This window comes from Panthera leo, chromosome A1, assembly GCF_018350215.1.
Source record: "Panthera leo isolate Ple1 chromosome A1, P.leo_Ple1_pat1.1, whole genome shotgun sequence".
NCBI lineage: Eukaryota > Metazoa > Chordata > Mammalia > Carnivora > Felidae > Panthera > Panthera leo.
The window spans coordinates 60,164,744-60,453,101 of NC_056679.1; the positions used below are offsets into that span (position 1 = coordinate 60,164,744).

The window sequence follows — 288,358 nt, forward strand, 5'->3', positions numbered from 1 at the left end:
CTGTGGGAGGGGAGATGGTGTTAGTAAGCTATGAAATTAAAATTGATTTCAAGAATCCATTTTAGAGTTCTTGGTCATGACATTGACCTAAATACCTAGGGAAAGAAATGCATTTAGTTCTTGGGGAGATAAAAGTAAATTCAGTTAGGATGATGAAATAGAGAAGGCTAAGAAATGTACAGATTGTAATTAGTGATAAGAGGTCAGAAGTATGTGTATAAAGCTCAAAATAGTGGTTTGAATTAGAGATATAAATTGAAGTTGAAACCATAAAAATGGATAAGATTGCCCAGGGAGATCAACTGTAAAGAGACAAGGTCATTATTGAGTCATCCATATTTTCAAATTTACTAGACACACACACACAAAGAAATAAAAGACATAATGATTTAAGAGAAAGAAACATAAAATTTTCATTATTCTCAGATGACACAATTATCCAGTCAGGAAATCCTAAAATTGCTAGAAGGAAAAGAAGACCTACTAGAATTAATAAGTCAGTTTAATAATGTTGCAGAACTCAAAATAAATTATCTAACTGTATGGTAGGAATAAAAATTTGGAAAATGAAATTTAAAGAATACCTTTTCAAAAAGCATCCAAAGACATAGATACTTGGGATTATATTTTATGAAAGTTGTCCAAGATCTTTACATTAAAAGCTATTGGGTGCCTGGGTGGTTCAGTCAATTAAGCATCTGACTTCAACAGAGGTCATGATCTCACAGTTCATGGGTTCAAGCCCCACATCAGGCTCTGTGCTGACGGTTCAGAGCTTGGAGCCTGCTTCAGATTCTCTGTCTCCCTTTCTCTCTGCCACTCACCCCACTCACACTCTGTCTCTCTCTATCAAAAATGAATAAACATTAAAAATTAAGAAAAAAATAAAAGCTATAAAATAAGGGCAAGGTAAAATTTTAAAGTCCTAAATAAACAAGAAATATACTGCATTCATCGATTAAAAGAGTCAAAATTATTAACATTGTAAGTGTCCACAAAATGAAGCATAGATTCAATGCAATCCTAAAATCACAGCACACTTTTTTTTGTTGTTTCGTGAATAATGGCAAAATGATTCTAAAACGTAAATGGAAATGAAAAGTTCTAGGAAAACCAAAATAATAATGACAAAGGAAAACAAAATAGGAAAATCTCTCTTTCTGACTTAAAGTTTTGCTATTATGCTACAGTGAACAAGACAGTGTGGTTTAGTCAAAAGATAGACAAATAAGTCAATAGAACAGAGTAGACAATTAAAAAACAGGCCCACCTACCTATCTAATTATCAAATAATTTTTAAGGGTGTTAAGCAACCCAGTGGAGAAAGAAAATTTTCTTTGACAAATGGTATTGGAATTGAATATCCATATAAAAAAGCAAAACAAACCTTGACATTTAACTCACACAAAACATGAAAACTAATTCAAATTGAAGACCTAACACCCAATACAGAGACAGAAGTTAAAAGTCAAAACTGTAAGCATTCTAAAAGAAAACATAGAATATATTTGTGACTTAAAGAGGCAAATATTTCATTTTTCCATCACAAAAGTTTTAAATTCCTGCTCACCAAACTGCTGTAAAAAAATAATCTGGATAGTCAGGGACTGGTAAAAATATATTTTAACACACCTGACAAAGGATTACATCTTGAATATATGAAGAACTCCTACAACTCCTTAACAAAATTACTAACAATGTGGGGTGCCTGGTTGGCTCAGTCAGTTGAGCATCTGACTTCGGTTCAGGTCATGATCTAAGAGTTTGCAAGTTTGAGCCCCATGTAGGACTCTGTGCTGACAGCTTAGACCTGGAGTCTATTTTGGATTCTGTGTCTCTTCTCTGTGTCTCTCTGCCCTTACCCCACTCACACTGTCTCTCCCTTAAAAATAAACATTTAAAAATTAAAAAAAAATTGCTAACAATGCAAAATAATTTGCAAATGTCTGAGCTAATAAAATAAAATAGTCCTATTTTGATATAGATGTGGCTTACAAAACTGTACATATTTACTAAAACTGATCTGACTGCCTTAAAAAATGAAATTAACTGGACATTTCACAGTTTATCTGGGTATAGGAGTGCTAGATCCTACCTACCCTCTAAAACCAATCAGAAAAGCCACAAAAAGTCTTCTGGTGTCTTGTGGATGGTTGACTTTTCTGTAGAAACAATGAGTACTAGTATTGCAAAGCAATGCATTTTTAGTACAGAAGATTATTACATGGCAACTCAGGGTACACCACTGAATCATTACAAGCATATATGCTTAATATTATTGTTTGATATAATCATTCAACAGACTCATAGGTAAGAACTAGCTCCATATCACTAATCCACTGAGGTCCTAGAAAAGACAGTGATGGCAGTGAAAAAAGAAGTGTGGCAGAAATGTAACTGGTTATTCTCACAGCAAGGGTCCACGTTAACAGAAAAATTCCTAGTGTTCTTTTGAATATCACTCAAGTTTTCAGACACAGGCTGCCTTACACTGTAACATCCTTTCCTCCAGAGTCACTTTTTATGAAGTGTATTGAATGAGAGTGGCCCTGACTTTTATTTAGTTTGAAATAGATCATATATATTCATATCATGGAAATAATGTAAGAATTATAAACTCACAACCCAGGTTCAGAAGGAAAGTTTAAATCGAAGTTCCCCGTGTATTTCTCCCAATTCGCCTTGTCCCTCCTCCTCCACTCCCACTGTACAAAAGGCAACTATAGTCTGGAATTTGCTATACATCCATTCTATAGAAGTTTTCACATTTTGTTACAGATTTATCAGAAAACAACACACAGTATGTTTTTGGGTGTTTTTAATCCTTGAAATGAATTTTATTATATTGCCTATATGCTTTTGTAACTTGATATTTTTCACTCAATATTGTATCAGTGAGATGTCTCCATGTTGATACATGCTACAGCTCACTCCTTTCCTTACCTTATTTTTTTTGTGGGTTGGTATTTTTTGTTTTTTTGTGTTTTGTTCTTGTTGTTGTTTCCTTTTGGTCCAAAAGTTGATAGGGATAAGCTGGTGAACTTCCATTTTGATCATGTTGCCTTTTTTCTTTTCTCCTTTAGTGAAATTGAAAGTACCCTGATGAGTATTTCAGGCATTTTCTGGGTGAGAGAACTGACTTTGGCAGGAGTTTGTATGCCACAGTTGTTTTCCCCTTTCAGAGCTGAGCTGAAGTGTTAATTACTTATTCCAACTGGCAGTCTTGCAAAAATTTCTTTGAAAGCAAGGGCTAAAATTGTGGAGATAGTAGCTGTGAAAGAGGAGCATGGCAACCCAAATTTATACCAAACAAGGTGACAAAAATGGATGAAAGCAGTGTCCCTAAAACTGACCCAAAGTTTCCAACAGAACAGAAGGAATACATACAGATCCCAAAATGATTGAAGTGAATAAGCTCCTATATACTTCCACCATTATGTCTAAATAGAGAGACGACACGTTTCCCAGCTCACAGAATGTGAGATATTTTGGGAGATAATGCCAATGTATTTGAAGTGAGTCAAGAATTCTCTGCCTCCATCTGCATGCTTGGGCAGTGTACATTTTCTGGTATAAATGGAGTGATGATAATAATAATAACCCCATTATTTGAGTGCTTATTCTGTGCCCTGCAGCTTTCAAAAGACTTTATGTATAACAGATTAATTCCTCACAGTAATATTATGAAGGAAAAACCATTATTTTTCCCATTTATAAGTAAAGAACATGGGCACCAAAAGATTCACTAACCAGTTCAAATATATAAATCTTAAAAAAATGGAAATTTTTGTTAGACATTCCTCATTTTGTTCAGTGACTATTGACTGACATCCCGCTCCTTACCATTTCTGTTAACCCCTAGAAATTCCACACTGTAGGAATAATTTCATTTATATCCCTTTCCAAACTGGTCAAATATGTGTTCCATAGATGTTCTGAAGGCTGGGCCAGTGTTCCCAAATATACCAAAAGTGAAAAGAGCTTAGGTTTGATTAGACTTGAATTTGTCTTAAATCTATATCTATAATTTACCAGTTGCAGAAGTGACCATCAGTGTTCTCCTCTTTAGAATGGAATAATAATAGCACTTCATGCATGGTTGTGGTGAATAAAAGAGTTCATGTATACAGAAGTGCACTGGGTGGAGTTCCTAGGATTGGATACAAGTCCCGTAACTGAGAACAAAAAGTGTAAAGCGTCCAGTGCTATAAACCTAAGGAACTATACCATCTGTTAGAACTAGCTAAAGTCCCAAGGGCAATCTCAGAGGTACAATTTCAACAGAAACAGCTCTACCACCATTTCTTTTGCCACCTGGATGAATGAATATAAGTGTAAAAATGGAAGAGGGCCAGTTATGGCCTTTGAGTTGGGCACGGTTCATAAAAAGAAACCCTCCCTTTTCCTTTCTTTCCCCAAGGGAGAGAAACATCAAGAGAAAGTCTCAGAGATGTCTTACATATTCTAATGTTTATTCTAATGTTCAGTGGCTACCAGAAATGGACAAAACCATGGGTGAGGCTTGGTGGGTGGGATAATGGAGAGAAGACAAGGACACTCACCAAAACTCAATTCCAAAGAGTCACAGATACTTGCCATCTCTTGTCCATAAAGTTCAGGTCTGCATGCCATAAAGAACATAGGTTTGTTAGGGACGAAACCAGCAGAGGGCAAAAGGGCACTTGCTTAATTTGACATGGCACTTCCACTGGGGACAGCCAGAAATATATTGGAACTGTCAATGGACGAACATTCCCTGCTCAGACTAGTCAGAATTCAGCTTTTATCAGCAGGATCTCCTAACTGAAAAAATAGAAAATGAACTAGAAAAGTAATTATGAGTAACCAAGGAGAAGACACCAGATTTATAACAGAGAGCCATAAAAGGGGATGACATTTGTTTCCCCCTAATAGATTCACCCTCAGAACCTGAATGGCAAGCACGGGAAGATGAGGGGGCAGATGAAAGAGCAGATTTGGGCTCCCATTAAACTCCAGGCTGCTCGGGCCATTAGTTTAGCTTGCACTGGTAGGGGATTGGATCTGAGAGAGGAAAACTTTGAACAAGATGTGAAATTGAAAATATGAAGCAAAAAAGGTGAAGTTGTGAGGTCTAAAAATATGTTTCAATAACTCTAAGTATCTAAATCATATAGAATTGGACTGCTATGCCATTACCATTAAGGAAGTTAGGTCCGCATAGTAAAGGTGGGAGTATTGATAGAACATTTCTGGTAGCCATTACTGGAGAAATAACATAACTGAGTCTTTAAACACCTGCAAGTTATAATTGCATACTTTATCAATACAGCAATTATTAAGCTATTGCCCCTCTCTTCCAATCCAGCCTTCTATTCTCCATGTTGCATAACTGCAACAGTGACTACAGAAACCGCAGTTCCCATTCATTACTCCTTGTGGTGTTCTACCAAAAGGGGAAAATAGACTGAGAGATTGAAGAGGGAAGAAACACCCCTTCCTGTTTGTTTGCCATACCTGTCAGCATCGCCTAGGCACTATATCCTCACCTTTTCATTAATTCTAATTTCTAGCTTTCATGGCATTCTCAGCCCACGCTGGACAATGCTATCCCCTCAGAGGTATTAGCCTCAGATCCCCAGAACACCTCCTCCCCACTTCTAGGTTCTGATATACCCACCTCTTCACTTTCTTCTCCCAATCTCTAGGGCGATATTTGCTTCTTAAAGTTACTGTGTTAACTCAGTGTTCTCATTTTGTTTGTTTTCTATGACTAGTTTAAACATTTTCTCACAATAATCTGTCTCTTAAAATAACTAGTGTTTCAAATATTTTCTTTCTTTTTTCTTATGTTTATTTAATTTAAGAGAGAGAGACAAAGACAGAGAGAGACAGAGAGCGAGCGAGTGAGCAGGGAAGGGGTAGAAGTTCCCTGCTGCCAGCACAGAGCCTGATGTGGGCCTCAAACCCACGAACCTCATGACCTCAGCTGAAACCAAGAGTTGGATGCTTAACCAAATGAGCCACCCAGGTGCTCCTCAAAAGTTTTCTTGACTGGACTGTGGTTGATAGAAAGGTATATATTATCATTCACTATATACAAGATATACTAGTTACAGACTTAATATGTAATAAATAGTCAGTTAATAGCAGTTCCTGCCCCTGGTGAGAGGCAGAAATAGAAGCTGGAATTCTACTGTGCTTTTCTCTCCCCAGGAGTACTTATTTGACTATTAATAGAAGCATTGTTTTTATAATAGGGCCATGAAGACTTTCACCAAAGAAAGACCCTGGTTGTGATAGTGAATATATACATACTCACTATTTCTCACTATCATTTCTACAGTTGCACCCCCTTAACCACATGGAATATGTTCCAAGACTCCCATCGGATGCCTGAAACTGTAAGTAGTACTGAATCCTATATATACTATGCTTTTCCCTACACATACCTACCTATGAGAAAGGTTAATTTATAAATTAGGCACAGCAGGAGATGAATAATGATAACTAACAATAAAATAGAACAATTACAGCAATACTATTTAATACAAGTTATATGAACGTGGTATCTTTCTCTAAATACCTTACAGTACTTCACTCATACTTCTCTCTGTGATGATATAAGATGATAAGATGCTATGTGGTGAGATAAAGTGAGGTGAATGATGTAGGCACTGTGACATAAGGTTCGGCTGCTATTGACCTCTGACATTGTGTCAGAAGGGTGATCAGGCATTGCAGCTGACTGCAGGCAGCTGAAACCTCAGAAAGTGAAACCGTGGATAAGGTAGGGCTTCTATTTATCACTTTTTCTTTGTGTATGCATATACATGTACATATATGTATACAAAATATAGAAAAATATATAACATATAATGTATAAATATATAAAATATACAACAATATATCTCATATGTATGTGAGAAAAAGCAAAGATAAGAGAGGACCATTACATTAAATGATGGTAACAGTATTTTCAAGTTTGAGATTTATATAGTGAGTTTGCTTAGATAAATGGTGTTCCAAATCTGTATGTATATAATTTGACGATCAGGGATTTAAAAATCCCTCACATTTAAAAATCTTGTATCTGGCAACTGCAGCAATCTAAATTTCTGTGCACAAAATGTTGCTACCTAGGTCACTCCATAAAGGTCTTCAAGTTTAATCAACAGATAATTAAGGAATGAATTTTATAATCTTGTCTCTGAGCTTTGTCCTTCTTTTCCTGCCACAATTGGGTCATTGAGGACCATGGCTGCAACTATATAAAACTATATAAAATCTTTCTAGTTTTGGAATGTGAATTTTCAGATGTTATATTTTTATCTTCAACAGTTTTATTTAGATTTTAGTTCCTGCCTTAATTTATTTTCTATTTTAACTTATCATGATCATTCTTTTTATTCTGATGGTTCCACATTTCTGGGGGAACAGCTTAGACATCTCATGAGAATGACAAGCACTCCAGTTGGCCAGCAGGGTTGAAACCTCATTCTGTGGTAAGGAGACAGATGCTACCTGTGTCACCCCAATGAATTTGAAGCCCTCTGTAATCTCTGCGCATTTCAAATTTTTGTACCTGAGCCTCCTGGGTTACAATTAGTTTTTAACAACGTACTTTGAGCTTCTAGCAATCTCTGGTCACTCATAAATTAGCTATTCACCTAGAACTACATAAAAATGAAGCATACTTTTCTTTCACCACCCATAATAACATCAAAGTTTTTGATTCCCCATCATCCTGAGGCCTTTCACAATAGAAAAAGATATTTACTTAACTCATTCCAGAAGACCATTTGGAAAAAAAGTGTCAATGAATGAAAGTAAACAGAAAAAAGGAAACAATAAAGAGAGGTTGAAGAACTGTACAACATAAGGCCATCTGCAATCGTGTCAGTACAAACAAAGTAAGACCTATTTTCTAACCTCTGCACACCTCGGGACTACCATATAGTAAGAGAGAGTGAATCTGTGTGGAATAAATGTACAAGTCTTCTTTTAATCGGCTATTCATTAATTGATCGTGTATTTATTAAGTAACTAATTTATGACAGGAAAATAAGCAAAGAAGGAGAAAAAATCAATAACAACACTAACAATACAACAACAATAAAAACACCAACTAAAACACACTGCCTTCACAGTCCTTATATACTAATACAGTGATTCATACAATATCAAGTAAATACAATAGATAGTTTATCAAAGAGTAATGGGTGGCATGGAAACAAACAGGCGTTTGTGTGTTTGTGTGTGGTGTTACTTTTAAAAGGGGTCAGAAATACATCACAGAGAAGAATCTTTGAGTGAGCATCTTAAGGAGATGAAAAAAAAAATGAGTCTTGTAATTAGAAGGAAGGAAGGGGAGGCTGGGTGGCTCAGTCAGTTAAGCATCTGACTTTGGCTCAGGTTATGATCTCGTGGTTCTTGAGTTCAGGCCCCACGTTAGTCTCTGTGCTGACAGCTCAGAGCCTGGAGCCTGCTTCGGTTTCTGCGTCTCTCTCTCTGCCCCTCTCCCACTCATGCTGTCTCTGTCTCTCAAAAATGAATAAATGTTTAAAAAAATAATGAAACAAAAGTGAAGGAAAGGACAAGTGCCAAGGCCTTGAGGCCTCAGTGTGCCAGAAGTCCTAAAGAATAAGAAGCTTTGTACATCTAGGGTGGAGTGAGTTAGATACACAGGACTGCATGTGAAATGGGGTGTTCAAGTTGCAGAGATAAAATTTGGTATCATCAGACTATAGATGGTATTTAATAGACAAACTCTTACAGGAAGTGAGTCTAATGTGGATTGTTCTGCTGCTGGGTCAAGTCTCCGTTCCAAGATTTTATTATTGTTTTTTTTTAAACGGGAACAATAGCCCTAATAGCAAAGACAACAAAGAAGAAGAAACAACATTCGAAGTATATTATTATTTGTCATATTATAAATGTTCTCCCTTGAAAAGATATTCTAGATCTGCTTTTGTTGTGTTTTCCTGTGGCTAAAATGTTTAAAGAACAATTGTGACCACCTGGTTAGGAAACAATTGTGTGCTCTTTTAATTTGATGTGTAAAATTAAAATCGTTTTGAAAGTGAAATTACATTTTTATTTTGAAATTTATGGGAATGAAAAGGCAGAACTTTCCTTTCTAACAATAATAAAATAATTTTAAAACAAATATGTCATCTCACACAATGACATAACTGTGGAATTCGACATAAGGTTAATTCTTATGTAACCTCATTAGGCATGTTATGTTTCAGAAATATAAGAAAGTCTGATTGTAGCTCAGCATTATTTGTCATACAATTTTATTGCCTAAGGGAGATGATAAACAATAAAGTTAGTCTGTAATGATTTTATTTAGCCAAGATTTGTACTACATACTACATGTATTATATTCTAAGCATGTTAAAAATAAATGGGTGATGGGCATTACGGAGGGCACTTGTTGGGATGAGCGCTGGGTGTTATATGTAAGAGATGAATCACTGGGTTGCTGGAGCCAATACTACACTGTATGTTAGCTAGCTTGAATTTAAATAAATAAAATTTTAAAATATTAACACATTTAGCTTTCCTTACACTTGTCTATGGTAGGAACTTTATTATCAGTACTTTATAGATTTTTACAAATGGAGATACAGAGAGGTTAAGTGTGCTCAGAGACATATCTAGTAAACGGCGGAGCCAGTATTTGAACCCAGACAGACTGGGGACAGATCCCTGCATTTCATCTGTATGAAAATGTTATTCTAATTAATCATTGACCCTTCTCATTATATCCTATGTATATGTTAACAACTGGATATACATGTCAAGGTTTGAAGAAAAGAGATTTGTATTTTAACTTGGGTAGGCTTTTGCTGCAATAGATCCCTTGAAGTACAAGATAGTGACTACACTGCTTCAACTTCTTTGTAGTGATGCCTTACTTCACGCAATCATTTTAAATTCTCACATGTACTCACTCTTACTCACTTTCTCTATTCTATCCCCTATCAGCCAGGAGACTAAGGAACATAGGATTCATGTAGCTGTGGTTATCTATGCTGTCACCATTCACCTTTCAGAAGGATTACCAAAACTCCAAAATGAAAGGAAATTAATAAATCTATTAATCCAATTCCCTATCCTTTCATGGGAGGAAATTGAAGCAGAAAGTAATCCAAATCCATTCAGAGAATACCTGCATCAGTGAGGACTTAATCTAGAACAGCACTGGCAAACTTATTCCATAAAGGACCGGAGAGTAAATAGACTGTGCTTTGCAAGCCGCATGCAATCTGTCATATATTCTTGTTTATTTTACAGTCTTTAAATGGTACAAAATCTTCTTGGCTCTCAAAGCCATACAAAATCAGACTGCAATCTTGATTTGCCCACTGGTTATAGTTGGCACAATCTGATGTAGATGGCACTTTAAAAACACTGCCTAATTCTAATTTTATGTTTTGATTATGAATCTAATTATTCTTTCTTTCCTTCCTTCACCTCTCTATAATATTTATTAAGTGCACACTACTTGCTGGGCCCAACGTCCAATATTGAGGTATGCGAGGCAGACCAAATCTCTATACTTGTTTGCCTTGTTATAGGACAGAAAATAAGCACATTTAAAAGTAAACAGAAAAAATATAAATTCAAATATTAATAAGTGCAGTGAAGACAATAAAGCAAGGCACTAAAATAGTTTGAACATTGAAGGTACAGCATACTTTATCCTGGGTGGTTATGGAAATTCTTTCTGTGAAGACACATTTCAGAGATTTGAATGAACACATCAGCAAGATAAGAAGAATGCTAATACACAGGACTGTTGATATTAGATGAATAGTCTAATACCAGATGCTGGCCCTTAGGTACATCTGAAAGCTTGGTCCACTTTCTGGAGCAGCCAGGCTCATGAAAGCTGTCAATGTAAAATTTTTGAACCTGTAGTAGGTGAAAGAGCCCAGTCAACAAAGAACCTGGATCAGAGTTGAAAGTGTCCAAGAAATAGGCAGGGAGTGAACCAATACTTCTGGACCACAGTTATTGAGAAGGGTGGTGAAGGGAGGTGAGGATGACTCTTATAATGGGCTTTGCAATTTATTTTCATTGCAATGGTAAATTACTGCAGGATTAAAATAAGGGAGGAATGCCATCAGATTCATTCTTTAAGAAAAATGTCACTCTGGAGAATGCAAGGGTGCAGAGTAGAATTAGAAAATGTAGATGTTATTCCCAAAAAAGAAAAAAAAAATCAGGCAAAGTCACCAAAAATGCTCTATGATGCATAGTTTATTTTCAGAAGATCTAAGCACAGATTTATTTTAACTGTTACTATTTATTACACATTCCAGAATTTCAGGCTTCTCTTTCAAAAATAAAAAAAACAACCTCTATCCATTATTTTTTCAGCATAAAGGAGAAGAAAATGAAGAGCACTTCTGTGGTGTAAATATGAGAAATACAACAACAATAGGTGTCTTAATTTTAACCATTCATGTTTTCCACAATACTAGAAATCGGCAGATTCCAGAAACTCAGGTGCCACCTCAAGTTGTATTGATTTTCTCTGGGTAATTAATTTGTGTTCTTCTATAAAGAACTATTTAAAGATATTTTTACTTAAAATTGAAAAAGCATAACAATAGGTAAAAGAACACTTGATGTGCACCAATGGCTCTCCTTCCTTTGAATCTATTGATTTCTAGTATAATCATTAATATAATGGACGAATTTTGTACAAAAGGAAAATGGGGTTCTGCTTGCTTGTCTGTCTAAATTATGCCTACTTATTAAAAGAAAATTAAGAGGAAACAAATTAGGAAAGAAAAAGAAAACAGGGAAAAGAAGGTAATAAAATATGAACAGTATCAATCAATTTCTGACAAAGACAATCATTTAAATTGCTATTTTGGTGGGGCATGTTTGCTTGATGCAATAATAGAAGCCAAGTTTTACATATTCTCAAGGAAAATGCATTTAGTTACCTGATAAAAATTGCTTTTATACCTGTTACTCTTCTAGGGTTGCCCTGTTTAGTAAACAACTAAATAGTGTAACTGCTTCTGTCCCCTTTCTGACACCCCCACCTCAGTATTTTAATATTTCTCTGCACAGTAGCTACTAGCAAGAGTGATCTGTTCAAAAATCCAAAAATAAGTAAGTAAATAAATAAATGAATAAATAAAGCAGGCTTCAAATTCCTCTCTATAGTTATCAAAATGCTGCATTGTTCAAACTCCATGCTATGGGCTACAATTCTCCAAATGACCTCACTACCTCCATCTGTCAACCCCCTGCCCCCTACTTCTATACCACACCATTTTCTCATTCCTGAAGCTCATGGAGAACCCCATAATCACTTTGGTTAAGGCTCTTTTTACTTTCTATTGCAGCATCTATTTTTATTTCTTCCACAGTCTTTATTTTGATCTGTGATTATCTTGCTTCTGAATATTGGCTTATGTAGTTTCCTTCTCTCCCTGATTGCATTAAGTTCCTTTAGGGGGAGAGAACATGTCTATTTATCCTTTTTAATCAATGGTTTAGAGTAGATATGGGGTAAATTCTTATCAAATGGATGGATAACTAAACTTATGAGCTTGAGAACACAATATTCTTTTGGAAAATAATACAACAAGATATCCTTGCTTCTCTGTGTTAGAAATATCAATTTACATATTGTTTTGTTTGTTCATACTTCTGGGCAAAAAGGCCATGGGAAGAACATATCTGATTTCTCTGCCAATTGCCACCTCCCTCATATCCATTGACATTACACGTAATATGAAAAGACAAATACAAAAAGCTTTATGCTATAAAAGTGTCATCTGTCTCCATGTCAATAAGTGAGAGATTCCTCTTACATTCTGCACCAATGAAAGCCCTGGTGTGTTGCTTCTCAAGAAAAATATACAGCATTGCCAGCAAGTGAGTTTGGAAGAACCCACAGAAGGGCGCCTGGGTGGCTCAGTCGGTTAGGCATTCGACTTTGGCCCAGGTCATGATCTCATTTCTGCCCCGGTCATGATCTCATGGTTTATGGGTTCAAGCCCCGTGTCAGCCTCTCTGCTGACAGCTCAGAGCCTGGAGCCTCCTTTGGATTCTGTGTCTTCCTCTCTCTCCACTCCTCTCCCAATGATGATCTGTCTGTCTCTCAAAAATAAATAAATGTTAAAATGTTTTTTGAAGAACCCAGACAGGTAACACTGGCATAAATCAATTTATAGGGCTAAAGTCAAAGGGAGAGGGAGATAGTAAAGACTAGGAGAAGAGCTGTATTTGAGTTACCTAATAGTAGTTTCTAAAATCAGAAGTATTAGGCAAAAGCCCTGGACAATCTCTGGGGTCATATATAGTGGGTATGCTCACCAAAATCCTGGTGTGATAAAGAGCTTAACCCTAAAATGAACCAGACAGGGATGTGATCTTGAACTTGCCAATAGAAAGAAAAAAAAACACAGGATACAAGAAAACATTTACTTCTTTCTGATAGTACATATAATAATGGTAATAATAATAATAGCTAATGGCAAATAGGAACACTTTTTCTTGCAGACTGTTCTAAGCACTTTGAACTTATATTAACTCAATTCTTACCTCAATGCTATGATATAATCTTATGTTTATCTTCATTTTATAGGTGAAGAAATGTAAGCAGAGACAAGTAAGAAAATTTTCGTAAAGTCCTACACTACTAGCTGGCAGAGCCTGGCTTCATATCAAGGCTATTTGAGCTCCTCACTATGCTATGCTGTCTTGGCTGTTAGTTTGTGGCAAATAATGTGGCAAATAATGTTCCCCTGAGGAGACTTACGGGTTTTAGCTATCTAGCCCCACTCTTCAAATTACTAAAATTATTCTATCAGTGACCCCAAATTCTCTGTATGAAGTATAAGAGAACCTGGGTGGCTCAGTCATTAGACATCTGACTCTTTCTTTTAATGTTTATTTATTTGAAAGAGAGAGAGAGTGCAAGCAGCAGAGAGAGAGAGAGAGAGAGAGAGAGAGAGAGTAAGAGAGAATCCCAAGTAGGCTCTGTGCTGTCAAGACAGAGCCCAATGTAGGGCTCAATCTCATGAATCTGAGATCATTACCTGAACAACTGGAATAGAAACAATTAATGATGGAAGTAATATGAAAGTATGGCAAAAACTAAGCACAATTGGTTTTAATTATATCAATGTTGTATGTGTATATATATATATATATGTGTATATATATATATGCATATATATATATGCACATATATATATATATATATATACACATATATATATATATATGTGCATATATATATATATAGTGCAAAAAGGTAATTTTATTAAAGCATGGGGACAGGAACAATGGACAGAAGGTGCTGCCACATACCTATATTTTAAATAAATATAAGAAAACTGATAACTCAAAATGAGAAAAAAAATAATCAAGATGGCCTCAGATTTCTCTGTATCATTACATTACATTGCAAGCCTAACAAGAAAAGAATTTGGAGAATAAACAGCTGCCATCTCTAATTACCTGGCAAAATTGTCCCTCAATTTTTAAAAGCTACAAATACTCATCTTGGTATATTTAAAATTATAAATTAACTAGTGAAATAGTCCCACTGAATAAGAAAATGTTACATGGGGAAGAATCAGGAGGTAAAGTATAAAATAATTTTAAGTGAGCCTTAAAACAAGTTATATATAGATGTAGATTTAAATTATCCTAAATTGACACTGTCCTATTACCTGCTGGCAACTGTATTTGAAGTGGGGGAGATTGAGATGAATAAGAAATGTCCTGGGGAGCCTGGGTGGCTCAGTCAGTTGAGCGTCTGACTCCTGATTTCTGGTTCAGGCCATGATCCCAGGGTCAGGGATTGATCCCAGCATCGGGCTCTGTGCTGACAGCATGGAGCCTGCCTGGGATTCTCCCTCTCCCTCTCTCTCTGCCCCTGCCCTGCTCACGTGTATGTTTTCTCTCTCTCTTAAAATAAATAAATAAACTTAAAATAAAAGAAATATCCCTAAACTCATCATTGTTAAGTTGTTAATAAAAACTTGTTATTGAGGAATTAAAATGTATATAACTAATGTACTAGATATAAAATAGTAACAAAATGGGAGAAAATGGGGAATGATAATAGAGCAAAGGGGAAGTAAGTCTGAGGAAGCGTAATATTTTAACATAAGATATTACAGACTCTGACTTATAATATATTAGCTTTGATTCGGGAAAAAAATCCATGTAAAACGTTACAAACTATTTTTCAAGAAAATGAGAACTACAGGCAGGTACAGAACTCAGCACAGTGCCTGGCATAAAGTGATACTACAGTAAGTATTTCGTTTGGGAATAAATGAAGGAGTGTGAACATTGAGGCCCTGCTACAAACTGCAAAATCTCTTTGAAAATGTTATTTTTTCTCTGTGTAAGTGGATAATAAAGCTGATACTAAAGTCTGCTTATTAACCTTGTTCATCCTCAGAAAGAAACTGTTTTGTTGACTGTTTTGATACTGTGGGAAAAGAAATCCAATCTTTACAGTGTGCCAGGACCCATAGTTACATTGAAAATGTATTTTGCTGCTTACCATTTTTTTCTTTTTCTTTTTAATGAACAGCTTGTTTCTGAAGTAGACACACACAATTTGGCACAGTTCTCTACAGTTCAGCACAATATGGTTGAATTGGCAGTCTCTGCTCTGAGGAAGCCATTATTGTCTCTGAAACTTCATTAGTCAAATCCCTACAGAATGAGATCTTTACAAGGCAGAAATAAGACTAATGGCGTGATGCGGGCACAGATACACTAATCTTCATACTTGAAGAATATTTACCATGCAGAAAAGATGGCTAAGCAGCTTATAACGCATATGACTTTCTTTCATAATTCATTATGAAGAAACAAAGTTCTTTTTTTCAGAATCGATTTTAATAATGGTAATTTGAAGACTTTTTTTACTATGCACATGTATTGAAATTAATTTTAAAATATTTTTATATATTTACTGGTAACATAAAATATAATAGTATCACAAACATTACTTTTTGAAAAAATTTATAGGATTTGTTTATTGTATTAAGCATTGTAGTTTATAAAGTCTTCAGTTAGCCAAAATTCAAAAGGACCGATTTGGATGATAAACTTTTCTCCATATGGTAAAACTTTTTCTTTCCACTACTTTTTGGGAATATTTTACAAAAAATGATATATTTCCTACATTAGCACAGTATAAGAACGTAATAAATATATTTCCCTGAGAATTCAGTCATTATTATGAATCACATTTGTACTAGCTTGTAAAAGTAGGTGTTAAGATATTAAGTGAAATATTTAAACTTGTAGAAAAAAAGTTACATTGGGCCCAAATCTTCCCTACACACACACACACACACACACACACACACACACGCACGCACACATGCACACATGAGATTATAAATATTTAATTTCAGGCATCATCAACATGTAAAATTTAAAATTACATAAAATTTAAAATTTAAAATTACGTAAAGGAGTTGAAAGGTCTAACTGAATTCTAGATTTGAATCCAGACCTATCATGGAGTCAATAATATATTTTTAAGAAAAATTAAAAATAATATACATAATTTAAAATATACAACATGAGTCATAGTGTTTAAAATGAGAACAAAAATTAAGATATTGTGAAATATTGCCAAAACAAACTACAATAGAGTTATTCTGAGCATATGGATGCATTCAGTAAATACATTATTAATTTGCATACCTGATTTTATCCTTCAAATGAAATTTTAGAGTGTTCAAGTTAGGCTATATAATCCTTTAAAATTTCTAACATAAATATATCTGAGTAATTGTGATTCATAAGAGGTCTACTGTACTCTATAATGTTCATATTGGCAAGTGAAATTGTCATATGAAAATTGTTCATGTGATTTTTAATATTTTGATGTATATTCTTTGTTATTTTTTATGGACTTAGCTCTCCAAGATCATTCACAAATATAGAATATATATTCCTTGTCAGGATAGTTGATTTTTTTGAGTATTTAACACTCAAGTTTTTACATAGTAGGTGTTCACTAAGTATTTACTCCTTAATTGTTTGACTAAAACATAATTATTTTGTATACTGTTGTATATCCAGAATCTAAAATATATGGTATAATTAATCAGAAGAAATATTAATTATTTCTAAGCTTAAATCATTAAAACAAGAACAATATATTTGTGGGGTTATTAAATTTTAGCACATGCATGCATAGTCATTATGCTTAAATATATGGAACCTGAAAATCTGGTATCTAGCAGCATAGACTTTCATAATTATTATTATCAGAATCAACTGGTTTTAGAGATACTACAAAGCTATGAAGGAATAAACTGTTAAGTAACTGATTACTTGAAAACCCATAATTTCTCTTCAATTTAAGGGATCCTGGTTATCTAATTTGTGTTTCCTGTATGAACCACTGTAGACTGATAATTAATTACCTTGAAATGCTGATCTAATGTAAAATTCAATAAGTTGCTTTTGCACATAACGCATAGTTTTCCATTTTAATGACTCAGAGATAGGGCCCTCCTCTGATCTCTCCTGAAAACTGTATTGTTGAAAAAAAACTGAAGATACTATTGGTGTCCTGCCCATATCCCCCATCCTCCCTGGGAGCTTGTTTGTTGACTGCTGTCTCAGTGTGAAAGTGTTCTCTGGATGCAGAAACTCCCTCTCCTGTCTCTCCAAAAGCCAAAGTTGGGAGGAGGCAGAATGGGGGTGTGTGGGGTGGGTGGGCTTGGCAGACACATGACCATCAGCCAATAAGCATCAGCCATTCTGGGGCATGTTCTTTACAGTTTCTCAGAGGGTCCCTAAAGGAATTGGAACCAGTTGCCCACATTGGTTATTTAGTCACAGATCCACTCTGCATCAGGTTGGCTCCTTTCTCTGTCTGAAGTTTACATCCCTTCCCTCACAGTACTTCTTGGTATTGTTTCTCCATAAGACACATACACCCCAATCCTTATTCTAAGTTTTGCATTTTGGAGGGAACCCAAACTAAAACAGCTATGGCCAGAAGTGGTTCTGGAAGGCAAATCCTCAAGATGGGATTCTACAATGTAATTTCTTGCCTACTGGGTGGTAAACAAATAATTCGTTGTTGTAAAAAACAAATGTGGTGACTGAATGCTACAACTTTGTAATTACTAAGACTTTCATCTGCAGAGAACTGGAATGAGGCACAGCTCAAGGGGAAGCACTGGCTTCTGTGATACCTCTGGCAACTAAAATATATAAGGCAATGGTAATTAGAGAGATTGTGGAGTTGGTAGCTTTGGGCTACTCTCTTAGAAGCCTTGATAAAGGGAAGGATAGGTTAGGTCATCCAACTATCAACTCAGACCTAACTATGAAAGCCAAAAAGCCTCCATCTCAGCATTTAAAGGAACCATCATTTCCTACACCTGGAGGTGAGACTATGCTGAAAGCAGGCTCAAAAGTTGACCATAAGCATGGCAAAATCAGAAGGACTATGGGTAAACAGAGGGAGTCTGGATATGGGGACTTTTGGTAGGATGTGCTAGAGAACTTCGAGTCCACATAATCATGTAAGCCCTTAGGTTCAAACAAGTACCCTCTTTCCCTTTTCTTGGGTAGACTAGCCTCCTGATATTTGCAGACCATGCAAAGACCACATCTGAGGTAGATGCCTTGTAAACTGATGTTTGTCCTTTTCAAGATTTTCCTGTCACCTACTCTCATTTCTTCTAGACTGCTAACTAAGCTCACAACTCAATATGACCCAAAAGATGAACTGAAAGGAAATGGGTTATTCACCAAAAGGCTTATGAAACTTTGCTAATATTTACCAGAATGGACCAGGAGGGCATGTCAGTGAGTTGCTTCTTAAACATGTTGAAGGGAGATGTGTGCAAATAAAGGGCAGCGTAGGAGAGAGTGAATTTATATGGAAGGATTTATGAGTCAGGATTTAATTCTTGGGTAAGGATGCTAGGAATGAAACTTTGAATCCTGGGGATGATAATGGCTTATAGTAAACTGGGTGGATATGCTGGCACATCCTTGGCAAAGAATTGGGGAAGTGATCAGAAGACTCAGAGATATGGACGTGATTAATATGGACAAACATAAGATTTATTATGTAAGACCAGAAAACTCCTTTATTGGTTATATTGCCTCAGAAGGCCTAGGAGACACCGTCTTCACTAAAGTGATGAGGAATGTGATAATGCGAGGTACACTAGAATTGCCAAAAAGGCAGTGGTAGCTGTCCACTAGAGCCCAGATTGGATAATAGGAGATAAAGTCATGAAACTGCTTATTAACATGAATGTAAATAAGATTCTGTTAAAGATGAGGTCGGGTGATTGTACTTCACCTTGCCAAAGACAAGTTGGGTGTAATTCCAGTGTGTGCAACAAGCCTGAAATGGCTACCAAAGTCCTGACCTATAAGAATCTATCAGAGTAACTAATAGACTATTGATTTCCTATGGGCAAGAAAGGCAGCCAATGAAGTATTCCTTGAAATATAGATGCCAGTTAGATGGAGGATGCTGTTGGTGGCCATAAAAGGAACTCATGATTCCTTTCCCAGTTTTGAGGATTATTCCCAGACCACCAATTAAATGGAAACCAGACCCTCTTCGGGAAAGACTCTGCAATGCCAACATAAGTTTTTACAGTAGCTGCTTTCTCAAGCTTCCTCAATAGGACTTTGGTATTTTACCAAAGTAATTATGCATCAGGAAAAAAGTAAGACATAGATATTTAAGAAATGTTGGTTAGAAGATCTTACCTGGTACTGATACTAGGGGTCCCAAATGTCATCATAGTCCACCTTCAGAATGCGGTCACATGGACACAAAATGAAAAGTGCTATTCTAGCTCACATTCATCTCATGGTGGGATGACTGAGTCTGATCTCATTATGTAGTCATTACTCCTTTCCTTAACTGTGTACCCAGGAAACATACCAACTCACAGAAATCATTTTGATTTCTTACTATATGGAATGAAAACTATCATGATAAGAAAGGCCAACTGGAAGTCATCTTGAAATGGCTTTCCCTGGTCAAGTTAATTAGAAGCAATAGCCATGGCCAAAGTGGAATGGTAAAGAGTTAAGACATTCAAAAGACCTAAAAATTATAGGGTTGCTGATGTATGAGTCCTACAAAAACCAGATGGATAATGGCAGATGATTATAAATTATTGTAACTTTAACCTAGTGGTAACCTCAAGCATACCTGCTATATAGAATGCAGTATGTTTTCTAGAAGAGGTTAATACAGACTTTGGAACCTGGTATGTGGCTATCGATATGGTGATTGTATTCTTTTTATTCCTCATCAAGGCAGCAGTACTTACTAATTTTCTTGCCTAAAGGCTATGTTAATTCTTCTGTTCTCAACCACAAATAGTACAAAAAAGCCTTAATTGTCCAGACATTCCAGAAAAGTTTATGCTGGTCTAATATATTGATAGTATCATGTTAATTATACCTGGTGAGCAGGAAATGCCAAGTTCTTTAGATGTCCTGTTGAGAAATAAGTGGGCCAGTTGTTAGGAGATATACCCTACCAAGATTCAGTTTCTGCCACATCAGTGAGGTCATCAGATTAGCCTAATGAGGGGAGCAAACAGTTAATTTAACTGAGTAACGAGGATATTTCAAGGGATCCCCAGGTACAGGAACTATACTACAGGGCAAACACGCAGAGGACCAAGGTCATCATCTAGACAAAGAACCTCACCTTCCAGGAACACTGGTGTTACACAGAGGAGGCCTTCCTGTCTCTGGGTAGGCTAACCAGTTCCATTTGAACTTGTTCTCTTTGCAACAAAAAGGGGAAATGAACCAGCCTCTAGGGCCCTCCACATTTGCTTCCAAGATGGTAAAAATGTACTTTTGCTAACATATCAGATTGCAAAACAGCTCCAACAAGTAGCCGGACCAGCTTCCACTTTTAATGACAAAATTGAGAATTCTTTTGGTCACATCATGACCAAAACTCTATATTATCAGACTTTTAAAAATTTGCCAATGTGATGTGCTTGAGAATGAATCCCCATTGTGGCTTTAATTTTTCCCATTTCTATTCAGCTTGAGTACTTTTTTCTATCTTTATTGACATTTCAGATTTCTGTTGGTCTAAATTGCATCTTTCACCATTTTTAAAAAGTGGATTTTTAAAATCATTAGTTTTAAACTTCATTATATATTCTGGTTATTAATCTTTCTGAGCTTTATGTGCTGCACACATCTTCCAATCCGTGGTTCACATTTCAACTTGTGTATGATATATTTGGATACACAGAAAAAATAATATAAATGTAAATTATAGCACTATTTCCTTATTTACTTTTTGTCTTATATGAGAAATCATTTCTTATATCAATGCCACATAGATAATTGCATATATTACGCTCTACACTTGGTTCTGTAATGTATGAGAAAACTATATTTGTGTTTGGTATATTTTAGGAATCTATTTTGCCCCCTCCTATTCATAACCAGGTGACTTCTCACTGTAGTGTATTGAGGAATCACTACTTTCTTCACAAATTTGCAGACATCATGGTAATATATCAAATTTCCACATAAACATGAATCTATTTCTGTACTTTCTGCTCTATTTTATTAACACATTTATCTCCACTGGCTCCACAGCCAAGACCTTGCCTTAATTCTTCTGATTTGATTATTAGAATTAATATATCATAGAACAGATCCTCTCACCTTGTTCCTGTCTTCAAAAAGTTTTTCTAATCTTTAATCATTTGTTCTTTCACTTTTATTTGAAAACCAATTAATCAAAATCCACTAAGAAATCTATTTAGATTACAATTTACTGCATAATATTTATAGCTTAATTTGGAGGCAGTTGAAATCCGTACAATGCAGATGCTTCTAAGCATGTGAAATTCACCTTATTTGGTATTACCTTAATATGTTAATTATTTTTATAGCAATCTTGCAAATACTTTTAAAATGTAAATCTTTTGAATCCCATTCTTCCCAAGGCATTACCTGGGGTTATTGTATGAGTTTGGGGAATCCAGGAAGAAAGGTTCAGTTCTAACTCTTAGAGCAGTTCTGTGAAAAGAGAACATAAAGTATATATTTTTTTAAATTTCATCCAGAATCCAGATGAAGATAGAGAAATTTATTTTAATTTCTTTTGTTGCTCTCTAGATTTTTTTCTGGTATAACCTTTCACTAAAATTGTAACACTCTCTTGAGCCACGAATTTGGCAGTTTGCAGCCCTGTTTTGTTTGGGTTGTTAGCCTTTTCTCCCATGCCAGCCCGACACGGACAAGGAACTCCAGCTCTCAACCACAGTGACTCCTTTCTGCCTTATTCCCAACCACCCAGCTGTCTGGGCCAAGCACCAGTCTGATTTTGGTTTTCTCTTCATTTGTGTCACAAGGGGAATCTTGTACCTTATTGGGAACGCAGCTATAAGTTTAAATTTGTTCGATGTGCTTTATTCAACATTTTTGAGGTACTTGATGTTCCAGGGTTCCCGTATTTTCTGTACAATATATTGCCAGAAGAGGAAAAATTTTAATAAGAGATTCTTAAAATTAATATGTTCTAGTCACTTGGGGCACCTGGGTGGCTCAGTCACTTAAGTGTCCAACTCTTGATTTAGGCTCAGGTCATGATCTTGAGGTTGCTGGGTTCCAGCCCAGCATCAGGCTAGGCGATGACAGTGTGAAGCCTGCTTGGGATTCTCTCTCTCCTTCTCTTTCACTCTCCTGCTCTCTCTCTCTCTCAGAATAAATAGACTTTAAAACAAATTTTAAAAGTGTGTGTGCTGGATCTATTTTAAAAAATGTGTTCTGGGTGGCTCAGTAGGTTAAGTGACCCACTTGGACTAAGGTCATGATCTCATGGTTTGTGAGTCTGAGCCCCAAAACAGGCTCTATGCTGACAGCTCAGAGCCTGGAGCCTGCTTTGGATTCTGGGTCTCCATCTTTCTCTGCCCCTCCCCCACTCACGCTCTGTCTGTCTGTCTCTCTTTCTCTCAAAAATAAATAAACATTAAAATTTTTTTTAAAAAATGTGTTCTAGACACTAAAAATAACCCAGTAATTTTACTACTTTTGTGAATTATTTCAGTAGCACAAATTTACAAACATTTCAAATACAGTGAAGCAGAATGTTTTGGGATTTTTCCCAAGATTATTAATATATCTACTTTAGTAATGGAGATATAAATAATTCATGTTGAAATAGCAGAAATATGGAAAAACCATGTAGCCTGAGTTTTATTGATGCAGATAAAACTCTCATTCACTGGATGTTAAACAAAATCTCAGAGACATTCAGAAGATAATGATAGAGAAAAATTAACAGTTGTTTGCAAGAATCTTAACTCAAACTAAAATAATTGCAGGACAATACCAATAGTGCACTGATTTCAAGGTGCCTGTTTCAAAATGTGTGGAGAATTATTTATATGTGTACAAATATGTGATACTAAGTGGTCACAAGAATTCTTAGTGGAATTCTGACTTAGATTTCTTGGTAAATCTGAATATTGTATTCAATTATGTTTTGAATATTTTAATCAGATGTAAATTTGAAGTTAATCTACCCATAAGAGATCTCCCCGCAGAAAAGAAATCTTTGGGGCGTCTGGGTGGCTCAGTTGGTTAAGCCTCCAACTTCAGCTCAGCTCATGATCTTGCCATTCAACAGTTTGAGCCCCTCGTTGGGCTCTGTGCTGACAGCTCAGAGCCTTGATTGAGCCTGTTTCAGATTCTGGGTCTCCCTCTCTCTCTGCCCATCCACCACTTATGCTCTGGCTCTGGCTCTCAAAAATGAATAAACGCTAAAAATTTTTTCTTAAAAGAAAACCTTTGTGTTTGAATTAGATAACCACCTTTGAGGAAACTCTACTGTGGTCACTGTGTTTTGATTATTAAAGAATAAAACTGAAATCAGTTTCTTTTCTGCTCTTAGTGGATTTTACTTTTGGTTCTATAACTTTTCATGGCAACTTGGACAAGACTCTTAATCAATTTTCACTCTCTTTTAAAATCAGATGAGAATTTTTATTCTTTCTATAAGGATATTTTGAGATTGATATAACCACATATCTAATAAAATTAGCTATTCATGAACTGGATCATCCCCATGTTATGTGATGTTGTTGAATATTCTTACCACCCCACATTTTTGAAACACTAGTATAATGATAATTTGTGTTGATAATGAAACTCCCGAAATGCTTTCTGAATCATTAAAGGAAGACTAGATTAGGTTCAGAATAGTTTTAGTTCCAAGTGACTCATCTGTCTCATTAATGTCCTAAATTGCGACTCAAAGTCCTTCAGAATCTTCAGAGAAACTCACACTTCATTGTACTTTCATTAGTGTTACAGTAGGTTTCCTCTTTTTTTTTTTTTAATTTTCAGTGTCAAAACTTGCAGATTAAGATGAACCTGCACTTTCCACTGTTTACCGGAGACGTGGCTTTGACCAATTTTCACAATCTCCACCAAAACTTGACTTTATCTGTAAGACTGGGATACTAATGCCTCACTCATTGTTTGACAGTGCACACAGCATGTTTAGTCAGGCCCTAACATAGTAGTAAGTACATTTACTCTCTTAAATGTTATTATTTTACTAACTCTTTGCAGCCATTATTTTCATCATGCTCCCATTGTTTTCAGTAATAAGAAATTAACCCTTATATGCTATTATACTCAGTCCAAAGTTCTCCAGTTTCCCAATCAACAGAGGAATAGGGTCATTCATGGAACCACGATCCTACTCAACATACTTTTCTTGTGTGGTATTAAGATCCTGATTCTCTGATTCACAATTTCTCCACCTAATAAAGGAAGTTCACATTTACTCTGTGTAATTTTGAGTTTGTCTCTTTTTTTCCTGAGCTTCAGTTCCTTCATCTGAAAGATGAAGTTGATAGGCCTAATTTGGAAGACTGAACTGAGAAGAAATCATCTAGTACAGTGTCTGAGAAACATCACAGAATAATGTTAGAGACTTCCTTAAGTCTCTATTGCATGACCTGATCTTCTCTATTAAACCTCAGTTCCAATGACGCCATCAAAATTGCACTTGATTTCTCTTGCCATTGTCCTCTCCCTATTAATACTCATGTATTCATCATGTAAATATTACTTATTATATATTAACCTTTGTCACTCCCGTTGCCTGAGCAAACCTTCATGATTCTTCAAGACCAATCCCAGAAATTGACATTTGTATGATCTACTTTCATTACTGCAGCCCCCATTGATATTTTCTTATCTAAAATCCTGAAATCTCATTCACTGAACATTTATTTATTAACTAGAAATTTATATTATAAAGTAAATTGCATAATTTGTTACATGTGGGAACTCTAATTCTGTAGGAAATAAGAGTCATGTGTATAGATGAATTGCAATATTTTATAGGAAAACTATTACTGTTAATACCATTATGTGTTATATAATACTCTAATTCACTTACATAATACTTTTTTACTTCTTAATTTTATCATGCATTTCTCAAGGGAAAGGAGTATCTTCTATTTCTATTTTGTAATGTACATCAATTATTCATAATGCTGAGCACCTTAAAGGGCACGAAAGGATATTGTTTGGGTAACTGAACAAAAATAATGTTTATTGTTACCGGAAACTTTACAATATTCAGAATATTTAAATCTGACCTCTACTTTGAAAACATGTTTAAGATATTTTAAAAATTAGAACTGCAAAAGCAATGTTATATATAAGAGTTCATAGCAAAACCATTTGGAGTTGTATTAAGAAGGAGAAGATAATAAAATGTTAAAGATGGATAGAAATTAAGAGATGTAGTAAAAAATAAAGTGCTCTGATTCCTATCCTGGGGGCCAAATAACATCATACTACTTTCCCTAAAACCAACCACAGAGACACTTTAGAGGAGGACAACATGTATTTCAGGAATAAGCCAGAAATGAACACACAAAAATAATATTTTTAGGAACACTTGGGTAGACTTAATGCTATCTTGAACTAGAGTTATGGATGGGAATGGAGATAACAGCGTCACAAGAATGGTAAGATTAAAGAAATAATTTAAGTTTACCTTTTTTCATTCTCTTATGTTGGTGCTTCACACAGAATTTTTCTGCACAGATTCTGATACAGGGGAGGGGAGAACCCAATACAGTGTAAATGTCCATTGAGTTAAGGAATCTATGAAAATGGATGCTTATGAACCATTTGAATTGCCCTTGAGCATTGGTTCCTCAATTTTTCCTCCTTCAAGTCCTAAAAGCTGAGGAAACAGTGCTTTTGCAATGCTGCTTTTGCTAAGAGTTAAGTGGGGGGAAAATCTCACATTTGACCCAGAACTTGAGTAGTGTCAGAGACTGCCATGGTTCTTTGGCTCCCTTCCCTATTGTTCTGGCCACATATCTGGCTTTTAGCTCATTTCCAGGAAAGATGACCAGATTGAGTAGTAAATACTTTCAGAGAAACATGATTATATAAACAGCCATCTGAGAAATGAAAAACATGATAAATAAACATAAATTTATCACCTTATTACCACCTGAAGTTGAATTCTTAAAATTAATGGATAAGGGTTTTACATATAAGCATTTAAAATGTATATAGATAGTTAGATAACAAAGTAATTTATTACTATGAAATAAAAATATATATTAAAAAACAAATTATAATTATTGATCAGTGTAGGATTTGAAATAAATTCTCAATAGATAAAAAAATGATGACAGCTGAAGATCAATTGCTGAGCTGAAAGTTAAGATTGAGGAAATGCAATAGGAAAAGACAAAAATATTCTTTTATTTTAAAATTAAAAATGAAAAAAAATACTAAGAGATATCACAGATAGATAATGAAGGACAAAAAACAAAGTAATTGACATTGGAGATGGTAAAATAATACAAATAAAAAGTAAAAAATATTCAAAAACACAGTAAAAATATTTTCCCAAATTAAAGATGAAAGACCTAAAATTTAAAACTATAATTTTGAATTCTATGACAAAAAGAAGAAAAGAAAAAAATCCATACCTAAGTACATATTATTGAAATGTAAAAATATCAAATCCTAAAGAATGTAGAGTGCAAAAGCAAATTGTAAAGGCCTATCATTTATAAAGAAATAAGAAGCAGATTGATAACAGACTTCAATATTGAATGTAAGAAGAAAATGTAATAATGGTTAAGAGAGTTTTGAAGAAAAAGGACTTTGAACCTAGAATTTTATATCCAATCAAATTGTCAATCAAAGGTGTGGATGTAAAAAAAAAATATTCTCAGATATCCATGCTCCCAAAGGATCTATCACATAAAGATCCATAGTCAAACACTCTTGGAAAAGATACTCAATGAGAAGAGAACTAGGCCCAGAATAGTGTTGCAGTAGATATGATTATTGTCTATTGAAGAAATCCTAGTAAAGAAGAATAGAGAGGTGGAAGAAGAGGAGGAGGAGGAGGAGAATGTACTAGAATTAAAATCTTAAACATTAACATGATGAAGGACAGATGATGGAAGAAAAAGGGAGAGCAAAAGGATATGTAAGCATGACATACAAGAAGTTTTGTTATAGAAAGATACAGCTATTATTTTTTTAATTAAGATAAACATGAATACACATCTTAAGTTAACTGCTATAAGAAAGAACATAGGTTACATAGAACTTCTAAAAATCTTAATATTGGATATGAGAAAAGAAGAAAAAATACTGTAAGCAGAAAATAAGAAGAGCAATGAGGGAAATCAGTCTTAAATATTAGCAATAATTAAATACATAGACATTGCCTAAGCTAAACTATTAAATTCTGATCTTTTAAAATTAAAAAAAAAAACAACCACGGGACTCAGGCATCTAGTATTTCCAGGAGAAACACTTAAAGAGGCATAGATATTTCAAACATAATTAGTGGGAAAAAACATATCAGACAAATACCAATTAAAAGTCAAATGTGGGGGCGCCTGGGTGGCTCAGTCGGTTAAGCGTCCGACTTCAGCTCAGGTCACGATCTTGCGGTCCGGTCCGCGAGTTCGAGCCCCGCGTCGGGCTCTGGGCTGATGGCTCAGAGCCTGGAGCTTGCTTCCGATTCTGTGTCTCCCTCTCTCTCTGCCCCTCCCTCGTTCATGCTGTCTCTCTCTGTCTCAAAAATAAATAAACATTAAAAAAAAAAAAAAAAAAAAAAAAAAAAAAAAAAAAAGTCAAATGTGTGCTACTGTTGACAAAATAGAATTTAAGCAAACAATATCATAAGAAACAAAAGAAAATACATGCATTAGTAAAAGAAATAAAAAGCAAAAACTTCTAATTATCATAAAACATATGCCTCTAACAATATGTTTGCAAATATATAAAGCTACAGTTGAGAAAGGTATGAAGAGAACGAGGAAAATCCACAAGGGCCTTTAAAAAATCTCTCAAAAACGAATAGGTCAAATTGAAGTAAAGTAAGCAGTGTCACTAAAGATAAAATAACATTACTAATTACAATTAATTCATATATATGCTATGTATAATAATTTATTAATTAGACATATATAGGTGTAAGCTCTATCTACATATACATGCATTTATATGCATTTGTGCATTTAACAAATAATATCATTGATAAATTTACAGTATATGTAGAACTCCACAAGTTTCAACCACACACAAAACTTTAAAAGAATATTAAATATATTTTATTTTATATTTATTTTAAAGATATTTTATATTTGATAAAGAGGTTTTCAATAAATTCTAAAAGCCAGTACAGATCCCATCTTTCTTTAATGTAAGATCATGTGAATAATATTCTCTCCAATGCCAAAAATAATAATAACTTTAAAAACATCAATCTACTGATGCAAAATTTATTTATTCATCCTAATCTCTTTTGAATCCAGACTTATAGAACCATTTGCCTACTTGGTCCTTCCACATGAGTGTTTAATAGATAGGTATCTCAAAACATACTATGTCCAAAATTTCACTTCTGGCCTTTTGCTCCAAGTTGCTACACCCACCATTCGCCCCATCTCAGATGGTGGCAATTCAATTGGGCTTTTACTGAGAGTTTTTGACTCATACCCTTCTCCACAGGTTGCATCCTGTTTGCAAATCATAATAGGCAGAATTCTCCAGGTATCACACTCAGAGATTGAGATTCTATTCAGGACATTTTAGAGGGAGTGTTCTTGTTCCTGATCAACACCTGTGGAGGAGTGAATACTAGGTTAGCTGAACGGGGCACAGGAGAGGGTGGGTGTGGGCATAAACTCTCAGTCACTGCTTTTCCAGCAAAGTGAGTCTAATAGCCTAAAGTTAGTCCTCTGAAGTGTATGGCAACTGCAGGTGTTGGTTTCAAAGGATATAGACATCCTAAGAATAAACACTCAAAAATATGAAGTTATTGAAGACACCCACATACAGCACTGAAGGCTTCTACTAACTCCCCCCCAAGAGGAATTGGTGTGATGAATTTGCAAATCGTATTACCTTGAAGGTTATAAAGACACAGAGGACAGTTCCAGGTTGGGGACCTGAGAAAGCAAACTCTCTTTTGGGGCTGGCTGCTGTAATGGCAGAAAGGAACTCACACAGAAATAAAGTTGGGGCAGTACCACAATGGCCCTGAAGCTAGGTTAACAAATGCAATTTCATTCCACTGGAATATACATTTTCCTGCTACCCATGCAAAATATTCATGTAGTTATTTCCCTCATAAATCATAAATTTCACTTATCTTCTCTGTTAAATTATCTGCAAGAACTCCATTCTTAACTTGTACTGGATATCTGGAGATCCTAGAATAATCTTTACAAATTAAAATACATGCGGTTAGGAAAATTAGTTAATACAATGTATCATAAATGCTGGAAAAGTAGAGATCCCGCAAGCAAGCCAAGGAAACCTTTATTTATTTACTTAAGTAGTCTACCAGAGAGGCCAATTTGTTCAGTGAATTGTGGCTAATGGAAGATGCAGTAAAGTCTCAAATTACTAACTCCAAGCTTCATTTCTTTCTGCTTCCACTACCTGCTGAATGCAAGGAATGGAAAAGAACATTGCAGTGGAGATGGGTTAAACAAAATGTGGAAAAATAATAAAAGAGAATGAAAAATTTTAAAATACTTGGTGAGCCTGGGTGGCTCAGTTGGTTAAGTGTCTGACTCTTGATTTCAGCTCAGGTCATGATCTCACATTCGTGAGTTTGAGCCCTGTGTCAGGCTCTGTGCTGACAGCATGGAGCTTGCTTGGGATTCTCTCTCTCTCTCTCTCTCTCTCTCTCTCTCTCTCTCTGTCTCTCTCTAGATAAATGAATAAAAATTAAAAAAAATAAAAATAACAACACAGAAAAAGGGATACCTAAGAGTTGTCTATGCTTCTGGTTTTACCAATTGCTATCAAGGGCAAAATAGAGGGATATGTGGAACAGATGGTTATTTTTTCTATACTGGAAAGAACTGGTCTCAAAATGAATGAATTGATTGATCAATTTGCTTGTTTGTTAATCATGACAAAACATTCTGTACCAGGAACTTACGGATGTGATTTTAACATCTTTTAAATACGATGATATATTCCTCAGTAACTTTCTATTGCAACAAAAAGAATGTTGATAATGATATTCAAATAAAATAGAAGGCTATATTTGTTTCAGAAAAATAGCATAATAATAAAAGAAACTCAGAGAAACCTATTTTGAAATAAGCAACCATCAGCTAAAGCTGCCCAAAGCACCTTAAAGCAGAAAGGAATACAAAACAAATAAGGCAAAGACATTACTCAAAACATTTACTTAAGGCCAGGGAGCAGAAATGGCCATATTTTAAAGCTCTTCTACTTGAATTTATGTGATTAGACTGTTTCTATGCCATGAAGCAGAGTTGTTAGGAGTGAATTCCTTTCAAATTGAAGCAATAATGTCCCTCAAGCAAACATTTGCCTTATTTCAACCTTTCATAATGACTGTAAATCAAGCAAACTATACAATGACAGAGATTAATTTAGAGTCAAAGCAAATAAAGATAAGAGCTATAGCAAACTCTTCTGGAAGCTTTGTCCAGCCAAACCTCCAGAGCTGAATGGTTTTAGCTGAAAATGGCTCTGTGATTTCCTTGGAATGTTTACTATTCATCAGAAAAACGAGCATTTTCAGAAAATTTGACCAAAGAGTACGCTAACAATCATTCTGGTAAAGACCCACTCCATTGGCAAACTGAAATATGAGCTGCTCCAAATGGCTTGCAATCTAATAAAAGGTAGGGTTCATTGCTGTCTTTGTTTTTCTCGCTGTTTACATTGGCTACTCTTAATTCTTAATTTTTCAGTGGGTTAGGTGTTAAAATAGTCTAAGGGAAGAGAAATGAGAAGGTAAACATTCTAAATCTTTTATTAGTTTAATGGTATAATTATACTGTATTTGCTGCTAAAACTTCAGAAACTGGCTACCGCGGTTGCTGACATGATTAAGTTAAGTAATGCATGTCCAACATACAGAGATTCATTTATTATAAGTGTTAGGGGAAGCAAGGAGGATATTATTTAGCACCAACTATATATCATGATTAAGTATCACATCAGATATGGTTTTTGTTAAATGTTTTTCAGATTAAGGAAGTTCACTAAGATTCCTATTCTGCTATTCTGCTAAGATTACTAAGAAATTTTATACAAATATTCCTTTTTTTAATAAGCATATTTCATTTTATCAAATGCTATTCCTACATCTATTGAATTGAATGAATGATTTTTATTTATTCTTTTAATATAGTATATCATGGTGATGTTTTTCGAATGTTAAAATGACATTATAATAGATGAATAAAAATTCCTTATGAAGCAAATTCCTGTTCTGTAGGAAGGTTCAGTTCAGTGAACTCAGGTTTATTGAATTTGTTGTATTGCTTCATACTTTTGTATCTATGTTCATAAGAAGCATTTATCTTTGTTTTTCTTTCCTATAATGTCCTTGCCAGATTTGGGTTACAAATTTTTTCTGGCCTTGTAATATACATTGCAAAATGTTTCTTCTTTTACTGCTCTCTCTAAAACCTCTAAAAATTTTTCTCAAGGATAGATGTTACTTCTTCCTTTACTATTTGGTAGTACTCACCAGTAAGTTTGGGGCTGAGCTTGGAATTTTCTTTGCAGGAAATTTTAAATATGCTTTATTCTTTAACATTTATGAAACTTTTCAATTTTCTGTTCATTCTTGATTCAAATTTGTGATCATATACATAAAGCATCTAAACTTCTAATTTACTGCATGATATTTAAGATCATTTTTTAAAATATCTATGAGTTCCATGGTGAAGTTCTTCCTTTCCTAATACTACATTAGAGTGTTTTTACTTTATCAATCCCAGGTTAATCCACTGGTATTATACTACTAAGAGAACCAACTTTTGGGCTAGGTCATTCTTGTTATTTGTTTCCTTTTCATACATTTCTTCTGTTTTTATTTACATTATCCTATATTTTATACAAAATCTCTTCTTTTTTTAAGTTTTTATGATGAACACTTAGAGGATTGATTTTCTTTGCCTTTATTATTTTTAATTGTATTGAAAGTTAAGCTTTGGGTGGCTCAGTCGGTTAGGCATCTGACTTCAGCTCAGGTCGTGATCTCATTGTTTGTGAGTTCGAGCCTTGCATCAGGCTCTGAGCCTGGAGCCTGCTTCAGATTCTGTGTCTCTCTCTCTCTCCTCCCCTCCTCAGCTCATGCTCTGTCTCTCTGTCTCAAAAATAAATAAACATTAAAAACAAAAAGTTATGCTTTTTTTCTAGGCACAGGCTACCTGTATTTTGCCAATTTCCATATGCAGTATTTTCATTATTAATCACTTCAATATTTCCTAATTTTGCTTATTATTTCTTCTATCCAAAGGTTATTTAGAAATGCATTTCTAAATTTCCAAAAATTTTGACTTTCCAGTGATGTTTTTGTAAATGTAACTTCAGCTTATTTTACATCAGAGAAATACAATGTATGATTTTGATTTTTTGAAATATGTTGACACTTACTTTATGTTTGATCAGTTGTATTGTAATTGTTCCATAATTATTGGGAGAAAAAAGATATATTCTGATATTGTAAGTAAATGTTCTCTAAATTATCCTGCATTAGTGAATTTTCACAATGGAATTCTTTGTCTTCTTCCTGAGGATCACTCGTTAGTATTATTTTGGGTGCAGATCTAGGATAACAAACTGGAGATAATTTGTGTTTCCTTAAAATATCTTTATCTCACTTTTCAATGGTTATTTCCCGTTTATAGGATTTTAAGCTGGCAGATAGTTTTTTCAGCACTTTGAAAACACAATTCTTTTGTCTTCTGGCATTCAATATTTCTTTTGGGATGTCAGCTGCTGTTTTATATGCTGCCCCTTTGAAAGTAAATGCTATCTATCCCCACCCCACCCTCACTAGCCCACTACTTTAAAAATGTCCCTTTGTATTTGGTTTTGGCAGTTTTAATTATTTTGTGCCTTAGTGTGCTTTTTCTTATATTTTTGCTTCTTAAGATTTGCTGAGATTCTTAAATCTCTAGCATTCTTTCATCAATTTTGTGAAAAACTTAATCCTTATTTTGTCAAATATATTTTTATATGTCCCTATTTTCTTTCTTTTCCCCTTCTGAGACTCCTATGACATAAATGTCAGATAGTCTCATATTAGTCTGTAGACCCCTAACCCTCTTTTCCATATTCTTAAACTTTTTCATCTTTGTACAATATTCTATCTAATTACTTCTGAGTTATATTCTTTTCTATTTTATCTACATACAGCAAGATATAATTTACTGTGAAACAGAATTGTGGAATTTTGTTTTTCAATTATAAAATTCCCTGTTTGTCCTTCTGTAAATTTTCTAATTACCTACTAACATTCTCAAATTTGTCTTTTCTTTCTTGAGCATTTTACATTTAGTTATTTCTAGTAACTCCTTCTTACAGATACATTCTCTTGTTTTTGATCAAATAAACTTGTCTCCAGTGTACCTGGTCCTTTTCCATTGATTTTTAATATATCATATATAAAAAATACATACATAATTTAAAACTCTGGGTATTTACATCTTCTTACAGAGAGGATTTATATTACTATATACAGAAGGTTAGGGTATAGTATTTCAACAACATCATTGGCAATTTAGCAATATTATTCAGGACTGTAAAATTTTTAAACTGTTTTTCAGATATTCTGAGGATCAGATATTTCCAGTTCATACTTTCAGGTTTCAACTGAAATTCTTACGTGCTTACCAGCTAACCCTGACCTCCCAACCTTTATTGGCTTCTGAAACTCTTTCCTCCACCTAGATCAGAAGTTGGCAAACTAAATTTTCTTCTCCTAAAACAGAAGAAATATCTGACATGCTGCTTGTTTTTGTAAATAAGATTTTATTGGTACACAGTCATACCCATTCATTTACATAGTGTCTATGATTGCTTTTTCACAAACAATATCAGCAGAGTTGAAAAGTATAACAGAGACCCGAAGGGCCACAGAACCTAAATATTTGCTATTTAATCCTTTACAGAAAAAGTCTGCTAATCCTAAAATTGGCAGGTGACCCTAACAGAAAAGCAGAGAACCCACATGCTTTATAGTCTCTGTTGACATTTTTTAGAGTGCCTTTATTAGCACTCTAAAATTTTGAAACAGCCCTGCATCCCCCAAGCTATTTATCCAGTCTTTCTCAGTGGAAGAGTCATCCAAAACTTAGCTCAACATTGTCTGAAGTGGAAATCTCTTTTTTAGGCTCTAAGAGGAGAAACAGAGGGTCAACTTTAGTAGGCAGGCATTTAACGTAGTTTGGAATGTGTAAAGCAGGATGCTAAAATCTGTTGGGTAATATACAATGTAGTAAACCCCTTATCTTGATGAATTAAAATCGACTTGTAAATTATGGAGTGATAATACATGATGCATTCTTTAATTCTCGCAGAATAAGTAGGATATGGTGGTCACACTAATTTGACCAAGACAGGCCATATCTGTGTTTTGTAAAGTCCATGGGGTCCTTCTAGATGTCTGTCTCTAAATGAGAATATTCACAAATGTTTATTAATAAAGATGAATACCAACAGGCTTGTGAATATGACTTTTACTTAAGTAGACTGTCAGCAACCAGGCTCTGCCACTTCCTAGCATATGCTTAAAGTTTCTAAGCCTAACCATGTTTGGCCTTTTTAAAGTGCACTTAATAATACTTTGCAGAATTACTTGAGAATTAAATGAAGTGGCATGCACAACATGCCTACCAGAATGCCAATCCCTAGTCTCCTTTACTTGCTTTGAAATGAGATGCTGGAAATGAACCCCCACTCTGCTTTACATTAGAATAACTGGGAGTTAATGCCAATGCCTAAACTGACCCAGAGCGATTAATTCAGTATCTTCCAGGGTTAAGTCATGGTATTCTCAAAGGATTCCTCTGTTCATCCAGCCTTAAAAACCACTGAACAAGTAAAGGAATTTCAACTTTGACAGATCTGGGTTCAGATTTTGTCACCATTGGTTGTGTGTGATCTTTGCTCAACTTTATCATTATAGGGTTATATCTTCATTTTCATATTTATAAAGAATGGACACATCACCTTCCAAAACTACTGAGGAACTAACAAATGATATACGTAAGTGTTCTGGCATACAGTAGTTTCTGAATACGTGGAAGCTTTCACTAATTTTTCTCTTATTAGTCCCTTCTCTCCTGACTTCAATTTAGGTTTCCATTACTCTGTATTTCTTTTTTTTTTTATATGAAATTTATTGTCAAATTGGTTTCCATACAATACCCAGTGCTCATCCCAAAAGGTGCCCTCCTCAATACCCATCACCCCCCCTCCCCTTCCTCCCACCCCCCATCAACCCTCAGTTTGTTCTCAGTTTTTAAGAGTCTCTTATGCTTTGGCTCTCTCCCCCTCTAACCTCTTTTTTTTTTTCCTTCCCCTCCCCCATGGGTTTCTGTTAAGTTTCTCAGTCTCCACATAAGAGTGAAAACATATGGTATCTGTCTTTCTCTGTAGGGCTTATTTCACTTAGAATCACACTCTCCAGTTCCATCCACGTTGCTACAAAGGGCCATATTTCATTCTCTCACATTGCCATGCATTACTCTGTATTTCTATCTTGATCATTTTCCTGAGTTCTAGATTTCACTAGTGCCTTGCAAGGCTGCTTACTTCTCATCATTCTTTCCATTAATGGCTTTGTAGGTTTTTCTTAACCATCAGATCTAAAGTAGCCATTGGTATGCAATGATTCTCAATTTAATCTGTGTGTGTGTGTGTGTGTGTGTGTGTGTGTGTGTGTGTGTTTAAGTAGGCTCCATGCTGGGTCTGAAGCCCACTTGGATCTTGAACTCATGATCCTGAGATCAAGACCTGAGCTGATATCAAGAATCGGATACTTAACCAACTGGGCCACCAGGGCACACCTGTATTTTTCATATTACTCAGCCCTCCATTAAATTATCTTTGTGTGTGTGTGTGTGTGTGTGTGTGTGTGTGTGTGTGTGTGTGTTTAAGTAGGCTCCATGCTGGGTCTGAAGCCCACTTGGATCTTGAACTCATGATCCTGAGATCAAGACCTGAGCTGATATCAAGAATCGGATACTTAACCAACTGGGCCACCAGGGCACACCTGTATTTTTCATATTACTCAGCCCTCCATTAAATTATCTTTGTGTGTGTGTGTGTGTGTGTGTGTGTGTGTGTGTGTACTTCTTTCTTTCTCTCACTGTATGAGATGTGAGCCTTATCATCATAGTTTTTAATTTTACTCTTAGTGCTTAAACCAGAAATGGCTTACAAGGTGTCCAATAATTACATGTAGACTGAGTGCTTTAAGTTCTGACTTAAAACTTCAACTAAAAAACATTATGGTTGCTAACTCTATACGTAATTACTCAAGTTATGTGAATTAGGCGTGCATGGTGTATCTGTGAACCAACTAACACTTCTTTTACAATATATACTCCTTGAGTTCAGAGCCCATTTATTATGCATGTTGATTCACTCAGTCATCTAGCAATGAATGTTAATAAATAAAACAAATTTGTCATATCAGAGGCACAATGGCTGCCAAGAGCCAAAAAAATTAGTTAAGACGTATGAACTGTACTAAAATTATTAGAGCTATGTTTGTGTTGGGATTCTGTTAAAATATAGAGATAAAATAGACTATACTAGATATGGTTTTATACTACTGAGGTAGAGAGAAAATTCCAGTTGGGCCACTGTAGCAAAGGTTCTTTGTGTCCAACTCATATTCCTGGGAACTTTCTGTCTGCTTCTGTTATAATCCTACTGCCAGAATTTACATTTGTGTACCTGAAGTTTCTTTTTCTTTTTTCATCAATGCAAAGCAAGACTGTCCACATGTGATTGGCCCAGGAATTAAAATCGACCTGAGCATCCCTCACCTAATGACTTAGTATTGCTCTAAAATTGTTCCAGCTACCTTGTCTGCTGGCTGTGATACTCCCTTGGTGTGGCATTTACACTGTTTATCAATTTTCTCATTATATTAAGTCGAGTTGCCCACAGTGTTAGCTGGCTAATAGTGAATTTTTTATACTATCTTTGTTTCCCTGTATCACTTATGCAGGCCCTACCAGTATTAATTATGTTTCTCAAGAACATTACTTGGATTGGAGCCCTACTTTTAGGGTCGTCCACTTATCAGCTCAGTAGTTTAGAATAAATGATTTTTATGGATGAGGGGGTGGCTCAGTTGGTTAAGTATCTGACTCTTGATTTCAACTCAGGTCATGATCTCATGGTTCCTGAGATGAAGCCCCATGTTGGGCTCTGTGCTGACAGCATGGCACCTGGTTTGGATTCTCTCTCTCCCTCTCTCTCTCTCTCTGCCCTCCCCGACTTGCACTCTCCCTCTTTTCTTCAAAAAAATTAATAAACTTTAAAAAAGAGATTTTTAGAATCCCACATTTGCCTCAGTTTGCTTATCTATAAAATGCAGATAAAAAACTCTCTTACAGGTTTACTGTGAGATTTGAATGAGTTGGTACATACAAAGCACCTAAAAGAGAGCCTGGCATGTATTAAATACTCAATAAATGGTATTGAGTCTTTTTATTGTCTAACTTCACTTTGACTAGTGCCAAGTGCTCTGCATATATTATCTCTGTAATCTTTATAACAGCCATAAACTGGCACTTAAAGGGGTGAAGTAACTTTACCTAAAGTCTTAGAGCAGATTTGAAAATGGAAGCTGAGTCCATATCACTCCCTGTAGAAAATTCTTAAATGAAGATTTTTTAGCATCATTTTTAATTTCATCTTATTAGGAAATTATTTAGCTTATTTGGCCAGTAATTTATAGATATCTGATGATTAGACAGGTAAAGCAAGCATATATGTGATATAAATTTGAAAAATAGTTTTTAAAGTTTCAGAATGCACACGATTCACTTGGATGACTTTTTTAAAGCCAGCTTCCTAGACTCATACATCAAAACATAGATTCAGTTGGTAGGGGATCACATCTCCATTTTTAACAAACACTCGGATTCTAAAGCAAGACTTAGAAAGAGCACGTTAAGAAATATACTGATAACTTTTAAAAAATAGTTTCCGACCATAGTACTACGATTGCAGTAAAGGTCATAAGGGGGACATATATGGCTTTTAGAACATATTTTGTAAATTTGCAACACTTTGTCACAGTCCATCCCACCAGCCACAGAAAAACTCCCAATTCCCGAAACGGGGAGGACTAAACTGTGCTTGCATTAGTAAGTTAAGGAGACCTCATTCGAATAAGACATTAAGACAGCTTTTAAAGGTTTTTGTTTTGTTTTTTAACACACTGGGAACATTTGGATCCTTTGCAAAAGAGATGTCGCTTACTCTCAGTTGAATAGATCCTGTGGTTTAAACCTCCATAAAAATTAAGGGAAAAGCACTTTTTAAGCACCTTGCTTGCAGTTATCACATAGAATCAGTGGGAGGTTGAGCCATTGCACTTTAAGAATAGAGAGAAACAGCATTGACTAAGACAGAATGTGATGTCTGGACTCTGTATTCTGTTCTGCGAACAATTCTAAAGGTTAAAATGTACAATTAAAATTCTCAGAATTGAAAGTACGCACCTTTTACCTCCCTTGCTAAGTCTTCTTGCAAAGAGATGTTTGTTGCATGTTCAGTTCCCCAATTCTTGATGATCCTCTCAGCCTTTCTAGCTGTAAAGTAGCTCTAGATTTCCTGGAAAAGCCAAACATTTGTTGCTTTTCAATGATAAATAAAGAGATGTTGCAGGAACTTCTGTTTCCCTTCTATTTCAATTGGGAATTTGTTTCTCTTAAGTGAAAACAACAAATGGCTACAGGATTTAAATTGTAACTATGTACCAAGACATCATTTCCAAATCTTCAACACTGTAAAAAAAATTGTCTAGTGAAAGAAAACATGAAAAGCAACTAATGTAGTGAAACTGTATTGTGCTTTTCCATCAAATCAACAAATGAATTTTAAGCCTATTCTTGCTCTTTTTCTTCCAGTTTCTCTTGTAGTTGGCAACTAGAGTGTTTAAGTCAAACAATAATTGGACTATGAATGTCTGCCAATTGCCTTCTTTCTTTGCTAGCAAACACATTTTTAGATTCCTAGCTGAGTCAACTAATTTCTACTGAATGGAAATATTAATGAATGCATAAGTAACTGAAAAGATCCTCTGTTTGTAGTGCTGAAAGATTTATGAATTACGTATACTTTTATATAAGGGAGTAAGACTGGCCACTAAAAATACTAAACCCTAAAACTATGTGTACCAGGATATGTTGCACTTAGTACTATTAATCAACAATGATTTATTGCTCCATTTTCATATCTTATTATATGCATTCACCAATAATTTGTCCTCTTGCCAAACACTAATTTGCAGAACAGAGTACAATAGCTTGATTTTTCCTTTTTGCTTGTGGAAGCATTACATTTACCAAAAAAGTTAATAAATAATACTTTCTGAATCAGTGTGAGCTCCAGTTTTTCTCTAATGCTTGCATAAGAGGCAATGAACTGTGAGATAACTGTATAATTAAGTTCATTTTACTTTGTCAGAAAATAAACTTTTGAGGCTGCACAAGGAAGAATTATCTCGAACAGAGTAAGTTTTTATAGAAAAGGTGTCATGAGCAATTTTTTATTATTTCTATGGCAACATATATTTTTATCTGTTCTTATAATTTTATTATATTAATCAAACTCTATAAAAAAGAGAGAAGAAAATCTTATAGACAAAAGGACACTAACCTACTTTTTAAAACAATATGGCCCCAGCAGATTTCATGAAGGTTGCTCAGAACTGGATAATGATAGAAAAAGGAGGATGAAAAAGGCTTAAAAAGGGGTGCCCCTGGGATTTGAGGCAAAAGAACTAAATTAAACTGACAAAGTCATGGGCATTTTACTGCAGGCCTGATGGTGGCAACTTGATCTGATTTTTTTTTTGCTTGTTTGGTTTTTGTTTTCTGCTGCAGTTCCATATTGTTCTGTGTTCAGAATGGGTTGAAAGGGGGAGATGGACGAAGTATAAATGCTATGGAGAAGATACTAACAAATATTGACTACGTTTACTACTAGGGCAAATGCAAAGATGAATAGTGTCTAATATCAAAGAGCTCTTTACAGTAAGAGTTCCTTTTTGCAAGCTGAAGCAATGGCATTAGGGCAACGTGAATATATTTAGATTTACTGATGTTCTATAACTGGTCTAGGAACCATGGGTTTCTTAAGAAGTCACTGTATCTGCAGGGCCTGGAAACAAGGGCCAACTCTTTCTAAACATTAATCTCGACAACTACAACAATTGACAAGTGTCAACACAGAAATAAGTTTTCTTCATCATCCCTGGAAGAGAGAATACCAAATTTTATCATGTTTCCCAGCCACAGATAATTAAAGAATTCAGGCATGAGATCCTCACACTATATCTATTTGTTTGTAATGACTGTAAACCTCAAACTGTTTTTTCAGTATCAGCTGCAATTTCACAATGTTTCCCAGCAATAACATGATAAAGTAATGCCCACTTTTTGACCATCTACTATGTGTCAGGCTCTTGGCTACATACTGGGGTTATATGGATAAAAGTGACTAATTTTCACTTTAGGACTAGTTATGTTGGGTAAGGTTAGCGTTCTTGGGGGGGAAAAGAGCTCTTTTGCATTTTTAAGATGTAAGCTTTTATTCTTTCCTCTTCTCCTTTCTCATCTTCATTTTCTCCTCCTCCTTCTCCTCACCCTCTACTCCTTTTCCTTCATATTTATCAGAATACCCTTAGTGTGGTAGGGTCCCCTTCCTAAGGAGAGAGGAAAAACAAAAAACAAAAAACAAAAAATAAAAAAAAACCCTGAATGCAACCTGGCTATATGAGTATGTGACAATAGCCCTCAGATCTTGTAACATGAGACCACTTAATCAGACCGCATGTTTATGTGTTACCATATATGGGAGACAAAGAAACAGAAGAGGTATAAAAAACTACACCACTTGGAGTTCAGGGCTCTGTCCTGTAGGAACCCAGCTGAGCAGTGCTGGCTCCAATAAAGTTGTTTCCTGGAAAGAAAAACCTCAGTGCCATGACTCTCTGGGCGAGAATCCTGATACATTAGTAACACAATTTAAATGAAACATACTCAGTCATGAACCTGGAGAAGTTCTTCTAGTATTTTAAATCATAGGAAGATAATGAATACTATAGAATAGAGACTTGATCCTGTACAAAAGCATCTACTTTTATAGACAATAAAAGTTAATAAAAAATTAACACTGAGTTTCTTGGAACAGTGAGAAAATCCTTTCTCTGCTCAAAACATAGATAAACATCATAAAGGGTATTTGTTAAGAATTTGAAGATATGTTATTAATAATAATAAATACAAAGAAAATTATTATGGACTTAATGTGAAGAGAAAATCTATAATCTTAAATTGGGGGTCTAAAGAGGGCTGGATATCAAGCATATAGAATAAGAACTGATGGTTTAATGCCTGCTTTAGAATGGGAGCTAAACATACCATGCAAATAAACCAGGATCCATACATTAATCTGGGTGGGTGTTGGTCTCCAAGATTATGGGTTAGGGCCAAATGGCTATTTCCCCTATCCTAAACTTGCACCTGGAAAGGTTGTATTCATTTATGAAAGGGATTGGGGGAAACATAAAGGTATCTGCTTGACAAGGAATTGGGTTATAACCCTAGAAGGACAACTATACTTTTTGCACAGTTGGAGAGACCCAAAGCAGTTAAGTCTTGAGTAAGATACAAAGAGATATACAGCTTGCATGGCTGTTTGTTTAGGGAGAAAAGAAAGTTTTTCAAGGTGAGTTTATAAAACTATTTTTAATTCCAAGGGGAATCCTGGCCCCAGGATGAATATAAGATAGATATGATTGGCCACAGATCCAACAAATGGGCAAATTTATACTTGATTAACTTAGTTTATTTAATAATGCATTAAAAATGCTTTAAAAATGTAAGAGTATTTCTTAAATGTCCACAGTTTAAGCAGGGGTAGGGAGATAATATTCATAAAATAAAAACAGATATACTTGAAAAATGGAAATTGTTTTAACAAAAATATAGTCATTGGAAAAAATAATAAAAAGTCCTAAAATTTGAGTGTGCAATAGCTAATATCAGAATTGGCATACTAGATGGCAGAATTGAAGAAATGTATCAAGATGCATCAACAGAGTTAGAGGGATAGAAAGCATAAAACAGAAGCAAAGTTTAAGAGAGAAGGTGCTTTACTGATAAAACATGTATCACTAGAGTTCTCAATGCTGTGAATAGAGAATGGATGAGACTTAAATGATAGAAGATTGTGGGAAATTCAAGAAAGACAATTAATCCCTATAGTTGAAAACTGGATGTATCCTGAGAAGGATGTGTTTTTAAGCATGTATACCCCAATTAAAAAAAAAAATTAACGTTTATTTATTTTTGAGACAGAGAGAGACAGAACATGAATGGGGGAGGGTCAGAGAGAGGGAGACACAGAATCTGGAACAGGCTCCAGGCTCTGAGCTGTCAGCACAGAGCCCGACGCGGGGCTCGAACTCACGGACCGCGAGATCATGACCTGAGCCGAAGTCGGCCGCTTAACCGACTGAGCCACCCAGGTGCCCCCCCCCAATTTTTTTTTTTTTTAATGAACTCTGGAAGTTAGAGGGGAAAGACAAACCAGAAAAGCATTTGGAGTGAAAAATGAGGTTGGCTATGAGACACTGTCAGGGAATGACTCAGATTTCTTATCTGAGCAAACTAGACTTGAGTAACATCTTTAACACACTGACTAAAAATTTGAACCTAGAATCCTATAACAAGCTGTTGTTTCTTCATGCACATGAGTGAAATAAAGCTTGTTAGAATATATCACTAAAAATTTCACTGCTCACAGACTATATAACTGTATAACTGTACACTATAGCTGGAACACATACTCCAACAAAATGATATGTGGACCAAGATAAGAAAAGAAAGGTACAATTATCTAACATGAGCACAGAAATTAGTCAATATGTCACATAAATCTAAGACACAATTATGAAATAATAATGATTTATTGTCCTAAAAACATAACAAAAGTAACATTCTAAAGTTCAAAACCTGGAAGTTGGGGAAGGGAGAATCAGTAGGAAGTTAAAATTCTTTGTTAGAAAATCTAAAATGAATACATATGTTAATAGTAATATGATAATCATTAGAGTAAAAGCTAAATGGGTACATTTCTAAGGTGGAGAAATAATAGAAATTTAAATACTAGATACATCTATGAGAAATCAGAAAAAAAGAAAATTAAGCAAAGAAAATGTATACTAAATAGGAACAAAAATGATAGAATAAGTCTAAATTCATTAGTAATCAAAATTAATATAAAAAGACTAACCTGCAATTTCAAGCCAGAGATTCTTGGATTGAGTATTTTATTTTATTTTATTTTTAAATGTTTATTTATTTATTTTGAAAGGGCAAAGGGGTAGAGAGAAAGAGACAAAGAATCCCAAGCAGGCTCAAGAGTCCAACAGTTAACAGACTGAGCCACCCAGGTGCCCCTGGATTGAGTTTTGCTTTTTATAATTAGCAACTATTTTAGTATATAATAATGTAGAAAGGTGGGAAATGAAAGTGGGTTTGGAAAGCTAATGGTCAGAATTCTGTTCAGCTGGTAACTTTTATGATAAAGAGAGGAGTTGTCAAACATTGCCTTGGGTCTCTTATAAAACCTTGAAGAGACCACCTTCTGGCACTGTATTCCATATTTGGGGATCAATGATTTTCAAGTTGTTATTCACACGGTCACTTCCTAGTCTCTGGCAGGGGAACCCAAACACTGTCAACCATGGCTACCAACGATCAGGGCTTCTTCTTGCTAAGAAATGTCACACCTGCTGTCTCCTCCCAGAATTGCTTCTGCTTCCTATGTAAGGTTGCACCTGTTTTTATAAAAGGCAAAATCTTGACTTCAAATAACAGTGGTCATTATGGGAAAGTTTTTACATGTCAAGAACTGAAAATTAATATATTTCAGAGGAACTAGAGAGGAAAAAGGAGACAACATATGAAATATTAAATAGCAAACTTCTTTAATTACTAAATGGACGCTCAGAAATAAAATTCTTAAAAAAATTTATGTTTATGTATTTTTGACAGAGAGAGAGACAGAGCATGAGGGGGGGAGGGGCAGAGAGAGAGGGAGACACAGAATTCGAAGCAGGATCCAGGCTGTGAGTTGTCAGCACAGCGCCTGACATGGTGTTCGAATCCACAGACTGCGAGATCATGACCTGAGCCAAAGTCGGACGCTCAACCAACTGAGCCACCCAGGCACCCCAGAAATAAAATTCTAAATTCAACATCAGGTGCCTGAAAGGCTGTATCCTTCTGAAACTTGCCCTCCCAGCATCTTTCTCTCTTCCTAAATCAGACATGTCTGCACAACACATTTACAGTCTTTTTATTCCATCTGCTCTTTCCCCTGACCCTCTAAATTAGTTACACTTTGTTTAGGTATTCTCAGGAAGGAACAATCACATCTTAAAACTGCTAGACCACAAGCAGAAGGTGGATCTTCTAGCAGAAGGTTGAATTTCAATGCCAGATCTAGAGTCAAAGTTTTTTTTGTAAAGAAGGATTTTCTTAAACCTTAGGAAGACAGGCAGAAATTTTCTGCAGAATTTAGGACTTTGTGGGATAATCATTGCCCCAGGTTATTGGACACAACAACTTATTCACTTAAGTATTAACCTTTTGAATGGAGAAAAGTAATTAAAATCAGCAAGGTAGGTAGGAGAAGATTTAGGTTAAGGTTTGCAAAAACTTCAAATTGCCTTAATAGGGTATGAAAAATAGATAATAGACTACATAAGGATATATCACAGACCTTATAAATGTGGGAAATTTGTGCACAAAAATATGTATCATAATTTCGGAGAAAATAACCATGTATATGTATATACATATATATTTGTATATATATAAGAAATGATAATACTATGTTTATTTTTTGGTAACAAAATCCTGTAATGAAAAGAGAAAATTTAAATACATTGGCTAGGATGTAGCAGTTGAAGGAAATATGTAAAACTCTGGATACCAGTGTAGATAGATCTGAAATCATATGGTCTAATGAAAAAACAGTATTACAGAATGATATGAAGACAATGATGCCATTTATGTAAATTTTAAAACGCAGACCAAGAATAATATATCATACATGGTTGCACATGTTGTGCGGAAAAGTGGAAAAATATAGCCAGAAAAGATGTATCACATACTCATGAGAATGGTCGCCTTGGGAATAGAATAAAGGCATAGGTTTGTACTGGTTGTCAAAAGAGACTTTGATTTTATAAATATTCCATCTATTTTGTTTTGAAACTTGAGGGAAATAAGACCAACATATGAATGCAATCTCACTGGTCAAGATGGTTCAGTTATGTTTAACTGCCCCTCTGCCTACCACACATAATGCTAACAGATAAAGAGGAAAACAAGAAGTTTTAATGAGGATCTCACAGAAGATAAACATCTCTGCAGGACATAAAGAGAAAAGCAAAAATGCTGAGCAGACTGAAGTGCACACCTGCTGGGCTTTTGATTCAAAGTTGTAGAATAAAGGAGTTTAAAAGGTTTCTCTTAAGATGGGAGCCTGATCCAGGTTTAACGTGGAAATCCAGACAGCGTAAATACAATTCTTCGGTTTATGAAAAGATGGTGGAAAAATTCTGAGGCTGAATTCTTCTGGGAGCTAGGCATAGAGAACCTGGACCCCTGAATTGAGCCTAGATATTCAATATCACAGTAGAGGCAAAAGAAAGTCAAAGATCGCCCGTCACACCCTTGCAGTCAAGCAAAACTGTGTTTAGTTGTTGATGTGACACAGGGGACTGCAAACCGTCAGAACCAGGGTGTGTCTCAGAACAGGGACTGGGAGGCACTCTTTATAAGATTTGTGCATCATTCAGTGAGTGGGAGGAAGGTTTAAAGAAAGGGGAGTCTGTTTTGGAGTGGGTGTTGTCAGAAAGCAGAAAAGAATCGAGTGACTGGGTGTTCATAATGCTTTTTATAGCAGAGGTAAGGAGTGAAGCTGAGCTCTGCTGTCTTTGGGGAAGAAGCAATAGCCACTCAAGTGAGCTGCTGGAGAGGGATGCGTGGTCATTGACGCGGTTGTGCTGTGGGTTTGTTTTCACAGGTCTTGATTGCAGAAGAGTCTTGTTTTGGTCTTGTTCCATCATGATCACAGATAGTCCACATCTGATGTTGGTATTCTGCGAAAATGTTTATTTTCAGCAAGGGAGCAAGACAACCTAGCTGATGGGAACTAGTCCAGATACCAGATCTCTGCTGTCAAGATCGCATGTTTTCATTCTCATCACCGTGGGCTAACACTGACATGTTAAGATTTGTTTCTTTACGGGCCCCACAGAGGATTTTTTGGAAGTAACTGCCAAGTCAAATATTGGGGGGGATGCACAAGGGACATAGGGACAGGATTTAGATAAATGTATATCTTACTCAAAATGTATGGGCAAACCCAAATTCCAAAATCTATGAAGAAAGGCAATAATAAAAAAGACAATAATTTTAAAAATGTACTCCAAATTATTTTATTGGAAGATTCTGAATGACAACTTTCAAATAATTTGGCTTAGGCTATTTGGTGTGAGATGGAAGTCATCGTCTTCTTGGAAAATTTGCAAAATAAAAATGGTTGTCAATTCTGGGTATGGAAATATAAGTGATTTATTTTGTTATTCTTTTATTTATTTTTTCAAATAATTTTTAATGTTTATTTTTGAAAGAGAGAGAGACAGAGACAGAGGCAGAACTCGAGTAGGGAAGGGTCAGAGACAGAGAGATAGAGAGACATAATTTGAAGCAGCTCCAGGCTCTGAGCTATCACCACAGAGCCCGACATGGGGTTTGAACTCATGAACCATGAGATCATGACCTGAGCTGAATTCGGACACTTAACCAAATGAGCCACCCAGGTGCCCCTGTTATTCTTTGTTGTTTTTTTAAGTTTATTTATTCATCTTGAGAGAGAGACAGAGCATGTGAGCAGAGGAGGGGCAGAGACAGAGAGGGAAAGAGGGAGAATCCCATACAGGCTCTGCACTGCCAGCAGAGAGCCCAAAGTTGGGCTTGAAGCCATGAACTGTGTGGTCATGGCCTGAGCCAAAGTCAAGAGCTGGATGCTTAACCAACTGAGCCACTCAGGTGCCCTGATTTTATTATTCTTTATATACTTCTGCTCTTCTGTATTTTTAAATTTCTGAAAAAAACAAGTTCCTAAAAATATTACTAGAATAATTGAGAATCCAGCACGGATTTAACATCTATAAATCAGAGTGCAATTCTTGTCAGTCTGAATTATAAAGATATAGAAGGTCTGACCTTACCCTCAAGAGCCTGATGGTGGAGTTGAAATCACATGGCTAACACAATATACAACGAAAGGAAAAGAAAACATAGCAGAGGATTTACCTAAGTAATAGAGGCTATATAAATTCATCAAGTGTATATATAAGCAAAGAAAGAGTGTTATCCCTTTAGCAGTGAAAAGGATTATTTTTTCTTCAGGTTTTAGTCAAAAGTAAACTAGGGCGCTTGGATGGCTCAGTCAGTTGAGACTCAGACTTTGGCTCGGGTCATGATCTCACTGTTCCTGACTTACAGCCCTGTATCAGGCTTGCTGCTGTCAGCCCAGAGACCACTTTGGATCCTCTGTTCCCCTCTCTGCCCCTCCCCTGCTCATGTTCTCTCTCTCAAAAATAAATAAAGAATTAAAAAATGAGTTAGACTTCTATCTATAAAAAAAATAAAATAAATCACTGAAAATCTAACTTGGAAGGAAAATAAGAGAATCTGAATATTTCTAGATTATTGTTAGAGATAGTATTAAGTTACATCACATGAATTAACTGGTGTATAACATGTATGCTAAGGCTGAATATGGATGAATTTTTCAAATGTTATATAAGTACAAAATAAATGGAAAGAAATGATATATTTCATTACCAACATAATGGAATTTTGTATTTAAAATTTTTTTTAAAGTATTTAAAAAATTTTTTTAAAGTTTATTCATTTTTTGATAGAGAGAGACACAGTGTGAGTGGGGGAGGGGCAGATAAAGAGGGAGACACAGAATCCGAAGCAGGATCCAGGCTCTGAGCCTTCAGCACAGAGCCTGACACGGGGCTTGAACTCACGGACCATGAGATCATGACCTGAGCTGAAGTCGGATGCTTTACCGACTAAGCCACCCAAGAGCCCCAAGTTTTTTTAAATATATTTTACATTCTTCTATTTCCCCTACCATATCTTAATGTAACACATTATACATATTAAATATATTCTTTCAGTTTATCCATTTTCTTTTGCTGATTGTAGTATATGCACTACCCAAATGCACCCTTTAGGGCAGAGTCCCCCATTTCCATGGTTGCTGGGAGTTTACAACATGGTGCCTTCCCAGATTTCCCATGGCTCAAGGGAATTGTTTCATTCAAGGAAATGACCCACCCCTGGAGGCAGGCCAGCTCTACAGAGTGAATGAGAGGGTGTAAAAGTCCTAGATCCTTTACTTCAATGAAAAACATCTCTGAAGGGCCATCTCAGCTCCAGAGTTGCTCATGGGATGTGGCCACTCTATACCAATATTACCTCCTCCTCTGCCCATCCTTGTTTCCCTCGACTCCTTCCTAATCTTTGTTCCAGAGAGCACCTGTAAGAAATGTGTATGCTCAACTTCTCCAGGGAATCTTCTAAGGAAAAAAAAAAAGTCTACTATCTGTAAATGGAAAGGGAAATCTTGTACAAATTTGGAGGCAAATTTGGATATTTTTTCATTAGTGATTTAACACTATTAATAGTTACCAAATTAAAAAAATAGTTTTCTGTATAGCTAATTTATAAATATTAAATGTAAGAATAAATGAGATTCTTTTCCCAATTCTTACATGATTAAACTTGTGGAATAATTTTTCTTTACAAATTCAAATAAAGCTAGAGATATCCTCACTTAAACATTGAAATGTTTGGTCATATGAAACAAAATGCTTCTGGGGGAAAGATACTGAAAAGGAATAAATTTTACACCCACATTCTTTGATCATAGAAACCCTAAATAATATTTTAAAAGATCATACTGTGAATAGCAGTCTCATCAAGACTTCATAATAAAAAAAAAATAAGTAAAAAGACCCTTACTTTAAGTTTATCATCTTGTTGATCACAGATAACATAACATCATCCTATTATCAAGGAAAATTTTGGTATGCATTTTTCTTGACTTTTAGGATATATGAAACAAAAATTCAAGTTCTATATTTCTTGTTTCCCACTTAACATGTTAACTCATGAATTTTTTAGCAGCTTTATTGATATCTAAGTCACATACTATACAATGCACCTATTTAAAGTATATATGCAATGTTTTTTAGGGTATTCAAAGATATGTGCAACCATCACCACAGTCAATAGAACATTATTTCACCTCAAAAAGAAGCCCTGTTTCTTTTAGCTATCATTTCCCTATAATCTATGCTCTCCCAACAGTGTCAATCTAATACAATTAACTAAATAGTAATCTACTTTCTGTGTCCAAAGATTTCCCTGTTCTGGACATTTTATATAAATGAAATTATATAATACATTTAATATGTGGTCTTTTGTGAGTGGCTTCTTTCACTTATCATGTTTTCAAGCTTCTTCCATGTTGTAATATGGATTCATACATCATTTTTTTTTGTTTGTTTTGTTAAGAGAGAGATAGCATGAGTGGAATAGAGGAGCAGAGGGAGAGGCAGAGGTGGGGGGAGGGAGAGAGAATCTTAAGCAGGCTGTACACTCAGTGTGGAGACGGACATGGGACTCGATCCCATGACCCTGGGATCATGGCCTGAGCACAAATCAAAAGTTGGATGCTCAACTGACTGAGCTACCCAGGTGCCCCACATCATTGTTTTTTATTGCTAAATAATGTTTGTTCATATATATATATATATATATATATATATATATATATATATATATATACATATACATATATATACATATATATAATTTTATGTGTGTATAATACATATAATTTGTTTTATGTAATTGTTTTTTAAAACGTTAAATAGAAGAAAGAAGGAAAATATGCCTTCAATGGTGTCTATTATAATTCCATAGTTAATTTTACTAGTGTTCTTTGTCTGATCTTCAGGATAAGAGGAAAAATTGAACAATTTTTCACTTGAAGGAAATTCCATGAAGTAAAAGGAGAATTTATAAAAGTACACATATTACAGTCAGGGCAGCATTGGTCATAGCAAGCACACAGAGTAGGGAATAATCCTTTAGTGAAGGGTTTGATGAAGTCCTGGAAATGTTAAGTGACGTGAAATGGCTTTTATGAGCAAGAGAGGTATTCCAGGACTATCTGGAAAAAATGTGTGAAGGGGCATGTCATATTTGTATAAAATGGTGTCATGGCTGCTCCTTGATTAAAAGAAGGATAAGTATGGGGTGCCTGGGTGGCTCAGTCAGTTAGGTGTCCAACTTCAGCTCAGGTCATGATCTCACAGTTTGTGAGTTCAAGCCCCGTGTTGGGCTCTATGCTGACATCTCAGAGACTGGAGCCTGCTTCGGATTCTGTGTCTCCCTCACTCTCTGCCCCTCCTCGGCTTGTGCTCTGTCTCTGACTCTCTCTCTCAAAAATAAATAAACATTAAAAAATTAAAATTAAAAAAAAGGTAAGTATTAGTAATATGCTACATAGCCTCCAGATGAGAATATATTACTATACAATGATTGTTTCATCCACATCATTTGTAATCTGAAATATTTTCATTTCTGTTTACTTCCAGCCCCACACCTTGTAAATAGATGCATTTAGAGTTTGAAAAGATATTGGAACATTATTATATTTGAATAAATTTTCCAAAGCCTAAATTTTACAAGCTTCTGAAATGAAGGAATTAGTAGAAGCAAATTAATTACTCACCTCCTTATTTAAAGTTCTGTTTCATTGTCAGCTGGGATGTTTAGAAAACTTTATATAAAATGAGTTTTAATGAGTTATGCTTCCTTTAATGCTAGAATGAGGAAATACAGTTTTCTCAAAACTGAGGAATAAAACATATTTCTTAAATTTTAACCATTTGAAGATTTTAGAAAAGTTAAAATAAAAGACATAAGAAGGAAACATAGAAATGTATTTATTTTGGGGTGCCCAGGTGGTTCAGTTGGTTAAGCATGGACTCTTGATTTTGGTTCAGGTCACAATCACACGGTTAATGAGTTTGAGCCCCACATCCGGCTCTGCACTGGGTGTGGAGCCTGCTTGGGATTCTCTCTCTCTCTCCCAATAAATGAAATAAATGAAAATAAACTAAACGTAACAAAACTTAACTACATTGGACATTTCTCCTGACTAGTATATAAGTTTATGAAAACTAAATTAACTGCCAAAACCGTTTATCACGTTAACAAGAAACAGTGCAGAAAGAGGGAAAAACACTGTGTTTGTGTATGTGCCCACGCACGAGCCAGGACAGATGTGCTTTGACCAAGATGGCATTAAATTTCTGTTCATTCAACTAAGCATTAGGTTTCTTCCTGAATACAGGCCTCTGACCTCCCGTTTTTTAGAACTTTTACTTTAGAAAATGTGAGATTGTCAAGTTTCCTCTACTCTTTAAGATGTAAATCGTCTCCCCACCTCTTGCCAGGAATTAAGGAGTGCCATTCTTAAGGACCTGGAAGCCATCCCTTTGAAATATGATCAAGGAAGGTAATGCCTTATTTATAATCATCAAGGAGAGTAGGATCCCAGCTTCTGTAAGAGTCATTAGCAAATGAATGTAGCCTAATCACGTTGACCAACTTACCCCTAATGTCCCTCAGTGCTTTTCCACTGTCTCACCAAGTGATTAAAAACTCTCCTGGTTTTTGTTTCCACAGAGTTGCGTTCATGCTTTCTCCCTATGCCAATAGCCTTAACCCTATTGCAATAATCCTGCCTAAAACGTTTGTTGCCTGTTTAACCCTTTCTGGGTACAAATTTTCTTTAACAGCACATATATTCCTCCACTTTACTTGGAAACAGGAGGTGGAATGGTAATTAGGTATTTTCTCCTCCATTTTCTAGATAATAAAATTAAAGAGCCATATGTCTCTTGGCCACTAGGTGGCGAATGTTTTAATTTCACTTTGTCCACTTGCCCTAAAGCATTAGATCAAATCACAAACTAATATTTTAAAATACTTTTATCCAAAATAAGAATTCAATCACTGAAATACACAGAGGATGAAATTATTTTGAAGATTATATAGATAGTCTTAAATCACAAGTGCTGCTTTTAGCACTGAAATTATTTTTCCATCTCCCATTTTAAGCACTATCTGTTCAAAATCCCCAAGACACCTTTTTTTTCATCTTCTCTGCATCTATTATAACAAGCATGTAAGAAGAAAATACAGTTTCCTCTTTGTAAACGTATGAATTAAGTTGACTTCAGGCGGAATTATGCAATGTCTTCCCCGTGTTCCCAGGTTCCAAGGACAATCTTCTTGGGTTTGTTTCTATTCAAAGAATTTCAAGTTGTAGATCAGTAGGACATGTGACTGAAACATATCTCTGGGAGACACAAAGAAGCACATCTCTGAATGGAGTGTCACCTTACGATCATTACATTCATGGAGGCTTTCAGTGGGCTTGCACCTTGCACTCTTGTCTGGAATATCGATACAGTCCTATTATATGATATTTTCTATACATAAAAATTCCTAGGCCAGGATAGGAAATATTTGTAAAAACAAAATGAAAAAAATCGGACACCATAAAATGTCATTGTTTATAGATAATATGTTCCCCAAATTATGTCAGAAACCTATCTTATTATTCTTCAAGCCAGATTATTTTACATTATTTCTATCCTCACATTATATTATAGACATTCATGAATAATCAAGTGCAATGAACTTAAGTGAGCAGTTCAGTATGACGTTGTGCGTTTTCCATTCTTTCGTACATATTACAAAATCTGCATTGAAATGTCAGAAGGCCTGAAGTTATTTTACATTTTCTTTGAGTTAAGCCTGGCAACCGAGTGTGACTTACAATGATAAGCTGCTTCTGCTGGAGCCCATCAATCCTGGGCAGTAAAACTATCCAAGAGTTTAAAAATTTAAATCAGAGAGATGAAAAGCAAGCCATAACTACCAGGCATGTTAAGTATTTCAGAGGACTTTGGCTGTTGTTTTAGTCTCTAGCTAGATTGGTGTGAAGGTATATTCTCTCTTACTAAATAGAGACTTTATAATAACTGGAATATAAAGAATAGGGCCAATTCTTATTTAATGGATAAAGATTATGATATTCAAAAACTCTTCCAGATAATGACAGGGCAAAATCCAAAAACAATCTTTCTCCAAATGTCCTATATTCATGATTCCCTTAAGCCCTACTCATTCCCTTTACCAAGATTACAAATATCCATTCTTCTCACCACTATCAATCCCTTCAATTCTTAGATCAGTATTTTCACAATGAAAGCATGCAACTTGAGGAATATTGATCACAGAATGTTGAAGTCAAGTATTAGCCTGGCTGGTTGGCATAAACATTCTCCTTCCATTTTCCTTTCACTGGTTATAGGGACAGTATTCATTATATCACCAAAATCAGAGCTGTTAAGAGTTACGCTATACCTGTGGTACTCCATGAATTAGTGTTGGTCTACAAACAACCATGATATGAGCATATCATTTGAGAGAAAACTTTCATTGCAATTTTCTATAAGGGACATTTGCATGCAAAGTATAACCAGTAAGTTTTCAAAACCTCTTTGAATTTCTTTGACAGAAAAGGAACCGTATTTAAAGCTGATAGAAGACAGAATGCAATATTTCACATATCAAACTGAATTCTTTGTGCTTCTTAATAAATTAAGACTAAAACAAATACTTATATACAGTGGTCAAGACACTAGCCTTAGCCTGCATTGAAAATATGTGATTGGATGCACAGAAATCAGTTGCATTCTTATACACTAATAATGAAGCAACAGAAAGACAAAGAAACGGATCCCATTCACAATTGCACCAAGAAGCATAAAATACCTAGGAATAAATCTAACCAAAGATGTATGCTGAAAACTATAGAAAGCTTATGAAGGAAATTGAAGAAGATATAAAGAAATGGAAAAACATTCCGTGCTCATGGATTGGAAGAATAAATATTGTCAAAATGTCAGTACTACCCAAAGCTATCTACACATTCAATGCAATCCCAATCAAAATTGCACTAGCATTCTTCTCGAAACTAGAACAAGCAATCCTAAAATTCATATGGAACCACAAAAGGCCCCGAATAGCCAAAGTAATTTTGAAGAAGAAGACCAAAGCAGGAGGCATCACAATCCCAGACTTTAGCCTCTACTACAAAGCAGTAATCATCAAGACAGCATGGTATTGGCACAAAAAACAGACACATAGACCAATGGAATAGAATAGAAACCCCAGAACTAGACCCACAAACGTATGGCCAACTAATCTTTGACAAAGCAGGAAAGAACATCCAATGGAAAAAAGACAGTCTCTTTAACAAATGGTGCTAGGAGAACTGGACAGCAACATGCAGAAGGTTGAGACCACTTTCTCACACCATTCACAAAAATAAACTCAAAATGGATTAAGGACCTGAATGTGAGACAGGAAACCATCAAAACCCTAGAGAAGAAAGCAGGAAAAGACCTCTCTGACCTCAGCCGTAGCAATTTCTTACTTGACACATCCCCAAAGGCAAGGGAATTAAAAGCAAAAATGAACTACTGGGACCTTATGAAGATCAAAAGCTTCTACACAGCAAAGGAAACAACCAACAAAACTAAAAGGCAACCAACGGAATGGGAAAAGATATTTGCAAATGACATATCGGACAAGGGCTAGTATCCAAAATCTATAAAGAGCTTACCAAACTCCACACCCAAAAAACAAATAACCCAGTGAAGAAATGGGCAGAAAACATGAATAGACACTTCTCTAAAGAAGACATCCGGATGGCCAACAGGCACATGAAAAGATGCTCAATGTAGCTCAATGTCGCTACAAATCAAAACCACACTCAGATAATCACCTCACACCAGTCAGAGTGGCCAAAATGAACAAATCAGGAGAGTATAGATACTGGCGAGGATATGGAGAAACGGGAACCCTCTTGCACTGTTGGTGGGAATGCAAATTGGTGCAGCCACTACGGAAAACAGTGTGGAGGTTCCTCCGAAAATTAAAAATAGACCTACCCTATGACCCAGCAATAGCACTGCTAGGAATTTACCCAAGGGATACAGGAGTACTGATGCATAGGGGCACTTGTACCCCAATGTTTATAGCAGCACTCTCAACAATAGCCAAATTATGGAAAGAGCCTAAATGTCCATCAACTGATGAATGGGTAAAGAAATTGTGGTTTATAAACACAATGGAGTACTATGTGGCAATGAGAAAGAATGAAATATGGCCTTTTGTAGCAACGTGGATGGAACTGGAGAGTGTGATGCTAAGTGAAATAAGCCATACAGAGAAAGACAGATACCATATGTTTTCACTCTTATGTGGATCCTGAGAAACTTAACAGAAACCCATGGGGGAGGGGAAGGGGGAAAAAAAAGAGGTTAGAGTGGAAGAGAGCCAAAGCATAAGAGACTCTTAAAAACTGAGAACAAACTGAGGGTTGATGGGGGTGGAAGGGAGGAGAGGGTGGGTGTTGTGTACTCAGGAGGGCACCTTTTGGGATGAGCACTGGGTGTTGTATGGAAACCAATTTGACAATAACCTTCATATATTGAAAAAAAAAGAAAATATGTAATTGGATAAGAGTTAATTTATGGCCAAAAAAGTTAGCTGAAGCATCAATTTCCAATGACATCATAGCTGATAATCTGGCTAAGTCATATATCAAATACATTTAGCAATGTAGCTTTCATTGTAATATGATGAATGCATAGACTCTAACATAGACATTCTTTCAGCATATGTTCAATTTGAATATAATGGTGATTGAAAAAAGGATATGTTTTCAGCTTAATTGCTCATAAATAGTAATACTGAATTGAACTATGAATGTTTACATTGTTAATATATGTAATTTGGAGTTTAAGACTTGTTCTGTAATATAATCTGATGACACCACTACAATTACAGAAAAACATACTAGAATAGTTATCCACATTAAGAAACCTATGCCAGAATATAAATCAACAGATTGCTTCCTTCATTGAAGAAGTATTTCTGTGAAAAAAGAAAGTCAACTGAAATAAAGAGTATGTTTAGTGGCATCATAAAATTGCAAATGATGAAGAGGCTAGTATATTATAAATTATATAAAATATAGTATCATTAACAATTGTTCTGTTTTATATAATAATATAAAAGTCAATTATAAGCAACTGATAATATATATTAAAGTAGAAAGGATATCCTGGAGAAATCCTATCAGGAATGTTTGAACTATGGAATAAACGTGTAGTGTATCTGCAAGATTAAACCAATTTGGTCTTAATTTTAAAAGATACTCACTGAATAGCAGGACTACTTATTTTCCTGATACTAATTATTTTTAATTACTTATTTTAAAGTTATTTTTATATTTCCATCCAAGAAAAAGAAGGCAATATGTTTTTCAATGGAAAATAAGAGAGTTTCTATAGCAAGTTATGACATGTTCCATAATTTAACTGTTTAATAATGATGTAGGTAATGATCTAAATACATGACATGTGCTAAATTTATCATCAAATACCATATAAAAACATTTTTGCCTTTTACTTTATATGAAATAAACATCTTCACACAGGAAATTCAAGGATCCAAATCCATTTAAACTATAATATAATTTTAATTTAGACTTACAGAACAATGTTGAAACATGCCCTTGGTTAAGGGTTGGAAATTAAGTTTAAAACTATAGCCTAGCTTATTTACTTACATATATGAAATATATATATATATACATATATATATACACACATACATATATATATATACACACATATATGTGTATATATGTGTATACACAGATATATATTTATAAATTAAAATTCCTGAATTTTTAACAAATTTCTTATTCAATCCCATCATATTTCCTTTGTAAGGTGGTACTTTGACAATTTCTATAGTTTTATGCATTGAAATATCAGAGAAAACATTAAATTCCGCCAAGATGACATCCCCTTGACCAGATTCACTCTTTCCTGAAACAGAAAAAATAAATGAAACAATGAATTTTAAGACAATAGACGTGAGAACATGAACAGGAGTGATCCCTAAGAGATGAACACAAATGAGGTGAGTTCTAAGAGTGTCTCAGTTTACTACATTGAGGGGACTTCCTAACTGCTGTGTGGAATTTGGAGCCTAGGTTGAACCTACAAGTTCTGAGTATCCACAGAAGCCAAGGCAGTTAGTTTGCAAGACAGAGAAGCAGAAATAAGAGAGATTCATGGAGAGAGTCCCCTTCATGTCTTCAGCTGAGTATTGCTTAGCATATGTAAGTGAAGAAACTATTGGAGCCTGGGAAAAGAACCATCTGTTCTCACAGGTAATAGTACCTGGAGTTGATACAGAGCTCAGAATAGTACCTGTTCCCACCTGTGGAGGAAATGGGATGCTCATACATTGCTGGTGGGCATAAAAAAGAGGTATTGCCATTTTGGTAAAGAGTTTGGTAGTTTCTTATGAAGTTAAACAAACACCTTTTGCTCCAACCATTCTCTTAGACCCAAGAGGAAAAAAAAAAAAGCATAGATCTTTACAAAGACTTTTATACGTAACAGCTGTTCTCATATTAACATCTCAGGATACAATCTAGATAAATGGATAAACGAATCTATTGAATATAATACTACCAAACAATAAAAATGAATGCGCACTTGTGATGAACACCGGATGTTGTATGCAAGTGATGAATCACTAAATTCTCTACCTGAAACTAGTATTACACCGTATGTTAACTAATAGGAATTTAAATAAAAACTTAAAAAAATAAATGAACAATGTACATGCAACAACATAAATGAGTCCCGAAACAATTATCCTGTGTGAACATATTCAGACAGGAAATACACACATAAATATAGTGTTCCATTTACATGAAATTCTAGAAACTGTAAGCTAATCTATTGTGACAGAAAGTAGATCAGTCATTTCTTAGAGACCAATAGAGAGGGTGTGGCAGGAAAAGATCCCAACAAATCCTGAGTAAAATTTGGCGGGGGGGGGGGGGGGTTGGAGATGTTGATTATCTTACTTATGATGATATTTCATGGATGTATGCATATGTCAAAATTTATCAAATTATACACTTTAAATATATGTGGTTTTTATATTTATATTACTGTTTAATAAAGTTGTTTTAAAAAAGCATAGAAGCAGTTTACACAATTTACACGTTATTCTGTGCGTGTGCCTGGGTGGCTCAATTGGTTGAGTGTCCTGACTCTTGATTTCAGCTCAGATCATGATCCCAGGGTCGTGGGATCAAGCCCCACTTTGGGCTCCACGCTGAGCATGAAGCCTGGTTAGGATTCTCTCTCTCTCTCTCTCTCTCACCTTTCTCACCTTCTGACCCTCCCACACTAGCGTGTATGCAACCGCTTTGTCTCTCTAAACTAAAAAAAATAAAAAATAAAAAATATAATTACACACGATTCCCTTAGTGCAGCACTGTCATCAATCCAATTGCAAATAGGTAAGTTTAAAAAGAAGCAAGCTCGCTTGTCATATTAAAATCTTAAACAATTGGCACAGTGTTGCTAGTTCAAGTTATGTATATAGGGAGTTGGTGTAAACAGCTGCTCTTCTACTCAAAACTTTGTTTAGTTATAATTTCACAATGCTTAAATTTAAAGTTTAGATAATTACTGGTTTGTGCCCTTTAATGAGGAATGTATACAGCTTTGTAGGATTTTTCATTTTTCTTACATTTGCTCTTACATTCCTTTAATGCAAGTTAATGTCTGTTGCATCTGGTAACAAAAATAAATTAAATTTTTATACCTTTTTATTTTCACTTTATTATTCTAGTAATTCATTTCTATTGTGCTTTACACAGGCATTGGTTCAGGAAACTCAGAGGGCTAGGGAAGGACTGAACTAGGCTCCTTCCTCTATTAGCTTTCCACCACTGAAGATGAATGCTTTTAAAGTCTGCTGCTTCAGTGTCTCTGAAATTTGTTTCTTCCTTTGCAAACCAAAGGGGATATTTTTTCTTCTCTCCTACCCTTCCTCCCTTCCTTCTGTGCACCCTTCATTTGGTTCCCTACACGTTAAAAAATCTAGCCATTCTAATAGGCTTTGAACTATTTTGGGGGGCTTTCACCAACAAGTCTTTGTTTGTAATGTTTCCAGAGATTGGAAGAGTGATTTAGAATTATTACTTTGATTTTGTACCAGTCAGAAAGGATCTCTGTATATTCTATCCCCCCCCCCAAGCTTTGTTTATGTCTCCATTGTAGTTCTGCTCGTGGTACACCTTCTTTTGGAGTTCCCTGAAGGTGGTACCAATACCATCTTCTTCTCCAAATTCTAGCACAGTGTATTTCATGTTGAACTATGGGATTTACTTCCCAGCCCATCTCTGCAATCGTGTTCTTCCTGTACAAATTCTACTTGTTTTTTACAACTGAACTAAAGCATATCACAAGCTCAACAAGAAATTTTCATGTTCTTTCCTGAGAATACTCACTTGGGCCTCCCATTTGTTCATTTACATAACTAATTTATAAAAATATAACATAATAATAAAACAACTAACTACCACTTTGTTATCAAATGATAGATAATTTGCCAGGTGCCAGGTATATTACCTCTAAACTTCAAAACCAGATATTTTGCAGATATCTTTGTGTTGTGATACATCATGCTATCTTTTAACTGTAAATTTATTATTCTTTTCCATACTAGATCTGAGCAACTAGCTGGCAGAAATTCTGACCACTCCAGCAGAGTATACCCTGGCACCAGGCAGATGTTAAGAAAAGTTCAAATAATTAAGCAATCAGGTACAAAAACAATAACTAAAGAAGAGTGTAAAACGAGACAATATTTTTTTTTTCTCTTAAAATAATTTTTAAGTATTTCTACCATATCCCAGCAAAAATCACAAAAAGCAAGTGTTCATAGGGACTCACTTATTTTGGACAGGTACCATTTGCCAATTCACACATGGCATATCTCTTCAAATGAGATTTTATATATATACATATATCTACATGCAAAAAGATATAGTTATATATTTAGTGCTAGCGTTTAAGTTATATCTGGGACAGACAGCAGATCTTAACAACTATAGGCTGTTATATCTAATTAATTTCATATAGTTAGTTAAATTACCAAATCATTGTGGCTTGGTGAAGACTTAATCTAAAATCAGTTGGTGGAGTCATTGTGTAGAAATATCAAGGTTTTTATTGTAAGCATAAAAGAAGATTTCTCATCTAAGTAGTATGTGTAGAATACATTAAAAAATGCATTTAAAAATCAATATTACATTTTATGTTTAATGCAGGTCAGTGACAGCATATCTCAGTGGAACCAAAGGATGTTTTCCCCGAAGGTGACACAAAAATTCTCTATTTCTTAATGCACATTAAAGTTCACTGAACTTCTCTATTATCTAATTCTGAAATGCCCTGGTTCATGACAAGCAGCTTCATAGGCAGTGAGATCCTCAAGACTGAATAGGATGGAAAGCAAATTTCTGGTCACTACCCAGGTTTTCTTTCAGCAAGTGGTGTCTTCTGTCTTGGGCCCTGCTGTTCAGCAAAATTACTATTCAGGTTAGTCAAGAAGCATTTCATATGTATAATAAAAGTTCTCTTTTGTTTTATAAAGGGACATTATTCTCATCTCTATTTCTATTCCATTGCATTTTTTTTTTACATCTTATGTAGTCTTATTTGTTGCTTTTATTTCATATCCTTTTATATCCATCCAGGGCATAGAAATCATGATGACAGCAAATGACTGTGTGTTTTCCAAAGGTCATTTCTCCTTTGACCCCAAAACTGTGATAGTGTTTAATGAATATATTCTCAAAAATACCTGAAATCTATTTTAGTTGTATCTTGGGATCTGTTAACCCACTGTATTATAATATTAGCCCTGTACCATTATTTCAAGCCTATAAGTAAGATGTTAGAAATTAGACTTGTAAATAGTATGATTACATTTTTGTTATTCTCTGTACCTTGTGAAATACAAGGATGTCATAAGCTTGTTTTTGCTTAACAAAATCGCCCCATGTTTTGGATGTATTTGTTAAAATTTCATGTTTTCAGGTACCATATATCCTAGTAAAGAGATTCTTATATTTCTCTGTACATGAGCCCCTTTGAGAGTCTAGTGAAGACAATGGACCATTTTTCACTATAATTTTCAAAAACATAAAAGATGTGACTGTGCAAGGACACAAACTATATAAAATTCACTTATCAAATAATAAATAAAAAATAAAACCACAGAAATTAGAATTTATGTCCTTCCTTACTAACAGGGTAAAATAAGATACAGCAATGTATTTAATAACCATGATAATTTGAAGTAGTAATCAGTAGAAATAATTACTTGGGATATCTGCAAAAGCTGCAGGATTATATTAAACATTTTTGAGTTCTTAGGGCACGTGGGTGGCTCAATTGGTTAAGTGTCCCACTTTTGGTTTTAACTCAGGTCATGATCTTGCAGTTTAATGAGTTCGAGCCCTACGTCAGGTTCTGCACTGACAGAAAGGAGCCTCCTTGGGACCTTCTCTCTCCCTTTCTTTCTGCCCCTCCCCCACTCACAATGTCTCTGTCTCTCTCAAAATAAATACATAAAATTAAAAAAAATGAGTTTTTTTACTGAAAAATATGCTACTTTTATTTATTTCCTATATTTATGATTGAAAGAAATAATGTATGTCTCCTTGAGGTTAATAAAAATGAAGCTATACTCTTTCCACTTAAATTCACAAACTCCCCAATTTCTGTTCACAGATAACTCTGTAGTCTGTGGACCCCTGTACCAGTATTTTAATTTTCCTACTAGAAACTTCACAATAAGAGCTTTTAAAGTGTGAGATGTGCATTTCTGCTCCACTCATATATCCAGATCCTATCAATCTTTTGAAAATAGCATACAATTTTGAGTCCTATAAGTCAGAGGTGAAACAATATTTGTCACATTTTAGCTGCCTAAAACCAGGCAAGCCATGTGCTTTCAAGCATGCTCCCTCTCACACTTCTTACAAAAGTTTTGGGAGAATTGGAAATAATTACTATAAAAACCCAGGACTCCACATGGCAAAACTGTTCTAAATAAATAGTAGCTTCAAAAAAAGACTCAGGCAAATCTCAATTTTTCCATGCAGCGTGTAAACTCTCTCATCAGTGCAGATTACAAATTCACAGATTACAAATTCACTTCTGAATTTATAGAACGGTACAGAATAAAAGAGAGAAGTAGGACAGCGATGGGGAGTGGGTTAAAGGGAATGAGAAGAGGTAAACTGAAGAGCAAAATAACTTGGGGTGTTTCTATAAATCAGTCCCTAAGAGGACCGTCTGGGTGGCTCAGTTGGTTAAGCCTCCAACTCTTGGTTTCACCTCAGGTAATGATCTCATGGTTCATGAGTTCGAGCCCTGCATTGGGATCCCTGCTTGGGATTCTCTCTTCCTCTTTCTCTGTCCCCTGTTCATGCTCTCTGTCTCTCTGTCAAAATAAATACACTTAAAATCAGTCCTCATGAGAGATGGATCAGGAGGACTGAATCACAATGATCGGAACTTGGAGCCACTGAGAATTGCTGGCCAGGCTCATTTGGCTGGGTTTGTTATATATCCCTCTGTGTTCAGCGGATGTTTGCAGAAGCCACATAGCATGTACTCAGATTTCCATAAATGATAAAATAAGTTAATATTAACATTAATAATGATAATAATAATTAGGAAAATAGTAGCTAGTACTTATATAGCACTACTATATCTAGCACTATGTTTTGCAGTTAAAAAACCTGTAATCCCTCCAACAAAAATGAGATAGGTACCTTTAACATCCTTCTTTTCAATGATGGAATAAAGCACAGTGAGTCTAAGTAACTTGCCTGAAGTTATTTTCTATCAGTGCATACAAAGTATCCAAGACTTTCAAGTCACAGCCACTTGGTGAAAGGCAGAGGCAGAATTACAGAATATTTTGTGAATAACTCTTATTTATAAAATTTTGTACACTATTTCAAAACATCTCTTGAAATGTTGACCTTTAGTTGTTGTTAAAATCAGAAAATGGTATAAAACATGGACCCTAGCCACACGGCCTTTCATTGTTCCCATTTAATTTGAGTAAGTAAGATGCATATGTAAATAAATGCAGCGACGGATATAAATCAGGATTTTGTAACAGATAGGAAAGGTAAATTAACATTTAAAGTTACATATTAGCTTACTATTTTCCTTTTAAAATTTAGACATGGTTTAGTCAAGCACTGATATTCAAAGCACATTAAAAATCAAGGAAAGCATGAGACGTGAACATATGGAGCATTTGTCAACAGTGACGTGATTGATGATAAGAATAATTCATGGACTTTTCTGAAATTTTAACTCTTGCTCTTCATCTATTTTGTAAGGTGTTCTATTAACATAAATAAAACTTAAAGACAGCATTCCATAATTAAACACTCAGTGGATTAAAAAATGAGGAAGCTGATAGCATTTGCATTTGTCTCCTGGAACACCTGCATTTATTTCTAGGATCCTTTAACAAGGAGAAACACAGCTGCTAATGTTGTGACTAATGAAAAATGTAAAGTTAAAGTCACGAAGAACTGGCTACATTATGTATATTTCTACTACTCTAAATAGAAAAGAGAAGACTTGCCTTGGGTCCAGAATTTACATTACATATTATTTTGACTAGTAATTCATTTTGAGGTGATATTATGATGTTGGCAGATGTATTAGTCAGCTCAGGCTGCCATAACAAGATACCATAAACTGGGTAGCTTAGACAACAGATGCGTATTTCTCACAGTTCTAGAGGCTGTAGGTCTGAAAACAAAGTACGTGTAGCTTCAGTTCCTGGCAAGGCTCTCTTCTTGGCTCACAGAATAGGTCTCCTTAAATATAAGCACTGAAAGTGATGCTTATTGATCAAAGAGCTTACAATTCTTGGAGGGTAAACAGATTTGAAACTTGCACAGGTTTACACTAAATATGTTTTAGAATTCATTTAGTTTTAACAAAATATATTTGTCATTTTAAAACAAACTTTGAGAAGAACTACAGATCTTTCTCAACTTATGATGGGGTATGTCCTGAAAAACTCACTGTAGTTCAAAATATCATTAAGTGGAAAATGCACTGAATTCATCTAACCTATGGACCATCACAGCTTAGCCTAGCCTACCTGACACATGCTCACAACACTTTCATTAGCCTGTATTTGGGCAAAACGCTCTAACACAAAGCCTATTTTATAATACAGTGCTGGAGATCTCATGTAATTTACTAAATACCGAACTGAAAGTGAAAAATGGAATGCTGTAAGGGTACAGCGTGGTTGTTAAGTGTATCAGTTGTCGACCCTCACGGTGGCACGGCTGACTGGGAGGGAGCTACGGCTGGCCGCCTCTGCCCAGCATCATGTGAGAGTATCTACTGCATGCCCCAGTCTTGGAAAAGCACAAAATTCAAAACTTATAGTGCAGTTTCTACTGCGTGCTCATTGCTTTTGCACTATCAAAAAGTCAAAAATTGAAGTTGAAACATCGTTAAGTCAGACTTATTTATAATATTTTTGAGGAAATAAACTTACTGATTATGAGAAAAACACATGAAGAAGTAGTGCTTTTTATGGAGTTGTAGTTAAAAAGATGAAATTTTTGGCACCTGGATGGCTCAGTCAGTTCTGTCTGACTTTGGCTCAGATCATGGTCTCATGCTTGGTGAGTTCAAGCACTGCGTGGGGCTCTCTGCTCTGAGCACAGAGCCTGCTTCAGATCTTCTGTCCCCCTCCTCTGTCTGCCCCTCCCCCATGCACACACTCTCTTTTTCTTTCTCTCAAAAATAAATGAAAATTAAAAAAGATGAAATTTTATCATACGAAAGTGAAAAATCTATATAAAATATTCTAAGTGATTGATTTTTAATAGTGGATGACTGAGATAGTCAAAATGATAATAAATTATCATGGTTATTTTATGACATTGTAGTTGCATGCACTAAACTAAACACAAGATTAAATAATTACTCATATAATTTAAATAATAGATTATATTAAAGTAAATAAATCAGAGAAAATATTGTGATGATGGGTTAACTGAATTGGAGATTTATATAAATTTTAACTGCAATACATGAGATAGTCACACATGACTATTTGATATCAAAATAATGTAGGGGCACCTGGTTGGCTCAGTTGGCTAAGCGTCTGATCTTGGCTCAGGTTCATGATCTTATGGTTCGTGGATTCGAGCCCCGCGTCAAGCTCTGTGCTAACAGCTCAGATCCTGGAGCCTGCTTTGGATTCTGTGTTCCACTTTCTCTATGCCCCTTCCCTGTTTGTGTTCTGTCTCCCTCTCTCTCAAATATAAATAAACATAAACAAATTGATATAAAAAAAATATAAATAATGTTTGTGGACCTGATGAGGCATAGGGGGAAGAAAAAGAAATCTTCTCTGTTCTAGTCAGACTTCAAAATTCTGGAAAACACGTTTGCTATTTATGAGATTTATTTATCTCATTTTGTATGTTATTATACCCAATTTTATTAATTTGCTATTAATATAATATTAATAATTATTTAATTCATATTAGCTCCTTAGACTAAACAGACATCTATTAATTTGAGCTATTTTGGGAAGTATCAGTGTTTTTATTCCCCAGAATATATTACACACTTCTAAAAATATGGGCCATTTGAATTAATTGTGTTAATTTTGAACTTCCTTCACCAGATAAAACGAAAATAGCAAAATCCTTGAGTTAAAGGTATTTTAAACTAGAACTTTGTATGCATCTGTGTGATTTCCACTTCAAGGCCTTCTTGACAGATTTTGCATTACCAGACCAACCTAATAATAATCCTGGACCAATGTGCTTTTGAAATTAATCACAGAAGTACTGAAATCCAATGACTAAAATGGTACAGCATAACTGCTCTTGTACAGGGATTCCAAAATTAAACAGGAACTTTCTTTCTGAATTTTACACAGTATGAGAAAATTCTCTTTTTTTTCAAAATTACCTTATGATGTAAACTTTCATTGAATTAGTACTCTTTGATAAGCTCCCTTTACATCCACTCTCCTTATCTACACATATGTGTATTTTGTTTATCTAGAAGGATAATTTCAGAACCAATAACACTGTGGTTCAGTACCAGTTTTCTTAATAAAAACTTAATGTACCACATTACATTCCCAGCACACTCTAATTAAATTCCTTTTCATTTCAGTCTGTCTCAGAGGGTTAGAGAAGCTCAAGAATATTTAACAAAATTCAACAAAGCAACTACCTGAAGTTGATACATTAACCTTGGCACTGAAAGTTACTTTATTCAATCCACGTATGCCAGAAACACCATTATACAATGACCTAAAAACGACAATATTTCACTCTAACTGGAGAGGCTATAAATGAATAACGATCATTTCTAACTCATTATATGTATTACGTATTTTGCCCTGGGAAATTTTAAAGAAAAAACAAACATTAGCAACAGTAAAAGCATGTCTTACCTGAATGTAAAAGTAAAATAAAGCTGGATCTTTTCTTGATAATAAGGAAAATGGATAGACTTTAATACCTGTTAGTATAATCATTTACAGTCATACATGCCTCACAAACCAGAAAATATATATAGATCAATTTTGTTCTCCCCATTTGGATTTTAAGATGGAAACATGTAATTTCATAAAGAAAATAATTCTTCCTGTTTAACATTCCCTCACGATTATGCTTTGCTCAAATTAACTCATTCCTATGGATGATGAGGTTAAAGGAAATGTCTATTTCCTTGTTTGATTCTGGGGTGTCATGGAGTCCTTCTCTTCTATAACCAACTATACAGACCCACCATCCCACCATGGCTTATCCAAATCTTTTATGGCCACATATATTTCAGATTTACTTTTATCTTTACAGACTTTAGGAAGGTTACATAACGTACGTATGATACATATCATCCTTAGTTTTAAAACCCTCTGATCAAACTTATTGTGTGTGTGTGTGTGTGTGTGTCTGTGTGTGTGTGTGTATTTTTGTAGTGATGCAAAAATATCTACACTAGATTGGGTAAATAATGACCATAATAAAATTTATATCAGTTTTTTTAAAAGATTTAATGTAGATTCAATTTTTTCTGCCAATTGAAGAGCTTTCTCCCCCACCCCCATCAGCTTTATTGAGATAGAACTGACATATGACAATGTGTAAGTTTAGGGGCACAATGTGATGATTTGATGCATGTGTATATTGGTAAGGGATTACCACAATAAGGTTAATTAACAAGTCTTTTACCTCACATTATTACCATGTTTGTTGTTATGGTGATAATATTTAAGATCAATGCTCTCAGCAACTTTCAACTATACAATACAGTATTATTTACTATAGTCACCATACTATATATACATTATATCTCCAAAACTTATTCCTCTTATAACTGGAAGTTTGTACCTTTTGATCAATGTCTTCTCATTTCCCATACTCCCAAAACCTTGGCAAACAACCATTCTTTGTTTCTAGGAGTTCAGCTTATTTTTTTATTATATTTAAATTTTATTTTTTTTAATTTTAATTCCAGTGTAGTTAACATACAGTGTTATATTACTTTCATGTGTACAATAAATTTGGAATTCAACAATTTCATATATTACTCAGTGCTCATCAAGACAAAGGTACTCTTAGGGCCCCTGGGTGGCTCCGTCAGTTAAGCATCTGACTTCAGTACATGTCATGATCTCACAGTTTGTGGGTTTGAGCCCCACATCGGGCTCTGTGCTGACAGCTCAGCCTGCTTTGGATTCTGTGTCTCCCTCTCTTTCTGCCCCTTCCCTACTCATGTTCTGACTTTCTCTGTCTCTCAAAAATAAATGTTGAAAAAAATTAATAAAAAAGATAAGTGTACTCTTAATTTCTGTCACCTATTTCATTCATCCACCCACCCACCTCACCTCTGATAACCATCTGTTTGTTCCCTACAGTTAAGAGTCTATTGTTTGGTTTGTCTCTCTTTTTTCCTTTGTTCATTTTTTTTGGTTTCTTAAGTTCCACATATGAGTGAAATCATATGGTATTCGTCTTTCTCTGACTGGCTTATTTTGCTTAACATTATGCTGTCTAGATCCATCCATGTTGTTGCAAATGGCAATATTTCATTCTTTTTTATGGCTGAATAACATTCCTTTATATATATCACATCTTCTTTATCTATTCATGTGTTGATGGACACATGGACTCTTTCATAGTTTGGCTATTGTAAACAATGCTGTAATACACATAGGGGTGCATATATCCCTTTGAACTAGTGTTTTCATATTCTTTGGGTAAGTACCCAGTAATGTGATTACTGGATTGTAGGGTAGTTCTATTTTTCAGTTGTAGGGTAATTCAATTTTTAAGTTTTTGAGGAACTTCCATACTGCCTTTTACAGTAGCTGCACCAGTTTACATTCACTCCAATAGTGCAAGAGGGTTCCTTTTTCTTCACGTCCTTGCCAGCACTTGTAATTTCTTATTTATTTATTTATTTATTTTATTTTGGCCATTATGACAGGTGTGAGGTAATATTTCACTATGGTTTTGATTTGCATTTCCCTGCTAATAAGTAATGTTGAACATCTTTTCTTATGTCTGTTGGCCATGTGCATGTCTTCTTTGAAGATATGTCTATTCATGTATTCTGTCCATTTTTAATTAAATTATTTGTTTTTTTTTTGGTGTTGAGTTGTATCAGTTCTTTATATATTTTGGATACTAACTCTTTATTGGATATGTCATTTGCAAATATCTTCTATTCTGTAGGTTGTCTTTTAGTTTTATTAGTTGTTTCCTTTGCTGTGCAGAAGCTTTTTATTTTGATGTAGTCCCTATAGTTTTTCTTTTGTTTTCCCTGTGTCAGGAGACATATCTAGAAATATATCAATATGACCAATTGAAGATCTTTTTCATTTTGTAATATTTGATTAGAAACTGTAGACCCATGTGGTCACTTTTCAAAGACTGCTTTCCATTTTGGTGACAGTTCACCCACCCCTCAGTCCCCTGCCATAGTGTTATGTGATGGCCAAATACAGGATTAAACAGATGGTTCAACTTTCTGCAAAGCTAGATGAGTCAAATACTAGAACAGCCCGCAGGTTCAAATGTGTTCGTTTGAATCCACTATTATTTGTTGGTTGTTACTCGTGTGGTCAGTTCGTTTGGATTGCCTGTTGAAGCCTCTGATAATTTCTAGGCATTCTACTTTTTTTCTTCCTTGATAGTGGCTGAAGAAGCTTCCCTAAATGATACATATTCATCTGTATGGAACCAAACTGTCTCTCTGCCCCTTTCATCTCATCCACTACCAAATGGTAGGAGCAACTTTCCTTTAATCTCCTAAATTATCTGCATAGCAGCCGATCATAACTCCCCCTCTCCTTGCTCTGTCATACTGCTTTAGAAAATTTCCATTTTTTTTTCTAGCTTTTTGTTTTATTGAACAGGAATTTTAAAAGAAGAACAATAGCGGGAAAGGAATGGATATCCCCAAATTTTAACATTCATGGGTCTGGATGTTAGTCTATATGCCGTGTTAAGGAATTTGAACAGTATACTGGCAAAATGCATCTTTGTTTCAGGGAAGATAAAATGGTGAGAGCTTGAATGTATTGAGAGCTGTTCAGTATGATAATAAAAATAACGGTCTGGATACTGTTGAAATAGTTAAGGCAAGGCATACAGAGTCCATGATCTAAATGCTAGTGATAGGAGTACAAAGCAAAGTTTGGATGCGAGCCAGATTCCAAAGTGAAAATCTCTGATCATGTTCCTGGTCAGATTTGTGGTGAGGAATTATAAAGACAAATTCAGGAAGCATCTGCTCAAAAACAAAGGTTAAAGCAATGAAACAGCAATATCATCTGATAGAAAGTAGAATTCTGAAAGAACATATTGAGAGCTGATAAAATATGTGGCTAATAGGACACATTTGAAGGAAGGACATAAATTGTTCAAGAGAAGTCAAATAGAAACAATATTGTTATGTTATTGAGGAAAAAATAACATTTTTCCTTTTATAAAAACTCGTTCACATTGCTTATTCATTATTTTTTTTTATTATGGCTTATTTGGTTATTTCCATGTGGATACTTTGGACATGTGTGAATGTTTTGTGTCTTCTTTGAAGTGCATCCTGTTATACATTATACGTCTATAGTAGGTAGTGGCAGTAGTAGACAAGTGTAAGTAGAAAGATTGAGTTATAGACATTTGGAGTTAAAATAGCTGCTTCTGAAAACGTAAAGGATTTATTCCCTACAAGTTACTCAAAGATAAATTCAGTATTGCACAGTGATGGAATGACTGAATGTCACAAGAGAGATGCTAAGTCAACAGATATGATCCATCTTTGCCTAAGATATAAAACCTCTGGATGACACTGCATATTTAATTAGGTGTTAATGAGACACAAATAAATAATAAACATTATTATTATTAAGAATTTGATGGACAAGGGGAAGCAGATGTTTGAAAAAAATGAGGCCCACTGGAAGTAGGGAAGGTATGCAGTAACAGAAGCAAATGCTTCTGTATTATTACCTACCACATAGATTTATATTGTGTCACTGTAACAGTGCTCAGCTGTGTCTGAGTGTGCAATCCCAGAACACGTGTGAGTACTCTAATGAGGATGAAGTAAAAGTTCCTCTGATCTCTGTTATGTTGTCTCTGTCGTGTTACAAAAGCAAGCGTCGAACTGCATAAAACACATTCTACTACTTTTCTAGAATTTGTTTAAGGATATTGGTTCAAATCCTTGTAGTGGCATGAAACTTGTTTAATGAATGAGCAGTTATATACCAGGGGACACATTAGGGAGTAAAAAATGTCTTCATTTAAGAATAAGTCCTGGGCAAGTTAAAAATACTGATTTGCATGTTAAGTGACTGGATGAAACCATTTACACATTTACCTAATAGTTCCAGTGCTATAATAGTCTCATAATGAGTAGGTTTCCACATTCTCTTTAATCCAATGGTCATGGACATGTGATCTGAGGATGCCTGAGGTCCTTGAGGTCTTCTCTTTTCCAACTACACATCTGTGTAGAACAGAATTTTCTTTATAGACTTCACCCAAAACATTTGGCAACAGATTTGATGCAGAAGGCAATAGGAGAGTTTAGCAGTCTACTATTAAGCTATTCATTAAAGAAATTCCAAATATGCAAACAATGTCACATACCTACTAAGTTTTCTTATGTTTTTGAAATTATAGTTGCATTTTATTTAAAAATACGTTATTTATGTTAGCTGAGTTTATTTTCATTATTTTTAAATCAATGCATATTTTAAATTATCTAATTTCTAATTTCTAAATCCAGAGAGGTATAAATCACATCAAAAAAATCATTCTTGAGTCTTCAATAATTTTTAAAAGTGTGAATGGCACAAATGGGGCCCGGAGCGAAATAGGTAGAAGATGGTCAATAGAGACCATTCTGGACACCATCATCAGGATGGTGGGATTTCATCATGCTGATATGCCTTATGTGCCTTTCTAGAGTTTTCAACCATGTCTTTCCTTTCTTCTTTTCTTTTCTTGCTTTTTCTTTTCTTTTCTTTTCCTTTCTTTTCTCTCTCTCTCTCTCTCTCTTTTTTATTTTATTTTATTTTTCCAGCTTTACTGAGCTATAACAGTGTCTTTCAATATACTCATTGGGCCTGAGGATCTAGTGGTAGATCTACAATGTCCTAGTTGAGGGGCGCCTTGGTGGCTCAGTTGGTTAAGCATGCCACTTTGGCTCAGGTTATAATCTCACGGTTCTTAGGTTTGAGTTCTGCATTGGGTTCTATGCTGACGGCTCAGAGCCTGGAGCCTACTTTGGATTTTGTGCTTCCTCTCTCTATGCCCCTCTCCACCGCTCTCTCTTTCATTCTCTCTCAAAAATAAACATTAATTAAAAAAAAATAAAATAAAATGTCCCAGTTGGAATCCCTGGTAAGACCAAATCCATACCTCTCACAGTGCATTGAGCTCCCACATCTACTTCACTTATGATCTCAAAGTAGATTGTAATAATTTAAAATTTTAAAGCTTCCCTCAATCCAGTCCTTCTGTAAAATTATTTTTGTCCTCTCTATCTAAATATCTGAAGTTCACTCATTTATCATTTTCCTGATCTACATTCCACTCTAAACAACCTCACTAAAAACTTGTACCAGTTCAAACTAATCTCTGTCTTTCCTAAACACAAAAAGAGTGTGTATTTGGTTGTGTACAATTATTGCTTTGAGCTCCTAATGAAATACAGTTGTATACTGCATTCCTACTGTACTCCAAAGTACTGTACTGTACTTTGTTACTGGTTGTAACAAAACAACAAAACAAAAACAAAGAAAAAACAAACAAAAAAAAACCAGGATTCAGGTCCTAAAAGAATTGATATGATATATTATTTTTGACATTAACATGGGGCCAATCTGGACTACTCTAAATGTATAAGGGACAGGCTAATATTTCAGTATTTCCCCTTTTTATCTTTTTCTGTGTGTGAAAAAAATCTATGAAGGTGTAATGAGTTCTATTTTCCAAATATTCATCTATAAGTAAATAAAATAATTTTACAAATAAACTTATCATTAAAAGTAGATGGATATTAAATATAATAATAAAATAAATTAATTGAAATAATTATTGGAGATATTGCTTTAAAGCTTGTGTTTTGTTTATACAATAGAAAATCATGAGAGAATTTTCAATTTTTCAAATTCATGCTTAAATACTAATACCTACATCATTTTGCCACCTACAGTCTTTCAAAGGACTAGAAGAAGACTTTTTTTTTTTTCCAAATAACCTGTGGTATGAATCTAAAGTGACTATAATTTCTAAAGTTTTTTTATATATCAAGTAATGCAGTCTGTTCTTTTAACTGCCCTTATATCTGCTTTCATGCATTTTGGGATAAAACACTCTGAGTTACAAATATGGAATTAATATTTTAAAAGATGTATTAATCCACAACAATATGGAGTAAATTTTTTAATCCTCTTTCTTGAAACTTTCTTTAACAGGGAGCTAAGATGAACCTCTGCAAAATATTGAAATACAGCATCAGGGTGCATTCATGGCAATACATCAATTGGATTCATTTGAAATTGGAAAATGTGTGTGTTCACTGGAGCATTTAAAATGATGCACAACAGAGGCTAATTTATTAGAACAAAGTCAGACTAAATCTCAATTAGTGGAAAAGACCACAATTAATCCTTTGAGTAGAGTCCTTTGGGTCAGGATAGAACAGACTACATAAATTCTTTACAGTCATACATTTTCCACCCCAAATTTAAAGAAAAGAAAAAACAAACAAACAAACAAACAAAAAACTTGTGCTCTTTGACTCCAATCTCAGTTAATTATTTCAGTTTTAAATACTTCCCCACACAAAATAAATTTTAACTTCTCAAATTTCTACTTGATTTCAAGGTCACCATTTTTATAAGGCACTAAGACATTCTATTAATAATCATTTCACACATCAGTTTCTATTCCCTATGCATTGTTATTCTGAACTCAGTTCAGTCCCCTAAAAGCTAAACAGTTGCAAAGTAAATTTGAAATGCCAATTTTAAATGTTATGTGATCCTTTATGAATGCCTACCATGTGCCATATAATGTTAACATATTAGATTTATACTTGTCCCAAGTACAAATGTGCTGTTTTTAGAACATTTTCTGATAATTAGGAATAGATGTTCTGAGTATTATTTCTGAATTTTCTATATCTCATATGATATTTTTAATTGAACAAAACCCCATAGGAATGCCTATAAGCATGTGGGCATTATTCAGGAAGAAGGAGTGCTGTTAAGAGACTTGAAATTTTAATCAAATGGCTTTGGGGATAGAGATAAGAGAAGAAGGAGGGAAAAACAGAGACTCGGTTCAAAGAATTTTAGTAATTATGGCAGCAATAGATAAAACTTTAAGCTAAAGATAAAACAAAGAAGAGACTTTTCTTTTTTAAGTTTCTCCTGCTTAAGAAGTCAATGAATTTTGAAATTCCAGTAACAATTACATATTAGACTTATCTTTGTACTAAATATTTTGAGGTTTATAAAGTGTGAGTAGATAAAAATAATTTTACATTGCCCTGCATCAAAGGGCCAACATGACTGAAAGTAAACATACATTGACATTAAATATAATCAAAGACATATGCAAAAATTGTAAGGATATATAACTTATTCACGTGTGGTCTTTCTAAAAACATGTAAATCAGAGAAAATCTTTTGAAAAGTAGAGAAGTAATAATTTCTTCTTATATAAGGCATCAAGAGCTGTTGCTCACATATAAAATCTGTTTTATAGATTTTGCTATCCTCCCATCTTACTACTTAATTTAAAGTAGAACTAGGTCCTTATCAAAGTGTACCTGGGTTGGAGACAAACAGATCTCCCTCATTTAACATAAGGGCAGTTCACTCTTCAGTCTCCATAGTATGTTGGCCACATTAATAAAAGATTTACTAAATAATTGTAAAACAAAACACAAATAATAAGATATAATATTTTAACTTTACATATCAATAAAATATAATTTTAACTTTTTAATTAAGCATGGCTATTAGGTATGTGTAAAATAAACTATATAATCAACAGTGAAAAAAAGGTTTATGTTTTCATAGTATCTTTGAATTTTGTTAAACTTTAACAAATATTTAGTTGAGCCAAATGTTACTAAGATTCTAGAACTTTATTTTTTTTATTTAATTAAATTTTGTTTAACGTTTATTCATTTTTTGATAGAGACAGACAGAGCGTGAGTGGGGGAGGGGCAGAAAGAGAGGGAGACACAGAATCCAAAGCAGGCTCCAGGCTCTGAGCCATCAGCACAGAGCCTGACATGGGGCTCAAACCCACAAACCATGAGATCATGACCTGAGCTGAAGTTGGACACCTAACAGACTGAGCCATCCAGGGGCCACTAAGATTCTAGAACTTTAAACAGTATGTTCTAACAATGAAATTTTTTATTAATTTTAAGCATAAGTGTAAAATAATAAATTGTGTAACTTAGCATTGTTATTTAACACAATACTGGAAGTTTCAACCACAGTAAACATTCAATAAAAAGAAACAAAAGGCATCCAAATTGGCAAGGAAGAAATACAGTTCTCACTATTTGCAGGTAACATAGTACTCTATGTAGGAAATCTGAAAGATCCCACCAAAAAACTACTAGAACTGATTGATGAATTCAGTAAAGTTGTGGGATACAGAATCAACACAAGGAAATCTGTTGCATTTCTATACACCAATAATGAAGCAACAGAAAGAGAAATTAAGGAATAAAGAAATCTTATTTTATAAACATTTTGTTTTCCTTTTATCCTTGAAAACATCAAATATTGAGGGATATAGAATTCATGATGATTTTTGTTAACATTGCCATAGATTTTACACCCTTCATTCTGCTTAACTAGAGTCAGTTGGGAGGCACCTAGATGTATATTTACTTTTACAATTTTTTCCTACAAACTTTAATAGAAAAAAATGAACAATTTATAACTTTTATCAAATTTGATTATCATTTAATGAATAAACTGTTATTAACTCATCTTAAGATAACTTTATTCTTATATTTCAGATTCCTATTTTGAAATAAAATTTGGAATATATATGAATAAAATACAAATATATCTGAGGAAGAGAAAAGATGAAGTTCCCTGTTGATGACTGCTAATTAATGTTGAGAGTTGACCGATGAGGTACTTAAAGTTTCATTTAACAATAGTTAGGATTCTCTCTTTTCCCAGGAATCTAAATTCATTTATAAAATTTATAAAAAAGAGCTCACTGGAGGAAAAAAGAAAGACATGTCTAAAACTCTCTATATGACACTATTTATCTTAGTATATATATAATATTATATAATATATAATTATGTATGTAAAATATAATTCTAAAAATATATTTGTTTTGCCTATAATTTACATAGTTTTCTAAATAAAATGACAATTTATTATCTGAAATAAGAGAAGTAGAATATCTTTGAGAATGTTCAAAATCCTCCTTTGCAGAATAATGTGCATGCTGTCTAGGGGAAGGATATATATGGCAGGAGGGAGATAATCTGTTACGAAATAAAAGAGCTAACTGCATTTGAAATAAAGGGATTCAGAAAGGCTTTGCTCAGATAGCATCAATACAATTTGTAACTAACCAAATAAGTAAAAATGAGAAGGAAGAGAAGCAATGACTCTGGAGTTTGAATCCAGAATAACAATACTGAATACCTGAATACCTACAGAGAGAACGTACTTCAGGATAGGAATTATGAGGATAGGCTGTTTTTGAGTATGTTTGTGTGCTTGATTATGTGTTTACTTCCTTGATGTGGATATAGTTTGGGAATATGAATCTGAATCTCAAGAAATAAGAAGTCACCATGGACTCAAATTTAAGAATAAGATACAGAGAAGTTATCTTAGTGAATACATGAATGGATGGAGAAACATATAAAGGTACAAAGAGAAAGAGAATATGCCATCAGTCTGGTTATAGAGAAATATCAGAACGAAATGCACTGATAGAAGCTATTAGATATCTGTAATTTTGAATCAGTATTTATGAGTAAGGGTGAAAAATGGACTAAAATGTAATGAATATTATTTGAAGAATTCTGAGGGGAACATACACAGTAGCAAATCTCAGACAAAGGCTGTCAAATATTGTTATATGGTAAAAGAGGTACATCTGACAGAGAAAACCAATCAATCCTGTGTAAAACAGCAGGACTGGATGCACAAGCTGATACCCAGAGATTCGCTGGACTGTATTCCCAACGAGAGTGAGGAAATTGACCTGATGGAGGTATTTAAGAAGACATGTATTTAGAGAGTTCAACTAGTCAATGACACAGATTATAGGAGAGATTATGTTGATTGGAAGAAGTCCCAGCTGCCCACACGACACAGGCTGCAGATAAGTCTATCAGATTTCTCAAAGAGTTAGAGAGAAGGGAAATGATAAAGCAATAATTTTCAGTCAAATTTTATACCTTCTGAAACTATCATTAAAAAATCGGTTTTGGGGGTGCCTGGGTGGCTCAGTTGGCAACTTCAGCTCAGGTCATGATCTTGCGGTTCATGAGTTTGAAACCCGCTATCTGTGCTGACAGCTCAGAGCCTGGAGCCTGTGTCTTCCTCTCTCTGTTCCTCCCCTGCTTGCACTCTGTCTCTCTCTCTCTCAAAAATAAATAACATTTAAAGAAAGTCATTTTCAGACCTCCCAAGGACTCTAGAGACAGATTACTTTGTTACAATCCCACCCTGGTCACTTGTTAGCGGTATGATCTTGGGCAAATCAGTTTTTCTGTATTTATCTCAAAACCTCATGTATAAAACTTTTAAAAATAAACATAATTGAATTATCAAAGGTAAAATATTTAGTGAAATGCCTAGAAATAGCAATTACTAGATGCATGTGCTATTATTATTGCAGTTTTTATTAAGGGTATTCCTAACATGCCAGATATGCAATGAGCCCAGCAGGGACATTAGTCCCAGATTGGAGCAAGTCAAAAGGCTCAGAGTTCAAAGTGATATTTCTTCAAGAAGAGAAAATTAATAAAACAAAATGAAGAGAAAATTAATAAAATGCCTAAGGTATTGAGAGGACTGACTCAGCTGGGAAAACTATGTATTGCTAAGTACATAAAAAACTAATCAGTGGAAGAAATAATGCAGCTCACTCCAGGATGGAGGTGTCTTGTGCTAGAACATCTTTCTGCTGGGTGCGATGGCATATGTGAAATAACACCTCATGTGGATGTCATACTGTCATCTATGTGCGTCCTCCAACTCAAGCTAAGGAACTATTTGAAAATAATAGTTTGGGAATGTTTTTTCTTATAATACTGCTGTATGCTCTTGAACAACTCCAGTGTTGTGTGGATACATTAATCTCTTTAGACTTGTGCCCTATGAGGTCATCTGAGAAAAGGGGAAAAAAAATAGACTAGACACAAGGAGAGGATGAGGAAAGGGTTCTTCTAATTTATTTCCCAGTGTTTAACAACTATATGCTCCCATGGGAACTCCTGGTAGTAAATGGCTCTGTTTTATCCCCCAAATCTCAAATTGGAAGCCATAACTTTTGTATTACCTAAAAACATAAAATGTTTCAACTTATTGTTAGTTTCTTAAGAACATATATGGTAGAAGGACATGTATGTGTACCACTATATGTCTAATACACACATTTTGCACACAATAAATGCTCAACAATTGCTTTTTAAGTGAATATTGAGGCTATTTCCAATCTAAAATTAACTTCATAACTAAATTCATGATAGGCAGGATCTCTGTTATAAATCCTTTCCATCTCCAAGATCACACAACATTCCATATTGGTTAGTCAGGATGTGGAGTTTCAGTAACAGAAAACCAAATCTAAGTAGTTCAAGGAAAAAACATATCTTGCTGCTAACATATCTGTGAAATGAAAGGGAAAGCTCTTGCTTAAGGCATGACTGGGCCCTGGAGTTCAAAAGATGTCATCAGTTGTCTGTCTTTTTCTGTTCACTTTGATTCACTTTGATTTATATATTTTTAAAATTAATTCTTAGACAGGCCTTTTCCACATGTTGGCCTTAATATCCACTGGCAACCCAAGGATCACCTGGTCCTCAGTCATATCCATTTCAAATTCCATTTCCTCATTCCTAGAACTAATGAAAATCTCACAAAAAGGATTCTTATTTTCTAGCTCTGTATAACCTTTAATACAATCACTGTAGCATTGATTGTATTATTGACTACCCTGTGTCATTTACCTACAAAAAGGACTATAGGACAGCGATAATGTTGACACTCTCAGTTGGGAAAGGACAGTTCTTGAAAAGAAAACCATAATAAGTAGTCAATAAATAATTGAGCTGGGGCCCCTGGGTGGCTCAGTCAGTTAAGCATCTGACTCTTGATTTCAACTCATGTCATGATCTCATGGTTCGTGAGTTGGAGCCCTTTGTGAATTCCAGCCTTGCACTGGGCTCTGAGCTGACAGAGCAAGCTTGCTTGGAATTCTCTCTCTCCTCTCTCTCCTCTCTCTGCCCTTCCCCTGCCCTCTCTCTCTCTCTCTCTCTTTCAAAAATAAGTTAATATTTTTTTAATAATTGATGGAAGTACATTACACAGTCTAATTTTACTTGTAATCTACTATTATTAATAGAATTCAATCACCTATATTTTCATTATGTTTTGTGTTTCTTCCAAGTGAGCATGGGTGTTTTAGATGTCCTCATAACTGACTAGCCACGTTTTAGTGGCTTAAAAAAAAATCATTTGTTCATGATTTTGTGGAAGGACCAGTTAGTCGTTCCTGTCCAGATGGCAGAAAATGGAGTGCTGGAACTGGTGGATCCATTTCTTACACATTTAGTACTTTTGTTCTCTTCCTTTGTATTTCGTCTCATTTCCAAATTTGGGCTTTTGTTTGTTTGTTTTGTTTTTGCTTTTTATTTTTTTCTTAATGGAAAGATAATTGCACTTCCTATAGGGTTTGTAGAATATGCAAATTACTAGGCCATTTAAAGACTGAGCTCACTACTGGTCCAACACCATTACTTCTGCCTTATCTTATTGGTCAGATTCAGGGAGTGATACACACTACTCCACTTCTTGATGAGAGAGAGACAAGTTCACATTTCAGAAGACTATGTGAACAGAAAGACGCTGTTGTGATCTTTTACGAACAGAGGCTGTTGCAGTTGGTAAATGAGATACCTCATTATTTATCCAAGACTTGATATATCAATTTCTATGACAGAGAAAATTATATGGATTCTATTTTGTTAGGAAAATCAAAATTTGAGGACTCATTTATTGTGATTACCATCCAATCAGCAAGAGTAATAACAGCTAATTATTATTTTAACTATCAAAATTATTGATGTGTTTGCTCCCATAAATTTCTTTTGTAAGACAAATAATTAGTGCTCTACATCAAAAGTTCATTACTGATTAACATCATGATACCATATAAGTTTCTTGATTGCCTTTATTTTTTTAATTTTTTTTTTATTTAAAAATTTTTTTCTTACATTTTATTTATTTTTGAGAGAGAGAGAGAGAGAGACAGGGCACATGTTGGGGAGGGGCAGAGAGAGGGAGACACAGAATCCAAAGCAGGCTCCAGGCTCCAAGCTGTCAGCACAGAGCCTGATGTGGGGCCTGGACCCATGAACTGTGAGATCATGACCTGAGCCGAGGTCAGTTGCTTAACTAAGCCACCCAGGCACCCATCTTGATTGCCTTTAAAAGCAGCTGAGATCTCACATTGTGTGATTGGAGGAAGTTCCAATTTCCCTAAAAACAAGTCTCTAAAAATGTACAGATGTGTAACATAAGCTCACAATTTACTTTAAAAAGCATAATATGATATAGATATTCTCTGAACAATAAATACCACAAAAAATGGATTTCACATTATATCCATTAATGTCATTGTCATATGCCAGTATTTAATACATCTCTTATGGAGGGGCTAATATATGATTATATCTGAGGATGGGCTAAATGAGTGATGGGTATTAAGGGGGGCACTTGCTGTGATGAGCACTGGGTATTATATGTAAGTGATAAATCACTAAATTCTACCACTGAAACCAATACTACACTATATGTTAACTATCCTGAATTTAACTAAAAACTTGAAACAAAAAAAAAGAAAAAAAGATTAAATCTGATATGCCATCAAATTCCACCATGATTTCTAAAATAAGATTATTAGTTATTTTTGCCTCTCTTCTTCCCAGAACTTTTAAAATCTGAAATAAAGATGTTACATAAGGAAATAATTTAAAATCCATGTTTAAAGTGCATAAATATTAAGGGCTAGAGAGTTACCATTTATTTTCAGAAAAACCATTTTTAAGCATACACATAAATATTAAGACAATACATACTTTTTTGTCAGTTATACTTACCAGTTTTTCTGAAAGCGATCAAAGTGTTGTCGTGTAGGAATAGAACAATCTGAATATCAAACACTGAATTACACAGGAAGGCTGGTCCTCAGAAATTTGAAAGAAGCTTGGGTGGTCATAGCAGCAATTCTTTCAAGCTTCCATTCACGTAGCAAGTGGATCACAAAAGGGTCTAGAAATGTTTTTAAAACCTGTGACCATTCAGAAAATGAAGAGGAGAGAGAAAATGTTGGTACTGAAAATATTAATAAAATGTAAGATACAAAAATGTACTACTGGTGGTCATTTTCACTTAAAAACTATCCGTTCATATAATTTGAGAGCCTTTACTTCTGATACTTTCCATTCCAAAAGTATTAGAAGGGCCTGTAAATTATTTCAAGATGGTAGGTAGCTGCATATTTCAATTATTCTCTTCCTGACCTTCTACATACATGGTAAGAAAATGTTGGGAGCTAAAGGAATATATTCTATGTTTGACAGGATTCTTACAACACAGAAATAAATATGAATTGTGAATACCCATATCAGTGAATATTTCTCTTTGCATAATAGAACTTATGAGTTATCTTTAAAATTATATGAGTTAAATAGCATACATATAAACATTTTATTTTATGTAGGACTTAATGCATGGATACTTCAAAATATATGAATTTTCAACTTCACCAGAAAATTATTAAATAAAAATAGAAATTTAAATACATTTGTTGATTATCAATTTGGGAAAACATTAAGATGTTGCTATTCAGTGCTATCAAGGAGTTGTTAAGTTCAAGTATGTGCAGTGTGTCTGGAGAGGAATATATCTAGATATATTTGCCAGAAAATATATCAATGTGCTTTGGAAAACTGATGAATCAGGTTTATCACACCTTTTAATCACTTGACTCAGAAATATTGCTGGTTTTGGACTAAAAGATATAAACAAAACTGGACATTACTTTAGGTAAAAATTTCAGTATTTGTAAAAGCAAAACAAATGTATTACTTTGCATCCATGAACATATATATATATATATATATATATATATATATATACACACACACACACACTAATAAAACAAATAAAATAAAAAGTCAATCATGAGAGAATCGTTACTATAAAGTAAAATATATATTTTATCACATAGTGATCTCAAAAGTCTAGATCAATTTATCTATCAGTCTGTCTCTGTGTGTCTGAGCATGTGTGTGGATGTAAGTGTGTAATTACTTGCTCAGGTGAAGATGTCGTATCTACCAAGAGGTTGGCACAATTCCTTGGTGACAGGCAAAGGAATTATATATACTGGAAAGAAGTCTAGAGGTAAATATACATCCCATTTCAGAAAATAGAGCTTCAGACTACATGGCCTGCTTAACTAAATTACAGATGAAGAAATGGGCCTGCCTAACTTAATTACAGATGAAGAAATATTCAGGCAATACAACATAAATATAGAAAATTCTTCTGAACTTCCAAAGAAAAACTAAAAATTACTTACAAAATAATTAAACCAATGATAAAATACAAATAAAATTGGATACATTTCCAAATAATGGCAACAATTAGAAATCTAGAATAATCAGTTTCACGAACGTCTTAGAAGGCCAATAATCCAAAGTTATTTTTATTCTCCCATGTATATACACTCAAAGAAAACATTATTTATCATCAACAATGTATTTCAGCAGCTATGTCTTCTGGAAAGAAGCTACTCTGTGCTAGAGTATGCCATGTCAAATGAAACAAGGATTACCTGAGTTCTTGAACAAATAGAGTATGTGATATGTGACCTCAAGTACTGCCTCCACATATACACAAATGCTACTGACCTATTAAAGAACGGCTCTGCTAGTGTTGGACCAAAGAATTGGGAGAATCTTTACAAAATCAGGCAGTGAAGGTCCACTTATCCTCCTATGAGACTTCAGCCTCAGGGATTTTATTTTCATGCTCATTCTGATTAATTCTTTCTCAAATGGAAGAGATATTTTTGAAAGGTTATGATATTCAAGGATTGGTAAAGTAATTCATATCCACTTATAGTTTATTCCATTGAGTGTTTTAAAATGAGAATAGGTCAGGGAAGGAAACCCTCAACCCAGTATATGAAATATTGGGCATAACTTATGGATATCTACTTAATGACTTAAACATCTTTGTTTATAAAATATAGGGGTACCTAGAATAATTGTGAGGATTATTTGTGATACTTTATGCAGAGGTGCTTTACAAAGTAAGGCAAAATGGTTATGAATCATTAAGTATTTTAAATCCCATTAGATAGACACTAATATAAAACACAGCAAGCCTTTTGAATATTTGTCAAAGGATGAGGAAAGTTGTCATCCTCATATACATCACTCATTTTTTCCTCCTAACTGTATCATTTCCTATTACTAACTGCTAGTTACCCCCTCTCTGTCCTTCTTGGTGTGTGTAAGAAGTCATTCACATCCTTCATAAACTAATTTCCCTGAGTTAAATGAAGGAAAATTGTTCACTATGGCTAAAGCGAGATGCTGTTAAGAAGCACATATATTACAGAAATGCCTTCAGTATTCATAGCTTTAAAGCCTATGGTGAGGAGAGTAAAATGTTCTCACTTGTACAAAAATGACTGCATACTTTATACAGAGTGGCACTTCCTCCTACCTTCCCAAGTCAGTAGTTTTATCCAAGTATGCCATTAATCAGAAGAGAGAACAGTTAGAAGTAGAACAGAAGTGGGATGGATCTTTATATCACATTAGATAAAGGCACCACAGAAACAAGAGATGGTAGGAAAGTATATGACTTGTTATGATTTACTTCCTCAAAATTATCTTGGCATATACTGAATCATTTGCTAGGTGTAGTCTTGTACTTCAAAGCCCAGTCTGTGCCAGACTTACAGCACAATACTTGTGAAGTATTTAAATATACCCCAAGTTGTAGATTAAGTACCCACAGATACTTTTTAAAAACATCTACACACCACCACGTAGGATTTAGTGTGTTGTATCATGAAAAAAAATCAAAATAATGACTTTTATCTTTCCAAGCAACGTACAAATACAAACTGCTCTGAAAAACTCCTATCCATTATAAAATATTTATAAAATGAATTAGAATATTTGCGTGAAATAACTATAATTAATGAGGAATGAGGAGAGCACCTGCTTTTATACAAAACTCTTGCTTGTGTACTTCTCTAATTTCATTAAATTGTCATCATTTTAGTGAAGAGACCATATATATGCATCTATTTTCTTCTTTTGGATATTTTGATTGCCATTATTTTCTTAAAAGTCACAGAAGATGTAACAATGCAAATGACATAGTATTATTTAAATAATACATTAGAATGCTTAAAAGCTTCTCACAGTGGTCTCTGCTCTGCCCAAGCCTTTGTAAACCAACTGAGAAGCAGATCGTTTTCTGTGGGAAATAACCATTGCTTCTTTGGTTCAATATATCCATAAAATACCTACATTATTAGTCATAATTACTACATTACTGTTTCTTATATTCATAGTAAGTGAAAAATCAGAAAAATATATCTATACTTTTGGAATTTCAAAGTATTTATAATGGGCTTATAAACATAAATAATTCCTTAAGCTAACATAAGGGCTTATGTGCATGAGCACTAAAGGCAGAAGGTCTATTTCAAATCTCACTGTTATTTGTAATTCAATGGTTTTGTGTAGTATACTATTTTATGCCCCAGATTTCACCTCAAATAGTTCCTACAAGTTCATAAGAAACATAAGTAAAACACTCTGCTCAGTGCCTGGCCTACAATAATCAATCAACTATTATCATTATTTTTATATCTGATGATAAAATATTCATTTCAATTCAACAATTAGAAGTAAGAATATTATTTCTACCTTATTATAGTCACTGGCTCTAACAAGATATTGGAATAAGATATGGGAGAGATAATTTTGATGTATCAATAAAAGGGACATATTTTTGGTGATCAATTTATATCATTATGTGACATCAAAAATTACATTATAATAAAAATAATAAATAAAACAGCATTCCAATAAAGGATCCATAATGGGTTTATCTGATAGAGAAAATGAGGTGATATGATGGTCTTACTATTGAATGTGTAAATTTTCTCCTCCTCCTCTTTCTTCCTCTTACTTTTAGTTTTAGGAAGTAGGAAGATATAACTTGGAAAAAAAATCTCATCTTGACCAATTTTGAGACCCGAGCTAGAGGCCAGGTTCACATCCTGATTACCTCTCTTCACAGGTCTTCCACTCATACATCACTCCTAATCTGCCCAAGGGTATAAATATTAGATAATCTGAGACAGCCCATAGGCTCAAGAAATTGTAACTAGCTAATCCTAAACATTCCTTCCCATGGAAACCACAATAAATGCTGTTGGCCAGAATTCATTCTCCCTCTGTCTCATGAGGAACCAAGCGGTTCCCTTGAGTGGCCAAGTGGCTATGCTGTGTTCTCCAAGAGAACAGTGAATAACAAACTATAATACTCTTTCCAGTTCCTGTTTCTAGATCTGCTTCTGACCTTACCAAATGTCCATCAGAGTAATTTGGTTAAAATAGTAGATTAGGGGAGTAGGTAGAGAACATTTGTAGTTTCATGCTGGAATGATTTTAAATGTCCTGTTGCCATTTACAAACTAAATATTTCATTCCATTAGTTTCTCATCTAAAGCCTACCAACTCAGTTTTCTGGCAACAATGCTACTCAATTGTTGATGACTGTCACCTTAAATATTGTTTCTTTCAGTCTTTTAAAAATTTCTGTAGTAAAACTGATTACTCAAAGGACAGTCTTTGGATGGTACAACATACACATTTCTCAAGGAAATACAATGGAGACTGCAAATAAAAATGAGCCCACAATTTAAGCTAAGTTTGGTAACAGGGGTGACCTTCCTAGTATGTTAGGTATTCTGCCTTTTAGATATGTATTTTGGGTAGTGATACACGTTTTAATCCATTTTTAATCATTTTCTACCCTGACTGGTACCCAGCAGGTTGATCTATAGGTGTTTCAAAATATCAATGGTCTTCCCTGTGCTCTGGCTTCTGGTTGGGTATAACCAGTGGGGCAGGAAATCAATGCACGGGAGAAGAATAATGCCTGGGTTCTTATTCTCCTAACTTGCTCATTGTGGGATGGTCTCAACTGGTAGTTTCCCTCGACCTGAGGTCACAGCCCCTTCAAATCACCCTCCCCCACCCTCCCTTGATCTGTTTGGATTGTGATAATTGCTTCCTGTATTTGCCCCCTGAGGAACTAGAGGTGGTAAGAACCCTATAATTTCTAGCTCCCAGAATACTGAACTGCTTCTGCTTTTCCAAAACTGTGGTTTTCCTACACTCCCAGGGTTTTATGAGTGGTTCCTTACTAAAGTTTCTAAAAATTGCCCAAAATAAATGTGAAATGGGTCTTCTGTTGGGAACCTGGTTGATGTATTTAGGGTTTCTTACATTTATACTACTGGTTTTTTTAATTAATTAGCAATCCACAGGGCTCTTCCATGAAAGGCAACACAAAATATATTCTTTTCAGAGGTCATGATTTTGAAATTTTCTGCTGTTCAATGAAAAACCCACTTAAATAACATGGCACATGTTTTAGCCACTTTGGATGTAATGCTTCTACTTTTACCCAATTTAAACTTGAAACCATGGAGCAAGCAAGAAAATTAGAGAACAAAATACTTTTAATTTCTTTATTGGGCTCATTTTTTTGATAATGGAATCCAGGGTATACCTTTACCTAACATTAAGGGCTATTATAAAAAAAAAAAAAAAGAACAATAGGAAGTTGGGTTTTTTGTTTGTTTGTTTTTGTCTTCCTCATTGTTTTAATGAAGTTAAAGCTGCATTAGTCTGCATCTTGTGGAATCCACTTGGGAGAAAAAATTTTCAGTTGTCTGTACTGGAAAAAAGTCCTGAATCTCTTGAAAATTAGACTTGTTTTAATATTTAGAAACTTAATTTTTTAAACTATTTCCTACTTGTTTTGGTGGTGGAGATGCTTAGTAAACTCCTTATAACTAATGTTTATATATTTAGGGTTTTGAAATTTTATACAAATTTTACAGAGCTCTATGGCTTGCATTCCTGAAAGTTATTCTTTTTCCTGATTTCTTTTCTATTTCTTTTCTAATTTTATATTTGACCCTGATTCCATCAAACATGTATGTTGTCTTTGTATTGTGTGTATTCTTATAAACCGTCTTCAGTTACTTGTGACTGAAGACAGAGTAAAATTGTAAGTATGTTAAAATAAATGTTTTACCTTGGGAATTGTTCTCAAACCTAAGAACAATTGGTATAAAGTAACCCCTAATCCCAAACAAGGTGCAAGATGACTTATGAAGGACTTACAACGAGTGTGTAATAATTTTAAAAAATATATTAAAATATAATTCACATGCCATCAAGTTTGCCAATAAAGTGTAAAATTAGTTGGCTGTTAGGATATTTACAGAGTTGTGCAAGCATCACTACAATCTAATTTTAGAACATTATCATTTCCCCAACAGAAACACCAAACCCATTGGCAGTCTTCATCTTCCAGTCCTTCCACTTTTTTCTTTTTTTAAGAAATTTACCTACTCTTGACATTTCACACAAATTCAAGAAGCATACAATATGTGGCACTTTTGTCTGGCTTTTTCACTTAACATAATGTTTTTGAGGTTCATTCATGTTGTGACATGTACCACTACTCCATTTCATTTTACTGCCAAATAATATCCCATTCTACATATATACCAGCAGTTGGCTTAATCATTCATCATTGATGGACATTTAGATTGTTTCTGCTTTTTGACTATTATTTTTCTATGAACATTCATTTATATGTTTTTGTATGGATGGGCATATGCCTTCTACCTTTTGGGTACATAACTTGGAATAGAGTATCTGGGCTATATAATAACTTCATGTTTAACATACCGAGGAACTGTCAAACTACTAAGAAATAGTTTAGAAAACCATTTATCATCCAGTTTGAATATATAAAAGAGCTTATAAATAGAATCTCTTGTGCTGGGCAGAGAATTCAGTAGTGAAAATTTGTCTGGTTCATTTTTCCCTCCTATAGAGAGTAGGCAAGGGAGTGTCCTCACTCAAGTTTCTCCACGTGGGAAGGTCTTCTGGAGAAACCTCTGGAAAACTTTATCTATATCTTATTAAACCTGGTGGATTCAGAATTGAGTACCTCTCTCTCTTTTGAAAAATTCTAAAGAGTGGCAGATAAAAAATGGAGATCCAGAAGAAGTCAAGTTGTGAAAAATAATTACAAACAGCCAACCAGGAACATGGCAAGTGTGCTAGAGTTCTGCATGTGAAGGGCTTTCTGTCAGTTATCTTTCTTCTTATCCCCTCCTTCTCTCCTCTCTATTTCACCTCAATCTTGGATTGAAGTTGTCTAAGAAAAGTTGTCTCAGAAAAAGGGAAGGAGGCAAAGGACAGCTATTAAACTGAACTCTTAAATTCTTCAAACTTTGGGTTATCTCTTACACCCAGGATGGTATGCAGGCTAGGAACATAGGTTGTGCTTGCCTTTTGTGACTAACGCCAAAACTGCAGGACTCACTTTACAGCACTTTGTCCCAATCTTCACTAAAACACCCCACATTTCTCTTTGATATCAGGCTGGATATTACTCTTAGTTGATATGAAAACACGCTGTTCTTCTCTCATTAAGCTGTAACTTATTGTAGCATATCTTGAGTTCCTGCTTACCTCCCTACATGATGAGGTAAACTAGAGGAAGCATAATGAGGTAGGAGAACATGGATATCCACTTCACGACTAGTTCTCCTAAACTTGCCACAGTGTTCAACACTCAACTGATGCTTAATAAGCATGCGTTCTATGCATTAGTAATTAGACAGTGCATTGACCTTCGTATCAAAAGGCAGAGGGTTAAATGCAAACTTTCTCCTTCAATTGCTTGATCACATTTTTTGGAACATACTTAACTGTTTTAGTCTTAGTGTTTTCATCAGCAAAATGACTGTTGTGCAAGATGAACATTAATGCTTTTCTTGTCAACTCTGATTAGAAGACTTAGTTGCAGTGTAACTATTTTTTAGGAAGTGCTCATCTACATTATAATTGTGTTGGAAGTGCCACAATATCAATTACTGAAGTCTTGATCAGATATTATTGATGTACATCATCATTTAATTTGTTTGTTCTATCTGGAATGATTGAAGAATATTTCCTTCTACTACATTTATTCCACCTAAATATTTAAGTATTTTCAAACAATTGTTTAATATTTATGTAGTTAATATATTTTCTGAGAGTTTCAAATATTATTTTTTCTTGATTTTATTTTATGAGATGAAAGTATAAAATTTTGGAATGTCTTTATTTGTTCTGATTTTTATCCTCTCTCAAATATCTCTGACTATTTTTGTTTTCCTTTGGCATTATTGAATGTACCCACAATAAAATCAGGGATTTAAGAAGTATTCATTTATCATGTGTGCTTTCTCATTCATTGTTTTATAATAGATAACAATGCTTTTTGAACTCATGAATTTTTAATTTAAATATGAATATAGATTTTGCTATCCTGAATAGCTGAACCTGATGAATACTGATTTTATTATTACACAATGCAAGAAAATACACAGACTCTTGTTATCAGTATATAATTTATGTCAGATAATTTTTATATTTTGTACATTGTGGTTTATCATAATTTTAGATATGTATCTTTAAAAACATCAATGTGTTTACAATTTTGCCTGAGTATTAGAAAAAAATTGACTTAAAAATTACATTTATAAATATATGTTAGCTGTTTATGATAAAACTGAATTTCATTTATTTCACTGATCTAAGAATGTGCTGAATAAGTAAAACTCCTCATTAGATATATGTAGAAGTAAAATATAAAAGACATTCTGCAAGTCAGATAATATTAGTAAACTAATTATTTTCAAATATTTTAAAACCTGAAATATACATCCATGTCTCATATCAGAAAAATGAATATGCTCTGCAAGAAAATGATTTGGGAAAACAAAGGAGAAATGATCCAGATGTATCTGTGATAAATGGAGAGCTGTCCAGATCATAGCTTAACCTTGGGCACATTATACTCTTCAATCTAAGAGAGTCAAAGATCAAACATTAAGCTTACTCTCCCAGAGAAGTATATTGGTATTTGATAAGGACAAAGAGCAAGTTGTTCATTCTCTTCACTGAAAGATGATGGAAAAGAAACAAATTTTATCTAAGTTCTAGGTTAGAGCTATTTCTCATAAAATGAATTCATGTGATTCTGAGCTCCATTTAAAACCCCAGATTTCAAAACCTACCTGCCAATACCTGAAATACTCAAAAAAGAGGTTTGAAAATGCAGGCAATACATCAATGAACATATTAAACACTTGGAGACTGTGGGATGGAAATTAAAAAAAAAGAAAAAGAAAAAGCAGAAAGGTGTTAGTCCTAGAAAGGGGAAGAGTGAATTCTGACAAAGTAGCAAACATATGTAGATAGCAGTGCAAGAAAGAACATTTTCTAGGGTTGCCTTTATATCCCTCTGCTTGAGCTAGACACTGTGCACCAGGGATAATTTTGTCACACAGCTGCAAAAAAATGTATGCCTGTTTCCCTTAGTTTGTATGTACACGCGCGCACACACACACACACACACACACTTTTTTCCCCTCCTTTAAATAGACCTGATTGTATATATAAATAATCTTTTCCACATGAACTTGATCTATTAAGATATTACTACTTTAATGTCTCTTTAGCATTCCCTATTGCTCTACTCTTTGGTAGTTACTTTTTAAAATATATTTTATGCTACTGCAAGTTTAAAGTGATATACTATATCAATGGATCCCTCATGTTCTCCAAAGGTGAAAAACAATTAATGAATCTAGTTCATTAGTTAATTAGCATGACATTGAATTTTCCAGGATGCTTTTTCTTCTTTTGGATGAAAATGAATTCAAGTTCTATAGGGAAACATCAGCTCTCTCACAGTTAAAAGTAGGTAAAATGTGATGAGTTAAAAATGTATGTATTGTTTGAGCCAAACTTTATAGGTGTTCTTTCAGAGATCCACAAATGCAACATTGAGCTAGTAACCTGAAACATCGATCAAACAAGTAACACCCCTTTAACTCTTCTGGTATTATTTACCTCTAATATAAATTTTTTATATATTTCACAGTTGTAAACAAATTATATGCTGTCAGAAAGCAGAATATTGGGTAGAAAACTAAATTTCTGACACTCAAATGTCTTTAGTCTGACCTTGAAAGCATTTGTTAACTTTACTATGCCAGGTATTTGGAGCACTAGAAAAATTAATAATGTGATCTTCCCTGCACTGATAGGGTGATAATGCATTTATGCTTTATCAGTGTAACAGTCTTTTCTCAGAATTTTGGTTGCTAGGGCTGTTGTTACATACTCTGCTTTGGCTCTGAAATAGGTTCTCTAATCCAATTTCCAAGAAGATAAATTGAAGCCAACATTCCTTGTTGGTTTTGATTCATCAATAGATTGATTGATTTAGTATTTATTTGGTACTGTTTTCCAGTGCAGAGCCCCAGTCATGTCCCCAGTAAGAAGTAACTGGGCACAGGAAGGCAAATTAACTCTTTCTGGTATTACATTTTCATGCCAAATGACTTTCGCTTCCAAAGGTAGATGTGCCCTGTGAGCCAACTGTAGTTAATCATAGCCTAAATTATGTTGGCAGGGTCAAATGTAAAATTCAAAGGTATTAAGAAGATATCCAGATGATTTCTAACACAGAGAGATAGTGGCAGGTTCTAGAGAGCAGATAGCCTACAAATTATGTCACGTGTAAAGCTACAATATATTCACCAATAAAAAAGCTATATTCAAATAAATTTTTTGATGTTCATTTAAACAAGAAATTTAAAAAATAACAATTACTAAAGGTACCTCTTGATAGATTATAGCTTGAAGTCATATTTTAAAATACCTGTGCTCCATGAATGCTATGTGTCAAGCATTATTCTAAACATTCAAATACATTAATTGGTATATAATTTGGAAAACTCTTTACCTAATTACTGTCAACAACGACAATTTTCTTGCATCTCAGTGAAAAACAGTCCTTACCTATCAAATTGAATCATATTTACTGCCCATATGTCTTAAGAGAATGTATATGTAAAATAATTTAAGGAATGAATGAAGTATGAGGCTAGAAGCACACTTGACAAAACACCACTATTTCTCTTACTATAAGGTTCATATTAAAAATTCCTTTCAGCTTTGTAGCTTGAGGGAATAATTCCTACTTTTGTGTTTGTAAGATACAGTGAACACAGAGAAATCCTAAGTATGCAAAAATATACTAATTTGTTTATAAGTTCTTTTTTTGTGCTTAATCCCTAAAGTAGTGATGTACTGTCATCAGAGAAATTTCTTGTATTTTAAATGTTATCATACAAAAAACTCACTCTACTCCTCTACTATAGCTAATTTGAAGTTTCTCTAAATCTTTTTATCTGAAAGGAAAATATAACAGGATTTAGAAGGGAAATGGAATAGTGCATGCAGAGAAAAAATACTTTAAAAATATAATGCATTATTTCTCAAAATTAGCTGGCGATGCTTTAAAAATCAAACATTAAACCCATTCAGTTGCTTGCTAGTGGAGACAGATTCTATCCAATGTGGCAGCAAAACAGACAAGTATAACCTAATTTGAGTATGAATAGAAAATCTGTTAAAATGAAGTCTATTCTGTTACCAAAGTTCCTCTGGTATTCTGGAATGTTATAAAGTCTAATGAATAAGATTATTTTCCTTTACATAAAAAAAAAATCAAAATGAGCCCTGATATTGCTAAAATGTCAGTAAGTACTATAAGTCACCTATAGGGATAAAACAATTTGTTTCATTTACATTTGAAACTTTTAAAGGATGATAGCCATAGTTATTCTTCACTGAAATGCATTCTTTATAAGACTTTGCTCTTTTGGACTAAACCCAAGGATATTGGTAATAAAACAAATTCATGCAGTCCAAGAACAGATTACAAAAACTTTAATACAGTCATATTCTAAATATCAATATAATATGAAAGAGTAACATACATTTAATGAGCAAGTAAATAAAAAATCCCTTATTTGTATTTTTTGTCAATAAACAAAACAACCTGAAATCCTTTCTTCCACTTTTTTAGTCATGTAATGGGTACAGTTAAATTGAATAAAAAGTTGGTACAAATTAATTACCTACCTCTCTCAAGGTTCCTTACACTTAAGCAAATATATGTTTTTCCAATAAACCTTTAAACAGTGTCCCGGCCTGATTTTAGAATCCATATATTTAACAAGTGAAATACTCTTTAATCTCCATAGTTCTATATTTTCCTTCACCTTAATGGATAGGTATTGCTAAGGGATGTTGTAAATCTTCAAATTACCCTATAGCCTGGCATACTATCCATTTTGCAGCACCTCATAATGTTCTGGTTGTGTTTAGTGTCATCATCATGACATAAAAAAAAAACCATAGTAAGAGGGGATTTGCCATCATTAATTAATAACCAACTATATGGGGGGAAATACGCAATACAACTGATCCTTAGCTGTGTTTATTTTTTTTTAATGTTTCATTATTTATTTTTGAAAGTGAGAGAGAGCACGAGCAGGGGAGGGGTAGAGAGAGAGAGGGAGACACATAATCTGAAGCAGGCTCCAGGCTCTGAGCTGTCAGCACAGAGCCTGACATGGGGCTCAAACTCGAGAACACGAGATCATGACCTAAGCCAAAGTCGGACACTCAACCAACTGAGCCACCCAGGCGCCCCATCAGCTGTGCTTATTTTAACTTTTGTAAGTTAGTTACAGTATAATATATTTCATTGTCTAGGTTGCAGAGATTATGTGGATCTATATTGAACAAAACTCTTTTAATAACAGACCAGTCACTATGCTGATACAGTTTGCCTTCATTTCTTCTTGCTTTTGCCCGAAAAAGGAAAACAAAACAAAACTCTGATGTACACTTAATATAAGACAAAATTTTTTAAAAAACAAAATTGACTAGATAGAGTTTCTCTGTGATCTTTTTCATTTATGGTCAGAATAATATAGCTCACCTTTCATAGGAAGAACATTCAGAACATTTCATAGGAGAACATTCTCATAAAACTGTGTTATAGTAAAGTAAGTTCAGGTCTTCATGAGATCTGTCTTTTAACATTTCTTTTCTTATAGATGATCTATTTTGAGGGTTAAGCACTTGAAAATGTTCAAATTTAATATTTCATCCCCTAGAAATCATGATAAAATATTTTAATGTCCTGTAACGACCCCTGTAAGTACTAGATGCCTTCCTAGCCTTCACTGCTTATCTCACACAATGTAAAGAGGAACAGTAACTCTCCAATCTTCAGATCACCAGGGGGTAAAGCAGGCAAACTTCTCACTTGTTTTCTTGTCTGATTGAGGTGTAATTTGCTTATAACAAATGTAAGTAAACAGCTCATTAAGCAACCACCAACCTGATCAAGTTATAGAACATTCTGATCACCCAGAACACGGCCTTTTAATCACTTTCCAATCAATCCTCTTCTCTGACCTCACAAGAGAACCACTGTTCTGAATTCTACCACCATAGCTTAACATTGTCTGTCCTGGAGTTATGAATATATGGTCTGTGAGAATATCTGCTCTTTTTTATATATTTTCTTTCATTTTTATTACAATGTACCATTCAACTCTATGGATATACCACAGTCTGTTTCAAACACTGCTCATTTCAAACCATTGAAATGTTGTGAATATTGATTTCAGGGGCAAAGCAGAATATTTGTAAGACAAGGAGGAGGTTTGGTTGATAGCAGATGCTATGGTTGCCCCATTGTTTACCAGGGACTGAGGGGGATAAATAATTTTTGGTTTTTGTCTAGAGGAAGCAAATGCCTAACATACATCTGGAGAAAAGATTGGCTGCCTGAGGAAAATTTAGTCTTATATCTAATATGTGACTCTTGGATTTTAAAAATTACTAATAATTTTATGTAATAGCTTTACATGATATATTGATTATTTAACAGTACTTTTATGTATTTGATCAAGGAAAATGCTTTTTTGCCTTTCTTCTTTGATCCTTTAAAGTATATATAAGATAATTTTCCAACCCTTGCCTCTTTTGTTTACAATGACCTATAAATTAAAAATATCTCCAGACATAAAATTGGGACTGATTGATTAACCTACGCACATTATTAAGCAATTGCAGAAAAGTATTTTGGATCGTGAAATACATTCTGCACAAAATAGTGTATTAAAAGCCTAATTTTAGTAAGTAAATTAATGGCATTGACAACATACTACTGGTTTATTCTAGGAAGATTGCCTGGTATTTTGCTTCTGCTATAATGTGTCTTAAGGATGTATTATTGTCTCTTAAATTGTACAGGCTTTTAGAAACACCATAATGAAGATATGCCTCTCTCATATGTGTATTTATTGATATAATGAAGGAAGGCATTATGATCTAAACAAATATCTATATACTTTATAAAATCTATGAGCCATATTAGGATAAATTAAACAAATATTTAAGTAAAAATAATGATGCAAAAATTTCAGAACAGCCTAGAAGTGTACTGGAGTCTAATATATTTTCAATCATTGTGGGTTTTTTTAATCAGCATTTTAGACATTTATATTGAATGTAATTTTCTAGTCTCCAATAAAAAGGGTTATGTTTATTCAAATACATAGTAAGACATAAGAGATTTATTGTGGAGAAGAAATCATTCCTTTTTTTCCTTTCTTTCTTTATTTTTTTATTTAGAGAGAGAAAGAGAATGGGTGTGAGCAGGGGAGAGGGGCAGGAGGAGAGGGAGAGAGAGAGAGAGAGAGAGAGAGAGAGGGAGAGAGAGAGAGAGAGAGAATCTTAGCAGGCTCCACACTCAGCACAGAGTCCGGCACAGGGCTTGATCCCATGGTATCATGACCTGACCCAAAACCAGGAGTTGGACGCTCAACCAAATAAGCTACCCTGGTGCCCATAAGAAATAATTTCTATTTCATGTAAAGTATAGGGTTGTTGGAACAGCAAGTTGTTTCTATTTGTAAGAAAGACATATTCCTCAACATCACAGTCCTGAAAGGTATCTGATGAGTATTAATAACACACCATTTACACTATAGGTACTATGCCTTGTGATAATATTAAAAAAAAAACCATGAGTATACCCTTAAAATTATTTTATGAACATATAGAGTGTAGAATATATATACATATATGGCTATATTGTGTTTATGATTGCTCATTAATTCTTTCAGCAAATATTAAGCACATATTATATGCTAGACTCTATTCTAGGCACTGGAAATACAACAGTGAGAAAGCAATAGACCAAACACAAATAAATATGTGTGTTAAGTAGTGATATGAATTATGGAACAAATTTTTTGAACAAAATCAGAGACACAGGAAGAGCCTGGGGTGAGGGGATGTCTTTTCTTTCCAGACGGTAGTGAAGAAGGCCTCCTGAATAAGTGATTTGTAAGCAATGAACTTGAAGACAGTATGTGAGCAAGCATATATTCCAGGAAATAGTTATCCAGGTAGATGGTGTAACAAGTTCAAAGTCTCTGTGGCAGAAACAAGTTTGACATACTCAGGGACAGCAAGAGGTGGAATGAACAAAGAGGAAGATTGAGACTAAAAATAATGAGTGAGGGGAACAGTGAGAGGAAATGAAAAATTATCAGACATCTCAGTGCAAAAGGTGAGTAGGTTATTATACATGGGTTCTGAAATTTAAGGGACAAGTCTGTACTGCAAATCAAAAGTTGACATTCATTATCATAGATAGAATTGAAATTAAAAGTCTTGAAAATGGATAAGATCACCAAAGAAGGAAAAATAGAAAGGAGATGCCCAATAACTGAATCATGGTTCAGAGATACACTAAAAACATGGAGAGGATTAAAGCTGAAGGTGTGAAAGACACACACTAGGGACTGAAGCTTAGCTAGAGAATGAGCAACCCCTCAAACCCACGGCCCGAAAGGAATCAAGCCAGAAAAATAAGTACCTTAAGTATGTCTCCCCCCCACTCCAATCTCCCCCTATTTCATTCCATGAGTTGATCCCAGTAGGAAACCAGAAAGCAGGCAGCCCAGATGAAGCAGCCCACAGAGGCTAATCTTCTGTGACAGATCAAGAAGAAACAAGAGAATAATGAATCTGTAGGGGGAAAGAGAGAGTATTATCTCACACATATGGCATGAAGAGTAAGTTGGATTTAACCAGTTGGCGATGATTCTAGAAAGTATGGTGGGGGAGAGAAAGGACAAGGAAATTGAAGAAATGCACAAGAAAGCCATAATAATAGTAATGCAATATGCACTCTGGGAAAGAAAGTAGGGAAAAGGGGAGAGAGTTCAACAAAGTAGGAACAATAGATTTTAGGTACTGAGATAGTTGAAGAATAGCTGGAGTCAGATTACTATACAAAGTTACGGAACAAGGTTAGGAAAGAAAGGAGATGGTGATAAGAGAGGATGGCACCCATCCTGGCTAAGGTCTATTGTATGATCATGCAACTATGTGGCTGAGGCAGACTGGGGAACAAAATAATTAGAGGAATTATTATAAAAATCATAGTATATAATTATACTACAATACACTTACATAATTATATATATTATTATAATGGTATATGATAATAACAATATGTATCATTATATAACTATACTATAATAAAATTATATTTCAATTCTAAGACCATGAAATTTCCAAGCTAGGAGAACTCAAAGTACTGAAATTTTCAGCTATGTGAAAAGTGGAATTACGATGAATTAGGGAGTTATATTAGAATGAGTCAATTGTATGGGGCTCCTAGGTGTCTCAATTGGTTGAGCCACTGACTTTGGCTCAGCTCATGATCTCGCAGTTTGTGAGTTTGAGCCCCGCATTGGGCTCTGTGCTGACAGCTCAGAGCCTAGAGCCTGCTTCAGATTCTGTGTCTCCCTCTTTTTCTGCTTTTCCCCCACTCATGCTCTGCCTCTCTCTCAGACACACAAATAAACATTAAAAAAGAGAGAGAGAGAGAGAGAGAGAGAGAATGAGCCACTTGTCAACATCTTTGTGAAAAAAAAAAGTTTTGTGTCAATTAGTACAAAAAGGTGATGTGAGAATAATAGGAGAAACAAAGCCTAGAGATTATGCTGCAGTTGGAGTGATTCCAGAGACTATGGCTGAAAGTTTTTGTGGAGTTCATGAGGAGTGGACTGTGAGGTGGAATATGGGATTTAGAGACTGAAAGGGGGTAACACACTTGGGTTGGGGCACCTTATGGTGAATGTCACAACACAAAGATTTAGATCTGGGCAGGTTTAGTGAAAATTATGTCAGCCATTTTGTTGAGGTGAGGCTACGAGCCTGGGTTTGGAGAGAGAGAGAGAGAGAGAGAGAGAGAGAGAACTTCATCTTGTCAAGAACCTGAAATGATCTTTACTCTTTCTCATGTTAATGTGGAAGCCAAGAGTAATGGTATATGATTAAGAAGTAGCTAATTATTTACCTCTTTATTAATACTTGTTTGTATGTATTCCTATAACTCTTTTTGTAATTATTTCATATAAGCAAAAGGAAGAAAATAGTGTCAAACTGTCAGACTAGAAGATGCTGTATTATTTGGGGTTTTATTTTGAGTGTTTTGCTTAGGAATATTTGCTACATCAGAAATATTTTTCACTATTTGGTGACTTTTTTATATATGATAGTTTTGAATAATAATTAAATATCAGAACAATCTGGCACCTACTGCTAATGTGATTGTCTTTGAAAAGAAAGGTAAGTCAGGAATAGACAGATTTCTTGTGGGTAGAAATTAACAGCAAGGAATCTCTGTTAACAGTGGGAGCCTTGGGGAAGTAAGGCAAGCTCTCTGTCTCCTTGATATTCTGAGTCCTGAACAGACACTTTTAATTTTCTTAGAATAAGCCTAGGGAAAACCTAAGAGCAATGAAGTCCTGTCATGGACCAGGATAGCTCACCAAGATCTTATCTGTCAGCAGCCATATCCATCCTCAAGAATGGATGCCTAGACATTGAGAACATATACTCTGGGAACATGAACAGGAATTTGGGAATATAGACTATGTAACCTGCTTTGGAAGCAATGGAAGATAGGATTGCAGTGGGGTGGGTAGTTGATCCCAGGTCCATTTATGATAACAAAAACAATCAGTATTTTTCTAATTTTGATGTATTATTTTTGGATTGTGTAGGTTGACGAAAAAAAAGACTTGGATAAACTAGTCTAGAAGCCATTCTACATCTGGGTACTCGCTCCTGATTCTCTGTTCCTATTAGGTATTTTTTTGAGGGAGAGGTGTGAAGAGGAGGGAGTGTTTGGAACACCACTGATTGGACTTCTGTCTATCTGTCCATGTAGGCTTGGAACAGATGACTGTTGCAATTATAAATTTGTTCTGTTATTGTTCTTTTTCTTTCTCTCTAATTGCACCCCAAGCAAAAATGTACTGTGGTCTATTTGCTAGGAAAATAATTTTAGGAGCCGCAGAATCTCAGCGTCTCTTCCAATCTTGCTCAAACATCTTGGGGTAATAAGTACGTTGACAAAAGAAGGAAACATGATTAGATTTGATTCTATGTCTTTTATTACACAATTAATATTTTTTATATTACCCAAGTTGACTTTTATTTACAGCTTTTTTTTTAACATTTATTCATTTTTGAGAGACAGAGCATAATCAGGGGAGGGGCAGAGAGAGACACAGAATCAAAAGCATGCTCCAGGCTCTGAGCTGTCAGCACAGAGCCCAACCCGGAGACTGAACTCACAAACCATGAGATCATGACCTGAGCCAAAGTCAGATGCTAACCTGACTGAGCCACGCAGGTGCCCCATATGACACACATTTTTAACAAAAATTACCCCAAACGTATAGGCCTAAATTACATAATGCTCATTAACACTGGTTTGAAATGATGTAAATAGGCAAACAGATTCACATAATGATGAAACCTGCAGTTTCCTTAAATTCATAATATGATGTAGATCCATTTTATTTCAAAATGATTATTCTCTTTAATAATTAAATAAAAAAGGTTTGTTTTCAAAAGCTATATTATGAAAAATATGATATAGCAAATCATTTATTTTAATTAAAATGGCCTATTATATAGAACATTAAAGATAAAATTTGATTTGATATATGCACCCTCATTTTGAAAAGTCTATTGTGAAGCGCTATATCTCTTGGTTTGACATTTTTCTGCACTTGAAGAAATAACAAAGGTTAGAGGCATTTTTTGTTATCACTGGGAAAAGTCACTGCTTAGTCACTGACCTTGGAAAATGCAGGAAAGATAAATAAATTTAATATAAAACTGCATTTTCTAACATAAACTGAGGCAAAATCTCATATAAAATTTTTAATCAAATTCCATTTAATATTTAAAAGTCATAAACACAAATTGTTAGATTTTCATGGGACTTACATGAAAATGTGCAAGTTTAGGGGCACCTGGCTCAACCAACAGTCGGTTGAGTGTCAGACTCTGGACTGCAGCTCAGGTCATGATCTCACGATTGGTTTCTTTCAATTGAGCTCTGCCTTAGGCTCTGGGCTGACAGTGCAGAGCCTATGTGGAATCCTCTCTCCCTCTCTCTCTGCCCCTCCCTTGCTGTCTCCCTCTCTTTCTCTCAAAAGAAATAAACATTTAAAAAAGTAAATATATATGTTTAATGGCAATAATAAATTATTCTACCCAGCCAAACTGTTTTTTCTTGCAAATTCTTCCTTTAACCTTCATGAAAATCTGTCCCAAATTTCAGTATATATGCACATAGGTACAGACGTGGCCACTTAAGTGTTTCTCAGTATGTCCTGTTCAATGCCACTATATTCACCTTGATCCAAATTAGCATATTAATATATTATGTATATGATACTATTAACTTATATTTGTGTGTATTTATAGATAGAGGAATTGGTTCACATAATTACTGGGGCTGGCAAGTATGAAATCCATCAGGCAAGCTGGAAACTCAGGAAGATTTCTATGCTGAAGGCTTGAGGAAAATTTTCTTCCTTCCTGAGAAACCTCCAATTGTACTCTTAAGGTCTTCATCCCATTGAATGGGGCTCACCTACATCCTCCAGGGTAATTTACTTAAAATGAACTGATTTTTCATCTCTGATTTTTTATCATTTCTACAAAAATCCTTCATAGCAATAAATAGACTAGTGTTCAATCAAACATCCAGACAACATACCCCAGCAGAGTCGATATTTGATATTAACCATGACTTATGCTCTATATAAATTATTATTTTAAACATACTTTCCCTAACCATCCTTAAGACTTTTATTTAGTTATACATTGCATTTTCTAGTTACTCAAAAATATTTTAAACATAGAGAAAGGAAAGGAAAGTATAGGATTATCCAAATGTAACCTTGATAGTTGTATAAAATGTTACATTATGTAGAAGTCAGTTTTTAAGAGTTGAATTCTGCATTGCATTTCATCCCCATATTTAGGGAAAGGTAAAAAAAAAATGCCTTCTAAGAGAAGATTTCAGCCTATTATAAAATATTTGACATTCACTATTAAAATCCTTAATTTCTTTTGATTTTTTTGCTCTAATTTATCGTACTATACTCATTGTAAGCCATATATATATAAAATTTGGATTTAGTTTATAAAATTAATCGAATAGAAATTAACTGCTTCTCATGTAGAAATACAATCCAAATTTCAAAGCCATCTCCACAAAATTTTTTAGGAAAGACTTTTCTTAATCAAACAGTACCTTTATATAGAGTTCATGAAGTTCATGAAGAACACACACATCCAGAAACACACACTAAAATGGAATTTGTTACACACGCTAATATGGAAATTGTTATACACGCACATACACAAAGACAGAAACACACATGGAATAGAAGTTATTAGAATGCTTGGCAACTGTTCTAGTTTCATTTGGCTTGAGGTGTTATAACAAAATACCATAAACTCGGTGGCTTGTGTAACTGACATTTGTTTCTCAGTTTTGGAGGCTGGGAGGTCCAAGATCAAGGTGCCAGCAAATTTGGTATCTGGTGAGAGCCCTCTTCCTGGTTTGCAGACAGCCACCTTCTTGCTATATACTCACCTTATGGAGAGAGAGAGAGAGAAAGAGAGAGGGAGAGAACAAGAGAACAAAATTCTCTCGTCTCTTCTGACAAGGGCACTAATTCCATTCTGAGGAACTTACCCTTATGAGCCCTTCTAAACCTGATGATCTCCCAAAGCCCCCAGCTCCTAATACCATCACTTTGGGGGTTACAGCTTCAGCATATGAATTTTGGGGAGACACAAACATTCAGTCCATAACAGTGCTCATTCCCTGTTTGTCATTTCTCCAACCTTCTCCATGAGGTAAAAACATGTATACATTTCATGGACATTCTTTTCTGTGTTTTCAGAGAATTTTGTACGTCTCACTAATGTTAATATTTATCAAAATAAATAATTATAGAGTTTTCCACCACACTTACAATTGAATAAAGAGATGAGCCACTCCGCAACAGTCATCTTTATATCTATGTGTCCAGCCATGGTTATCAACAGATGTGATTATCAATATATTTTACAAAATCAAATATTAAAGTATATTTCTTTGCCTTCATTACTATTTATTAACACTGCTATTTATCTTACATCCTACATTTGCCTTTTAGGTCCTTGACTATAGTAGTTTTATACAGATTCCTGATGGAAGATAGAAACTGATGCTATCTTAGTCATTCATTTATGTCATTCCAAGTGCCTCATATAAATAAACAAAAATATCTTATTGAATGATTATAGGGACAAAAAATTTAAACATGTCTAGAAATATCTTCACTTTTAGCAAAATGGGACACCTCTAGAAGTGCCTAGATTTCCTATGGCTGCTAAATGTATAGCCATAATTAAAGACTGCCTATTCCAATCCTCCAGTGTGATCAACTGCTCTGAGTACTCTTAATAGAACTAAAGAAAAATAACGTGCTCCATTTATTGAGATCATGGACAGACTTGTGTCTCCAATACCTAGCATGTCTTTTTTCAGGAATTGGCACTTCATTTAATAAGATTTAAAAAGTGACAATTTGAAGAGCGATTGAAAAGAGCCTCACGTCCATCGTGGGCTCATAGTTTTAACTAAAATCAGAAGAAGAAAAATAGAAAAGGCACAGACAATATGGGAAAACAAGTGTCTGTGTGTGGGTGGGTGTACACATGTGTTTCACACTATCACACCTGTTTCAGGTCCAAAGTGTTCAATGGCAACTCCACCTTTAACACTGCCAGGACCAGGCTACAGCCCCACAGACACATGCCTCACAGGCACACGCCTGCTCAGCACATACCCCATGGACACACATGCATTTCTCTAGCATATTTTTGGTGATGGTTGTTATGCATTGATTCATTTTGGATCACTATTATTTAATTGGCCTCAATTTTGGTGTTTTTTAAATGCAGAAACAAGAAAAAGGCTGATATTTTTTTTCTAATAGTGCTATCTTTTTTTAAAAAAAATTTTTGTTTAATGTTTATTTATTTTTGAGACAGAAAGCCAGAGCATGAGAGGGGGAGGGGCAGAGGGAGACACAGAATCCAAAGCAGGCTCCAGGCTCTGAGCTGTCAGTACAGAGACATCCACGGGGCTTGAACTCACAAACCACTGGATGACGACCTGAGCTAAAGTCAGACTTTTAACCAACTGAGCTACTCAGGTGCCCCTCTAATAGTGCTATCTACACAGTAAAACAAGAGAACAAGACGCCTGCCTCCGCAGTCTGGCCCTGTATTCATGGTCTTCTTTGAGAGTTTGTCCCACTCTTGTTCATTTTAAAAAAAAAATAACTTTTTAAATGTTTATTTTTGAGAGAGACAGAAACAGAGACAGAGAGAGAGAGACAGAGCGTGAGCGGGGGAGGGGCAGAAACAGAGGGAGACACAGAATCCAAAGCAGGTTTCAAGCTCTGAGCTGTCAGAACAGAACCCGATTGGCGGCGGGGGGGGCTTGAACCCACTAGCTGTGAGATCATGACCTGAGCTAAAGTCAGACACTTAACTGACTGAGCCACCCAGGTGCCCCACTCGTATTCATTTTTAACTTGTACTGTTTCATACAGATTCCCTTCTGCTAGTGGCTTATTTTCCAATCAGTTTTGAACAGTTAATATGTGCTGAAAACAGAGATGTAAATATTATTATCTTTTTTTATCCTGCATAGGGAAATAAAGATAAGATGAATCAAACAAATTTTTTTTGTTACTTGGTCTTAATGGTTAATACAAATTAATACCTAATTCATTTACTTAGAAGATTGTATTCTGTCACTAACTTCTACTCCTGAGGCAATATTACATTATATGTTAACTAACTAGAAGTAATTTAAAAAATGGTACAAAAAATAAAAATTTCTGATATGACTGAAAAAAGAAAACAAGATTTCATTCAAAACTAAAACATGGTTTTCTGTATTTCCATAGTGAGATAACAGCATTCTTTATGAAATCCCCTTTCCAGATTTCTAAACGGTTTTTAATTATTAATTTAATTTCACTTCCTGCTCTCTCCACCTTTCTGGATTACTGAGTTACATAATTTGAAATATTTAGAGCCTTTGCCAAGAATTAAAGCCAATCTTTCCTGTGACCTCTCATTGAACCATAAATACAGGATTTATATGATTTCTTCATATTTCTGAATGCTAGACTGAATAGCATTTGCTATTAAGTATCCATTTGTGGTGCTTTTGTTCTTTGAAGTTTAAGACATCAAATATCATTTTTGCTTAATATTTGCTAAAGTATTTTAACTTATGGAAATTTAGGTAACAGAAGTATTTGTTAAAAATAACTGACACCTTTTCCTTACAATTCTTTTGTGCTAAATCTACATATGAATGTACTTTAAATCTTCTCTTCCTCAGCTAATTCAGAGACTAAGAGAATTGTGAAAATGTAGTGTATAATTCAAAGTTCATGCTGCATTTTGAAGGGAAAAAGGAGATTAATGAAGTCAAACTCTTTGTTTTAGGGGAAAATGAAGCCTACTGAGAAATGCTTCTAAATGGTGCATAACTGTTTTATGAATCAGGCAGAATGAGTTGGTGTAGGGTTATAAAACAATTAATGTTATTCATTGGGCCTAGAGTAGTAAAGTAAGAGTTCAGTGCTAATAGCATTTCATCACTGGAAGTACCAGAGAACAAGAACCTATTTATCATTGAGCTCTAACTGCAAGTACAATTTATGGCTGGAAGTTTTTGTTTCTGTTATGCTGATAGAACAAATAAAATGTGTGAAGAATTAATTTTCTGAAAGCCAGGTCAACAATGAAGACATTTAAAAAGGATAGGACAAAACAGGAAAGAAATTGCTTTAATGCTTAGTCACATTGATGAACTGTGTTATCAAACTAAATTAATCAATTCAGCAGTAATTTGAACGTCTCTTCTAATTTTCAATGAATAAAATACAACATAAGTCACTGGAGATAAAATAAAAGACTTTTAAATGTATATTCATTAGTTTACAGTGTGCAACATATAATGACGGACTTCATTTACTGTATGCAGTTTGCTTGAGTAAATTACCAGAAGCCTCTAAAGGAATTGAAGCACACCCAACATTAAATGGATACAGCAGACACTACTAATTACGAGAACATTTTAATATTTAGGAGACTCTATTATTCACTGGGCAGAGAATATACACAAACAGTCACATTACACATTTTTATGGCAGGACTGAAAACATTTTAATATTAAAGTCAGAAATGAGAACAACATTTTAGAAGAAACAAAATGGAGAGAAAAATCATAATATATATTACCTCATTGCATAATGGTGCAAAGTTTATGGCCTGAACTATGAAGTAATTGTGTATTCCACTGCCTGCCTAGATGTGATAGGGTGAAAAGCTTGAGCTTAGAGTGGTAAAAGAGATTTTTGGAGCAAGATAAAAATGTGTTAAATGCTGCCAAATCTGGATTTCAAGTCTCTATAACTAGATTTTATGTTATACAGTAGTATAATTTGACAAAGTGATAATAGACTTCAGTGAGAGGAGAACCAAATTATACTGGCTCTGAATAGAAAATCTCATTTGAAGACTCAACTACTCTCGTGTTTAGCTAGAGTATTACACTTTAATGAGAAACAGGCACTCAGATGCCAATCAGCAAGTCTAGACACTATTTCAATATTGTGTGACCAGATGAGAACTCTAAATTTGATTCTCATGTCCTGAGAATTAATATTCAACATTCATGGTGTAATAGACCTTCATACATTTCCCCTGTCCTGCTGTGAAAGAAAGGTATTTCTGCCTCTGTTCTTTCACATTCTTACCCACAGATGCTTTGATACTGATATATTTCTAATCATGGAATTCACTTGCTTAAGCTTTATCAGTGGATTCTAATTATTTTCAGGATTCAGTTTAGAATCCTTAACATTACCCACAAAGTGTTCCATCATCAGATCCCCATTAACTTTCCAGATTTATCTTCTATCCATATATAGTGATTGCCTTGAAAATGTTTAAACACTGGTACATCACAGCCATGGAACTGCCAGAAGAGATTCCAACCAATGACCTCATGCTGTACTAGGCACCCTCTCTTAAGTTTTTTGGATATTGGGTGGTTGGGGATTTCTAGGTAGAACTAGGAGTACATGAGGGGCTCAGAGTAAAGACATTTATTTGTCTTTCCTCATATATATAAAACTAGCAGTCCTTCTGGGTTCCAGTTACACTAATACTTCCTCTGACATACAGGTTTATTAAACTCCTTCCAATCACTGGGATCTTCACACCTATTGTTTCCTCTTCCTGAAGACCTGTTCTACCCTGTAACATTTTTACCTGGCTAAGTATTACACATCTTCCAAGTGTCAAACTCAGTGTTACTTGATCTTCACCAGCCTGGATTAATTTTGTCCAGTTGTTTTCCTCATATACTATCCTGTACTTGGCTTGCACACAAGAAAGATGTTACTTCATATTATTTAAATAATTATTTATCCTCATTTTCTTACTCTAAAGCAGTGATGTGTTGTTGTTTGTTTTTGTTTTTGTTTTTTAGTGGTGCTCTAACCACCTGGATTCATAATTTTAAATGCCAGTTCTTGGTGGGATGCCTGGGTGGCTCAGCCGGTTAAGCATCCAACTTCAGTTCAGGACATGATCTCACAGTCTGTGAGTTTGAGCCTTGAGTCAGGCTCTGTGCCAACAGCTCAGAGACTGGAGCCTGCTTCAGATCCTGTGTTTCCCTCTCTTTATGCCCCTCCCCCACTTGCTCGCATGTGCACGCTCTCTCTCTCAAAAAGAAAATTAAGAAATTTAAAAAAAAAATAAAAATAATTAAAATCCCAATTCTTGGGAGTCCACTCTATGGCTAATTTATCATATTATTTTTGCTATGGCTCAAGCATTGACAATTTAACAAGATTCTTGGTGATTCTTTTTTTTAAATTGTTTTTAACGTTTATTTAATTTTGAGAGACAGAGAGACAGAGCATGAGCAGGAGAGGGGCAGAGAGATTGGAAGACACAGAATCCGAAGCAGGCTCCAGGCTCTGAGCTGTCATCACAGAGCCCAATGCGGGGCTAGAACTCAAACTGTAAGATCATGAGCTGGGCTGAATTTGGATGCTTAACCAACAGAGCCACCCAGGAGCCCCGATTCTTGGTGATTCTTAATGTAAATTACAATTTAGGCACTAAGTTGAAGACAGCACTTAAGTTCCCAGTATTAAATCACCTAGCACAGAGCTTAGCACACAATTGTTACTTAAAATACTACTGAATGAATGTTAGGAGTGCACGTCAAAACTAGTTCATTTATAAGGGTTTATTTTCAAGTGTCACTTTGTGAAATTAGATATTATGTAATGATCTGGGAATTGAGTTAAAGATGGGATATAATAAAATTTTATGCTATATTGCAGTAGTCACTGATGCTGAATTCTTCAATAGGAGAGGTTTCCTGCTTCAAAGTCCCTGCGGGGCAGATGCCATAAAATAAGCTGTGAATTATTGGTCAATGTTATTCTATCACTTCCTACATGTTTCTTATTCTCCTTCTTCTTCCTCCCTTGCCCTCTCCTGCTCTCCCTCTTTCTCCTTCATCTTTTTTTTTTCCTACTTAGATTTTACTTTTTCTTCCCTCCCTAACTCCTCAATCTGTATGTTAGATTTCTCTGGTTCCCACTGGTACCCAAGTAGATGGTTTCAATCTCCTCTACACAGTCAAGCCTAAGAAAATAATAAAGAAAATAGTGTGTATAAAAACCAAAACACTGAAAATGTAAAGTGCTATATCAATACTGATTACTGTTTTGATATATAAATTAGAGGGCTACATTTTTAGCATTAGTGATGACCTTTTTATACTTACAAATTTATACAAGTCAAATAAGAGAGAATTCTGGAATCAATTAAGTTTGGAGCAACAAGATCTACACATGCATCTCGTAAGGTATTATGAGATTCAGTTAAGTTTTGAGGTTCATTTAATTTAGTTATAAAGGCTTTGTAAACTGTCATTTACTTTGACATATATAATCATGGTCTTACATAGGGAAACCCCCAAATAGTTTATTGGATATAATTATCATTCAAGAAAACCCATGCACAATATCTATGTATCTGTGAGTAAAAGATACATAATTTTTCTGTTTCTGGGAATGTTAATGTAAAAATAATAAAATACTAGGTTATGAAAAACCTTAGAAATCTTCTAGTCTAAATGAGAATTGTACAGATATATATGAGGAACTTAAGGATTTGGCTAGTTCAGTGATTTGTCTAACTCAGAAGAAGCAGAAATTAGACAAGAATGCATAACTCCTGACTCCCAGTGGAATTCTCACTTCACCACATGATGAAGGATTTATACAAATATTACCTAATTATCAAAAGTGTCTAAAGCCTATGTCACTCACAGAGAGTATGCAGAGCTAAGTCTATTTAAGTTTCCAAGCAAGGATCTTGGAATTATTTTCCTATTATTAGAATTTACCAAATGATAGATCTTTTCAAGCAATTAGCTTAAATATCATGTTTCACTTTATAAAAATTACTTGAGTATAGTTGACACATAATGTTACATTAGTGTACAACATAGTGATTTAACAGCTCTGTACATTATACTACGCCCCCCCCCCCCAACTGTGGCTACCTTCTATCACCATACAGTGCTATTACAGTATCATTAACTATATTCCCTATGCTGTAACTTTTGTTCCCATGATTTATTTATTCCATAACTTGAAGTCCCTCCTCATTTTACTCTTTTCCTTCTGGCAACCAACAGTTTTTTATCCATATTTATAGGTCTGATTCTGATTTTTGTTTTGTTCATTAGTTTTGTTTTTTAGATTCCACATATCAGTGAAATCATATGGCATTTGTCTTTCTCAGTCTGACTTATCTCACTTACCACAATACCTTCTAGGTCCATTGATATTGCCACAAATGGCATTGTCTCATCCTCTTCTATGGCTGTGTAATATTACAGTGTGTGTGTGTGTGTGTGTGTGTGTGTGTGTGTGTGTGTGTACCACATACTACTTATCCATTTGTCTATGGACACTTAAGTTGCTTCCAGGTCTTGACTACTGTAAATAATTCTCCAATAAACATTGTGGTACATCTATCTTTTCAAATTAGAGTTTTGTTTTCTTTGCGTAAATACTCAGTAGTGAAATTGTTGGATCATATGGTACTTCTATTTTTAAGTTTTGGGGAAACTTCATACTGTTTTCCACAGTGGCTGTACCAATTTATGTCCCACCAACAGTACATGAGAAATTTGTTTTCCTCCACATCATCGCTATTTCTTGTCTTTTTGACTTTAGCCATTCTGACAGGTGTGTAGTGTTATCTCATGTGGCTTGATTTGCATTTTTCTGATGATGACTGATGTTGAACATCCTTTTGTGTATCTGTTGGCCATCAGTATGTCTTCTTTTGAAACCTGTGTATTAAGGTCCTCTGACCTTTAATCATATTGATTTTATGGGGGGGGGTGTTGAGTTGTATAAATTATTTATATATTTTGGATATTGTCCCCTTATTAGATACATCATTTGAAAATATTTTCTCTCATTGGTAGGTAGTCTTTTTGTTTTGTTGATGATTTCTTTCACTGTGCAAAATCTTTTTATTTTGATGTAGTCCCAATAGTTTATTTTTGTTTCAGTTTTATAAGCTACACATTTAACAGACATATAAACTATCTCATTTTCATTTAGATGAAAATTGCCACTAAAATAAATGCTATAAATCTTCTTTGTTATAATTGGAGATATACTCATTCTTGTAAAAGAAGGATGCTTTCCTTTTGACAAAAGTCAAGGTGCAAGGATCATTGGCACTTTCTGGTATTTATGTGAATACAGGAATATTTCAAATGGGTTTGTAAAATATGCCCTAACTTCTCTGCATGTAATATGGATACACTTTCTTTCTTTTCTTTCTTCCTTTCTTTTCTTTCTTCCTCTTTCTTCTTTCTTTCTCTTCCTTTCTTTCTTTCTTCCTTCCTTTCCTTTCCTCTTTTCTTTTTATTGTTGTAAGGATTTATCCTTCCTTAAAACAGATACATGCTTTAGGGTGATGATTTTCACATTGTTTTATTAAGGGCTCTTACAAATACAAAGAAACTTTGCTGCTGCTTCTAGAGGGACAGTCCACGATGGGGTTAACTCACTGAGTCTCCAATCAGAGAACTTGACAGATGATAGTCAAGCGGCGTCTGGGTGGTTCAGTTGGTTAAGCATCCGACTCTTGATTTCGGCTCAGGTCATAATCCCAGGTTTAGTGATTTTTGAGCCCTGCATTGGGCTCAGTGCTGACAGCATTGAGCCTGCTTAGAATTTTCTCTCTCGGCCTCTCCCCTACTCACATGCTCTCTCTCTCTCTCAAAATAAACATTTAAAAATATTAAAAAAAACCCATCTCTACAATTATAATGACATGGATGATGAAAAGAAAACTATAATGTTATAGTACAAACATTAATCACCATCTCAGGACTACAGGTTACTCTCTCCACTTTATTACCCCATATTTTACAGACTAAATACGTGTGCAATTTTAACAGAAGAACATGGATGCTCATTTTAAATGGGTGTAAGTTGTTTTAGAAATTAAAAAAAAAATCCCACAATATATACTTATTTGGCTGCCTCAATGTGCTGCTGCTAGAAATAACAAAAAAAGATGGGAGTGTGGATGGTTCAGTCAGTTAAACATCTAACTCTTGATTTTGGCTCAGGTCATGATCTCACGGCTCATGGGTTCAAGCCCCATAAGGGATTCTTGCTCGCCCTTTCCCTCTGCCCCCCCACCCACCCCCGACTTGTGTGTGCGCACTCTCTCTCAAAATAAATATACTTAAAAAAAGAAATAATCCAAGGCGTATCTAATCATATTTATCAATATTAAATTCTAAACGCCTATTCTATATAGTCATATGGCTTCAAGTGCTAGAGCAGTTTCTGTACTTGTGCTTATTTTCTTTCAGGATGTTAATGCTAATTCTTCACTCAGTAGACACTCCATTAAGTCACCTGATTTGGGCTTGATTCTGACAAGGCTGTTGTGAAATTCAGCTTGAAAACAAATCAGACATTACCTTTGAGGTTAATGAAATCTTTAATTAATTCCTATTCTTGGTTTTAGTCATTTCTTACAGTCTCTAATCTAGTGAGAGATAATGTATTTTTGAGACTCACGATGTCAAGAGAAGGGCACCCATCGTTAATTAATACCTGTCATGACTTAATGTGTTACTGGAGACTGCCAAGTGTAAGAAAGCTCATTTTATAAGAAATCATAAAATGGACAATTATGCCCTCATCTGGAAGTCATTCTTGGCCTTCCAGGATATGTGAACAGAGGTTTTTGAGGATGGTCCCTGACTCTGCATTATTTCTTTGTGTAGTGGTCAAGAGTGAAAATTTGGCATTTGAATGTCATAATTTACTTATCATAAGTCACTTTTCCTTAAAATGAGAGTAAAGCAGCACATGATTTTCACATGTTACCTTTTATTACCGCTTAATAGTTTAAAATGACATGTTATGTTGGTTGAATTAATAGGACCATTTTCAAACTAGACAAGAATTAGGTTTTTTTTTTGCATTTTTGTCTCCACAGTAACAATAAATCAGTAATAAGATAGTCTCTATTGAGTTGTACACTTTGGTGAATTTTGTAATTATTTAACCAATTGGATCTGACTGCTTTAATTCAAGTTTATGGTAACATACTATAAAATAAATAAGCATTTTATTTATTTATAATAAATAAAAGTTTATGGTAACATACTATATTATATGATGCAATACTGTGCTATGATATGATATGATATAATATAAAATAGTGGGTTTATCAACAACATACCTTATGAATTTTACAAAAGTTTTAGGACCATAGTTAAGTACAAAAATGCTCCAAAATACTGTTTCCAATAAAAAATAAAAATTTTAAAAACCATGTAGTTGCCTCTTCCTGTGCAATGCATTATATCAATTTTTTTGCTAATTTTCACTTTTAAGTTATTCATCTTAAATCACACAGCAATGATTACAATTTATGAATCTTTTCTTTCAGAGATTAAGTACATATGCGTATTCAGATGGAAAACCTCCTCAGTGATTACTAAAAAAATTCACTATTCTATAAGAGTAAGCTGTAAACTGCCAAAGGGTAGAATGTATCATTTTTTTCCACCTCTATATTACCAATGTCTGGCCACAGGAGGTTCTCTCTATATATATGGTAAATAAATGAATTAATGGGTGGTGGACCCCTTAACAAACATTTAAGTTTATATTGAAACATTAAGAATGATTCTTAATAATGCAATATCTTTGAATATCTGTGGTATCTTTAAAAATGAGGTGCTCCCAAACAAAATTTCACTAAATTTAAACTGGTTTTAAGATCAAAATCCTCATCAGCTGAACTAAAATAAATTCACAAATTGCACATAAATCTGTTATATTATACCTATACTTATCTAGCCCAAGCATACTGGAATATACCCCAAGCATACTGGAATCACTTTCCATTCCCAGTTGTTTTATTCTTCATTTATATAGATGCTTCTGAGAACACAGATTTGAAATGTACCAATAAATTCTTTAACATGACACTCTGACAACTTCTAGGAATATGAACCCACTGAAATTTCCATTCTTGACTATTTATTTTACGTGTACAGAAAGTTAGTGTTGGGATAGTTTTCATTTACTCTCACTGAGTTGAAGCTGGCTATGTCAAATCTCCTTGCAGGGGGGAATTTTACAATTGTATGTTTTAATGTATCGCTCTGCTCAGGAAATTTTTGAATTGCAAAGCATCCCTTAAGTGATGTGCTCCATCTCACCTATAAACCTTTAAACGAATCATTGCCAAAAGGCAGCACTGCTACTGTTGGAGGTGTGTCAGACTTCTTATATATTTCATGGTTGCAAATATGTTAAAAACTATTGACCTAAATAGAAGATCTACACTATAAGAGAAAGGGAAGGAATTATGGGAAATTCCAACACTCATTCAGCTAAATATTTAGTAAGCAACCTTTCTTTTCATATTCTGCTATTGCTACCATTGTCTAAACCTTTAGATGATTAATAGGAGTTGTATCCCCATCTCTTAAGCCTCCATGATAACCGAAATTTATTTCTTTTCAATTTTAACACTACTTCTTTCAGTTTTCTATGATTTTAGAGAACAATGAATACTATCTTCAGTAGAAGGAAAAATAAGACTTTAAAACTGAAGAAAATAAAAGGGGTTGTCCGTAGCTTTTATTTCAGCCACAGTCAAATCCACTCCAAAGTAATGCCTGCTCAGAATTTGTGTTTGTCTTTTCAACTGACGAGCTTTAAACCGGAGATGCAAGTGATAGATGGGTAAAACCTTTACATATTTATAGCATGCTGATTGGAACTAATTACAGAAGCACATAAATGTGGAATTTATTTTCAATAGGGCTGGAATCAAATTTATATTACCATTTGCATTCAGTTAACTCAACAAGGAATCTTCCTCCATTTTCAACTACGAAAAAATATTTTTTTTTCTCAACCAATTGCTAAGTGGCTGTTTTGAATTCCAAATTCAACTTTGATGTTTAGTTGACATGAGAAATCGAGAAAGTAAATCAATTTTTCTAATCAGGAAGACACACAGAAAAATTAATGTTTACATCAGAATTTTGACATTTATACCACAAGAAGTTTCAATGTCTTTTATTTAACAAGGAGTCTAATACACATTATATGTCTTCACAAATACACTTGCTCTTTTTCTCTTCAGTCACTTTATATGCTTGAACTTTCTCTTCCTCTTAAAATTACTTTTTTTCTTGTTATTTACAGGGATATGTGAGCAGAAGTGATTTGTCTCATTTCCAGGTAGACTAATAAATATAGAGGATGCTCAGGGGCATTTTTCCCCTTTTGGGGCAATATTTCCTTTTTCTTTTAAAGTAAGCTCCACATAAAAAAATAAAATAAAATAAAGTAAGCTCCACGTCCAGCATAGAGCCCAATGCATGGCCTAAACTCGCAACCCTGGGACGAAGACCTGAGCCTAGATCAAGAGTCTGATGCATAAAACACTGAGCCACCCAGGTACTCCCAGGCAATGTTTCTAATAGTGGGTGGCTTTTTTGTGAGGATGACAGACACAGATGAGAGACCCAAAATGTCCCTTTAAAATATGTGACCTGGGTGAGAAATTAAGAAACAAAAAATAATAAAAATAATTGGGCAACCTTTGTAAATTTATCACTAGTGTTTGGGGTTCTTTGTTATTGTACCATAACCTAATCTTGCCTGATTGATTCATACTCCTTTCAACACTGGTTAAACTATGACAAAATGTGGCTGAAAACATAAAACTTTGCTGAAAAATCCCCAGAAACATGCTTGCATAAAACATCCACCTGTTTTCCACCCCATAAGGTGATTTTAGAGAAAGTATAAAATTTGCTTACTACTTATTATTAAAATGGATTTTAGAAACCTTTCAAGTATAATTTTTTAAAATGTTTTTTAATGTTTGTTTATTTTTGAGAGAGAGACAGAGTGTGAGAGGCAGAGGGGCAGAGAGAGAAGGAGTCACAGAATGCAAAGCAGGCTCCAGGCTCTGAGCTGTGAGCACAGAGCCTGATGCTGGGCTCGAACTCATGGACTGTGAGATCATGACCTGAGCTGAAGTCACCCAGGCACCCCTCAGGCATAATTTTAATAAAACTTGGGGTTTAAATTATATTTTAAAAAGTTTAACGTTTATTTATTTTTGAGAGACAGAACATGAGTGGGGGAGGGACAGAGAGAAGGAGATACAGAATCTGAAACATGTTCCAGGCTCTGAGCTGTCAGCACAGAGCCCGATGCAGGGCTTGAACCCATGAATTGTGAGATCATGACCTGAGCCAAAGTCAGAAGCTTAATCAACTGAGCTTCCCAAATGCCCCAAATTGTATTTTTTAATGTAATGTGTCCATAATCATTATACTTCTGTATTTAGATATATTCTGTAATTAAGGGCCTCCTAATATAACTTTCAAAATGCCACACAATTATATTACATTGTTTACTGACTTTTTGTGATAAATGCAGCATATTAAAAACATTTGATCTTTCCATTTCACATATCTCATTCATAGTACAGTCTAACACCACTAGCTTTTCTATAATTCTCTTATGTATACTATTACAATCTATTGAAAAAAAATCACGTAAGTTAAAAGTTCTATCATTACAGTCACTGCTTTGTAAATACCCCTTCCTGCCTTCTGCCTTCTGCCTTTTCTTTCTGATGTATCCGCATAACATGCCCTAGTTATTTCCAGTCATCCTCTTTCTCTGGCTTGGGGAGTTTTCCATGAAGTGAGCAGCACAATAATCAAGATACAAATCCGCAACCCTATGTGAGTGCTCAACAACTAAGAGAAATTTTGCAACGTTTCTTTGGTCAGTTCTTTTCCTACCTTTCTAGAATGATTCAGGCATATACCCTTTCCATTCTTAAATCCTATTTTTAAGCCCTCCTTTTCCCTCTTTCTCATGCATCATAAAGATAATAGATACTTAGGAAGAAACTTGCTCAACTTCCAGACACCAAACCTAAAATCTACCTGCATCCTTACTTACCTCCTTCTTGCCTACTTCTTGATTCAAAACAGCATGTGCAATTGCCTTTATCAAAGGTGGATTCTTCATCGTATACATTACACCTTCTGCTACCTCTGCATCTGTCTTACATTCTGTTTGCTTCTTCCTGGTCCAGATCCTCATTTATCAGTTATCTTTTCTTTTCCATGCATGTACATTGTCTGTCACACCTATGCCCTTCTCGAAGTATTCAAAGGTGACTTAGAGTTCTGTAAAAACTAAATAGTATAGTATATAAAGTTTGCCACATTTTTCTTTCTGAAGAAAATTAAGATCTTATTGCTTCATAAACCCCGTACAACATGAAAAACACTTTCTAATTTGCTAAGCTAGAGAGATTTACTTACAAAATCTTTTCTTTCTTTTAATGTTTATTTATTTATTTTGAGAAAGAGAGCATGTGCATGCACATGCAAACCTGAAAGAGTCAGACAGACAGAGGGAGAGAGACAGAATCCCAAGCTGGTACTATGCTGTCAGCACAGAGACCAACAAGGGGCTCAAACTCACAAACAATGAAATCATGACCTAAGCTGAAATCAAGATATGGAGGCTTAACCAACTGAGCCACCCAGGGCACCCCTAAAAGATCTTTTCATCTGCAAATTGCTATAAAGATGACAAATTTAAAATCTACAATTACAGAAACGAGCCAATTCATCTAAACCCTTTTAAATGCATTTTCTTGGCTAAACCATCAAACATGCAAAAAATCATTAACCTGACCCTGTGTTACCCGTATACTCCCATTAGTCCATCCAGTCTATAGCACATCCTCCCATGACTACGTGATACCATTCTTGTCCTTCATTCATGTAAAGGAAAGTCTTTCAGGATATCTTAAAAAACATCATGCTCTTGAAAAAGACGTAATAGCAATTATAATTTCCTAGGAGGTCAGTCAAAGACAGGTCTCCTTTTCCCTGGGAAAGTTCATTAAGGATCCCCAGAGGAAAACAGAATGTGACTATGTTCTGTTCATTTGAAAAAAAATTCCCCAAGTTCTTCCCATGTACCCTACACAGCAACCCCACTCCTAGTCCCCATTTATAACACAGCTGTAGCTTCAATCCGTATCTCTCCTTTGGAGACTTTGACAACTTAAAAAATTATTTTATTAGTCTTATATTAAAACAATCAATCTCCTGACTCTATTTCTATAAGATCAGATCTTTAAAGACGGAAAATTTGTCATGTTGGTTCAGACAGTAAGAATTTGATAAATATTCTCAAAAATATTTTGGCGCATGAATTTTATCCTACTTCACAAGAGCTGGTAATATAACATTGATACTGTAAAAATATTTAGCAATTTAATGTGATATCCTCTGTACATCATACAGGCAATATGTTATTTATTTAAACTCAAAGCATTATTCCCAGCAAATATTACTTTAAATAGTGTAAGCATGGATGTTTCCTAACATAACATATGATATATCTCAATATATGCTAGTCCATTTTGGGCAATAATAGCTTAACAATAAAATCTATGAAATAGTTATTTTTATCTCATACTTGAATGTCTTTGTATACACTATATATTGCACAATGTGAATGGTTTGGGGGAGGGGCATTCATGATAAACCCATTCTTGAAGGATAGTACAAAGAAAGAAAGAGAGAGAGAAAAAATGTGTGTTAACCAGCAAATCAAGGATGCATAAAAAGGGAAAACACAAGAAATGTGGCTGGAGGCTCAGTTAAACAAACCGTCATTGATGTGTGTGATATTTTCCGATTTTTGGTTTTATCATTTTGCTTTGCTCAAGATCTGGAGAAAACAAACTCTGTTCCTGGTATTGATGTTTTGTTTTGCATAGATCAACCCTTATGATATAGTTCTCAGTGTTGGGTGCAAAACCTGTTAATATGGAATTTGACAAGATTGGTTTTTTGAATTGGTATTTGAGTTTGACAATCTTGACACTGAAATATATGTTGATTATCCAATCATCAAAAAAGAGAGGGTTCATTCTTGAGACTCATAATTTATCTGAAGGTTTAAAGTGACCAGGTACCAAATTTGATGTATCTTATATAACAAATTCCACCAAAGAAAGTGAATATAGTGTGTTTCCCAGAACATTTAAATACATATTCATTGGAAATTGGAAAGATGCATTTATAAAATTGAAAACCAGAAAACAACAACAAAAAAACAACCTGGCCTGATTTTGTAAGGAATTGTTCTTCTGTTGGCTATGTTCCAGTAGATTGATTATACCATATGTGGAAAATCTTATATACAAGATTCCGGATGATGGACATTAATTTACCAAATCAGTACAGAACATTATATTTCAGATTTTAAAAGTTTCCTTTTAACATTAACAGTGTTTGAAGATTAAGTTTTTCATGGAAAATATATGTATTGTGTTTGCAGCTGTACTAGGTATGAAAAATAAAACTCCAAAAGTTTAGTGGTTTAACTCAATAGAGTTTATTCTTATTCTCACTGAATGAGGATGGTTCAAGGCAATGAGTAGACTTCCATGTGATGATGTAGGGATGAGAATTCTTTATATTTCTGAGCGCATCTGGATCCTTAGCATTCAATACAATATTGGCAGAGAAAAGTTTGAGAAGCATGACCTATTTCCTATGTGCTTTGACACAGGCACGTAGTCTCCAGGGGCCTGGAAAAGCCCAGTGCTGGTTGGAGAGCTGCTTCTCATTTGACATATCAAGTATTATTAGTCTAAGTTCATTGTTTACCATTTTCTTTTTAGAATAATACATGCAACTTTGGTTAAGTTTGGACATTATACCAAATGTCTTTTATCAGCAAAAAGAAAAATGTTCAATTTTGCCTTAATACAAATTAAATTATTATCCTGGTTCCAGGTGGACAGAAATAATTATTGATATCTATCTGACTTTTGTCTGCATCTGACTTTTTTTCTTCAGAATTAAACGTGGAAATGAAAGCTTTGCTCTCAAGGGTTTATTTTTCCTCTTAAAATAAATGACATAAATTACTTCTCCTTTCAGAATTATCTTTCCCCAAGTGTTGCTGATGGCTTCTTTTTAAATGCTTTGCATTAGCAAGTGCCATCCAGATGAAAAGCCTATTTCAACTTGACATTAATTTTACACTCAGTGCATAATACTCGACCTTGTCATTAGGTCAACTACAAACTGCCATGACTGAAATGTAATTTTTCTACTACATTGCTATTTGTCCTTCTCTTATTTGTACCCTGAGGTGTACAGGTGCCCTCTACTGTCATCTTCGTCCCCTTGTTATATTGCTCTTTTACTCATTAGTTCTCATCACTAACATACCTTTTGTTTATAAAAGACAAATTGCTTCTAATATAAATACACCACATTTCTTTCTGCCTGTATTTCCTAAAACAACAAACAAAACCCCAAACTTTAGTAGCCTAAATACTCAGAAGTTTATGATTATGGAGGCCACATATCCCACACGTTAATGGTATCATACACGTTCTCTCTTCCTATTCTGTGGTCTCCCTTTCAAATTATGTTCCTTTTTAGATGGTACTATGATATGAATGCTGTTTCAGAATTATATATCTTAAAACCACCTCTGCATGAATAACTAAATATTTCCTTAAGGTTCATGCAAATATTCTCTTGGATAACCTTTACATTTCTCTGCCTTTCTCACAATTTTATCTCCCTAAATTGGAAACCAGTTAACATTAAATGCAGAAGGACAACTATGAAAATTTTTCTATAATACAGGTATGCCTTTTTAAGTGGTCAATATAAAATAACAATAATGAGAATGTGTTGTGAAGTTGAACTTATTATAAAATGGAATAATTTCGGAAATAATGATGTAATAATTATTTTCTATAATCCAAAAGACAGATCCAATTAAAATCAAATTGTAATAATCTATGATTAATAGAAATTTTATGTAATTATACTTTTAAATTAAGGCCAAATAATGTATCATTCTTTCTTACCATCTCCTTGAATAGTCAGTAACCATCTATTTGCTCTGTATGGTTAATTTATTGTTTCTCACTTGATATTCAGCTAAACCTTCTTTAAGGGCTACATTTTTTGTAAGCATTAGGCCACTGAACACCATACAAATATTTGTGGTATTTACCTAAATGTATGGTGATTGAGGAGGAAGAAGAAAGGAGGAGAAGGAATGTGATAAAGAAGAGAATGAGAGACAGGGAGAAGGGGAAGGAGAAAAAGGGGATGGAGGAGGAGGAGGAGTAAGGGAAGAAACAGAAGAAAGATGAGGAAGGGCTGAGGAGAAGAAGGAAGCAGGGATGATAAGGGGGAGGAAGACAACTAAGAGGGGAAGGAGGAGTGAGGAAGGAGACAGACAAGGAGAAAGAAATTAAATGTGTCCATTTAAATTTAGGAGATAATGAATAAAAGAAATGAGACGTGTCTAGTAAGAAGTTGTTACGAAGTCAAAGAGGTTGTTGCTCTTTTTCTCCTCTAGGACTATGGTGGTTTCCTGTTTTACATTTAGGTCTTTCATCCATTTTGAGTTTATGTTTATGTGCGGTGTAAGAAAATGATTCAGATTCATTCTTCTGCATGTCACTGTCTAGTTTTCCCAACACCATTATGCTGAAGAGACTGTCTTTTTTCCACTGGATATTCTTTCCTGCTCTGTCGAAGATTAGTTGGCTATACATTTGTGGGTTCATTTCTGGGTTCTCTGTTCTGTTCCATTGGTCTATGTGTCTGTTTTTGTGCCAGTGTCATACTGTCTTGATGATAACAACTTTGTAATACAGCTTGAAGTCTGGAATTGTGAAGCGTCCAGTTTTGGTTTTCTTTTTCAACATTACTTTAGCTATTTGGATCTTTCCTGGATCCATACAAATTTTAGAACTGTTTGTTCTAGCTCTGAGAAGAATGCTGGGGTTATTTTCATAGGGATTGTATTGAATGTGTAGTGTAGATATTTTAACAATATTTGTTTTTCTAACCCATGAGGAGCATGAAATGTTTTTCCATTTCTTTGTGTCTTCTTCAGTTCCTTTCATAAGCTTTCTATAATCTTCAGTGTACAGATCTTTTACATCTTTAGTTAGGTTTATTCCTAGGCATTTTACGGTTTTGGGTGCAATTGTAAATGGGTTCAATTCCTTGATTTCTCTTTCTGCTGCTTCATTATTGGTGAATAGAAATGCAACCAATTTTGTACACTGATTTTATATCCTGAATAAATTCTGAATTCACATATCACTTCTAACAATTTTTGGGTGGAGTCTTTCAGGTTTTCCACATTGAGTATCATGTCATCTGCAAAGAGTGAATGTTTGACAGCTTCCTTGCTGCTTTGTATGCCTTTTATTCCTTTTTGTTGTCTGATTGCTGAGTCTAGGACTTCCAGTGCTATGTTGAACAACAGTGGTGAGAGAGGACATCCCTATCATGTTCCTTCCTAACCCTAGGGGGAAAGCTCTCAGTTTTTCCCAATTAAGAATGATATTAGCTGTGGGTCTTTTGTATGTGGCTTTTATGATGTTGAGGTATGTTCCTTCCATCCCTACTTTCTTGAGGATTTTTATCAAGAAAATATGCTGTATTTGTCAAATGTTTTTTCTGCATCTATTGAGAGTATCATGTGATTCTAATCCTTTCCTTTATTAACATGATGTATCACATTGATTGATTTGCAGATATTGAATCCCACTTGATCATGGTGAACAGTTCTTTTAATGCATTGTTGGATTCTATTTGCTAGTAACTTGTTGAAAGTTTTTACATTCATGTTCATCAGGGAGGAAGCAAAAGCAAAAATGTACTATTGGGACCTCATCAAGATAAAACGCTTCTGTACAGTGAAGGAAAAAATCAACAAAACTAAAAGGAAACCAGTGGAATGAGAGATGATATATGCAAATTATATATCAGATAAAGGGTTGGTATCCAAAATCTATAAAGAACTTATTAAATTCAACACCCCCCAAAACAAATAATCCATTGAAGAAATGGGCAAAAGACATGAACAGACATTTCTCCAAAGAAGACATACAGGTAGCTAACAGACACATGAAAAGATGCTCAACATCATTCATCATCAGGAAAATACAAATCAAAACCACAATGAGATATCACTTCACACCTGTCAGAATGACTAACATTAACAACTCAGGAAATAACGGATATTAGCATGGACACGGACAAAGGGGAAACCTCTTGCGCTGTTGGTGGGAATGCAAACTGGTGCTGCCACTCTGGAAAACAGTATGGAAGTTTGTCAAAAAATTAAATATAGGACCACCCTACGACCCAGCAATTGCCCTACTAGGCATTTATTCAAAGGATACACAAATGTTGATTCAAGGAGTACATGCACCGCAATGTTTATTGCAGCCCTATCTACAATAGCCAAATTATGGAAAGAGACCAAATGTCCATTGACTGATGAATAGATAAAGATATGTGGTATATATATACAGTAGATATTACTCAGTGATCAAAAAGAATAAAATCTTGCCATTTGCAACCATGTAGATGGAACTACTGTATTATGGTAAGGGGAATAAATCTGTCACAGAAAGACAAATATATGATTTCACTCATATGTGCAATTTGAGAAACACAAAAGATGAACATAGGGGAAGGGAAGGAAAAATAAGATAGAGGGGCAAACCATAAGAGACTCTTAAATACAGAGAACAAAATGAGGGTTACTGGAGGGGTGTTGGGTGGGGAAATGGGCTGAATGGGTGATGGGCATTAAGGAGGGCACTTGTTGGGATGAGTACTGGGTGTTATATGTTAGCGATGAATCACTAAAATCTACTCCTGAAACCATTGTTACACTATATGTTAATTAACTTGGGTTTAAATAAAATTAAAAAAAAATACAATAAGTGAGAAGGTTTAGGAAGGGAAATATAAAAGAATAATCCTAGGAAATTACACCTGGGATGTACTGTTCTCTCTTTTTTTCCCCTCAGAATGGAGACTATCAGTACTGCTATTCTAGCTAGGAAGTTGGTCCTATTACTTATCTATGCATATTTTTTGCTTGAGGTTATCCTATAATTTAGTTTGTTTAGTTCCATTTTCATTATAAATAAATACCATAAGCTTGAATATAATTTTGCAATTACTTTAGTCATTAATAATAATGAAAAATTTCATGCAAAATTATTTAACATTTACAGACTGTGTAAAAGACTCCACACCATAGGATATGATATGATATGATATTATTTATATTACATTATATTATATTATTTATATTAAATTATATTATATTATTTATATTATATTATATTATATTATATTATATTATATTATATTAATTATATTATTATTGTTGTTCCATTCAATTTCTTTTCAATAACTTGAGCAATTCACAAAGAAGCAGCTCAATAAATGTATGTTAGATAAATAACTGAATCAATAAGTAATTCAGAGAAAGACAAATGCCATATGATTTCACTTATATGTGTAATTTAAGAAAAAAAAAACAAAACAAATGAGTAATGAGAAAAAACCAGAGACAGGCAAACCAAGAAACTGACTCAACTGTAGAGAAAAACTGATGGTTACCAGAGGGGAGGTGGGAGGGGTGATGGGTAAAATAGGTGATGAGGATTAAAGAGTACACTTTTGATGAGTATTGGGTACTGTATGGAAGTGTTGAACGAGTATATTGCACATCTGAAACTAATGTTACAGTGTACTAACTGGAATTTAAATAGAAACTTAAAAAGAAATCCCATCCATTGCTGTTGAGAACACAAAATGGTACATTCACTCTCAAAGAAAGTTTGATACTTTTTTACAAAACAAATATATTCTTACCATTCAGAAAAAATCACAGAGATACCATTACACAAATATTTGCATGACAAAAGCTAAAAACAGACTGACAACACCAAATATTGATGAGTATGTGGAGCAACTGGAATTTTCATACATTGCTGCTGAAAAAAATGGCACAACCACTTTGAAGAAAGGTTTGGCAGTTTCTTAGAAAATTAAACATAATCATACCTATGACTAAGCAATTATAATTGTACATGTTTAACCAAAAGAAATGTAATTCATATATTCACAAAACATTTGTACAAAAAAGTTTACAGTTTTATTTATACTTGCCTCAACTATAAAGAATCCAAATGATGCCCATCAACAACAAAAAGAAAAAAGATATATAAAACAATATGAGTAGTATAGTTATAAAATGTCTTCACACTTCTGACTTGTAGCAAAAAAATAAAACATCATTGGAGATATATGTGAACTACTGATAAAAATATTTTAAAATATTTTCACTGATAAAATATGTGTAGCAGATCTTTACAAAGTTTCTTGTCAATTAAATAAATTCTAAAGGAACCTAAGTGTGTGCAATCTCGAATGAAAATCATAAATAAAAAAATTGCAATAAAAAGGAAAAGAAATGATGATGGGGATGTTGGGGAAGCTACACAATTAGGTATTAGAAGCTAATATTCCCATTCACAAATGATTCCCTTTGACTCTCTTCTTTTTCACTTTCAACCCTTAAAAAGATTTATCCTATTCCAAATTTATCCTATTCCAAACATGTAGATCCCCACAGTGTTTAGTCTATATTGCAAATAGTGCTCAAAAAAAACTTTAAAAACCCTATCAAGTCAATGTGGTACAAATTCCTGCCCTGCAAGGGTGCCTGGGTGGCTCAGGCGGTTAAGCATCTGACTTAGGCTCAGGTCATGATCTCACGGTTTGTGAGTTTGAGACCCGAGTTGGGCTCCGTGCTGACAGCTCCGAGCCTGGAGCTGCTTCAGATTCTGTGTCTCCCCTCTCTCTGTCCCTCCTATGCTCATGCTCTGTCTTTCAATAATAAATAAATGTTAAAAAACTTAAATTCAAATTCCTGCCCTGCATACTGTATAAAATGCAGAAAGGAGGTGAAAACTGAAAAAAACAAAACAAAACAAAACATAACATTCTATTCCTAAGCAGAACCAGGGTGAGGTAAGACTCCAAATTAAAAATTAAAAAATGTGTCAAGAAGAAAAAACAAAATTAAAACTGTGGTGAAAAATAAAGACAGTAAAATAAAATAAAATAAAATAAAATAAAATAAAACAAAACTGTGGTGAGTTCACTGAAGATGTCAGTCTGAAGAAACCATGGTAAAGCTTGCAAGCACAAATACATTTATGTTACAAGGTGGCAACCTCATTGAAAAAGCTGGCTGAGGTAAAGTAAATAGCAGCTGGTCACTGATTTTAAGGTTCTGAGAAGCAGTCAAAAGTAGTGAAGACTGTGTCCAACCGGACAGAAAGTACAAATCCCAACCAAAGGAGACAGAGTTTAAGCAGTCACAGCTGAATGCTGCCATGTGGGAATCCAAATTTAGTGCAGACACATTTCCAGGTTTCTCAAAAGAAACTGAAAAGTATTATTTTTTATGAAATTTATAGATATAGGTTTCACAGAATAAGTACATATCCATATATATGTATGTGTATATTTCTGTACCCCCCAGCTAGATCTGGTAAAAATATTCTTCTGCTCATTTACATGCAGTATGGTATCATAAAGGGTAGATGTCCCTTTCAGATACTCTGCGAAACTTCTGCCAATGCCACTTGGCTTCTCTTGCAATTTTCTCCTTCTGTGCCATGAGCCTTCATACTACCTTCAAAATGATGACTTAACAAGAGAGTAGCTTATTGTCAATTTAACTTTCTTTAGTCAAAGAGTCTTGGTCAGATGAAGTAGTTCATTTTCTTTAGCATTCTTAGGTTGCATCCTCAACTATACTTTTATAAAAAGTAAACGTTAACATTTCACCTTTTCATATTTGTTAATACTAATTTAAGTTTACTCAACTCTTTTAACATTTGGGAGTGTAAGAATATTTCTCTATGCTCACAAAATACTGGATGCTTATACCTTGATCTTGATACTCCCAAAGTTGTTTTGAGATTATTCGACTTGAATCTTGTTAAGGACATGGATCCCACTCTCATTCCTTGCAGAGAACCCACCTAGAATTGTTTTCTGAACTGATCTCTTTTAGCTCTTCTTCATGTCAAACAAAATCTAAACAGCATTTCAGTTGTACTTATATAGAATCTACTCTATAATTGACACAGAATTAGTTTTATAGAACTTTACAATATAAAAAATAAAAATTATTATGCTTGTAGCTGTTAAGTATCAAAAAAATCTGAAAACAGGTATGGCAGTATGGCAACTCCAGGTAAGGTTAACTCCACATCTAAGTAAGAATGGAGCCTTCAGGGGCGGCTGGGTGGCTCAGTCAGTTGAGCATCCGACTGGTTCAGGTCATGATCTCACGGTTCATGAGTTCAAGCCGTGCGTTGGGCTCTGTGCTGACAGCTCAGAGCCTGGAGCCTGCCTCGGATTCTGTGTCTCCCTCTCTCTCTGCTCCCCCCTGCTCATACTCTGTCTCTCTCTCAAAAATAAAGATTAAAAAAAAAATTAAGAATGGAGCCTTCAGTCCTTCCCTCCTCAGCATGTTGATTCTGTACAAATAGTTCCAAGATGGTGGCCTCATTTCAAGTTGTCACATGCAGAAGACAGGATCAAGAAGCAGACAAAAGAATATTCCTATCTTTTATCTCAGGAGTAGGAAAATCCTTCATAGATTACTTTTTGAGAACTTTTTTGTACTTCTGAATTGCCACAATTTTGTCAGTTGCCCTTGCCTAAAACAATCATTGACTGAGAGAAATAAGATCGCTATTTTTGGCAAAAATTGTTTCTTAAAAGAGGCAGAAGCCCTTGAAAAAACATAGCAGATTGAAGGCTTGTGAAGAATTTTGGAGTTCTAATAGCATAGATGTCTCAGAGATTACTATAGGGACATAAACAGGGAAGACTGATAAAAACAGACAACTCTGGCTGTTTTCCTTTGAGTTCTTTGCCCCTTAATTGGAAACCCATATGTAAAATAGTGTTTGCTATATTCTATCAAGCATTAGAGTATCTAAGAATGTTCTTCAGTCTTGACCACAAGTGAGCAAAAATTTAATCTATATTCCAATTTAAATTAACAATTTTTCTGATGAGGTATAATTAGGAAGGATTTAAATTAAGACTTATCCAAGGACATTGTGGCTCTACAGACTTACCAGAAGAAGAAAATATCACTTCTAATAAAATGAGCCAAGAATTATTATATCTAATTTCTCCCAAACATGCCATTTTTGGAGGAATTCCTGGTAGAAGCAATATTAATAATCACACTGCTCATGTTGTAACAGGTTTGGAACTTGTGTATAATGGTTCCAGGAAAGATTAACTCTTTCCATGTCTCATTACACATAGAAAGTGTAAATATTTATCTTGAATGTGGGCATTACTTTTTCTGAATTTAGTTTACCCATCAATAAAAAGGAAAATGATACATGCTGTAATTATTGTTAGATTAAGTGATACAGCACCTTTCTAGTACAAAGAAAGTGCCTGACACACAACTGGCACTGTTTTCATTTTTCAACGATCTCCAAAAACTACAATCAAATTCCTTCCACTGTTATATGTTGGTGAATTTTGGTTTCATATGTTATAATTTCCATATATTAAAAAAATTGCAGTGTAATGCTATGGAAGATAATTGAATTTTTATTATTCAAGGTATTCAGGTATGATGGAGGTACTATTCATTGATTTGATGCAAATACTATTGCATACATGTTAGAGTTCTTATAAACCTAAAATTTTATACTTTATTAGAGTCTTTTTAATAATACCCTACTCTAAGTAAGACACTAATGGATAGGATGACAATGGAAGATGATGTTAATTTCCTTTTTTAAGTAAGTTGTATGCTTCCCTAAAATATTTTATGGTTTTAATATCATATTGCATTATTGGAACAAGCAAACTAACCAAGAATAATGTAATTCACAGTGGTGTAGTAACCCTTGTTTTATCAAATACAGTTTCACATATTTTACTTTGTGAGTTCCAGAAGGACATTTTCCAACCATCAAAGCATTATTCTATAATATACGTCTTAGAACTAGTGTAGGCAAATATACTTATTTTTCCTTTTTTGGAGTTATCATACACATAAAGTCTACATGTCTTAAACGTGCACCTCCTGTAACCACAGCCAGATCAAGACTGTGTGAACTACTACCCAAAAAGCCTCCCTAAATCCATGACCTAAACAGGTTCATACACAGTTGTAAATGTTAGTCTGACTTAAAATCACAGATTCGTTTTGCCTATTTGTGACTTAAAACAAGTGGAATCATACAACATGAAATCTTTTTTATCTCCCTTCATTCACCAATATTACATCTGTGAGATTCACACACAATATACATACCAGTAATATGATCTTTTTCATTTCTGTATAGAATTCCAAGATAGAAAGATATGATGAATTTCCCATTCTACTGTTACTGGACATTTGAGTTATTCCTAGTTGGGAATTATGAGTAAAACTTCTGTCCATCTGTTTTGGTGTGTTTCTATTCGACATATACTAAGAAACAGAATTACTGATTCCAAGTGTATAAATGTGGACTGCAAATTTTTATTTCAAACAGATACTAGCAAAATATTTTCTTCATAATGGTTTTACAAATTTTGATTCTCACCAGCAATATAGTGTCCTCTCTGTTACTCTATATTGACAACTCTTGGTATTTTTAGTTTTATTAGACATTCTGATGGATATGTAGTGATTGTTCCTTTCGACATTAATTTGCATTTCTATAATGAATAATGATTTTGGAACATTTCCATAAGTTTTTAAAAACAATCGTATATCTCTTGTGAAGCACATGTGCAGTTCTTTTTTTAGCCTTTTTCTTATGAAATTACAAGAATATCTCTGTGTGTGGGTATTATTTTTCCTTATCTTTCCCACTAATGATCAGGTCTTTTGAAAATCAGAAGTTTTTAATTTTAATAAAGTTAATTGTACAATTTTTTGACATTTTGTTAGAGTTATCGTTTCTATGTGCTATCTCAGAAATCTGCGTGCACAGACCAAGTTAATGAAGACATTCTTGTGTTTTCTTCTAGAAGTTAGGTCACTTTAGATTTAAGTCTATGCATCATCTAAAATTAATTTGACTTGTTTAGAAGGAGAAATATGTTAAGATTATTTTTTCCCTCATTGATATCCAAATGATTGAAAAGACCATTCCTTCTCTAGTAAATTTGCAGTGGAGACTTTGTCAAAAATCAGTTAAAATTAATATGTGTGTTTCTAATTGGACTCCGTATTCTGTCTTCTTGGGCCATTTGTCCATCCTTCAGTCCATATCACGTTGTTGGAATGACTGTATATTTATAGTAAGTCTTGGTAAGCAGTAATATATGTCCTCTGGCTTTATTCTGCTTCAAAATTCCCTTGGCTACTCTAGATCATTTGCATATCTGTCTACATGTTAGAATCATACTTTCAATTTCCAAAAAATAAAAAATAAATCCTGCTGGGATTTGGGATAGCACAGAATCTTCAGTGAAATTTGAGGACAACTGACATTTTACTAATACCAGTCTAGCAATCTGTAAACTTGTAATAATTGTACATTTAGTTAGATATTCCTAGGCATTTGAAGTTTGGTTTGATAACAATAGAGCTATATATTTAAATTCAATTTTTTTTTCAATTATTTTTTATTTTAGAGATGGAAAGAGAGCATGAGCAGGGGAGAGGGGCAGATGGAGAGAGAGAGAGAATCCCAAGCATGCTCCACACTCAGCACAGAGCCCAATGCATGGTTCAATCCCATGATATAGGACTCAATCTCACAATTCTGGGATCACAACCCGAGCTGAAATCAAGAGTTAGGATGCTCAACTACCTGAGCCACCCGGGTACCCCTATTTAAATTCCATTCTCATTTTTAATTGTTAGTATAAAGAAATGTAATTGACAAATATGTTTACCTTGCATCCAGCTAAATTCAGTTATTAATTCCTATTTTAATTTATTCTTTTTTGGGGGGAAGATTATTTTCTATGACATTATCATGACATGTATAAAAAATCAACTTTTGCATAATTCTAACAGCTATTATGTCTCTATTTTGCCATATTACATTGGGTACAACCTATAGTGAAGTACAGACTAGAACTGGCAATAATGACAATGATTTTTCTCAGTCTCAGGGGCAAAATATTAAATAATGGCATTTATATATTTTTCCGTGTATATCATACCAGATTAAGAATATGGTAAAATGATAGATGTGTCTTGAATTTATTCATCTAATTACATTATTTTATTTTATTTTATATTTTAATTTGGAAACTATTGATTAAACTTCAAGTGTTAAAAAAACTTTCTATTCTCAGAATAAATCTTACTTTTTAACAATATAATAATCTTTTTAAATATTTCTTGACTATTCTGCTAGTGTTTAGAATTTGCAACCATATTATAGAAAAACTGGGATGCAACTTTTATTCTATACACAAAGAGTTTGCAAAAGATTGCTAATATTTCTTCCTTAAATATTTGGAAAAAAACTATTAGTGAAGCCATCTGGACTGAAGTAATCTTTGTGGAAAAATTTATCTTTATTTCTTGAGTAGCATTTATTACAATGTGTTTTCTGTAGGAATTTGTCTATTTGGAATACATTAAAAAATTTAATTGTGTAAATTATTGTAAATGCTTTAATTATTCCCTATATTTCTATAGAATCTGAAGTAGTGTTTCTGTTTCTATTCATAATATTGGTAATCTTAGATTTCTCTAATACTTTATCAGTCTTGCTAGCATTTTCTTCCTAGTTTATTTGCCTTTTTCAAAAATCATCTTTTGAGTATCTCTATTACCTGTGTGATTGCTATATTACTGGTTTTTGCTTTGATTTTTATTATTTTCATTCATTATTTTTGCTTTATTGTTTATATGTTTATTTGCACATTTATTATATAATATTACTACACTGGAGATTTATATCATTAATTCTTTTTTGTTAGATTTTAGTTATTCGAAAGTTTTAGGTTTACAGAAAAATAATGAAAATAGCACAAAGAGTTCCCAGAGAGTTCCAAGTAAGGTAAACTGGATCCAGTTTTACCTTATTTTATATAGTGTAGTGTGGTACATTTGTAACAATTAATGATATAATATTAATGCATCATTCATATCTCCTTTAGCATCTGTTAAGGTTAGTTCTTTGTGCTGTAAAGTTATATAGAGTTTTATAAGTGTTTATCATGTATTCATCACTATGGTATCTTCCTAATAGTTTTGTCATCTTATAACATCCCCTGTGATTCACCTGTTCATCCTTTCTTTAATCCCCCTAAACATTAGGCAGAGAGTAAAAATAATTTTACTGTCGCTAAGTTTTGCCTTTTCCAGAATGTCACATAATTGGAATTGCACAAAGTGCAGTCTTTTAAGACTGCTTTCTTTCATTTAGCAATAAGCATTTATGTTAGATTCATGTATGTATTTGTATAGCTTGATAATGAATGTATTTTTATCACTGAATAATACACTAAGTTCATCACAGTTTATACATTCAACCGCAGAATGACATTTTGTTGTTTCCTGTTAGTTTCCGGTGATAAATAAAGCTGCTATAAACATTTGTGTGCAGATTTTTGTACACACAAATTTTTAAGTCAGTTGGGAAAAAACCTAGAGGAGAGACTTCTCAATAACATGGTAAGACTATGTATGTGTTACCCTTTCATGACTTGCAAATTCTTTTGTAAAGTGGTGGTACTTTTTGCATTCATTTCAGAAATAAATGGCTATTATTGTTTTCCACATCTTTGCTAGCAATTGGTAGCATCAAATTTTGGATTTTGGCCAGTATGATAGGTTTTTTAGGATAAATCATTGTCTTTAATTGCAATTCTCTAAAGATAAAACATGTTGAACTGGTATTCACATGCTTATTTTCTATCAGTATATCTTTTTTAAGTGTCTTTTTAAGTCTTTTTTTCATTTTAAATTGAGTTATTTCCTTACTGTTGAGTTTTGAGGGTTCTTTTTATTTTAAATATAAATCCTTTATCAAATAAATGTTTTGAAAATATTTTCTCCCAATCTATGGCTTGTCTTTTTATTCTCATAACAATGGCTTTCACTCATCAAAAATTTATAATTTTAATAAAATCCAATCTGTGAATTCTTTCTTTGATGTTGTATATAGAAAATCATCACCAAACCCAAGGTCATAAATATTTCCCTCTATGATTTCTTCTAGAAGTTTAACAGTTTTAAATATTATATTGGGAAGACTATTACTCATTTTGAATTAAGTTTTGTGAAAAAATCTAAAACTTGTATCTAGGTTCATGTTTTTAATATGAATATCAAATTGCTCCATCACCACCTGCTGAAAAGACTGTTTTTTCTGTTTGAATTGCCTTGGGTCTTTTGTCAAATCTTTGTTGATGATACACATGTAGGTTTTGAGCTTTGTTTTCTGTTTCACTGATTTTAGTGTCTATTCTTTCACCAAAACCACATTGTCATTGGTCTCTATGTAAAGTCTTAATATCAGATCATAAGTCCTCCAACTTTGCTATTCTTCAATATTGTGTTGGTTATTGTAGATTTTTGCTTCTCCATAAATATTATAGAAATACTTTGTACTATGTCCAAAATATCCTGCTAGGATTATGATTGAGATTGGATTAAATCTATAGATTAAGTTGGGAAGAATTGACATATTAACAACATTGAGTTTTCCATTACATAAATATGGAATATCTTTTCATTTATTTAGATATTCTTTGATTTATTTCATCAGAATTTTCTAACGTTTTACATATACATTATCTACATAATTTGTTATATTTTATCTAATAATGCCTCTATTTGGTGTTATTGTAAATGTATTTATTTTTAACTTTTATAATCCTTGCTATTCATTGCTGTTATATAGAAAAACAATTGATTCTATACATTGATTTTATATCATGCAATCTTGACATACAACACTTTGATTTGTTACAAGCTAAGGTGTTTTTAAAGTTCTACTTTATTTCGAGAGAGAGGGAGAGAGCGCAAGAGAGAGAGCAAGCAAGCATGGGGGAAGGGCAGAAAGTGAGAGAGAGAGGGAATCCCAAGGAGGCTCTACACTTAACTGACTAAGCCACCCAGGTGCCCCAATCTAAGGTTTTTTTTTTTTAAATAATTCTTTAGAGGGGCGCCTGGGTGGCTCAGTCGGTTAAGCGTCCGACTTCGGCTCAGGTCATGATCTCACGGTCCATGAGTTCGAGCCCCGTGTCGGGCTCTGTGCTGACAGCTCAGAGCCTGGAGCCTGCTTCAGATTCTGTGTCTCCCTCTCTCTCTGACAACCCCCCCATTCATGCTCTGTCTCTCTCTGTCTCAAAAATAAATAAACATTAAAAAATATTTAAAAAAAAATAACTCTGTAGGACATTCTACATGAACAATTATGTCATTTGTGAACAAAGGCAATTTTCCATCTTTCCATTATATATACACTGTCTTTTCTTTTCTTGTCTTGTTGCAATATGTAGTACTTCCAGTAGAATTTTGAATAGGAATTATGAGAATGATGCCTTCCTTGTTCCTTAAGAGGAAAGTGTTAGCTTAAGAGGAAAGTGTAAAGTCCAGTGTTAGCTACTGTTATTATTTTAAGGTGTTTTCATCAATTTGTGGAAGATCCCCCTGTATTCACTTTTCTTGAGAGATCCTATCATTAATGGGTGTTGAATTTTGTCAAGTGATTTCTCTTCATCAATTAATGTGATTAAATAATTTTTTCTTCTTTAGCCTGTTATTATGGTGACATACTTGGATTGATTTTCAAATGGTGTTATTCCACCAGATGGGATGAGGCTCTTAAGCATTGGAAAGTAGGTCCTCGTTTTGAAGAATGCTCTCAGCTGTGGCCAACAGATGTTTCTCACTCTTAAGATCATCCAATAGTCAGACTCCAGCGAATTACCAAACCTACCATTCAAGTTTTCCTATTTGTTTACAGTTTTAGGGTTTTCTAATTGAGATAAGTCTATCTTGGCTATCACTGACTCTGAATTTACTTGTCTCTCAATTTTCAAGTTGATGGTTTTTTGTACAATCTCAATTCTCTGATTTGTCCAAGATAAGCTACTGATTTTCAGTGTGCTCATTTTTTTCTGGTAAGAGTGATTACTTCATATCTCTTTAAATATCAGAGCTGAAATCTCAAGTGTAGATCATTGATTCACATTGTTTGTTCCCTTCCTATAAATGCATTTAGAGCTATACATTTACCTCTCAACATAACTTTAAACTTTTCTGAAGTTTTGAAATATTGTATTTTCATTATCATTCAAATCAAGAGGTTTTTTTTTTTTTTAAATCTATTGTAACTACTATGTTGTAATGCATGGAATATTTAAGTGATATACAATTAAATTTATAACCATTTTCTAATACATTAAAAATTATTGAATCTTGATGATTTGAGAGAATAATCTCTATTTACTTCAAGCCTTTGATCTTTATTGAATGTTTATGGATCACAATGTCATCTATTTTCATCATTGTGCTATGTGCACTTTAAAAGTATGAATCAATGCAGCTGTTGGATATGCCAAATATTTCAAGTGATTTAAGTTTTTGTTGTCCAAATCTTCTATCATTGCTGATACATTTTCAGTAACAGATCTATTGCTTATTGAGAAAATATGCTAATATCTCTGAATAACATTTTGGATTTCTTTTTTCTTATTTTTACAAGCTTCACTATAGATATGCAAAAATCTATAGGTGTACATGCATACACCTTTAATATTATAATTTCCTTTATCAATGCAAATTATCTCTCTTTATCTCCTGTGACACTTCTTGTCTTCAAGTGTAATTCTTTTATATTAATATAACCACATAATTTTGATTTTCAGTGCGTGCATAGTATTTAATTTTGGATTTTTTTTAAGTTTGTATTTAAATTCCAGTTACTTAACATACAGTATATTAGTTTCAGGTGTACAATATACTGATTCATCAGTTTGATACAACAAATGCACTCCTTAATCCCCATCCCCACCCACCTCCCCCTCTGGTAGCCATCAGTTTATTCTCTATAGTTGAATCTGTTTTTCAGTTTGCCTCTATTTTCTTCTCCCTATGATTATTTGTTTTGTTTCTTAAATTCCACATATGAGTGAAATCACACGGTATTTGTCTTTCTTCAAAGGACTCACTTTGCTAAGCATAATACTCTCTAGCTCCACCCATGTCATTAAAAATGCAAGATTTCATTCTTTTTTATGACTAATATTCTGGTGTGTGTGTGTGTGTGTGTGTGTGTGTGTGTGTGTGTGTGTCTGACATCTTTATCCATTCATTAGTGGAAGGACACTTAGGCTTTTTCCATATTTTGGCTATTTGTAGATAGATATTTGTAGGCTATTTGTGCTATGAACATCAAGGTGTATGTATCCATTTACATTAGTATTTTTGTATTCTTTGGGTAAATACTTAGTACTGCAATTTTTGGATCCTTGGGTAGCTCTATTTAACTTTTTTAGGAACCTCCATATTGTTTCCCAGAGTGGCTACACCACTTTGCATTCTCACCACAAGTACAAGAGTGTTCCCCTTTGTCTGCATCCTCACCAACATGTGTTGTTTCTTGTGTTGTTGATTTTAGACATCTGACAGGTGTGAGGTGATATCTAATTGTAGTTTTGACTTGTATTTCCCTGATGGTGAGTGATGTTGAGCATCTTCTCATGTATCTGTTGGCCATCTATATGTCTTCTTTGGAGAAATGTCTGTTCATGTCTTCTGCCCATTTTTAATTGGATTATTTGTTTTTTGGATTTTGAGTTTTATAAGTTCTTCATATATTTTGGACACTAATTCTTTATCAGATATGTCATTTGCAAATATCTTCTCCCATTCTGCAGGTTGCCTTTTAATTTTGTTGATTGTGTCCTTCACTGTGCAGAAGCTTTTTATTTTGACATAGTCCCCATAGTTTATTTTTGTTTTTGTTTCCCTTGTCTTAGGAGACATATCTAGAAAGAAGTTGCTATGGCCGATGTCAGAGGTTACTGCCTCTGTTCTCCTTTAGGATGTTTATGGTTTCATGTTTTACATTTAGGTCTCTAATCCATTTTGAAATTATTTTTGTGCATTGTGTAAGAAAGTGGTCTAGTTTCATTCTTTTGCATGTTACTGTTCAGTTTTCCCAACAGCATTTGTTGAAGAAATTTTTTCCATCTGGATATTCTTTCCTGCTTTGTTCAAGATTAATGGACCATATAGTTGTGGGTTCAAGCATTCTTTTACATACAAAGTTTCTATTTCCTTTTATGTGGCTTTTTTCTTTTAATAGAATATAGTTGGTATTTTTATTTAAAAAAAAGATTGCATATATTGTCCTTTAATTATATTGGTTAGAGATGACATGGCATATAAAATTTTGTTTTTGACATATCTGTTGGCTGATTTGACTAGGATACCTAGGTCTTAGACCTTATATGAACTTTCTAGATTATAACTTTGCCTAGAGCTTCCTGTCTCCACCCTTTCTGCTTAAACAAAAAGCTGCCTCAACTTTCCTGTTATGGGGAAACATTTGACAAAGTTTGCTGTTTCAAGGTTCCTCTAGCACTTTTTAGTGTGCCCCCTCCTGTTTTCACAAATCACCTTCCCAAAGTATCTATATGTAAAAGCTTTGTTCACCCATCCTTTCCCTCAGACTTCTGAGTTAGTCTTTCAGTATTTCCTTATTGTCAATTGTTCCCCTCTCTCTATTGTAATAGTCTTTTCCAGTGAAGTCTCTCCTTGTATACAATTATTTTTAAGAGGTAAATAGTTTTATTAGCTTTTTTTTCTTTGAGACCATAGTGAAAGTAATGACCTAGCTATTTTTATTTTTTTTATTTGAGTGTAGTCAATGCGCAATGTTACATTAGTTTCAGGTGTACAAACTCACGGCTAACATGATACTCAATGGTGAAAAACTGAGAGCTTTTCCTCTAACATGTGGAACATGAGAAGCATTTCCACTCTAGCCACTTTTATTCAACATAGTACTAGAGGTTCTAGCCACAGCAATCAGACAAGAAAAAGAACAAAGGAAATAGACATTCATGTTGGTGAAGAAGAAGTTAAACTGTCACTCTTTGTAGATGACATGATACTATACATAGAAAATTCTACCAAAGACTACACCAAAAAAGTACTGAAACTGATAAATGAATTCAGTAAAGTTGCAGATTACAAAATTAGTATCCAGAAATCAGTAGCATTTCTATACACTAATAATAAATAGTAGAAAAATACATTCAGAGAACAATCCCATTTGCTATCACACCAAAAAAAAAAAAATACCTAAGAATAAACTTGAGCAAGGAAGTGAAAAAATCTGTACTCTGAAAACTAAAACACTGATGAAAGAAACTGAAGAGGACACAAACAAATGGAAAGATATTCCATGTTCATGGATGGGAAGAAATAATGTTGTTAAAATGTCCATTTTAACTATCAGTCTACAATTTCAAAGAAATGCCTTTCAAAATACCATCAGTATTTTTCTCAAAACTAGAACAATATTACCAAAATTTCTACAGAATCACAAAATACCACGAATAACCAAAGTGATATTGAGAAAGAAAAACAAACTAATATTGAGAAATAAAAACAAAACAAACAAGTTCAGATTCCAAGACATACTACAAAGCTGTAGTAATCAAAACAGTATGATACTGGCAAAACAACAACAGCAACAACAACAACAACAACAAACCCACAGAAACTTAGAATAGAAGAGACTATAGAGCTCAGAAATAAACCCATGTTTATGTAGCCAATTAATCTATGACACAGGAGGCAAAAATAAGAAAAAGAATCTCTTCAATACATAGTTCTGGGAAAACTGGACCACTTTCTAACACCATACACAAAAATAAACTCAAAATGGATTAAAGACCTAAATGTGACACCTGAAACCATAAAAATCCTAAAGAGAACACTGGCTTTGTGTTTTACTTGACAGGATACTTCTATTTAGTAAAAAAGTAACATAATAGGCTTTAGTCTATCATCTTATAATTTGTTTTCTAAGATTTCTATCTGCTTTTGTATTTATATTTTACCCCTTTGCTTCTCTTGGAAAATTCAGTTTTTGTCCTGTATTAGGTTTTTATTTTTCCTTGTATTATATATCATTATTTAGTTGTACCTTATGTTATTTCTTCCTTATTAGATTTTTAGATGCTCTGTTTTTTTATTATTCTTTTAGCAGTTATACTACCAATTTCAATATGCATCAATGACATATTGCAGTCTACTTTAAATTAGTACTTGTCACTTCCCCTAAAGGCAAGAAACTTCCAGTAGTTTAACATTATTTATTTCCCTTATTCTATTTTTGCTTTTAAGATATAGAATATTTTATCTTACATGTTATAAATCCCACAATATTTAGTATTAATGTAACATTGATTTCTACTTACCCATATATTTACTGCTTGTTGTACTTTTACTTATTTTTTGAAGTTGCTTGATTTCATCTGGAGATTAGTTTTCTCATAGGAAAGGTCTATAGCTTTGAATTCTCAAAATTTTTTTTTGTGGGGAGACGTTAGAAACATCTTTATTTCACTTACATTTTTAAAGGTATTTTCACTGATTATAGACTCAAACAGTTCTATTTTACTCTGCTCCAGTTTGGAAGCTGCCCTAAAAGAAACAGCTACAGGCATGTGGGTTGCAATTTATGATCTTTCCTTATCTCAAGGTGATTCACTCTGGTTGACTGTCTGGTACAATTATTTTATAACTATTGTATAGGTATTTAATTGGAGGAAGAGCAAATCTGATACCTACTTCTCCATCATGGTCATATTCAGAGGCCTTCAAACTTTCTTTATACTCAAATTCATCTAAGGCATTTTATCTATTATTTAAAATTTTATAATGTTTAATTACCTAATGAAGAAAGACTAAAAATGAAAAATAAAAGCATCACCAAAATTGTAGATGTCGGAAAATAAGTCTAGTTTTATAAATACATTAGTATAGTAATTACTATATTAGCCACAACCATGCTTTGAGTATTTTTTTCTAGAGTTGGTTTAGATTTTTATATGAAGATGTCTTCTTGAATACATAGTTTTATTATATTTTGGTAATAGAACAATGCTATATTATATGTGAAATAAATCATTCCATATTATTATGATTTTTAAATGATACATAACTTCAACTTCCAAAGCTTCATTCGATGAATGTTTAAGTATGTGTAGTCTTTTGTCTTGTCTCCCTTTTGTAGATACATGTTTTAGGCTTTGCATAGTGATTCCCATTCTTGAGATTTCAAAGAGTCTTAGGGCTCACAAGGTTATTAATGTCCTTGATGTTTCAAAGATTGTTGGTCTCACTAGGCATCTGGGCTTCCTAATTTCTGTTTTTCTCATTGTAAGTACTTATGTCTTCTACTGCCACATCTCCACCACTATTGCTAATATAAAACATGGCAGCTATGTTATGTTCTCTTTTACTTTTCCAAAATCCATTATTTTTGTCATCTTTATATTTTATCTCTGTCAATTTTCAGAATGTAGGAAGTTATAATATTTCTTTATACAAAACCATCTTTTCTTCCTCTTGATGATTTACCAATATGAGTCCATGAAGTGCAATATCTGACATTTCAGTTTATAGGAGTAGTCATCTTGGTGAAAATTGTATATTTAGATTTTACATTATACATAAAGGACTTTCATGTCCTCCATTCAATAAGTTTCATAACCCTGATAAATAAAACATTAATATATATATATATATATTATGTGTATATATATATATATATATACACATAATATATATATATATATATGTGTGTATATATATATATATATACACACACACAGACTTTTTACTTCCTTCTTGATGTTGAGGATCAGTGCTGGTTATAATCTAAACAAATGGTCAATATCAATGTCATATTCAACCTTTGAATGCTTGAATAATTTGGAGGGATAAAATGTACACTTGTAAATTATGCTTCATCTGAGCAATGCTGTTTTATTGATAATAATTAAATTAAATTTAGAAGAATGTTTCATAAAAACATGGTGAAATTATAATATTTATCATAGGCTTGATTCATTTTTTAAAATTACTATGCTTCTGTAAAGAAAAATTATATTCATGAAAAAATATATATATATACATATATATATATATATATATATATATATATATAAAATTCCAAGTTTTCTATTTACATGTAGACACACAAACACATCTACACATATATCTTGCCTGTGTGATAAATGATTAAACATTTCAAACATGTTCAAGAAAACATTTCCTTTTTATAAATACATGGGACTGATGTCATGTGAGTTTTCATTCAATAAGCAATAATTTTCATTCAATCAGCAATAACTGTAACAAAAAATAATATTGCCAGGGGCCATTATTTGAAAAGAAATCATTGTAACCAAGAACAATAATCTTAGTACTACCTTTGTCATAAGCACTGGAAAACTGTTCCCTAAATGGTGAATTTCTATGATTCTCCTCTTTTTCTATTTTATTCTAAAGGAACTATGTGTCATCATGCATTATTTATATTGTGCAAGGGATACAGGAAGAAAAGAATATAGTGTACCATTTCTGTAAAAGACATTTCAGAATTTTAAAGGGAGAATAAACCACATTTCTATAGATCTGAGTATATTATCACTTCAACACTTGAAAATAGATTGAATGCTTAATATTATTACAGAAATAAACAAAATGTAAGTTTCATTTTATAGCTCAAATTAAATTGTGCAACCTTATCATTAGAAAAATATAAGGACCCAATAAGAACCAAACTTTCCCACCAATAATTTCAAAATATGACTTAGTTATATTCCAAAAGCTTCAATAATTAGTGAATAAAAGAAATTTGACATATGTTTCTTAAGTTAGCAATCAGTCCTTATTAATTTTTGTATCCTCAGTCTCACATAATATCTCTCACTTGAATGAATGAATGATGCCAAAATGAACAAATAATTCTTGAGCTAAATTCACTCCTGCAAGACCATTTGTGTTGATCGTTTCTTGCTTCATATTTCTATTACCTTTAAGTACATTAGTGTGACACAATGTCAACAAACAGTTTTATGACTGACCTAAAACACATAACTTAGCAGCAAAAATTTAGTCAAGAGCATACTTTAGTAATGTATTAGCAGTAGAGTAATAAAAGTAGAAGCAACAGCAGGAGCAGCAGTAGTAAAAATAACAAAAGTAATAGCTTATTTATAGAACATATATGTGACAAGAATGGTTTAATTGCTTTAAATGCATTATAATATTTCATATTTCTATAAGTATGAGCATTACTTACATTAATGTTCTTCTTATAAAGAGTTCTCTTATAGAGAGAACTGAGGTCCGAAAAAGTTGTATACAATAATCCAAATGTCATAAAAACAATATATAATACAGCCAGTATTGAGCTCAGGTATACTAGGGTTTTATACTCTTAATTAATCATTAGTATATAATAGTGCAGGTCTATGGGGATGTATGGAGAGATAGATAGCTAGATAGATAACCAGAAGATAATACCTTTTTCAAATATCTAGAAACAAGCAGGAAAGAGTGTTTTCAGTTCAGCATTTGATGAATCATTTTCACACAAATTAGTTTCCAATGAGTCAGGAAATACATCTAGGAAATGAGAAAAAAAAACACAATTGTAGAAACTTGTTTAATGAAGCAATTATGGTGAAAATATATCACATGAATCATGGTGAATGAAACATTTAGTGATTTACAATATTTAGAGATTTACAAAAATCTCTGGGTATTTAATTAAGGAGCACCATATATGGCCACAGGTGAACACCTGGGATGCAATGAAACAATTTGGGGGAGGATGACTTTGTAGGAAGGCTGATTGTGCAAACAGAGATTCAAACATAGTCAAGACAGTGGAATATTGTGGGATATAAGATTTCACCTATGAAGGCCAAAAGGCTTCTAACAATATCAGATATGGTACTGACCTTTAAATATTATAAATGACCACACTGTATTACCATGCATCCAATTTGGCCAGCCTAAGTGTGGTGAGCAACCTCATTATCTATTTAGGCTTCATTTAATAAAGGCTAGTGTTCAATGAGCTATTCTATTGGGTGGAATATTGATACCTGAAAACGATGTTTTTAGTTGGTCATCATGGAGAGACCAGAGCATTCTTAACACTGTTGAAATGTCCTGTGTTTTTTTAATGTGAAGAACTTTGATGTGGTTGACCGGGAACTGATGAAACACCAGTATATCTCAAGGTCTAGATCCTTGTGAATGAATGACTGGGATCCTTGAGACATTAACTATGAGTATATATGAAGAATAGACATTATGGTGTGTGTATATAGTAGGAGTTGGGAGTCAGGGGGAAGGGAGAGGAGGATGGAGAGTTTGAAGGTGAGTGCTGAGCATGTAACTTAAAAAGGGATAAAAGACCCAGACTATGTAGGGAATTTGGGGTCATATTAAGTATTTTGGATCTTAAATCTGAGAACAATTAAATGTCATGAATGAAAGTTCCATTATTTATTTTAGAGTTTAAATATTATTCCTTATGTTTTCACCAGTTGCTTTTCACATCCTTTGTTCCTCTCATATCTCTCCCCATTTGTGCTCTCCCATGACTAGCTCATCTCCTAATTTGACAACCACTTAATTGTCTTCTCCATCTTTAACTCCTTTCTTTGCTTGTCATATCATGTCATCTGCATCACTATCTATTGTCTATTTTGTCAACTCTTAGAAACAGTAAGTAGTATGAAAAACACTTGGGTATTTTCTAGGCTCTTTGATTTACTTTGTATTTTGGTAATTCTGAGTAATTCTGACCAGTTTTATGTCATTAAATTAGTTTTCTTTTAACTGTATAAATTTCTACTTTAGTGTCTGCATATTGAATGGGATGTATAATATAGAAAACAGAATTATATGTAATAGATGGTATTACTAAATTGGTGATCAAACCTTGTGGAGTAAATATTTAAACCTGATTTCTTATGAACAATTAACATTGCTCCCAGATAAAATTCATTTTTATATTTTAATAAATTTCTCTTTTTGTGGTATCCTTACTAAATACATTCAAGAATGAATAATTCATTATTACTGCAGATTTTTAGAAAGAGTTCTCCATCCCTTATTTTTTTAGTAACCAAAAGTTACACATACATCAAATGTATCAAGTGTAGGCTACTTATGCTCAACATGCACAAATATAATTTTTCAGCTGCTGGATAAGGAAGGAGGAAAAAACCATATACTTAGTTAATTTTGTCTTCTGGTACCAGAAGTGATGGCTAGTACTAATAAAATGGATTAATAGATATACAGACATACAATTGATCATTTATAAATATCAGCAACATTCACCCAGCTGAGAATATAATTCTCTTGTTGTTGGTTAACACATCACCTTAAGAATATTATTTTATTTTCCTCTTTGACTTAATTTAGAACTATTTCCTCAGTTAATCTGCAGTACTGTACTCTAGTTGGTTATTGGCATTAAGAAAACAAAATTACACTTCACTTCAGTGCTGTAGAGAAGGAACTGAAACTTCACACATCTTTGTGTAAGTCACATGGTCTGTGAAATCAGTGTCTGCTAATATTCTATTCTTGATTGCCTTGTTGTAGGATCCAGGAAATATATGAAAATTGCTGGGGTAACTAAACAATGATAAAGCCTTTCAATTCCTATAAAAACTCAGTAAGTCAGTGGTTGAGCCCAAACCCATTAACATGAAGGAAATATTCAATAATCAGCCTGGAATTTAATTGTTAATTTAGCAACAACAGTATGAACAGGAATTTCAATAATTTCAGTTTTCAGTAATATATGAAAAGACTGGTTCATGAAACCAAGGGTTAGAATAATATTGATGGCTTCAAATCCAGTTACTAATGTAGAATCCAAATAAAACTAGGGAGAGGAAAGTGGGGAGTTGTTCAATGGGTATAAGGTTTCTATGAAAAATGAATAAATTCTAGAGATCTGCTGTACAATACAGTGCCTGTAGCTAACAATAATGTATTGCACATTTAAAAATTGTTGAGAGTAGATCTCATGTTACGTGTTTAAATAAATAAATAAATAAATAAATAAATAAGAAAGCTAAGAGCTTCATGAAGTATCTAGGTAATGGCAATATGATGCCAGGTTAAATAAAGTTGCTTTCAGAAAAATTTTCTCAGATGTTAAGAAAAAAATATTTTCACTATATTGTATATCAGAAAAAAAATTTAATCATTATTGTCAGTCACCGTTTCCCTCATTTCAGTGATTGAAATGGAATGCCCATGCAACCTGAAGTTAGGCTTTAAAAAGAGCCAGTATTATTAGCCTAAACCTTGGAAAATGTCGGAAGCCAGTTTTAAGTCTCAAAAAACATATACTTTATCTTCTTAATTTATCTAGAATTTCTTCAAATATCACATCCAAAAATAATAAAAGCTATACTTCATTTAACATTATTTTCACTTTGACTTATGAATAATGCAATCTTTTGACAAAGTACTATTTTTTAACCCTTTAATATGTATTTGGTTAGGTATAAACAACAGTTGTCACAAAATAGCCTACTACCTTCTTCTGCTACTTCCATATTTTTTATTGAAAATAAACATTTGAAAAACTGCATTATCATTAAATATATTTTAACATCGAGCTAGAAAGTTATCATCAAAACTTTATCATGTTCAAATGTGAAAATATTTTGCTATCTTAGAAACTGGTTTGCTGAAAAGAGTACGATCTGCCATGAGTTGAATTTTCCTTGTAACGCAATTGTAAAAAATTACCAGTTTTGTACAATGCTGATGACTTGGAAATTAGAAATACATAATGTAAATTGAGGGTAAATTTTCTTGAATTTTATCAAATTGTTTTTTCCTAATTGTATGCCAAATGATTCAAAATATATTTGAAAAATACAAGCTTGGAAAAATCGATAGGAAACTAATTTTATAATGGTGAGAAAGTTAATATAAAAGTAGCTTATAACATGTACATTTGCATAAACATTTATTTTACAATTAACATATGATATTTTGTTACACGTTTGTTTAGATAAAAGACTCCTCTTACAAATATTATTATTTTTTTAAAGTAAGCTTCATGCTCAACATGGGCTTGAACTCATGACTCTGAAATCAAGAGTTGTATGCTCTACTAACTGAGCCAGCCAGGTGCCCCTATTTTAAAAAAATTAATAGTAATTGACTATTTCTATTTACACTTAAAGACAAATTATTAACCCAAAGAATTATTGTTTATAAGATAAATTCAAAACAACTTCATCTTTTTTGGCTAAAATAAAAATATCTCCTTAATATATACATAGGACTGCAAGTATGAATCACTGGAAAACTATAAACACTTTTTGTTAGTGAGTCCTTAAATAGGAAATGTCTTACTGGGCCAGCTTAAAGTAAGATTTGTTTTAGGGGGAAAAAAAAGAAAAGAACCTTTCAAACATAAGTAATTTATAGAGATCATGGTATTTAAGTAAATTATATACATAGGACTTCAACTGTGAATCATCAGAAAACTGTAAACACTTCTTATTACTGAGTCTTTAAACAGGAAATATGTTATTGGGACAGCTTAAAATAAGATTCGCTTTAGGGAAAAAAAAATGGAAAGAACCTTTCAAGTGTATGTTATTTACAGAGATCATGGTATTTGATTAAATATTAGTTTAATAAGAATTTATTTATAAGCCAAAAATACTCGAATCACATTGGAAAATGGAAGTGATACAAAATGCAATAGTAAAAAAAAATGAATAGTGGGAGGACAGAAAGGAAAAAATCCATCAGACTGTAGGATAAACAATAATTTGGAAATTGTGTGCATAGGATGTAAACCTGCTCCATGACAAGGAAGTATGAGTTAAACAGGCCTAAAGATTGGGGCGCTTGGGTGGCTCTGTCAGTTAAGCGTCCGACTTCGGCTCAGGTCACGGTCTCGCGCTCCGTGAGTTTGAGCCGCACGATGGGCTCTGTGCTGACAACTCACAGCCTGGAACCTGTTTCAGAATCTGTGTCTACCTCTCTCTCCGACCCTCCCTCAGACCCTCCCTCGTTCATGCTCTGTCTCTGTCTCAAAAATTTAAAAAAATATATATTAAAAATAAATAAATAAACAGGCCTAAAGAAGTATAGCAGGGACTCAATTTTGGTAGTTGGATGGTGTGATCAAAACCACAGGAAAGAAGCCGACATGTTCTGTTGACAAAGGTACAACTTACACTGTCAAAGTGTTCACTGTCTAGTGAACTAGATTATTGTTATCTATTGTCCCTACATATTGTTACTGGATTATAGTTAACTGTTATCAATTAAAAATCTGTTAAGTGGTATACTGAACATACGCAATAAAGAAACCAATCTAACAGAAGCAGATTCACTTACTAAATACACACGTATGGAGGATCTGCTATGCCCAGACACTGCACTCATCTCTAAGAATAAATCGGTCAACACGAAAGGCAGTGCCTCTACTCTCAAAGAACTAATATCTAAAGTGATTGTTTTTACCATTTTTTTGACAAAAAATATGGTAGCCCTGACAAATCACGCTGCCCTGCTGGACTCAAGCAATAGCAGTTTAGAACAGTAATTAAGATGTGGTGTACAAAAAAAAAAAAAAAAAAAAAAAAATTCTAATCTTTAATTCTGGAGAATACATTGCAGTATCTTAAGGAATTCCAAGAGAAAAATGAAAGATTCCTGGCTGAAATAATAAGCCAACTCATGTTGTTGTAGTATGAACATGAATAGTGAAACTACCCTGACTCAAATTGGATTCAGATTCTTCCATTCACAAACACTGAAACCTTTCACAAATTACTTATAAGTGTAGAGTTTTAGATTTATACTAAGTATCTGATGTACCAAAATTCAGCACTTTAAACAAAGAAGTGTTATAAAAGTTTCCTGTACATATTGCACAGAATCTTAGTACTTGATATGAAAACAAAAACAGGTGAAGTTACTCTGTCTGAAGTGAAGAGAGAGGGTCCAATCCCTTGAGCACTAGACCCTTATTTTGGTTATTCTGAGTTGGCTCATGAGACACTTTCTAAAAAACCCACTGGAAACCTAAGGAGCAGAGTTGAAAAACTCCTCACCTAGTCCATCTTCATTTAGCAGGGAATATATTCCAGAGAATTTATTTCCATCCTTTTCTACAGTTAGTTGTGGCCTACTTGAAACTAAAATTTACCCCCCTAAACACCAGCTTATCAGACGTTCCACCACTGTGTAACTATTTGGAAGGAAACAGCAATGCATTACTCAAAGGGAAAATAAAAATAAATATTATAATCCATTTTGTTAGAAGACTCAAAGTGTACACCGTTTTGTTAGATGTAAAAAAAAAATCTCTTTTCCACTCTGATTTTATAGGATTCTGAGAAAGGGGAAATCAGAGGACAAATGTACAATTTGGAAAGGACATACTGCAATAATTGTAATAATACTTCTCCATGATGTCTAGAGACAAATTTTACTAACTATACCATGACTTTCTCTCTCTCTCTCTTTTCCTAGATCTATTTGCACTTAAAAGTATTCATGTTATGAGTAAAGATCAAAGTCATACTAATTTCTAAGGCTGTTAAATTTATTAATCAATTAAACTAATATTAATTGAATATGCAATGAAACCCTATGTATACTAAAAATAAGCAATATAATATTCATACATGAAAAACTATAATCAGTATAATGATGCTAAGTTATTAACCAATGCTCACAGGGTTTACTTGAAAATTCTTTCAGTTCTTAAGAAATTTAAAAAGTTTTATAAGTAGTTACAATGAAATACAGTGTGGAGTTGTCACTTTACATATAATCAATTGAAACTTCTCCCATTTACCATTATCTAATTTAAAATGGAAATATGATAGCACCTTGCTTAGCCCATTAATCCCCAAATAATCTATCATAGCTTATAATAAATAAGCTATAACTTGGTTGTCAGTAAGCTGTACTAAATTGTCAAATTTAATATACCTGCATTAAGTTCTGTTGGGGTTTTTTGGACTTGTGAAGAAAAATTTTATTCAATGCAAAATCTATTGATACTTGGAAGATAAATATTGAAACATTTTTTATAGAAAGAGGCAGATGTAATAAGAGAAAGAAAAGGTGAAAAAAAGAGTAAAAGAATGGAGAGAATTAAAAGAAGATAAAAGAAAAAAAACAAAGGGGAAGGAGACACTTAAATTTAAAAATTAAATAGGAAATATAAGGATATTTTCATTTATAAGAAAGCACAGAGGATAAATTAAATGTATGAATAGTGTTATATTTATACATTAACTCATCAATGATTTATTGAATATTTACCATGTCCCAGGAATTCTGAAGTTGTCAGGAATATAGACAGTGCCAACTAGGAGGCTGCAGTTTACTGGGGACAATGGCAAGTCAATGGACATCATAGTACTGTGTTATGAATGTTTTAATAAAGAAAATCCCAGCTACATACATACATACATACATACATACATACATAGGACATCCATATAGTTCTGGACATCCTTTTAGTTCTGCAGGTCAGAAGTGTCGTATGGGTCATCAAAATGTCCATAGGAATGTGTTCCTTTCTGGAGGCTCCCGGAACAAAATCCACCACTTTGCTCAATTGTATGATTGTAAGAATTCAGTTCCTTGCTGCTATTGGACTAAGGTTTCTATTTTCTCGCTGACTGTAAACTAAGGACATTCCCAGTTTCTAGAGGCTGCCACATTTCTTGGCTCCTATTCTCCTTTTCCCCTCAAACCTAGCAATAGCAGGTCTAGTCCTCACAGTGCATCTTTCTGAAATCACTCTTCTGCCTTTCTCTTCCACTTTTAGGGAATCATGATTAGATTGGGTCCACCCAGACACTGCAGGAAAGCCTCCCTACCTCGATATCCTTATCCTTAATCACATCTGTAAGTCCTTTTGCCATGTTAAGTAACATATGTCTGGAGATCGGGGTTTGGATGTCTTCAGGGGTGAGGGAGCATTATTCCATCCACTGGGGAAACAGTAGGTAAGATCCTTAACAAAAACATATATATACAAAAACCAAATTTTAAAGAACAAGTAAGATTTCCCCAGAGGAAGAAAAAATAGTTTAGCAAGAACATTTCAGAGAGAGGTTTATGAGTCAGAAAAAGGAAATGGCAGTTTTGAAAAAATGTCTCAGTTTAGCAAGTTTAGATGTCATGAAAGGCTCAAGAGACTATCAGGAGAGTGAAGTGTTTCCTAAGCCATGCCTCGGTGTTTGAGTTTTATTCTAAATGTAGTAGAAAACCATGGAAGCACTTTAAGAAAAAAAGCAGTATCATATGTTCATTTTATAAAAGTTACTGACAGTACCCTGAAAAGGAATTGCAGGAAAGGGTCAAAACTGAAGGAACAGAGAAAAGTTAGGAGGATAATTCAATAAATGGGAGGAGAAATGGCATCAGCTTTATCATAGGCAGTGACAGTGATGACCTTGAAGAGAGGATGGAGTCTAACAATATCCAGGAAATATAAGTAAGAGAATCTGACAATAAATTGGATATGGGGGATAAAGTTAATGGGGGAGAAAGAATGATTTCAAGACTTGTAGCTTTGGAAGCTCAGGCTGGGAGATGAAAGTGTCAACTCACGTTCCTTTAAATGTATGCCGAAGGAATTGTAGTAAGTAAGTCTGGAAAGGCTGATTTATTCTGTGATATACTGGGCTTGGCTGCCCTACACTGAAACTTCAGTTAGAAAAAAAGCTTTGAAAACAACTATATCTTTATATGATGTTGCTCAGTCCTTATAAAATCTATACCATTGCTATTCCTCATTAATATCATATCATTTATCTATAATTCTAAATTGACATAAATCTAAATTTCTAACTGACATGGAAATTCAGGGCATCAACAGTATAACATCCTTCAAGTTTTAAAGGAAGAGAGGATATACATCAAGGCATGAGAGTATCTTTGGTGTCTACGAAGCCTCACACTGTAAGAAAGGTACATGTTATAACGGAAACATTAGTTGGAAATCAGTTACAAAAAGACATCTTCCAGCTCTATCATTTCTAAAAGTATTTTAATAGAATAGCTACAGATTAGTCCATGAAAAAATTTCATGAACCCCCCACAAAATCATTCAGATGTTATTTTCATTTCTGTTACTAATTTCTGTAAAAATTACTAGGTATCCTTAGAGGACCCCTGATTTCATGGCTTTGGGTAGGAAAAAGAAATAGGCTGATGTGAACTCTCTCATCATTAACTAACATTTAAAGTACATTCAAGATGTGTTTAAACCATCTTAAAGGGTCTCTCACTGGCCAAGGTGTAATAATTAGATAATTAAATATTAAAAGTTATCATGGTATTTTTGATCATTTGAATTTATAAAATTCTATGAGTGCAAAGAGAAAATTATATGAGGTACAGAATAATGTATATAGTTACACAAGATTAAAAAGATGACAGAATAGAATAGCTATAATTTTAAATTATTTTTATATAGAGGGGTATTTTATTCTAAACTTGATTATAGAACATATATACATATGCATATATATGCGTACATATATATTATACATTTCTTCTAGAAGTAGAAAAGTACAAACAGTGAAATGGTCAGAAAAAAATATCCTCAAGTACTGAAGAAATGTAGCAAATATAAGAAGGTTAGAAGTGAGTCTAAATACTACCACTAGTGATCATACCAAAGAACTAATTATTAAAAAGACCAGCCACTATTTCAAAAACATAAATTACTCAAAGATTTCAAAGAATAGACTTATGTAGACATGATCCTTTACTAAAAAATTTGAAAAAAACTAGTAAATTACAAATTTTGTAGAAATACTGTTAAGCTATATATGGGTTTCTAATCATAAAAGACAGACATGAAACACCATGATATAAAAAGTAAACCTTCATTACATTGGAAAAGAAAAGAGAGACAGACAGACACACACATACTCAGGATAATATCAAATGCTTTAATTTGAAACAATCTCCCCATATCTTGGGTCCCACCCAAGAGTCAACACTTCAGCAATCATAAATACATAACTTTTGTATGGTATTCTTTTTATCATGTTTTGAAAGAGAACTAGAGAACATGTAAAAATAATATATAGTATACTAAATGAAACTCTGGAATATGGGAAAAGTGGCAATGAAATGAAACAGCAAAGATGCAAACAAGTTTATGTTACAAGCACCTTGTAACTTTGAACTTTTATCTCTGTCTCCTTAAATCAGTGAGGCTGTGGTCTGTTCAGGATCTCTTTTCCTACATTGCAGTTTGGGAAGGGCCTCGAGGTCCTTCCTGCCCATGTTCTAATGTTCAAAAAGTGATGGTTGGGTAAATCATGTTTTAGTTACTCTATCAAATCTAATGGCATATTTCCTCCAATATAACTTTGCAAAGTAATCCAACATTTTCAGTACATAGGCTGTGCCCTCCAGAAGGAGGTTTTGCACTTCTCTAACTGGATTATGCTGTAATCTAGTTTTATTACAGACCTTTTTTAAAAGGAGGCATCTTGTAAACGTGGGTATTGAGAATTTCATCGATGCATGAGGCAAGGTCCCAGATAAAGATCCCAATTTTTTTCTTCAGCAAAAAAACAATTATTTTATTTGTTCCTTTAGTTCCCTTTTCCCCACTTTTGCATACTTAGAGACAATTCTCCATGGGTGTCCTTCATGTACACACATGAGTTGAGCAGAGGCCAGAATGCCTTATTTCTAAAGTATCTTTTGAAGGATGTGTGTATAGCAAACAGCCTTGGAAGACAGAGTATTTCCCTCCAGAGCAGATAACAGGTATGTTTACTGTCAATTATAAAAGATTTGAGTTCCTAAGAAAAAGGCTCCTCTCCTATAATTCACTCCACTGTGTGTGCAAAAATCACCTCTTCTTATATCACTCTTTAGAAATACAGGTTTACAGAACAGGTGCAATAAGAACTTGATACATTGACTGTAGCCATTGAAATGATTAATTCCTTCATCTTTGTTCTAAAAGGGTGATATCTTCAGACAGCACCCATGAAATAGTAAGAGGCTAATGTTTAAACTTGCATATGGGGTAACACCCTTTGCAGTTCTTGAGGGTTTTGGCAATGGAGATGGGATGCTGACAAAGACATGATTTCCTGGAAGGGAAAAATGAGTCCTGGTGGGCCAGTGAAGAGAATTTGTGGAATGGGGAAGCAGATTCAAAGGCGGCTGCTAACCATCCTCTGGGTAAGTAGACTTTCTCATTGCTATTGTAGTCAGCCTTAGGTCCTCCTGGGTAGGCAGAAATTTCTGATCCCTTCCAGGTAAGTTACAGAGACATGTGATGATACTAAGCATGAAAATGTAAAATTTGCAACTGCTATGTGCAAAACCAGGTGAATCACTGAAACTTTGGATAGTTCACTTGTGAAAGAGATGAGTGCATAATGCTAATTAAGGGACCATTGTATTCCCTGAACAACTTTACAGCCCACCTTCTCCTGTAGCATGTTGAGCCAACCTTATTCCTTTTGGAGACAGGAATATTTCAGAGTTTCTTGCAGTGGTGGGTCCCGACTGTTCTAAGGCTGCTTTTGGCCCTACTTGGGAGAGTTTTCTGAGAAAGACAAATTCCCTAAGGAAACAAAAGATGACACATTGACTAGTGTACATGCTAAGGGCCTGAACTCTGATGTGACCAATTGCTATGGAGCTGCTGATCAAGTCCGCACCTCACAGACTGTCACTGTTGCTGGCTGGATCTATCATCAAATCACACATGGAAACATTCACTTTAACAGACTGGGCACAAATAAAGGACTCTATTGTTCTGATGTGGAGTATACAGCTCCATGCTGAATTTATGACTGTTATCAGAAGTTGACCCATTTGTAGGCAGTGAGAGGGGCACAATCCTGTGAGGGAATTGCCCAAGACTGCTGCAAAGAAATTAAGTAAATCAGACTTCCCTCCCACTCTCAGGGTGAAATTATTCTACTGGGATAGAGCACACTGATTCTGTGGTATTGCATGGGAGAACAACCCTAATCCCTGGGGGTATGAGGGAGAGAAAGGAACTATATAGATATAGATATACATGTCTAAGGTATAGACAGTATATTTTTTCTATTGCAATATGTCTCCAAAGTCTCCCCTGAAAACCTTCCTGTTGTGGGGCTCTCACACACAAACTGTTGCAAGTTCCTTTAAATTTAACTCACCCACAGAGTTGCCATTCTCCTCCAGGTGGCTCCAACCATGATTTAATAATCACCATTTCTCTTATTATCAAAATTCTGTCAGAAAAAGCTGAGAAAAACTCTCAACAATAGCCAAATTATGGAAAGAGCCTAAATGTCCATAAACTGATGAATGGATAAAGAAATTGTGGTTTATATACACAATGGAATACTACGTGGCAATGAGAAAGAATGAAATATGGCCTTTTGTAGCAACGTGGATGGAACTGGAGTGTGTTATGCTAAGTGATATAAGTCATACAGAGAAAGACAGATACCATATGGTTTCACTCTTATGTGGATCCTGAGAAACTTAACAGAAACCCAAGGGGGAGGGGAAGGAAAAAAAAAAAGAGGTTAGAGTGGGAGAGAGCCAAAGCATATGAGACTGTTAAAAACTGAGAACAAACTGAGGGTTGATGGGGGGTGGGAGGGAGGGGAGGGTGGGTGATGGGTATTGAGGAGGGCACCTTTTGGGATGAGCACTGGGTGTTGTATGGAAACCAATTTGACAATAAATTTCATATATAAAAACAAACAAAAAAAAAACTTATACAACTCAACACCAAAACCACAAATAATCCAATTACAAATGGGCAGAAGACATGAATAGATATATCTCCACAGAAGACATACAGTCTGTTAACATACAGTTAACAGACACATGAAAATATACTTAGCATCACTCATCATCAGGGAAATGCAAATAAAAACTACAATGAAGGGACATCTGGGTGGCTTAGTTAAGCGTCTGACTTCAGCTCGGGTCATGATTTCATGGTTTGTGGGTTCGAGCCGCACATCAGACTCTGTGCTGACAGCTTGGAGCCTGAAACCTGCTTCAGATTCTGTGTCTCCCTCTCTCTCTGCCCCTCCCCCATTCATGGTCTGTCTCTCAAAAATGAATCAATGTTTAAAAAAATTAAAAATAAAATCTATAATGAAAAAAAAAAAGAAAAAGCTGAGAATGTGCCCAGCTTCTGCACCTTTCCGAAAAACAAACAAACATACAAACACCTGTATACACCTGCATATGTCTGCCCCACTCTCATTCATTCTCTATAGCTCAGTGACCCCCTGGCCAACATGCATCTTATTTGGGGACCCCCAACAATTGTGACCATTTTTTTTTATCCAGGGGGGGCCACGTTGGTACTACTGTCAACTTCTACTCCTGACTGACGTCGGCTACAAGTGAGACACACAGTTTTAAATATTTCAGTTGGAAAATTCAGAAACCAAGAGTCATCAACATCTCCCCCTGAAAAATCCAAGTTCTAGCAATTTAAAATTATTTATGACTTTAGTTCAGCCCCTCATGTTTCCAAGCTTGATTTAGTGCAGTCACTATATAACCATCATCCATGCTTCCAGTCTTGTTTCCTGAGTCTGGTTTCTGTTCTTTAAAAAGAAAATAATCTTCCTACCATGAATAATCACATGACTTTTTGCTTAATATTCATCAAGAAATCAAACACCACTGAGAATAAAGGGCAAAATTCCCAGCACGGCCTGCAATGTCCTTCGTGACCTGTCATTGGTTTCATCCAGAATTGCCCTTCCTATTCCCCATACCTTCTCCATATACTTAAGTACAAGTATATACACTTGAACTTTGCACATGTTCTTGCAGCTCCCTTTATACATCATGCTTCCTCCTCTTCTAGCGTTCTCTTCTTTCTGCCTACGGTTTTGTTCATTGCATAATCCATAATTATGGATCTTTAATATTAATTTTTTAATAGTAAAAATCCTTGCATTCTCAATGTCTCATTTCTTTTCTGATTTAAATTCTTCTCAGGAATTTCATCAGTTGCTCACCAATGTGTTTTCACAGCACCCATACGTGACTTTAAAATAGTGCTGTCCCTTGCTTTGGCATTATTCTACTTATTTGTCTTATCTTCAAATACACAATAAGCTCTTTGGTCTGAAGCTACCTCAGCAAAACACCAGTCAATAAATTCCAAACTCAATGTAAATATTCAATAAATGTTCACTTGATGAATTAACACATGATTGCATTCCACAATAGTATTTCAATTATTAAATTTTGTATGGCGATATGGTCAATTGAAAAGAAAGTGGAAATAAAAAATAGTTTCAAAATAGTCCTTTTGGATGAAGATAATTTAGCTTTCATTCTATTTTATACTATTGATTTAATATTTTTATGCAAAAAGTTACTTGTTAAAGCATAACCCTAACCTTTTATGAGCATATGAATAATGAATACTCCTTTTACACACAATTAGCAATTAGGTTTTCAGATTAGTTATTTGTCACATTGAAAAGAGCACAGTTCTCCGATTAAAGGATGCTAAGCAAATAAGAATTAATGTTGAGCAGATCTTCACGAGACATTAGAGATTCAGTGGGTTGTCCTGGAAACATGAGAGCAACATAAAGTGAAAGAGAAAGGAAACAAATGAGAGATTAAAACACAGATGATAGGAAACTGTCTACTCTTCCATGTCACTTAGTTCTGCTCTGTGTTCTAGTGCTTCAGAGAAGCATTACAGTTAACACAATGGAGACACTTAGGCTGCTTTTGTATTTTGGCTATTGTGACTAAAGCTGCAATAAACACAGGAGTGTAGCTATCTCTTCAAGGTCCCGATTTCTTTGGATATATACCTAGAGGTGCAATTGCTGGATTGTATGAATGAATGGATAAGAACATGTGGTCTGTGTACGTGTATGTGTGTGTGTGTGTGTGTGTGTGTGTGTGTGTGTAATAATATAATGTTATATAATAATACATATATTATATATGATATATAATAATGGATGAGAATTATGAGAAAGAAGGAAATCTTGCAATCTGCAATAACATGGGCATTATGCTAAGTGATATGTCAAAAAGGAAAGACAAATACAGTATCATATCACTGATACATGGAATCTAAAATAGCTGAACTTAAATTTATAGAACAGTGGTTACCAGGGACTGGGGAGGGACAGGGGGAACAGGGAGATGTTGGTGAAGTTGTAAGGTTGTAAGATAAATAAGTTCTGGGGACCTAATGAACAGCACGGTGGTTATAATTAACAATACTGCATTATATACATGGAAGATGTTAAGGGAGTAAATCTTAAATGTTCTCACTGCAAAAAACAAAAACAAAAAACAAAAACCAGAAATGGTAATTATGTGATATGTTGGAGGCATTTGTTAATGCTACAATGGAAATCATTTCATAATACATAGGTGAATCAAACGAATACATTGTCTACCTTAAACTTACACAATGTTGTATATCGATTATATCTCAGTAAAACTGGGAAAAAATAAAAACACAGGAAACTAAGACAAAACAAGAAGTAATAGAGAGTGGAAGTGCTGTAGCATCTTCTAACTGTGAGGAAGAAAGTCAACCTAATGAGGTGAATTGGTTGGAGTCTGGGAAAGAGTTTGTAGGAAGAAGGTAGAAATGGGAACATTTCAAAAGCATGTCAAACATGTAGATAAAGAAAAAAATCTTTTTTTAAAATTTAAATTTATGTACAATTTGCTTTTAATAACTTAATTTTAATTTATGAATTCACATGCTGTTAAAATACTGAGTAGTAATATTAATGGGATAGTTCTGGAAAAAATAAAGTGAATATATCTCTATGTGCAAGTGGTAAAATTTCCTCCGAAAATGCAAAAGGAAATAAAAAGTATTTCCTTGTTTGACCATTTTACTTACTTTTATGACTCATCCCTCTGTTTTGCTCTATTTTTTACATTAAAACAATTTTTATTTTTCCTCAATAATCTCTGTGACGATCGGCTGAATACGAAGGCTTTTTTTTTGCTGCAGTGCATTCCATAAAACTAACAATTAACACAGTATATTTGAAGTTTTTATGATCAGTTTTCCCTAATAATTCTCTTATTATAATCATAATTTAAAAATTATGCCAGAAATACAGCCAGTGGTAAAAAAGCTATATATATTAATTCAGCCTCACTCTTTAGCAGTGGTTCTAGACTCTGTCACTATCAATGCTTATAAGTTATAAAACGTCCCTTTTAAATTCTAGTTCCAAAAATATTAGACTAAAATGTCTTTTTCAAAGGTAATCCTGGTGAGCACTACCAAATAGCAACTTCAAAGAGGAATCTCCTCTCTTTCCCCTCTGCTGCTGTCCTGGTTGCCTTCATTGTTGTGTAAAACCAACCATTCTGAAAGAGTGAAATTCCCTTCTATTATTTACATTTCATCGTTTTCTCTTTCATTTACTAGTGAAAGGATATGCACCTATGACCTCCCCACATCTGTTGTCTACAGTTTTCACCTCTAACTTCCTCAAAACTTTCCACTTGGTCATTTTCTCAACAGGGCACAGAATTAAAGGAGATTGCGTAACACATTATAGATGTGGATACACTGATACCACCCCCCATAAAACAAACAAACAAACAAACAAAAACAAAAAACAAAAACAACCAATCCAACAACAATAAAAACAAATAATGTAAGTGAATTCAATGTACAATATAGATTACAATATAGATACATGAATAAATCTATATTCCGATTTCTCTTAACTATCATTCAATGATCCATTCAACAAATATTTATCAAACGTTTATCATGTGTCTGGCACTGCACTACAGATACTGTGATGGGCCCATGAGGATGCCAAGAGTGTGATGCACATCAGCACCGAGAACATGGATCAGTGAATAGGCAACGGCAGCTCACAGAAGAGACAATAAGCTCAAGCATCAGGAACGACTGAAATAGTTGAGTCTTAGATTATGAGGATTTGGTGACAGACAACATGGAACAAGAAGAAAGAGACCAGTATTTTAACCAGAGAGATGACTGAGAGTCTAAAAAAGAGGGGGGAGCAAGTAATCACAGATCAATTGTGTATGGCTTATTCCGAAACAGTGAGAAAAATGGCAAGTCTGGCTAGGCTAGATTTATATAATAAGGAATTGACATGCCTCCTTGAAGCATTTGGGCTTCATTTTAAATTTAGTGTGAATCCATGTGGTGGTGGCTGACAATTTATATTTTGGAGAATTCACCTGGGTCACTTTCAGGGAAATGATTGAAGACTATCCCTTATCCAAGTTAGAATTATCAGCATTTGGGGGTCCTGGGTGGCTCAGTCAGTTAAGTGTCCAACCCTTGATTTCATCTTAGGTCATGATCTCTCAGTTCGTGGGTTCGAGCCCTGAGTCGGGCTCTGCGCTGACAATGTGGAGCCTGCCTGGTATTCTGTCTCTCCCTTCTCTCTGCCCCTTCCATGCTCTCTCTCACTTGCTCTCTCAAAATAAATAAATATACAAAATGAATAAATCAAATAATTATAAGTTGCACTATATATGTGAGAACAAGGACAGTAGGAAGAAATAGACAAGCTGAGAATATAAAAGATGGAGTAAATAGGATTTAGTGATTGATAATGAAAGAGATATGAACGGCTAGGCTCTGATCTCACACTGGCAATTGAATTTATGGTGCTGCCAACCACTGAGAAAGAAAGCTTAGGTGAGGAGTTAAGTTTGCTAAGTAAAGTACTGCACTCAATTTAAAACAAGACGATAGTTATTGGTATTTAGATTTTTCAGATTGCATTACCGATTCCGGCAACACTGTTGATCTAAAACATGTCATGTAACTTTTTCAAGATGTTGTAGCACTTCAGAATGGAGAAGAGAAAAGCTCTAAAAGGCATGATGTAAGTGGTGAGAATTTCTGGTTAATAAGACTTTAGGGAGATAGATTGGCCTACTTGGTAAATGAAATACTGCTAATTTTAATTCTACATGTGGTGTAGCCTATAAAAAATACAAAGTCAAAAAAGCACACCCAAAACCTCCAAGGGTAAATATTTAAACCAGTTATAATTTCAACAGAGTCAAGTTACTAAAATGCCAGTTTGGTGTTAGCTCTAAGTACATACTTAATTCTCGCACACATCTTTCATCTATTGGTTTTCGGATCGGAGAAAATAAAAATTAGTGAATTGACTGCCTTTGCCTCATCCCAAAGAAGGAATAAAATTCTGAAAGTTTTATGTTTTCTACTGACATATGTTAGCAAAATCTAGGATAGATTTTTCCATTGGAAATAGCACACTCATATTTTTAATGTTTTGTCTGTATACACGAAAAATATTTCCATACCACAAACATGTATAATTACTTGATAATTTTAACAAAAAAAGTAACCATATCCTTTATATATATAAACAAAAAATTTTTGCTAAAAACATTGAAAAATCTAGTAACTTTATTATAGCCAAATCCAACAATCAAAAGTACAAAATTAAAAATTAAGTCTGGCAAATGTGAATATTTTCTGAAAGTTTTCTAGTGCAAAATGCACTGAAACTTTTTAAGTTTTCCCATTACTCTGCTGCGAGGAGATTAAAAATTCAATACTTAGACTCAAACCATTTATAGAAAGGGCTTCTGAACATCGGCATAGTGAAGAAAATGAGTGATTACTGAAGCACACCTCAAGCAGTTCAGAGGTACCTTGCAGTATATGCTAGTCCTTCATTTAAAATAACTTCCTAGAGTAGTCAAGATGGCAGAACAGCATGGAAGCTTTTTGTGTGTCTCGCGTCCATGAAATACAGCCAGACCAACACTAAACCATCCTACACACTTAGAAAACTGATTAGAAGATTAACACAACAATCTGCACAACCTGAACCACAGAATTCAGCAGGTACGTGGCACAGAGAGCTGAACTTGGGGAGCAAGAAGCCACGAAAGGGAGGGAACTGCTTTTGAGGGTGGAGGGAGGATGGCGACTAGGGAGATGGGGAGATTACGGGAAAAGCACCCCTCCACAAAAGCAGCTGGAGAGAAAGTGGAAAATTGGAAACAGCCGCAGGGACTACACTAAAAAGGGAGAAAGGAGAAAGGAGAGGGTTTAAATTCCATTAAGACCATAAACAAGGGGACGCAAACTCTGCAACTCCGCAGCTTGATACCTGGTGGTGCTCTGGTGGGAAGGGCGAATCCCCAGGAGCAGAGTGGGGTCCAGGAGGTTCTCGGGCCACACAGGGAAAAGCGGTTCCACCGCTGGAAGGACATTTGGTAGAGACTGTTGAAGCCACCTGGTCCCAGCAGACCCCAGAGAACGGCCACATTTGCTGCTGTTGGGGCAAGGTCATTAAGGGTGAAGTCTGGTTCCAGATGTGTGTTGTGATTTTCCATAATCCCTGAAATGCTGTTGCTACACTATCTCATGGACTTTTTCTGGGGTGGGCTGGCACCTGGCCACAGTCTCGGGGCACCAGCAACAACAGAGTCCAGTGGGCATTCCTGGGTGCAGCCGATATTTGGCTATTGCTCATTTGGCCATTGCTCGATGAGACCCTCCAGCAGAGGGGCTGAACAGGTCAAAACCGCAGTCCCTCAGAAGTAAGGGGCCAGGGAAAACAGCTGCATCTGAGACAAAACTTGGGAGAGAGGTATGGCCTGGGGCCTGGTCACAGAGAGTGAAAAAGCGGGAAGTGGATGAGAGCTGAAGACAGAGGACGGGTGCGCAATTGCTGATCTGGGAGAACAGACTGGGTAGCTGGGTGGCACCATTTTCCCCGCTCCCAAGCATGCACACCGCAACAATCCACCCCAGTAGGCTAGCAGCACCATCTAGTGGAGAGCAGAGCTATTACACCGAGCCCCACCCAACTGTGCCAACTTCCCTCTTTAAGAACACAAGTCTCACCACTGGCTTAATTTATGGACTATAAAGAGCTACATACACTGACTTCTAGGGGAAAACAAAGCAATTTCAGTCCTACTGCAATCTATTAGGTTCATCTATTCAATTTTCTTTCTTTTTTTTTCTTCTCTTTTACAATTCTTTTCTTTTTCTTGAATACAGAAAGATAAAAAATTCATTTTTCTTTTCAATTTTTATTAAAAATATCTTTAATTTTTATTAATATATTTTTAATTTTTGTGTAAACTTCTTTAATTTCTACTTTACTTCCATTGTTTTATTTTAGTAACTTCAGTGTATTCACCTTTTGAAATTTTCAAACAATTTCCTTTTTTTCTTTTCCTTTTTATCTCTTTCTCATTTCTTTTCTTTTTCTTGAATGTGGAAAGAGAAAAACATCATTTTTACTTTCAATTTCTATTAAAAATATTCTTATTTAATCTCATTACTATATTTTTTGCTTCTATGTAAATTTTTTCAAATTCTATTTTATTTTAGTCTACTACAGTGTATTCACATTTTAAAATTTTCAAGAAATTTCTTTTTTCTTTTTTTCCTTTTTTAAATCGTTTTTCTCTATTTCGTTTATTTTCTCTTTTCTTAAATACATAAAATGAAAAAATTCATATTTATTTTTAATTTTTATTGAAAATATTTTTCTTTAATTTTTTCTACTATATTCTTTACTTTTGTGTATATTTTTTCAAATTCTATTTAACCCCCATAATCTCATTTTTGTCTACTTCAGTGTATTCATTTTTTCAAATTCTCAAATGATTTCCTTTTTTTTCCTCTAATCTGTCAAACCACTTTCAACACTCAGACCAAAACACACCTAGGATCTAGCAACATCTATTCGATTTTAGTGTATCTGTGTGTGTTCTTAATTTTTAATTTTAATATTTTTTTAATTTTAATTTTCTTAATTTCAGTTTTTCTACCTCATTAATTCATTTTCTCCCTTCAAAATGACAAAATGAAGGAATTCATCCCAAAGAAAGAGCATGAAGAAACGACAGCCAGGGATTTAACCAACACGGATACAAACAAGATGTCTGAACAAGAATTTAGAATCACGATAATAAGAATACTAGCTGGAGTCGAAAATAGATTAGAATCCCTTTCTGCAGAGATAAAAGAAGTAAAAAATAGCCAGAATAAAATTAAAAATGCTATAACTGAGTTGCAATCACGGACGGATGCAGCAGCGGCAAGGATGGATGAGGCAGAACAGAGAATCAGTGATATAGAGGAAAAACTTATAGAGAATAATGAAGCAGAAAAAAAAAAGGGAGATGAAGGCAAAAGAGCATGATTTAAGAGTTAGAGAAATCAGTGACTCATTAAAAAGGAACAACATCAGAATCATAGGGGTCCCAGAAGAGAAAGAGAGAGAAACAGGGCTAGAAGGGTTATGTGAGAAAATCATAGCAGAAAACTTTCCCAACCTGGGGAAAGACACAGACATCAAAATCCAGGAAGCACAAAGGACCCCCATTAGATTCAACAAAAACTGACCATCAGCAAGGCATATCATAGTCAAATTCACAAAATACTCAGACAAGGAAAGAATCATGAAAGCAGCAAGGGAAAAAAGTCCCTAACCTACAAGGGAAGACAGATCAGGTTTGCAGCAGACCTACCCACAGAAATTTGGCAGGCCAGAAAGGAGTGGTGGGATATATTCAATGTGCTGAATCAGAAAAGCATGCAGCCAAGAATTCTTTATCCAGCAAGGCTGTCACTCAAAATAGAAGGAGAGATAAAAAGTTTCCCAGACAAACTTTAACTTCCCAGACAAACAAAAATTAAAGGAGTTTGTGACCACTAAAACAGCCCTGTAAGAAATTTTAAGGGGGACTGAGGGGAGAAAAGATTAAAAAAAAAAAAAAAATATATATATATATATATATGCCAAAAGGAACAAAAGATAGAAAGGACCAGAGAATGCCACCAGAAACTCCAACTCTACAAGCATCATAATGGCAATAAATTCATATCTTTCAGTACTCACTCTAAATGTAAATGGACTCAATTCTCCAATAAAAAGACACAGGGTAACAGAATGGATAAGAAAAAAAGATCCACCTATATGCTGTTTACAAGAGACCCACTTTAGACCTAAAGACACCCTCAGATTGAAAATAAGGAGATGGCGAACCATCTATCATGCTAATGGTCAACAAAAGGAAGCCAGAGTAACCATACTTATATCAGACAATCTAGACTTTAAAACAAAGACTATATCAAGAGATGGAAAAGGGCATTACATCATAATCAAGGGGTCTATGGACCAAGAAGACCTAACAGTTGTAAACATTTATGTGCCATATGTGGCAGAACCCAAATATATAAATCAACTAATCACAAACATAAAGAAACTCATCAATAGTAATACCATAATAGTAGGAGACTTTAACACCCCGCTCACAGCAATGGACAGATCATCTAATCAAAAATTCAACAAGGAAACAATGGCTTTGAATGACACACCGGACCAGATGGACTTCACAGATATATTCAGAACATTTCATCCTAAAGCAGCAGAATATACATTCTTCTCCAGTGCACATGGAGTGTTCTCCAGAATAGACCATATACTGGGACACAAATCAGCCCTAACTAAGTACAAAAAGATCGAAATCATACCGTGCATATTTTCAGACCACAACGCTATGAAACTCGAAATCAACCATAAGAAAAAATTTGGAAAGGTAACAAATACTTGGTGACTGAAGAACACCCTACTAAAGAATGAATGGGTTAACAAAGAAGTTAAAGAGGAAATTAAGAAGTATATGGAAGCCAGAAAATGATAACACCACAACCTAAAACCTCTGGGGCCCAGCAAAGGCGGTCATAAGAGGAAAATATATAGCAATCCAGGCGTTCCTAAAGAAGGAAGAAAGGCCTCAGATATACAACCTAACCTTACACCTTAAGGAGCTGGAAAAAGAACAGCAAATACAACCCAAAACCAGCAGAAGACAGGAAAAAATAAAGATTAGAGCAGAAATTAATGCTATCGAAACCAAAAAAACACTATAACAGATCAATGAAACCAGAAGCTGGTTCTTTGAAAGAATTAACAAAATTGACAAACGACTAGCCAGTTTGATCAAGAAGAAAAAGGAAAGGACCTAAATACACCAAATCAAGAATGAAAGAGGAGAGATCACAACCAACACAGCAGAAATAAAAACAATAATAAGAAAATATTTGAGCAATTATATGCCAATAAAATGGGCAATCTGGAAGAAATGGACAAACTCCTAGAAACATAAACACTACCAAAACTGAAACAGGAAGAAATAGAAAATTTGAACAGACCCATAACGAGTAAGGAAATCGAATGAGTAATCAAAAATCTGCCAAAAATCAAGACTCCAGGGCCAGATGGCTTTCCAGGAGAATTCTACCAAACATTTAAGGAAGAGTTAACACCTGTTCTCTTGAAGGTGTTCCAAAAAATAGAAATGGAAGGAAAACTTCCAAACTCTTTCTATGGAAGCCAGCATTACCTTGATTCCAAAACCAGACAGAGACCCCACTAAAAAGGAGAACTATCGACCGATTTCCCTGATGAACATGGATGCAAAAATCCTCAACAAGATATTAGCCAACCAGACCCAACAATACATTAAAAAAAAATTATTCACCACGACCAAGCGGGATTTATCCCTGGGATGCAGGGCTGGTTCAATATCTACAAAACAATCAATGTGATTCATAACAAAAGAAAGGACAAGAACCATATGATCCTCTCAATAGATGCAGACAAAGCATTTGACAAAATACAGCATCCTTTCTTGATAAAAACCCTCAAGAAAGTAGGGATAGAAGGATACCTCAAGATCATAAAAGCCATATATGAATGACCCAACGCACATATCATCCTCAATGGGGAAAAACTGAGAGCTTTACCCCTAAGGTAAGGAACAAGACAGGGATGTCCACTCTTGCCACTGTTATTCAACATAATATTGGAAGTCTTAGCCTCTGTAATCAGACAACACAAAGAAATAAAAGGTATCCAAATCGGCCAGGAGGAGGTCAAACTTTCACTCTTCACAGATGACATGATACTCTAAATGGAAAACCCAAAAGATTCCACCAAAAAACTGCTAGAATTGATTCATGAATTCAGCAAAGTTGCAGGATATAAAATCAACCCACAGAAATCGGTTGCATTCCTATACGCCAACAATGAAGCGACAGAAAGAGAAATCAAGGCATCGATCCCATTTACAGTTGCACCAAAAACCATAAAATACCTAGGAATAAATCTAACCAAAGAGGTGAAAAATCTATACACAGAAAACTATGGAAAGCTTATGAAAGAAATTGAAGAGGACACAAAAAAATGGAAAAAAATTCCATGCTCCTGGATAGGAAGAACAAATATTATTAAAAAGTTAATACTACCCAAAGAAATCTACATATTCAATGCAATCCCTATCAAAGTAACACCAGCATTCTTCACAGAGATAGAACAAATAATTGTAAAATTTGTATGGAACCAGAAGAGACCCCGAATAGCCAAAGCAATCTTGAAAAAGAAAACCAAAACAGGAGGCATCACAATCCCAGACTTCAAGCTATACTGCAAAGCTGTAATCATCAAGACAGTACGGTACTGGCACAACAAAAGACACTCAGATCAATGGAACAGAATAGAGAACCCAGAAATGGACCCACAAACATATGGCCAACTAATCTTTGACAAAGCAGGAAAGAATACCAAATGGAATAAAGACAGTCTCTTCAGCAAGTGGTGCTGGGAAAACTGGACAGCGACATGCAGAAGAATGAACCAGGACCACTTTCTTACACCATACACAAAAATAAACTCAAAATGGATTAAAGACCTCAATGTAAGACAGGAAGCCATCAAAATCCTCGAGGAGGAAGCAGGCAAAAACCTCTTTGATCTTGCCCGCAGCAACTTCTTATTCAATATATCTCGGGAGGCAAGGGAAACAAAAGAAAAAATGAACTACTGGGACCTCATCAAAATAAAAAGCTTCTGCACAGCAAAGGAAACAATCAGAAAAACTAAAAGGCAAGCAACAGAATGGGAGAAGATATTTGCAAATGACCTATCAGATAAAGGGTTAGTATCCAAAATCTATAAAGAGCTTATCGAACTCAACACCCAAAAAACAAATAATCCAGTGAAGAAATGGGCAAAAGACACGAATAGACATGTCTCCAAGGAAGACATCCAGATGGCCAAGTGACACATGAAAACATGCTCAACATCACTCATCATCAGGGAAATCCAAATCAAAACCACAATGAGATACCACCTTACACCTGTCAGAATGGCTAACATTAACAACTCAGGCAACAACAGATGTTGGCGAGGATGTGGAGAAATAGGATCTCTTTTGCATTGTTGGTGGCAATGCAAGCTAGTGCAGCCACTCTGGAAAACAGTATGGGGTTTCCTCAAAAAACTAAAAATAGAACTCCCCAAGACCTAGCAATTGCACTACGAGGCATTTATCCATGGGTACTGTCGTGCTGTTTCGAAGGGACACATGCACCCGCATGTTTATAGCAGCACTATCAACAATAGCCAAAGTATGGAAAGAGCCCAAATGTCCATCGATGGATGAATGGATAAAGAAGATGTGGTATAGATATACAATGGAGTATTTATTACTCGGCAATCAAAAAGAATGAAATCTTGCCATTTGCAACTACGCGGATGGAACTGGAGGGTATTATTCTAAGTGAAATTAGTCAGAGAAAGACAAAAATCATATGAACTTCACTCATATGAGGACTTTAAGAGACAAAACAGGTGAACATAAGGTAAGGGAAACAAAAATAATACAAAAACAGGGAGAGGGACAAAACAGAAGAGACTCATAAATATGGAGAACAAACTGAGGGTTGATGGAGGGGTTGTGGGAGGGGGGATGGGCTAAATGGGTAAGAGGTATTAAGGAATCTACTTGTGAAATCATTGTTGCACTATATGCTAACTAATTTGGATGTGAATTTAAAAAAAAATAAAAAATCGAATTAAAAAAATAACTTGTTATTAAATACAATCAAGAAATTTTGAATCATTCTTTTGAAGAACCAGAGTATGACATATGTTAAATATGGACAGACAGACTTTTGGCAGATAGTTATTTCTCAAGAATCATCTCTTAAAAAAATATATTTCCTTTTTTTTTCATTATGTTGCATGGGAAAATTAGCCCATCGATTTTCCTGTAACCAAAGAAAAGGATACATCCAGAATAATGTGCACAGTATTTTTTAAGTTTCTAATTTAAGGCACATTCAAATATTTCCATTGACATGTTTATAGCACTTTTCTAAGATAATCACCATGTAAAGAAAGTTTGCAGATAAATTACTTTCATAACTGTATATAACAACCATTTCAGTTGCTTTTGCCTTTATATTTTGCATAAGAAAGCAGTGCCATTTAGACATCATGCTGACAATTATCAACTTTTTAAGATAGAAGACCAGGGCACTTTAAATTGATATAAAATTTGAGCTTTACATATAGAACTGATACAAAATTTGAGCTTTATAAAATCCATATAAAGTAACCTTTTCTCCCTTCCTACCCCCTATCTATTTATATGTATCTATCTATCTATCTATCCAACCACCCACCTATATATCTTAAGGGAATTTATGAAATGGTTCCTAAGATCTGCCCCCTCCGCCCCCACTGTACAAACCCTGTAAAATACCTAGTGGGGATGGCACCTGGTCTCTAGTAGTCTGATAAAAGCAGCTGTGGAAATAACTGTTCTGATAGTTTCCAGACTGAGACTGAACCAAGGATCCTGAGCAAGAGGCAGGGAAAAATAGAAGACTCTCCAGCCATTCCAACCATAGATTTAGTGGCAGTTACAAATTAAGAAAACAGTGGTCTGGGCCTGTATACCTCTTTATTCTTAATTTATAAATGTCTAATTTTGCTAATGCCTTATGGAATTAATTACTTTATCTTCAGATTTTCCTTGATGTGCAACAACTGAAAAACTTTCACCTCTGTTTGAGCCACATAAACTATTTTTTCCTTGATAGTATCTACATAACAAATTCTTACATTGAACAGTATAAAATGTAGTTTTTTGTATGCACAGAGAATATCAAACTTGTGAGTGGCAGGAATAAGCTTCAGAATTTTGCTGTACCAAATTCCAGACAACTTTTTTCTTTTTCCATGGTGCCATGATGTTTTCTTGAGCTACGTTTGGGTTTCACACCACTCCTAAATCTTCAGTGATGTAAGTATGGAAAGTCAGTATTTCAGAATCCCTAAGTCATTGAGATGTACAGACATTCTAAGTAATTTCTTCCTATCACTTGGGTTTCCTCAGAGCTGCCCACATCATGACTGGTTTCACTAAGTGCTTCTCATTTCTCAAGTAGGTGTCAGATCAGTGCCTTTGGTTTCATTACTGATATAAGAGCTTACTTTATGTTTGTATATAGAATGGAAGCTCCATGAAAGTAGGGTGTTGGTTTATTTCTTTAAAAATTTTTTTTAATGTTTATTTATTTTTGAGAGAGAGAGAGAGAGAGAGCAGTGGAGGGGCAGAGAGAGAGGGAGATGCAGCATCTGAAGCAGGCTCCAGGCTCTGAGCTGTCAGCACAGAGCCCGATGAGGGGCCTGAACCCATGAACCAAGAGATGACCTCAGCTGAAGTCAGATGCTTAACTGACTGAGCAACCAGGCACCCCTATTTCTGTATGTTTAGTAAATACAATAGCATGCCTCACATAAAACAGATTTAATACATGCCTGGAAGATAATACACATATATATGTTACATGCCCATATATAAATGTTATTATATATTGCCACTTTGGTGGTTCAGTATAAAATTATAAAGATTGTAAAGTCTACATTTCCTTCTACAGATGGATTAAAAACAAATGCTTATTATAGAAAATGAATCCTATTATTGGCTGTTTAAGTGGAAGACTTAAAATAAGTCAATTAAAAAATTACATTCATTACAGAAATATCTTTTACATTAACTTAATATCTAAAACAATTTGATCAGTTTCAAATGGATGGATTTTCCCTTAAGAATAAATCTTTGTTCTAAAGGTACTCCATTTTAGAAAGTTACAAAATATTCTCTTGTACAGTTTATGATGGGCATATGAATTACCTCTTTTTCCAGTGAAACAATGCTAAAGAAATTTTTACACAAACATAAACATGTACACATATCAGCACTAAGAAAGGGAGGAAAGAAAACAGTCACGTGGAGACGAGACATTATGGGGAAGATTAAATAGATGAGAATATATAATATGTAAGCCATGGCTAGAGAAACAGAACTTTAAAAAGGCAATATTAAAAATGGCGGATATTCTTTCTGTGACACACTAAGAGTTTCCAAATTTGGTCTTGGTAGTTTGAGGTGGGGTAGCAAGTGAAACAGGAGCCACGTTGACTATTTCAAGGAATGTCTGTATCTTTTACAGTCAGTCTCTCACTTTTATGTGACAAGCAAAATTTTACACCTATGAAAGCAGACAGGAAATTCAAAATGCCCCCAAGGAGGAAAAAAACCTACCTATAATAAAATTAGATTGATATCCATCTGCTTATTACTAATACTTAATGTTAGAAAAAAATGAGAAATACCTTTAAATTGTTAGAAGGAAAATACCTTTAACCTGGGATTTTATTTCCTATCAGCTAGAAGTGAAAGCAAAACTGAAGATTCTGACATTTTTATACGGATTTCTTGAATATTTTCTCCTTCACAAAAAAATATATACATTATTATATATTAATATGTAACATCTGTGCACTATGTATTGTTATACCATACATTATATATTAACATTTTACTATGTAATATATACTGAAAATATATAACACATTAATAGTATATATTAGTATTGGTAGCTTGAAAAATTATGGAAGTTACAAAACACTGAGAAAAACATGGTAAATAAGATAATTCTCTAAAATAGCGTGATTAAGAAACTAGTCTATTAAAATGAATGCCTATTATTATACTTACTATGCCTTGTTTTTGTTTTTGGCCTAAGTAGTACTATATTTCACTAAAATAAATTAAGTAAAAAGGACAGGAATTCTAAAGACAGAACTAGGTCACAGTTGTTGCATGGCCTTTAATCCCTATAAAATATAATACCCAAACAATGTTTAAAACCCTCCTGATTGCATTAGGCCTTCTGACAGAGAAAACAGATACTACAGGAATATAAATCTTTTGAGGCCAGGTAATCTGTGCTCAATAACTGAGCCCTACCTCTACTAACTCAACCAAGTACTACCTTTTCTAGAAAAAAAAAGGCACAATCCTGATCCTTATAGATGAGTCTTCCAAGTCTGAAATTGTGTCTTAAACGGGTATCTACTTAAAACAATTCGCCTACCTAAAATTCAAAGCGATTTATTTATCTTCAATTCATTAATGGAAACTTACCAAGAAAATGTGATTCTAAAATAAAAATAGGTGAAATTTCAAATGAAGACACAGTTGCCAATTTCCTTCAGTTCACAGACACAGCTGCCCTATAGAAATGGGTACAAAACAATCTGGCTCCTATGCTAACATATAAATAACAAAACCTACATATTCCAGGGTTTTTAACACCAAAATAATGCTATTTATTCATCTCCCCTAAGTCTTGTGAGAGGGAAACCCAGCTACACTCTTCATATTTCACATCAGGTTTGGGGACTCAACACAGATTGCTTTATGTTGTTATCGGAAGAAATAAAGATTTAAGTGTGGTATGTACTTAGAAATGGGATAATAGTTATAATAAAATCTGATATCTTAAATGGTTAAAAAGTTTACTTCTGGAAGAACAGGAGGGATGACTTTATACTTCTTTTTTTATACTCTTTCTTACTGTATGGATGTGTTACCATATGCTTGTATTACTTTTATTATGTTTATTATGATTATTTTGGGGGTTATATATCCTTCCAGCTTATTTTCATATGCAAATATCCAATTTTTCTTTTAAAATTTTGAAGTCATATTATACTCTTTGCAATATTTTATTTTTCCCAATTAACACATTGAAAAAACTTCTAAACCATTAGGTAAAAACATAATTTTTTTCAGCTTTACTGAGGTACAACTGATAAATAAAATTTTTATATAATTAAGGTGCACAACTTGATATTTTCATGTATGCATGCATGTGAAATGATCACCGCAATCAACATAATTAACATCCATCATCTCACATAGTTGCCTCTTCCTTCCTTCCTTCCTTCCTTCCTTCCTTCCTTCCTTCCTTCCTTCCTTCCTTCCTCTCTCCCGCTTGCTTGCTTGCTTTCTGTCTGTCTCTCTCTCTCTCTTTCTGTGTGTAGTGAGAATACTCAAGATTTACTCTCTTGGAAAATTTCAAGTATACAATACAATATGGTTAACTATAGTCACCATGCTGCACATTAGATCTTCAGAACTTATTCATCTTATGTAATTGAAGCAATGCTATTACAACTATTTGTAATTGGCAGTATTTTCTGTTTTCACTGAATATTCTTTATAACATAGTATTATACTGGATGCTAAGTCTGCTCAAAATAATGTATAGTTTCACTCAACAAACATTAACATTTGATTTACATATTTGTGTAAGTCCACACACACACACACAAACACACGTTCAAATAGGTAAACATTAAAGATAGAAGCTAGGTTTTCCTCCTATTTAAGAAGTGATTTGCAAATATAAAGGGGAGAAAACTTGTGTTTTGCATCACAATTAGAAATATCAGTGTTAAGAAAATATTAAATACATATCATATGCATTCATATATGTGTATGACTATATACATACATGTGTGTGTTTATGTGTGTGTACACACTCATGCATCTGGCTACGTTTGTATTCCTTTGTATGTACACAGACAAATCCTGGGAGCAGTGACACCATAAAAACAAAGAACACATTCTGTACTCAGATAGACCATCCCCTCTGCTCCCTTTCCCTATATGCACTTATGTCTTCTCCTGTGTGGGCATCCTACACTCTGCTCTGATTTCAACACAATGTGTTGGCTCCTCCCTGCAAGGATTCCCTTCCTAACCTGGTTGGACATGAACACTCCACCCGAGATGGCCCCTCACAGAATACCCTTCTTATCCTGCTCGATTTCTACTATCTTATACCCGACTGCACCTCTTCCATGTGGAGGATGCACTCACACTGTGAATTCCCATATTGGCTGCCAACTCCTTCCCCAACAAAAAACGTTTCCTACTCAGCATAGTCTCTGACCATCTGCACTGTGTTATGTCTCCTCCCATCCCTACCCAGGTGTGTGAATATCTTCCTAATCCACCCCAGTGGATCTGAGCATCCCTTGTAGAAACACTCCTCATCCTGCTTTGACCTTGGCATGCTCTCCTGAGACCCTATCCTGCTCAGATGCCCCTCTCACAGTAATTCAGCTCCTATATTCCATACTAAGAATCTGCCCCCAAAGCATCCTTCTCATTTCTCTCCAACTCTTCTGATAACTTCTCTAGGACACTTTCTCCCCCATTTCCAGATTAGATGCCTACTTGACTCTAAGATAAAAATAGCTGAGGTAGAGAAGGAGGAAAGAGATGAAGTGGTTGTGAAAGAGTAAGATAACAAGGAAGAGACAGAGCCCAAAAGAATCTTAAATGTTATCAATCATAATGTATAATGCAGGTTAAAAAAATAAAAATAACTTCTTTACATTTTTTATTATAAATTTTTAATGTTTATTCATTTCTTTAGAGAGAGTGAGTGCAAGCGGGAGAATGGTAGAGAGAGAGTAAGACACAGAATCTGAAGCAGACTCCAGGCTCTGAGCTGTCAGCACAGAGCCCAATGCGGGGCTTGAACTCACAAACCGTGAGATCATGACCTGAGTGGAAGTCAGACGCTTAACCAACTGAACCCTCTACATTTTTTTAATACAGATATACCTGGGGGGTGCGTGGAGGGGCTCAGCCAGTTAAGGATCTGACTCATGACTTCAGCTCATGTAGTGATCTCAACAGTTCATGAGTCCAGCTCCATGTTGTGAGATGGAGCCTCCCTGCCCCGTGTCAGTGGGGAGCCTGCTTAGGATTCTCTCTTCTCTCTCTCTGTTCCTCCCCCATTCAGCTTGCACTCTCTCTCTCTCAAAATAAGTAAATAAACATTTAAAAAAGGTAATCTGGCATGTGGTAATTTAGTTCAGGGTTTCATATGGGAATGTTCATTAATAAATATCCAGAAAATGGTTACCTGGAGGGTCAATTGTGAGGAACTTACATCCTAAGAATTTCTAAAGCCCTGAAGTTTGGCAAAAACAAATAAAGATTTTTGGACCATGGTTGTAGGATCTAAATATTTCCAGGACTGCCATATGTAAAGTGTTACATTTATTATCTATGGTTATGGGGGACAACTGGGATTAGTGGGTAAAGCATAAATTAAAATTAAAGAAAATATATTCGATCCAATAATAATACCATAGAGATTCAACAATGGTATCCAATATGGATGCTCAGTGAATCCTGGGTTTCAATAGAAATTCTTAATATACGTTAGTTTTCATAGGAATTGATTTCATATATGAAGAAGCATGGCTTTAACTCATTAGCCGGAGGTCAAACTTACCAAGCTGGCATATGCTAAAACCAAATCTCTGACAAAATGATTCTAGAGTCCATGTTCTTAACCAAAAATTAAAAGTCCCTTCTAAATATAAGGGCCATTAAGGAATCTGATTGGTGTCCTGGAAACATCGTGATATGAGCTCATGCCTCCAGCATTTTCCTCATTGATATGCCTGACACTGTTACTTATCAAAAACATGATTTGTACAAAAGCACATGAACACACTGGAAAAGTTGGGTGCATGCTACAGACCCGGGGGTCCATCTTCCAATAGAAGTTTTGCGGAAGTTCTTGTAGCCACTGTATAGGCAGAACAAGATGAAGGGACTTCAAGAAGAAAACAGCACTTCCTGAAGTATTTCTGCAATGTCATGACAATTGGAAAAAAAAACAAAAACAAAACAATGTTAACCGAACTCCACCAGTAAGATCCGGGAGAAAAATAAGTCCACTAAGCACTTGACCGCTCCACAAGCAGATGCTTGATCTGGTGTGATGACATCATGGAGAAAACGTTTGTTATTCAGCATTGCTTCACCTGTCAGAGCTCTCCCTGACACAGTGTTTCCCCACACTTCCTCACCCTCATTAATTTAGGAAACCACTTAAATTTTGGAAATATTTGGAAGGAAATAGCAAATTGGGTAAATAGATTGAGCCAGACTTTTAAGCCCCTGGAAACAATAACTGCATACTATGTCTAATTACACCTAAAATAAATGGGATCCCATTTATTTATTTTCTAAATGTTCACATTTACCTTGACTTTTCAGCCATTATTTAAACATTTATTATTACTATTATTTTACTTTTTCATTTGTTTTTGTCTGCTTTTCTTTGGCTCACAAACGGGATGAATAGAAGACAATGAAATAAGATGGCAGAAGAGAGAGAGAGAAGACAAAAGAGAAGGAATGAGAGAAACTTGTCCTGTGGTAACTTCAGATATATAAGGTGAGCTGGGTACTAGAAACAAACTATGCTTGAATATATGAAAGATTTGAAAGTGGTGATAAGAGAAATGTGTCAGGCTGAGGTATGGGATGGCACACGTACCGTCCTCCCTTGGTGGAGGATCTGGGCAGAACAGACAGGCATATATAGCTCTTCCTTATCTCTGTGATTCTAGTGTACTGGCTGATACCAGGGTGGAGGGGTAAATGTAGGGGAAGAAGAGAATTTCATCTCTGTAATGGAAGTCATGACACCATGGACAGAGAGAGCGAACTATATATATGTGACATCCTTGTATTTATTTACATACGTGTGCTTATTGAAAAGATGTGGGTGGCTGAGAAAGAGGAACAAACATTCATGGAATTTAAATCAAATGATTTATAACTGAGGAAAGCTAATATGCCTTATATATTGTATACTTCTTTTACATACAGTGTTATTTTATATAACCTGAGCTAACATGTTATAGACATTTAACTTAATACGTTTTAAATTAAGATGGGGTGCCTGGGTGGCTCAGTCAGTTAAGCCTCCAACTTCAGCTCTGGTCTTAATCTCACAGTTTGTGGGTTCGAGCCCTGCGTCGGGTTCTGTGTTGACAGCTGAGAGCCTGGATCCTGCTTTATGTTCTGTGTCTCCCTCTTTCTCTGCCCCTCTCCTGCTTGTTCTCTCTCTCTCAAAAATTAACCTTAAGAAAAATGTAAAGTAAGAAAACTATTATCTACCTTTTAAAAATAATTATTTGATAGTTCATAAATTTTCATTCCCAGGAGCATATTTTTACTAATTACACATTTTCAAACAAATTAATAGTGCATGTAACACCTCAAGATCTATTTACATGATCTTTTAGATACTCTGGATACACATTTGAAGCTAAATGTTAAAAATGTAACAGATATTATCACATAGCCAGATTAGGGCTACTTGACATGACACCTTTTAAAGCGTTAGTGTTTCAAAATCTAAAATACAATAGGCTCAGTTGTAAAATATACAGCTAAAAAAGAGTACCCAGCGCAAGGAGAGTGTTTTGAAAACTGGAACTGCTAATGAAAGAATAGTGCACATGAATTAATAATACCATTTCTCCTCAGCTTGAAGCCCAGTATGCATCACTCACAGTCTTTGGTACATAGGCTTGAGTTCTAACAACGAGGTCTCTCTTGTTATTCCTTTGAGATAGTTAAATTGAATAGCCAGCAGTTTTCTCAGTGGGTGTCTTCAAATGAGACCTTAATAACTCAGTACCTGTATCTTGTCCATAAAGGTAAAATGTGGATTTATAGACTCCATGAAGGATGTCACTATGCTGAGATCTGTATAATACCAAGCGAAATGTAACAGCTATTTCCCCTCTTCCGCATAGTGGTGGAATTGCCAAAGGGGCATTGTGATATTGTGAAAGCGTTACCTTGAATACCTGTCTCACTGGTGCAGCAAATTCAATATGCTTATAACTAAAAAAAAAAAAAAAAAAAAAAAAAATAGATGTTAGCTTCCATTCTTTTTTATAATAATCTAATAATCAAAAAGAATGTATCTCTTTTATTCCACTCTGTAGAATTTATAAGTCTAAAACACAAATAGTTATACAGACAGAATATTTTTACTAAAGCAAAAGGTATTTATAAGACAGCAGGTAATGAGGTAAATGAATTATACTTTCTGCTTTCCCAATAATGCTAAGATGCTAGGAATTCAGTATAATTACACAGACAAATTGGATGGAAGGTCAGTATTAGAATTAAAAGATAGGGGGAACAGATTTGTGACCCCTATAGAACAAGGAAAGTAATTTAGAAGACAGAAGATAAGAATATACTTATAAACATTTTAGTTTTTCACAACGTTTAAAAATAACACATTGCAGGGGCACCTGGGTGACTCACTTGGTTGAGTATCTGACTTCTACTCAGGTCATGATCTCGTGGTCTGTAAGTTCAAGCCCCGCATCAGGCTTTATGCTGATAGCTCAGAGCCTGGAGCCTGCTTCGGATTCTGTGTTTCCCTCTCTCTCCACCCGCTCTCCCATTCCTCCCCCCCCCCTCAAAAATAAACAAAAATTAAAAACTAAAAAAAACCCACTATGTATAGTAATAATATAAACCAAAAGTAATAATATAAACCCAAAAGCAAAACTAATACAGTATTAGTAAAATATGCCAAAGAGTATAATAATGTACTAGGTACAAATATGTAGCACATATTTGCTTTTCAAGTTGAGCTCAGGGTTTATACGTTTAAAAAAAACACAAAAATCCCCTCCATATGTTAAATATTTAAATTAAAATGTATTTCCATTTGGATTTAAATTACATACATTATAAACTATTATTTCCAATATTGGAATATTATACAATTACCCAAACTTTCACCTAATGCGTAGATGCTGGTATAGGCAGTGAAGAAATAGGGACAAATATCTCATTTTCCTTTTTTCTTTTTTCAAGAGAGAGATTGAGTGGGAAGGAGGACAGAGAGAGAGAGAGAGAGAGAGAATCTTAAGCAGGCTCCACACTCAGTTCAGTTGCACGACCCTGGGATCATCACCTGAGATAAAATCAAGAGTCAGATGCTCAAATGACTGAGGCACCCAGGCAAGCCTCACTCTCCCTTTTATGAGAATTACTAAAACTAATTATTTCGATGTGTTGGCCTTATATACTAATATTCAATAACTTATTTACTAATAAATCATTTCAATTATTTCTCTTTGCATTTTAAAACAAAACGACTGACATGTTTTTGAGCTACTTTGAGTGATTTTCCTTATTCATAATCACTCTGTCTATTGTAGCCAAAGGGATACATTTGTAAAGTGTAGAGCCGATTATGAGATGCCATCTGTTAACTCCACATAATATTCTTTTTGCTTGATGTGCTGGATAAGGATCAAACCCTCAAACTTGACCTCAACAGCATCATGATCTAGATAATGGATCTGGTTAACACCAATATAACTCATTCATATTCTATTGCTGAACACACTGCAGTCTCAACTCATATTTGATTAAATTTCCATTAATCATTATTAAAGATTCCTCTGTGCAAATGAAATGGCATTTAGTTCATTTAACATATAATTGAGTTCTAATTGAGCAGCAACTGTTTCATAGAATTAAGTACTTTTGAATGTAAAATAACACAGGTACCAATTTTGTGAGTAAAGTCTTATGTACCACTCACCCTGTTTGCTTATTAACTTCAATTTCTAGTTACTGGGGCAATAGTTATTAGTTTATCTTGATTAATACTCTCCTCATCACTAATCTCATTCTTCACTCAGTTTATGGGGTCTCGTCATTTCAGGAAAGTACATTACACCTTTGTGAATCTTTTTTAAGTTACACAATTTTCTAGTTTTACATGGAGAGGTAAATGTCTTACTATAAAAAGAAAGCAGATGTGGGTTATTCTGTTAGAGAAAACTCATTCTCTTAGACAATGCTATCCCTGGCTTGGGAACAGTGCCTTTAAATAGAAGAAAGAGTATTTTATTTAACCTGATCAAAATCATAAAGCAAATGTTCCCTTCTCATTTTTTTTTTTTTACTCTCCATTCTCAGTTTCAATGTGAAAGCCGCATACAAACCAGGTCATTTTTTTTTTTTTTACATATATTCATACTGTGTAGATTTAAGGCTCAATTTCATTTTCCTCAGTGTTTATCAGCTGATCCTCATTTTTCATGTATTCCATATTTGTGAATTTGCCTACTTGCTAAAATGTATTTGTAATTTCAAAATCAATACTCATGGCACCTTCATGGTCCTTCATAGACGGGTGTTGAATCACCTGTTATGCACATTCCCAGCTGAAGTCAAACAATGCAAAACTCTGCCTTCCTTTTTCAGCTCAACTATTGTAAATAAGTTTCCCTTTCATGGCCTATTTGGTGTCATTTTTCTTTCCATTTTGTCTTTTTTGTTGGTGATTTCACTGTTTAAAATGGCCCAGGCATAGTGCTTCAGTGCTGTTTGGTTTCCCTAAATGCAAAAAGGCTATCATATACCTTAGGAAGAAAATAATGGGTTAAATAAGTTTCATTCAGGTATGAGTTATAGTGCTGAAGGCAGTGTGTTCAATGCTAATGAATTAGTAGTATATTTAATATACACTAAAGTGTTTTGAGCAAAAACACACATAAAACAAAGTTTTGTGTTGACTGCCTAATGAAAATGTGACCAGAGGCTCATAGGAACCTACCCTATTTTTCTCCCTAGGAGCAATGGTTAAGTATTTGTTAATTCAGTGTTCATGGTAAATTTCTAGAACACAACTACCAATACTAATAAATAAAAAACTGTATCAATTATAGGGATGTTCAAAAAGTCCAAGAAAGGAACAAAATATTTCAAAGAAGATCCAATAAAATTAGGAAAGAATACACAGCATCAAAAGCGAACCTTGCTCTAGTGATAGCTTGTGAAGTGTCCCAACTATAAACTCTGGAGCCAGACTGCCTGGACTTGAGAATTCTGATGCTACCACCTGCCAGCCCTGTGATCATGATCATGTCAGTGAAGTGTCTGTTTCCTCATTTGACAAACAAGAATAATATGATTCTTACAATATAGGAAGAATGGCATATATTTGCAGGGCACTCAAAAACATGCCTGGTAAATGAGAAATGCTATGCAAGTATTTTTAAATTATTCAACATTTTATGGGGAGAGTATACTTAACCAAATGTAATTTTTCTTCTAAATGCTTATGAAGAATCGTTTATAATTTTAGAGACCAGGTCTCCACCAAGTGAAAAAATGCATGTGATAGTAGCTAAGAATTCCTGAGATATAACATTTGCCAGCTGACTTTACAGTTCTTCTTCTAGTGTGAATCACTTCGCACATGAAAGGACCACACCCCTGATGGTTCTTTAGCTCCCCTGTTGGGCATGCTAGAATTGGTTTTAAAGCTGTAATGGAGGTAGAGCAAATGATAACCCAGTAACTGACTCAAAGAGTCAGATGTCAAAGACACTTGGGATGGGAAATTGTAGAACATTTTTAATAGTCTTATTATTTGTAATAATAAGCTCAAAAAGCTGACTCCTATAACTTAGGAAAATAAGAGTATATTCATACTAGTTTCAATGCTTCCTGATTAATCTCATTTCCTGACCTAACACAATGGCTTGTATATGCATCCTTCTCATACTCCTTTTTTTTTTTTGTCTACTTTTCAATTATTCTCAGATGTGTCTTAAATATTAGAAGGCATTCCAGTTTCCTGCCTGTAGGTGATTGCCAGCCTGCAGCACAGGTAGGGAGAATCTTTAAAGAACTCTACAGTTTTACTGAATTGAGGAGACCATGGCATTAAGTTCAGGAAGGCAAAGGTGGCTACAATTTGCTGGGTGAAGTACCTGAGAAGAGAAAGCTGCACACAGAAAAAGAGCTTCAGGAGTATGCTAAGGAATATCCTTCAGTCTTGCTGAGAACTGATCAGTAACTGTGTGAGTGGAAACTCCCGAAGACAAGGAAAAGAAATAACATGAGGCACCAGTAGATCAACAATTCCTTGAGCTTCCACAGGGCTGAGAATAGCTTTGTGTTTCCACCAGCTAGTGTGGAGAGACCTTGCACTACACAAAGCACTGGGAAGGATTTTCAGAAGCATCAAAGCTTAGTCGTGGGGCTGATTTAGTATCAAATAAAGTAAGGCTATTCTGGACATGTTAAGCAAAGTGTTGGGGAAAAAATGATATATCATTGGCAAGACAAAAACAAAGCATTCTAAAATAGTGGACTGAGGAATATTTCTGGGGATCAAGAGGTATAAAGAGGAATACTTCTAGGGATAAAGAGGGGCATTCCAAATGTAAAGTGGATAAACTCATCAAGAAGGCATACCAATCGTAAATGTGTAGATACCTAATAACAGAGAATCAACAAATATGAAGCAAATACTCATAGAACTGAAAGGAAAAATAGGTCTCATTTTTTTCAAGTAACTTAACTGCAAACTGTGAATCAATTTTCATTACCTTCCATCTTAAAATAGGCACTCTTGAGTTCAGCCATTTTGTCTGTTTTGTTCTTAATACATATTTGTGAATAAATAAAGTGGTATCTTGAAGCAAAGTTTCCCCTGAAATTTGCCATTTCACTTTTTTTCTACGCTTAAATCCTTACTTAATTTGGCCACCTTCCTATTTTCTTCTCATTGTTTATTATTATTATTATTGGTACAGTTCTTTTTTTATTAGAGAAAGAGAGACAGAGAGAGAGAGAGTGCACACACATGCACAAGTAGGAAGGGGCAGAGAGAGAGAGAGACAGTATCTTATGCAGGCTCCATGCCCAGCACGGTGTCTGACGTGGGGCATGACCTGAATTGAAATCAAGAGGTGGATGCTTAACCAACTGAGCCACCCAAGTGCCCCTTCACATTGTTTATTCTACATAGAGTCTTTATTCTATGAGTTATTCTAAATTTTTTCTTCATTTTCAAGGATAGTTTTTAAACTCTCCTTTCCACAAATATCTGTCTCAGAATTTTTGAAACCTGAGCCCTTTGGGTGTCTGACACACAGAATGGATTCCTTCTCACATGTTACAACTACCAGAAGAGGGTCAGGCTGACATCCCCTTCCCTGAATTACCAGTTACATCATTTCCAGCTGCTTTTTACCCTCCAGAAATGTAGTTATTTCCCCTCTACTGATTGTCCTATTTGTGTAAATGTGGTTGGTTTAGATATTCAATGTTCCTTTGAAATTAATTTAATGTGGCCTCATAAAAAGGGAGAGATTAATGTGTGTGGTGAAGCAGCTAACAGAATTAGGGACCTTGAAATTTTGAACATATTTTCTGTACCTCAGTCTTCATTTCATTTAAAAAGTGAAGGAGGGGTGCCTGGGTGGCTCAGTTGTTGAATGTCCAACTCTTGATTTTGGCTCAGATCATGATCTCATGGTTCATGCGATCAAACCCTATGTCAGGCTCTGTGCTGACAGCATGGAGCCAGATGGAGATTCTCTCTTTCCTTCTCTCTCTGCCCCTCTTATGCTCACGGTCTCTATCTCTCTCAAAATAAATAAACTTTAAACAATAAATAAGTGAAAAGTAATGGAGTTTATTGAAAATCAAGTTGGAGCAAGAATTAAAATTTGTGATGTTTCTCCTTTTTAAAATTTTTTAAGTAATCATAGATTCATGGGAAGTTGCAAAAATAGTATACAGGAGTCCCAAGTACCCTTCATCCACTGAAGGGGGTTCAGTCCTGCCTTCTCCTTTATTGCCTAGGACATCATCTCAGAGGGAAGCAGAAGGGATATCTCATTACCACTAGGTTGTTGCAAAAGTCTTAGACTACTTTTGTGCCTCTGCTGGAGGTGAGGGTTGGGGACTGGAGTGTGCAAATCGAGGTGCATGTGGGGGTGGGTCTCTACTGTTGGGTGGTGGTGAAAGCTCTGGTTTTCCTTAGGCCTCTTCTCATGGTGCCCCAGTGGGGAAGGAGAGGGACATTTCTTACAGCCAGGCAATGGTAGAAATCTACTTCCCACATTGGCTTTGTTGATGTGTGTGTATAGTGGAGCCACAAGTTTTACCCATGGTGTCTGGCTGGATTAAAGAAATGATATCTACGTTTTCTGTTGTGCTAATCTGCCCTTTTCCTGGTCCTTCGGCTAGAGACAGAAAGAGCTTTTCTTAGGGATTTTTTTTTTTTTTGTGGGTAGGATTCTTTGGTGTAGGCTGTCAGTTTCTCCAGCACCCAGTCCAGCATAAATGAGGCAGTAAGAAAAGCCAGTGAACTCACTGCCATGTTGTTCTTCAATTACAAAGTCCCTAGCGGATCTGCCTTCTTCTCTCCACTTTAGAGTCCTAAATTGGGTGTCATATTTTACCTGTATATAGCATGAAGAACGCTGAGAAGTGTATCTGTGCCATCTTTTCTAGGACTTGAAGTTTTTTTTTCTCTTTTTAAAGCAGATTTAGTATGTAAAAATTAAGCTTTAAAAATGTTAATTTATCAGGTTATTTCTTTAAAACAAAATTCTTTACCTTGCAAAGTATTTCACTTTGGAAGTGAAGTAACAGCTCTCCTAAATAAATTTAATACATAATGTAATTTCTTTGGATGCAAAAATACACATGGCTTTTCAGGAATATATCATTCTGTAAAATGATGCATATTTGTATTGAAAATTGTAATACTGATACTGGGATGATTTTAGAAATGGGCTTCTTTATCTTTAAGGCATGTCATGCAGTCTTTATTTATTTTTCTTTGTATTTGTGTTAATAGCAGGAACTCACAAATGACTGGCATTCATTACAATGCTCTTTATACTTTAATGTATGGTTGTAACCTCCACAGGGATAGAAGGCAATGCCATTTTCTCAATTAATATAAGAAAATAAGGTTAAAGGATTTATTCAGGCTGAGAACACACATACAAGGTCCTTGGACCATTAATATATCCATTATGCACAGTTATTACACAAAATTTAATTTGAATTTTGTTTTCAATTTTGTCTGAATCACCAATTCTACAGCTAAATCAGCATAATATGGGAGGGTATACACAGTCCATTATTAGAAAGAAAACATTTTTATACTAAAATGTCTCTAATGTGCATAGACTCCAGAAAAAAGTGAAAAATACTTTTTTTCCCAATTAAATGCTATTTGCCCAGGCTTGATGTCTATGTCATAGTCTGTTTTTCCATCACCTTACTCTATTTTCTTTCTTTTAGTCTTTTACCTCCTTTCCCTTCCCTCAGACCCTTACTCTTATATTCTGAGGTCCCTAAGATCTTGGTATGAATCTTTCTGGCATGAATTCATGGGCAGGGATTATTCTTTCACTGGAGGGCGTCATCATTTTGGTTTCACCTTGGATGAATGGCTGCAGTTTTTTTACTGTGTTCCACTGTGTGTTATTTCAACTTCCATACACTGTAAAGTACAGCTTAAAAAAATAAACAAACCATTCCCTTTGGAATGTTGACCACACTGACAAGCAAAACTTGAATAAATCATGCTCATGGGGTATGTTTCTTTATTCCTCAGAAAGTCAAGCAGAAATAGGAAAAGAGTTGTTGAGGCAGAATGAAAATCTTGCTTTGCCATATGTGGTTTAGAGTTTTAACTTAGTCTTAAATTTACTTCTATCACTTTGTACAGACTAGAAACAGAATCTTCAAAGTCAGTAGAAATTCAACATGGTTATCTTATATTCATATTTCTAATGATTTTTATGTATGTAAATATATAATATATAAATATCATATATAAATATTTATGAGTATAAATATCCTATATATATATATATATATATATATATATATATACACACACACACACACACACACATTTCAATAATTCAAAATAAAAATAAGCAAAGTACTTCTCCTGAGAAATTAATTTCTTAGTTAAATAGAAAATATATTTTATTTTTATGAGAGACTTCTTTTGAGATCAAAATCAGATCTGTAATGAGGTCCATTGGAAGTGGACCAAAAATAAGCAATGTTTGAAGAGGTAGTCTGGCTTTTGAAATATGACACCCAGAAAATATGAAGAAAGATAATAGCTGGATGTTGATGTACAAAGCAGTCACATGCCATAGTAGAATCTGGATAAATCATGATGACTAGAAGAATGGGATCAGGAAAAATGGGGAATTTTAGGCAGACTGTCCAGGGGCCAGACAATTATGACTCCAGCTCTCATTCCCATCATTATCATTTTTCATCAGAACAGTGGTTCTAAAGCAGGTGTGGTGATCAGCATGGTGAGGAGCATATTAGAATCCCCTGGGGAGCCATTTCAAATGTATCTTGCACACTAAGAGACACATGGAGGGAATGTGATAGACATCTCCAGATACGTTAAAAAGTAGGCCCCTGGAAATGAAAGGTGATTATTTTGCCCAAGAGAGAATTATTCTACAGTTTAGCTTTTTTGCCCAATTAGAACAATTTAACTACTACACATAAGGTAATCTTGCTCTAATTTCTTTGGCTGATGATAACCTTTATTAGGGCTATCATAAAAAAACACCACAGACTGAGTGGCTTAAACAACAGATATTCCTTTTCTCACAATTATGAAGGTTCCGAGTCTGAGATCCAGGTTGTGGAAGGGTTGATTTCTTTGGAGGTTCTATCTCCTTGGCTTGTAGAAGACTGTATTCACCCTCTGTCTTCACATGCTCTTCCCTCTTTCTTCTTTTTCTAGGTTTATTTATTTATTTATTATTATTACTTTTTAATCTTTATTTATTTTTGAGAGAGAGACAGCGTGTGAGCAGGGGAGGAGCAGAGAGAGAGGGAGACACAGAATCAGAAGCAGGCTCCAGGCTCCGAGCTGTCAGCACAGAGCCCAATGCGGGGCTTGAACTCACGAACTGTGAGACCATGACCTGAGCCAAAGTCGGACGCTTAACTGACTGAGCCACCCAGGCGCCCCTATTTATTTAGAGAGAGAGAGAGAGAGCACAAGGAGGGTGGGGCAGAGAGAGAGAGAGAGAGAAACGCAAGTAGGCTCCACACTATCAGCACAGAGCCCCATGTGGGGCTCCAACCAACAAATTGTGAGATCACGACCTGAGCCTAAACCAAGAGTTGGACACTTAACTGACTGAGACACTCAGGCACCCCATGGTCTTTCCTCTTTACATGTTTATGTTCTAATCTCTTTTTTTTTTTTAATTTTTTTTTTAACGTTTATTTATTTTTGAGACAGAGAGAGACAGAGCGTGAACAGGGGAGGAGTAGAGAGAGAGGGAGACAGAGAATCTGAAACAGGCTCCAGGCTCTGAGCTGTCAGCACAGAGCCCGACGCGGGGCTCGAACTCACAGACCGCGAGATCATGACCTGAGCCGAAGTCGGACACTTAACCGACCGAGCCACCCAGGCGCCCCTGTTCTAATCTCTTTTTATAAGGGAAGCAGTCATATTGAATTAGGGATCGTCTCAAATGATCTCGTGTTAACTGCCTCTTCAGAGACACTAATCTCCAAACACAGTCACATTCTGAGGTATTTGGGGTCAGGATTACAACATATGAATTTGTGGAAACAAAATTCAGCCCATAACACGTGGTATGTTTTAGTAACTCTAATCCAGTATCTTAAACATTAGCAAAATTATTATCACCATTGTAATTGTGCATATTACTTCATTTTAGATTCATGCTCTGATTTGCTGTTGCTCTTAAAACGTGCTTCTGTTTTACTCTTTTTCTACACCCCTATCTGGATAACGTGTGGTCTGTACTATTTCACTCTGTCATTAGGATCTTAAATAGATCTTGGCACTGAAAGATTAGATAACCCTTCCCTGTTATTTGAGAGTAAACTGTCACAATTCTTTATTTCTTTCTGCTCTTTGCAGAGTCACCAATCTCTTTAGTCTACGTAACTTTTTCTACATAATGCTGGTAAATTGAATCACTGATGTCTTGCTTGAACTATAACCTGCTTTAGATAGAACATATTTGGTACAACCTGGCCAATGCCATGAGTTATGGATAAACTCAAATTGTTCTTAAGTGCTGCAACTAGGTCTATTTCGCATCACAGGTCATATGCCAGAGGCTAGGTCAGGTTCATAGTCACAGCACATTTCTCTCTACTCAATCCTCCTTAATTAGTACAGGCCCAGTCACAGTTTATGCTTTTAGAACACAGCTCCAGCTATTGGAATATAGTTTACAAAAAATCCTTTCTGGGGCATTTTACATATGGAGTAATCCTTTCTGTTGATGTCATGCTGAAGACCTATTAAAAAGGGCAACCTGGGAACAACTGCCTTCGTCTATTGTTCCTCTTTATACTGCTCACTAATAAACATTATGGGGGTGGGAGTTGATAGACAATAGACCCCCAGAGATGTTAAAGAAAATATACCTTTGTCACACATTTGCTTGTTCATATCCAAGTATTCCTGTATTAGGTTGTTGCTTTTTAATCGACTAAGTGATCAACAGTCAAGGACTGCTATACAGATCCAGCAATGCCTATCTTCTTTCAGGTAAAAATAGAACATGTGAGTCAAAGATCGATATTTTGCAATTGGAGATTGCTCAACTAGTTTTTATTATTAGATAAAAACACTTTTTCTAATCAAGCTTTTACTCAGTTTTTTTTTTTTTGGACTATATATATATATATTTTTTTCCCTCTCAGTAAGGGAAGGAATATATAAAATATAAATATATATATATATTTATATATATAAATATATATATATAAATAAATATTACATATATATATATATATATATATATATATATATATATATATATATATATATATATATTCCCTTTCAGTAAGCTCTTCTTCAAGAATCCTTATAGGGAAGGGTTCCTATTTGGTGCATAGATCCTAAACCATAGTAATGTTAATAAGACTTCTGTGTACAGAACAGAGTTCCGGGATTATTGGTGGTCCTACTCAGCAAGTATAATTTCAGGAAGCAGATACAGGGTAGCCGTTACTGATATTGAAGCTGATGTTTTGACAGAAGAACCAGTTAAATGCCAATTTTCTAACCAGTTTTTCTGAATTAAATTTCAGAGAAGAGATGGGCAATTGAACTGAAGAGACATAAAGTTCTCATGACTAAGCTTTGCAGCTGATATGTATTCAAACAATGGTGATATGATACAGAGTGGATACATTTGTGGTTAGCAAAACCATGTTATAAGTTTAGGCTAGTGAATTCCTCATAGGGAAGGAATAGATTGAATTCATTGTGTTATCTTCAGTATCTTGTGGAAGAGTTGACCTGAAAAAGAGTAAATAAACCGCCTCTCCAAGATTTTAAAAAAACACACTGTCAAGAGATTGAACAAATGTTAGTCAATATTTATCAATACGTATGTGCCAAACATCTTGCTAAGAGTAGGAAATGCAAGTTTTAAAAATCATTACTCTTGACCTAAGGTCTTCCAATTTTACTGGAGAAAAGAATGAAGAATGGAGGAAGGAGAGAGGAGAGTATTCAATGAACATGACGTAGAAGTGAAAGAAAACATGAGGTACAGAAAATGCACAACAAGGAAGAAATAACTACATAGTGACGAGAAGGAAAAAAGAAAGAGGCAAAGTAGTGAATCCTGAAGAAATGACAGAACCCTGTAAAGTAAGGATAAATAAATGCCAGTGGCGAAGGAAGGCATGGAGAATAACAAAGAAAGGACGCGAAGGACAAATGAGAGTGGAAAAGGACCAAAGGGAACAGAAGTACAACAAAGTGTTCCTACATCTGCTGTAATTAATTCATTCCAGCAGATGATATGTGCTTTTACTCTAATAGGTTTAGTAGCAATGGACTTGAAATTATTAAGATATGTAATTTTGAAATGTCTTTTCAACACGTTAAATTGGTGGCACTGATTGAATAAATGACCATCATGTAGAACAGTAATGATCAAAATTTTAAAGGGCAAATACTTGACAGAAACCTGCTGCAATAACAATTCCTATCTTATGTAACAAACACAGAACTCCATTAACTCCAATTTAAATCAAACTGACAGGTTTCACTAAGAATTTGTTATAAAAACTAAATATTCTTGTAAAATTATGGAAATAAACCTCCCGTTATAAAATAGGAAACATACAGCTAAAATAAAACATAGATACTATATTTTTTTCCACTTGGGGTTTATAATTAGTTTTAAAATATATGTGCATGGGTAATAATGCAATTTGTACCTATAGGCACATCCTTTCTCTCCCTCTCCCTCTCCCTCTCCCTCTCTCTCTCTCTCCCTCCCTCACAACATACACACTCACACACCTCTTTCATCTGAGTTATTTTAATTGTTGTTGATACTCTGTCACTGCTATCCTCATTTATTTTTCTCTGTTGACTAATTTCTCCCCACTATTAGAATGTAATGAAACCTGATAGTAAAAAGAAAAACATCCATGGGGTTCTGTCTCATGTTCTCCACATCCCTCGCCAAAACCCATCCTAGGTATTTTAAACTAAGAAAAAAAAAATGATTAGAGAGTGCTCCTGTCTCTTGATTGAAACAATCTGTATTCACCATCATTACACAGTAAAGAATATCAGGTTGGTCCAGCCCCTGGCATTGCTTATTTGTATAGCATAAGCCTCCAGCACTGGGTACCAACTAGCCCCAGGTATGAACTCATCTCAGGTGGATCTAAGTACACCTGCTGTACTTTGAAAAATTCTGAAATCTAAAATTATCTACTGAAAATGAAGTGCATTCAATCTAGGTCATTACCTTTTGTACATTGTTATTTCAGAATATGCTACTAAAGCATGTGGAATGCTATGTTCGTTAATATCAGGGATTGGCAAAGTCTGGAAATGTGCCTAGAAATCAAAATCTCTCATAATGCCATTATAAAAATGAGAAAGAGAATATAATTGCTACTGTGTTGAGAAAAATACATTTTGTTTATCATTTGCTGATCCTTTATCTGAAAAATTTTATCATTATAAAATGACTGACATGCAACTTATTCTCATCATTGTACAGTAAAATCTACAATTCAATTATATTATTATGATCTGAATAAATACAATAGAATAGGTCAGGAAATATTCATAAACACATACACTGAAAGAAGTGTGTTTTTGTCACCCTGTATTTGACTGAGTTTCCTGAACAGCCAGCGAGTTATTTTAGACTCGTGAATAAGAGCAATTTAGGAGGAATTCACTATTTCGAAGCCCATGTTAGTATCCTATTCCATACAATTATATGCCATTGCTTTCTACGACTTAGTCTTTACCCATGGAGTTTCAAAACCCTTAGAATAACTCATCGGTTTCCATGATATCTGGGTATTTCTTATTTCTTCCATATCCTAAGCTTTCAGTCCTTTTCAAAAATCCCACTTGCTTAAAATCTTACTGGACTAGATCATGCATTCTCAGAGAGGGTGGTATTATCCTCCAAAAGACTAAGAATGATATAAATATATGGCCTTGCTTAATTCTGGATAAATTAAAATCCTCTCTGCTCACCTAGGGTAAAAAAACTTTAGGAAATATTGGCATATCAATGTTCTGTATAATGAGCATAAATATGAGACTCTGTATATGAGAATAAAAAGTCCTGCATGAAAGAAATATATGTAACATATATGTATATCTCTCTGTATCTATGTATATCTCAATTGATCAATATATTCGTATATATATTGTAGTATTAGAAATCACTACATACCTATAATTAACAGGTTATATTATTATATACTTACTTTTGCACAGTATATACATTTATATATATATATATTTAATAATGAATATAAAGAATTATGGGTTATATAGGCTAGGTTATATAAAATAATGTAATCTATTATATTAATTAGCTATTAAAATGTCTTCAAATTTTAGAAAAAAATTAACTTAAAGGAGGTACTGCTTTATTCTCCAAGTGTTAATGAAAACATGAAGTGAACACGTTAATAATAAAGGTAAAATTATAAATCTAGTCTTTCCATCAAGCTAATTTATAAGTGGCATTTTAAGGAAAAATAAAATATACTAACTAGATTATTGAAAATAGCCAAAGAGGAAGTGTAAGATATCAACAAAAAAGAAAATGTTTGCATATTTACTTAAATTACAATGGCAGACAATGGAATTACAAAAGCCAATGGAGACACTTAATATTAGAACAAAATAATACAAAAGATCATAAGTAATTAAAATTCCAACTGAATGTCAGGGAGATGAACACACCTTATAAACATTATTCATATTGGCCTATTTTTCAGAATAGAAGTGATTACAAAACTACCAGGAATAGGGGTACCTGGTGGTTTAGTTGGTTGAGCACCCAACTCTTTATTTCCATTCAGGTCATGATCTCAGGGTTGTTGGATTGAGTCCTGCATCAGGCTCCACACTGAGCATGAAGCCTGCTTAAGATTCTCCCTCCCCCCCACCCATCTTTCTCTCCTTCTCTCTCCCTCTGCCCCTCCCTCTTGCTCACATTCTCTCTCTCTCTCTCAAATTAAAAACTAAGATAAATAATGAAAGGAAAAGAATGCATTGAAGATTTAGATCTTTCTTGTGATGACTAGGTAGATCATCCTGTATTTCAAAAATGTTCTTCAATTTCTAGCATAATCAGAAATGTCATTTACACTTCTTAAATAACAAAATTATAAAACATATCTTTGTCAAGTTGAAAATAATATAAATTCCCCTTCTAGGATGCAAAAGAAGAGGTCCATCACACACTTTAGCACAGTGGCATTCTATGTAATTGGGGTTAGAGATGAAGTAAACATACTTAGAACAGTTAGTTCAATCAGCATTCTCAGTAGGCTGCATTCTTCCTTGTTGAATAAAAATTTCAAAGATCACCTCCAATCTTTTATTTGTTAAAAATTTCACTTATCACATATGCAAAATGTTCTCCTATCTTGGTAATTAGCACATTTCTTGGTAGCAGCCCAATAAGTAAAAACAGTTTCTTCCTTTATTGTGCTGTGGACTTAATCTCAACAGGATGCCCCTCTCTGTCCACTCTAATTAAGAAAACTGGCATATGAAACTTTCTGCAGATGGATTAACAGCAGGGGCTGCATAGATTTCCTTCATAGTCTTAATAGTTTTATCAGCAGCCCACATCATCTGAAAATCAGGAGTGTTGTCTACACTTCACAAGCCTTCCTGAACCTCAAGCTTCCTGCCAATGCCTCCTCTACAATGACTATTCAAATTCCTATCAGCGTTCTCCAGAATACTCTTCAGCATGTCAAGTTTTTTTCTGATACCATTTTCTTTTTATTTTTTTTCTGAGGCTCCCACACACTGTGTTGATCTGGCCAAGAGATGATTCCTGCTATCTTAACAACACTCATGCATTAGATTGGAGGCCACTAGATTAAAGAAGATTATGAACAAAATGGAATAAATCTAGTGAAAAAGTTCACCTGATACATTTTTATATATACATATTTACATATATATACATACCACATGCATATATAACCTAAATATTTTAATTTTAGAGACCAATTAAAATGCTTCTGTGTCTAATTGGTAGTCCGTTAATATGTGTTTCTTTGTTATTTTTGTTTTTGTCTTATAATTTTTCTGAGTTTTACCCAATGGAGAAATTTAATATTGGAACAAAATAATATAAAAGATGAAAAGTAATTAAAATGCCCACTGAATGTTAAAGACAGGGTTAAAGAGAGGGCACCATATAAACACTCTCTTTACTGCCTAATTTTTCAGAATAGAAGAGATTATAAAACTATAAGGAAACAACATGGGTGAACAAAACAGGAAATAATGATGGGAAAAGATTGCACTGAAGATTTATATCTGATACCATGGTATCAGCAGACTGACTTAGTTCTACTCGATATATATCTGTCTCCTATGAAAAATACAGCAAAACAGAAACAAGTATCCCAATTTCACCCCAGCTGCTCTACTTGGATGTCTCATTCTTCTTTCTTTCTTTTTGTGAACACATGACTAATGCATTCTCAGTGTGGTTTTCTTAACTCCTGTTATTGCTAGTTAAGGATGGAGCCTGTTGCAGCATAAGTGGAGTTGACAAGGGTGTCATGCCTACAATCAGCTCTCACTGCCTCTGTAGCACCTGGTCTTCACTTATAAGCTCTATTGTAAAAAGAGATAGAAATATACGTGTAAAGACTTATTCCTGTTATTCTTCATTTTCTATCAATAACCCTCAGAAAATCTTGAAAGGATTCTGCATGATGATACATTCTTATTATCAGCTAACATGGGCAAACATATCTCATGTAAGAATTTGGAATAACCTAAGGAAATACAACGTTGTATCAATCAGGACTATTACTAGCATACCATAATCTATTTTAATGACTAAAGCAAAGTCACATGATTAAGCCTCTTAACTCACAATCTCTAGGAGGACCAGGAAGATGTATTTGGAAGTTACACAGCCAGGAAAAACATCCAAACATTGCTCCATACATTGCTTAGATATCCCGATCTAGGACTAAGATACCAGTACTCTTGGACGCTGAGGCTCAAAAATGAGTCTATCTCAAGGAATTGCCTTCAGCTAAAGGTAACTGTCTCACCTAAATTTGTACCCTCTTTAGAAGCAACCCATATCCAAAGACATACATGGCATACAAAGGCTGGGCCCCTTACCTCATTTTGGAAAAAACTCTGAATGGCTATTTCCGCTCTGGAGTGCCCCATGGGATAAGCTGGGGGTTCTGATTCAACTTCATGGCAATTCAACTTCTCTCCAATTCTGCTTTGAATTTTCACTCTTAAAACCATGGTTCCTAAAAGCACTCCCCAGTAAACTTTGGCTGCTTTATCTGTCAGAATCTGTTTCTCGGGGAGCCCCACCTAAGACATCAAAGCCCTGACCCCAAAGATGTCCTGGTCAGAGACATGATTGGCACCACTGCACTGAATAATGGATTTCAGAAACTGCCAATGGCACACCATAAAGCCACAGTCTTTAATAAAAAATGTGATTGCATATCACCTTTATCTTCAGATTTTTTTTCAAGTTAAAGTATCAAACTTTAGAGATTGGTCAATTTTCTTGGGTAGGTGCTATTAGCATCCATGTTTCAAGACTTGCTAGTATCTTTAAATATACTTCCCTTCAGTGGGGAATTAACTACAGCATTAAGTTATTTTTTCTCTGAAGTGTAAGCAAGGAACTTCATTTCCCAACTTCCTTTGCTACTAAAGGCACAGACTTATGGTCTGTGCAACATTTGTTACCTACATCTTAACAAGACTTTCCATTTAAGGAGAAAATATAGTACAAATTCTAATGTATGAACATTGAAATTAAAATTGTTCTATCTAATAAAATTGTAATTTCTACACATTTTATCTTGTGTTGTAGTAACAATAATTTTGATGAAATAATACCTGATCATTATTCGTCTGAAATATCATTTTCAGTGAATCCTAAATAAGAGAATCTCTACCAGTGCCTTATTCTTCAATGGAATTATAGTAGAAGTTAATAGTAGGGTGAAACTATAGTAGAAATGAATCATTCATATTGGAGTAAGGTAGGAAAAATGGAATTTTGGTGACTCCAACTCCACTTAATTTTTTAAAATTCATTTCCCTTTTCTAGGGTGATATAAATTTCATATTGTTGCTAATTTTAGAATTGCACAGATAACTTCCTTTACGCAAATTAACCAAGTGCTTTAGTTTTTATTTCTAAATAAAAAATATTTCACAAACCACACATATTTCTCACAGGTACTCCTCCTAAGCATTAATAGTAATTATGTAATACAAGGGATACTTGAGGAAATCAGATGTGAGTGAAAGAGTCCTACACTGAGTTGTTAACCATCTACAAGTAAGTCAAATAAATATTCTTTGTTTATTCTTTGATATTTTTTATTATATAATGCTATGGATATTTATGTTTCTAATATTGCACCAGGCTCTTCTTCCAGAAAATGCTGTTAAAATTAGCATTAGTTTAACATGTTAAACTCACTGATATTAACATAAAAACTTAAAAAGAAAAACAGGAAGAAAAAACTTCAGGTGGAGCACGAAAATAAACAAGTCTGTTGGCAGCCAACAGAAGATAATGATTCTTTCAAGACAGGAAAAGAAACCAGCACCCTTTACACCATAAATGTTTACAAATTTAGTAAGTAACAGGACTTGCTGGAGGCGACTTTGGAGGGGATGCAACATCTGTCTGTTGTGTGTTTCCAATTCCTCAGTTTTCTCTCATCAGCTCCAGCCATCTTGGTCCAAAGAAACTTTCCAGCTCCAGGCTTGTTTTCATGTGTCTGAGTACATTCTGACTATGGCAAATCTTAATTATATCCAAAGAACTGTCCTGTGACTTTGCATCTTATCCAAATGCCCAGACCCAGGATCTGTGTATTCCAATATGAATTCCTGGGCTCCAGCATTGTTTCTTTATTGCCACAAACCAAAAAACCAATGCTGCTCCTTGTTTCTCTTATGAGTAAAGAAAGAAACTGACTTATTTGACATCAATTTTTAGTGAAACACTGATCCACTATGGATCAGATATAACTTAAAGGAGATTATTTTTAAAAAATGTTTATAGAAACTTTAAAGCATATGCAGAAGTGAATGAATAGTATAAAGAGCTCTGATCTACCAAACAGCCAACTTCAACAGTTAATTAAGTTATCAGCAATCTGGTTTTATCTTTACCTCCTTGGATTACTTGGAAGCAAGTGCCCCAAATAATATAATTCATCTATAAATAATTCAGTGCACATTTCTAAGTGATTAGGTTTTTAAAAAAACATAACCACAAAATATACCATTATCACATCAAAACATTAACAATAATGCCTCAGTCCCACAATTATCCAGTCAGTATTCACATTTGCCCTATTCTTTCTTTTCTTCTTCTTTTTGTAAAGTTGTTTTGTTTGTATGAATATCCAAAAAGTCCACATATTGTACTGGATTGATCTATTTCTTTCCGAATAGTATTTTAATCTATGGGACCCCTGCCTTTTATTTGTCTTGTAATTAAGTTTTGTTGTTGTTGTTGTTATTGTTGATGAAACCAAGTCATTTGTCTTGAATGTATCTATTAATTTGCAACTTTGGAAGATTCCTGGGTGAAATCTGAAAACTGGCCCCTTTCCATGGAGGGCAGGGAGAGATGGAAGGAAGAGAGAGATCCCACTCCAGATAGGTAGGTGGCAAGCTTAATAAGCAAGGAACCATACACAGGAGGCTTTTCTTGGGTGGCAGCCTAACAAGTGGATCTCCACACCCTCCTGCCAAATCGTAGAAGTTCATATGGAGGCTCTAACAGGGTTCAGTAGCATATGCCATCCAGATGGTCTCAAAAACAACTTACTTCTCAAGGCTATGTCCTTAGAGCAGCTCCCACTGTGGGAATGGTGGGCAGAACGTACATTCCAAGGACAGGGAAGAGGGAGGATGCCTATGATTGCTTGGGTCAGCTCTCAAGTCAGGTCAAATGACAGTTTGTCTTCTAGATGACCTCCAAAACACACTCTGGATTTTGAATCCTTGATGCCATTTATTTTCTCCATTTTCTGTATTTCAAATAAACTCATTGATTGGTTTGATCCAACTCATATTTTGTATTTTGGCCTCAAAGAGTCACAGGTAGTATTTTATATTTCCTGTTACAGAAATATTGTGTGGTCTTTTTTTAAATGTTCATATTGATTAATGAGTTCAAGTGGTGTTAGCCTAATTCTCTTTAGCCTCTCTCCTGATAATTTAGGCAGTCATAGATAATCATTTTCTATGTCAATAATTTAATGGATGGTTGCAATATGTTGATACTCCAATTCTGTCATTCTGTTTTTCCTTTATTAGCTGGAATGTTTAATTAAAAAAATTACTTCATCAATTATTTAGTTGCAGTCTATACAAGAATGTTAGGATGAAACCTCAAGCCTTGCTTTATTTTTCGGTTTTCAGAATACTTTGGTTATCCAGTATCCACCAAATGTGACAAATGTGTTTTACGTTAAGTAACATTATCAATTCATGAATTATCATATCTTATTAATTATTAATTTCAATAATTTGTTCCATTAGTTCCACTTGTTTGGCTCCTCAAATTGCCTCTTCTAACAATAGAAGGCTCTTCAAATTGGACCCTCAGTCCCTTTTACATGTTCCTGGTGCTTTCGATAGATTCCTCGATTTGGGGGGATGTTTCAGACCAATTTTGTACATTTTTTGCAATATATCTGGATTTAGCTATTTCTTTGAGGACCCCATTTATTTTAATGGGAAGTACTATCTAGGGGACCACAGTGTTTGCCAAGGTGCTCACTGTCACTGGGTTGGTCATTGTTTCTAGACTATTTAGCATGGCTAAAAATTATATGTCTTGAAAATATATATGTATTCAAAGGAGAAAATGTGTGTATGTGCATGTGTGTGCATGCGTGTGTGTGTGTGTGTGTGTGTGTGTGTGTGTGTGTGTGTCTGCGTGGAAAATAATAGTTTCCATTGCCAAAGGTAAACTAATAAAATATCACCAATATAGATACTATAGGTGTTGAAATGTTATCATGTAGTGGTGGGATATTCTTTCTCCTTTTGAACTAAGCACTCTTCCTAACTCCTTATAAGTTAATCTTTTGAATCCTAAATCATCCATTTGTAAAATCAGAAAAGTTATATTTCTTTTCATGTTTATGACAGTGTTATGATGACACATTGAGAAAACTGTGGAAATATTCCAAAAATAAAAATGCTACAGTCAGCTTTCAATCATCAGCTTGCTCTTTGGTATATCTTAGCTTTCAAAATTGTTGACCAGGAACTGCTAAATGATTTATTTCATTGGCAAAACTTTCTGAAAATGACCTAGAAAAAAAAAGGAGTATACAATAGCCATAAGAGTAGTTAATGGCCAAGGAGAATGGTTATAACAATCAAGGAGGAAAGCAGTCATAAACATGTTGTTTGCCCAGGTGCAAAGGGAATAATTAAGGTAGCTATTGGATTCCATTGCAAAAAGCAGGATACTATTTTGTGCATCAGACTGCAGCATAAGACTGGGGACCTATAAAGACCATTTTGAACAATGGAACCATCTGTAGAGAAGTGTTTGATGACATTTTTGAAGCATCTGTGATGAGATGGGTCACTCACCCAGACTTCAACTATCTCACCGTCACTGAGGTTCAGTGGAGGAACTTTGAAGCAACCCAATGAATAGCCGCTATTGACATTTTCTAAAAATAAGACGTGAGAAAGGAAAGTTTCAACAAACTTCAATTCATTTCAACTCAATAAACATTTTTGAAGGCTCACTAATGTGCACTGTCTATGCTGCTCTTTGCATCTCTCCTATCTATTAAATGTTCTTCTTGTTTCAGATCCCTGTCAGATCTATCCTTCACGCTGCCGATACAATAATCTTTTTCAAACATACTTCTGATAGGGTCACTTCCACACCTCAAATCCCCAGGATAAAATCCAATAACTTTAGCAAGATCCAAAATGTTATTAACAATCCCTTTTCTCCCTCTGCTCTGATAGCTCTTACTTATCCCCATACCCCTGACGTGCAAAGCTATTTATATGTCTTCCGGTATTCTGCTTGTCTGACTTCTATGTGCAATGCTCATGCTATATCCTCTTCCTGAACTGATCACTGTGTCTTCATAGCACTATATACTAATTTCCCTTTAGATAACTCACATATTGTCTTTTACATAGAGCCTCTCCTGATTTTTCAAGCTGGCTTAAATATTTGAGGGTACTCTCCATTAGTATGTGAGCAATTATAATGTAGAAGGCTGGGTCCTATGTTTCCTTGTATAACCAACCCTTACTTCTGCAACAGTACCAGTAAACATAATTCATTTAAATGAGTGATTTACTTATGTAATGAATACTACAATATGTCAAACTGTCACCCTTCCATTAGAGAAGTCCTTGGTATCTAAAAGATTCATACAGAATCTCTGTATAAAGGGAATTTTAAAGAGAACGTGCCTTAGTAGAAAGCTTTACAACTGTCTGAAAAGCAAACAATGAATGTGAAGCATGAAATAGATTACACGGCGATGTTTTATACTTGTCAGGAAGGAGATTGATTAGCTCGCTGTATATTCAGAATGGAAGTTCATTATTTTATTGGTTTCTAGCATAAAGGAGATACCCAAATTTAAATCCAAATAACCAAGGATTCCATAGGCAAACACAAAGTGCATTTGCATTGACAGGCATCAGTGCCTCATTGCCTCAGAAGGATGCCAAGACATTATCCAGGCTTTCCTGATGTCCATGCCATTGTAAAAGCAAAATTAGGTGACTCCAAAGTCAAATATCTGAAACATGCTCCAGTTTCTGAACTCTTAAGCCACTATGCATTTTACAATCACAGTAAAGCACCTTTATTAGATATTATTAGCTTTAAAATTAAAAACTTCATTACTGACCAGTATTTAATTTTTAGACTCAAAATTAATCAAAATTATTGTTATACTTTTTCTTTTTTACATACACAGTTAAAAACCTTTTCCTTTACACTGTTTTTCCAAATTGAATTATGTTTCAGATCTCCACATAAAAGCAGCTTTATAGTTCTTACAAGAGGCAGTCTGTTTGATGGCCATGTTAAAGAAATTGCATTTATCTTCCAGCAACACTGAGTAAGGTGATTACATTACAAACAAAATTAATGAGGGGAGAATGGAGCAACCAACTTTTTATATAAGAAAGTAAGGATCTGAAAGTAAACAAATAAAATACAAGTGGGCAAAAATATCAGAAGAAAGATGACTTGGAAAAGGTAAAAGAAAACAGAAATGAATGAGACACTATAATATTTAATACTGTTGACAAATACTAAGTAGAGGGTATAGAAATGAAAGTGAAATTGACATAATAAGAAAATATTTTTTATATGTGAAGGCATACTAAAAAAATAGTGGTATGTCAAGGCTGACATTTTCAAACAATATCCAATATACTAAATGTTATTACTAATAAAATAAGTTGTTGTGGAATCTCTGAAGAATTTTAATACATTCTAGATTAATACTCATCTGCCTGAAATCCAGTGATGCAAAGTCATTTGTAGGAAAAGGGCATAACAAAGATTTCTCACATAAATTCCTTACTATATAGATATAGGTAAGAAAAGAAATAAGCATAACAATAGTATGATATAACATGATGTATTATTATTTGCTATAATACATATAGCAAAAGTGATGGTTCAAACTTACAAAGGTACATACTTATATCAAGTTATCTACATCACCAAGCATGGACCTTTATAAGTTACATGCTTGGTGATATAGATGCTTTGATATAAGAATAAAGCCAACAAATACATTCTGAGGAGGATATGCTTTAATGTTAATGCCTTCGTCTTGTAAATAGTTATTAAAATTTGTGGGTTTTCTCCTTTGTTTGTAATCATGCTACACTTGTGATTTAATTATATCATGAAAATGGCCTGTAAAATTAATATTTTTCTTATCTGGGATATTGCTCCAATGACCCTCTGCTCCCTTGACCTTGCAAAATTGTAAATTAAAAGTGACTTTCTCTCTTCCATCATCGACCTTTCCCTGTGAAGCACTCCTACAAAGCATGTTGAAGAAGCAATTCTCTTCCCAAGATTTCTGTGGTTGCCTGTTGGTTACAAAGGCTGCTAATGCATCTTTACTCGCTTCCAATGAAGTTTAATAATATCTCTAATAAGAAGCAATTCCTTCTAATAGGAGAGCATTTTACTCATTTTGCTCTACCATTGAATAATATTACAAACCTTATTCATTTAAACTAATAATTTCCCTTTCTTTAGTATATGCTGGAAAATTAATGAAAACTAGGTTTTTAAAAGTCTACTTATATTATTTTGAGAGACAGAGAGAGTGAGGCAGAGAGAGAGGGAGAGAGAATCGCAAGCAGGCTCCATGTGGTTAGCACAGAGCCCAGCACTAAGCTGGATCTCCCAAAACTGAGAGATCATGACCTGAGCCAAAATTAAGAGTTTGTTGCTTAACTGATTGAGTCACCCAGCTGCCCCTAAAACTAGATTTAAAAAAAACAAAAATGAGTCAATGCCATGTACTTTATTATAAATTTCCCAAATTAAATGCATAAAATATTGAGAATCTGAGGTATGCTTTAATATTATAAATTTCTCTTTGCAAAATCTACTTATTTTAAGCCAGGTTCTAAGGTTAAGCAGATGTACAAATTCATGAATCTTAAATGCTTAAGGTAAACTACGCAGTATAAACAGAAGTTAAGAAGCTTGCATTACATTGTTAAAGGAATATAAAACACTAAAATATTTTTTTCCATGTAGATATAAAATTTCTCTATTTTTTGAGATATGGATTCATTAGTGGTTGTATGATTACAATATTCTTTAATTTTTCTTAGTTTTTTTTCCTGCATTGGAAATGATAGTAAGTTATAAATGGTGACTTTACCAAGGTTATCATAAGAAATTTGGTGTTTTGGTAATATTTATCACTTCCAGTGGAAGGGAACTTGAAGTTGACTTGTTCATAAGGTTATAAACTTGTATTTCCCCCCAAATCAGGTATTATAGAGGTATTATAACTGAGATTCATTATCTACCCCATTTAAATAAAATAACCTAATATAAAATTAGAACTTGTTCATGTATGATATCTAAGACATTTCTTCTATTCTTTGTTTATACTGGATTTATCATAGTACCAGAATTTTCATGTTTATATTATTAAAACTCTTTCCAATGCATGTTGACATCTCATAATCCTCTTTCCAAGTATACTACAAACTTGAGTCAGCCCTGTCAGGACAGATTTTCTGACACATTCATTCACTGACATAATACCAGCACCTAGGGAAGCACCTAGCACATAATGAGGGCTCAATAAGTATTTGCAGGATGAATAATAAGTTAACAAATAAATATCAATTTATAAGCAGGTTGATTTCCACATACAATTAAATTTTTAAAATTATTTTTCTATGACAAGCAGAATATATTATTACTACCCTGAAAAAGTTTACCCTAGACTGTTGTTTGAATTCTAAAATCCTAAAATCCATAAGCATGCAAGCATATGAGACTCCAATTTTTGGTTAATAGTTATCAATATTTACTCGAGAACCCTTTACAAAGATTAAATCACATGGACCCAGGCTATGGAACATGACCAGTCAAGTTCTGGTGTCCAGCAGGTCTAAGGATGCTTTTATCAGAAACTTAAAGCCAATAATAACTCCATCCTTATTGTACAGTAAGTAATCCTGCATCATACAGCAAGTGTTAACCTCCTACTTCCTCCCAAAGACTGTTCTTATGTGTGATGTTTAATATTATGTGCCAACTCAACTAGTGTAAGAGATGCCCAGAGAACTGGTAAAATTTTATTTCTGAGTGTATCTGTGAGGGTGTTCCTGGAAGAGATTAGCATTGATTCAGTAGACTGAGTAAACAGATCCACCCTCACCAATATGGGTGGGCATCATCCAACCTGTTGGGGACTAAAAAGGAACAGAAATGTGGACTAAGGGTAAATTCCTTCTCTCTTCTTGAGCTGGGATGTCTACCTTCTGCTCAGGACATCAGAGCTTTTGGTTCCCTGGCATTCAGACTCCAAGACTCACACCTGTAGCTTTCTGTTTTTCAGGCCTTTGACCTTGGACTGAGAGTTATACCATCAGTTCTCTGGTTCTCAGGCCTTTGGACTCAGGCTGAATTGTATCATCAGCTTTCCCGGTTCTCCAGCTTCCAGACGGCAGGTTGTGGGACTTTTCAGCCTCCATAAGAAGGTGAGCCAATTACTATAATAAATGTCTTTTATATCTTTCTCTCTCTCTTTCTCTATATATATCCTATTAGTTCCTTTCCTATGGAAAACCCTGACAAATAAACATGTTAGTTGAGGTATGTCCTCAATTCCGTATTCTTTCATCCCTCTTGAAATCTCTTCTCTCCACTCTCTGGAACCTTATATTCCATTGCAAATAAAATACTATGAATCTCTTCTAGAATCATGTCCCCTTTACCTGATTGCATTCGAAGGACATTGCATCCCTGGGACGATTCATGTGAAATAATAATCAGTTTAGAAAGGTTTAAGCTAAGCTATGTGATGAAAGTAGGATTTGGCCACTATGAGGATCTTTTACTTTGTTATTGTTTTTTTAAATTTTTATTTATTTATTTTGAGAGAGAAAGAGAGAAATGGAGAGAGTGAGAGAGAGCCGCGTGGACAAGTGGGTAGGGGCAGAGAGAGAATCTCAAGCAGGCTCTGCACTAACAGTGCTCAAACCTAGGTACCATGAGATCATGACCTGAGCTGAAATCAAGAGTCAGACACTTAACTGACTGAGCACCCAGAGGCCCCTCAGATCTTTTAATTTAATACTGAGGAGTAGCAACCTCATATTTGAGTTAGTGTGGGATTGAGAAAGATGAACCAAAGATACCTCAAAACATCCTTTCTCACTATTTATTGGGTCTTCAGGTTTAGATTGTATCAATTGGTTGTCTTGACTTATAATTCCTTTAGCCTGCTGCAGTCCTTAACCATTGCCTGGGAACTCCCTTTCCACCTTTACTGGATTATATCTGTATTACTCAGGGTCAGATCAGGTTAAGAGAAATCACTCTAATTATTTCAGTGAGTGTGACATTAATACCAGTGATTGGACACACAAGTGATGGAAAAGCTGGAAGAGCAACCAGGGAGAAGTGAGACAACCAGCACTTAGCAATGTCCAAAAACCTCTGCCACTTACATGTATTGATCAAACAATGAAAGGAAGTAGTTTTACCTATGCTCAGAAGTTGAGGCATTCCAGAAACTGCTAGACCCTTAATGAGAGTGGGAAATAGGGAGATTCCTTGCAGAAAGTGTGATCACAGAGGAACTGTCTTTTGCAATTTGAAGCCAAAAGGAGACAGAGTTGCTGCTGGACCTACCACTTCAGAGAGAGCAAGAGAACAAGAGAGAAATACCAGGCTTCTTGGTCCTCCTATCTTCCAAGATTCTGCTGATAGTTTCCATTGGCTATACCTACCAGGAAGCCAATTTTCATGGAAGCCTGGAAATTGGAGAACCTACTATACAGAACAGAGAAGAACAGGAACAGGGAAGAAATGAAAGCAAACAGGCAAATGGACAGCATAATAGGCTCCTAGATAACCAATGTTTTGTTTCTTCATTTTCTTACCAAGTCCTATGTATGTATGTATGTATGTATTTCTCTTAATATACTATCATTTCAATATTGAACAGAAATGGCAATAACATTCATATTTTGCTTCTGATTTTAAACAGAATGATTAAAAATTTCTCCATTAACATGCACTGTTGGTGGGAATGTAAATTGGTGCAGCCACTATGGCAAAAAGTATGGAGGTTACTCAAACAATTAAAAATAAAAATACTCTATGATCCAATAATTTCACTACTGGGTATTTACCCAAAGAAAACAAAAATACTAAATTGAAAAGATATTTCACCCTTATGTTTATTACAGCATTATTTACAATAGCCAAGAGTGGAAGCAACATAAGTGTGTATCAATAGATGAATAGATAAAGAAGATGTGGTGTGTGTGTGTGTATACATACACATATGTATATGTATATGTATATGTATATGTATATGTGTATGTGTATGTATATGTATATATGTGTATATATATGTATATATGTGTGTATATGTGTGTGTATATATGTGTGTGTGTTTGTATATAACTTAGCCTTAAAAAATAATGATATCTTGATATTTGTGACAACATGCATAGACCTGAAGAGTATTATGCTAAATAAAGTAAATTATACTGAGAAAGAAAATGCCATATGATCTAACTTATATGTGGAATCTCAAAAGCAAATGAGCAAACAAACAAGAAGCAGAAACAGACACATAAATATAGGGAACAAACTGATGTTGTTTCAGGGGAGGGGAGTAGGGGATAGGCAAAATGGAAGATACAGGATTCCAGTTATGAAATGAATAAGTTACAGGGGTAAAAGGCACAGCACAGGGAATATAGTCAGTGGTACTGTAATAGCATTGTATAGTGGCAGATGGTAGCTACACTCGTGGTGAGCATAGCATAACCCATAGACTTGTTGAATTATTACACTGTACTCCTGAAACTAATGTTAACCCTATGCATTAACTATATTTCACTTTTAAAAATGTAATAATGAAGTGTGTTATAGAGTACTTTTGTGTGTCCATTATGAGTTTAAGTGATTTCCAGTTTGCTATTCTAGTTTCCTAATTTGCTAAGAATTTCTAGTTTGTAAGAAGAGTTATCATAAATGGTTACTAAATGCATATATTTTTACAAGTTTTTTCTAACCTATCAATAAAAATTATTCTATAACTTTTAATAAGTAAATGTGGCAAATATATTCATGTATTTCTATTGTTAAATTAATCTATATTTTTTCAGGCTAAATTCTATTTATTCATGTTATATCACTTCTGTTAAGTTTATTAATTTATTTTAAGAAAGAGAGAGAGAGAACACACACCTGTGTGAGTGGGGGAGGGGCAGAGAGAGAGAGGGAGAGAGAGAATCCCAAGCAGGCTCTGCTCTGTGAGCGTGGAGGCCCATGTGGGGCTTGAACTCACAAACCATGATATCATAACCTGAGATAAAATCAAGACTTGGACCCTTAACTGACTGAGCCACCCACGTGCCCCCATGTTATATCACTTTTTAAATGCTACTGTATTTAACACTAATTGCTAATATATTTAAAATTTTTTTCATCTTTTTTCATTGGTCTGTATTTGCTTTTGTGTATTCTTTTCTGCTATAGTATTAAGTTTGATGAATGAACAGAATGAGTTTCAGAATATTACTCATTTCTATTGTCTAGTTTACTATAATATTGGAATGCTCTACACACTGAGAATCTGGTAGAAATCTTCTGGTGCTAGTGTTTTCTTTTTTATTACTGTTTCAATTACTTTAATAATTTTATGTCATTATGCAGGATTTTTATTTGTTCTTATGTTTATTTATTTTTTGAGAGATAGAGTGCAAGCAGGGTAGGGGCAGAGAAAGAGGGAGACACAGAATCTGAAGCAGGCTCCAGGCTCTGAGCTGTTAGCACAGAGCCACATGCATGGCTTGAACTCACAAACCATGAGATCATGACCTGATCTGAAGTAGGACACTTAACCAACTGAGCCACCCAGGCACCCCTATTCTTGGCTTAGCACTAGTAAGTTACATTTTGCTAGCTATTGGTATATTTGTCTATGCTTTAAACTTATTTAAACAATGTTATTAATAGTAAACCCTCATTTTCTTTCTAATCACTTTTATATCTGTCATTAATTCCACTGAATTCTTACCATTTTCTAGTGTTTTCTAAACACAATTCTTAAAACAGAAATAATTCAGAAGAGAGATGTTGGTAGTAACACAAAGTAAAACATGGCTGAACAAAGGTAGTATGGAGGTATTACACAAGTATATATCCAAGATAGAGTTGTTATATTAAGAAATACTATTGCTGCTACTACTACTACTGGGCAATATTTGGTCAAATCTTTACCTGGTGTATATTTAAAAACAGACTACATGCTTATTGAGACTTCAAAAACTAAAGAGTATGACAGGGAATGTTTAGAACACTGCATATGATGGTTCCTTTAGGCTGTTTTCAGCAAAGTTCTTCAAGAAAAACATGAATTCAGGATGAAGTTACTGAGGCTGCAAGCAAAAATGAAAAGAAATACTATTTTGATAGTGGGGATGTTCTCTTTCTATACCCTGCAATCAGAGTTCACTGAAAGTCCTGTAATTTTGAGCCTTGTACAGGGAAAAAAGCTGACTGCTCCTGGTCTGTAGCCTGAAATGGAGCTCTTAAAGCAGTTATTGCAGAGAATTAATCTTAGAAGGAGAGAAATTGTATGCAATAGACTCTTTGAAGCTTCTTCCACTGATAATCTCTGCCATACAGTGAGATTAAGTTTACCATGATGATTATATTAAAATATTTTCTTCTTAATTATAGTTTTATATGGTTGCATAGTAACTGCCAATTTAAGGCTTGAGAAGATAAATGGAACATAATTATCAGTAAATAAAACACAAGAATCTTTGTGCTTGAAAATTATATCTAGACAAGTTCTTGGTTGTAATTAGTCACACAAGGAATTGCCCAAAAGTAAACGAACAGGTAACCTTATAGAATTTTGAGAGTGTTAACTACAAAAATGTTTAAAACCTGGCTGTATGTCTATCTACACTCCCCAATGTGTGTGTGTGTGTGTGTGTGTGTGTGTGTGTGTGTGTGTGTGCTTATATATACAAGCCCTCAGAACAATCCCAGATCCCCAAAATTACACTAGTCTATGAAGTGTGAAGTGTTTTGTGAAATCCCTTCTTCCTCAATGTTCATCTCAGAATGAGTCACAAAGGTAATTAATAGTGAAGAAACATTTCATGAATGATGGAGAGATGCACACATAGAGGAGAACCAGAAAGTGAAGGCCTTATTCTATTACCAGGGTAAAAAAAATGTTAGCTAGTCCTCATAAATGGGTTTTGATCATTGTTCTGAGCAATTTCCTGGGGTGTGTTTTCTGTTCTCCTCTTTTCAGACTGGGAAGGGTGTGTGTGTGTGTGTGTGTGTGTGTGTGTGTGTGCCTGATTTTCCTTTACACTATCTACCATTGTACATTGGGTGTTATGGGGGAAGATACATTGTGTTATAGTTTATATGTTCCTTCTCCTCAGAAAAAACAACATCCAGATCAGATGGAAAAGACTATACGATGAACTCAGAGAGTTCATATTTTGAATCAAGATTTTATTTCTCAGACTTTGGGTTAAGACCAAGTATGAAGATTTTGACGCACAGGGGGACTGACACAGACATTAGTAGTTGCTAATCCAATATGCAGTCTCTCATCCTTCACAGAAATAGAATCACTCTGTTACTAGCATTGCCCTGTGCCTAGTCTTCCATGAAATGGAGAGATGATCAAATATAAGTAGAGAAAATGAGTGCAGGCTTCTTGTAAAGTCCGTTAAAGGGAGTTGATTCAGTAGGAGAGGTGTACTTTTCCTTTTTACCTATTTCTGCCTGGAATTCAGAAGTCATGATTGGAAATCTTGTAATCATTTGATGCTCAGAGTCAAACTTGAGAGTATAAGCCATTCATTAAGAACAAAAGAGCAGAAAAGCAAGAGGAATACAATTCTGTGATTACTAAGGAGCTGCAATGGCATCCCAGCACTTTGTCCTCACAGATTTTTATTTGGTTTAAAATATAAGTTAGAGGAGAAACTCATTTGTTCCAGTCACAGTTTTGGAGGTCTTCTTATTTCACTGGTAAAACAAAAACCATTAAGAACTGATGTAATATTCTTTTCTTATGGTTTTTTGTTTTACCAATGAAATAAATTAACTCTTCAGCTGAGAGTGAGTAGGGCATTTGAAGGAATGGGGATTTGAAAAAGAGGAGATATGAAATAGATTTTTAGCAGAATGGTAAAATAAACATACTAAAAATTACATATATATATATATACATATATATATACATATATATATATATATATATATATATATATATATATATATATAGTTTATACCTGTATTGTATCACATTGAAACATCCTGAGAGGTTATATCTTGCTGAATAATCACTACTATTGCTTTGGAGCAAACTTATTACCTGGCCTCTTAAGAGTTTGCTGCCCCTCATGAACCACCATTTCTCAGTCCAATTAATTTTACTTAGAGTAGGGTACCTGGGTGGCTTAGTTGGTTAAGTGTCCAATTTAGCTCAGGTCATTATCAGATCTCATGATTTCGCAGTTCGTTGAGTTCAAGCCCTGCATCAGGCTTGCTGCTGTTAGTGCACAGCCTGCTTCAGATCCTCTGTCCCCCTCTCTCTTTGCCCTTCCCCCACCTTCTCTTTCTCTCTCTCTTAAAAACAAACATTAAAAAAAATAGAGTAATGGGGCGCCTGGGTGGCTCGGTCGGTGAAGCGTCCGACTTCGGCTCAGGTCATGATATCGTGGTCCGTTGAGTTCTAGCCCCGTGTCGGGCTCTGTGCTGACCGCTCAGAGCCTGGAGCCTGTTTCAGATTCTGTGTCTCCCTCTCTCTCTGCCCCTCCCCTGTTCATGTTCTGTCTCTCTCTGTCTCAAAAATAAATAAATGTTAAAAAATAAAATTAAAAAAAAATAGAGTAATAATGTAACAAGTCAGTGGTTTATTCACTTTCTCCCAAAAAGAACGTAGATATGGAAAGTGTTTGAGGGACAATCATATTCAATCCACCTACTGATGCACACATTATGCCCTATAAAATGCAGAGATAGTGATTATACTTATGGATTGAGATGCTTATTTATAATGTCTTTACCAGAGGAATGAGGTTTATTTCAAAACATTCACACAAATTTCAGTGAAAACATCCATTTATCTATTTGCTCTCTCCCATTTGGTCTTATTGGGTATGACATTTTCACCTCTTACAATTACATAAACTTGCATAGTACCCATCAATTCTTACATCTGGATTGACTGAATACTGTTAACATTGAAAGTGTATGTTTAAGCTACATGCAAAAAAAAAAAAAAGAGACCAACACCATACATGAAAATAAACTTAAAATGGATTAAAGACCTAAATATGAAACCTGAAACCATAAAAATCCTAGAAGAGAGCACAGGCAGTAATTTCTCTGGTATCATCCATAGCAACACATTTCTAGACATGTCTCCTAAGGCAAGGGCAGCAAAAGGAAAAATAAACTATTGGGACTACATCAGAATAAAAAGCTTCTGCGTAGCAAAGGAAATAAGCAACAAAACTAAAAGAAAACATACTGGATGGGAGAAGAGATTTGAAAATGACATATCTAATAAAAGGGTTAGTATCCAAAATATATAAAGAACTGATGCAATCAATACCAAAATAAAACCCAACTTAAAACAGGGCAGAAGATATAAATTGACATTTTTACCAAGAAGACATACAGATGACTAATGGACACATGAAAAGATGCTCAATATCACTCATCAGCAGGGAAATGCAAATTGAAACCATGAGATATCACTTCAAGCCTGTATGAATGGCTAAAATCAAGCACACAAGAAACAAGCACTGCCAAGAATATGGAGAAAAAAGGAACATTTATACACTGTTGGTGGGAATGCACACTGGTACAGCCATTGTGGAAAATAGTATGGAGATTCCAATTCAATTTACTGTTACACTATAAAAACAAACAAACAAACAAACAAACAATAAAAAAAGACAACCTAGGAATAAATTAAACTTAACCAAGAGGTAAAAGACCTGTACTCTGAAAACTATAAAACACCAATGGTTGGTGAAAGAAATTGAAAATGACAGAGACAAATGGAAAGATAGTCCACGCTCATGGATTGGAAGAATTAATATTGTTAAAATGTACATACTAGCCATAGCAATTTACAATTCAATGCAATCCCTATCAAAATGCCAACAACATTTTTAACACAAGTAGAACAAATAATAAAATTTGTGTAGAACCACAAAAGACCCCAGATACCAAAGAAATCTTGAGAAAGAAAAACAAAGCTGGAGGTATCACAGTTTGAGACTCCAATTTATACTACAAAGCTATAGTAATCAAAACAGTATGGTACTGGCACATAAATAGACACATAGATCAGTAGAACAGATTAAATAGCCCAGAAATAAACCCACACTTATATGGTCAATTAATCTATGACATAAGAGGCAAGAATATATAATGAGGAAAAGACAGTCTCTTCAATAAATGATGCTGGGAAAACTGAACATCTACATGCAAAAGAATGAAACTGGACTGCTGTCTAACACCATTCACAAAAATAAACTCAAAGTGGATTAAAGACCAAAAAGTGAGACCTGAAGCCATAAAAATTCTAGAAGAGAACATAGGAAGTAATTTCTTTGACGTTAGATATAACATTTTTCTATATATGGCTTCTGAGGCAAGGGAAACAAAAGCAAAAATAAACTATTGGGAGTACATTAAAATAAAAAGCTTTTGCACAACAAAGGAAAACATCAATGAAACAAAAAGGCAACCTACTGAATGGGAGAAGATATTTGCAAATGACATATCTAACAAGGGGCTAATATCCAAAATCTAAAAGAAAATACTTGCACAACTCAAACTAAGTATGCATCAACACATAAATAGATATGGAAGATGTAATATACATGTAATGGAATATTGCATGGCTATGGAAAAGAAAGATCTTGCCATTTGTGACAACATGGATGGAGGTAGAGGGTATTATGTGAAGTAAAAAAAGTCAGACTGATAAAGACAAATACCTTACGATTTCACTCATATATGGAATTAAAAAAAAGATGAATAAACAAACAACCCAAAGCAGAATCATATCTACAAATACAAAAAAAACAAAAACAAAAACAAAAAACTGATGGTAGACAGAGGGAAGGGAGTGGGAGATTGGGCAAAATAAGCCAAGGAGAGTGGGAGATACAGGCTTTCAGTTATGGAATGAATGAGTCATGACAATAAAAGCTATAGCACAGGATATATAATCAGTGATATTGTAGTAGCATTGTATGAGACAAACAAACATTATAAATGTGAGGAGAAGGATGCCAGAGATATCTTATTATGACAATGTAGATCTAAAAACAATGTTAGTAAACAGAATCTATCAGATTATTAAAGAATACTGTATCAGAAAAGATTACTATATTCCAGGAACACACGAGTGAGATACTCTATAACACATATATTTTATATAGTTACTAAGCAGAAAAATAACAAGATAATTTTCATAGACGTTGATAAGAATTTTTAAATAGTCAATACCTACACTTGCTTTTTTAAAAACTTCAGTAAAATTGGAATCAAATGATACTATCTTAAGAAGACATATGGACAACTAGATCTTTTATAATAAAAAAAAGAAAAGAATTGTTACTGAAATCAGAAACAAAAAATGATGCCCATTATCTCCACCATTATTTAGCATTATTTGTAGATATCAGTCAGTACAATTAAGACAAAAGTAAAGATATATATGATGGATATTTGGAAAGAAAAATGAAAACTAATCCTTTAATAGAGGCTATAAATGTGTATATAAAAACCTAGTTCAGTTAATTGAAAAGTACTCTAAAAAAATTTACAGAGAGGGAGAGAAACCACAAGAGACTCTTAAACACAGAGAACAAACTGAAGGTTGCTGTAGCAGAGGTTAATGGGGGGATGGGTTAAATGGGTGATGAGCATTAAAGAGGGCACTTGTTGGGATGAGCACTGGGTGTTATATGAAAGAGGTGAATCACTGGGTTCTACTCCTGAAGCCAAGACTACACTGTATGTTAACTAACTTGAATTTAAATTAAAAAAAAGAAAATTACAACCAGCATATAAAACTGTTATCTGGAAATCATTAGCCTTTATGTATGAAAAACAACAACTACTCAACATTCATACTGGGAAAGGGGGTTCCATTTGTTACAGTTTGTGCACACATACACACAAATACACACATAAAACAGCCTAAGACAAATAGAAATAAAGTCAACAAAAAATAAAGTGCAAAACCCGTATTAAGAAAAATGTAAAACATACATGATGGGAAAAATGTAAATTTTTAAAAAAGAAATTAATTTCATGGTAATGAATAAGGATAACCATTGACATAAAGTTGTCGATTTTCCCTGGATTATTTGATAATTTAATGTGCACTTTTTTGATACAAAAGGCTTTATTTTTTGATACCAAAGATGCTTATCCTGAAGTTCAGATAGAAAAAGAAACAATCAAAACCAGGCAAAAAAAACTCTGAAAGGAAAGCAATGAAGTGGCATTTCAAGTTAATAATGGAAAAATTAGGGGCGCCTGGGTGGCTCAGTCAGTTGAGCATCCCGCTTCGACTCAGGTCATGATCTCATGGTTTGTGAGCTCAAGCCCTGCATCGGGCTCTGTGCTGACAGCTCACAGTCTGGAGCCTGCTTCGGATTCTGTGTCTCCCTGACTCTCTGCCCTTCCCCCACTCGTGCTCTGTTTCTCTCTCTCAAAAATAAATACACATTAAAAAAATTTAATATAGGAAAAGTTAATTTTTTTAATCAACAATGTTTGATGATTGATCTTTCTGGAAAAAAAAAAAAAGATGATGGGCTTCCATCCTTCACATTGTGTATCAGGACAAATTATGAGTGACTCGGGGTTTTAAATGTAACAAAACTAAATCGTAAAAGAAATGACAAAAACCCATGCCTAGCTCAGAGCTGGGGCTCCAACCCACAAACTGTGAGATCATGACCTGAACCAAAATCAAAAGTCAGATGCTTAACAAATTGAGCCATCCAGGTGCTCCAGGACTTTCCATCTCTAATTTTGAACTGAGTCTTTAATTTTAATATTGAAATGAAAGATTTTCTATTCATCAAGAAAAATTCCACATCAATACAGAAATTGTAACAATATATATATTTTCAAAAATCTGTATGTTTAAATAATACATAAACAAAGTCAAAATACAAATGATGCACTAGGAAAGTACTTGAAACTTATAGCATAAGCAATAAATTATTATGTACAGAACCACTATAATTTGAGAAGAAAAATATCTATAAGCTACACAGAAATGGTGCCAGAGACTTAAACTTACACAGAAAAAGTTATTATTTCAAATTATTTCTAATCATGATCATAAGAAAAATGCAGTTTTAAAGTAACATTGTTTTTCAGTCCTGCTACTGTCAAAAACCCAAGAGTTGTCAATATTCATTTGATGCAGCTATAGGAAAATCTGCTTTGTAGAGCATTACAGGTGAGACTGCAAATTGGCTAAAACTCTCATAGAGGATAATCTGGCTGTATCTATCATCATGACTAAAAGATCTATCCTTGGTCCTTCCACAAACACTTTAGGGAATTTTCCTTCAGGCATTTATGCAGATATAGAAAATTATGTACATACAAAGTTTTTTATCATAATATTGTTAGTAATAGCAAAAACTGAAAACAAATGCCTATTTACACAGGACTTGTTCACAACACTACCATATGCTATCACAAATGAATATTATTTGTCTATGAGAAACAACAAAAGAAAAATTTAGTGAATAAATTGCCTATGTACTGATATTTTCAAGTGAAAAATACAAGCTACAATGTAAATTTTATAGTATGCTTTGATTATTTATTCAAAGGGTGAATATAAACACATAATCATATTTTGTAATGAATTACTGGAATGACAGGAAATAAAATTGGTTACACGGGAGGACTAAAATGCAGAAAAAATAATTTAGAGAGGAAAAGGGATGAGATCAAGACTTTTCAATGCATAGCTTTGTGTATTGTTCTAAGAGTAGGACAGAGTAAATATACTGTCTATAAACTTAAAATGTGATGGTTCATTAAAATTTTTTTAATTTTTGTATTTCACACCGTATCAATTTGATAGATTAAGGGTAGTATTGTTCACTGGTAAGGGCATACATTTTTTGCCAGCATATGATCAAATTGTTCCTTCAAGCCAGGTATGTTACTAAGTATTATTTAAAATGTCAGTTTATATATTGCCTTGGTAAGCAGTAAACTGACAGTGAGATCAAGCTCATTAAATTACAATTGTTTCTGAGATGATATTAAATTTATGAATGAGTAATTCCTTGCAATTTGGATTATGAACAAAACCTTTACATTTGTCCAAAATGTTTGGGAAAATGAAACTTTAATTTTTCACATTTTCTACAATGTCTATAAACTTTCAATAATGCATTCATTTGATGCCAATATAATAGTTAACATTATATTCAGAAAATTCTTTTAAAAGGCCAAATTTTAGATAAACTGATAGAAATCAGAATTTACTGTTAGTAAATTTCTAAAAAAGAACTATATTCAAATTCTGGAAAACTATAAAAACATAAAAATAAGAGCAATTGTTATTATGTACACATTATAAATATATAGCAATGAATATAGTCAAATATTCTATTCATCTAGTTCTCTTCAGAGTATGAAACATATAATAACCTTCTGAATGTAGAAGTCAGAGTATACTTTGAATTTCTAAAATAAATTAAACAAACTTTCAATTCAACAAAGATGAAAATTAGAATAAAGCCTGAAGACTGGAAAATGCATGATGAAATTCCAGGTTTAGAATTTTTAAAATTTAAATATTTCATGAAGACCAAGCAAATGAACAATCAAGTTTTCAAAAGATAGTAATTTTTAACAGTTGATGGCATAGAAATGATGATATAATAATTGAAAATGTAGGGTTTTGAGGACGACAGCTCATAGACCAGTGAAGAGTTCAATCTCAACAAACCAACTGTGAGATCATGACCTCAGCCAAAATCAAAAGTCAGATGCTTTTTTTTTTTTTAATGCTTATTTAGTTTAGAGAGAGACAGAGACAGAGCAGGGGAAGAGCAGAGAGACGGGGAGACACAGAATCCAAAGCAGGTTCCAAGCTCTGAGCTGTCAGCACAGAGCCCGATGTGGGGCTTGAACTCACCAACTGTGAGATCATGACCTGAGCCAAAGTTGGATGCTTAACTGACTGAGCCACCCAGGTGCCCCAAAAGTCAGACACTTTAACCGACTGAGCCACCCAGGTGCCCCTAAAATATTATTTTTAAAACTGTACTATCTAATAAAAAAATTATCTCAATTTTGTTTTAGTTCTGAATGTGCCTTGATTTTGTTTTAAATGTATAGTGTATTTACACTTAGTATATAAATTTACCACACACAAAAAAATAAATCTACCATGAAAGATACTTAACTTTTTGCACTTTTAAGACATTATATTGTTTTCTGGTTTCTGCCTTTTCCAATGAGTAATCTGCCATTACTCTTTCAAAGAAGTGTCTCTAAGATGTTTGAGTTTGATTTTCTTTACATTTCTTATTTATGTTTGCACCATTTTCTGCATCTGAGGATGAAAATCTTTCATCAGTTTTGAAACCTTCTAGAGTACTTTTTCTAGAAGAAGTAGAAGAAATATCCCAGACTTTCCCTTCTTTCCTTCTCAGAGTCGAATTGTATATACATTAAATTTTTCTATGTAGTCTATGTGCCATTTACACTCTGATTTTTAATATTTTTACTTTGTGCTTCATTTTGATTATCTTTTAATTGGACTGTTTTCCAATTCACTAATTTTTTCCCTCTATAAATAATCTATTGTTACACTTGAATATTTCATTCTAATTTATGATATTTGTTTTATCAGTTCCAAATAGTCAGTTTCATTCTTTTTCATACATCTCAAATACCTGATGAAATTCTCTACAACTGTATCTATTTAGTCATGCCATCATTTTCTTATTTTTTCAATATTTTAATCACAGTTATTTAAAGTTTTTTTTATCAGTTTACTACAATATTTGGATCATTTATGGGTCTGTCATTTCATACACCTGAGAGATCCCTATTTCCATGATGATTTGCTGGCCATGTGGCTCAGTGATGTAAGTGATGTGAGATTAACCATTTTCAGGCCATAAAGAATGATCCTTGAATGATGTTAGCATTCTACTTTGACAGTGACTAGTTTATAAATATTAAATGCTAAGCATATATCAACAGGAACATAAGAAAAAATATGCTCTGAAATTTTAACAGGGATAGAAGAGACATGTATCTCTTCTAGATATGGAACTTTATTGTGTGAAGCTTTATTGTGTGAGATTTGAAACAGCGAGCCATTTTGACACCGAGAGAGAATATTAGAGGAGTTAATTCTCAAAAATTTTGGTCTCATAAAACCTATAACCAATGAAAAGTTAAGAACTCACATAAGTTTTTACTATGGTATGTCCCATTCCTATGAATATTTAAGAGTATACATTTAAGAAGAAATATATAATTATTTAAGCTATTTAGTATTATTTATTGATATTAATCACTTTAATTTGTTATATAATTTAAATATCAAAATAGCAATAATTCATTATGTAGTAATATAGATTTTTTTAATGAATAATAACAATATACTTCAATGAGATGAGTAGCATTGTTTTACATTCTGTAAATCTCTTTAATTCCTGGTGTGGAAATAAAAAATCAAGTCAACAAAAAAACACCCCCAAATCAATATAGGAGAGATTAAAAAATGTTATTGTGTCTACAATTAAAGATAGAGGTGTGCAGATAGTCTAGTTTAGAGACTATACTTTTGGGACAAAATTCCACATAATTTATACTGCCTACATATAGCCTAAGAAATTACAGTAATTTATACTAATAAGAGAGAAAAAGTTGTACCTCATGAATGTTTCCTTTTTATCTCCTGTGAGGCCTTTCAATTAATTCCAGAAGTTGGAAATCTTCATTGAGAAAAATGTCCTCAAGACGAGATTGAAATGGAGCCAGAGAACAAGCCATATGAATGTACACTTGGTGGAGTGAAAAGGAAGTGCAAAGATTTTAAAGCAGGGGTATATTTGACATGTCTTTGCAGGGCAGTTAGTGACGAGTAAGACATAAAACTGGAGAATTAATTGCAGACCAGATTACATCATTTTTAAAATAATTTTACTTAAAAAGTTATTTTATTCTAGGTATGGTGAAAAGTCATTGAAGAATCTTGAGCCTAGACATTACAGGATATACCTAATATTTCAAAGTATTACATTGTTTATCTCAAGAAAATTAGACTGAAATTGGGTGGAGAAACTAATCAAAACTATCATCACATCCCAGCAAGAAACTGAATGTGGGAATAGTAATTGTGGTGAGAATTGGTGGGTTCAGGTAATTATTTCATGGTTTAGACCACATGTATTTGCCAGAAAATGAAATGAGGGGCATGAAAGAAAGGGAGAATTTAATGAAGACCTTGTGGCGTTTGGTCTGAACAAATAGAAGCATTTTAGAGCCATTTGCTGAATTACAAATGCAGCATAAGCAGCAGATTTGGGGTGAAAATCTACAGTTGGACTTCTGCCATGCTTTTTATTTATTTTTTTGAAATGCCAGTTAGATATACCAGTGAAGTTAGAATATTATTATAATTTTAAGATGGATAATTTTATACAATATAAATATAATTTTCATAACCTGAAGAATTATGGGAGGTTATTTTATTTCATTCCCTTATCCTCAAAACCTGTACAAAGACTTCTAGATGGTAGGTAACTCTTCAGGGTCGTGCTTCTACACAGGGATAAGCTCCATCTCCCAGGACTAGTACGTGTTTCGCAACATACAATGTTCATTACTTTTCTTTTTGAGAAACATCAAATATAAGAAGTGAGAAACTGAGGACATAATTGCTGCCATATACAACTGTTGGATGGGAAGTTTTTACTTTTGGTTTTATTTAGAACATATTCTACAACACCCAAGGAAAGACAATAGTATATAACTAACCCCTTTATATTAATTTCCCAGCCTCAACAATTACTTCAGGTTTTATAGGTAAAATGTTCTGATTGCTATGCAGCTCAGTAAACATCATCTCATATAATTTAAATGCCATAAAAATGGTGCTTATAATTTTAAATTTATAAAATAGACTTTATATGTGAGATACTGATTTTTCCTAGGTCATAGAATTAACTAGTTTATGCAGATTCTAGTACATATCTGATACCAAAAGACAAATTTTCTTTTGTTAGTTTATGATATAACGTGTCTGAAAAATATCTAGGGACGCTTGTGTGTGTGTGAGTGTGGTTATAGACAGAGAGAGGAAGAAGTGATGGTGCATGAGAAGGAAGAAGAAAGAGGAGAAGGAGAAAGACAAGAACAAGGAATGAGTTTTTAAAATTTTATAAGAGATTATATATTTGAAATGATATTTTTCATTTGAAAAATCTATCTTCTAATCTGCCATACATAAGAGTCTGCAAAAAAAAAATAAAATAGTTAAGTTTCTATGCAGTGTTTTTGGAATGTGAAAGTGCCATTTTAAATTTCTCTCTAAAAAAAGAAAAACATTAACTTCAGGACAGGAACATAGAACTACAGCATAAATGGCATTGAAAAGAATGGCCTGTGTGCACTTATTCATTATTAACTTTGAAAATTAGTATAAGCATTTTCAAAGAATGTTTGATCAAGGATATAACTTGCCACCCAAGGAGTCAGTCAATGTAGTGTAAGTATTTAAGCTGAACAAAGGGACTCTTAACCCCAAAAGTATATATTGAACATATAATCCTACATAAAAGATAATTAGATTTAAGATTTTTTAAAAAGAGGGGCACCTGGGTGGCTCAGTTGGTTAAGCATCAAACTCTTGACTTCAGCTCAGGTCATGGTTTCATGGTCGTCAAATTGAGCCCCACTCAGGCTCTGTGCTGAGCGTAGAACCTGCTTGGGATTCTCTTCCTCTCCTCCTGCCCCTCTCCTATGCTCACACCCTCTCTCTCTTAAAAAACAACAAAAAAGATTTTTTAAAATAACAATAAAATTAAGATAATAAAAGGCCAAATACATCTGAAGAAATAAAGCAAAATAATTTTCAGTATATCTTAATGGTTATAAAAACTCTGGAATGGGGAAAATATTGAAGTTGATGCCAAGTTTAGATATAGTTACTGAAATAAATTGAGAAGAAAGAAATTTTTCATTTTAAACTAATTTAGAATTCATATTATTTCTCAGAGTAATTAATCATAGAACTACTGATGATGTAAAGTGGTTTACACAATATCATATTTGTGCATATATAAAGATCTAAGAATCACTTTGGGTTTTCTTTTCCTTTTTTTTCTTTATTTTTGAGAGAGAGAGAGAGAGTGAGCATGAGTCGGGGAGGGGCAGAGAAAGAGAGGGACAGAGGATCTGAAGTTCAATGTGGGGCTCGAACTCACACATCATGAGATCATGATCTGAGCTGAAATTGGATGCTCAGTCAATTGGGCCACCCAGGCACCCCTATTTTATTTTTTTAATATGTATTTATTTATTCTGGGAGAGAACATGCACACATGGGGGAGGGACACAGAGGGAGGGAGACAGAGAAAATCCCAAGCAGGCTCCCTAATGTCAGCACAGAGCCAGACAGAGCCAGATCGGGTTTGATCTCAGGAACTATGAAATCATGACCTGAGTGGAAATCAAGAGTTGGACACCTGACCAACTGAGCCACCCAGCCGCCCCCCATTTGGGGTTCTTTATAAATAGGACAAAGCTTCCCCTTCTACCTTGAAAACAAAATGTTGTTTGTAAATAAGAAACAGAATTTTTAAAATATTTCGGAATATCCTTTCTCCATGAATTTCCTTATTTCCAATTTCAAGTTAGTCTTCAAATTACAGAGATGTAATGCATGTATTACTGGGGAAAAACAACAACAAAGTTTATATTGACAAAGACCTACATTTTTAAGGGTAAAATGAAACATGAAATTTAAATTTCACATTATTTAAGTAAAAATGGCTTAATTATAGGCTTCTATTTCTTTTTTGCAATGCTTTCGGGGAAACAGTAGTCATGAAAATGCTATTATTATGTCAAAATCTGGACTTAAGAAAACATAAATACTTCATATAAGCCCACAGAAACTAAACTCTCTCCACCTTGAGACTTTCTTTGATCAGTTATAAAACCTGACATCATTACCAGACATTTGGAGTCCGGTACAGGCTGCATGTATGTGCCCCCCACCAAATTCATATGATGAAGTCCCAACACCCAATGCGATGGCATCTGCATTTGGAGACTTTAGTAAGTAATTAGATCCTAAGGGCAGGACCCTCATCTCATGAGATTAATGCCCTTTATAAGAAGAGTCACCAGAGAGCTACTTATTTGCTCCCTCTCTCTCTCTCTCTCTCTCTCTCTCTCTCAATCTCTCCCTCTCCCTCCATCTCTCTTTCTCTCTGTGCCAGGTGAGAAGGCAATGAGAAAGCACAGCCATGTGCTATCCAGGAAAAGTGTTCTTGTCAGAAACTGACCACACTGGCACCCTTATCTCCAACTTCCAGCCTCCACAACTGTGAGTAAATAAATGCCCGTTGTTTAAGCCACCCAGTTTATTTTGTATTTTGTTATGGCATCTTGAGCTGACTAAAACAGATGCTAATACTATCATGTTGTGGTTTCTCCAGTTCTGCCTCTGTATCTGAGAAATTTTAGCAAAAAGAAAGGCTGTATGTTTTATTTAAAACTTCCCAATGGAAGAGGAAAGAAAAGCAGAATAAGATATGTGGTTATGTAATGAGTTTTGTTATCTCTGTCTTTCCTGTTTCTTCTGTATTCTATATAAACACACTTTTTTATTGAATAAATCAACATTTCTTATTGTATTGTTTTCATTTCTAATACATATAGTATTAAATAAAATTTAATATATAAACAGTATTTAATAAGAAACATGACCTCACAAATTAACTGGTATACATTTTAATTCCTCATTGTCATTTGTTTTATAGTTAAACTCAGAAAATAAGAATTCTTGGCACTTCAGGACCTCTTATCATCTTGAAGGTGAGCCTAAAAAAGTCACACAGCACACAGACATGAATCAGCTTCTAACTTCTGAGCTTCTGGGGAACTATCCCAACATAATCCAGGCCGAAGAATGACTACCTCTCTGAGAAGGTAAATAAGAATGATTGCATACTCATGGAAGATGGGAAGAGCACATGAAGAGAAAAGGTAGAATAATAAATATCTACAGATAGTAAGATCATAATAAACTGTGTTATTATTTATATAAATACACTGCCTTTCCCTGGGAATGGATTATTCTTCTGTGGATTACTCATGTTACTTGACTTTTGAAATGTGAAGGAACATGAGATCTTTAACCTCTGAGTGGTAGATTTAAAAACACTACCATGTATAGGCTGATACATAGCTTGGGCTCTCAAGTTAAGACAATACTGGAGAGGACTTACAGCTTACCATTAAAGAATAAATAACAGGATATCAAAATAAAAATTTGTATAAATCACTTAGGCCATTTTTACTGTAGCATAAATTAGATTTATCTGATTGATAAGCCTTTTCACTTTCACCCTCAGAATTCTGGCAGCATGGCTTATGCTTTCCAGGATTGTATCACTTTACACTAGGAAATCTGATTAGTCAAGGAAAAAAGACTTAAAGATTCTGCCACTCAGAAGCATTGCACATCAGTACTGTCAGACTAAGAACCTTAGTAGATGAGACTGATACTTCTAGAAAGAAGTTCCAATCTTTCCCACATGAAAACCATCAACTGAGATCTCAAATAATTTACATACATGGAGTTCCAGCAAATATAAGGTCACACAAATATGTACACACAAACCGTGAAACATCTTAGTAAGTGTGATTCAGATATACTAGCTCTTTAGGGCCCTACTCTTAAATAGGAACAAGCAAACAAAAATAACAAAGGGCTACGAAATATCTTTAACAGAAACACAGAATCAAAAACAAACTGATTGGAATTTGGTAGAAATTTGAACCAGTCTTTAAAAATTGTCTTTAAAAACTTTAAATATTTAAAGCTTAATTAGTATCTTCAGAAGTAAAAAAAAAAATAGGAGGATACATGAATTATTAGACTGAATATTACAAAAAGGAAGATGCAGTGAATAAGATGAAGCTCTTAGAAACTATTATAGAAATTTTGAAAAACAATAAAATAATAGAATATAGAGATGATGAAATAAACAGAAATGAAAATTAGAAGAGATGGTTTAAGAAAATCAAACCAGAGATACAACATCTCAATAACAGAAGTTTCAGAAAGAAAACAGTAAAAGAAGGATGTTATCAAGAAAATAACAAAAGATATTTTTAAAGAATTTAAGGATCTTAGTTCCCAAATAAAAAGGGCTGATAGAGTAAACAGCACAAACACTATAATAAAAATTAAACAACACTCTCCCCAAAAAACACCAAACAAACCTCCATTTATAGATTTTCTATGAACTAGAAATATTGAAAGATTCTTGCTACAAAACACTAATAATGCTGGAGAAAACAAAATATTAAAACGATTAAAAGGGATTGAAAGAAAATAAGGAAAAACATTTCTGAAGTGAGCATTCTGAAGTGATTCTGGTTATCTGTGCAGTTTCTTAACTTAGAGATTTGGTTTATGGATGGATAATGGAAGAAAATCCTTGAACCTACACAGGATAGGAAATCTTACTGTAGATCATACTGTATAGAGACAGGCCGCAGAAAAAGTTAAGATGAAAAGGGTGAACTAGGGGAAAACACACACACACACACATCCGACAGTGATATTCAACAAAGAACACTGTCTTTTTTAAAAATATTTTTTTATTTTTATTTTTCAGAGAGAGAGAAGAGAGAGAGAATGTGAGCAGGGAAAAGGGGCAGAAGAGACAGAGAATCTTAAGCAGGCTCCATGTGCATCATGGAGCCCATTGTGGGGCTTGGTCCCATTACCCTGGGATCATGACTTGAGTGGAAATCAAGAGTCGGATGCTCAACTGACTGAGCCACCCAGGAGCCTCTACAGAACACTGTCTTAACCTTGGTTCTGGCAGGAAGTCAAAAGTAGTAGTCCATAAGAATTCATGGCAAAGGGATAGTTAACATCTGGATTTCAGGTTTGACTATATAGTATTTGCAATGAAAAAAAGCTGAAGTCATAAAAAAAAACTGAATAAAAGAAAAAAAAAGAAAAAAAAAAAACAACAACTGAAAGTCAAATATTTTAATTTAACAGAGATCTGGGTATGCTATCAACTAAAGCACCTGACAAAAAGACACTGAAATCATTCTTAGGGAAAAACCATCCTCAATTAGATATTAAGTATTTACACAGACAGCTTTCCAAAAAACATGAGATCAGAAATAGACATACAACAAGTAAAATATACAAGAAAAGTATTCATAAGTGAGAATCGGTAGGAAAATAAGTAATAGAACCACACCTGCAAAGATCACAGATATCTGAATTATTGGAAATAGAATATAAATAACGATGTATAATAATAATAAGTTTAAAGAAATAAAGAGGTGAAACAAATGTGAAAGGATCAAAATACATGATTAGAATTAGCAGCCAATTTGAAAGGGAACTAAGTCAAAATTTTCAAATATTAACTATACACTTGAGTGGAAAGGTCATACCCTTAATTTTACCTTTGCCTTGGGTTGTGTCAAAGTGAAACAAAGCCCAGTACTAGTGTAGGTTGGTAGGGTAGGTTTTATTCACTATTGGAATAGCAGAGACCTTCATGTACCCCAAACTCAACTCACTAGAACTAAAGATAAGAGGTCTTTTAAACACTCAAGTGTGCTAAAGGGAGAGTACTGAAAGACTAGTGCCCTAATAAAAGGGACCACAAAGTTACCTTGCTCTCTTTCCACTATACGAGGGTACAGTATGACTGCTACCTAGAAACCAGGAAGAGTGTTCGCACAAGGCAGTAAATCTGCTCGTGCCTTGATCATGGACTTTCTAGCCTTCAGAACTGTGAACAATAAATTTCTGTTGTCTATAAGCCACCCAGTCTATGATCTTTTGTTATAGCAGCCCAAAGTGACTTAGACTGGGCAGTCTATGTCTGTTAACCAGTGCTTACTCTCGCACAAAGACTGGGAGAAAGGGGTTCTAGCTTTCTTGATGTTTACATTTTAAAGGAATCGCCCCCGAGTCATTGAGAAAGATATTCCTGGGTTGTAGAAGATACATCCACAGCCCCAAGTGACTAAGAAAGGATTTACAGTTGTAAGCTTTCCAAAGTAAATGCTCTCAGAAAAGGGAGATCAGAAGCCTGTCATCAGATTTTAACTGGAATAAACCTTAAATGATTTGGACATTTGAGCTTTCCCAGGTAGAAACTTAAAGGGGGACTGGACCATCCCAACAATGTGGTTGTAGGCTGCCAGAAGCCATTCTAGAGTTTAGTCAAGTGTCTTAGTGCAGATATTTGGATAGAGTCACTGGTATTGAGAGATATGAAGTTCTCAGTTGATTCCTATTTTCTGAGGTTTAAATTCTCTGGTTAAGTTAAAGATTGAGAACAAGAAAGCAAGACTCTAGTTCTACCTTTACCGAATTCCTTTTATCTTATAGGTGCAAGACAAGTTGTCTGAAAAACAAAGTTTTTAATTTTATGGGTGGCTACGTATGAAATGAAAATTAGTTCATAATTTTTTCCAGGACTCTTATATCAAATATACAGCATTGTTTAGGAAAGAAGCCAAAGATCTGAAAAGGAGACATTTGGGTGTTTGTCAATAATTATGAGTATGTTGAATACTCAAATCCTACGGAGATTCCTTTTCTTCATGAATGCAGCCCTCCTTCCACATTCTGAGGTGTGGCATAGTACATTGATGAGGACAGTTAATGGTCTTTCTGTAGTCAAACACTTTTTCTTTTCAACTTATAATCCACTTCCACCATGACTCTGGTATTGGCCATGTGACTTGGTTTGGGAAACAGAATATTAGCAAACTCAATGCAATCAGGAGGATAGAAAAGACCTCGCTTATTCTTGTGTAGTGGATTGGTAATGATTTCAAACGTACATGTTTATGCCAAAAATTAAGTCATTTTGAAGACCGAAGTTGTTTTTATAATTAAAGTTGTTCTGGTATAAGAATAAAGTTATTGTTTCAGGATGTTGTCATTCATCATCTCTAGTTTCAGCTCATGGTTAAGCCATCTTTCCTGAGTACCAACTAGTGTAAAGTTACACCTCAACTAAATTTTGACTGTATTCCTTTCATCTCCCCTTACCTGGGGCAATAGTGTGATTAATCTATCATTTGTTCTGAGTATGTTAATTCTTTCTTTATTGGCTTATTAAGAGATGTTATATTGTATACAATTGGCTTGTGAATTTCCCACAGTAAATCTGTGTTAAATAAATTGTGGCAAAGACTAAGAGTCTCTGAGCATAATCTGCATTGACACAGAACACTTACTTCTGCCTGTTCTCTTGTTCCCCTGCATCTTCCATGAGAATATGTCTAGACTAGTTTTCATAAAGAAGGACCAGGTGAAGCAGAGCTGAGTTGTCTTAGTCAAGACCATCTTGTGATTTTTGTAGTAAGAAATATGTCTTTGGTCTTCCTCTTGTTTTTGGCACAGACCTTGGAATTTCCTAATTGAGAAGGAGAAGCATAAATATGTCTTTTGTTATGTTAAGGAGATGATTTCACCTAAGTTTCGAGGGTGGGTTGCCGGAAGAGCCAACCATGTGTTAGAAGGCTGTAACTTCCAGTCCAGCCCCTGACATTGGGAAGGGAGGCTGAATCAGTTATCTTTGGCCAGTGACTTAATCAACCTTGCCTATAACATGAAACCTCCATTAAAAACCCAAAAGGATAGGGTTTGGAGACCTTCCAAATTGGTGAATGTGTGGACATTCGGGGAGACTAGCATGCCTGGAGCAAGCATGGAAACTTGTGCCCATTCCCCATACTTTTATCTCTGTATCTCCTTGATCTGGCTTTTCCTGAGTTATACCCTTTTATAATGAACCAGCAATCCAGTAAGTAAAATGTTTCTCTGACTTCTGTGAGCTGCTCTAGCAAACTAATTGAACCTAGGCAGGGGTTGTTGGAACCTCCCATCTATAACCAGTTGGTCAGAAGCACAGATAATACCTGGACTTGCAACAGCACCTGGAATGGGGGGTGGTGGCAGGGCAGTCTGATAGAACTTAGCGTAAAACCTGTGGAATCTGATGCTATCCCCAGGTGGTGTCAGAACTGAGTTACTTGGTGGCATGCGGGAACCTCCCACTGGAACTGGATATAGAATACCATATTTACCATGTAAGCTGTTATCTCTCAGCCTATGTGCAACTAAGACACAAGAACAAGTCCAAATTAGGCTATGGTTACTGTACAAAACTGCTCATGGTGGTCCCACTGACAAAGCAGCTATAATATGTGTAATAAGCACACTGATATAAAATTTGAGACATAATCCTGGCAGCATATTCATAAATATGTCTTCTCCCTGAGTTAATCAAGAGACATAGCTAAGTGATATCATGCAGGTTAAATGCTATGTCAAAGATAACACACTTAGTTTGCTTCATACACATTTTAAGTACTAAAAACAATTAACAAAACATAAATCCCCTATTTATCTTTTCCCTTTTCCTTATCTGTTTCTTTCATCCTTTCTTTCCTTCCTTCCTTCTCTACTTTCTTTTTTTCTTGCCTTCCAATTAACATACTTTGGCATCAGCAGTCTAAAAAATTCCTTTAAACTGAGACCATAAAATCATGGTTGGAATCAACTCTATTTTATATTTCACACAAACTCTTCCTTGGTGTTATGCTTATATTTAGAAAAATAATTAATGACTATATTTAAATTGTGAAAAGGAAAAAAAGTGCTTCTACACATAAAAATACTTTAGATAAATTATTAATGAATTTTCAAATAACCAATCACTTATAGGAGACAATAATTAACACCAAAAATAGATACATTTTAGGGTCATTTTCATTTAATTAAATTGTCACTGAATATAAAGAACAAGTACCATAAAATCAGGTAAAAACCTACATTTTATTGTTCAATATGACAATATATTTGCATAAGCAAGCAAGAATGTAAGAAAGAAGTTATTTAGGTCTTCCTATTTTTATTTACATTTGAGAAAACTGAGCCTAACTGGTACGCTGAGAAAGAGGTGATTGTCTTCACCTATTTTTTCTTATAAAATATTACTCTTATCCTACACACTCAAATATTATATTTAATAACTTTAAGGCAAAAATAAAGCTGGTTGTTTGCTAATAATTTTTTTTTTTTTTTTTTTGAGAGAGAAAGAGAGGAGCCAGATCATGAGCAGGGGTGGGGCAGAGAGAGAGGGAGACACAGAATCTGAAGCAGGCTCCAGGCTCTGAGCTGTCAGGGGTCAATGCAGGGCTCAAACCAATGGACCGTGAGATCAAGACCTGAGCCTAAATCAAACGCTTAACAGGCTGAGCCACCCAGAAGCCTCTTTTACTAAGTTTTTAAATTTTAATTCCAGTATAATTAATATACTGTACTGTATTAGTTTCAGGTATACAATATAGATTCAAGAATTCTATATATTACGTCAGTGTTCATCATGCTAAGTGTACTCTTTAATCCCCATGATGTAATCTCACCCATTCCACCACCTACTTCCCCTCTAGTAGCCATCAGTTAGTTCTTATAGTTAAGAGTCGACTTATTGATTTATCTTCCTCTCTTTTTTCCCCCTTCTGTTCGTTTTGTTTAGAAATTCCACATATGAGTGAGATCATATTGTCTTTCTCTGACTGATTTATTTCACTTAGCATTATACTCTCTAGTTCTATGCATGTTGTTGCAAATGGCAAGATTTCATTATTTTTTATGGCTTTTTAATATTCCATTGAATACATATACCACTTCTTCCTTATCTATCCACTGGGTTATTTTACATACACACACAAAACATACATATGTAATGACATATATACACACAGAATATACTATTACTTGGGAAGAGGGTACTATTAGACATTCCATTTAACTATAAATTAAGTATTCTCATAATATATAATTTTCATTCTAAAATATATTCTATAAATGCCACTTTTAATATAAAAAATCCTTTTGAGATAAAGGGCAACTCCTTTTCCAGTTACCCCCAGTGCCATGCCCCTGCTACTCAGAATGGCAGAAACAGAAAATGATGAATCTGAAAAGATTATGATTACTTTTTTCAATTTACACTTTCCTTTATAGTTAGAATGAAGATATGCTCTATAGAAACATAGAAAATGCAATTTCTTAGATTGTTTCTGAGGATACAGACTCTGGAGATATAGCCTCCATGAAATTCTGTTCTGGAAAGAATTAATTCGCTAACTATATCCCCACTAGTCAAAGGATACATGAGGTTTCCTATAGCACTTTTTACTTTTGGTGCTTAAGAGAAAATATTTAACAACTGCAATACAACAGGAACTGTGCTAGGTCCTGAAATTGTAAAGATGAAATACACAAAATGTTCTCTCTTCAGGAGGTCAAGGCCTGGGGAGGGAGACAGACAAGCACTCATAGTTACAATGGATGAAGATACAGATTATATTTGAAAAACTCAACATACTCTAAAGAAACTCTTTCCACCGCTAGAGATCTTACTAAAGCAATTAGGAACCTGGAATTGAAAGAGATAGAAGGCAAGGTAACATACACTCTTGTTCCATTCCCCAAGATGGAAGCTGAACTTAGGCACCTACGATGTGAAGTTGGACGAGGGAAATGACCTAAAATGCTGTCATCATCTTTATGTAAATATTTTTACTTCTCCATAGAGAACGCAAAGAACTACCAAGTGTCTAGAAGTAGAATTCTCTTTAAAATATCTACAGTATTGGGGCGCCTGGGTGGCTCAGTCGGTTGAGCACCCGACTTTGGCTCAGGTCATGATCTCACAGTTTGTGGGTTCGAGCCCCATGTCGGGCTCTGTACTGACCGCTTGCTCAGAGCCTGGAGCCTGCTTCAGATTCTGTGTCTCCTTCTCTCTCTGGCCCTCCCCTGCTCATGCTTTGTCTCACTCTGTTTCTCAAAAATAAATAAATGTAAAAAAACTAAAAAAATAAATAAATAAAATAAAATAAAATATCTACAGTACTTAGCATGTGTGTGTCAAATAGAAACACAAAAATAATAACATAAATTGTAAAGTTTATTTCAAAAGAAACACCATTCAGTGGTTTAGTGATACAATGCAAAGCTGTTTCACAGAATCATCCAGCTGGAAGAGGAGAAATATGAACACTGAATTTAACCATTTCATATATTACTAAGAAACAGAAACTTAAGAAATGTATAATTTGCTCAAGGTCAATCAGAGTCCTCTTGGTTCTTAGTTCAATTCATCCATTATAAGACGTTAATGGAAACGCAGAGGTAGACAAGAAATAATCTAATTGCATCTGGAGATAAAAAAAAAATTAGCAAATATTTCTCAGAAGTCTTATTTGGTCTGTAATTTTACTGCCTTCTCCATTATGCTTCAGAGAATCTGACACAGAAGCTTTGAAAGTGGTGAGTTCTGAACACAAAAATAGAATGTCTATGGTTTTATTCATATTTAGGAGCAGCAGTTTGAAGGAAGTGAAGCTGCAGCTGTACTTTTCCACGTTACTTAGCAACTGGTATGAGTCAAGAAAAATCACTGAGACTCACAGGCACTGGTGAGAGCATGACAAATGATACTGGGGAAAAAAATCCTATGAGGTCAATCTACCCATAGACTATCAACATGCTATTAAAAAAATAAAATAGGGGTCATTCCTACATTAATGATGTAAATTGAATTTTAAAGACTGACAGTGACTGCACAGGGAGCCTCCCACAGCACCTGGCACAGTGCCTGTCAGATAGATTCTCTGGTCAGATTTATTGAACTCAATTGTTAGGCAAATATTTCTGGCCTGAACCACTGCTTTAGTTTATGGAAGATGAAAAGAAGTTTACATCTTTGCATTGACATATTTGGGGGAAAATTTATTCTAGGGACAAGACAAGCTTAGGGTCCCCCTACTCCTCTGCCATCTTAACTCCTCCCTGGGGGGAAATTTATTAATGGCATGTTTATGATTTACCAAAATGAAAAACAGGAAAAAACTGTGAGGCATTTAAAATTTCTGGGGCACCTGGGTGGCTCAGTTGGTTGATGTCTGAATCTTGATCTTGGCTCAGGTCAAGATCTCACGGTTCATGAGATTGAGCCCTGTGTCAGGTTCCACACTAACAGCATGGAGCCTTCTCTGGATTCTCTCTCCCTCTCTCTCTGCCCTTCCCCAACTCACAGGTGCATGCTCTCTCTTTTTCTTTCTCTCCCTCTCTCTCAAAATAAGTAAATAAACATTAAATTTAAAAAAAGAAACCTCTCTAAATCACCATATCTGAATATGCACAAGTAAAGTATGTAAGACTTTTAGGTAAGAAAAAAACAGAGGCTAAAAAAATGAGATATTATGTAAAATGAATCAGTTAAAGAACTGTAAGAGAATATATTATACTGTATGAGTTATTTGATATTTAGAAAAGTATTTTGCCTTTAAGAAATGTTCCCTAAAATCACGAGTGAAGAAAGTATATCCAAATAGAACACTATAGTATTTAAGACTTGAGAGTAGTACTGATTACATGAAAAAATGCATATTATAAAACAGTTTAAAACCTGAGAAAGAATATTTAACAGGAAAATTTGAAGAGGCCTAATATATATTGAAATTTCTTTATATTTTCATATATGGTTTACCTGAAACAATAAACTATAAAAATGTAAAGAATATTATTTCAGTGATCATGGTCTACAAACATTTTAAATCAATACACCTTGTCAATAACATGAGCTAAGCTTTTTCTTTCTCCTAATGTAAATCAGATAGACCTGTCCAAAATCAATCTCTGAACCATCCACACCCCTCCATCATCATTTCCTTCACCTTAACATAGGCTTCCTGAACTGCAAAAATAGTCTTCTAGTGATATTACTACTTCCCCGATGTCCCTTTAAACATCTCCACAAGAAGTCAAGAGTGATATTTATAAAATTTATGATATACATATTAGTAGATCAATCACTTCCTTTCAGTTGTTTCAAATGTCCTGTATAAAGCTCCAACTTCATCTCATAAACTACTTACTAAGCTAGTGTTCAGCCTCTTTTTCAATTGCTGTTCTAAAATCCCTCCAGATCTGGCTATAGGTTTAACATTTCCTTTCACTATTGTTTTTAATTCTTTGGAACATGTGCAGATTTTCCCTAATTTACAAATAGGCTTGCTTCACCTCAGGGCCTTTTCCACTTGTTGTTCTCTCTACCTATCTAGTATATTTCTATCCTATATCCCTGAAGATGTGTTCTCAACTCAAATATGGTTTCAGAGATCCTCCCCCCGCCACCAGCCGAAAGATGCTAAATGGGCTCTTCTTCTAAAAAGCTACTCCATATCACCTTTAAATTTACTTTTGTGAACATACTATCATACTAAATTCAGTACTTAATTAACTTTTACTTGTTTTTTGTCCCTCTGTCCTCAGGGGCTTGCAAGGCACATGAGAATAGAATCTTCGTATGAAGTGTTTATCAGTGTATTCTCAGCACCAAGAATACATTAGGCACACATTTTTGCATCCGATAAACATGAGTTGAACACATGGATGGTAATCAATACAGACACTTATTGGTGGAGTGGAAATATACCATCAAATCGACACCTGATTGAAGACAATCAAACACAGGACATAATGTGGAATAAAAGGAGGAGGCAAAAAAGAATGTAAGAGTGTTTAAAATCCTGGTTTTTGAACTCTGTGCAAGAAGAGCTGGTAGAAAGGTAAAAAGCAAAGGAAGCTGTACAGCTGGGGCATGACAGTCCATGTACTTTTCTCCAAGGGTAAACGGTTAAGCCTTGTGTTGAGAAGATGGTATCGTAATATACCAGAGACTCTAACAGCCTAGATTCACTAAGGGATACAGCAGGAGAAAGAAATGAACCTTTAGACTGTTAAGAAACTAAGATCTAGGTAGGCCCTTAATTTCCTAGGGAGTCTGTGAATGGACTTCAGGGGGTCAGTGCGTGCATTTAAATTGTACACAAAATACTGAGTGTATTTGTATCTCCCTGCAAAGATGGCTCATGGTTGCATCAGAACTTCAAAGGGATCCTTCTTCTTTTTGCTATCATCACAGCTTCCAACAACCTCACCAAATAAGCAAGACAAAAAACAAACAAAAACAAAACAACATAGTTTACACACATGTAGAAGAATTTAACATCAAGTTGGAGTGAGTGATTCTAAATTAAAGTCCAACTTGCATTAATAACATTCTTGCTAGAGTGTTTTGTTTGATATATTTTATCTATTCTGAAAAAAAAGGGTATGTATGCGTTTATTCATTTGTGTCTAGCATTATCAGGTAATGAGGTTCTAAAACCAATTCACCTCTATACAGAGAATTAATTAATAGTATTCTAATGAAAAAAATCACAAAGGACAGGAAACTTTCTGTATTCAGTGTATTTATTATTTCATTCATTCATTTAGAATGGCAGGAGTAATAGGGTGTTCTAAGAGCTTAGCCTCCAAAAGAAAGATCCTGGATTTGAATCCTAACTATGATAATTGTGTGACCATGGATGACCGACTTTACAGCTCTTTGCTACACCTTCCTCATGTATAGAATTAGGATTGTAACAGTGCCTGCTTGTGATTATTGTATTGATATTTATTGAATGGAGTGCATGAGATGTAGTGTAGTAAGCAGAAGAGTTCTCATTTTGCATGGTTCTGCTACTGCATATCAGAACCATGCAAATTAGCAAAGTCTGTCAGTAACAGGTCGCTGCACGTCTTTGTCTTTTCTCCGGTTCACACACAGGCAGCAAAACATTTAGTTGGGCCTCTTCCTTGTCTCACAGAAAGGAACCCATGCAATGTTTTATAAAATTGTGTAATTAAAAGGAGAATTGAGCAACAAAGATGAAGGTGCAGAAACAAAAGGAAAGAAATAACACCAAGTGAAATTAGAATGAGAAGGTAAGTGAAGTGAAAAGATGTATGAATACATATGAACAAAACGGTTGTGACAACAAAGATGAAGCATTCGCAGAGGAAGTAACACTGTCAAATATTTCATGTTAAAGGAACTCTCAGACGCATTTCCAACATGGAAAGCAACAAGGATGAAATGTTGGAAGCTGATCCCAAATTTGAAAGGAGAATGACAATTTGCCAAGACATAGAAAATAAGCTCACTCTATACCATTAGTCCAAACTGTCCTCATAGACTTTTTTTTAAAGACATAAAACTGTGATTCTCAAGCTTTCAGTATTTTAAATTGCAATGTACTTGGTAAGTGTTAATTTTAATAATTTGATTTTACTGTACACTTATAACCTATAGTAATAGTTTTCAATGTTCTGACAAAATGAAGATCATTAAACAATTGTAATCTTTCCCATTGATTATGATTGCTTTGCACAATTCCAGCTTACATGGTCATTTTTACCTTGAGGTACTACTATGCAAAGTGAGAATTGCCTGTATTAGGTGAAAGTTAGCAACACATTATTGACACAATCTTATTTTTCATATCATTCTTATTTGCCTTGGACATTTTTGAGGTTCATTTTTTTTTCTGTCATTCAATTTCATCTCCCTTGTACAGGTCTGTATAAGGTTTTGGTAATTAAATGTTTTATCCTTCTGTGCTAAAACATATTCCACTTTCAGATTTTGGTTTGTTTTTGAGCATCAGTATGGTATTTTTTTTCATATAGAATTTTTAACAAAAAGTAAGTAGTGAAGTTGGTTAGCCTTTTCTTTTTGTTCTAGTTCTTCAGTACTAGATGCACTAGTTAGGTGGCCTTTGAAAAGCTGATTACACTCTCAATCTTTCATTTTATTGTCTATCAACTAGAGATAACATTACTATCTACCTTAAACAGTTATTGAAAGAATTAAATATGTACTAAGCTTTATAACACAGGCTACCCCATGGGAAGAACTACAGACATCAAAATTGATTTTATTATTAGCAAATACAAGTAAGTCTATCAGAAGTTGAATAAGAGGACTAAAAAGTCATGCTTGCCATCCTTAGAAAGCTCATGGTCTCATGGGAGACTGAGAAGTAAAGGTGCCTGAATAGTGGTAAGGGTTATAATAGAGATGAAAAACAAAGAGGACTAAGAGAACATGTCTGAACATAAGCCAACCCACATTGTTGGCACCAGGGAAGTGATTCCAGAAGAGGTGACAATCATACTGAAATTAAGGTGAAGAAAGACACTTAAAACAGTGACAACAGGATGTGCAAAGACAGAAAGAGAGAACGTGCGAAAAAAAAAATTGCCAAATTTTGGGAAGTACACGTGGCTCAGGACGGCTGCTGGAAAAAAGTAAAATGAGTGTTTGGAGTTAATGTTCCAAACACTCTTGGAAAGGAAAAAAAAAGAACATAAAGTGTCAAGTAAATCATTATAGGAACAATTGACATATTGAACACAGGAGGGCCATAAACATATTAGCAATTTAGAGAAATCAGCCAGGAAGCGGAAAGGAGGCTGGCTTACAGAGAAACAAGGCATAGCAAAGCTAGAATGTAAGAAGCATTTGGAGGAATGGCCCACATGAGACATGGGGACCTGAATGGTGACAGTAGTGATGCCTATGTGGAATGAGGAAGAATTGGGGAGATATTAAAGAAGTATAACTTACAGACTGGTACTAAAGGGGTGTCTTGGCCAAAAAGAGGCTGAATTTAAAGATAAATTCTTACAGAAAAAATCTGATTATGGAATTTAATAACATTCAATCTTACTGTAATATGTGCCTCTTGCTTTCTAAATATGACATTAATTTTAAATCTGGGTTTAAAAATATCTCTTTAACTATATAGCTACATATTTAACTACAGATGCAGATATTTTCCTATAAAGATAATCTGTAGGAATTTTTTACATAGAAAACGGGATGAATTACATAACACAGTGCTTTTTACCTCAAAAGGATTAAGGTTCTGTAACAAAGAAATTCTCAGCTCTTAAGAGCAGAATGTGACATTCTGGGTACACCTGTTTCATCTGCATCTCAGTGTCCTTTTCATGAGGACCCCCAAGAGAAACTATTATCTGATTTAAGTATGAAGTATAGTGCACTTCTCCTCAGCAATTGTTTTGTTTGAATCTCATGGCCATTGTAAATTTTATACCTTACAAGCTTTCTAATTTGTAATTCAGATCTATTTTTGTGGTTTATCTATAGTAGACTTGTAGGTTACGATGACATTTTCTTATTCTACTTTGTTCCTACATCATTTGTGTGTGTGTGTGTGTGTGTGTGTGTGTGTGTGTGTGTGTGTTTAATGGCACTTTTATCTTTTCATTTTATGCTTCCTTGTAAGATATCTTAAATCGTTTTGGGAACAATATGTGACATGCATAATAGATAAAAATCATTCCCATGGCTTGATTCTCTGCATTAGGAAATGTGTTTTCTATTCATTAAAGGTCGAAGAGTCCTCTCTATCCCTTGTACATTTTGTAAAATCTCTTTATGTAGAGTCACTTACCAAGGAGTTGATGCCTTCACAGAAAAGTATCTAAAGTATACAGCTATTACTTCTGTGATTCTCAAAGCCTTATCCAGTCCTGCCTCCAACTATGCCTGAAAAAACGATGTTGCTTTTGATAAATGTGAAAGAACAGCCACTAGAGGTGCTCACCTACTGTCCAGTCAGAAATCCTTCCTCACTGTGTAATCAGACACTGGCCTTCCCCCCTCTCAGTTACTGCTAAGGCTGCCATATAAAGTGTGGACTACAGCAAAAGCCTCACTGATACCCAATGTTTGACGTTCCCTGAGTATTGCTAAATGCTCCTTAGAAAACTCTACCGGAGATTTCAAATTCATTATGCTATGGAAGAATGATCTAATTCAAAGGCATTTCTGCTTTGATAACTTATCTACCTTTAAAAATCACATTTCTTATTTCTATTTTCTAGCTGCACAGGAAGGAAAAGAGAACATATTTGACAGCCTTTGAAAGATAATTGATGGCGATAGAGAAAATCATCTAGCTTTGAACTAGAGCATAAAAATGACAAATGTATTACATGGGATCTTTTTCTCACTTTCTCCATCTTTAGGTATTTGGTTCTAAAATGGATCTAATTCCTATAAAGGCAGTCTTATAATATTATGGGCTTACACTTTGATACATAAGTTATTAGGGCTTAAAAGTCTGCTACCATAAAATGAAATGTATATTGTGCATGATAGCAGAGGGGAGGTGACTGTCTTAAAAATAATTGTGACATTTTCTTCCACTGAATTCTCTCCTTAGGGTAGAAGACCCTCTATCCCATACTTCACCTTCCCTAGGTAAAATAGTTGTTTGCAGATAGAATAAGTTGGAAATGAATTCTATTCTGCTCTTAACAGTGGAGCTTGGTAAACTGATTCTCTTAATTAAGCATTTAGACCAACACAATGCATCATTTCCATTTCCGGCATATTGCATTCTTTCTGTCAAATGTAATTCCTCACTTCTTTTTTATCCATGACAAGACTAATATATTAATTGGTATGATGTTTAAACAGGCTCTTCTTCAGAAAGAAAAATGACTAAAATAAATCTCTGAAAACGAATTCCGGCATTTTTACAGAAGTAGGGGATTATCTGAAACTAAATGATCTCTCTTGGTCTGAAGTAACATAGTGGAAAATACATTGTTAGGGAACTTGGGTTATCTTTATCGTCATTAATATCTAGGGAAAGTGCTGGATTTTCTAGCCTCAACTTCTCTGTATTTGTTATAGAAATCCTGGCATTTCTTTCTAAAATAATGTTGTAGAGATTAAATTGAAACAATATACTTAAAAGCTTTTGACATGTGCACAGGGATTCTAGAACTTGGTTCCATTTTCCTTTGATCCCAATTCTATGGTACTTCCCTTTTATCATACAACAAATGCTGTGATCTTTGGGCAGTTGGGTGCAGCTGAGGCATGGATAAAACTGTTAGAGAATATCTTCAAGGTGCTGGAAATGGGCTGGAGGACAGAGCATCTGACAAAGAGTTTGACCCTTGGTTCCCTTGGCTGAAGTGAAGGAATATGTGTAACTATTCCTTCACCTTAGCATCTCATTTAAAAAAGAAAGTATAAATGGTAGTTGGGCTTGAAGTCTCAGATATTTCCTGCTTTGCCACTGTGAGAATATGGGGATCTTGGAGAAGAGCAAGGTTTCCTTGCCAGCAGAGTGCTGACAGCCTGTCCTGTGATGCAAGCCTAAAGAGCCAGACTCCATTGTCTTTGTACTTGCAGGGTTTCTACAGCGAGAGGACACTCTCACAAACAAACCTGAGTTTCTTGAAGCCCAGAAGAGAAATAACAGCCCTCCAAAGGAGGCCCAATAGCCAAAGAGGATAATCAGGCAGAATAACCAGAACACAGACTTAGTGGAACTAAACGGTTTAACGAGAACTGAGTGAAAACAAAACAAGACAAAAATTAGGAAGAGTAAATAGGAGACCAGTGAGCAGTATTAAAATCTAAAACCAGGGGCGCCTGGATGGCGCAGTCGGTTAAGCGTCCGACTTCAGCCAGGTCACGATCTCGCGGTCCGTGAGTTCGAGCCCCGCGTCAGGCTCTGGGCTGATGGCTCAGAGCCTGGAGCCTGTTTCCGATTCTGTGTCTCCCTCTCTCTCTGCCCCTCCCCCGTTCATGCTCTGTCTCTCTCTGTCCCAAAAATAAATAAAAAAAAAAAAAAAAAAAAAAAAAAAATCTAAAACCAAACTCAAAAACTCTCTCTCTCTCTCTCTCTCTCTCTCTCTCTCTCTCTCTCTCACACACACACACACACACACACCACACACCAGCAATAACTGATTGCAAAAAACAATAAGAACCCCTCCCCACCCTCCAAAAAATCTATTCTGGAGCTTAAAAACACGATTTTACCTCAAATTTCACTTTAAGAACAGAAGAAGAAAAGTGGTCTCTGTTAAAATCCAACTATGAGATCCTGACCAAGAGTTAGCAAAATTTTTCTGTCAAGGGCCAATAATAAAGTTTTTTGGGTTTGGGGTAGCTTGGAAGTAAGGTAAAGTCTCAAGTCCTGAAATTAAGTACAAATAGATATAGACTTTTATCAAAGATATTTAATGAACACATGATCATAGTAGAGAAAAATAAGTAAAGATGAAAGCCAATAAATAAATAAATAAAAGACAATAGATTATAGTACTTCCACACCATGTTATATAGCACAACATAAAGTTTACCAAGGGAAAGGGTGACAGCTTTTTAATACAGGGGAGAGCTCAGGAAGGGAAGAGAGGCTAGTCATGGAAAAAATAAAAACAAAAGATTGATCAAAATCCATATATACAAAGAAAATATTATGTAAATATGAAGTTATAATAGTAATGTTATATTGTTTGTATCCAGTGGGTTGTGTTTACCCTGTATTATTTACAGAAAGCTGTCTCATGAAGAATGACACATCTGAATTCTAATAAGATTGGAGGATGGATGTTAGTGACAAAGGTGTTAGGAATCACATGAGTCAGTCACCTTATTATATACGTGAAGGAATTACAATGCAACAGACTATGGAATGCGAGCAGATCGGCAATGCATTAACTGGCAAAACATTACAATGTTACTTAGCATTTCTAAAAGCATTTAAAAGAAACCAGCCCCAGTACTGTCATGCCAGTTCAACTTGTACATAACAAGCCAGGTTACTCAGGTTTGTTTTCTATACCTGGATCAATCAGGTAAGAGTTCACAATAAAAATCGAAACAACAGGAAATAGCACTAAAGGACATCCACGTAAAGGATCTCAAAGTCTTTTTGAGTTCTAAAATAACACACTAGCTAGCTGTTATATGTGCTCATGGCTCCTACGAGTTTCTCTTTGGGTTCTTAGCCTAGTGTTTAACTTATGTTTTCTATTCTAGCATGTGTGGTACAGTTTTTCTTCAAAAAAACTCATATGAGTTTGCTGAAAACAGAAATAAAAATAAATAATACAGGGCACTTGGGTGGCTCAGTTGGTTAAGCATCCGACTTCAGCTCAGGTCATGATCTGACAGTTCATGGGTTCCAGCCCCGTGTCTGGCTCTGTACTGACAGCTCAGAGCCTGAGCCTGCTTCAGATTCTGTGTCTCCCTCTCTCTCCTCCTCCACCACTCATACTCTGTCTCTGTCTCTCTCAAAAATAAACATTAAAATAAAAAAAAAAAAAATTACATATCACTTAACAGGATGCATTTTTTAATGTTTTTAATTAAAAAAAAAAACTTGGGGTGTCTGGGTGGCTCAGTCGGTTAAGCATCCAACTTTAGCTCAGGTCATGAACTCATGGTTTGTGGGTTTGAGCCCTGTGTCAGGCTCTGTGCTGACAGCTCAGAGCCTGGAGCCTGCTTCAGATTCTGAGTCTCCCTCTTTCTCTGCCTCTCTCTCTCTCTCTCAAAAATAAAAATAAACATTAAAAAATAAAATATAATATAAAAAAATATTTTTTTACTATAGGAATAGCACGTATGTCAGGACAAATTCCAGTTTTTGATGATTTTTATTAGCATTCGGGTGCCTTACATTGATTGCATTGTCTCCTTTTCAATATGATTTAGTCATTAATGGTCATGAAGTCAATCCAGGTACAGAAAAGAAAGTAACTCAGGGAGTTTGCTTTGAAGATGAGGTCATGTGTGGATGAGTGCACACTTTCACCATATTATCTTGTACATCTCATTTGCTTTGTTTTCATTGTTTTTTTTTTTTTTCAGAAATGGAAGACTTATTTAAAATGAGCTCTGAACATTCATTTTAATATAAATCAGTCTGTGCTACAATTGTTATGCCAATCACTTGAAACATTAAATAAAAAATGGAGTTGTGAAATCAGTTATGTTAGAATTTGGTACCAGGGGAAGTGTATCGATTGACATTACAAGGGTGCTGGGGAAAAAGGTGGTTTAGATTAAAATAGTAACCATAGAACAAGAGGGGTCTAGCGGGAGATACAAACATAGCAGTGTTCCTGATATTTGATAGTGATATTTCCTCAGTATTTCTTTGGTTTAAGATCTTTGACTTTTTTCCCCAGCTTTCAAAGCAGATTTCATCCCAAACATTCAGAGTGGCAAATGTTAAGCTTTTTTCATGAGTATGCATTTATATGTATTTTCAATTTCTTAAAGACCCAACACTAAACATTCAGAGGTGTTTAGGGCAAGTTCCTTCCAATGATTCTTTTTGTTAATCTCTTTCATGTAATTACCATTTAAAAGAGAATAACTTTCATAATATAAATATGTCTTCTTTTATAACCAGGAAGGAGGCACAAAGATTGGTTAAATCTGATTAAGTCATAATTACAACCCTATCTCTTGCTAAGCTCTTTACACTGGGGCAAGTTTTAAAATCTCTCTCCTACACAATTCTCTCATCACAACATGAATATAACAATACAATCTAAAGCGCAGTGCTGTTGTAAAGACAAAATAACACTTGTAAAGATCTTGAAAAAAAAACTTACACAAAATAGTTGCTTAACAAACACTACCTATTATTGTCGTGACTTGGTAAATATGTGTCTTTCTTAGAATACTCAGGACAAGCAGCAAAGTCTGAGAACTATTCTTACTGTCATTTAGTGTTGCTATTTCATTTTGAATGTAGATAGTATAAAGTTCCTCTGGATCTTTATTCAAGTTGGACAGAAACATGCTTTAAGATTTCTGGAATAAAACCAGAGATACTGACAAGACTCAGAAATTTCTGAGGAGAGCCAAGAGAAGATTAAGAAGTACAGTTAAGATTTACTTAAATGTACCTATACTTCTCTAAGTTATCAATCTAGGTGATGCTTCTCAGGAACACCCACCTTAGTGTTTCAAGTACTCTAAACTCTAGGCTGCCATTACTCTTAAAAGTTGAAGTCACTACATACTTAGTCTTCAGTCTTCATACCATTGCAACAAAAGCTATTTTCTAGGGATAAGTCTAGGGATATTTTCTAGGGATGAGTCACTGTTACTCACTGTCACATGGATGGTTGATGGCATTATCTTCCTTGGCCAGTGCAAAGACAGGTGCACCATATCAAGCTGACATGTTCTTTAGGTATTGTAATGGGCTGAATTGTGTCTCACCAAAATTCAAATGTTGAAGACCTAATCCCCAGTACCATAGAATGTAACCATATTTGGCGATAGGGCTTTAAAGAGGTAATTAAGGTTAAATGAGATTATAATGGTGAGGTCCTGATCCATTATGATTGGTGTCCTTATTAGAAGAGGAAAAAATATAGAGGGTGTGCACACACAGAGTAAAGTCCATTTAAGGATCCAGTGAGAAGGCAGCTGGTCTGCAAGCCAGGGAGAGAGATCTCAGGAGAAACCCACACCTTGATCTTAGACTTCCAGACTCCAGAACTGTGAGAAAATAAACGCAAGCCACTCCATCTGTGGTATTTTATTATGACAGTCCTAGAAAACTGATACATGTATTGAACATGGATGAGAAAGGCATCTAGAATTTGGATGTATTACCACTATCCAATAGTTTTTGTTGTGTCATAGTTATCATTCCCAAAGCAATCATATCTTCATGGGGAGATATTTGTAGAATTCCTCCAGAAATACCAGTAGTACTTTATAGTCTATATAATGTGTCTTCCACCCATATGCAGGAAGAATGCCTTGTGGATTTGGCTTTCTTTTAAAAATATTTTAATGTTTATTTATTTTTTGAGAGACACAGAGAAAAAGAGCATGAGTAGGGGAGGGGCAGGGAGAGAGGGATACACAGAATCTGAGCAGGCTCTAGGCTCTGAGCTGTCCACACAGAACCCGAAGTGGGGCTTGAACTCATGTACTGTGAGATCATGCCCTGAACCAAAATCAGACGCTTAACCGACTGAGCCACCCAGGTGCCCCAGATTTTGCTTTAATAACTTCTCCCCATCCTCAGCCTTTAGAAAAAAACTACAGACAAAGGTACCGTTTCCTCCCAACACACACTTCATCATTCCGAGAGTAGGGAGCTGTAAGCAAGTGAGATTCAAGGACTGCTTCTTTTGTCTCCAGGCTTCCATACAAAGTTCCAACTGAGGCCAAATACTGCTCTCTAGCCAGCTCAACAAAATATTAGACTAATACTATGAAAAGACTTGGATTTCAGTTACCCTGGTTAGGCCTGAAGAGCCCAGGAAACCAAAGTAATGCTTATTACTTTCATCACTTCCACAAAATACTCCAGGAAATGTAATTTCCTGGCTCAATGCCATCCTGTTGTTGAGTGATTAATGTGTCAGCTTCTACTTATATTAAGCCTGAAGGATGAAAGCCTTTTGAAATCCATATGGCATGGGTCTCCTTCTCTTTGCCTATCTTCTGTTAAATTCAGCTAAAGGGGTCTGAAGATTCTGGGTAGCAGTTGTATGGGGATGGGGTAAATAGTAGCCAGATGGGTTAGACTTAAAAATCAACAGTCTTGATGATTCCAACAACTCTAGAACATCTGCATGTAAGTCATTACTTAGTAGGATGTAGATTGCATCATGCATACCACATGTTGCATCCATCCACTCCTAAGGAAGAATCTTGAGAGACATTAATCCCTATTGTTTTTAGTATGGTTGTTGAATCCTGTCTGTCTAAAGCTACCTCTGTGTCATTTGCTATGGAAAAGACTTCTAGAGCTTACCCATAATCAGTTTCCTGTTCTTCCTGGGCATAAAGAAGGCTGAGATTTGTAGGCAGGCTTCAATTCTCAAACCATTAGGATGAAGTTACTAGTTTTATTTCCATTTTACACATGAAGAAACTAATATGTAAGAAGATAAATGAAAATAAAAGTGGCCAGGTCAACAGCCAGTTGGTGGAGTCGATATTCAAATACAAACACTACCGTTTCCAAGCCTGCATCCTCAAGCACTCGTCTATTGCTTATTGTCCTTTTTGCAAAAACTGCTCAGATTTATTTTCAGCCTCATGTTTTACTCAACTTGTTGTGTGATTTTAACCCTTGGTAAAAATACTGTAGAGGAAGAGTAGAAGCAGACAGTAGGTAAAGGGTAGATAAAGAACCTGTCCTCATGTCCTAACACATGAGGTGGGTAATTTAGCTTTCAATTTAGGAAATCATGTTGCAGACTCAACTTTCTAGATGGGCAGCTATTGCTACTGGGCCTATGAAACATTCAAGTAAGAAACTAATTAGACATTTGATTCAAAGAGCAGTAAATATCTTTCAAGATACACCTGAACAAAATGGCCATTTAATTATCCTCATCTTCCTCAACTAACCTCAGATCATTTCTTTAAGCTTAAGCACCTTGTAAAATGCACCAAAGAAGGGAGCACATGGTCAGTTAAACTACAAGCTATTAGAGATGATCTAAGCCTGACATCTCCCTCTTAATATTACACTATCAGAGTCTGCCAGATTTTACCTTTGGATTCTTGAATTTATGAACAGATCTTTTCTGCACAGCTTCTATTTTCAGTTCAGACTCCATGCTTATTGAATCAGGAAGAAATTTGAAAGGAGATATTTATGTCGGGCTAATCTGACATCTGACTCTTCTAAGAGTTTTAACTTGCTTCAAAGCCTTCTAACCAGTTTCCCTGATTCTATATTCTCGGCTCCATCTACCCATTCTCCAAACATTCAGGGAAATCTTAAAAAAATGATAAGTAAGCACATAAATAATTAAATCAGATCATGCTAGTCTCCACTGAAACCTCATAAGCGGCTTTTCTTCTTGTTTAAAGTATAATTTCAACTCTTCATTATGATCTACAGAGTGCTGCTTTATCTGGTCCCTGGCCACCTCACAGGAATTCAAGACTTATCATAAAGCTATATTAATCAAGATAGTGTGGTATTAGACAAATAGACCAATGGAATAGAATAGGGAGCCCATAATTATACCCACACAAATATTATCAACTGATCTTTGACTAAGAAGCAATGGCAATTCAATAGAAAAAAGATAGTCTTTCAATGATGATGTAACAAGTGTACATCTACATGCAGAACAATGAATGTAGACATGGATAATACACCTTTCATGAAAAATTACTCAAACTGGATTACAGACATAAATTTTAAATGCAAAATTTAAAAACTGCCCAGAGATAGCATAGGAGAAAACCTAGATGCTTTAAGTTTTGAAAACCTAGGTACATACAATATCAATATCAAATGCACTTCCATGGGAAAAAAAAAAAAAAAGTTTGACTTTGTTAAAATGAAAAGCTTCTGCTCTGTGAAGGAGAACAGAAAGACAAGCCATATACTGAGAGAAAATATTTGAAAACACACATCTGATGGAGGACTTGTATCCGTAACGTATAAAGAACCTTTAAGACTCAATAAGAACACAAATAGCTCCCCCCAAAAAGGACAAAAGATCAAAGCAAACATCATGCCAAAGAAGATAAACGAATAGAAAAAAAAAAAAGATATTCAACATTTATGCCATTAAGGAATGGGGAATTGAACAATTTAATACCATTACATAGCTATTAGAATGGTTAAAATACAGAATACTGACAACACAAACTGCTGGTGACAGTGTGGAGCCACAGGAATTCTCATTCACTGCTGGTAGAGATGTACAATGGAGCAGTCATTTTGGAAGGTAGTCTCATAGCTTCTTAGAAAGCAAAACATAACCTTACTATGTGACCCAGCAATTGTGTTTTTACCCATAGGAGTTGAAAATTTATGGCCATATAAAACCTACACACATATTCGTAAGTACAAAAATTTGGTAGTACTCAAAATGTTGTTTAGAAGGTGAATGGATACATTGTGGTACATCTATGCATTAGAATATTATTCAGTGCTAAAAATAAAGGAGATATTAAGCTATTAAAAGACATGGAGAAACTTTAAATGAGTATTATTAAGTGAAAGAATACAATCTTAAAGGCTATATACTGTATGACTCTAAGTGTATGACCTTCTGGGAAAATCAAAACTATAGAGAAAACAGAACAAACAAAAAAATCAGTGTTACCAGGGTTTGGGTTGAGGAAGGGAGGTATGAATACATAGAACATTTTAGGACAGGTGGAGTTTTCTGTATAATACTGTAATGTTGGATATATGATATTACCCATTTGTCAAGACTCATAAATCTATACAAGACTTAAGTGTGAATCTTTCATATAAACTATGCATTTTAGTTAATAAGAATGTATCAATAATAGTTCATCATTATAGTAAGTGTATCACAGAAACACAACATATTAATAATAAGGGAATCTGTGAGCAGGGCAGGGATGGGAGGTGGCTTATGGCCACTCTGTCCTTTCTGATTATTTTGTAAAATTAAAATTGCTTTAAAAACAAACTCTATTAATTAAAAAATATGACGTTGCTCTGGTGGGCCAGATCAGGATTTATTTGTTCCTTGCAGAGAGAAATATGTGACAAACTAGGAACCTTTATTACCATGACATCATTTAAGCACTCATGATCCAGACCCAGTGACTAAATGCTGGTTAGTTTGTGTAATTCTCACAAAAGACTCATGAAGTGGGAACTAATATTACCTCCACATCACCGGGGGTAGGATATCAAGGCACAGAAAGGTTAAGGAGTTTAATCAGTCCCCCATTTAATGATGGTTGGTTTGGCCAGACCCTGAGTTAATTATGTTTGAGTCTGAGTTGGCTAAGCACTTACCCCTGAGCTTGGGTGCTGCTAGTCACACCGCGATGCATGGTGGATGGGGGCGGGCCTCAAGAAGTACTGCCACCTGGCCACTTGCTGTAAGGGTGTCCTGCCGAGGCACCTGGCACCTGCCCTTAGTCCCAGCTGGCCTCAATTACCTGGCTGCCAGGAGACAAAGACCTCGTGTGCCTCCCGTGCCACGACCTCCACGTGCAGCCCTTGGGCGGGGGGCAGGGCATGGCGCAAGGCATGTCGGGAGCCCCTCCCCAGAGCCCAGGAGTCTATTAATTGGCGGCGTGAGGGAAGGCGGGAAACGCTCCCCTCGAGGTGCGGCCGGCTAAGCAGGTGAAGGCCCGGCAGCCACAGCCCTGACTATGGTTCAGAGAAGGCGGTAGCGTTGAACCTGTCCCCTCCAAGACCCAGCGCAGAGGCCTAAGGGTAGGTGCTAACGACCCCCTCCAGACCCAGGCAGGGTGGGGAACGCGGGCCGGGCTCCGGTGCGGAAAGCGTGGGAGGCCGTGTGGGGATGTATGGGTCTGGGCTCCCGCCGCAAAGAGTGGACTTTTACGACCTCTGAAAGCCGCCTCTGCGGTGTATATGCCTTAGGTTCCTTTCCCGCTAGTGAATTGCCCTGTAAGCCGGGTTTGTGCTGAAGTTACTCCCAACATCGCGTCTTTGCACACAATGTGTACCCGGCTCCCGCATACGTCTGTAGCGTTGTGATAAGCGTGACGATATCTGGGATTCATAGAGTTTTTTGCCCTGTCTGAGCTATAAACTTTGGCTTCCCGGTAGGAGAACCGCTGTTGCCCACCTTGATCTCTAGATTGATAGGATTCAGGAGTGCAGCTCCTCTCCCAGATTCTTCTTCCTTGGGAAGATGAGAAGTTTGTAATGCGAGTTCCAGGGACAGGAACTTGGCAGAAAATAGATGTATTAGTTGCGCTTTGGTTAAGAAATGTTTTATAGGGGCGCCTGGGTGGCTTAGTCGGTTAACCGTCCGACTTCGGCTCAGGTCATGATCTCGCAGTTCGTGAGTTCAATGTACTGACAGCTCAGATCCTGAAGCCTGCTTCAGATTATGTGTCTCCCTCTCTCTTTGTCCCTCTGCCGCTCATACTGTCTCTGTCTCTGTCTCTCTCTCAAAAATACTAAAAAATTTTTTTAAAAATGTTTTATAAAATAGGTAGAAGTTCTTGACTTTTTTTTTTTTTTTTAATACTAACAGGACTTTAGGAGAGAAGTTGGTACATTGTGCCAACCAACTGAGTGTTACATTTTAGGGCATTTTGCCTAGGATCTTGGATTCTTCTAATGTGCAAACTAGTGAATGGTATTGGAGAATTAGTTCTAAAATCTTGATTCTAGCAACTCTGTAAACAAGTGATTCACAATACTTAAGATACCAGATGACAGCTGGCTCTTCCTCTTTAAAATGAATTGCAACCCTGGGGCACTGGGTGGCTGAGTCGGTTGAGCCTTCCACTTGGACTCAGGTCATGGTCTCACCAGCTCTGTTGGTGAATTTGAGTCCTGTGTCAGGCTCGCTGCTGTCAGCCTGTCAGCACAGAACCCACTTAGGCTCCTCTGTACCCCTCTCTCTCTGCTCCTGCCCTGCTTTCACGCTCTCAAAAATAAATATAAAAAAAAAAATTGCAACCCTTCCCCCTTTCAGGTCCTGCATTTTGGGGTGATCTAGGAGTTGGGTTCTCCATGGAATAAACAGTCTTTCATATGCAAAATGCCAACCAGTAAAACTGATTCCTTTCAGGTGACAGTAATCGGTGAGCCAGTTAGGTCAAGTGGATGCATCTTGGTGGCCCCAGTCTTGTATCGTTACTAACTTAGGCCCTTATTAATCTTCAAAAGGCTAACAAATTTTGAAAGAGGACCACTTTTCGTTTGTATTAAGAAAGATTAATACCGGTCTTACCCTTTTCCTGTTTGAACAATTCAGATAAACTCCTAATGGTGAAATTCAGAGTTCTCCCTTGTTTTAGATTTTGGAGTGAAGGGAAATCCTTCAAGACTTAAGAATTCAAAGCTTTTTCAAATGCTAATTGGAAACTGTCTTGAAGTCTTCAGGTTCACTTTCTAAGTGAAGGAAGTTCCTAGATTTTACCTGATGAGAAAACATAGCACCTGTCTTAGCAGCTAAAATACCAATTCTAGGCTGCAGGTGTTTGTGAATAGGTTCCTAGGTGCTGCAAAGGAATATGTATTTCAAAATCAAGTTGACTCTTGGAGTAGCAGTGCTGGCAAGTAGATGTGAACTGAGGGAAAAGACCACTCTCCTCTGCACAGCAGGTACAGTGGGGGCTCACTGTACTTTTTCCCTTGTTTTGCTTACTATGGTTGGATTCCTTACCTGTTGGCATTTGTTAATCCCTCTTCTGTATTTGGTGGCCTTCACAGTCCTGTTGACACAGTAATGGAAGCCAAAGTTTCTAGGACTGTCAAAGTGCCACAAAGTGTTTAAAACCAGACTTATTGTCTCTGTGAAGAGTTAGCAGTCCATAATCAAAGAATCAGCAGGCGTCTACTACCTCTGAAGGCTGTAGGGGAGCCTTAGCTGTTTCCTCCTAGCTTCTGGTTGGCATTGGCAATTCTTGGCATTCCTTCATTTGTATATGTGTCCTTATTTCAGACTCTTGGTAGACCCACAGAAAGCCACATGACTTCTGTAAGGATACCAGCCCTATTGGTTAGGGCTGTCATAATCTTGCCTTAAAATGATCACATCTGTGAGGACCCTAATTTTGAATTAATACCAAGCACCTGGCTTAGGATTCCACCTATTCTGGCACTGCTACAATTCAACTCAAAACTCCCTCTCACTCCTGTGCATGCTGGAAGAAGCCGTGCACTGTTCTCTAATTGTAACTGTTCTTTAAAGGGGTTATGAGGATAGGGACCTGACGTGTGTTTAAAAAAAAACCTTCTGCCAGCACTTCAGACACTAGCTTTGTAATGTAGATAACTACAATAAAAGGATATGTTATCCCTTTTATATTGTCACCTAATTCCTTGAACTCACTGGAAAAGTGATACTAGGCACATTCATAGTACATCATGTGTGTTCTCCTCAATCTGACTTAGAGCCAATACTTTACTAACACAATTTTTTACATGTTTCAAGAAACAGATTTATTTATTCTACCTGTCTGTAGCCTGGTCTTCAGAGGCCATCTCTATTCAGCATGAACTATCTAATATGATAAATCTTGGACTAGCAAAAACAGTAACCACTAAATGTCTTGGGATAGTAGTATGGGAAGGTTTTTTGCCCCCCCCCCCCCAACCATTTCTATCACAACATTGTTTTAACAGCTATCACACACCTTTTAAATCTTGATGAGGTTTTGATTGACTAAAATGTGGCCATTTTCATTTATATTGACAATTCTATAAGGTTTTAAAATCTCTTCTGGGAAATATGTAAGGTTTTTATATCCTAAATGCCCTAGGATTTATCTTTTAATAGAGTTCAGTCCTCTGGTATGTGCCCCACTTGTCTTCTGATAGTCCTTAGTTGGTGAAATACTGTTTGGAGTTTGACCTCATCTACTGACACATGATTATTAACTAAAGTCTGTAACTTCTGACTTTCTCTGCTTTCACCTAAATATCCTTATGTTCCAGGATCCTATCGAAGATCCCATGTTAAGTGGTCTCTTTAGGCTCCTAGAGGAGCTAGGAGCTGTGACCGTTACCGTTTGGTTCTACATCTGTTGATTCCTGATCACTGTCGTAGCCACTCTGCACGTAGTATCTCCTATCGTCCTCACAATAGCTGAAGTGGAATTAGGTACATTGCCTGACTGTTCTGCTGCAAAACCTCTAAAATCCCAGTATCAGTAGATGATGGAGCCAAGGATGGAAGCCAGGTCCCTGGACTCCAAAATCCATGTTCGTATTTGTAGTAACTAGCTCTGTGCCTGCTGCACTAGCCCAGTTCCCAGGTTAATTCAAGGTTTCTAAACCTCAGCATTATTGGCACTTTCTTTGTTATGGGAGGGCTGTTTGTAGGATGTGCAATGTCCTCCCTAACTTCTACCTACCCCCCCCTCCATATTAGTATTGCTCCCACCTTTCTCAGCCTTCACCAGCCAATAATTGTGACAACCACAAATGTCTCCATACATGACCATTTATTTCATGGGGATAAAACTGGCCACTGAGAACCAAGGGGTTAACATTTCTAAGATGTGTTTAAGTAGATGATAATACGTAACAAATATTGAAGGGATTGTGTTGAGGCAATTAAATAACTTCTAAAAAAAAAAAAAAACTACAAGGACCTAGGGGGGAAAAATGTGTTAGCTCCCTGTTAAAGTTTTGTGGCAAAACATGGGCTAGGACTTATTTAGTCTAAGCCTGAGAATGAATATAGTTGAATAGTTATGCAGAGTTCTGTTAACTGTAGGTTAACCTTACGTTGGGGTCTAATTTATAATGCATATTGATCTGCTTTTAGGAATGTTAATCTCTCTATTTGAAGTGATTATAGAAACTTCTTAAATTTTGCCTTTAGGTAGTATTCACAGGGTGATAATTGCTGACTATGGATCATGGTTGATTCTGATTATCCCCTTGTAACCTTTGACTAAATGTAATTGATGTGTCTGCTTTGACTTGATTTTTCAAAGGAATAATTGTGTTCTTAGCAAAGATGAATCTTAGTAGTGCAAAGGCTACATTGGTGTTTAATATATTAAGCCCCTTATTAAACTTTTTTGGTTGAATTCAAACATGTGGGAAGGATGGGTCTTTGCTTCTGAGAAACTATCTTCAAAAAAAAAGCATGAGATTGTATTAAATGTTAAGCCTAGATTTTACATGGCACCTAACTGCATGTGTAGGGTGCTATATAGCTTAAAATCCTGGGCCTTGTTAGGCCTTTGAAAGGTTCGTACCTGACAGTCATATTTGTTCCTATGCTTCACTTTTTATTTTGAGAGACAGCACGAGTGGGGGAGGGCTTAAACCTAAACATTAAGGTTTAATGAGGTTATAAGATGGTGCCTGATTCCGTAGAACTGTTCTTGGAGGAAGAGACACTAGAGAGCCGTCCCAACACACAGACTAAAGACAGGCCCTGGGAAGGCTGCACATTTCAAGCCATGAAGAGCATTTTCACCAGAAATAAAACTGGCCAGAACCTTGATCTGCTACTTCTAGCCTCCGGAGTGGAGAAAACTTAAGCCACCTAGTCTTACAGAGTTTTTGTTACAGCTGCCTGGGCAGACTAATGCGAGGACTAGTTCAGTATGAGTTGAACTCGTCACCATTTCCTCAGAATAAGATGAACTATTTCACAGAAGCTCATTAAGATTAAATGAGGGAGCAGAGCCATAATGACCTTGTTGGTACTCCAGTATTCACTGTCAATAAAATACTTGAAGACATATTGAACAGATGTTCTTTAAATTCCAGTTACAATCTGTAGTATTTAAGGATGTTAGTGTTAGCTGAAAAACAATTTCTATACCCCTTGTAGCTGAAGGTGGTATCATTACAGCTGGGCTGTTTTTGAGGTACTATCAAATACCTGCTTCTAGTGCTTTTCTGCAGGGACTAAATGCTGTACCAGTGATAAAACCCATTTGACCTTGATTTATCCAGTTAATTTCTCAATTCTTGAAACCCCTTACAGGCTATCTGGAAGGCTGGCAAGAATTGCTTTGTTTAGTACTTCCCTACGAAGTATCTTCAGTTAAATATTTTGAAAATTGTAAACAATCTTGATCATTTTACACTAAATAGTAATGGGTAAGTGGTAAATCACCCATGTTTTTGGTATTGGGAATATATATGTAGAATAAATGGCTTTGTATGTTAGTACTTTCATAGTGAGGATGTTAAAATTGCTAGTTATGTAACAATTACACTGTAAGTGAACAGTGTAGAGGTTCACTGCACTCCTTATATCACAACACCGAGGATTTCCAAGTGATCGACTCAAAATTTATGACTAGTACTTTCAATGGAGTTTTAATATCCTTCAGGAACTTAGGCTTTCATTTTACATTCTATTTTTTCTAGAAAGGTAGGAAGGTTATACATAGCAGTTTAATTATAATTTAAGATTGTGCTGGTTGATCTTTTCCTTTTAAGACCATCTTAAGGGCAATAGTAACTTCTTTCTCTGCGAAAATATCCTAAAAATAAAGGAAGGAGTAGACTCAAAAGGGAGTGTAAAAACATAGGACCACTGCAGTTTTAGAGGCTCACTAAAAGGGCAGTTTGTGTGTTTAAAAAAAAACAAGCAAATTCATCATTAACTAAACTCTACTTAATTGACCTACTAAAAACTGAGGTCAACTTTATTTCTCCTATTTTAGTTTTGCCAAATATCAATTTTAAAGTGGAGAATCACATGATAGGAAAACTTAAGCTTGTTTTCTTATCTGGCTAAAATCTTCATGTCTGGGCCTGTCCTGTCACTGCAGTAGGTCTCGTTTTCAGCAGAAACAAAAGCATTACCTTACACTATCTTTTTAAAAAAATTTTAATTCACTTTCAATAAAAACCATTGGTTAAGCATCTGACTTTGGCTTGGGTCATGAGCTCGCAGTTTGTGGGTTCCAGCCATGCATCAGGCTATGTGCTGTAGCTCAGAGCCTGGAGCCTGCTTCAGATTCTGTGGTCTGCCTGCCCACCCCCCCCCCCCCCCCCGCCCCCTCTAAGCTTGTGTGCATGCGTGTGCTCTCAAAAATTGTTTTAAAAAATACTTCTGCATAATAGGAACCTTAAAATATTTCTGAAATTATACATAAGATCTATATAGCCAATAAATAACTTGGAGTCTGGTAGACCAGGAGGCCAGATTGCAGTACCAACTCATAAGGTTTGGACCTTCTGTTGGACCTGTTTTATTCCCTCTAGTAGAGGATACCTACCTCATAGATGAAGGTAAACTATGTAAGGCAATTCATGGGGTGCCTTGCTTGTGACTGACTACCATAGATATGCTCCACTTTGACCCCATACCCCATGTCCACATTCACTCTGACCTTTTGCCTGCTCTTCTCTCTCTTACCTACACCACTCAGGCCAGGAAAGCTCCCTTCTTGCTCTCCTAACAGAGTACACACCTGCTCAGAGCCTTTACTCTCTGATCTTTTCCCAGTTACCTGCATAACTGTCTTCCTCATTCTCAGGTTAAAAGGAGATACTACCTTATCAGAAGCCTTTGTTGACCTCTAAAATATCATTATCTTCCTTCTGCAGCTTTATTCTCAGCACTGATATGGCACACTGACTGATGTAGTGTCCATACCCTTCCACAAAGTATGAGCCCATGGGTCAGGGACATTTGCTCACTGCTATGTCTTGGCACACAGAACATCATTTGACATATAGATAGGTTTTTAACGAATTTATATTTCTACTAAATCTTTGGGAAAGAAAAACCCAGAATTTAGGATAGGAGATTGGCAAGACTATCTTATCAAGACAATTAGGCAAAGGGAAGAAACTATATTCACCTTCTAGGTAAGTATATAATCATCTTCTGGATACTTACAGGATTTATCTACTTATGAAATGATTTGCTTTGTTACTTTCTAAACAATAAAACTAGCTAAAGTACAGTGAACTCTTTACTGGCTATGTCCTATAGTCTGTATTCATGTTCTATATTTAACAGAAACCACTAAAAATTAACCTGTTTTACTTAGTGTGTAAACCATTTGTATAAAGTGGCAGGAGAAAACAAAGGCAAGTGGATGGAAGTCAGGATACCATGTTTCTTTCACACGACATTAAGGGATTTGGACTTGATTCAGCAGGTGTTTGGGAGGCCCCAGAAAGATCTTAAACATGGGATTATATTTCAAAAAGGTCATCCTGGCAGCTTTATGAGCAGCCTGTTAAAAGCCAGTTATGTCTGTTGTGGTATTGTAGTTTGTAGAACATCAGGGCTAGCTCTATTACAGCATAACTTCTTGACTACAGTGTGAAGCTTATTCTTTAAAAACTGACAATTTTAGAATGCAAAGTAACCTGAAAAACTAAATTTTACACTACAGAACCTGAATTTGTGCTAGAATCCTCTGTATGGTTAAGTGACATGTTCTGTATTTGAAGCTAATGCCCGGAGAGGCTGGAGTGACCTGGTTGAGAGAATGCTGCTGGGTTGTGGCAACTGGCTGTCCTGATTCTATGGCAATGGACTATGTGATTGTTTTTAAACTATAAAAGTCAATGGTCTAAGTATAAAGTTAGCCTTCCCCCCCCCCCCCCTTATTGAAATGTAGCACTTTGTAAAGTTATCCAGGTGGCATTTTACTAGAAATAGTATTTAATACATAATTGTTCTGGAACTTTGCTTTCCTTTATTCTTGCCTAGCCAAAATCAAATGATAGATCACATTTAGAGCTTTAAAATAAGCAACATCACATTGGAAGAATGATGCTCTAGGATTAGAATCTGGAATCTAGTCCTGGCTGTGACCCTGGGCAAGTAAATTAGAATTTGAATCTCCATTCTGAATTTTAAAGAGTAGAGTTTGAATTTTGATGTTCTTCTCAGAACTCAATACAGCTTTTGTTATAGCTTTAAAAAACTAGGACATTCAACTGAAATTTTTATTGGAGATCCATAACCTAACTACATAAGCTAAAGAATTACATTCATACCGAGGTGTACAGAAACTCTGGCTGCAAACATGAGACAGCTAGTAAATTATGTACTATGTTTATTTTTTTCCTTGTCTTTTAAAATACCCCCACACAGGGAAGATGAGGAGCTCTCTGAAGCAGTTTACTGCTTGGAACACCTTCCATACCAGATGGTGTTGGACATGAGCAGAAATTTTCCCAACTAACACAACAGACTTGGTGAAAGAAACTTGTTTGTTGCAGTTAGAAAATATTACAGTAGTAGGAAACCTGTTTAGATCCCTTACCTGATTTCATAATGGAATTTCAGAGCTGTTAGGTAAGATCTTAATACCAGAGTTTGTCTTCTGGGAAAATGCTTATTTTGATAATGTTGGTGAAAATTTCAAGGTAGGCATAGATCTGGATTAATCATCAAATATGCAGTGCTTGAATTTTCTCAAATGACTTTGACCTTTTTTTTCAAATAAGGCTACAAATACAGTCCATGAGTTAAAATTGGTAAACGTGTTCCTTAAGTCTAGATCTTTTCTCTCACTAGTGTATGTGTGTGCATGCTTACTGAATAAACCTGTTAGTTGTCCTCAGTTTCCCTCAGTCTGGATTTTGAGGATTTAAGCTCCTTTATCATTTGTTCCTTAGGATCTTTCTTGGAAGTTGGTTATTAAAGCTAAAGTGCTTTAACAACTTTTTAACCAAGCTAATGATTATTTTGGAACTACTGTACTGTCAAGACCTATCTGGTAAATAGACAATTATACAACTTAGCAAACTACATAATTACAATCTTGTAAGAGTGAACAATTTCAAACCAAATGGTTAACAAGAGACTGTATTTGATCTATTTTTTTATTTAAATGTTTTATTTTTGAGAAAGAGCACATGTGAGCAGGGGAATGGCAGAGAGGACACACAGAATCCGAAATGGCTCCAGGCTCTGAGCTGTCAGCAGAGAGCCTGACACTGGGCTCGAACTCACTAGCTGTGAGATCATGACCTGAGCTGAAGTTGGATGCTCAACTGAGCCACCCAGGTGCCCCTATTTGATCTATTTTTAAATGGGACTTTAATGAGAAGTAGGACAATGTAAATGGTACATCAGTATGCTAATATTTCATCCTAATATTCAGGATCTTGTAACTGCTACTGTCTGATCTCCAAATGGGAAAGTGGAGGATTCACATGCACAATATAATGAAGCAGGAAAGAACTTGCTATGGTTAGAAGAACTTGTATGCAACTTGTGTACTATGGTAATGCAGGTCTCAGGTGAAAGATTATTCATGATATAAGAAGGAGATTTTTTTCAGAAATAAGCTGAAATTTGGGAAAGAGTGCACACAGTTGCTCGGCCAGCTATCAATTTGCAACCTTTATTTTGCACATAATTGAATAACATGATTTGGAAAAACACACCTTTCAGGAGAAGACCAAACTGCTCAGATTCATGCTCCCAAAAGAAGCAACAGTCTCCTAGACATAATTTCATGGAGAATATTCTAATAAAATCAGTTTTACTAATGGTCCTATTAATTGCAAACATTGACAAATTCTTAAAACTGACATCATGCTGCCTTCAAAGCCTCGGACAACTATCTGGTGTTTGCTAGAATGGTCCATCACTTGGTGTCCTCCATCTGATGGTTTCTGGGGAATCTTCCACTCATGCATAGGATATCTAGGTGGCCATGGGCCTTGCCACCATCCCAGCTGAATAGACTGGACCTGTGTACCTGATCAAATGAAACAGACCTAATACAAGAATAAGCTTGACTGATCCAATTATATATGTAGGTAAGTTCAGTGAGGGAATAGTAACTGAGAAAATAGAACTAGCCGGTTAAAAAAAAAAAAAAAAAAAAAAAAAAAAGGTAAACAGCAGAATAGACTTTAGCAATGAGCAGAAATGTGATTGGAGAGCCTGTGTGGCCTGAGGAGGTAACATAGTAGCTAATCTCTAGAGCAGCTGCTAACTTTTCACCAGGCCCTGTGGTAGTGGGGTAGAGGTGTATTTTTCCCCTCTTTAAATCTTGAAGTAATCTGAATTTCTACTCCTTGTGGCCATAAACCAAACTGCTGCATGTATTAGTATGCTTTGATACTTGAAACCGTTAACTGTATTAAATTATAGATAAGCCATTCCAAATCAAAATTATGTTGTCCTCTCCACAGATGAGAACTATTGAAACTTCAAGGTAGGGAACTCTCACTTGGAAGGTGGGAAGTAGGGAGTAAATCTCAGAAGTGGTTCTAGCTTGGTTGCACATCATAATCACTCGGTTAGCTTTTAAAAATCCTTACCCGGTCTCAAACCCAGAGCTTTTACTTGCTAATACTGTATATCTGGTTCCCCTTCTCTCCCTCCTCCCCACCAAGGCTCTAAGATAAGGTAAAGGCTGAAAGCCACTAAAATGTTACAGTGCATTAGTTTGGATGTAAGTGACAATGGAATGCTTTACTTCAGACAGATGGTAATCAGGATTATAGTGAGATTATTAGATATAAAAATACTGAATCACTAGGATATATACTGAAAAAAAAATAGGATATTCTATGTTCTACTTCAGTAAAAATGAGTTAATATGCAGGATTCTTTCTCCTGAAGTGAATCCTCATTTGATAATTCCTATCAAGTAAAAATACTTCAATGTGTCAGTTAGTGAATGGTCAAGGGTACTCTACTACACTCAGCCTTCAGTATTTTACGTGAAAATGCCTAAGTATGATCTATTTAGAAGTGTTTGAAAGCATTACTGCCGTACCATCTTCTAGATAAATTTCACAAGTTTTATAGACTAGCAGTAAAACTTGATCATGACAATCATGAACTTCATTCAAACCTCAAGCACTTTAGAAGTGAACAATACTTGAGTATTTAATTTCTGATATCCTGAATTAGTGTTTCCTTTAAATTCTGTATGTTGATGGGAAGTGGTTGAGTGAGAGGCAGAAGGGAGCAGGTGACACATATGTCCACGTGTACCTACCTTTCATTTAATCGATAGCAAAAATTAAATATTAAAACTTCAAACTCCCGGGGTGCCTGGGTGGCTCAGTCGGTTAAGCCGCCGACTTCGGCTCAGGTCATGATCTCGCGGTCCGTGAGTTCAAGCCCCCCATCCCGTTCAAGCCCCGTCGGACTCTGTGCTGACAGCTCAGCCTGGAGCCTGTTTGAGATTCTGTGTCTCCCTCTCTGACCCTCCCCCGTTCATGCTGTCTCTCTCTGTCTCAAAAATAAACGTTAAAAAAAAAAAATTAAAAAAAAAAAAACTTCAAACTCCCTAGTATTTGAGTAGATCATGTTTATTTGCACTCTCATTAACATTGAAATTATTCCTAATTTTCTTATCCTAATCTGTTCAGCAGTATACTTATCTATCTCCCATAAATCTGTAGAACTGTCTTAAGCTATGTATAAGGTCCTTGATGCATGTTTTCTTGTGTTATTTTTGAAAGTCTGAATCTACACGAGTGATACATAGTAAAACATTAAGCCTGTGTGAAAGCCCTGACTTAAACAATTTTTATGTTAACTTAGGAAGAATATTTGGGGCACCTGGGTGGCTCAGTTAAGCATTCCAACTCTTGATATTTGGCTTAGGTCATGTCCCATGGTTGTGGGATCAAGTCCTGTATTAGGCTTGGTGCTAGGTGTGGAGGCTGCTTAAGATTCTCTCTCCTCTCCCCTGCTTGTGCATATGCTCTCGTTTGCTCTCAAAACAAAAACTTACAATATTGATCTTGAAGTAGTAGCTGCTAGACGTTGCTTTGGTCTCCTAGTTTCTTTTAAGATGTAACCAGATCATTCTAGAAATTCTTAAGAGTGTTCTTGTAGATTTCTCCTTCAGGTTTTTGTCAATTCCTTATCTACATTTCGAATACTTTTCATCAAACTTCTATCTATTGACATAAAATGTAGGACCATCACTTTTGCAATAAGGGGAAAAATCTTGCTATTTGTATCTGGATGAGTGATTCTAAGATTTATGTTCTACTTTCCACTGATTTCTTCAGGTTTTATGTACACAAAATACTATCTGCAGAGAACTTGTATTTTTCTACCTAATACTTTCTAAATGCTTTATTTACAGAACTATATAAAAACAAAAATAACAATCCTTATGATTCCTGAAGCTAAGTTCTACTTCTGTTTGACATTTTTAAAATAAAACTTTATGGACCTATGTACACATTTTTAATGTACACATTTTTAACTATCTGCATAAATCTAGTATTTTACATCAAACTCAAACCATTTCTTAAATAATGCCAACCAGGTCTGAGACTATGTGATGGTTATAAACCAATCTTCCATGAAATCACTTGGGTCTCTTTCCCCCCCCCCCCCCCATAGTATTGGGTTTCTTGGTCCTGTAATTTAACACACCCCCTAGAAACTGGAGAGGAGGCTCTTTAAGAAGCCCAAGTGGTAAAGGGAAATCGGTTTAGAGTTTTGTCCCTTTTTTAAGATACATCTTGGCAAACGATTTTATTACATTTATTGTCAAATTGGTTTCCATACAATACCCAGTTCTCATCCCAACAGGTGCTCTCCTCAATGCCCATCCCCTGCTTTCCCCTCCCTCCCATCCCCCATCAACCCTCAGGTTATTCTCAGTTTTTAAGAGTCTCTTTTGATTTGCCTCCTTCCCTAACTTTTGTTTTCCTTCTCCCCCATGGTCTTTTGTTATGTTTTCACTCTTATGTGGATCCTGAGAAACTTCTGGTATTGGTTTTTCTCTGTATGACTTATTTCACTTAGCATAACACCTCTTGTTGCTACAAAAGGCTATATTTTTTTAACCTAAATTTTTATTTTTTTATATTTTCCAATATGTGAAATTGTCAAATTGGTTTCCATACAACACCCAGTGCTCATCCCAAAAGATGCCCTCTTCAATATCCATCACCCACCCTCCCCTCCCTCCCACCCCCATCAACCCTCAGTTCTCAGTTTGAGTCTCTTATGCTTTGGCTCTCTCCCACTCTAACCTTTTTTTTTTTTTTTTTTTCCTTCCCCTCCCCCATGGGTTTCTGTTAAGTTTCTTAGGATCCATATATGAGTGAAAACGTATGGTATCTGTCTCTCTATATGGCTTATTTCACTTAACACTCCAGTTCCATCCACGTTGCTACAATGGGCCATATTTCATTCTTATTGCCATGTAGTACTCCATTGTGTATATAAACCACGATTTCTTTATCCATTCATCAGTTGATGGACACTTAGGCTCTTTCCATAATTTGGCTATTGTTGAGAGTGCTGCTATAAACGTTGGGGTACAAGTGCCCCTATGCATCAGTACTCCTGTATCCCTTGGGTAAATTCCTAGCAGTGGTATTGCTGGGTCATAGGGTAGGTCTATTTTTAATTTTTGAGGAACCTCCACACTGTTTTCCAGAGTGGCTGCACCGATTTGCATTCCCCCCAACAGTGCAAGAGGGTTTGTTTCTCCACATCCTCTCCAGCATCTATAGTCTCCTGATTTGTTCATTTTGGCCACTCTGACTGGCATGAGGTGATATCTGAGTGTGGTTTTGATTTGTAGTTCCCTGATGAGGAGCGATGTTGAGCATATTTTCATGTGAAACGGCCATATTTCATTCTTATTGCCAACTAGTATTCCATTGTATATATAAACCACAATTTCTTTATTCATCAGTGGATGGACATTTAGGTTCTTTCCATAATTTGGCTATTGTTGAGAGTGCTGCTATAAACCTTGGGGTACAAGTGCCCCTATGCATCAGTACTCCTGTATCCCTTGGCTAAATTCCTAGCAGTGCTATTGCTGGATTATAGGGTAGATCTATTAATTTATTGAGAAACCTCCATACGGTTTTCCAGAGCGGCTGCACCAGTTTGCATGTGCCTGTTGGCCATCTGGATGTCTTCTTTAGAGACGTGTCTATTCATGTCCTCTGCCCATCTCTTCACTGGATTATTTGTTTTTTGAGTGTGGAGTTTGGGGAGTTCTTCAGATTTTGGATACTAACCCTTTGTCCAATGTCATTTGCAAATATCTTTTCCCATTCTGTTGGTTACCTTGTAGTCTTGTTGATTGTTTCCTTTGCAGTGCAAAAGCTTTTTATCTCTATGAGGTCCCAATAGTTCATTTTTGCTTTTAATTCCCTTGCCTTTGGAGATGTGTCAAGTAAGAAATTGCTGCGGCTGAAGTCAGGTTTTTTTTTTTTTTCCTGCTTTCTCCTCTAAGGTTTTGATGGTTTGCTGTCTCACATTCAGGTCCTTTATCCATTTTGAGTTTATTTTCGTGAATGGTATGAGAAAGTGGTTTAGTTTCATTCTTTGTTGCTGTCCAGTTCTCCTGGCACCATTTGTTAAAGAGCCTCTTTTTCCTTGGATACTCTTTCCTGCTTTGCCAAAGATTAGTTGGACATACATTTGTGGTTCCAGTTCTGGGTTCTCTATTCTATTCCATTGGTTTATATGTCTGTTTTTGTGCCAATGCCATGCTGTCTTGATGATTACAGCTTTGTAGTAGAGGCTAAAGTCTAGGATTGTGATGCCTCCCACTTTGGTCGTCTTCAAAATTACTTTGGCTATTCATGGTCTTCTGTGGTTCCGTACAAATTTTAGGATTGCTTGTTCTAGCTCTGAGAAGAATGCTGGTACAATTTTGATTGGGATTGCATTGAATGTGTAGATTGCTTTGAGTAGTACTGACATTTCAACAATATTCTTCTAATCCATGAGCATGGAATATTTTTCCATTTCTTTGTATCTTCAATTTTCTTAAGCTTTCTATAGTTTTCAACATACAGATCTTTTACATCTTTGGTTAGGTTCATTGCTAGGTATTTTATGCTTCTTGGTGCAATTGTGAATGGGATCAGTTTCTTTGTCTTTCTGTTGCTTCATTATTAGTATATAAGGATGCAACTGATTTCTGTACATTGATTTTTGTATCCTGCGAGTTTGCTGAATTCATGTATCAGTTCTAGCAGACTTTTGGTGGAGTCCATTGGGTTTTCCATGTATCATGTCCTCTGCAAACAGTGAAAGCTTGACTTCCATCTTTGCTAATTTTGATGGCTTTGATTTCCTTTTGTTGTCTGATTGCTGATGCTAGCACTTCCAACACTTAAACAGCGGTGAGAGTGGACATCCCTGTCGTGTTCCTGATCTCGGGGAAAGCTGTCAGTTTTTCCCCATTGAGGATATTCGCTGTGGGCTCTTCATAAATGGCTTTTATGATTAAGTATGTTCCTTCTATCTCGACTGTCTTGAGGGTTTTTAAGAAAGGATGCTGAATTTTGTCAAATACTTTTTCTGCATCGATTGACAGGATCCTATGGTTCTTATCTTTTCTTTTATTAATGTGATGTATCACATTGATGTTTGTGAATATTGAACCAGCCCTGCACCCAAGGAATGAATCCCACTTGGTCATGGTAATTTTTTTATATGCTGTTGAATTTGATTTGCTAGTGTCTTGTTGAATTTTTGCATCCATATTCATCAGGGATATTGGCCTGTAGTTCTTTTTTTTTTTTTTTTTTTTTTTTTTTTTTTTTTTTTTTGTTGGGTCTCTGTCTGGTTTGGGAATCAAAGTAATGCTGTCTTCATAGAATGAGTCTGGAAGTTTTCCTTCCCTTTCTGTTTTTTGAAACAGCTTGAGAAGGATAGGTATGATCTCTGCTTTACATGTCTGGTAGAATTCCCCAGGGAAGCCATCTGGTCCTGGATTCTTGTTGGGAGATTTTTGATAACTGATTCAATTTCTTCACTGGTTATGGGTCTGTTCAGGTTTTCTGTTCCTGTTTGAGTTTTGGAAGTGTGTGGGTGGTTAGGAATTTGTCCATTTCTTCCAGGTTGTCCAGTTTGTTGGCATATCTTTTATAGTAGTCTGATAATTGCTTGTATTTCTGAGGGATTGGTTGTAATAATTCCATTTTCATTCATGATTTTATCTATTGGGGTCCTCTCCCTTTTCTTGAACCCTGGCTAGAGGTTTATCAACTTTATTTTTTCAAAAAACTAACTCTTGGTTTCATTGATCTGCTCTACAGGTTTTTTAGATTCTATATTTCTGCTCTGATCTTTATTATTTCTTCTTGGTTTGGGGTGTCTTTGTTCTGCTTCTAGTTCCTTTGAGTGTGCGGTTACATTTTGTATCTGGGATTTTTGTTTCTTGAGATGGGCCTGGATTGCAATGTATTGTCCTCTCAGGACTGCCTTCACTGCATCCCAAAACATTTGGATTGTTTTTTTCATTTTCATCTGTTTCCATGTATTTTTTAAATGGCTCATACTCCCAGATCAGCAGGGAGGAGGGAGCCTATGGGAGCAGCAGGCCCCTGCACTAGCCTTTCCAGGAAGGATTCAAAGGACATGCTGTTGCCCCTCTTAAATACAGGCAACTCTAGCAACCAGAACCCTCCTTTATGGCCTCCAGGCTTCCCTGCTCCCTGTAGGTGCTTTTAGGTGTCCTAAGCTTCCCCTTGCTCCAATCAGGACTTACAGATATACAAAAACTGTTCTTTCAGGTTTTAAATCTACTCTCTGGAAACTGTTTCCCTGATTGCTTTATTCCATGGCATTAATCACCTGCATACAACTGGAATAAACTTGTCAAAGGACTTTTGGCCCTGCTAAGTGGTCAGTAAAAGTACCAAGTCAAGCAATGTTTAGCTTTTATGCTAGTTTGGGACATGAGGATAAAACTAAGTAGTTGACCCTTGAAAAATGGGGTTATGGATACTAAACTCCACATGAAGTCAGAAATCCATGTATAACTTTTGACCCTCCCTCCCCACCCCAACTTAACTAATAGCCTGTTGACTAGAAACCTTAACACATCTTAAAAAAAATTTTTTTTGAGGGAGAGAGCACGAGTGGGGGAGGGGCAGAATACGTCCCAAGCAGGCTCCTTGCTCTCCATGCAGAGCCCAATGTGGGGCTTGAATTCAAACTGCGAGATCATGGCCTGAGCTGAAATTGCGTTGGATGCTCAAATGACTGAGCCACCCAGGTGTCCCTTTTTATGGATATTTTTAACAGCTATGCTATATGTAATATATACTGTATTCTTCCAATAAAGTAAGCTAAAGAAAGGGACACCTATACAGTACTGTCATGTTTATCACAATCCATGTGTTAAATGGATCTGCACAGTTCAAACCCATGTTGTTCACAGGTCTTCTATAAACTTCAATATCGAGTCTGTTGGTCTGGATTGCAGTTATATCTAAATCTTAGAAGTTGGTATATAAGATACTTAGCATTATGTCAATGTAGCCTGTTGAGCTTTTCATTGTTGAGTCATTTTGAACTTGATGTAACAGAAAAACCAGTGCTAACGCATGCAGGATTTACTTGGTGTAAGTCCTGTGGTGGAGAGGATAATCCTTTAAAATAGCTATAACTAAAAGATAATGTTATGCAGTTATTTGCATCTATGAAAAACCTATGATTAGGTATAAAGCATAAATTTTTAATCTAAAATAATTCAAAAACATGGTTATCTAGTACTCTTTAGTACAGTGATAGGAACAATTCCTATCCACTACAACACTAATATCTACGGTTAATAGAAAATTATTGATCATAAATCCCCTCTGTTGTGTATAGTTGTAAACTACAGCTGAGTTGGAGACAAAGTTTGTTCAAGGGACCACAATAAGTCCTTAATCTATTTCTCTTGAGAATCTCAAATTTGTCTACTAAAACCTCTTTAAATAGTCAAAATACCAAGACTTGGCCTTGAGCTGTATCATCTTTATACTCCTCCACTCCTGTCACAAGTTTTATGGTAACTATGGACTACTTGCAACTTACCAGACTGTAATTATTGTTTTATCCAATTGGCTCTGCAATGCTGTGGTCATCGTGTTGTCAGGTTCACCTGTAGGAGATAAATGACCTCTTATATGAACTGAATTACCTGCACTTCAATATAAACATGTATGTTTGCCCTTACAGTTCATACATTTGTCCAATTAATTTTAATTCCAACAGTTCTGTGTGGTGTTTCAGGTGTACTATACAGAGATTGAGTAATCCTATACATTTCTCCGTGCTCATAAGTGTACTTAGGTGAATGGGACTATTTCACCCATGCCCCTCACCAACCTCCCCTCTGATAGGCTTTATTTTAAATGTATACCCTCCATTAAGGTTGTCATTTTTTCAAGACTTTATTGAAGCATACTTCAGACTACGTGGTTCTAAAAGATCTAAAACATTCTAATAAAAATACCTTTTTCTCAAGCATACACAGAAGAATCCCCTGGTTAAATCAAACCTAACAAATATTACAAACTTATGAAGACTGAAATCCTACCAGGTATATTTTCCAACTACAAGGTATTAAATCTCAACACAAAGCTGGAAAATCTGCAGTGTAAATATTAAATATTTCATAAATTTTAAACACATTACTGCACAAGCAGTGGGCCAAATAACTCAAATGACAGGCGCACCTGGGTGGCTCAGTTGGTTGAGCATCCGGCTTCGGCTCAGGTCATGATCTCACAGCTCATGAGTTGGAGCTCCACGTCAGGCTCTGTGCTGACAGCTTGGAGACTGCTTCGGGTTCTGTGTCTCCCTCTCTCTCTGCCCCTAACCCACTCACATTCTGTCTCTGTCTCAAAAATAAACATTAAAAGAACTCAAATGGCAAGTCAAAAGTTCTCAGAACAAAACACAATATTCCAAAACCTATGGGATGAAGCAAAAGCAGGTGTTAGAGAAATTTATGCTATAGATGCTTGTATGAAGAAAAACATCCCAAATAACACCACAAGAAACCAGAAAAAGAAGAAACTTAGCAGAAATTTCAACTGAGGAAGGAAATAACAAATCAGAGCTAGAAACCAGAATAAACAAGAACATAACATTGAAAATAAGGACTTCCTCCCCCCTCCCTGCACCCATCCCCCAAAAAATGCAGTGCCTTAACTACATTAACTGGGAAAGAAGACTCGGAGGAAAAAAAAAACAAAAAAACAAAAACAAAAACGGATAACCGTAGAAATTCTTAAAGGGCACAAGTTACTATGATTTAATCTTGAATCCAAAAAACAGGGAATCTGAGACCACTAATGAAAAGTAGAATAAAGAATCAAATATTTCCCAGCACAGAAAAGCCCAAGACCCCATAGCTTCTTGGGTGAATTCTACCAAATATTGATAAATCTTGTCTTTTATCTTACAAATAGCACGTTTAAATTCCTTCCATGAGGCGAGTACTACTGTGATAACACAGGATAAAAACCATGAAAAGGTCTAGTTTGTCCAATGTAATTAATGCTACTCCAGCTTTCTTTTGACCTTCATTTGCATGATAATTCCCCACTCCTTCACTATCTGCAGTTGTCCTTAAGTCTAAAAGGAGTCTTATAGGTAGCATATAGATGGGTCTTACGGCCCTATGTCTTCTGGAGTTTTTAGTCCATTTACAGTCAAAGTAATCATTGGTATGGATTTATTGCCATTTTATTACTGGTTTCTGGAGATCTTCTCTGGTCCTGTGTCCCTTTTGTTCTTTTCTGCACTCAGTCCCCGTTAATACTTTTCTGCAGGGCTGATTTAGTGGTCACAAACTTTAGTTTTGGTCTGGGCAACTCTTTATCTCTCCTATTATGAATGATAGTCTTGCTGGATAGAGTATTCTTCCCTGCAGACTTTCCATTCGGGACTTTGAATGTATCATGCCCCTCCCTTCAGGCTTGCCATGTTAAGAAATCTCTAGTTAACCTTATGGATTTTTCCCTTGTAAATTACTGTAGTTTGTCTTCTAAGTTTTTTATCACTATTTCGCAAATTATGGTATGTTTTGGTGTTGGCCTGCTTTTGTTGATTTTGATGGAAGTTTTCTGTACTTCCTGGATCTGGTTGTCTGTTTCCTTCCCCAAAATAGGGAAGTTTATTGCTCTTACTTCAAATAAATTTTCTGCACCCTTTTCTCTTTTCTTCTGGGACTTCTCTAATACTAATGTTATTAAGTTTAGTGGATTCACTGAGTTCCCTAAGTCTGTTCTCATGTTCCATAATTCTCTTGTCTGCTTCATTATATCCCATTATTTTGTCTTTTGTGTCACTCATTCCTCTGCTGCTTCTAGTCTGCTCTTCATTGCCTCAAGCCCGTTTCCAATCTTGTGTATTGCACTCTTCTGACTCTTTAATACTTTCACATTTGTGATAAGGGTCTCCTGATGTCTACTATTTTCTCAAGCCCGGTGAGTATCCTTATGATTATTGCTTTAAATTCTCCATCAGGTGAGTTAATTATTCTGTTTTGCTTAGATCTCTGGCTCTGGCCTTACCTAGCCACATGGGATAAATTCCTCTATGTTGGCTTTTTGTCTGCCTTCTTCTGTTAGAAAAAAGTTAGATCTCCTCTTGAAAGTAATGACCTTATGAAGTTATGTAGTGTCCAGAGCCTTGTGCTTATGGGAGTGTCTCCAGTGTGTGGGTGTGGGCTCTGCTGTTGTGTTGTGGCTGTTCTGGGCTTTCCTTTCCTGCCGTGACAGTGTTTAGTCCCTGGCCTGGAAATTGAGTTTTAACTAGGTGTGCTCTGGTTGGCTTGTGAAATGAGACCTGACCCCACTTCTAGTACAGCTGAGGCTCAGCAGAACTTTGGTCAGGAGATGCGATATGGGCAGGGGCTTGTGTTGGTCTTTGGAGTGGGGAGCCTGCCATACTGGGACTGAGGCAAGCTTGATTGAGAAGGGTAGTTCCCTGTAAACATGGGTAATGTAATGTGGCTTGGTATAAGCAAGTTAGGCAGCCAGTGTACACGGTCGTCCCCTTAGATGGCTTTGTATTTATGCTGAGAGGTGGGAGAGGGAAATGGTGCAGTCAGCAACTTTGTTCCTGGAGGGGTGTCACCTTCTCTCCCTAAATGCTGCCTCTCAGGGAAGTGCTCCTAGAATGGAGAATCATCTCCCCCTGCTGTGTGCCCTAGGCATTTTTTCAGGTTGCTATTTCCAAGCAGTCTACTCCCCCCAACCCCCATCTTGTTTGCCTACCTCATCTCTAAGAGCTATGTAGTGCTCTCCTGGCTCTATCCCAGCTAAATCTGACCTTTAAAACTCCAGGCTTTAGAGATGTGGTGGGAGCAGGGGCCTGCGCTGGTCTTCTGGTGGAGTGACCAACCCCACTAGGACGGAGACGAACTTGACTGAGAAGGGCAGTCCTGCCAGAGCGCATATAGGTGTGGCTTGGTGTAAGCAAGTTAGCCCTTGTCTGTGCTGCTTCTCACTGGTGGCCCTGGGTTTGTACTCAGAGGTAAGGGAAAAGAATGACACCAGCCAGCTTCCTTGTTCCAAGAGAGGTGTCTCTGTGAATGTTGCCTCCCAGGGATACTCTCCAAGAGTGAATAATCTGACGTGTGTGCCCTGGGTGTTCATCATATTGCTGTGTCCATGATATCTTCCCCCACATTGTTTGCTTGCCTTCTTCCCAGGAGCAGCACACTGCCTTCAGGAATCTAAGCCAAGCTCTGTGACCTTTAAACTCCAGGCATTATGCCCTGCTGGGTGTAAGAACTTGTGAAATTCAACCCCTCTTGTTTCCTAAGCCAATGGCTTTGGGGAAATGTTCTAGTTCGTTACCCTGTGTGCTCCACTCCTCCCTTTATTTGTGACCACAGCTCCTGCCCCTCAGTAGCACCCATGATCCATTTCTTCCTTAAACCATATTTCCATACTTCTTACATGGTCTCTTCTCTCCCTTTAGTTGTTGAATTTGTTCTGTCTTCAGATTGATTTTCTGGAGTATTTAGGATGACTTGATAATTATATAGTCTGTGGGACCAGAAGAGCCTAGGGTCTTCCTACTCTGCTACTGTCTTTGATTCTAAAACCCTGTACATATTATATAGTAATAATCACATTCCGTAACTGTCTACACTTCTTTATACTCATTAGTAACTGGTTTTTAGAGCAGTTTCTTAAATCAATTAACTTGTTTCAGTAGTATTTCTAAATTCTGGTAGCTCAGTTCCTGGCTGTCTTAATACATTGCTTCCAGTACTTTAGGGCATAGGTGAATTCCATTTTAAGACTTAATTCCACTGGTTGTATTGCCTCTTTTTGAACGTCTTTAGTATGAGGCATTACATTTTTCTCCTATTAGCACTTTTAAATGCTAATCCCATGAAAGCATTTATTCTTTGTACTTTTTGAGAAAAATGCAGGGGGAAAACTAAACTGGCAGAAATAGGATTCTTAACACTTTCAGAAAACTAGTCAAACTTATATGGCCATGAGGTCAGGTGACTGAAGAGAGATATGCAAAGACTATACAATATTCCTTAGTATTGTAACTTGCTATGCTACCAGAAAAAGGTCTAACATAGAATGTTCTCAATTAAGGTAGTGGAAACTATATTAAGTATGGGCAACATGCATAATTATAACTGTCTTGGAAATACAAATACCCAGGCATTCAAAAATTTAAATAAACTCAGTATCCTTTCCCACTGGGATTACCTCATTGCAAAGGCAGTAATTTGAAAACTGTTACACCTGGCTGTGATAGGATTTGTATTAGAATTTTTTTCATTTTTACCTTTGGGCGTCTCTACAAGTTTTGTTGACTTAAAGTGGGTTTAATTTAAAAGGATTTTGTTAAATTCTGTAATTAAGATGTAAGTAAATAGAACTATAGACAAACTAACCTACAATTTATGATCCTTTCTGTTCATTACTATATTCATTAACACTTAAGATTATCAAATGAAGGCACTACTTGTTCTTTGGCTGACATCAAATGTGCTGTTCCCCTGTCAAATTAAAGGGATTAATTGAAGATTTCAAAATACTCTAAAATATGTACTACCAAGGATCTTACCAATTACATTAGATGATGCACCTCAAAGGGTATAATTAAGAGGAGAGATTAAGCACTTTTAGGGAAGCTTATAAGACAGTGTATAATCAAATATTTGAACGTATACAGTAAACATGCAGTATTAGAAACTTATTTTTCCAAATTTCCTTAATGTTTAAGGAAAAGGGTCATTATTTTTATATACATTAGTATGGGCTTCAGATCCTTACTGTCCTAAGGATATCAAATTCTTCACCTACAGATTAACACCATTCACCTGACTGAGTCAGTGAGAATCTTAAGCATTCTTTCATAAATCAGAATATTTCAGAGGTACTTTGCAGATTTTTCTCTGTGCTACCTAGGCACTTGATAAGCATTTTCAGTGTATCTAGAAGTCCCTTGACTATGTATCAGTCAGACTTGGAAAATGGTTTTCTTAATTGCAATTTCTCATGCTCTCTAAAAATACTTACACTATCTTAATCCATAAATAGAACCATCATTAATGTATGTAGAAGACAGTTCTTAAAAGAACTTTTTTGCCTTGTCTAAAACTAAGATTCATAAAATCCTCCCCCAAAATCCTAAAAACATCATTTTATAAAATATTTTTCTTACTTTTGAGTAATGACTAGTTAACTTCATGTTACCTATTAATGTGATTCATTAAATATGAAGCATAACATTGTCCATTAGCTTCATTAAATAACTAGAATACCTAAAATTCTTTCAATAGCTTATAATTATAGTTTACTTAAAAATATAGTGCTACAGATACTCTTAGATATCTTCCATTCTGATCTCCGAAATCCTAGATGGAATAAATGACTCTGGGAGAAATCAAATCACTTTTCCAAATTCTTGCTGAGACTTGAACCAAATATATGACTACTTCATTACCTGTGAGAATCCATAACTTTAATATAAAAGTTGTAATTTATCAGAACACACCTGGTCAGGCACCCTTTTTCTTTTCTGTTTTTGTTTTTGGTTACAATGAAAGCTGCCTATCCTTGGAGTCCATTATGTGACATAGGTACTGGTTAATGAGAACAAGATGTTTAACAATGACCTAAGAAGTGAGGTCCTATGAGCTCCTATTCTAGGAGGGAAATTAAGAATAAACTACATAAATGAGGAAAAGGGGACTCTGCTTTAGAGCATTTCTAGGTGTATAAGGTGGAGGGGGTCTATAGACTTTATAGACTGCTGATGGGGTGGGGAGGCCTCATCTATAAGTAGTATGGATGTAGCAATTGAAATGGTCTTAGTATATGTAAGAAAAGACCAAGAACTTGCAGTTGATATTAAGGCTTAAAGTCCCTGATTACAGCAGTGCCCAGGATAGATGGAGATTATTATGATCAGAAGGTTAGTATAATCTGGGCTGGGAAAATATTGGCCTGAATAGATTATTTCCTTACCTAAACTTGGTTCCCACTGCCCCCCCTGCCCCCAACTCCTGCAAACCTGTTTGTTAGTGAAGAGGTCTAGTTGCCTCATCACATTGTCAAGGGCTCTTTGTTCCAAAGAGCCAGAAACAGACTCCAGCTAGGCAGCAAGTTATTTTGGCAATATATTGGCTACCTACAGATTCAGTAGGAGGGCTCCAAAACCAAGCTTGGCAAGAAGAAGCCAAGGCAAGAAGAACCAAAGTAATGTCAGGAGAACACTCAGGTGAAGTTACCATATCAGTGCTGCTGCTGGGTCCTCCCACTGGGGGGGGGGGGGGGAGAACTTGGATCTGACACAGCCAACCTGCTAGGAAACTTAAAAACCAATTATTGATCACTTAAGCCCTGGTAAAATAAAACTCAAGTTATGTGTGGGCCCAAAGCAATGACATTAACATCTTAATGGTCTACAACTCCTTTCTTGAACCTCTCAAGTTACTGAAGATCCAAAGGAGTTACTTTCCTCTTCCTAGTTATATCAGTAGGATGTGATTTATACAAAGAACAACCAAACGGTCACTGTGCCGTGCACAAGGAGTATCTATAAAGGAGTGGAATTTAAAGGCTTTGTTTCCACATTTTGCAAATGAAGGTATTAGGATATAAATCTTAATTTCAAAAATCTGTAGTCTCAATTCTGCCTTTGCATTTTCAAGCCTGAGAATTTTCTCAAGTTATTTGAAAGACTTGGGACTTGATTGGGTTGTAAATTTTTCAAATTATACAGTAAAAACATACTAAATTTACAGTCACAAGTAGCCTATAGTTCTGTGGCTTAAAACAAGCAGTTATTACTACTCAGGATTCTAACACTCAATTATGGTTTCAGCTAAGCTCACTCCTGCATCTGTACTATGTGTGTTGGGCAGACAGACCCTCTGCTATGGCTGTGGGCTCTACCATTTTTGTGAGTCACCCAGACAGTAGGCTGATCTGGGCTAGTCTTGGTTGGGGTAGTTGGGCTTTCTACCACATGGCTTCTTAACTATTAATGGACTACTTCATGCTTGCTTACAAAGCAATAGCAGATTCCAAAGGTAGTCCTTGGATTCTGGAGGCCTAGGCTTACACTGCCCAACTGTTGTTCCAATGAGAGCCTGAATATAGCAAAGGGAAAATTGCTATTCTATATGCAGAAATAGAATTCTGACCCACAATCTGCAATAACCAGTTCAGGAAGCTGAACAATAATTCCTGTAATAATCAGCCTTAAGTGGCTAAGACTTGATTAAGAAGGGACAGCTTCACTAATTTTTGTCCCAACTTTCAGCCAAACATATACCTTTAGCCAATCACATAGTGTCCCAACTTCTGGTTAGCCTGCCTACGGTGTCCCCATGCCAACAGCCTCTCATCAATGTGTACCTGAAACCTTTCCTTTCCACTCACCCCTCTGCTGTAACATTTTACCACATTCTTGCCTGCCTTTGAGTCTTTGCCAAAACACAAGTGATAGTGGCTGACTCCCTTGTTATAGCAAGTTCTGAGTAGCTTTTGCTTGTTGTCATTTAGGTGGTCTTTATATATTTCCACACCACTGTTCTCTTGGCCAAATGAAGTCATATTATCAGCCAAATGCAAGCTGTGGGGAAAGAGTAGTTCTACCTCTTGATGGGAGGAGCAGCAAAATCACACTGTGGGATAAGACAAGGATAGATAGAGATATTTTTGCAGTCAATCACACTTAACCTTTTTAGTAAAGAACTTTCATTCAGGTAATACTGAATTCTTCTCAACTTTAGTCTGCCAATTAAAGGAATACAAAGGTGTAACTCCTTCCAATTTTTATCTGCTTCCAACATTCTTAAATGTTTCCACTAATGACTCAGTAAATTTTATAGTAATGCTTCACTTCTTTTTTTCTTTTTTTTTTTTTTTTTCCTGGAGTAGTTCCTTTAAATTTACTGATTTCTGAGAAAATGATTCTCTGCAAAACTCATTCTCCTTGTATTTAAAGCAGGGTGCATTAAAAAGCAATGTCAGGTTATCCTTAATTCTTGAGGCTTTGCTGCAATCAAACTTCATTTCAGGGCCTTCTAACATATTCCCTAATAGACTGCCCTTTTCTGTTCATAGCACAGGTTTTTATACTCTTGAACTGTCAGCATCTTACAGTGTACTTTGATTCTGAGCTTTGGGGTGTGTGTGTGTGTGTGTGTGTGTGTGTGTGTGTGTGTGTGTGTGTGTGGCGGAGAGGGGGGGTGGGGAGGTGCCAGGAGAACTAAAATTTTCACTGAGCAATTTCTTTACTGGATAACATGCAGCACTTAACTGCCAGAACCAGGGAGACCATTTTCTGACTGATTTCAAAAAGCTATGAAAAAAAACTGAAGAAACTGTACAGCTGCAGAAATCGTTCCTTAATTGTCTATGTCCAGTTAAACTTCAATGAAATAACTGCACATCTTTCAAAATTCTATGCCTCAGTAGAGACATTAATCTGTTTCTGACAAAATGAGATGCTATTTTCCCCAAACTCCTCAAATAGCATTGTTTATATATAAAGTATTCTATATTCACAAGACTCCTACAGTTTCTGGTGATTTGGTTAAAGTAATTAACAGTAAACATTCTTATGCATAAAATATCATTCTCTGGGGGAGAATCAGACAAGAAATCTGCAAGCAGAAGGTAAAAACACAAAATTGCTGAAATTAAATATAAATCCTAAGAATCTGATAAGACAGAAGTTTGGTGTGTTACATACGATGAATGTGAAGTTTACTATGAAGAAAAAGCCGTTATCTCAACCCTAATCACTTTAAGGCTAGTTTTCCTATGACTTGTGAAAACCTAACATGAAGATCAAGATCTTGTATGAATTTTAAAATATTTCTGTCCAGGGGTACCTGAGTGACTCAGTCAAGCGTCCTACTCTGGGTTTTGGCTCAGGTCATGATCTCAGTTTGAGCCCTGGGGCAAACAGTCTGAGACCATGCAGAGCCTGCTTGGGATTCTCTCTCTGCCCCACTTTTCACCCACACACACACACGTGTGTGTGTGTGTGTGTGTGTGTGTGTGTGTGTGTGTGTGTGTGCGCGCGCGCGCGCTCAGATATTTAAATCTGTCAAAAATAAATTCTTTCCCAGAAAGGAGTAGGTGAAGGGAATTAAGAGGTACAGATCTCATTATAAGAGTCACGGAGATGAAAAGCACAGCATAGGTATAAAGTAGGTAATGATGTGTACGGAAAGGTGACTGATGGTAACTATGCATGGTGAGCATTGTGTATCGTATAGAACTGGGGAATCACTGTTGTGCCCTGAGACTAATAGAACTGTATATCAATTATACTTAAGTTTTAAAAAGGGGATCAAAAAGTCATTCAGTCTTAGGTAAGTTCTGAGAAGTAGCAACTTTCTGCCCTTTTAGATACTTTGAAAGCACCTTGCATGAAAGCTTCAATTCAAACAGGTATAGGAATATCCTGGCAACAGGACTCTGCTAACTGTCAATTCAATCAGGTGACATAATCTTTAAATGGCGATAGCCAGAAGGATTTAGAATCCTAAGCACAGGTTACCATTCAAAGTGCTCAGGCTATTGGGATAAGCAAGTTACTTCCTATTTGAGGGCAAGAGTGTATATCAACTTTACTAGTCAATTCACTCATTCCTGAATACTTCATTTTTTCTGAAAATGTTATTTGAATATTATAAAAAGTAGAAAAAAATTAAATACAATTTCAGAAACACCTGAAACCATTGTCAGAGTGAGAGATGAGGTGATAACTCATTTCAGTTTTGATTTGCGTTTTCCTGACTAGTGATGTTGAACGTCTTTCCTTATATCTGTTGATGCTATGTGGGTCGTCTTTGGAGAAATGTTTATTCAAATTGTCTCCTTTTAACCATTTTTTTGCAATCTGAGTTTTTAGCGTATTCTGAATTTTAACCTATCATAGGATTTGCAAATATTTACTACCATGGGTAGGTTGCTTTTTCAGTGTGTTGGTTTCCTTAGCTGTGAAGAAAAGCTTTTTGGTTTGACATAGTTACACTTGTTTTTCTGCTTTTGTTGCTTTTGCTTTTGGAATTACATTCAAAAGTTAGTGGTGAAACCAATGTCCAAGAGCTTACCACTTAATTTTTTTCTTGGTTTCAGGTCTTAGGTTCAAGCCTTTAATCCATTTTGAGTTTATTTTTTGTATGGTGTGAGATAGTGGTTCAATTTTATACTCCTGCATGTGACTGGCTAGTTGTCCCAACACCCTGAGGCTGTCCAGTCTGCATTGTATTTTCTTGCCTCTCCTGTGTCATAAATTGACCATACATTCCTGGGTTTATTTCTGGGCCTTCTGTTCCATTGACCTATATATCTGTCTTGATGACATTATCATACTGCTTTGATTACTACAGCTTTGGAAAATAGTTTAAAATCAAGGGAGGGTGATAAGCTCTAATACCTCCTACCCATGCCCCAAAATTGCTATAGCTATCCGTGGTCTTTTGTGCTTCCATTCAAATTTTAGGACTCTTCTATTTGGGTGGAAAATGCCACTGAAGTTTTGATAGGGCTTACACTGAATTTGTACTTTTCTTTGGGTAGTATGAGCATTTTAACAGCATTCCAATCTATGAGCATATGATTTTAGTTGTGGCTTCTTCAGCTTTAATTTCTTCTAAGTGTATAGGTCTTCTTCTGGTTAGATTTATTACTAAGTATTTTGGATTAAAGTATAAATGGGATTGCTAATTTCTACCAGTTTGTTTCTAGATGCTAATCGTTTTTGTATACTGTGTATCCTGGATTTTATTAAACTTGTTCCAGCAGCTATTTTTTTTCTTTTTTTTGTTTGTCTTTAGGGGTTTTTATATGTAACCCCATATTCTCTGCAAATAGTGACAGTTGACACAGAGAGTATTTGTTTTCATTGAAACTATATAAAATCTTGTCATTACAAATATTTTAAGTTTATAAACCTTTTTTTTTTTTTTTTTTTTTTTTTTCAGAATAGTTAAATCTAGTAATCCTGGTATGTTTCTGCTTTAGGATTATGATATACTAGCACAAAAAATGCACCTTCCATTTTCTTTAAAATTTGCTTTTTACATGTAAATGCTTAAGAGTCTAGGGACTACCATTCAGATTTTTTTTTCAAACATTCTAAATTTTTAGCTCTCCACTGAGTTGCCATCACTGAGTATTAACAAGCACAAAATTTTAATAGGCATTACTGATACAACTTGATACACATCCAAGTAATAAACCAAATGATAGTTGCCCTTCAACCCACACTATAGCATATTCTTCCCAGTAAAGAACTGGGCTTCTAATGCTGAAGCATGGGCTCTTGTGTCATTCAAAGTCAAAACATTGAATTACTTCTAGTGAAATACATTGCAATTGCATTATGCCACCTCAATGAAGCCTTGATATGAAATCAAAGTAGAAACACTAACATAAAGATTTTCAATAAGAAAGCAATAATCTCTACAAATTTACACAGATTAAATTTGGAAAAGAGAGCCATATTTAACTTCTTGAAATTTTGTGAGCATGTGAGTGGGGATTTTCATTTCAGTGTAGTCACTCTAAATCTGAACAATGGCCTAGGCAAGTGGCATATGAACATGTTACCTACCTAAGCATGTACTAATACTACAGTTTTATGTAGCCTCAAAAATACACTTTCTGGGTGGCTATATCTTCACTTCTCTTGAATGATGCTGAAAACATGTTGTATTTCCAATAATGTATAGGCCTGTGCTACTTGATGTTATGGGCACAGGATACTTGAATGTAGTAGACTGCCTCCCATCAACTAACTTGTGAAATCCTTCTGCATAGAATGTTTTCACATTTGGTCTAGTTGCAAAGACCATTCATATAGAGTATGGAAAGGTTAACTGTTACTTATAGAAAAGAAAAACCATGGAGTCTGGAATTCCTTCTCCCACCAACCCTGAGTTATATTCCGCAACTAAAATGACCTTCACGTGCTTCAAAATGTGCGTGCTTCAAGGCTTAGAATTTTGATGCTTTTATCTTGGGAGTGTTTGAGTGAAAACCATGGGTGGTATAGTCCTTAATCTTCCCCAAAGTGCTTATGATTCACGGAAATTGACAGGGTTGGATGCTATGAAATTTCTGTTCACACCACAGTGTTCAATACTGTCTCCCAAATCCTATAAAACTGGTCTATATCTAGTTGCCAGAATCCTTTTTGAGGCTTAAATATTTGAAAACATTCCAACTTCATCTGAGACCTCATTTGAGAGAGGGGTCTAGGCTTTGAGGTAAATCAATGAATTCAAATCCCACAGATTATTACCTTGGGCAAATCATCTAAATAGTTTGAACCAATTTTCTCATTGGTGGCATGGAGATTCTAATACCATAGTGTCTTAACAATAGCAAGAATGAAAAGCCCAGGTATGTAATAGGTCCTCAAGAAGAACTTTCTAGGAGCCTATAACAGAAGCAGGGAGTAATCTGGTAAAGAAGTAAAGCAGCAGGACAGCTCTAAGGTGATAGAGGTCCTGAGGGAACTGCCCCACCTTAGAAGTGATCACTATCTGCAAGATCACTTTTCTCAGGGACTTGGGCTTGTGGCTCCCTCTGCCTGGAAAGCTTTTCCTTAGGACTCCTTGTCTCTGCTCTAAATGTTACCTCAGAGAAGCTCCTTCAACACTTAATTCCCTTACTGTTTTTTCCATACTATGTATTATGTTGAATATTTATGGGTTTCCTTTAGAATGTAAATCTCTGAACGTAGGCACCGTGTTTCTAAATTGAATATCTTAATTCTCATCATGGCCTCTTTTGCATCATATGCCAGGTATCCCTATTATCCTATGTTTTCTTCATTTTTTTTTAAGATTTTATCTTTAATCTTCAAAATGTGGGGCTTGAACTCCAACCCCAAGATTGAGTCGCATGCTCCACCAGCCAAGCCAGCCAGGGGCCCCAATCCTATGCTTGCTCTAAATTTTGAATTCTCACTTTTCAGGTCAGAATGCAAACAAGCTAACTAGTTCCTTTTATACACTGATATTCTCATTCTTTGAATAACCTTAACTAGAAAGCATTGTTTCTCTCTGGCATATCCTACAGTTTCTAGGTTCAAATAAATCTGGTAACAAATTGTGTGTGTATACATGTGTATATATGTACACATAGGTGTGTGTATATATGTATATATATATTTTTCCCCCTACGTGGTTAACACCTCAAGACACTAACTGGACTATGGAGAAAAATGGACGTGGAGGCATTTTACTAGGATGACCTTTTCTGTAATCGTTTTAATCCTTCATTAAAGGTTATAACTTTGTATAGTTCTGTTTGTACAATTCCATTAATTCATATTTTCCCCATAATACAAAGTTGTTCTGTGTTTTATCCCCTTGTGAGCCTATAAACTCCTTTAAAGGCAAAATCTAAGATTGACTTTTTTATTATTAGTTTCATATACAGTGGCATTTATACAGCAGCTATTCAGAATGTGTTGAATGAACAAATAACCACATTTTAATCAGACTTACCTGATATAACACTGGCTTAAATGTTACCTGCAGAACTTGTTTCTCTGTGAGGGAGATTACCCTCAACTTCCTGTGTCTTAGGTTCTTTATTCAAATAGGATGTAATATTTTGAACGAATTGGTGTGAGGACTTAAAAGGTACCCTCAGCAGGTATGCTATGTTGGTTCACTTTTCATGTGCTCAGAATCTACTCTTGGAAACTGTCCCCTCTCCACTCTGTTCCTGACCACACTGGTGATGGGCAAAGGACCTGGGCCTCTTCCCTGGGCCATTTTTTTTTTTTTGTTTTTTTTTTAAATTTTCCTTTCCAAAGTTGATTGAAAGCCCAAGAGTCCTTTCAAGGCATTAACCATAACTCTTAAGACAGGTTTGTCTTTGGCAGCAAATATGAAATCTATGCTTATTTCATAGTCTATGTACTAATAAGTTTATTTTGAGAGCTAGAGAGAGCACGGGTGGGGGGAGCTTGGGAGCCAAGCAGGCTTCGTGCTGTCAGCACAGAGTCTGATGCAGGGCTTGGATTTACAAATCGTAGGATCATGGCCTGAGATGAAATCAAGAGTCACTTAACTGAGCCACCCAGCCACCCCAACTCCTATATATACATATACATATATACATACACACATATATATGTATATTAAAGACATTCCCAGAATAGCTACCTGTTTTTTTCATTTGCTATTCTTATTTTGCAGTCTTTGGTTCTCACACTTTTTGACTGTAAGAATTCTTTCTCCTTCCAAAAATCTTTAAACTGAAGCTCTGGGATTTTTCATTTGGGTTACCTCTGTATCCTATAAAACATCTTAAATGTTTTAGTTCATTTAAAAATCTTGTGTATTACATGTTAATAGAAATACCTTACTTTCAAATAACATAACTGTTTTCTAAAACCACAAAAACCAGTTCCTTACATTTTGTAGTTCTCATGCCAAGTGTAAGGGAACATAGCTGGATTTTCATGTTTGCTTCTGCCTCAGTCTTTTGAGCTCTGCTGTCTTGGTTGAAATGCGAGGAAAACAGTCACACATGATATAGTTGGAAAGTGGAAAGAGTATCTGGCTGTGTTTTCAGATAACTGGATATTTACCACTTGCTCAGTACTCATGCAGTATGAAGTTTAGTTATAATGTGGAATTTAAAGCTATATTGAAACTGAATTGTACCTATAGAAATCCATTGGAACATCTCACAGTGTAATTGGATCTTTACAATTCTGTAAATGATACTATTCACATGGAAAGTACAGGTTCACTGAGGTAAGCAGTTCTTCTCCATGTCAACACTTGATTATACAGTCTCAAAACTACGTGTACTGACACTGGTCCTTTAAATGTCCTGTCAAGCATATGAGAGTGGATTCAGGTTTTGGCTAAGCTTGAATTGTATTATTGGCACTAAGTACTCTCTACTATTCCCCTTCAAGCAATTCGCTTAATTATTTAAGAATATTTGCCAAATGTCCAAGTCAGCCTAACCAGAGTTTGTTGATTCTTGGAAGGCAAATGATTCCATGGGGGGGGAAAAAAAAAAAAAAAAAAAAAAAAGTGTAGTTAGACTTGGGTTTCAGTTGTAACAGGGCTTTTCCTTGAAACCATGGTTTTTCAGTATGAGTAACTACAAATTAAAAATGAGGCTTAATTCTCCCTGTTGAGAGAAAGGAGCCTTCCCTCCCCCTTTCCTTTTCCTTAGTGTGTTTACTTTAGAAAGCTTGTAATTTTAAATTCTTCTATCACTCTGAATTATATTTAAATCTTTAGAAGCTAAACCTCTTGCCAGTTCAATACTTTAGGAAGATTTTTCTCAAGGACATGGAAATCTCTCTGGAATGTAGATAACCAAGGGCAACTGCACCCCATTTTTCCAGCTTCTGGGAACAGGTCTGAGCTTAACCACATGGGTGCCTGCCTCCTAGTTGTAAAACTATCTTCTGTCATGAAAATAGAAGCTTATTTTGCCATTGTAGAAAACTAACACAGGTGATCACCCCAATTATCAGGTGAATTTAGAATGAAGTATGTAACAAATGGTGCTGGCAAGTCCTCTTGAAGACTAGTTACTATCTTTCCAACATGTATGTCATGGGTTGTATATGTAAAAGGGTCTCTTAATGGATTGCCTACAATAGACCTATCCTTCTGGCTCCGTGATGATTAGATAAAACCATTTGTCTTTACTACCATTGTGAAGTTTCCTGGGCTGGGAGATTTTATTTCTAATCTTATTTCCCCAACATATGCACACAAAGTTTTATGTATACTTCCTGTTTTGCCATTCAGGATATTAAAAACATGAGCACAAGATTGAAGTCATAATGTTGATCAAGAATGTTTAATGTTTTCTGAAAGTGCTTGGCAGTGAAAGTGTCCATGCAGATTCATGACAGTGCTGTCATCGTTGGTTTGCACCATTAGTGAAAATATAAAGTAAAGGCAAAGAACATCTTAGTATCCTGAGAACATAGTTCTGAACTCAGAATTCTTTGAAGAGCCTTGGGTATCCTCAGGGGTCCCCAGACTGAACTAGAAACTTAATTGAAAGTACCTTAAACCTATCAGGTGGGAGAGTCACAAAATTAAAGTCTTTCTCTGAGCTAGAAGATCTAATTACAAGAGTGGGCACCATACCCTTAATTTGATGTTTAGGTAGAGGCAGTTTGATTCTTAGATTTTAACTGTGGAGAAGGGCCTCTTGTTTGTTTGGTCTTGTCTCAGGAAACAGTTCTAAGAAGTCTTCCAATGGTAAAACTTTGAAGAATCATCTGCCTCTCCTGATGGCCTCAATTTCTGAACTTCTCTGTTTATAAGGCAGCCTATTTTATTTTCTGGAGGTCATCTACTTCTCATAACTTAAAGCGTACCAGCACTCACCCTATACTATTCTTCTAATCAAACATTAAAGTTGATTAGGTATACTGTCTTGAGTGCCACAGGTGGTTTTGACCAAATACTTGGAAGCTGAAGTGTTATACATTATGAAGTTTCTAATAACCATTCCAACACCTAAACAAAATTTAAAAATAAGTGAATCTTTAATTTTTAATGTTGAGAGAGAGCATGAGTGGGGAGGGAGGGAGACACAGAATCTGATACCGGCTCCAGGCTCTGTCAGCACAGTGCCTGACATGGGGCTTGAACTCAGGAACTGCAAGATAATGACCTATGCTGAAGTCAGATGCTTAACTGACAGCCACCTAGGAACCTCCTGGATTCATTTATTTTTTAAAGTTATTTTGAGAAAGAGAAAGAGGGTGTGTTTGGGAGCTGGGGAGGGGTGGGGGTAAGGGGGGGGGGGGAGAGAATTCCAAGCAGGCTCCCTGCTGTCAGCACAGAGCCAGATGCGGAACTTGATCTCAGGACTGTGAGATCATGACCTGAGCTGAAATCAAGAGTTGGATGCTTAACTGACTGAGCCACCAGGTGCTCACAAAAAGATTGTATGAGATGCCTAAAGATTAATAGCAAGGATCTTCCTTTGATAACAATTTCTATAAAAGCAAGAATAGGATTCTATGGCAGAATAAGCACTAACATACAGTGTTTTTGGAACTAGCTTCTAGCATACAAAAGTGAAGCATGTCTTTGATAAATGTGAGAGATTTGGGATTTCACTGACTGGTAAATGCTCCATTCCAGAGGTGGATACGCACCCTTCCGGTCCACAACCTCTTGGCCAAAACTAGTTCTATCTCCCTACCCCATATAAAGATTATGAGGAAGTTTGGCTGCAAGAAATCTAGTTTAACAAGTTGCTAAACCTCTTTCTTCCCCCAATAACTTTTTTTAAAAGCAGTTGAAACAACCTTTGAACATCTCCTTATTACTACTTCAAAACATTTTAGATGCATTGGTCATGAATTACATAACAAAAGGGATTAAAAACTAATCATAATTACCTAAACTGTTAATTATTCCCTGGACTCTGCTTGAGAATATTTCTGCTTAAATAAAACTAATGTAATTAGTTATTTCCTTGGTCTTACAAATTAGTTACTAAATATCCCAAGATAAAGACAGATTTAGTTCATGTCTTTTATTGTAACAGGCAAATGCACTAGCATGGTACTACTCTCAATATTTATATTGCTAGGGGTTTAAAAACTGTAGTAGCTTAGATCAAAAGGCAGTTTTTAAGTGTATATGTCAGGAGGTATTTGAATAACTTTATGGAGGGTTTCAAATTTATTTACTCTTACAGTTAAATGACTTAGAATAAAGTTGTAAATCTGTATGATAGGGTTTTAGCCCTAAGTCCTAGAAAAAGCTCCAGTTAATACAAATTCCAGCCTGAGGTTAGCAATTAGAGCACTTGGAAAGAATGTGCTGGCCATTCATAAATTTGATGATTATTTGTAGGTCGTGAGGCCTATTTTAAGACTACTTCCCAGATTATTTTGATAAATGTAAACTGTAGTTTAATTATAGCAATGGCTTTTTCAGAATGATGGTTTAAGGATTTCGAATGTTTTATGTAAGGCAATTTAAGAGTTTAGGTGATATTAGCATAATATGCTACCATGTGTTAATAAAGTTGAATTTTTCATGTTTTCTTACTAAATCTAGCTGATAATGCTGTTATGACTTGAAGTAAAGAATAGTGCAGTGCTTATTAGATCCTCAGAATAGAATGTACTCTAAAATAATTGCTGTGTATGAAGCTGATTGTCTATCAAATCTGAATGTAACTAAACATAAATCTCAAGATACAGTGGCATCCTTGAGCAGAACATAGAAACAAAAATGTTAACGATGACAAGTCACTTCACAAAAACATGGTACAAACAGGAATTTAAAAGTTCACTCCTACAGGTTAATTCTGAAGGCGCTGTGCCTTTATACTGGTATTAAACGGATGGCAGGTGGTGGGAACCAGTTTCTCACTATTGGAGGAGGGAGCTACAGATAAAGGGAGAAGGCTAGAATAAACCATGTACTGGGTTAGAGGTAGACGCATCAGTATGAACTCCTGTTTATCACAATATGAACAATCATAAATGTTTGTACCCATGGGGTAGGTCAAACCCAGAAATAGCAAAATTAAAATCCCCAAATACAGTATTTAGTAAGAGTTTATTGTGTATATAAGAACAGTTGAACTGGGAGTTGTCAAATTGGCAACAGAATGAGTCTCAAAGGTATACTGTAAAAGATCTTCTATAGTAGGAATTCAGAGAATGTTTACAAAGTTCGGCTATAGCATTAGTTTTCCTAGTGATAAGAGATTGTTAAATGTAGTTATGTCATGCCAGCTTTGGGGGACAGCTTAAGCTTCACTTACGATTTTCAGAGTCCTCTACAAGAAGCAGCCCAAACTAATTTTTGCTTTCTCAGAAAAAAATCAAGTTTTGCTTACAGGGCTTAAATGGTCTTATCTGTTCCAGGAATTTTCCAGGTTGGTCTCCGTTTTGTGTTTCTGGGTTCTTATGGAGAGAACCTAAAAGCAACAATGTCCCAGTGGCAATGAGCATACCGAACACCCATAGTTTGGCTTCTAAAACTATTCCTGGAGAAATGGCTGATACCAGAGCAATCTATGAAATATACAAGATGAGCCTTAAGCACCTTAGTACCAGAAAGCAAATAAGAAAAAATGCAATGATGGTGGCATGTCAAAGAGAAACCAGAGTAACTGAAAACTCCCAGTGGCCATAGCTGGGAAACTGTGAGTAATGTAGCATTAGGTTATAACCAAAACTATAAAGACCTGCAAATCCATATTGGTAAACAATTGAATATATAAATGGGGGAGAGATGACAGTTTCTCCATAAAAGAATTTCATATAACTTAGTTTCCCCCTCCTTAAAGTCTTTATCCCTTAAGTGTGGCTTATGCTTAGTAATTGGCTTTCAAGGATTACAGTAAGAAAAGGATGGTGGTTATCTTACAGTGCAGAAACCTGTCTCAGCCAGGTAATCAAAGCTAGCATCATCAATGTTTACTTGTGTTAATAGCTAATCTTTCTATTACATGGTGAGCTCTATTAATGGTTCTTTCCTGTGTGGTCATTCTGCTAAAAGCCCACATCTGCCTTCTTACTGTGAGAAATTTCTCCTACAAACTTGAATTGAGGTACATTCTATGGAATACCTGACCTATGTCTCTCAAAACTATCAAGACCATCAAAAATAAGAAAACCTTGAGAACCTGTCTTAGCCCAGAAGTGCCTAAGAGGACCTGATTAATGGAATGCCATGTCCTAGATGTGACTTTGCAACAGGAATAAATAAGGGGGAAACTAATGAAATCCATGAAAGAGTTTTTAAAATGTTCATCTGTCTCACTCTCACACACACACACAGTATTTAAATTTGCCATGAGTGGCAAAGCTGTCTACAGTTGAAAGACACTCGCCTACCCTCAAAGACTTGTTCCTTTGATTCCATGTAGTTCATATCTTTTAATGTTATACATTTTATTTTTTTTTCAATTTAGAATTATGTACTTTGTTTTTGTTAGTTTTTTTTAATATATGAAATTTATTGTCAAATTGGTTTCCATACAACACCCAGTGCTCATCCCAAAAGGTGCTCTCCTCAATACCCATCACCCACCCTCCCCTCCCTCCCACCCCCCATCAACCCTCAGTTTGTTCTCAGTTTTTCACAGTCTCTTATGCTTTGGTTCTCTCCCACTCTAACCTCTCTTTTTTTTTTTTTCTTTTTCCTTCCCCTCCCCCATGGGTTTCTGTTAAGTTTCTCAGGATCCACATAAGAGTGAAACCATATGGTATCTGTCTTTCTCTGTATGGCTTATTTCACTTAGCATCACACTCTGCAGTTCCATCCACGTTGCTACAAAAGGCCATATTTCATTCTTTCTCATTGCCACGTAGTATTCCATTGTGTATATAAACCACGATTTCTTTATCCATTCATCAGTTGATGGACATTTAGGCTCTTTCCATAATTTGGCTATTGTTGAGAGTGCTGCTATAAACATTGGGGTACAAGTGCCCCTATGCATCAGTACTCCTGTATCCCTTGGGTAAATTCCTAGCAGTGCTATTGCTGGGTCATAGGGTAGGTCTATTTTTAATTTTCTGAGGAACCTCCACACTGCTTTCCAGAGCGGCTGCACCAATTTGCATTCCCACCAACAGTGCAAGAGGGTTCCTGTTTCTCCACATCCTCTCCAGCATCTATGGTCTCCTGATCTGTTCATTTTGGCCACTCTGACTGGCATGAGGTGACATCTGAGTGTGGTTTTGATTCATATTTCCCTGATAAGGAGTGACGCTGAACATCTTTTCATGTGCCTGTTGGCCATCCGGATGTCTTCTTTAGAGAAGTGTCTATTCATGTTTTCTGCCCATTTCTTCACTGGGTTATTTGTTTTTCGGGTGTGGAGTTTGGTGAGCTCCTTATAGATTTTGGATACTAGCCCTTGTCCGATATGTCATTTGCAAATATCTTTTCCCATTCCGTTGGTTGCCTTTTAGTTTTGTTGGTTGTTTCCTTTGCTGTGCAGAAGCTTTTTATCTTCATAAGGTCCCAGTAATTCACTTTTGCTTTTAATTCCCTTGCCTTTGGGGATGTGCCGAGTAAGAGATTGCTATGGCTGAGGTCAGAGAGGTCTTTTCCTGCTTTCTCCTCTAGGGTTTTGATGGTTTCCTGTCTCACGTTCAGGTCCTTAATCCATTTTGAGTTTATTTTTGTGAATGGTGTGAGAAAGTGGTCAAGTTTCAACCTTCTGCATGTTGCTGTCCAGTTCTCCCAGCACCATTTGTTAAAGAGACTGTCTTTTTTCCATTGGATGTTCTTTCCTGCTTTGTCAAAGATGAGTTGGCCATACGTTTGTGGGTCTAGTTCTGGGGTTTCTATTCTATTCCATTGGTCTATGTGTCTGTTTTTGTGCCAATACCATGCTGTCTTGATGACAGCTTTGTAGTAGAGGCTAAAGTCTGGGATTGTGATGCCTCCTGCTTTGGTCTTCTTCTTCAAAATTACTTTGGCTATTCGGGGCCTTTTGTGGTTCCATATGAATTTTAGGATTGCTTGTTCTAGTTTCGAGAAGAATGCTGGTGCAATTTTGATTGGGATTGCATTGAATGTGTAGATAGCTTTGGGTAGTATTGACATTTTGACAACATTTATTCTTCCAATCCATGAGCATGGAATGTTTTTCCATTTCTTTGTATCTTCTTCAATTTCCTTCATAAGCTTTCTATAGTTTTCAGCATACAGATCTTTTACATCCTTGGTTGGATTTATTCCTAGGTATTTTATGCTTCTTGGTGCAATTGTGAATGGGATCAGTTTCTTTGTCTTTCTGTTGCTTCATTGTTAGTGTATAAGAATGCAACTGATTTCTGTACATTGATTTTGTATCCTGCAACTTTGCTGAATTCATGTATCAGTTCTAGCAGACTTTTGCTGGAGTCTATCGGATTTTCCATGTATAATATCATGTCATCTGCAAAAAGCGAAAGCTTGACTTCATCTTTGCCAATTTTGATGCCTTTGATTTCCTTTTGTTGTCTGATTGCTGATGCTAGAACTTCCAGCACTATGTTAAACAACAGCAGTGACAGTGGGCATCCCTGTCGTGTTCCTGATCTCAGGGAAAAAGCTCTCAGTTTTTCCCCTTTGAGGATGATGTTAGCTGTGGGCTTTTCATAAATGGCTTTTATGATCTTTAAGTATGTTCCTTCTGTCCCGACTTTCTCAAGGGTTTTTATTAATAAAGGGTGCTGGATTTTGTCAAAGGCCTTTTCTGCATCGATTGACAGGATCATATGGTTCTTCTCTTTTTTTTTTTGTTAATGTGATGTATCACGTTGATCGATTTGCGAATGTTGAACCAGCCCTGCATCCCAGGAATGAATCCCACTTGATCTTGGTGAATAATTCTTTTTATATGCTGTTGAATTCGATTTGCTAGTATCTTATTGAGAATTTTTGCATCCATATTCATCAGGGATATTGGCCTGTAGTTCTCTTTGTTTACTGGGTCTCTGTCTGGTTTAGGAATCAAAGTAATACTGGCTTCATAGAATGAGTCTGGAAGTTTTCCTTCCCTTTCTATTTCTTGGAATAGCTTGAGAAGGATAGGTATTATCCCTGCTTTAAACGTCTGGTAGAACTCCCCTGGGAAACCATATGGTCCTGGACTCTTATTTGTCGGGAGATTTTTGATAACCGATTCAATTTCTTCGCTGGTTATGGGTCTGTTCAAGCTTTCTATTTCCTCCTGATTGAGTTTTGGAAGAGTGTGGGTGTTTAGGAATTTGTCCATGTCTTCCAGGTTGTCCAATTTGTTGGCATATAATTTTTATAGTATTCCCTGATAATTGCTTGTATCTCTGAGGGATTGGTTGTAATAATTCCATTTTCATTCATGATTTTATCTATTTGGGTCATCTCCCTTTTCTTTTTGAGAAGCCTGGCTAGAGGTTTGTCAATTTTATTTTTTCAAAAACAAACTCTTGGTTTTGTTGATATGCTCTACAGTTTTTTTAGATTCTATTTTGTTTATTTCTGCTCTGATCTTTATTATTTCTCTTCTGCTTGGTTTAGGCTGCCTTTTCTGTTCTGCTTCTATTTCCTTTAGGTGTGCTGTTAGATTTTGTATTTGGGATTTTTCTTGTTTCTTGAGATAGGCCTGGATTGCAACATATTTTCCTCTCAGGACTGCCTTTGCTGCATCCGAAAGCATTTGGATTGTTGTATTTTCATTTTTGTTTGTTTCCATATATTTTTTAATTTCTTCTCTAATTGCCTGGTTGACCCACTCATTCTTTAGTAGGGTGTTCTTTAACCTCCATGCTTTTGGAAGTTTTCCAGACTTTTTCCTGTGGTTGATTTCAAGCTTCATAGCATTGTGGTCTGAAAGTATGCATGGTATAATTTCAATTCTTGTAAACTTATGAAGGGCTGTTTTGTGACCCAGTATATGATCTATCTTGGAGAATGTTCCATGTGCACTCGAGAAGAAAGTATATTCTG

At 35.2% G+C, this 288,358-nt stretch overlaps 1 long non-coding RNA gene across 1 annotated transcript; it reads right to left on the reverse strand.

The window, feature by feature from the left end:
• Positions 1–20,415: 20,415 nt before the first annotated feature.
• On the reverse strand, positions 20,416–142,497 carry LOC122199390. The gene is made up of 5 exons (XR_006193496.1): positions 142,444–142,497; positions 81,722–81,912; positions 39,078–39,189; positions 21,988–22,053; positions 20,416–20,493 (listed from the first exon to the last, which is right to left on the reverse strand). It is a non-coding gene; the product is annotated as an uncharacterized LOC122199390 (long non-coding RNA).
• Between the last annotated feature and the right edge of the window lie 145,861 nt (positions 142,498–288,358).